Below are 288,358 nucleotides of genomic sequence, written 5' to 3'. Positions count from 1 at the left end.
GCAGCAGAGGACTGGGACCAGGTTTTAATTAATTGATTAACTGATTGTTTTGACACAAGGTTCCTGCTGAATGGCATATTTTACTTCGTGAGACATTTTTATGAGCTTAAAATGTTTTTATCTCTAAATTTTAATCCAATTCTTTTTTTTTGTTTGTTTCTTCTTTATTTTAGTGTTACCTTTGGTGGCAAGTAGTAGTGTTTTGTAGTGTATTACCCTGAGATCACTTGTCAAACTGACAGTGTGGGGATGGGTTGATGGGTTTCTGTAGGTGACGCTCTGACGAATTTGTCAGATTTCCTACATTCAGACAACATGCAACATGAAACACAGCAGAGTAACATTGTCCTTGCATTCAAGCTTCCCACCCTGAGTGTGATATCAAAGGAAAATGGCTGCCTTGTGAATATGGTCAACTGGCTTGGGTCTTGAGTGGCACAGACAGGGTTGGGAAGGTGGAAAGTACTGAGGACCTCCCCCTTTTTATTTGACTTTCCAGATTGCATTGTGCCTTCAAAAAATGTCTACCACTGAATGTAAATGTCCACAGCATGTACTCTACTCTCAGTCATGGGACAATACACCTGTCAGTAAGGTCTCAAAATAATAATAATAATTCACAAAAGTCCAGTTTACTATGTCTATTACGAAGGTAGTAGCAAATGGGTGGATGAGGAATTGTTTTGGGTCACAGCCTCGGCCTATTCATATGTTTGTTGACAATAACAACCATATATAATTGCTGCTATACTGCAAGCTTTATCCTTTAATGGAGGTTTGAGAAAGTGAATGGGGGGTTACACAGGTTGAGGAAGGGTGAAGCAGAAGAAGACAAGGCAGTCAAGGCTGTTAATTGCATCCAGTCAAGGTTTAAAACAGCAGGTCTGCAGGTTAAACTCACTCTGGAGGCTGTCAGGACAGCCAGGCAGGGCTGCAGATGATAGATGAACCAGCGTATTGCTGCTGTTACAGAAAGCTAATCAGCAGCACATACATCGCAGGCTCATACCCATCCCCTTATTTGTACAGATGACATAGCTTGTAGGGATGGACAGTAACCTCGATCATTTGTTGCCATCAGAACGGCTAAAATGTTGACAAACTGCGGCGGGATAATTTTTGTGGCTATGATCGCACCAATTTAAAAGCTGCTCCCTGTAAATCAACAGTGATGCAGGGAGGAGGCCGGCTTCATTAGTCTACGTTTTTCATTGACAAGCATATCAGGCAGGCAATCAATGCGACACTGATGGGTGATTGGTTATCATCATTTATTGCTTAGTCAAGAGCAGCAGACTCCAATCAGCCAGATGGTTCTTAAGGCGGCATCCCTTTTTATTCAGTGAAAGGAAGAGATTGTGCTCTTTTTTGTTTACAGCTTGAAGCCATCTGTGTTAATCTGTAAGTATGAGTCCACATGGATGGATATTACACTGTCGCTGTAAAGGGCACAGGCTTATTTCACTGAATAAATTGCAGGGAGGTTAAAAAGAAACCAAACAGATGGCAACTGCAGAGTCCATGGGGCCCAGAGCTGCACCTGTAGCTGGTTACAGCGCAGGTATGATTGATCGAGAAAGGGCTTATAGAAACATGTGTCAAGAGACAGGACAATGCTATAAATCTATACTAAATTATAGCAAAGATCTGCCCTTATGGGAGAAATTTGTTTCAAGTTGGCGTCTGTGATCTAATGTGTGCATTTGGAGGTCTTTGACATGACAACGTGTAGATCATAATGTTGTATCACAGCAGCACACTTTGTTGTGCAGATGGGAGTCCTTTATCATGTTAATGCTCCTCATATTGCTGATAGGGGTGGCAGGGTACTCAAGTGTTGGGAGAGACAGACATCCGTCACTGCAGCCTGCTCTTTATCAGATTTTCTGGGCTGAATTAAATTTTGTAACATTAAACTCAGATAGCTCAAACTAGTTCCTGTAAGACACGGCTGGGAGCGCCTTTTTGTCGCTAAAAAATGAAATCATGTTTAATATTTCAGAGCAGTTTTTCTCAGAGGCAGTGCGGCTTCCTCACCAGTCATTCCTGTAATTACCTAAAATGTCATGTGAGTGTAAATAGTTTAGTCATATTGCATTTGTGCACTTGATAGTTGGGAAAGTTGTTTAAAAAAAAGGGGCCGTGGTGCACCACGTGATGAACTTCTTCATTCGAACCTGAAGGTAAAAACGAAGTTACAGTCACAGGGAGTGAATGTAACATCTAATCCCTCACTTTAATCCCAGCCTGGAGAGAGCATCAAAATGCAGACAAACTAATTCTGTCGTTCATGAAATGAAAGAGAATTGCTCGGAAGAAATATGCATTTGCTTAACTTAGTATTAACAGTGATTTGTGGTGGCTGCTAGCAGAGATAATCCAAAAAGCAGCATATACACATGGATGCAGAATATACGGGGTGTGTGCCATCAAAACTGACAATCATCTGTAAGCAGTGATAGACAGTCATGGGTCTATGGATGGTAAAATGTGAACAGAAGAGAGTTCCCCAACACATATACAGTGGAAGTATTAAAAGGTTAAAGCATATGTATATGTAACACTCTCAATGTAATGTTACTCTGAACAAAGCTTGTAGGCATAAAGCGTACGGCCTTATTGTGACGAGGGATTTGTAAATGCATGGTGATGCTGATTGTTGTGTGTTGCAACAATGACATCTTTTCAACTCGCAAAAAAGATCCATGTTGACAGTGACCTGACGTGGACCTCAGGCAGACGTATGAATTCTGTGTGACGCAGAGGCCGCTGTTCACACTGCGTTTCCTAGTGACGGTCAACAATGTTTTTTTCCCCCCACCATTAGTAACTGCCCTCAAGATTCATTAATGAGCATTTTTCTAATCAGGCGCTTTCTCAGCAGGACACCATCATGTGAGAGCCTTCCAACACTGTTACACATGATCTGATCTGACAACGCTGTGAGGTTTGGGCACTAAATTACCTGGTGAAGGTTTGAGGTATGGAGGACTGAAACGCCCCAAATCAAAAATAAATAAAATAAAATAAATTAATAAATGGCTCATTAAAAATGTATATGCAATTAAATGCATCAACATATATTAAAATAAATGTAGGCATTAATCAATTTATAAAAAGGTTACATAAATTGATATTTTATGTGCATTTATTTATCTTTGTATTAATTCCCCTATTTATTTACTTTAGTTTATTAATAAACGCAACAAACTTTATTTTATCTTAATATTTATTAATAATAAATAAATTTCATAATCAATTGCACTATTTCACTTTCATTACTCCCTTTGCTGACATTTAAAATGAAAGCCACACATGTGGCTCATCACAGACAGCACTCCACATTATACTGTAAAAAATAAAACGTTGTTTCAAAATGAAAAAATAGGAGTAACTGCTGCCCTTACTGCCTTAAAATCTCTAACTGAATTAGTACTGTACAGTAAAACCTGTTCATTATTTACATAATTAAACATGTAGAGTCAACTGAACTTAAAATCAGCACGACTTCCAATTATGCCTTATTATACACCAGCCATCTTTAGTCTGATTCAACATGCACTATGCTGCCTATTCAAGTGAAAATAATTAAGCAGCAGAATCAGCACTGATCCTGGTTTTAATGTGACTGATCAGAAATATGTTTAAGATCAAACCCAGCAGCAGTGATGTAGAGAAACGCTACAATGTTCCAGACAGACAGAACGTCAGCGTGGGGCTTTCTTTAAACTCATTCACACACATGCTTTGATTCATTACTTGCTAACGAACATCAAATGACCTGTTTCCATAAAAGATGATTTCATTGTGATTTTACCATTTTTTGCAAATTAATTTCCATACTAGCACTGATAGACTGGAAAAATGTTTTGACTTGCAGGTCACATCTCAAAGACTAGAGGCGTGACTTGGACTTGGTCCAAAAGACTTGACACTTTGAAAGACATTAAATTCACAATATGTCATTTCTGCTGCTTGGGGTCTCTGTATCCAAACAAAAAATCAAAAGAACATCAGGGTCGAGCAGCTCTAGAGGAGAGAGTCGGGTGCAGAGCCAGAACAATCTGGAGTCACATTGGATTCCTGCTCTGATTCAGAGCTGGTTCCAGATGAGATTTTTTACATTTTGGGATTAAAAAATAGATTTATCTTCATTCTCTTTTATCAACCTGACTGCAGCAGCGATCTGTGCAGGTGAACTCCATTATGTTCTGTAATGTTGACTGCTGACTGGAGCTGGAGGGGAAATGTCCTTCCTTTGTTGGAAACATTTGTGATAATGCACACAACTGAACAAAACAGCCATTTTAATGCTGAATTTTTACCTATTACATCTTTAAAAACAGCTCGAGACCTTTTTTAATATTGTAGTCTAAATCCTTTAATTTTAACACACTAGTGCATTAACAACACTTAGATTTTGTACTGTAATGGATGATAATGTTTACGTCACTCACTGACAGCTGGACACTGATGCTGTAAGATAGCGTGTATCTCAATGCATAACTTGAAATATCAGTATAAACCATAACAGGTCCAAATACATGCACAACAATTTGATTTAAATGAAGCTAAATGAAGGCTGAAATAAAAGGTTAAATGAGAGGTGAGGAAGCATTTACTCAGTGGTAAACAAGTAATTAATCATGCCACCTCCTTACAGGTTCCTCATATTTGTGTACACTGCGGAGAAGGACTCACTGTTTCTTTATTTTCCACTCCTGAGAATATCAACAGCCACACATCATGTGCGATTTTAGAGGTTATAGAATTGAGTCTGATTAGACCAATCATCCTTCATTTGAGTTTCACTTCTGATAGGAACGATGAGAAAAACGCTACCACACGCAAACCAAGTTTCTCAGCAGACACTCTCTCTAGTCCTGAAGTAGAAGTGATTGTTACATCGCTCCATGCAGATTAGTAAATTGACTGTTTTTCACAGAAAGTGTCTAGAATGTGAGCAGTAAGAAAAAAATTGGAAATCAAAAACCCAGAGAACCTGTCTGTTCCTCGGAGGGGGCCCCGTAGAGACTTGATGCAAATTAAAAACAGGTCGCCAATTATCCTGGAAGAGAAAATACGTCTTAGAAACCCAGGAAATAATGATTTAAAAGTAAGAAAAGATAGATAAAAAGGCTGTCTGGCTGTTTCCTAAGGTTCATCGACAGGAAGAGAGATGGTCTGAAGAGGTTGTTTTCTACTCAGAACAGCTGATCTTCAACTCTCAGCCAAACTTCTGAGTGTTTGATGAAAAACATGAACATCATTGAGATATGAACCTACTGTCAGGTATAATTAAAAGTGGCTTCATCCCAAACTTTAAGTGTCCCTGAAACATGTTGTGACTCTTCGATGAATCAATGTGAAGACAGACCACACTGACAGAGAGGCCTGATAATTCACTACTGTAGAAACTCCACGACTCCATCAAACAAAGTGAAAGTGGAAATAAACACTTCACATTGACATGTAAAAAAACGCCTTTTCTTCCTTAATAGTCACTAACTACTGCTTTACTTCGAACTTTTGCATTCATGATTTTATTTCAAGGCAATTCATGAAAACACACACAAACAATTTTTATGGTCAAACCTCTCTCCAGATGATGTAAATAATATAGTTTATTCACTGTTGTATCTGGTGCAGTTGCCTTGGGCCATGTGAAAGATACTGTATATGCTTGAAATATTTAAAGCTCAAAAGAAAAGACACGATGCAATGCCATTTAGATTATCTGTACTTTTTCATGTTGCTTTTGCCCTTAGCTAGAAATCCCAGACAATGGGAAGAAGACTGTGGACCTTGACAGCGAGATGATTTTTGTGATAAATGATCAGCATGTGATGTCAGTCACTGAAACCAATCTGCTCCTTTTAAATAATCTTTTTCCATCGTTAAAGCATGAAAAACAATAACTAGGACATCTTACTTGTAATTTACCCCACTTTCCAGATTTTTTAAAGACTTCCTCCACTCTGAATTTTATCTTTCATGTTGTCAAACATCCCCTAATAGATATTTACTGAAATACAGAGGATGCTCTCTGTGGAACAACCTACTTCTATCTCTATCATTATTCAAAAAACATCTGAAAAGGATAAATTACACAGTCTTTTTTACTCTCTTTTTAATTATTGTTGTCAATATATCTACTAATAAAAAACAAATAAACATGAAAAAAATGATTACATGATTATATCCAACATGCTCACTCCCAACTCGTCAAATACGGCAGCTTGGTCAGTGGCCATAAGATTCAAACTATGATGCCTTACTTACTGTTCTTAGTGTCCCTTCTGCACATGAAGGGCTCAACTTTAGCACTAATATGTCATATGCAACATTAGACTTTCAAAATAACGCTTGTTGAAAAGCAGTTCATATCTTGAGACATAATATGACACAACGCAGCGCAGGGGACGTCACTCATGTAAATTGAGTTATGCCATTTGCGTACGTTCATTTGCTGACTCTGACTTTTCTTGCTTTTGTACTGTTGCACTAAAGGTGTGCTATAAGAGTTGACTCTAGAGCGGTATCTATATTGTGAAAGAGTAGGGCCACTGACCAGGCTGCTGTATTTGATGCGTCTGGAGCAAGAAGGGGCTGTTTTATTATTTACACAGCGAGACTTTCAAATACCAGATGTAGAAAAGTACTTCAATAACCCTGTCATCACTTTCTCAGACTAAAGCTCAGTTTTTGCCGTGCACCCAGCTCATCAAATGCTCTGTCTGTGCTGTGATGTTTTTGGGTATCAAAGCACTTTCTACTCTCTGTGCTTTAAGGTGAGCAACTGTCTCATTCTCTGCAATTTTTACACCTTTTTTTCGGAAAAAGATATTGATCTTGCCTTTTTTTTTAAATGTATGTTGCCTTTGTGACAAGAACACAACTCTGTTCACTGTGTTTACATGCACTTACATAACCTGCCAATAATTGACATTCTGCAGTAATCTGATGAAAATGAGAAACCTGGTTTTCTTTTAGGCCCTCGGCGCCTACGGTCCGCCCACAGGTCATTTTAATTAATGTGCCTGATTAGACCTCTGAGGACAGTGTAGGTGTGTACTGACTGAGCTTCAGTGGAATCTGCCCGACCTTCCGTCTAACTTTGTTGCACCTGTGAAGTTGGAAAAGTTACACCTTGACCTCAGATACACTGGAAAAAGAAATGCCACGTCATATAAAAATCATATAAAAATCATATAAAAACAAATGTTCTATATCTGATTGAAAAACTACTTACTAGGTGATCGTGTAGCTGTGAGCTATTCTGACTAGAACGTGTGTACGGCTTTGCTTTTTTACATTTTACATATTCAAGACCTGACTACCACTTTGGAGCTCTGGCACTTATCACTTTAATAATGTATGTTCTATTTTGTGTCTGTATTAAATGTCTTGTCTGTCTGTAACTGTGTTTCATCAATTAGATTACTGGTTCACTGCAAACAATAAAAACCCGTATAAAAACCTGTAATATTCTGGCAGCAAAAATAATCAGAAAAACAGTAATTTGCTGTAATTAAAATGCATTTTTTTGGTTGAATTTTACATGGGATCTTGTTTATTTATTTATTTTTTTACCTTTAAATGTTTAATTGAGTATATTTACACATACAAATACTAGACAATACTTCTAAATGTACCAACAGGATTTTTACTTTAAATTATCGCTAATTGTATGTAATTAAATACATTTTCAATTAAAATAACTTTGCGTTAGCTTATGTGGAAAAGAAATATTACATTACATTAGACATAAATCACAGTCTATTTTTGCAATTCTATGGATAGTTCAGTGCATTTAAAAAATACAGGGAAGATCTGTAAAATTATAGATTTTTTTTTACAGTGTATGAATAAAGGTTAAATAAAAAGAAATAAATTCCAAAATAGCTCCACAAAACTTCCCCCTGAGCTGCAGTTTAATCAGCCGACAAAGAAAAAACACCTGAGAGGAACCCAGCTAACAAACCTGATGTCAGGGTTCCAACAGGGTTTTCACATGTGTGCATGTTCAGGACACAGACATAAGATAAGGAAAATAAAAGTAGTATTACATAACTGTTACACTAGTTGTTATTCTGATAAAAAAATACAAATTATTACTTGTCTGACTAAAACAGAAATAAATTAATATGAGTTTGTTTCTACAGCTGAACAGACGAGCGTTTGCAAAATCCAGACACGAGCACACTGTCGGGAAAAGTTTTGCAGTCTCACAACACAGCCTGTCCTCTCACTGCAGCGTCAGTCCAAATGTTCCTACAGAAAAGCTGCAGACTCATATTATAATGAGACAGACTGGCTTCAAAAATCTGGTAAAAGGATAGAGGAGGAATCTGATTACTGAGCAGCTGAATGTTAAGTGTCCAGATAACTGCAGTACATGTGAACTCCTTCATCTGATTTTTCAAAATAACCTGCCAGACACAACATTTCTTCTTTTTGTATAATGATATCAGTGTTAAGTCTTGTTCTCACTGTATGTAGTAAGCACATCGGCAGCCAATCATTATTCAGCAATCCAACCACCGGCATTGATACTAGTGTTAGTTTTGTTGTCCAATTGTGGTGAACAAACTGTTCATTATCTCCAGATGGACTCTGTGCCAAAACCTAATCTCCATTTTATCAGCAGCACTTTATACAACTAGACGAGTGTGACGTGCTCTCGGTGTGACAAACTGGTACTGACCGACTGTCAGGCTGACTTGCTGCATATAAACAATGACAAATAGGTGGCACACTCTTACCGCGCCCACCCCCGTATAAAATGAATTATATGTGACTGCCTGTGAACGTTACAGCTACTCTTTAAATAACTGCAGCAGTAAACTGCAAATCATCTTGTAATAGAGTTCACTGCTTTCAAGAAATACAGGACATTATCTTGAAAACAGGTTGAGCAATGTGGTAAAACTTGAGCCTCAAAAACAAACCCTGGAACTTCATTGAGAAATTCGAAGAAATATGAAACTGTCTCACTCTATTAGCAGCAGAGTAAGTAGTTCAGAGTGCTGTTTTGCTGAGTTGCCCATTACAAACTATCAAACAGGTGACTGCATTTCCAAAAAGCTTCTGGTAAACCAACTACAAGCTGTATGGACTGTGAATTATCCAACCGCAAAATGTCTGCATTGCTGCTAACTTGATCAAATTATCTCATTAATATTGAACTGTAACAGCGCCCCGAGGCCTTAAACATCTCCTCATGCGACTTGAATGCATTTTAGCTGCACAGATGACTCTTTGATTGGACAAAATATGCTGATAAGCATTTTTGGGGGGAGTGTGGAATAGCATTAGTGGTTTGGTGTAGCCAGAAGCAGAAAAGAGATAGGTGATTTGCAATAATTACATTAAGAAAGTGGTACTGGCTGAGTTAAAATGGAATACACATGAGTGCTTAATGCAGCCCAACCATCCCCCCTGCATTGTTCTCAAGAAATTGGGCTTCTGAGAATTCATAATTACTTGTTTTACTCTTGGCCTAGCTTATGAAAGATTAAAATTATGTTTAAGGCAGCCGTCTTCCTGTGTTGGTGCAGGAGTGCTTTTGTATGCCAATATCTGCGGTACTTATCACAGAAAACGGATATCTCATAAATGGGAGCTCATGGATACTCACGGCTCCTCTGCCAAATTTGTCAGCGTCAAATGTAACATCTAAACTCTGTTCAGACATGCTGGGCGAGTGAAGCCCAGAGGAGCCCTCTAAAGAGGAGATCGAAGGGACCAAACGGCAGAAAATAAACGACGCGGAAAAACATGGGCTTATGATAAGTCTACAGAGAAACGGTTTGCTGGCCCTGTGCCTTTTGATATCAGTTTGAATTAGAATGATATTATTGATTTTTGCAAGAGCAGCCTGACAATGCGCCTCTAGCCAGTCCTCGGAGAGCGAGGAGACAGAGGCAGAAAAAGGCGAAGGGACAGAGGGAGGCAGGGAAGGAGATAAAGAGGAGCAGGCAGAGGAAAACAGATAGATAGAGGGAGGGAGAAGAATGGGCAGAAAGAGGGAGGGGACGGATAAAGGAAGAGCAGGAGACAGAAGCATGAGTGAGGGTCTGCTTGCAGAAATAGAACGACTCCCCAATCAATTGTGCGTCGGTGGCCCTGCTGTGAGACTGCAGGGGATCCCTCAGCAGGAACACATAAAGGAGAGGTCGTAATAGGCCAATACATTAGATAAATGGCATTTACTGCTATGGAAACGACTCCAACCTGGCTGGAGGTTGCCCACTGTGCTGGCAGCAGGTTTGTATTTATAGGCCTCTCCTGCCCCTCGCCGTGCAATTTCTCTGAAACCTTACCACCACTATCACACGTACACATCACCAACACCAACACCACCACCACCTCCTCATCTTCAGCCTTGTCTTGTCTATCCTTCTTCACCTCCCTTGGTCTCAGTGATCCTTCATCTGATATCCTGCCTCCCACATACCGAACTCCCCTTCCTTTTCCTGTAACCGGTTCCTGGCGTCTGTGGTGAACCAGGATGCCGCTGTTGGCGACTCAGTACTTCCTGTCTGAGCAAGAAACAACCTGATGGTGCACTAAGTGGAGGAGCATTCATGAGGGGTGATGATCAAAGTCAAGGCAGTGTTCAACACTGTGGCAAATTTGTGGCTATTACGGACATAACTGCAGAGCAATTTACTCATTTATAACCAGTTCATTAATTTGTGAAAAGTTACTAGGGTGGGATCTCAGCATTAGTTAGCTCCAGTGTCCATTAATGACTGTTTAAGACTTCTGCAATCGATATTTACACACTTATAATGGAGAAAATCACTTATGTGTAATGTGAAGGTGGGAGGATCACATGACTGTAGTTCACCTCAGCTGTACTGACTGTTTTAGCTTGCTTCAGCAGATTGTTTTGATTTTACAACCTCACTTCACTTTATAGTCTAAAGTCTAACAGTTAGTTTTAGTGCCTAAATCCTATGAATTAGTTTTAGTGATTGAATTTAACCAAGTAGTCTTCTTGCCTAAACCTAACCAAACTGCGTGCATGTAACAGAAGTCCAGTATGTGCTTTGCTTTTTTGGTCATGTTGTTTTGGGAACGATCATATACAGTGCCTATAAAAAGTATTCACCCCCTTGGATGTTTTCCGCTTTTATAGCTTTTGTAAATGGAATCATGATCAATGTAATTTAGCTTTTTTGACAAAAACTTTATAAAAAAAAGTCTTTATTGTCAAAGTGAAAACAGATTTCTGTTGTCAATTAATTAAAAATATATAATGTAAAAAAATGATTGCATAAATATTCACCACCTTCAAAGTTGACTGACCTAATTCAACAAAAGTCCAAACAACTGGTGCTAGCAGTCTCACAAATAGTGAAATGGAGATCACCTGAGTGCAGTGAATGTGTGATTGTAGTTTAAAGACACCTGTGTCTAAAGATCCAGTCACTAGTTTATCAGTATTCCTGGCTACAATTACACCATGAAGACAAAAGAACACTCCAAGCAACTCTGTGAAAAGGTTATTGAAAAGTATAAGTCAGGGGATGGACACAAAAACATTCCCAAGTCACTGAACATCCCCCAGAGTTCAGTTAAATCTATCATTAAGAAATGGAAGGAATATGGCAAATCTGCCTAGAGCAGGCCGTCCTCACAAACTGACTGACTGTGCAAGAAGGAGACTAGTGGGGCAGGCCACCAAGACACCTACAACTACTCTGAAGGAGTTAAAAGCTTCAGCAGCTGGGATGGGCGAGACTCTGCATACAGAAACTGTTGCCCAGGTTCTTCACCAGCCAAAGATTTATTGGAGATTGGCAAAGAGAAAGCCACTGTTGAAGGAAGCTCATTAAATCTCCACTAGAGTTCACCCAAAGGCATGTGGGAGATGGAGAAGGTTCTTAGGTCTGATGAGACCAAAATGGAGCTTTTGGGCCATCAAACTAGACACTATGTTTGGCAGACAACAAACATGGTGGTGGAAGCATCATGTTGTGAGGATGCTTCTCAGCAGCAGGCCCTGAAAGGCTTGTAAAAGTAGAGGATAAAATGAATGCAGCAAAATATAGGGAAATCCTGGAGGACAACCTGATTCAGTCTGCAAGAGAACTACGGCTAGGGAGAAGATTTATTTTCCAGTAAAACACTGACCTGAAGCATACAGCGAAAGCTACACAGAAATGGCTTAAAGACTACAAGGTGAATGTTCTGGAGTGGCTGAGAATTTGTGGCTGGACTTGAAAAAGGCTGTTCACGCCCAATCCCCATGCAACCTGACAGAGCTTAAGCAGTTTTGCAAAGAAGAATGGAGTAAAATTATAGTGTCCAGATGTGCAAGCCTGATTGAGACCTGTCCACACAGACTCAGTGCATCTACTAAATATACTGACTTGAAGGGGGTGAATACTTATGCAATCCCTTATTTTACATTATATATTTTTAATCAATTGACATTACTTTGTAGAAATCTGTTTTCACTGTGACATTACTTTTTTTTGTAAATGTTTATGTCATAAAAGCCAAATCATATATATATTATATTGTATTCAGGTGAAAGTATCATGATTCAGAATGAGAAAGGCATCCTTGAAAGGCACAGGTCTTTCACAAGCAAGGTACACTTTGTAAAACCATTATCAATAGACACAGTTTGTTTGCAAATGATTGCATTCTGTTTTTAATGACTCACAGTGACCCAACTTTTTTGGAATCGTGTTGTACTTTTGTGGACTTTCTCTGTCAAAATAAATCAGCTATGGTAAAATGAAAACAGGGATACGTGCTGCTGGAATAGGTCCCAGCAAAAGAAAGGTTGTTTCTGACGGCAGGTGAGATAAGGTTACATTTATAAACTCAAATTATCTCACATCGCGCTTTGGGAAACAAAGTTGAGAGAAACAATGAAATCTCCCCCCTTCCATCCCGACACAATTATTGCAACCCCACATGACAGACATTTTAATTGGTACTTGATAAGTAAAGTGTATTTTAAATTAAATTGTGATGATTTTGAAGTTTTAACATGTGGCTCAATCCTCTCTTGAGCATTGCCATCACTGCACGGGGATGATATGTTTAATTGTGTGCAGATTTACAGAGATAAATGGTCTTACAGTATGACTCCTGGAATACAGCAAGAGATAAAAAAAAATAAAGGATTGCCGGTGGTATCTCAGCTCCTGCTGAAATAAATCATGTGGTAAACAGCCAACAGGTGACAGGAGGACTGATCTGATGCTGATTATTGTTACACAAGGAAATGGCGAAATGATGGCATGAACGCTTACACTCAGCATTTTTAATTTCCGTGGCTGGCTTTGATGTAGACAGTAATAGAAGGACATTCTCATTTAGACTAAAAATGCTCTTCTGTCTGTTTCCACTGTTCCCATTTATACCGACGCCTTAATTTCAGCTTTACTGACACCTAAAAAGATTTTCAGTATCTATTGTGTACAAAAACACCTCCTCTTCTCTCCTCCGCACTCTTTATCTCCCATTGGCGGATGAATAATTAATTCCTTATTCAAAGGAAAAGGGCAAGCAGACTCACAATATTGTCTATGAACGAGTACTTATAACCCACAGACCATTGTCACGTTCATGTCTCCCCGGGGAGCAATTCCAACACAATTTACTGAGCAGGAACATTAGACTGTCAGGAGCAGGCCAGAGCCCCTGCCTTCCCAGTACAACAACTCTGGTCAACTAATGCACAGGGGAAGAGAAGACATCGGGGAAGGCTTTGCTTTCAGGTAATGGCTCTTAGCGACGCCTATTCATTAAACAGAGTGTCTGAACAATAGAGCTCTACGTAATGCATCTGCTTTACACATCCTGCATTATTTATGAGTGTAGAACAGCTTTATATTCAGAATGGGTTAAAAGCTTAAAGGTTGTTGAGGGACGTGTTTTTATTCAAGCCGGTGCATTCAGCATCACAGTGAAATTCTAAGAGGACACTGATTTAAAAGCTACAATAACCAACTTGCTCACAATTCGGCAACTAATAAATTATATATATATATAATTGTTGTGATGCTGTAACAATTCTGTGCCTGTCTGTCATCCATTTTGTATGTGCATGTCTATGTGTATTTGCAGGACTATGTCCTCCGGTTTAGTTTAAGTGCCATATACAGTATAATGAAGTAGGCTAGTATTTGTATCAAAGTCTGTATGTTGTCAACAACTGACTGTCAAATTAAATAAAGGAAATTTCTACAATGTTTCTACAACATTTATTGTCAGTATTCACATTGAGCTCAAGAGATTATAAAAGTAGTAATGAATACATGTTATTTGATCATTTCAAGTAAAGTAATGGACGCATTTAAAAAATAAAATACATAAAAGAGAGGTTATGAAAAGTGTGCCTCTTAAAATAAAGTGCATCATTTTAGGCAAATTAAATAAAAAAGTGAACCTTGATTTTCCTTTTTTCTTTTTTTTAACTGCACTTCACATTTTAACAGTCTGAACCAACTTTATGACAAACAATCTCAACACTTCTTAAGAACTGAACAGTCTTTTTTTCCCCTCTTGCGTTCCACTCCAACATTTCCTCTTGATCAGTAAGAGAAGTGAACTCTGACTTTTATTTTCTGTGCCCTCAGTTTGTTTGGTCAAAAGGCTTGTGTTTTGTCTCATAGTGGCGCTTCACATTACTGCTTTTAATAATCACCACGGTCTCGGAACAGATGAGAGATACTGGTTTTGAACTGCCTGTTGGAAGAATGAACATGTAAGAGTCTGTCTATTCTTGATTAAAAGCTGTTTCCATCGTCCACTTTTGTCTTTTAAAAGCACGCCTTGTGTAATACCTCTTCTCTGACTCACTTATTTATATGACCGTTGTCTCTCATCTGTGTCTCTCCCTCGCAGTCGCCCTGCATGTCTTAATGTACAGATTTGATTGGCTGAGTAGCATCACGTGAGATGCACTTGGTTGCTCGCACCAAAAGAAGGAAGTAGTTGAGTGAAAAATAAAAAAGAGAGCTTCAGAGTGAAGCTCAAACCATGCTCTCTTTCGAGCTCACCTGGCAAATTGCTGCATGAAGTGGCTGATTGCAGCCGCTTGATTTCTGACGTCAGGGGTGGGTGGTTCAGACGGTTACCAACCAACACGCAGTGCTTATTGCCACCTTAACAAGCCACCTTTCAGGAGCCGGTACAAAGCCTGTACTCTGTGTGGCCCCTCGCTGGTTTTGAAACACAGGGATTAACGGATTAAACATCCCCAAAAAAAGTCTGACATTTGTTGCCAAAAATGAAAAAACAAAACAGAACTGATAAGTAAACTAAACTGCATTAAACAAGAAATTCAAGCAACCTGCCAAGGCATAATGCCATTTACCCAAGTTCTGATATATATTTGAAACCTTAAAAAACTTAATACGAGAATTAAATGGGCAATTTGCACAGCATTGATTGCTCATATAGACTGAATCAGTGAGGGCTTGCTAACAACAACAGTCACTCCTGGGTAGAAGACCATTGATTTGCATTGTGGAGATTTGTTTGTGTTGATATTTTCAGCTGTAGCTGTAACGTCTGAAGATATATAGTGAAATACAGTCGTAGTCCAATGTATTTGCCGTTCCTACTGTGCTTATTTCATGCACTGTGTTGCTTTGCTAGCACCTTTGATATCAACCCAGGACAATTAAATTGTGTGCTAGTGAGTGATGCAGGGGTGTTCTACCCTGAGGTCATTGTAAACAAACATTGTGATCGGTTCTATGTTCAGAGGGAGAGAATACACCTCTCGACAGCTGGTGGTATTTCTGAGGTTTCTGGATGAGTTTTTGAAATACTCATCCATGACAGAACAAGTGTTGGCGGATCCAAAATTACCAACTCATGTTGTGTGGACAATTGCATGTATTATGACAGTTAAGTAAGCACTCTGGTGTATTTAGACCATCACTCATCACTCATCATCCGCATAATATTTTTAGCCATTGTAACAGTTTAGCTGCAGGGATGGCAATGTTACCTGGTGAGTTGCTCCACTAATTTGGTCCAGACTGAAACATCTTAACAACTATTGGATTGATTGTTATTAAATTGTGTGCAGACATTTATGGTTCCCAGAGGATTAAGCCTAATCATTTAATCTCTTGACTTTTTCTCAGGCGCCATCATGATATCGACATTTGAGGTCCTGAGTGAAATATCAGGACAACTGCTGTATAGACTGTCATTAAACTTTGTGCCGACATTCATGTGGGGGGAGTCTGAGGCGTCTTGTCACGTGGGTAAGTTGTCACACTGGCTGTATCTCCAACACCAGAGGGTGCATTTTAAAAATTCTAACAGTTGAATGTGCTATTTATGGTCCTGGTCATTTTGCTCTTGACATGCAGTATATGTCACTGTTATCTGAGGAGGGAATGACTTTTTTATTTTTCAACCATAAAAGTAAAAAAAAAACTAAGCTGTACTATTGATGTAATAAAACTTTGATTAGTCAGTATTGTTTTTCAAGAGAATCTTGGAGTGAAAAGGTTTATTTTGATACCTAAACTAAAGTATTGCACTAAAGCTAGCTTGTGTTATAGCTTGAAATATCACCTCTCGGTGCTTTCGGGGCAAATTATCACATGTGACAATAGGTAATGCAATAACCAGTGCAACAAACGGGCACATTAGGCTTGTTCCCCTGGTTTTGCAGTTTATTTGTGTTAGCATTGTGACTCTGCCGATGAATCTGATTAAGCTACGGCGCCTGTGTCAGCGACAAAATGTAAGCTATACTGAGCTAGTCAGTTTTGCTAATAAATGCTGCAAATGTTGCAGCCCAAGCGGACTCTTTGGAAGTGTGCAGAAAGTCCACTTGAGAGCCCTTGTGGACTGGATGAAATGCGAGTTTGGACAACCCTCAAGAGTCGTGGACTTGCCGCGAACCTGCCCGCAAACTCCGCTAGTCTGCAAGTGCGGTGAAGTCCAGACATTTGGATGCAGCCACACTGGGAGGCTAATGAAGGAGATGCAGTGCAGGTGTGGAGGGAAAGCTGATTGTGGAAGAACTCAGGTAGACGGGCTGGGCTACTTAAACAGATACAAGACAGGTGTAGAGGGAAAATTAGGCTGTTGAGGAGCGGAAGAAAACAAGAAGGAAAACAGAACACTGGACAAAGGGCGAAAGACCTACAGAAATCTAGAAAACACACATAAAACACACGTACAATGAAGCTAAAAAAACAGAACCATGACAATATTCAAGAGTAACTAAATCAAAATGCCATCAGAATTTCTCCTGATCCCTCTGCCAGCTCTGTCAGTCACTGTTCCTGTGGTACATGATCTCATGATCTCTGTGGTCTTAACATGTAGTCACATTTTTGTGGAGGTGCAAGTCAGCTCCAGGCCTCCGCGGTATACGCAGCACCCTGACGCTGATGTATAAATCTGGCCCACCACACACACACACACACACACACACACACACACACACACACACACACACACACACATACGGTAAGAGCAAAATTCACACACACAGAGCTGGCATCTATTTCTGTGTTCTCAGTTCAGATGGGGATGTAGGAGTGATTTAATTAGATATGTGTGTGCATGTGTTAGCGGGGTGATAGTGGAGGTAATCATCAGCCTGCTGGTAAATCCTGTCCTCTGTAACCTCTCACTTCCACCTATATCATCACCTCTCAGCTTCCTGCTGAATGTGTACATGTATGTGTTTTACAGTGTTAATAAAATGTCACACACATACAGGATATTGCAGATACATCCACAGAGAAGAAATAACAGAGATAATGTAGACACTGATAAGATATATTAGGGTGCAGATACACACCATGCACACCATTAAACCGACATGCGTATATTCTGTATGTATGTACAAATGATGTTTTTGCCCAATCTATGTGTGTGTGTGTTACACTGTATACAACAGTTGCCTATAGCCTAAATAGCAAGACCCATTTGCAGGCGCAATACCTTATTGTCTCTGACAGCGAGTTAATCACACAACACAATACATAAAGAGCGTAAACAAAATAACAAACTAGCCAGTCCAATCTGGAAATGGGTCAAATCATTTAACGGTGTAAGAGCCCGATTCATCATTTTGAGACGGTGTTGAAACATTTTTCTGCAAGTTCAATCCTTAGGAGGCCGTGGTGCAAGGAACAAAAACTTGTGATTTCATTTATTCATGAATTCAGTGTAAAATATGTTTAAGCATTCATACCGCATGGTTAGAGGGGAAAAGATTTTTTTTTTATATGAGCGATTAAAGGAGTTCCACGACTGCTCCACCTCCTGCACCAGCTCTGCTTCCTTCCCTGCCATAGAGGTGACAGTCCACATCCCCAGAACCAGTCTGCAACGCTAGGGGTCAGCACTCAGAGGTCCTACCACACAGCTGAGACTCACCCGACCCCAAGTGCCTCTCCCTGTGGGTGGAGGGCCCACAGGGCGGCTGCTCTTTGTAGGTCTTTCGAACTGTGCCCGACCATGGCCTTGTGGGTTGAAGTGCAGCCACCAGACGCTCTCCTCCCAGGTCTGGCTCCAGGAAGGGTCACAAGTCCAGATGAGGTTCTGCATAATTTGTGACATCTAAAACACAAGACTCACTGTTTTGCAACACTTTTTTTAATAACTTAATTCATATATAATAATATGGCAGACTCGCACTCATGTCTGTGTCCTTGACAACACAGCAGCAGCTCACTGTTTGAATGATGGGGAACCAGAACCAGACTCTCTTCCTCTTGTTCTTTTTGACCTTTGAAAGGACAGTTGGTTACTGAACCCTGCTCAGTGGAAGTTAGCCACAGTGTGAATGGCTTTATTGGCTGAGAAACAAGTAAATAACAATAACTCCTTCCTGGTCTGACATCGGAGGCATACTGTACATTTGGAGGTTGGCGAGACCTTCAGCAGGTATCAACAGGAGACCCAATGGAGGCTGAACAACAACAGGCTGATTCTGGACATGCTGCCGGTTCCTCCCACACTACAGCATCTTATTCTTATAATTTCCATGGCTGACACCTCCACTGAGCACTTACTATAAGCAACCTAGATCACAGCCTGTGACAAGGATGTAACATAACAAGTGGCTCTCTACATGATAGGAGGCCACGGTGAAAGGTGTTTGCATTCCTTGATGACATGCTGGAGATTTGAGTCACCGTGACTGCACCTGTTGCCTGCAGCTCTTCAACATGCTGCTCTCCATGTCTATGAATAATACCATGTCACATTTGATGTCAAAAGCTGTACCACCCCTTATATCCCATTTAGAGACCATGAAAGCTCTTGTAGACAAGCATTTTGTTTCTTTATGCTCATAGCATCGGTTAAATTGCTTGTTTAGTGCTCGGAGAATCTTGGGCCAAAAACAACTGAGAAATCTGTCTACAATATTGTTAGCTGAGTAACAGTGGAAGCTAAAATAGCCTTATGACAGGCTGATAGTGAGATATATTGACACAGTGTGACCTCAGTATATTTGGTGAAGTATGAGAGCCGTTTTTAATCAAAGGTGTGGACCAGAGCAATGATATTATGGTCCACCTTAAAATATTGGTCTGCTGCACGCCACTCCAGATATGTTTACTAATGTGATTAGTTGAACATGTCAAAGTGCTTTATATCATGTTTTATCAAGTCTGACTAAATCAGGTAATGCACTGTGACAGGTTCCTCATTCTATTTATCATACAGATGCACTGTATTAGGTCACAGATGTTGAATCACATGTTGAATGTGCAGAAGCAGATTAATCTTTGGTGAAGCAAATAAAACACAGTGACTTCACCTTTCTGAGCATAACTTATGTTCATTGCTGCATCGTGGCTTTTACTAACCATTTTTCGACAAAAGCGAACCAAGTGCTGGTTCTTGGCTGATGCTAGTGCTGGTCCAGAGATGGTTCAACTTGTGGACATTTTAAGAACCGTTTTTTTTTTCCACGGGCATGAAAGCCACTGTAGAGTCACATCATTCGGTCACTGTATACGTATCCAATTTCCCAGCATTGCTAGGAACAACTATGGAGGACAACATCAACCCTTTAAAAGTGTTGCTCCTGGCTTTGCATGCCCACATTGGCATCCAAAAATTGACTGGTCTTCAGACCACTGTTACTTCGATTAGTGAAAATACTTAAAATCTTTCGTTTATTCTCCCATGGTTAAGTCAGAACACACTACACTAGTTCTGGTTTTTAAAAAGTGGTGGTCATAAGTGGTTTTAGTTGGTCCTTGGTCATGAAAATCATGACATAAGCAGTTCTTTGCTCTAGACCAGGAAAGTTTTGGTGCCACTCTGGAACCAGTTTTCCTGGCCTGCAGCCAGTTCTTTGGGTTTTGGCTGTCGAAACGCAAAGAACTGGTTCCAAACCAGCACCTGAACTGCCTTGGTCAAAAAGGGGTATCAGTTAGCTTTGCAGCTAGTGGTGCTTGGCTGACTCTGCTCAGACTGGGAGCTTGGAGCACTGGGAATCACAAGAACTGAGCCGGACAAGTTGGCAAAGGTACCAGGCTAAGCATCCTCTCAGTGAACACAGCCTCTGAGATTGACGGAGGCCAGTATGATGACATGAAGTACAGCTAGAGGTGATTTACAGCTGCTCCAACCAGGACTCTGGGGACGATGAAGACGTGGTGGAATCAGGCAGGGAAAGGAGAGGTGTGAAGTGCAACAGGAGTGAGAGGAAGGTCAGACATCAGTCACCACCAAACTGTGGAGGCCTGAGCTACACCATAGGTCTATCATCTCACAGGACTGGCAGGGCTTACTGGTTAGCATCCTAACTATGTCTTCAAAACAGGAAATTTGACGTCTTTGACATGACATCAACACGGTTATTTCTTCACATTCTGATGATAATTTCACTTAATTTTTGATCGTTTTGCACTAAAATTCTTTCACATTGCACCTTTAAGTATCGTACCCACATGCCAAAGATTTTTCCCGATCAGTAGTCAGGTAAATGCTGCAGATGATGGAAACTAAATGATTCTTGGGACCCAGAGCTAGAATGGGGTCCCGGACCAATCATCACACACTGTTACTCTTAGCAGGGTCCCAATTGATCTGTTGTCAGGGGAAGCAGAATTTCTAGCAGCGCCCCTCTAAAGACTTCTGTGCTTTATGGAATTGATCAGTTAACATATTCCCAACTGCAGTGTCAGTGTTTTTGTCCACATGAGTAACAAGGTGTTATTAGCACTGTTTGGCCTCTAGAAAAAAACCCACTGTAAACTAACCTCAGGTGTCTGGGGCAGCGGAGTTGTAAAGAAACAGAAAACAAGGGATTGCAACTCAAACAGACTCACAGCCAGAAGCAATCAATTCTGCATTAGAAAGAGCAGAGTTCAGAGACTCAAAATCAACAGAGGTATTCAGCGGGTCGATGTCCAAGTTTGCTGCTTTTTGTGAAATACTTCATTTCGATTGAACAGCGGAATCATTCCTAGGGGATTTAGACATAAGTAGGAATGTGTCAAATCATATCACTCGATGGTAAATAAGTGTGTGTGGTTAACAGGACAGGATCACTAATCAAACACTCAGGAAACATGTACCTACTACCTATTACTTTACTGGTTAGAGACTTTTTTGATGTGACACATGATGAATAGCTCCACACCAGTTGCACTGTGTTACATCAGCGTCTTGGTGAGCGGTGTGTTACATGTGAGAATATGTAACTTTAGTAATGCAAGACCCTTCACAGAAGAACATGAGCCCCTTTCAGACATGTAGCCTGCTGGCAGTTTAACATTTTAATCTCTTGTCTGAATTTGCATGATAATCACTTAATCAGACCCAGTAATATTTCCAGATCACTTTGAACATTGCACAAGTCTGAATGCATAAAGAAATACAAAATGCACAGCTTGCTTGCCTTCTTAAGAGCACTGTAATAAATGTGTCTGTAATTATCATTTCTTATGTGCAAAGTTAAACAGCATCAGTTTGTTTTCTTGTAGCTGCTGTATGTAAGAATTGGCAACATGTTGACACGAGGTCACTCAAAACAAAATAAGGGGCAGCATATCACCAAAGTAACCACTAACTGCTGCCAACCTTTAGTTGCTGTCAGCCAATTAGTTTAGTTAGCTGTGCGGCTAGCGTTTCAGACTGGGAGCTCAGAGTAGTATTACAAGACATGGTGGGCTGGGGCTAGCTGGTTAGCATGCTAACTTCAGCAGATATCTCTGCAACACAACACATCGATGTCTTTGACATAACATCAAAACTGTTATTCTTTCCTATTTTGTTTTTATTTCAATTTTTTTTATGTTTCAAACCAAAATCTTTACATGTCGCACCTTTAAAGTTATGTTTACATGCAGTATTTCTCACGAAGATGCACAGTATGCATGCTTGTCTAATAAATGTATTGAAGGCACTTCCTTCCTCCTAAAACGTTTGCAAAAATTTAAAAATATTTCAAATCATGAATGTTTGCTTGCTAGTGTTCTTCTTTGCTGCTTTTCTCTACACGCTACCACTGGTGACTGTCAAACAGTGATAATAACAGGGACCCACTTGTACAAAAATCACTAATAATGCAGAAATTCCACTGGGTACCTTTTAAGTTAATGATGTCCGATCAATATTTATTTTTTTTCCCCTCAAGTTGTGGGGCAAATAGTAAAGACAAACTAATTGTGTGTGCAAGCACAATAACCATCAGACCTCCTGTTCACTGTCAGACAAAACAAAAGAGGCAGCAGAATTAAAATGATCTGTCATAAAACTTAATAAGCGGGGGCAATAATTAAAGCTTCAATTAAAAATCATAACTGATTCATCCTCGGAGAGGAAGTAAACACACTTTTCTTCCTTGATCATTGCTTTCCAGCTCGTGGATCGTGTCCAACAACGTTGTCGCTCCCTCTCTCACATCAGATGCCAAATATTATGAGAGCATATTGTCTCTTGGTATTGGCCTTGTCGTGTCTAAATAAAGCTGTAATGAACATTTACATTGCAGACGCAGACCCTACCCTACTTCCAAATGACAAAAAGACATCACACAGACAGATGAAGCCAGAACTGTTATGAATTCCATGTCAGAAAAGAGACATGTATACAGAGGGATTTGACATCATGTATGGCAGATGTACTGCCTGATGTCTGACATATATTACTCAAATCGTTTTTTTTTCTCTCACTGCAACACATTAAAGCAAGTTGTTGCACCACGCTAATCTCTATTTTGTATTGTACCCCTTGAGGCTAACATTAGCTAGCATACCACTGTTGACAGAAACCTAAAATCTCACCTGCAGTTCACACTGAAGAATGGAAAACCCATATTGACCAGGTCTCCCCACTCATCCAGCCAGGTGTTGCTGCAGCGAGTTGTTGCACCATGCCAATCTCCATTTTGTTTACATCTGCCTCCAAATCAAATCAATTGAAAGGGATCTGCTGTGCTTCAGTGGCCAGAGAGCTAAAGCCACACCCCTGCTGCTGCACAGAGCGATGTTCGCTGTTTATTTAAAATGACATATTGGATGTGTTGCATGTCCAAATTGCACCATATTTGACACTGCATTTCGTTGGGTCCTCAGCAACAAACCTGCCAAGTGTGAAGTAGTTTGGATGAACGGTTTTCGAGATATGTGAACCACATACAGACAGAAGCACAGAGAGTCCTTCCTTTGTAGTTAGATGCAATGGCAAATTAGCTGAAGTTCTGTATTACTTGGCTTTGAGCCATACATAATGTACTATGCCTGTATCATATAAATATTTCTCACTGTGTTTGTGTTCTTTAGTAGGTATGTTTATAAATTAATGATAGTGTTTTCTGTGTAAGGTGTCACTGATGCTGATTGTATAATTAAACTGTACTTGAACATCTGCAGTAGATGCACTGCTACAGTGCGCTAATGGGGAATATATAAGTGTAAAACATAATAGTGGTACGTTCCCGACTGGATTTTTTAAAGCATTTTACACCTGCCAACAGGTTAACTATAGGGTTAAACGTGAAATCGTTTTCAAAATGAGAGCTGTTGAGTGCTAACAGCAGCTGATGTGCATCCCCGTCTCTGTTTGCAAGGTGCTGTAGGCCGATGAATAATTTAAAGTGTGGATGTACAGCCACAAAGTGTAGCACTGGGCCGGCTGTGATAGAGCCTGGCTGAACAAACCGAGAACAGCAGGAGTGTTTTAGCAGGCTGGCTGCCGCTCTGTGATGCCACCTCTAGTCTGGCAGGGACAGATCGCTGTGTAACGAGCCTCATTAGAACACAACTCCATTGCCACATCAAAGGCTTCCCTTTTTATACCAGGAGTGGGTTCACAATCCTTGGGATATTTCAGCACCTACTCCATCCCCAAACCTTCACATCTCCCTCTCTGAGAGCAGGAGGAGGCAGAGTCAAAGTTTTGGGTCATTTTTAGATCTCTGCTGCTGAGTGGCGGAGGCGGCGCTGATTAATACAGAATTATGATAATGATCTGGAGGATGGGGAAAGGGCAGATGAGGCTTCTTATTATCTCCCCCGCTCAGGTGCAGATGGATCCTGGCTCTGCTGCTCTCTGACATTGGAAAGGGACAGACACACACTTTTCATTTTGTGTAGTCAGCAGGCCCCAAATCAGGAGGATGTTTTTTTGTTTTTTTTTTCCTCCCGGGCCGACGCCGCCGTCCATTTTTTTGGTCAGGGCATTCATGCTGTAAATATCTCAGGGAGGAGAGAGTGACCTCGTTTCCACCTGATCTCCCCCCTCACACACACACACACACACACACACACACACACACACACCTCCTCCTCTGTTCTGCATTACTCTAATTGGAGCTCAGGGAATGCAGGCATCGCCAGGCATCCCCCTTCTCTTTACGTACGTGTCTTCGTCAGTCTCCGTCCCCGCGTCAAAGTCACATTTCCGTCTGTCCGTCACTTCTCTTCTTCTCTCCATCTGTCAGTTTTCACTTGAATTGAAATCAGCTTAACAAGCTTTTACATATAGAGATTTGTTTCATATTTTTGGTAGATTTTCTATGGGGTAGTTGTTAGTCAGTAGGCTCGCGGGGAAGAAAGTCAGAAACTGAAAACTCTTTCTGTCAAAAAGATGTTGCTGGACTGACTTTAGACAAAGGTTGAAGAAGACGCCTCGCAGTTAAAAGTCAACCAGATGGATTTTCTTCCTCCAAACTATCAGTATATTGTCGGTGACTCTTTTTTATGTGTCCTTGATCATTGATTTATGAACCTCCCAGTCAAGCAAACAGCTTTCTCAGGCACACACACACACACACACACACACACACACACACACACACACACACACACACACACACACCACACTCAGTACAAACTGCCACAGCCGTTCCAGACTCCCACTCCTCTGACAGCAGAATATTCTAACACTATACAAAATATTATAAGGAACACTGTTTGTGTCATGAGTACTACTTCCACCACGAGAATCATTTACAGCGCATCTACAGGAATAGAAACCGTTTCACAAGTTCATGTTGTAACGTGGTAACACACGACTCATTTCCAGATGGAAAGCTGAAGAAAAGGGTCAAAAGACTTCTCTCATGCAACACTGAACGAAGAGCAATTGGTGGAACATTTGTTTTGATGCCTTGAGTTCACTGCACGCAACATCTCATGCATCGTTCAACAGCGGGGAGTCTGCCAGTAAAAAAAACATTCAGACTTATTGGCTCAAACACTGTTGGGCTTGTCAAACTTAAACCAGACAGAGTCATCAGAAGGGACTTCAAAAATAGTGCGATGGAGAAATCAATTTGCAAATGGACAAATACATTCTGTAGTTTCCTCAACATATTTGTTGAATACTGTATGTCCAATATGTATTATTCTATTGTCTTTAAAATTATCCCCCAAATGACCCACAGGACCCTGCTGCCTTGCTGCATAGTCCAACTTTCTTAAAAGTTTTCCATCATATACCAGTAGCCTATTAGCTTGAACGCTAGCTGTGTTCCATAGTGCAGGGGACTTGGAAATTGGCAACACATGGAGATGGGATGGAGGATTGCATGGGAGTAAGAAATAGTAGTTGGTCAGTGGAAGTCTTGCTGCTTCATATACTGTAGTATTTGGTGTAGGCATAGCATTTAGCTAACATTTATTTTTAAGGGACAGTGGAAGTTCTTTTTCTTGACTCATTAAGGCTCGAGCATGGTGGCGTGTCGGTTTTGGAATTTCTTGGACTGAAACGTGAAGCGTTATGAAAGTGTGGTTCTTTAAAGAAGACATTATGCTAATTTTCAGCTTCATAATTTTATTTTGGGTCACTACTAGAATAGGTTTACATGCTTTATTGTGAAAAAACGCAATAGTTTTCTCATATTATCTCCCCTCTGTCTTCTGTCTCTTAAAGACCCCCTCCCAAATACCCAGGGTGCTCTGATTGGTCAGCTGTCACACGCCTGTGCCAGCAACACTCACAGTGTCTCTGGCCAGCTCTATCTTGTCTTAGCTTCCAGTTAGCTTCACTTCTACCGTGAATGCGGACATAAATTATGCAAATGTGTGACATGGTGACAGAATTCAAAGTGGGACAACTGAAGAGGCGTTTCAGGCACCTCAGGAGCAGTGTTATCAGTGTTATCTGTTTGAGAGAGGAGCTCCATTTGGCGTAGACTCTAGGCTTTTTTACTTTCAAGACTTTTTACATGCACTAGAACCTGTATGGCACACTGAAGGAAAGGACAATTCAAAATGGCATATTAGGTCTCCTTTTACTTAGACTGTCTGAGCCAGTGTGAGTATTCAAGGATCAAGGATCATATTTACTGTTCGGGTAATAGCTTACAATCATTTTTATAATTTAGCAGTTTATCCAAAAGCCAAGTCTGATCAAATCTCCTCAATCAAAATGTAGTCCTCTGTGAGAAACTCAATTTTTTTAAGTAGTTTAAATAAGTGATGAGTTAGTAGTTAAATGTTTGGTAAGATACACTAATCTGTAATATTAATCGGTAAAGACACGCTTTAAACACTTTGCCAACCTGTCTTATGTTATGCAGTGTTCAGTGTGCAGCTATTAGAAAATATGAGGACTAGTTATAATGTCAATTTTTTTAAATGACCTAAAACATATAGGGAACTTGAGTGTATTATTAGCATTCCACTTATCTACTATATCAAAGTAACTTTGTATTCTTTGTTCTGTGACTGTGAATTATTACCGTAAAGCATTAAGAGGACTTCAAAAGAGGGCAATTATGACACATGCCACATGGACTGTAATATGAGCATGATATTGAAAGCATTAAAAATCATTCAAAGCAATTCAATTGAATATGAAATATGATTAATAACTAAAAGTACCAAAAATCCCCAAAACAAAATGAACTTTTTTTTTAATGATCAAGGCGCTCTTCTTCCCCCTGTCCCACTCTTTCTACAGCATGCCTCTCTCCCTTTTTAGATCAAAGTAGTTGCTGTAGTCATTCCAGTGCTGTTTAATGAACATATTTCCAGTCCACCCACCTACTTATTCAGAGCCGCCCACATCAAAGAACCTAGGAGGAACCTTGACTGTTGCTGTGATGAAGAAGACTGGGCCTACCACTCCGTTCTTCCAGCTCTGCCTCGGGCTCGGGACTCTGACTTTATCAACAGGAGTCCCATGGAAAAAGTAATGGATTAATCACAGAAAGCAAATCAAGCATGCTAAAAGGGAAAAGTGACTGTCTCAAAGTCAAACCTATAACATTGGAATTGCCTTTCCAAGATGAAAAGCACTTATAAAAGAGAAGGGACTGAATAAGCAGCAGATGTGGCTCTTATTCTGCTCAAGACAGTTTGATTATGCTCGGCTCAATCACTGAAAACATAAAACATTGACTCAAAAGTGGCTTTTCTTGTCACGAGCCTGCCTATGCTGACTTTTAATTACTTGTAAATTAATACTGATCTGAAAAAAATGATTTCTTCTTCCCCAATAATGCATATTTAACACATAGCATGCTGGTTTCTGGTGCCGGCTCGTGAGTTTGCTGTGGACATGACGGCTGTCAGAATTGTCATCAGCAGGCCTCAGGATTTTTAAGTGAGGAGGTGGTGGGAAAGTCACACGTTCCTGAGGAATCTGTCATGCTTAGCGCCAATTTCAGAAATAGCAATAGTATACTGTCTGACTAAAGTACCAGAGGGGCAGATGGCAATTTTCATGAATCACCTTTCCAACATGCTCGCGACCAGATGGTCTGGTGGCACCGAAAAATACACAACACAAATGTTAAAAAAAACGGTTCTAGTACAATTCTTATGAATTACAGAATTTTACTTCAGAGCAGACTTTTTTGTGGTCACCTTTTTCCAAAATACAACAATGTGGGTGCACGATAGGTGCGCCGTCTCTCACTCTGTCTTTTAAGTGGCAAAAAGAAAGGATTCATCCTCTCATGTCGGCTAGAAAGACAATACTGGTTTTATTAAGTCTTTTGTTAGCAACAACAAAAGGCTGTTTTAGGGCTGTTTTCTACTGCTAGCTTGATTTTCATGTGATGTAAGCTTGTCAGTGTGCTTATATTATGTGTTCAGGTAGCTGCCATGTCCTGTTGTAAACACATCTGGTTTGCACACTGTCAGATGGAGCGTATGTTGAGTAAGACAGCAGAGTTCCATGTTTCCATTCACTTTAGTTACTTTGCTAAATTAGCTTCATGGTTAGTTAGCTAGCTAATAAAGCCAAAAACCAACTGTTCCTTTGGGCGACTGAGGCAACAAGCTATAATTAGTTTTTCCAGTACAGACTTTGCCTAAAGGTCATTCTGTATCCTTCTGTACAGGATAGAAGGTTAAACTGTAAGGGTGGTGTATTGAGGTATGTTGTTTCAGAAATGATTATATTTAGTTATTTTTGTAGGTTAAATCTTCAACAGTTAGCTCTTTTTTAGCCACATTGTGGCAGCGCAATAAGAAACATCCCAAAAACACACTGGCAACTTGATAAGACAAACATTGGCTGGTTTCACATCCAGACAGAGTAACATTTATTTGGAGTTGTGTTTGTGTTCAGCTGGCATGTAAGGTAAGTCCATTATTCACTCTTGGTTGTTTTAGTCTGTAGTCACATTCCGAGTCACTAACTGCCATAGATCATACTCATGCGGCGGCCATTTTCCCCTGACATCACGCTCAGGGTGGGAAGCTCAAATGGGATAATGTTATGGTGCTGTGTTCCAGGTAAGTCATATAAATGTGGGAAATCTGATACATTGTCAATCACATAACCTCTTCTAGATTGATCAGCAATGGAAAAAATAATCAATAGTAAACATCTGGAGGGACATCGGCCCTCGGTGTATCGGTGTATTTCAAGGTAAAACAACAGATTTGATAACCCATTAGCTAATGTCAATCTCTTTCTGTCTAACATTATGGTTTGATTGCGTAAGCGGGTTTCATTTCCAGGCTTAAATAAATGTGTCGAAGATGTTTGATGATATTTCAGAATTCATTTAGGCCTTTCCTTTCGTAGAACACTATCAAGCAGTAATATTAGCTTGGAAGTGGTTGGGTGCTAACGCTAGCTGTTGTCTGATGGAAGCTCACGGGTTATCAAATGTTTTTAAGGACAGGAGGAGGTGAAATGGTAAGAATTTATCAGATACACTGCAATTATAAGACTTGCCACCTGGAACAAAGCAGTACTAGATTTGAGCTTCCCATCCTGATCCTGATGTTAAAAGAAAATGTCCACCGTGTGAATACGATCTAAACCAAAGACAGGTAGCCAACAGTGGGCTTATAAGAGTGCTAAAGTACTGTCATACCCCTTTTCCACTGGTCAAAAAACCTGCTTAAACCTGCTAAGATCGGGCTTTTGCTTGCAATGAGAATGTGCACACCCTACATTTACACCTGGGTGAATTGACTCTGCAGTAGACGTACTTTTCAGACGTACTTCCTGCCACGCAAAATGATGACCCATTATCAACATCCGGTTGTGGCGCTTAAATACGGGAGGAATTGGGGATGCAGTCTTTTGGTGTTTTCTCTTCCGTTACAACGTGGACCTTCAAGTTGATTAAACTATCAAGATGCAGCACTGGCAAGATAATGAGCTCAGGGAGCTTCTCCCGATCCAAAGGGAGGAAGAAATAAAGTTGCAGGTAACCGGCACAGTTTGTGACGCAGTGATTTACAGCAACATTTTAAAGATGTTCAGCAAAAGGGGAATTGATCGTAACTCACGTCAAGTATTGAATTGAAAGTGCTAAAAAATAAATATCTTGCGATCAATGACCAGAGAAATCACAGCGGGATGGGCCGTGCAGATTAGCCATTGTTTGAGCTCTGCCAAGTCATTTTTGGCAACTCAGCACTTGCAAACCCGGTACGGCTCTCCAGCTCCCTGGCACAGCCACCTTCAGCGACGATGTCGTCCTCTGTTTTGCATAGGTATTCACCGACTTGGTTATATTGTGATCGATGCTGTATGGAGTGGCTTAAACAAAAGCATTAATAACGTTACTCAGTGCATGATGTCAAAGGTTGGTGACCCCTTGTGTACACAGAGGCCACTTGCCTGCCACAATTGTGTTTTGAGTTATCCCATTGATCTTATTATTATTTTATTATTATACTATGTATTTGTTAATTATTTAATTATTATCATTAACAGGCTACAGTGTTCCTCCCAGAAGACAGAAGAAGATGAGAGCAGAACAAATGTCCGCTGCGCTGACCACTGCCATGGCCCAGCTCGGGGAAATGGACAGAGCTGCAGCAGACCGCGAGGACACTTGACTTCAAATGTGTATGGAGCACGAAAAAAGTCTGTGGGAGAGGCAGCAGAGACTGATGTGGGAAGATCGCGTTAATCAGCGTTCACTTTTGGAGCTGCTGCTGTCCTGGCTTCCCTCTTCGGCCCAGAAGAAGAAGAAGCCTGAAACGTATGTGGACAATTCATCAACCTTGGCAATTTTACACATTCGCACACACATTTTTGCTAATTGGACACTTAAATACTGTGCTGTACAGTTTTTCTTGAATATATTGGTTGCCCTTTTACATTTGCAAAATTTGTCACATTTTGTGCAATTTAGTACTGTAATGGTACGATGAAAATGCTTTTACTTTGTACAGACATAAACTCTTTTTTTGTCTATTTTCTAAATAAAGTATTCATGAAACAGAATATATGGCTTCTCAATTTTACCAACAGGGTTCATATGGGAACCGGAAATCAACAGATTAATCAGTGATAAATGAAATAAGCCCTAACCACAAGTGTCTGAAAAACAGATTTGAGGCATCATTGTAATAGAATGTGTGTGGCTGATGTGTCTTGCTCTCTAATATCAGAATAAAAAAAAAGTCTAGTCAATTGTCTAATAAATGAGTTCTGATATTGTTTCAAATAATTAGTCATTCATCATCATTTGAAATAATCAGCATATTATCACATGTTATCAATTGTGGATTCTTATGCACAAAAAGTTCTCCTCCTCTTTTGCATGAGCTTCTACCCTGCCTATGCACCGTGGAGACTATTCAGGTGTGCATGAGACTCTTTTTGATTCCACAAATGATCATTTCTAGCAAATGTTTTAGGCCTTGTGCATCATTATGAAGGCCAAAAAGCAGATAACAGTTAATATTTAATTCACACTCTTTATTGAGTAATGTACAGGAGACAAGAAAGTTTTCATTTTTCCTCTTTTGATGGTACTTCTCTTCAGAGTCGACTCCACTGTTTACTCTGATAACATGGCTGTTGCATGTGATGGTGTTGTGGATGACGTGGGCGGTATTAGCTCTCTCTCCCTCGTACACAACAGCATGTGGTTGGCCAAGACCCTCTGGCTGGTCCACCTCAATGTTCCACTCTGGTAAAAAAAAATCATCTTTCTGCAGTTCGCATATGTTGTGCAGAATGCAACAGGCAGATGCAACATTTGGCATCAATGAAGGTCAATGTGATTCGTCTTCATCAGGCATCTCCAACGTGCTTTCAATCACCTGAAGGCATTCTCAACAGCCATCCTTGCTGAGCTCAGTGTGTGGGACACCCACCTTATTCAATCCAGTAAATCTATATACATTTACCTCTCTGGGGAAAAGGTAGCCATTTTGGTGCTCCTCTGCAGTGATGAAAAGGTCAGAATTGGCAAGCGCTCTTGCATCATGGGCATGCATGTAGACATCTGTGAAGCTCAGTAGAATAGCGTGGATTAACACAATTGTCAATAGAAATGAGATGAATGAAAACAATTCACAGTTCATAGTTGATAAACTAACTCAATCACACGTACTTTAAATCAAGCTATTCTTACGAGACCCTTATTCTTACTGGTCCACCACAGCCTGTAGGATGATTGAATGCCATCCTACCATTCCTGTAGTAGTCTGTTGGGTTGTCTCTTCCAGCAATAACTGGAATGTGTGTTCAATCAATGGCTCCAGCACACTCAAGGTGCTGTCCGGTCGTGAGGGAGATGAAACACTGGTACAAGTTATCCTCCAAGGCATTTGTAATTTGATGTACCAGCCTGCACACAGTCGCTATTCCAACTCCAAACAAACAAGAAATAGTGCGGTACTCTCCAGGTGTCGCAAACCACCACAGAACAACGGCTACTCTCCTATGCGGTTCAATGGGGCTCCGAAAGCTGGTCGTTTGACGTGAATATGACTTCAGTGACGTACAATGTAACGCTTCAGATAAAAATCACAGACGTGGTGCCGTGGTCAATAGGTGATCAATAGCGGGTTGACCCTTGTTTAAAAAACCTGTGTCGACACGCTAATTTGGCTGGAAAAGCAGCATTACATTCCAGAGAGAAGAGTGTGAACTGCAGATTTGGGTGATAATTCGCTGTGGTATTATTACAAGCAACATCTTTCATTGTACACATAATTTGACATATTTTTAATCTAGAAATATTGATTAGTGCAACTTTAAGGTAAGAGTAGGTGTTGTAGATGGTATTATATCTGTTATATCTACACACTACTCCTACATCCACTTTTCCTTACCTGCAGAAGCAAAAACTTAGCCAAGGACAGCTCAGACTGAAACTCCATTAGCTGTCATCCTCGGGCCTGCTGGCCATTGCTTATCCCCACGAGCAATGCTTCAAGTGCCTCAGCACTAAACACATGTGTAGTGGACAAGCCAGAGTGCTCTTTCTGCAGAGGGGTGCCGGCAGTGTTACAGATATTTTGGTTACTCCCTGGAGCTGAAGCTGGAACACAATGATCGTGACGACCTTCTGTGCCAGAAAGGATGTGTTCGGGACCAGCCTTCCCACCCCTGGCAAAAGAAGATGACTTCATGCCACCCACTGGATGACAATGACAACGATGCCCTCTTGTTCAGCTTTGCTCATGCAAAAGTAAATTATTCTATTACTCCAGCTTCTCCAGACTGTGATGAAAGCATCCACAGCTTGTTTAATCGGCACCCTCCATGCCTCAGCTGTTCATAGAGCGGGCCTAAAGACAGTTGAAAGGACTCAGACCGACATATGGGAGTGTTTGGGACTGCTGAAACTGTTTCTGTGTGAAGAGTTGATTTTTATTTATAGATTCAGTTAATTGATTTAACCCACTGACTCTAATATCAAGTTTACATTCTTTTAATTGCTTTGGGATCTAGAGGTCCAATCACAGTGAGGTCCTAAGTGGAAATTGATTTACTTGGTGTCTGGTTCAGTTTTTATGACTTGAAGAGTTTACATTCTACACTTAAACCTTATTCACACATTTTAAAGAATGATTTGATCATTTTTTTTAGATTCAAAATATTTTACTTTGACTGTTTTTAGACAAATAATAGCTATATTTAAATATACAGATGTACTGTTTCTCCAACAGAGTTCTATTCCTGGCCATGCATGTAGAGAGATAACAGAACATATGATAGTTATTTAAATAAAATAATACATGTGGAAAAAATAAGCATATAATAGACAGGACTGGATTGTGCTGGGGGAACTGAGTCTTACAACATCAATATTTCTGTCCTGAATATGTAAATACAAATTTGTCTGTAATAACATGTGGGAGATTAATGGACTTTTACATGTTACATGTCAACAAACACTTCCAGCATCAGAGACATTTACTATGAGTAGGAGGAGTAGTAGGAGAAAACAAAGAGCATGCCAAGATCGCAAGTGGGAGAGGTTTGCCTTCAGGGCATTGTGCCAGGAAGTCTTTAGGAAGTCAGCTGATGTATAAAGATAAAGATAGTGTCAAGAGCGACACAGTCGGCATCGGGAGGAGGTCAGGGTGGATGAGTCAAACACATGCTGCCTCTTTTCCCACGTGAAACCAATAGTCAACCCAAATCACAATGTTTTCCTACACCTAACCAAGTAGTTTTGGTACCAAACAAAGTAAACAACGTATTAGAGAGGCGTTCTGTCAGAAAGCCGGAAGGCAAATGTTTCCTACTACTGCTATGGATGTGTTCAATTTCCTTTGGAAGTTGGAAGTCGGGGCTGGGGTTGATGTCGTACCCGATTTGATTGTGTTTCAGTACGACAAGTTGGAATACATTTCTAGCCAGGTTAGAGATTGTTAGCTTAGTATATAATACCAGTTACAGTCCAGATACAAGTTGACAGAACTGATTTCATGAGACACAAATAAGGCAGACGTGCTGATAAACAGTAAATTCTACATCTTTCACAGCTGTTGATTTGCGACGTAGCCATCTTGGATCATGAGGTCAGGCTTTGGTGAAGTGCGTCCGACTTTCCAAATCTAAAATCCAACTTCAGTGGGTATTCCAGCTGGAAGGACAGACTGGGAACTCTGAAATTCCGACTTCTGACTTCACATGGAACACACCAACAGACCTTCCTACAATTGTGGTAGCATTTTTGTGAAGGTGCGAGGAAACCTCTGCAAGCAGGAAGTGCAATAACCAAACGAAGAAGCATCAATCCACCTTGAGAGTCAAGGAAGTCTTGAAATGTTAAGTGCTAACTAAGGCCGCTGCTGCTGCCGTTGTGGATCCTGACATGACCCCGTCCATGACAGAGTCTGGATGTTCAGCTGAATGGCTGTGGCGAATTGCTGCTTATATTTGTCTGCTGTAGGCAAACAATTCATCACCTTCAAGGACGCGCAGGGTTGTGAGAAGATGACGGTGACCAGCGACAGGTAGCATCGGAGCAGAGTTCTCATCTTCTGAGGGCCACCGGGTGAGTTCAGTCTCGCTTGCCACTTCATGGTGGTGCAGCGAAGCACAGTTATACTGCTGTAAACCTGCTAAGCTCTTGTTCTTGCTCTCTTATCAATTAATGATTTCCTTCCAAAGGTTTTCTGTTGCAGAGAAAGTTAACACTGCACAGAAATTATACATTTGCCTTGTTGTGCGTGAGAAGATAAGGCAGTAATGCTGATGTGAAAGATTTTCCTTCTGCTGGCATTCCTCTCGTCGAATCGTTGGAAATTATTCAGTGAGCATTCAGTGACAGGCCTCTTTTAATTTATGTAGGAGCTTCTTAATGTTTGGATTATTCCTCCCACCTCACATCTCAGAGGAACAGCATAATCAAGCCAGCCACTGCGCTGAGTACATGAAAAACTGCACTTTGTACCTGCGCAACTGTGTAATCAAACTTTGAAACTTGAAACGTGACACTTGCTTGACACAAATCAGGAGCACACGGTAACTCTGATTTCATGCCCTATTTAAAAACCCTCGTAATAACAGACATAATGCTTCCTAGTAAAAAAAGACAAGCCTGTATATCCTGCCGTGCCGCGTTAATGAATGTGCAGAGTCAGACACTAACACTGTTAGGATTGTGGGTTCATTTCAGCATGATGGGAAGCGCTGGGCAGTAATCTTCTCTATGTGACACCTGTGTACACTCCTCACTTACAATTAAGAGTAAAGTCTTCTTTCATCTCAAATCCTGGTGCTTACAATGACTGTTTGGATTTGGAAGGGGGTCCAGTCAGGGGTTGTGTTAGCTGGCTTACCACGTGTAGTAGTTGTTGATGAAAATATCAACAGCCAAAATGTCTGTTGGGAAATATGCCACATAAACTAGTTCATTGACAGAATATTAAATAACCGTAACATCGTGTGGCCTGAGATGTTGCAGAGACATCCCTGGGCCAGTTTTATTTTTAAAAAAGCGATGGTGCAACAAGTACTGCAGCCGAGAACAACAGGACAACAAAAAAGCGTCTATCTCCTGCTCCTCAAGAAATGAAAGATATGACAACAGCCGAACAAACTCAAGGGGCCCTACTGTATGTAAACGATCTATGGTGCATGGTTTAAAGCGCATGGTACATATTCGTCTAGGGCGTGTCCACCTCCCTTTTGCTAGGCGGATAATCTGGGTGCAAAGTAAGGCGATAAAAATACACTGATATTTAACTGAGGAGGAGGAGGAGGAGGAGGAGCACTGCTGCGCGTACCTGTGTGAGTAATAGTGCTCTCAGTCTGTGAATCAGGCAGGGTGGGTCATAAAAATTATCATTCTGATCAATAGCAGGTGGGATGCAGGTGGGTGAAATACATCTTTAATGAGGAAAATAATATGACATTGCCTCCAGCAGCAGAAACAATATGTGTCTCTCCATTAACATGTGCATTTGTGCATGAGAAACGGCTGATAAACTTTTTTAATTGTTTAAAACTCCTGACTGGTTATTATTTCATGTTAATTATTGTTCTGTGTTTTCTTTTACAAATCGAAAGGTCACACACAGTCCAGATTCATAGAGTAAAATGATTTGGAGTGAAGCAGCTTTCCTCCTGAAAAATCCAGAGATCCCGTCTAAAAATATTTATTTAAGTTGGTAAAAGTTTCATTCTGTTTCCTCTGGAGAGTTTCCACTGTCCTGTCAGGTTTATAATTTAAGCTCTTAGTTTTGCTGCTGAAATGTGCCACGATATTGTTACAGTGACATTACTGCATGCATGGAAGCTATTATAATAACTGAAAGCAGCCTATTTAAACATAAAATCGGAACGTGCAAGTTGTTAACCCGCACGAGTCAACCGCTTGTCAATGTAACACTTGGCTGAGGCAACTTGTGCACACTGCCCGCTCCACAGGCATGCCATGAACACCCTTGGTGCATGAAACGGTTGACAGAACAGACAAAATGTTCTGCACCATTTATGAAAGAGTAGGACAAATCACAGTGGATCATACCGTTTGTGTGTTTAGAGTAAGCTCTGGGTCCAGCTACAGTCTTGTAGACTGCTTGACCCAGTGTACTACACAGCACACCCTCCTGAGATCTTTTCCTCGCCCTAACCAAATTGTTCTGGTGCCTAACCCTGACCATTTAAAGGGAATATGTAGTAGGCCTGTGCTGTAGCTACTCTGTGTTTGCAGACAGACCCACCTGTGGATTTGCGTGTGTTGTGCTGGTAGTAGTTGTTCCTTCAATTACAATCTTAGCAAAAGCTAACATCAGTGACGAGTACATCGCACCTCCTGTGCCTCTGCTTCACAAGAAGAGCCACCCCTTGTTCTGCCAGTTGCATTGGCAGACTTTTAATACAGCTCTGATAACAGTGTTCGGAGAGGGAACAAGGAACAGGTTGATAATGATGAGATAAAATTGCAGTAACCAGTAACTGTTGCTCGCTTCATTTCCTGTTAAATTCCCCCTGCATTTGAAGGCAATTTGAGTCCAGCTTGGAAATAGCAGACTCCACCACAAACAACGAAAATAACTATATAGAGTGGTTGTTACATTATGCAATTACTGTATATTGAATGGCTATTACTGAAACAATGCTGACCATAAATAGTTTGAAAAATAGGGTTTAATTTCATGAAAATCGTTATACTGTGTTCTTTAGTCTCTGTAAAGCAAATGTTTGGCAAGCTGAAAGTGCTGCTTAGTTTGATATGCAGGCAGGAGAGGCTCAAATGACCTAACAAGGCAGTTCATTCCTTTTTTTGACATACCTTTTTCTGAGAGAGCATGGGTCAATACAGGTTAAATTTAGTCTTTTTATCAGCCCTTTCAATTGTATGGTGTTGAAATTAGATGAGTGTTTGAAGCATGTATCTGTGAGCCCACTCCGTTATTAACATCTGCTTTCCCTAGTGCCTGCGCTTGTAGTACAACTTGTTGGGGGCTTCAAACTCTTGTAGTCCTCAGACAGATGGCATCCGATAGTACTACAATTCTCCTGGCTGGATATGAGCAGGTGAGCTGATAACAATCTATCGATAATGTCACCGCAACCCAGGTAATGACATCCACAATAAACAATCCTTCTGCACTCTCTACGCACTTATCATCCGTGCATTAAAGTAGTTTCCAAGTACTTTTCAATGATTGGGTAAATTGGAGCTGTGAGGTCTCCATGTGTGAGTCAGCATTGCTGCACGCACTTTAGCCCAAGCCAGTCCTACTGAGTTGGCTGCCATACAATCCCTCCTAATATAATAGAAACCAATTAACTGAGTGGGTGGCTTTACCCAAATCTTGATTTAAAATGGAGCTTTATTAAAAAGAGTTACAATGTGGCAGCATGCTTAACCTGACTGGTGGCAGAGATATGATAAGGAATGTAATCCCTGAGGCGAGAGCTGATTAGCTTATCCAGTCAGAGTCACAGCTAGTGCAGAATGAAAATGGCTGCCGTCTTGGGAAAAAAAAATCCGTTATTTAAAGTCTCGAAAAAAACATATTTTTGTTTTTCAGGGACAGAGAGAGAGACAGGCGCAGTGAGAGGTGGACAGAGCTCAGCTGAAAGATTTAAAAAATCAATATTGCCCATGGTGACTTTTACCTGGTTTCTGTTGTAAAAGAGCATCAGATTCCTGCCTGCAAAATGTGATTCCTTGATTTTACACGTCTCTTTTTCTGTTTAGGGTTGTGAACAGTGCAGCTCAACCAGGACTTAACCAGTAGCAGCACAGTTCAGCTGGGCTCTACAGGGATTCTCTTCACTGAGTTTAACCACATGCACACTGATTGGAGGAGATGTTAATGACATTTTAATGAGGTGTCAATATGATGAGTAATACACCAAGGACCACTGGTCGAATGATCAAAAGACCAGAACATCTACACAAATCTTTGCATGTCTGTCTGTCTATCTGTCTGTCTGTCTGTCTGTCTATCTATCTTTGAATGACTTGGAAGTAGTCGAGTGATGTTTAATGTATAATAATCCATAATGCATTGTGTTTGTTGCTATGAAACATGCCCTCGCTCCTCACACAGTGCAGGCTTGTATCCTTGCAAGAGCCCCTTCAATGTCAATCAAACAGTGAATGTAAAATGTAATGTAAATGGAGCTGTGGTAGCAACCTCCAGCTGGCTTGTTTGACTTGGCTGGCCGGCACTGTGTATTGTAGGTACAGCCATCTTTTACTCTTGCAGGCTTCCTGTTTGCCTGCTCCTTGTCAGTGTTTATCTATGGATTACACCTTGTCTGCTTGTCTGCATGTCGCACTCCAATTGCTGCCTCGTCTTCTTGCTGAACAAGCATCTCTCTTGGACGGGCACTGCGGTGCAAATGAGGAAACAGCATCTTTTTACACAGAACAGGATTTATGGGGAAGGTGTTTAGGATTTAGGGCTTGTTTTTTTTTTTTTTCTAAAAATATAATTGTATTCCCACAAATTGCCAGTATTACGTTAAACCTCTTCTTTCAAGCTGGAAATTGAAATGCGTGCAGTGGAAAAGGATGTGTTGCTCCTTCTGCAGCGTATAGATTTCTGTTCTGGCATGTCAGGGAATCTGGTTGGCTTGTGACTCAGAGTGGCTGTGCTCTAACCTACCAGTACTTCTAGCACTATTAGATGATTTTTCACCTCATGTTTCTCTAGTTGTTAACTCTAACTTAAGTTAACTAACCTTAATCTTAAGTGTTTCACCTTACCCAGAGTTTATTTGCAATAACCAGAATATTTCCCAAACCTTAAAGGTGCAGTATGTAAAAACTGGTCTCCTGTCGAAATTCATTCTCAAAAACAAATAGGGGGGCAGCATATCACCAGGGTAACTGTCAACTGCTGCTAATTGTAGCTTAGCCGGTTAGCAAGTGGTTAGCTGACGGGACCAACGGAATCGGCACCAGAACTGAAGCTGGGCAGCCAGGCAGCTGAACCAGGCTCAGCAGCCTCTCAGTAAACATGGCTTGACTGGGTCCAAACACATACCCCAAGACCGTTGAACATCAGTTTGGTGTCGAGGAATACAGCAGCTCAGATCAGGACTCTGGAGACAATGAACACCCAGCTGGTGGAGACAAGAGAGACGTGAAGCGGGAGAAGAGCGAGGAAGGGTCGGACATCAGTCAGCACCCACCTCTTGAGGCCTGAGCTATACTATCGGATATATCATATATAAAGTGGTTTTACGAGACAGGATGGGCCTGGGCTAGCTTGTTAGCATGCATTTTTTAACTAACATTTTTTTAATTGAATTAACTGAATGTTTTAAAGGAGACATGTGCTCATTTTCAGGTTCATTAGTTTATTTTGGATTTCTAGTAGAGTAGGTTTACATGCTTAAGTGCTCAAAAAACACATCAGTTTCCTCATACTGTCCAGTGGCGCAGCTCTGAATCCCCTCTCTGTCTGAAATGCTCTGTTTTAGTTCCAGTTTCTTTAAGGCCCTCCCTCCCAAATACCCAGTGTCCTCTGATTGGTCAGCTCACACATGCCTGACACACCTGACAAAGCACAGCTAACAACAACAGAGCTGTGCTAAATTGATTCGTATGTGCCAACTAGCCACTAGGCATAAAATATGCAAATGTGTGACATAGTGACATGGTAGTGTGATGTCATGGAGTCACGTAATTAAAAGAGATTACTGACAAGGCTTTTCAGGAGCAGTGTTGTCTGTGGGAGAGAGGAGCTCCCGTTGGTGCAGACTTTGGCCTTTTTAACTTTCAAGATCTTTTACATGCACAAGAACGTATATAACACACTGAAGGAAAGGATCTTCTTTAAACTAAACTTCTTATGTTGCACCTCTAATCGTGTCATAGTTGCCATGAGCAGATAATGTAGCAAGTGATAATTTCCAGGGTTTTTCCACAATCATCTAATATTGATGCTCGTCTGGCAACAGTGTTGGACCAACAATGACAGCCACACGTTCGAGGCCTGGAACTGGGTCCAACAACATCTTGAAGAGCCCTCAAGCAGAAAACTCACCCATATCGCTTCATTCATTATTGGTTGCCCTGGATATGAACTTGGTATTGTGAGCTGATCACAACTACACATACAAGGAGCCACCTTTCACACCCTCTGAGCAGTGACAGAAATAAACCTTTTATTTTCTTCCTAAGAGAGCGCAGCAATTATCCTTGTCTTTGTCGACCCGTAAGACAGGGTTGATAATCAGTAAAGTATGAAATGTAAAACAAGAGGCTCAAGCCATGCTAGCAGCTGTGTGTGAGACAGCTGTGTCTCATAGATGGCTATGAACAGTGGTGCTTTGAGCTAAATGCTTATGTCAGAATGCTAACGTGCTCACAATGACACGGACATGCTGATCTTTATGTAGCTGGTGTAATGTTTACCAGCTTCACCATGTTAGTTTAGCTATTTAGCATGCTAACATTTACTAAGTAGGCCTACAGTTGTGGAGGAAATTCTGACCTGATATTAAAAAAAAACAACACACATATAGCTCAAACATCTGGTTACCATGACATTCTTTCGTTCTAGTGTTTAAGATAAAAATAATTTCCTAGTGATTAAAGCACTCAGTACAAACACCTATTGTCATCCAGTGTGTCTGTGCTAGACTCTCTGGACTACAACTGTTATTATGTTGGGACTGAGGGTTTTGGGCTGATACTGATCAATTCTTTTGAAGGACACAACAACCATGCTGAAGAGTGATAATACTATCTCATTTGGAGAATACACACACAGGTGTAGACCACTTTGAGTGTCAGTACAAATTAAATCATCACAATTCCTCTGAAAACTATTGCTGGATGTTTGGGAAATAATGTAATAATGAAGAAGAATAAGGTGACACAGAAGGAATGGGCAATAGCACTGGACCGGCGCCCCCGTGTTAGGAAAAAACACTGAAAAAGTGCCCTCTTGGATTCCTCTGTGGTAAATAAAACATGATGGTGTCATCTAGGGTGCCTTACCACTGCCCTTTCTGGATGCTGGTGCCCCACCACATACAGCCGGTGCCCTTTATATTTAGTTTGCCCCTGCCCCTCAAACATCCTGAGTCCGCCACTGTTCAATAGTATCTCAGTCTTTGATTTTGCTGGCGCTCCTCCATCTTGGTGGCATTCATCTTTAAACTGTCGGTTAAGCACTTTTTAAACAAACCGTGACAAGCCTCTATTAGATTCTAATCTCAGCTATCTTAGTAACATGAGGTCATGTCACCTCAGAATGAATAAGGTCATGACTTTTTCATTTCAAAGCTGTAATGTCTATTTATTCTCTCCATTTGGTTTTGGTCAGGCTCATTTTGTGAACATTACCACACACAGTGGCTAATATAGGCCAGGATAATATCTGATATAAATCAGTCTCCTTTGTTATTCATATGGAGTATTTTTCCTTCCTGATACTTTCTGATAAGGATCTACTAACATTATCTGGCTGGTTGAGATAAAACAGAGAAAAGACACACAATTCTCCCAAAGAAAATAGAAACACTGAGTGGAATAATACTTCACATTTTCAGACTGACAGGCCATTACTTGACGAAACATCTACTTGACAGAGGCTGCATGTTGCAAACATGCACCTCGATGCACAGGGGGCTAATTGCGGGGAACTGTGGTGGAACGGTGTGTGGCACCACCTGCTGTGACGTAAGTATACAGAAGTATCAGATACCAGACAAGTGAAAATGCTAGCTGGGAGCGAACCGGGTCACTGCTTTATTTTGCAACCTGCAAAATTATCCTCTAAGAACGCCCTCCATGATTAGACTTGCCATGATAGCTCTTTGATGTGGAGATGCAGGAAACATTTAAGATGTAAATTTGGACATGACTTCTCATCTCTATAATGGGAAACCAATGAGCCACAATAAAAAGGAAGAATATGATTCACTATGATAATCAAATGAAAAACTGTAAGAGGCTCAGGGGTCACATGCATATACAGTAGAAACCTTTAGTTAGAGATATGCATGTGGTATATTTCAGGTAAAATCACATGCTGGGAGGGAGGAGGAATAAATGTTAAATTAATGATAACCCTCAAGCAAAACACTGGTTGTAACATGAAATAAATGATGGTAGCTCAGGATCAAAGCACTATAAATGCTTACATTCTCTGATGGAGCTGCACATAGGTCAACACCCTTCACAGCATTGAGCAACTTTTTAGTTAATAAACAAATACCAGAAATAATGTAACTGCTGTCTTGAACTTATCTTAAAGGCACAATGTGAGTTTACTGAGAAACATTTGACATATTATGAGTTTTGGGGCGTTAACTTTGTGAAGCGGTCAGTTGGGTTTGGTTTAGGCAACAAAACTACTTCAATTTAGGAAAAGATCAAGATAAAAACACGTTAAATACAAGTCAACTTTGACCTTTGGTTACACACAGAACTCAAACGTAGGCCTCCTGGGTGAAAGGCCTATGTTTGACCCACCCGACCTCTCGACACGAACAATTCATAGCCTACTTTTTATGCTGCTACATTACAGGTCGCCTCCATGAAAACAAAATTATGGCTATTATATTCCATTTCTGCTAACAGATGCCCTCCAGCATTTTAAGTCATTGAATAGATTTGAGATTTGAATAAGAACAATTATTATTAACATTTTTAGTTCACTAATAAGCTAGCCATCCACAAGAAATGATCATAATACATGATTTCAAGTGCTACAGTGTTGCATTTTGCAGTCGTCCGTCTCATCTGTGACAGAACACTTTCTATTCTAATCAGTACAGCTGTGAGCACAGGTAGGTTTCAGGTTTCAAGTCCATTTCTTCTCTCGTTTCACACACACATTTTGCAGTGTATTGGGCTCTGAGTGCTGTCATAACACGTGTGACCTACACACTGTACTGTGCCCAAAACACACCCTGCGTAGACACTGATGGAGGGCTGAAGCTGCAGCTCCCGTGCCTCTGATGTGCTGCCTGTGTAGATAATGTGTTTGAGTTAGAGCATCAGGACCCACATCTGGTCCCAACGCAGACCAGACCCCTAGATTCTTTAATGGATGGATTATGAGATAATGGGCCCCTGGGCGTACACACATTATCAGTAGTGGCCAGGTGACCACACAGATACACAGATTTATTATTTCCTTCAGCAGATTTATAGAGCCCATATGGCATGTTGTCCATACTGAGACCTGGACACATAAGAGGGGAGGGTATAAACACTGCCTCTGAGAGTTAGTTTGGTGCATGGTGCTCTTTCACTACACAATGAGAGTTCTAACAATGAGGCCCCTGTGCCTTTCCGTCCATTGGTGAACTGATAAATGCCCGTCGGTTGCAGGAGAGTTGCACCATGATTTGTTTCAAGACACAAAACATCATGTTCTTTCTTGCACCGACTGAGGTTCAGCAGTCAAAATACAGCCAATATAGGCTTAGTTGATGAAGGTTCTCAGTCATGCAGGTCATGGTAATTCTAAGTGCTGTATTGTAGGCAAGAGACTGAAACGTCTAGGCATTAAATATAGGCATTGATACATTTTGTATTAATTTTTATTATCTTAATAGTTCTTAAATGGAAAAAAATGTAATAATACTTTATTTCTCTTTAAAACTGTAAGTTCATGTATTAAAGATATTTTTTTTATCTAATGCATTTTTAATGTAGACCGTCATCTTTAAAGATGTGATGTTAACAATACATAAAAAGAAACATTTCGTTCTGACATGCACAACTATTCAAGATAACCCTTGACAGCAGCAAAACATGTAGGAAGCATATGTCTTTTAAAATGGTGCTAAAAATAAATCTGAAGGAGGCCTGACTTATGACAGCAGTCGTTCTCGGAGAGCAGGTTGCCTGTTTTGTAAAAAATGATGGACATTTCATTTTGGAGCCTTTACATTTTTGAACTGCCCACACTCACCTGGGTTTGTCCTGTCGCTCTTTATGTGTTGAAGTGAAGTGAAGGTGACGGAAAACCACGTTCTTACTCCTACACCCGTCTCGCTAACTACTCAGGAGTCGCTCTCTCACACAGTCTCTTTCTTCACTCCAGCCCCTGGACACCCCTGATCATTGTACAAGTGCCACTTTTTGCTCCACATTTGCTGAATTGCTGCTTCACTTTGGCTTCATTCACGAGGAGAAAAACACTTTTTTTCACTCTCCATCAGCAGAAATTTGCAAGAAATCTCCATAGGTAACGTGTTGTTTGAAGGACTTACAAATGTCAGTATTCAAACGGTATTTGTGCGATGGAGCAATTCTCCAATAACTTCAATTAATGCACACATGCAAACACATCTCGAACACACACAGCCAAATTTCTTTCCTTCTGAAAAAGAAAGAGGCCCTTTCTGGGTGTTTTTTTTTTTTGCCTTTAAAATGCTTCCTCTCATTTCTCCACAGTGCTGTTTGTCCTCTCAGCTGCCTCCCTGCCAGCCAGCGCTGCTTCTTCCACTCCCCTGCTCCTCCTGCTATTCTGGCCAAGCTAAGCCACAACTGTCCCACATGCCATGTCTGCTGGATGTGTGAACAAAGCTTGGAGGGAGCGAGGCAAAAACGGTCCTCTTAAGTGAGTCGGACCTAGTCAGGCGGGACGGCTGGAAATGTCTTCCCCTTTGATTCCCCAGGGAACAGAGACGGAAAACAAATGGAGTCTGACTCCCTTATTTTCTCAAGGTCCTGGATGTGACCTGCCGCTACTGTGGAACAAGGGTTGGAGCGCTGACGCTCGCTGCCTGGCCGCCGAGCTGTCCAGCGGTCTGTCAGCCCGACACAATGGAAAGGGCCCCTGAACCCTCCCCGCTTCCTCATCCACATTCAATCCCAGCCACAGACTACAGCTCAGCCTGCTCAGTGGCACTGCTGACAACTCAGTCGGGCCTGCTCACGCGGCGATGACCCGGTGAGTAATTGGTCGATAGAAGTCGGCAGGCATCACTTGTGTGGCTTTGCGGGCGGTGATGACTCATTGTGTGTTCGTCACATGGTGGACATACATGCCTGCTCCAAGACAAATATGAGATCATAGGGATAAAACGGATTTTCTCAAAGAAATAGAAATAGCCAATGAATAATTAATGCAACAATAACGGCACACATGCACTCGCATTAATCTAATCATTCCGCAGTGGGGATGTGTACATAATAAGAATATTATCTGTGTGCAGTGTGCCTGCCAGCAGGCTCGGCCCATTTGGCTGGGAGCTAACAGAAGAGTTTGGCTACCAGTTATCGCACCGCTGCATCTCAGCAACTGGATAGCTGATTCTGGCAGATGAATACAGGATTTCCATCTCAACACATCAGAGCATTAAGTCTGAATCCGGCACTGTGTTAATGAGCCAGACCCTAAGAGAGACACAGAGGGAGGGAGAGTTACAGGTAGAGATTTCAAACATGTTTCTTCTACGCAAATAACATGCACAAACACGCTCCTTCGCACATAACACACTCCCTGCAGGGTGATGCAACACACATGCTGCTCCTCTGTCCTGTACCATTTAATACAAACCTGGTTGGAGAGTAGGAGACACAATATAAGGTGCATCGACAATACTGAGAATATTGACGTCAAAACGCAAAATGGTTTCATTGAACCAGTCTCCTTATTCACAGGCGGAGGCCTCCGTGTTGTAATTGGCACAAACTGGTTGCCGTAGTTTTTAAGCGCACAAGATTACAGGGAGAGGTTTTTCAGGCCACTGTGATGTCTCGCCAACTTGACAATGTAGGACTGCGAGGATAAAAAATGATGTTTACATACCAATTTGCAACAGCACTAGCATGCTACCTGAATATAATGAATGGTTCTGTTACTACCTCATGTTGACAAGTGTGCTGGTTTAAAAGCTATGACTGTGTACACTGTAGTGCACATGTGCTTTTTTTTAATATTCTGCATAGCTACAAAATGCTCATAGTGAGCCTGCAGTATCTACTCATGGCAACCAAAGCATGAGTAATGTTTAGGCACTCAGAGCACTTAGTTAAATATGCTACACTCAACATTCTATACCAAAATAGGACAAATGGCTACATGTAAAGTGGAAGAGGTTGTTTGTGATGAGCCCACAGAGAAGGATTAACTGTCTCCAGTTTAAGCATCTTTTAGTTTATTGTTTTGCTTTTTTGTCTCACAGCACTTTTTTTTGGTTTGTTCTCATTAGCGACATTTTCAGACGCAGCAGGAAGCTGTTTTAAACAAAGAAGACCACAGAGTCCCGGTCCAGCACTGAACGAGTGATAGATTAATTTAGCAAATAGCATTTAGCTGCTAAAGAGACAAACGTTTCCCTCAGGGGACCAAATAAGAGAGTAAATACTGACTCAAATTCTCCACATGGCTGGAAAAAAGCTATTGTTTTATCTGACAGTGGCCATATCAACTTAAAAGATGATGTGTGAATGTTGTTTGATGTCTTTAATGCTGTTACAATCAGTGAATGCAGGTTTTCGAAAGATGTATAAAATGAGATATTGAGTGTAAAGGTGACTTCAAGCACATGACAGGACACATTTACTTTTTCAATATTTAAAGGTATAATATGCAGGATTTCCCCTCACTCATACAAAAGTTATCTCTCTCAATCATCATTTATGACCCACGTTAATGTGTGGCAGTGTCTGTATCTGCAGAGACCAGTGTTTTCTCATTTTATAGTATTTTGCTGTGTTCCTGACTTTTCTGGGCTTTGGGGCAGCAGTGTGTAGCCCCCAGCTAATAATGGTTTGAAGTTTATAAAAGTCTACCGACCAGGTAACATCACTGTCTCTCTCTTCTGCTCTCTGTCTGTCATGAAGAGCTAGTGGTCAGTGTGTCTGATTGAACGAGAGTGGGGCTGAGCTAAACGCACACAAACCCAGAGCAGGGACATAAGAGCAGATAGGTTGAAGTGTGTGCACTAAATTGAGAAGGTTGTGCAGAGGTGTGTGTTTATTTGTGCCTTAGAATGTAACCGTGAAACAATCAGAACATTATTTCTCTGATTCACTGCTTTGTTCTGCCTCTCGCTCTTCATTTACACTCTAGCTTGCATAACCACCTCCGCACCCTCTCTCTGTGTTCTGACTGTTTAGCAGGGGAGGTGGTGCTAATGTTGTGTTAATGGTGTGTTTACCAACAGCAATGACAAATCTTGCATAGTATGCCTTTACACAAAGCTATAAATATCCTAACCTTGAACAATGTGTTTCAGTAGTTTAAGGCCCAATCCCAATACACCGCTCGCCCCTACCACTTAGCCGCACCTCCCGTTTTACTTGTTCATGTCTAGGGGTCCAGTAGGGTGTCCTGATTCTTGTTGGGAGTGGTAGGGCAACATGGCCCTCCAAATGGAGATTTTTCAATAAAAAAAAAACAAAAAACAGAGGCACACTTTTTAAACTGAAGTTATGAACTGTCTGCCATTTCAATGTATCACGGTCCTTTTCTTAATAACAAACATGAAACAATCGTGACCAGTTTGCTGATGTATAAGTAGCTAGCTAGCTAGCTCGCTAATGTTGCATTGGCAGTCCAACATTTTCACGTAATTCAATGTTGCATTCCCCCCCTTTTGATCGCATGTGACGCCCAAAATTTAACTTTAGACCGGCAGCGAAGTTGCTGCACTTGGTACCACTCCTCTAATATCAGTGCAGACTGGCAGGTTAGGAGCACTATCGTCATTTTTATTAGTAAACTATGGGTAAGTTTCCACTTTCAGTGCCAGCTGAGTCATTTCGTTATTAGATATATTGCCTGACAGCACCTTGACAGCAGACGACTGTATGATGAGGGCATTTCGTTCTAATTTTTCAGCCAAATTATCTCAGCAGGTCACAGATTTGAATACACAACCTCGTGCTCACAGACCCATCTTGAATCTATTTCAGTGAGCTCTCCGTTCCCATCACACAGCCTGTGAGCTAATTGTGAGCCATCTAGAAATCACTTGTTATTCATTTTTTATTTTCTTTCTTTCTAGCCTCCGGGAAGCATAAAGAGCAGCACAAATCCTGCACAGAGTCGAAGTGAGCGTGGAGAATTTTGACTGCGGTGTCAGTAATACTCAAAGCTATGTTGGACCAATACAAAGAGAGTTTGTCAGGTGGATAAGGCCACTCAGCAAGTATGGATATCTACCCAGTCTCCAAAATAATATCAGAAATCAGCATTGACATTTTACAGATTCTTGCTTCGTGCTTGCTGCTACACTACCCTGTTTTTCTCAAGATAGAAGAAGTTCTTTTGAAAATGCAGTCTAGCGTTTCAAAAGGTGAGGTCTGTGTAACAATGTGCACTCTCTGGTTTTTTTTCTGAAATGTGTCCAATCACTTCAGAGTCTCAATGTCAGGACTGGAGGATGAAATGCTGATTTTTTTTTTTTAAACTGTTTTGGACCTTATTTTCTAAAACATTACAAGATCTCTCGTCTATATCACCAATCCAATATTCAATGATTCGAATATAGTGCCACAATCAAAACTCAAAACACAGGACTGGAACCGGCTCTCATTTTTAAGATGACTGACAGATCTTTGGATTTCACACTCGACAATAACTAAATTGAAATGAATTCCCTGTTGTTCACACAGGACACATGTGGAACAGAGTGATATTTTCAATTATTTTTCTTTTGCGAACCCATTGAAATAATTTCTTATTTCTCCAAGACTGTCAGGCAACAGGCCTGGCAAGGACATCACTGCTGTCATCAGCTTAAACAGAGTGAATGAAGGCGCGGTGTCAGGGCTCTGCTAATTTGAAACATCTAAAAACCTTTGTGCCTTGTTCAAATTTATCAACGCCTGTGATGTAATTACATTTTAAATAGGCTGGGGTGATAAATTGAATCTCTATACTGTTCTGCCCCTAACCAAACTTGATTAATCCATTTTTAATCAGCTGGTGGCAGGGCGGTGCCTTGATGTTTCATTTAACCAAGTCTGACGGCTGAGACGATGATGCCTCTGTCAGATGAGTCCCGGTCAACATCGAGACCACCGTTTGGAGACAAAGGAAAAGGAAGAGGCTTTTCTAACAATCTGACACCATTTGACACCGAGGGTCGTCTGTGCTCTGGTGTAACGCTGGCGGTGTGTTTGTGTTTTCATGTGTCAGGGACAGGGTGATGATAAAAAATGACCACTATGAAGCAGCCTGCTCTTTTCAGTTACTGTACTGTAGGTGGGCGAGATAACAGTCCATCTGAGGAGAATTGCTTCTAATTATAGATGACAGGCACACACTCATTCCCCCAGCGTCTTCCTCCTCCCAGTGGCCACGCTGGGAAGAGAAACACTTTAAAATAAAGGACCCTTTGGCCTCTCATGTTGCAAAGTGAGAAGCTACAAGGCCCAGTGATACAGTGAGTACTGAATATAGTTGTTGGCTATGGTGAAATACAAGGTACTTGTACTTTTCTTGAGGATTTAAATTTCATGCTACTTCACACCTTTACTCTACTACTGTGAGGTAAATATTGTAGTTGTTATGCCACCGCATTTAAAATTCTAAAATGTACTTTACGAATAAAGATTTTATATACAAAAAAAATATGCATCTTATAAAACAAAAAGAAAATTCATTAATGTCAGCTGTGTCGAGTGGTTTTCAACCCATTTGGGTGAGTAAAACATGTTTTTTTTTTGGCATAATTTTTGTACCATTTGGGTGGTTTTGATGAAAACCAATAAATATGCCCTTCCTCTCCTCAGCTAGTGTGATTGAGACTGATGGCACTGAGTTATAGGCTCAGCTCGACAATGCCATGACTGATGACCGACAAGTTCATTTTATTAATTGAAATTTGGTTCTAAAAATTGGACTGCAACTTTAATGACGATTGGGGTTGGCTGGGTTCCAGGGTCTGATTGTCTTCCCTTTTGTCAGTCCAACCTGGCAACACTAAATGTCAGTTGCACAGCCATATCTATCTAAGGTTTAGCTAACATTAGCCACCATAAGCTACTGGACCATGTAAGGCTATAGCAGCAGAAGCTATGAGTGTGTTGAATCGAGCAAGTGTGCATTTGATTGTTTATGAATTGTAGTTGTAAGAGGAACATTTTTATTTATTTATTTCAAAAGTCTTCCCACCAGTATCTAAAATAGGAACAAACTACAGTAGTGAAATGAAGCTGGAGTGAAAGTTCAGACAGGAAGGCTGCTCTCTCGCATGCTCAGCCCTCAGTTTATTTCTCAAGCCACCCTTTCATTTACTCCTCTCACTCATGCTCACTCTGTCAATTTTAATCAGCTGCTCACATCAGCCGGGCACATCCATCCCAGAGCACAGCGTCACACCTTCACCGTTAGCCTGTCATGTTGCTGCTGTCTTTTTAAATACGGTTGTCTCCTTGCCTTTAGTTCATTCATGCTGCTGTTTTGCGTGCCGCCTCCACCTCCCCATCATGGCCAAGTCTTCTCAGATTCACCAGCTTCATTGTTTCACCAGCCACCACCAGTGTCTGGACTACATGGGGGGGTGATTCATCTGGCTGCTGCTCGGGGCACATGTCCTTCGATCACAAAATCTCCCTGTAGAGTCTAAGACTTTCTGACAAGACTCATTATCACATATCAACTGCTGTGGTAAAACATTTTCTTTTCTTCAGTCGATAGTCTCTCCTGATTGAAATGCTGCTTAGACTTTCTGCTCGATCTGATTATTTTTTCACCATAAGATGAAGACCGTGCCCCCTTCCCCCTCAAAAAAGGCTGTATATATTGTCTGTTCAAGTGCTGAATTATGACAATACTTATGTTAATTGTTAGGTAGCGACCTCTAGTGGCTGTAGTGATTATTAAAGAAACAAAGGAGGAAGTCAGACGACGTAGTTAAAGAGTGAAGAAGTTGGTGTTGGGAGGTATGAATGGGTCAAACACGGTTGATTACGTTATTTTGCTTATGTACTTCACTTTTACAACCTAACATACTTAACTTCTGTCACGTAAGGTAAGAATTATTTATGTGACTGAACTTACGTAACAAGCATAATTATTCTAACCTAAACCATTGTTTTCCTTAGCCGAACTAAGTAGTTTAGGTGCCTAAACCGAACCAAAGCGTGATCATTTCACTAGTTAACCATGTGTTTATTATTGTTACCATGATGTAACCGAGCGTAATGCTATTTCCTTTTTTAAACACAACCTGTAACGCCACAAACTAATGTTAATCAATGATGTCACTGCAGTGGATAACTGCACATCTCAACGTTACTGCAGTTTCATCCATTTCTTTTGACCTTGTGTTTTTATTCTCTAAAAGAATTGAATTAACTTAATCTAAAGGTTTGGCTGAGGATTTGAATCACTATTAAGAATAATACAATAAACGGGTTGAACTGATGATTACATATTGTCTTAGTTTCCTATATGACCTGGCTCTCTTTGAGGAGGATGGCAGAGTCACGTGTGGCTGCCCTGCAAATACATCTGATTCCAAGATTACAGCGGCTCCATGTGAGTTCGGTGTAATGGTACCTAATGATATAAATCCACATAGAGAAAAATCATAAAAATCCACCATTTCCGCCAAGAAACATGAACTGTCATCAATCTGAGAGGATTACATCCTTCTTCTCCTGCGCGGCAGAGGCACTGAGGGGTGTAAATCGCAGGTCAGGATGACAATGTGTAATGCACCTTGACTAATTGACTGTAGCATTTTGAATGGCAGGAGCTGAATGGATGTGAAAACAGAGAAGCTATAGGAGCTGTTGTGGAGGGAGATGGGCTGTTTTTACTGTAGCTTCTGGTCTGCTGGGCATGTTGGCTCCATCCTGGACGGAGCTGGAGTGGCTGGAAAATCACATCGGCGGACGAGTGGCAGATAAAACATTCCTCCCATCCTGTCACTGTGAAGCCTTTATTTCCAAATCCTCCTTTTAGTGCCGTCATAGTCAACTCCTCTTTCCTCCCACTCTCCTCATTTTCACTTCTCATCTGTCATCTTTCTCCCCTTTCCTTTTTGCTTTTCTTTGTCTCTCCTTTTAACCTCCGGCTTCTTCTTTAAAAACTTCTATCTTACAAAAGTCTTCATCACAACATTTTACATTCTTCAACTTTATTCAGAAATCATCTTTAGTATGCACAGGAGACTCTTCAAAAATCAATTCATACAGTATTGATATTGTACATATTCCATGAAACACTGCATACTTCCATGTGCATATTTGTATTGATTGTTGGTGATGAGTTCCTCCATTAGTCTTTAGAGTCCCACAGGAAAATGGATTCTTTAATCTCTAAAACAAATTATGGTTTGATAATGCAATATCTAAATTGACTTTATCTCTGATGCTTATTTGATCTTGACCAGATGGAGCTATGACAAACTTCCTGATGGGCAAAAGCTCAAGTAATGAAGCAGAAGGAAGCTCTCTTGCATGCACTGTGTTTGTCTAACTTGGAGCTTTTTTGTCTTCTTTGGAGTTCTCATATGTCATTATTCAGGAAAGTTCTAAGTCACTTCAGCCCCGCGATGCTGCTAATTACAATCAGTCTGGAGCTGTTGGCTGCTGGGAGCAGCTTGTACAACAGTTGTCTTCTGTTAGTGACCACAGAGCAGCTCCACATGAGCAGCTGGAGGTTGAGTACCTTGCTGATGGGTATGCTTGTAGAAGTTATTTAAAAGAGACCAGAACACTTGTCATTCACGTTAGTAGAAGAAAAACAACAATGACACTACAACTATTTCTTCTACACTTTACTTGGTCCCCTTGTATCGTCCCTAAAGACAACACCTGCACATGCAGAAAAATACAATAATGAAATAATGAAAATCAAAGTTTGTTTGGTTTTGTGGGTCTTGTAAGGTGCCCTTGAGCACTCTTACAGGTGCAATATGTAAAAAATGGCCAAATTCATACTCAAAACAAATAGGGGAAGCATATCGCTAATGTAAGCAATAAATACTGCTAACCGTAACTGCCGTTAGCTAGTTTGCTCAATTCGCCGTGCAGCTAGCGGTCTGGAATGGGAGCTCCGAGCACTGGGGGAGTGTTGGTGTTAACACATCTTGCACAGGAGCTTCGGACCAAGGTTAGCTGGTTAGCATGCTAACTTCAGTAGATATCGCTGCAACACAGAACACAGACTAATGTTAAAACTGTTATGTCTTCACATTCTGTTGATAATTTTGGTAATTTTTTAAAAATCTTACATAATGCACCTTTAAAAACACATGAATAAAATGTTTTATTGTTGTTATTATTGTTGTTATTTTGTAATTGTTGTTTTTATTGTTGTTATCATTGTTTTTATTGTTTTTATTGTTGTTATTATTGTTTTTGTTGTTGTTATTGTTGAACGTCTTTTCTAACCTGACCCTTTAAAGGAATAGTTTGTACCCTCTTATTTGCTGTCTTTCTGAGAGCAAGATGATTTTTGATACCTGATGATGATGATGATGATGATGATGATGATGATTGATACCGCTCTCTTAAGCTACAACAAAGAGACAATTAGCTTAGCTTACCACATAGAAACAGCCTGCCTGACACTTTGGTTTTTGTACCAATCAAACAAAGAAGATTTGTAAATTTGGCTCTTGTGTCTTTATGGTAAATATGAAGCTACCACCAGTGGCCAATAAACTGAGCCAAGCACAAAACAGCTGAGAAAATCAATGTTGAACTAGTGTTGGTTGTTTGGCGACCTGGGGATGAGACTCAATAATCAGCCTTCTCCAAGAAGCTACATATTGTTGCTCTAAAGTTAACCTGCCAAACACAATGTCAAAAACATGCAAACGGACAAGGAAGCATGGGGGCAGGAGCTCTGGTAGGTTAAAGGGAGGGGCCTTTTTCATGTCTGTGCCCAGGGCCTATTGGCTCATAATCTGCGCATATGTTTTTAAAGAAACTACCAGCTGACCAAAATATAACAGGGCCAGTCAGTGAGTGCATCAGCAGCAGTCTGATCACTATTTGCTCTTGCAAGTCACCCAGTGCTACAAGGTGAGAAATAAACTAAGGTGCGTACTGTGTGTGAGAAAGTGAATAAAGGAGGAAATCACAGAGAGATGTATTTGATGGTGTGTTCAATTTTCAGGTTAGGCTGAGACGAAAATTCTGTAAGGTTACATAAAAGCCTCTCTTGACTCCCGTGGTGCTCTGTACAGTGCACAACAGAGGAGAGTAAACCATTGTAATTACCTGCAAGCAGTACAGAGAAACAGTTGGGTGTTACAGCAGCATCACCGGTTTTCCTTAGAGACAAAAGCACACAACACATAGGGAAGTCAGCGAAGAGGCAGGGAAGTAGAGTATAGCTGTTTCAACATGTTGAATTTTTTATGATTAAAATACTTTTGACTTTCCTCTTTCCTTTCAGTTGAACAAAGACAATTTGGCATTTTTTAACCCAATCTCGCCCATCAATTTAGCATGGCTAATTCAAGATTGAGTCCTCTCTCAAGAGAGCTTGTTTTGTTTATCTTTTGTGATTTACAGCATCTTTTGCAAAAACAACAACAAATAATTCCAGAAAAGCAACATTTTGACAAACAAAAAACTTCAAATTTGCAAAGTACAAAAGCACAACAACAGCAGCAAACATTCTCTTGGCAAAAATTGAAGATGCATCAGTGCAGTAGCCGGCCAACAGGGTCAAATGCCAAGCCAACCGAGAGCTTGGATAAACTCATTTTTGAGTTGGTAGTTTATTCTGCGAACAGACAGGCTGAGCTGCAGAGTTTCAGGGCTTGAGTTTAAGAGATTCCACATAATGGACCTGAAAAGCAAGTTGTCCATCCTCCGTGGATACACCACACAATAAAACAACACATTTTCAGCAGTGGAGGAAGTATTGTGGTTTGTAAATGGTTGTATTACTGGTTGTGATGAGGAATAATATATTTTAGACGTATACTGTACTGTAGCTTATGGGTATTATTCCCCAGTCACTCTCATCCGGCGTTACTCCCAATTTGAAACCATTGTTTGAAACTTGACTGTGGTGATCACTGTTGCTTCCGTCATTTCCTGTACTATAACTACTACTTACTGTACTGTTAGGGTCTTTCTTAGAAACCCTCAAGTACAGTCATCTTCTCTGCCAGCTATACTTATCATCATGTGATGTAAAACTTTTCCCAACAAGCACTTCAAGACATTAGTAGTGAAATGTCATCTCATTTCCAGGATATTGTGAGTAGTTACCTGAAAAATAATATGTCATGGAGAAGTCTCTGCTGGTTGGCTGGCCAAGGTCACTTAATGTGTGTCGTACAGTGGTGGGCAAAAAAAAAAAAAAAAAGGGGCACCAGCTGTATACGGTGGGGCACCAGCACGCAGAAAGTCCTGATACATTTATACATTTAAAGTGAAGAGAGGGCACTTTATCACGTTTTCTCCACTGGAAGGGCACTCTGGATGGCACTTATCACGATTTATTGACTGGAAGGTCACCCTAGAGGGCACTTTATCACATATAATCCACCATAGGGGCATCTAAGAGGGCACTTTTGTGGCATTTTATCAAACATGGGGGCACCCCCCAGGTCCACCAGTGTCTATATGTGTTCAAAATGACAGTGGCGTAGAAGACATGATGCTAAAAGACAGACACACGTATAAAGCTACAAGTATGTATGCTGTGGTGCAGACTTGTTTCCAACTATGCTAACAATTACTCTCAAGGTCACGATTTTGCATTACCATTTTCCACAGACTTAACTATTGATATAAAGTGCCTTGCTAGGGTTAGTTATTGGGCTGGTTATTTTTTAGGTCTGTGAACATGAACTTTGCAGAAACAAGGTACTACAGTTCTCCCTACAGAAGCACTTTGTTGGGAAAGCCAATAACTAGAAGCACAATGTTCTGCTAAACTTTGAGTGTGATTCGTCGCCGTGGTTCTGTAACGCACACTTTCACTGGTGTAGGAGAGATCTGAGAGTGTGTCGTCTTTTAAGTTGCTCAGTTTGGAGAGATGGCAGAACACTCCCTCCATTTAATTAGTCCTCAACAACTCCATGCTCTGCTCATGCAGCCCTTCATCTTCAGCTAGACCCTTTGAAGGCTGTACAGTTAGACTGGGTGTTCCTGATTGATTCTAGCAGACCATCTGAGCTGGTAAAGAAATGAAGGGAGGCGGATGTCACGGCAAACAGACATTTTAAATAAGATAAGGCTTTGTGTGCAGTTGACGACCAGCGAAGGATGATAAATGACTAAGCAGGAAGTAAGATGGAGGCTCTGTGTCGGGCTGCAGATGGTATAACTTCAGGTTGGCCCAGAGAGAGGTGTACTGATGGGTGAAGGCCACAGTGATGGCAGCACGTTTGAAAGAGGAACCCAAGATGACCTGGGATATTTTGAAACCTGCAATGACTCAGAGGAGTGAAATGAAACAGTGCTGGCTCCACTCATTCTCATGTGGTTGCTGATGGAAAGCTGTCATGTGCTCAATGAGGTCTTTAGTGACTTTTCAAACTCCATTAATGGAAATGGCTCAAAGACATTGACAAATAAAAGTTCTAGATGGGATCAGGGCCCTGGGTGGCTTCTGAGGAATCAATCACATTTTGATAAAAGTCTGGATGACACTAAAAAAGACTATTCTCGACGGGTTTTCATATCTGTTTAGTTTTTAAAAAAATGAAACTTCATCTCAGATTAGGTCAGAAGGACCATGACAGGTGTTGTTACTATCAGCCAGCCGTCTGCCCAAAATATCTTTCAGAATGGAAAAGACTGATATTTCAAACACAGCTTTCAGATGAACTTTAAAGATCAAATATGACAAGATTATTCTAATTAAATCACTGTTCATTAAATTAATAATGGAATACACAATGTACTAAAGAACAAAGTGAAATGAAACAGAATGAAATTAAATACATACACTTTACTAATGCAAAGTGATTGAAAACATAGAAAATAAACAAAACCATACAGTATCATTATGAAATGCTAAAATTTAAATACTACAGCAACTAGAATGACTCAGTAGAGTGCATATCTCCGGACCAGCACACTGCTAGATCAGTATTTTTATTTGGACCTGCATCAAATTGTTCTCACTCAGATCCCAGCAACCTAAATATGCCAAATACGATTTCATAAAAATCCATGCATTATTCCCTCAGAAAAACAAAAATGTTGAAAAATGTCCTATCTCACAAAGTTTAAGAAAGTGAGATAAAATTTCTCAACTAAAAAGTCAATGGGGTCTATTCTGGACACGGGGAATAAACATAACATCCTCAGCGCAGGTAAATTCATGAAAATGAATGTAGTGTGTCAAAATGGCAAAACCATTGAGTCCATTGCCTGGTGTTTAATTGCCAGGTGGACAGATTTTTGTCAGCATTATAGTGTCACAACTGGGAAAGATGCAGTCATGAAACTTTACAGGTGCTCAGTCGAGATCAAAATGAAGGCATAGTTAGAAGATGGGCACGGTCTGAGCAAGAGCGCTGGAAGAAGGGGGGTAGTAAGTAGGAGAAGGGCAGTTGGCCCCCAACATAACGACGTTCACTGTGTCCCAGTTTCAATCATTCCTGTTCACTCAAGATATTTGGTACAACCAGCCATGTTACCGATTCTGTGTGCATGGTTCAATGGAGCACATGACACGAGAGAAGTGAGTTTGGTGAAACAGATCAAATGTACCATGTTAAAAGCAACATTGTTATAGAAATTCACCATTTGGTGTGATCATCTTACAGGACAGGCCGGGGCTAGCTGTTTAGCATGCTAACTTCAGTAGATATCTCTGCAAAACGGTACACTGACGTCTTTAACTAACGTCAGAACTTCTTTCTCCTCACATTCTGTTGACAATCTTACCTAAGGCAACATTATGGAGAAATTGCCATTTTGTGTGATTTGGCGCCCCCCACAGTTCTTTAGTGCAACACCACTGTCGTAAATACGGATCCCAGGTCTGTAACAATTTGTCAGATGTAGTGTAGGTGCTAACTACAAACAAAACTCAGAACATCATGACAATGTTATGTGTTGAAAACTTGTATGTTAAAGTAAACATGTATGTAACGCTGTGATCCTGCCCTCTCACTGAAGTTACATAGTGCAGAAACAAGTGATGGAGGGCTCCCAAGTGACTCAAGACACTGTACCATCAAAATGATTTTGAAGCTGTTATTTTAAGGTAAAAAAAAAAATCATGTTGCTTTAATATTTTAAATTCCTTGTATCAAACAAGGGAATATTTTCAGCAAAATGCATATATATGTCGATACTAACATAGGTTCAGAGTTGACCACGCAAGGATGTTTTAACCAAACCCACTCCTCTCATGTCAGGTTCAGTTGCATCATATTCACTGATTTGCTCTCACAGCTGGTGTGGTTCCATCACAAGATGGTGTCTAGTGATTTATTTCCTTTGATATTGATACATTTCAGTAAGTACACTGTATATATAGTATCCCATCAATAATAATAACTTATTTTATTGTAGGAAAATACCTGCTTTTCATTTGACCTTGAATTTGCTTCAATTCATCATTTATTTATTTCTCTATAAATAACAACATTTGTCACATCTTGTCTTGAATACACAATTGTCCAGTTATTGGCTGCATTGTTCTCAGCTCTGGGATAAAGGCTATCCTGCCTTTATAGGGCATTACATGACTATGGCTACTAATGGACATTGAGGGAAATTATCTAAATTTAGTAAAAACTGGCGTATCTTAACAACTGCAGTGTACTGACTGAGGTATCCTCTCCAGTGAGAGCCATCTACTCGTGCTCTTCAACTGTTTCATATTTTATTGGCTTTCAAAATGTTATTAGCTTTATTTCTGTTAGAAGTTCAATGAACATGCTTTGGGGAAATTGTATGATGGCGGAGTTTCGCTGAAGAAAATTGGTCATAATAAGTAAAGTTACACAGCAGATGTAATAAAAACAGAGTGAAGGGAGGGAGGTGGTTGGTGGGACCCGGCTGAACATTTTGAACAGGTTTTCCTTTCGTTAGTCGTATAACGTGGTTATCTTCCAAGGGTGTTTAATAAGAAATTCCCTCTTATGCAGTGAAAGGGATTATCCTCAAACTTAAAAAATGCGCACCTTTCCTTTAACACAAAAAAATAATCTGATTATTTTACACAGAGGCGAGTAGCTCAAGCAAATGAACAGTGTTATTTATTTGCAGGAAATAGATGTAAATCCGCCCACTCCATTATTTTAATGGAGGGGGATGCTGTTAAAATGAAAATAAGTTGTGTTTAAACATATTGTATTAGAACATGAAAGCATCGCTGCAATTTGGTGCTTTGCTGGGCTCTCTCGGATAAACAGTGCAGGCACATCATCTATTTAATTTGATGCCATCTAGTCTCCAAACTGCCTTGAAAATTACATTTGAACATTAAATCATTTTCATCCAGCCTCCTACTCAACCAACATCTCCTCATTATGTGAACCTTACAGAATCCGGCCCAGAGAGCTCCAAACAGTACCATAATGTTCAGTCTCTTTCTACGTCTGATTGACCCAAGATTACTTTTCATTCAGAAAATCGTGATGCAGACATCTTTTACCACTTAAGATGTCAACGTGGCCAGATCTGGATGATCATTACAGCTGAGCTGCTTTTAGCTTCACATCTTCGCCCCGGAGTGAAAGCAACGTTTCTCACTTATTTAGATTGTATAAAGTAAAAATCAGTGAAAACAGCAATAAAAACACTGCATTGGTATTCCTGTTGAACTCTGTCTCAAAAGCATCTATACATATTTTCATTAGTTTATACAGACTACAGGCTCATACATTTCAATCCCTTCATTCAACCCTCCATAACCCGCTTTATCCACAGGTTTCCTGGAGGTTACCTGTAAAGCAGTTATGGGTGATGCCTCCGGTGCTCAGTGGCACTAGTGTCAGTAACAAAGTATCATAATAGCTGATGCAACAGCAGCACTGTCAAGGATTTAGAAGCATTAGCTAAGTGGATAAAATCGCTAACCTAGATCTTCACGAATGATCCAGCGTACCAATCGCTCTACCGCTGCCAACCAGTCAAGGTTGGTATTTCCTTGTTAAAATGTCCAACTCACGACCTTAAAACTTTCCAGGTGCATGACACCAAAAGTGAACAAAAACTTGACTAACCCAACAAAATGATGTCTCTTTGGCAAATGTACTCACAAGTGAATCCTCAGTGGTGTAGCCTGGAAATAGAGGATGACAAACAACAGACGTCATTACACATTTTACTTTTACGGCACTTTCACACTTGGAAATGTATATACTGTAAATATTCCATTCAAAGCCTAGTCAACAGGATGTAATGTTAGCAGTTAACATTTCTGTAAACCACAGAGACCCACAGTGTTGACGTTTGTAACAAACGTGGCGTATCATTTTCACATTATATGCTTTTCAGCCATCCTTCACACGAGGAGGTCGAGGGGATGGTGATCCTGCCGACAGCAGTTCGAGTCACGCAGCTGGATGCTTTTAAGGAAACCGGGGGATATTTCCAGCCTTTGTTGTGGCATCAAAAGTGGGTGTTTTTTTAAGAAGAGCTGCGGACATATCCAGTGGTTTTCACAGGAAGTCGGGCCATCTCCATCAGTGATCATGGTGACCAAAACAGGTAATTTAAACCAAACCATGATCTTTTCATAACTCTCACCAAGTGTTTTTTGTGCCTAAACCTAACCAGAGAATAAGCAAAGTGTTGTCACAGCACAGAAATAGGCAATATTTATTGTGGCAATCAGGTTGCCATTCAAATGCCACTTGCGCCTCCTTCATGTGCAGGTGCTACCATCGCTGTGTGACGTCAGACAACTGCTCCCTCGTAATGATGGGGTAGATCGATGTGCCCAGAGGTTACAAGTAGGAATTCACACTTCGAGTGGCGTTCCATTGTACTTTTTCTAGCCGGAGGTCGCAAATGTTCAAGTTCCGAGTTGTTTGGAGCGTAGCATAGGAATGAGAATTAGTGTCTATCGAAAAAAACGCCTGACGCACCAGAAGTGGCGGCCATCATTTGCTCAAGGTATCATTGGAGCTCGGATTAGGGTGGATATCCTTACAACACTGAAGCAAAGTATTTTTAATGTGACCTCTTTTTAAACTGATCAACAGATAGTTCCCCCTTCATTTCAAGTGAAAACACCTCTAAAAAAATAATCTAAAGAAATTACCAATACTAAATACACGTCATAAATACTTACCATCAAGTCAGTATTCAGCTTCACATTTGGAAGCGATTCCAGCTTTGAATCTGTGTCATCATCTTGCCTGGACTGAGATCTGGACTGTCTCGGCTGCTGCAGGACAAACTTTAGTTGCTTGGAGAGCTTCTTCATCTTCCTGACACAGGATCACTTAAATCCTGGACCTTACAGATACAGATACACAACACACGTGACCTCAGATCAGGGCTCAGATCAAAGAACAAGTTTTAAACACTCTTCATCATGGATGGTAATGAGGTGATGAGGTCAGAGTAGATCATTACAGTATGAATACATAATATTATGCACAGTATACTGATCACATCCATTATCAAATGAACAATAACAGCTGTCGTGCACATGTTGTGGTTGCTGAGCCTCAGTGTAGCAGCAAATGTTGTCATATCTGATGGACAGCCTTCAAGATCAACACAGTTTCATGATTTGGATTTTGTGGTGGCCTGTTCTGTGGTTTCTCTGTGCTTGTGTGTTTGCAGATGTGCTCTGGAGAAGCTGGCCGTTGTTTCCTGATTGGCATGGAGCTGCTGACTCTCTCACACACCTGCAGCGCATTTGGTTCAATCAGCTCCATCTTAAGAACCCTGGTCTTCACTCTGCTCGCTGCCAGATTATTTTGTCAACCAGACGTGGTACATGGTCCTCCAGCGGCACTTGTATTCCTCGAGCCTCTCTTGTTTCTAGTGTTTTTTGGAAAGAAATCTAATTTCGCCCTCTCTTCCTGCCTGTGAGTGTGAACTCTGGAACCAGCTCTTGCCACGGCCTCCAGTACCTCTGCCACCACATCTTCAGACCTCTGAGCTTCTGTGTTCACTCACTCAAGTCCTCCACCTGCGCCACTCTGATCCTTCTCTACACCAGCAGAGTCATTCTCCGAGCCTCACCTGCCTTCATCGTTACACCTTCCACCCAGTGGTTCAATAAAAGACCTTTAAACCTTCCTCAGTCTTGGTGTCTGCTTCTGGGTCCTACTAACACCTGCTGCCAAGCATAACACACAATTTCACACTGTTTTTACTTTGGTGATAGGTGGCGGACCCTGCCACCTCTCTAGCTTCAAACAGTGTCCTGGAGACCATATTTTCCTCTGTGAACATCTTGTTTATTCAGTTATGAAAAAAATAAACATTTCTGTGTTTGTTATATTACCTCAAATATTACATTTATGAGTTTGTATTTCTTCAAAACTACATAGTGCCCCTTTAATGAAACTAACAATCATGTATGTATTTTATCTATAAAGACGTTTTATTGACGTTGTAAATGATTTTGTTTCCAGATCCCCTGTTACTAAAACATTTTATAAGATTGCTTGCTTGTCAGTATATTGCTCTTCTGGCGTTTATTGAGTCAGTTATAAATATTGATCCATCATTTATTTATTCATTATATTTTGCTCTCATAACACACTCATGTCTCTGTGTATGTGAGCATGTAAAAAGTCCTGCTGTAATCCCTGTTGATTGCATGCAGTTTCTGCAGGTGTCAGTATGACTGTAGCCGGTAGGAGGGACTTGATGCTCCAACTTCTCATTTTGTGTCTCTGTGCTCTCCAGCCAGTCGTCCTGGTCCTGCTCGGAGAGAGACGACGACATCAGCAGCGGCGGCAGCAGCAGCAGCAGCGGCAGCAGCAGCACGGCATTCCGGGGGAACACCATGCATCTTAGGCTGAAAACACGACCGGAGCCTCACGTCATTTCGCCTTCTTATTTTTGATTTCCGTTTTTTTGTCCCGTCTTTTTCTTTCTCGTGGTGTTTCTTTTTTTTCCCACCTCCTCCTTTTTTTTCACCCAATCTCTGACGCGCAAGGACACTACAGCATCCATCCACGGCAGCAGAGCCGCTCGCATAGAGCATCCTCTGTACAGACGCACCACCGTCCTCCTCCTTCCTTCCTTCCTCCTACTCTCCTCCTCTCTCCTCTCTCCTGTTCTGTTCTAACCCAGAGGACATCGGGACCTCTTCTCCCCCCCTTTCGCCCGGAGACATGGATCTATGGTTTCACTCGATCCGGATTTGCTGGTGGAGGGTTTTGTTTCTGATGAGTATTTTCCAGGACTATCTGAGCTCCATGCTGGACTGCCCGCCGACCTGCAGCTGCTCTCAAACAGAGATCTATTGCAATAAGTCCGACAACGGCAGGTTTTTCCCTCTGCTCGCCCTGCAAGACACTGGGAGCAATGGGACCAGCGTTGACATAGCAGAGTTATTCCAAAACATCAGCTCTATGTAAGTAGATGCGGATTATTCCGTTTTGTGGGGGGGTGGAGGATGGAGGGTGGAGGAGAGGGGGGGGGGGGGGGATTTTTTTGAATCATTAATTGATCTCATCCTCAGCGAGCCTCAGCGTCTGTGCTCTCAGGATGTCTGTTGCTTTGCTCGCACTGATCGGATCTGTTGCCTGCTCATTTCTCGCCCCGACACTTTTCTGCACTTCTATCAGTCTCTTAAGTGGCCTTTGGTGAAAACACCGTGTTTGATAATGGGGCTCGTGTTGGAGGTGAAATGCGCTTTTTTTTCTCTCTCTCTCTCTCTCCCTGCGTCGTGCCCGCGCAACAAGACACGTCCTCTCCCGCAACCTTGTTAAGACAAACTTGATCTCGAACCCTTGTGTGTGTGTGTGGGTTTTTTTTTTATTTTGTTCCCCCTCTCCCGTGTGTCCCCATAAAGTTGCCCCCCCTCCCCTCCGCAGCGGCTCCGCAGGCCTACATAACAGACGGATGTTGCGGAGAAGCTCCCATCACCCGCACACTTGATTCTCCCGTCCTCGTGTCGCCCCGCAGCGAACCGCTCCGACAGATTGTGCCAAATGAAACAGAAATAAATGGTGCAGTAAGGTCAACCAGTTACATTTCAGCCCGCATCGTCTGAGACTGATGCGAGCCGACAAACTTTATCATGTCCAGATGATGCGGGATCGGCTCGAAGACGTCACTTGTGGCTTTTTTTCCCTCTCCCCTCTCTCCCCCCCTTTTTTAAAAAGAGGTGATGCTTTTGGCTTTTTTGCGGATTCCTGATGTTAAAACACAGAACACAGGAGCGATGATGACGGCAGACTCTCCAACACCCCCCCACCTCTCTCTCTCTCTCTCTCACACACACACACACCCACACACCCCCAGAAGTACATTTTCATTCTGCATCCTCTCCCTCCCTCCCTCCCTCCCTCCCTGGCATCGATCCTTCCTGCCAACATCAAAGCTTTCTTTCTTGAAAAGTCAGAAAAAAGGAAAGAAAAGGGTGTTCTGAGGAGGCTGCGGGAGCTCAGGCCCTTTAAAATAAGACCTCTGGTGTCGATGAGGCTGATTTGCATATAGGCCTAAAGTAAACATCTCTCCCGGTTTCACGCACTGGAATTCCCCGCACGGCTTCCTCCGCGCCGTCCTACGCCACAAAGGACTTTTTTCCTCCCATCACTTCGGGTATCCGGTTCACCCTTCATCCGATCTGAGGGAGACGACAACTTATTTTGTGACACGGTTCATCGCCTCCCTGTGCCACTAGAGGGTAGCCTGGTACCCTCTTTAAAAGCCCTGCACTGGGAATCAAGTGCTCTTGCCAACACTGGAGTCATTTACGTGACTGTTCTATCAGTGAGTTTTTTTAAGTTCAAATCAGGCAGAGGGAGGAAAAGCTGGAGACATTCAGAGGGAGGAGAAGAGGGGGTCAGAGGTCACGGAGGGATATCGGTGGAGATGTCCTCTTTGTAAAACCTGTTCCGGCTCTTCATCTCTTCTCCACCTCTTAATCCGCCGCTTGATTCTCATTTTAGAAAAACGCCCCAAAATGTACTTCCTAATAAGCCCAAAGTCAAACATTGATTGCCTTTTTGCCTTTGAGAGAGCCGAACACAATTGACCCAGCACTAATTGTGCATTTCATGGCCCCTCGCCAGCAGGCCCTCTTGTTTTCTTCCTGCTCAGCATGGACAGCAAGCTCCACGCAACACCACCAGCAAGCTCAATGACAGCTTATCGGAGACAATGTCACATCATCTGACAGGAATATATACATTCGAACAGACACACACGGACACACACACAGATGATTCACGGTTTGTGCATTTCTCGGTGAGATGTGATCGTCGACCATGCATGCTCACTTCTTATAATTATGTTATTTAAAGGCGTAAATATGGCAAACAGTCACTTAGTGTATATATAAATGTGTGCTAACTGAATCGCACTAACAATCACATCTTATAAATAATAGCAGTTAATTGCTTGCTGCTAATTTATCTGGCCAGGAAACGTGCTCTTTAAAAATAATCACCGGTATCCATAATAATACCGAGCAGTCGGCGAGGGAGGGAGGCCACATACGGTACAAATTGTCCTTGGCCCTCTCTCTCTGTAAGGTGCTGGTTGCATGAATTTAGCTATCAAAAGGTCTATTCCTCTCATCACAAGGGGAACATGTAGAGATGGGGACAATTTACAGGAGATGGAATACCAGAGCGAGGGCTCCGAGCGGGAACTGTGGTGCGATTGGCCAGCCAACGAAAACTGCCAAGTCCAGATAATAGTTTTCCAGTGCTCTCACATTAGAGATTCATCACAAGAGGCATCACTGTTTGAAGTGGATAAGATAAGGCCTTGCTGTGATACTTGAAGAAAAAATGGTTTTCTGAGAGCAGCTGAAGCGTTTGACAGGTCTGTGTGAGTGCGGCTGCGACTGCAGGTGCGCACGTTTTTGCTTTTGCAGAATCCAATCAGTGTTTCCACCTCCGGTGATGACGCTGGCCTCATTTTGTTTTCCACTTTTTGACCTTTTGAAAGCGAGGTTTGTGCGGAGAGGCTAGAGTATCAAACCAATCTCATCACTGTGGCGTCAAAATGTCTGCTTCCATTCAACTCTTATGTTCGTGTATGTATTCAGCCACATCCATGCATTCACTGTCACTGCTGAGACTGTTGCCAAGCACTGAAATATTAGTATTAGTAATATTAACAGTCCAACTGTAACAGTAAAATGTCATATCCCCATAATAATCCTACAGCAACTCATCTGTAGTTACAAATATATCATTAAGAATTAAAAATAGAAACTGGAGTCCTGGAGGTATATTTTTTAAGATAAAAAATATACCTCCAGGGCGCCTGAATACCAAATGTTACCAAATCTTTAATTAAATCTGAATTTACACATATTTAGAATACTGAAAATGCCTAACACAACTTTTTCTGTTCCACTTACCGCCATTAAAAAAAAAGACTTTGAAGACAAGTTTATTTTTTAAGTCCCACAGTTTGCCAGTAAACTCTCTCTACTTTAAAGGTGCAATATGGAAGATTTCAAAAATGTACTTGTATCAACTGGCTCATCAACTGAATGTGAGGAAACAACAGTTTTGAAGTTATGTTAAAGATACTATGTTTGTGTGTTTTGTGCTATTGAATTTAGCTTGCTAACCAGTTAGCTCCTAGCCAACACTAATGCTTCTCGGGTGCTCTGAGCGCCCACTCAGGGCAGAGTCAGCTAATACAACCACTAGCCACACAGTTAACTGAGTTCATTAGCTTACTAGCAGTTAGCGGATACTACATATTGTTAGTGTTCATACATATTGCTCATTTAAACCTCACCTTTTGTTTAACTATTAACTTTCTCAGTTTATGTACAATTATATAAGCTGTATATTAGACCATGGTTGGCTGTGTGGTTGTGATGTCAGAAAGGCGTGCTCGTACATCCACGCCTCAACACAGAATTAAAAGTGAGCACATGGAAACTTCAGCAGATGAATTTGAAAATAGTAATCCAGTGTTAAACTCATCATTCTCCACAGTGAAGCTCAGACATCGCAGTAAACTATCATTAAGCAAAACACATTTTTGAAAAGAGGGGGACTTTAAAAAATCCACAATTGAGTTATATCGCCCAAACAAGTCCCTCAAAACTCCAAATGTCTTGACACAGTTCACAAATGAGTTTCAAACATCCGGTCATGAGGACATGTTGAGATTTAAGAGCGTTGATGCTCTGATATAAGAAAATCAGACAGATTACGTTTCACATCCATCCATCTTAGAATTTCAGACTCCATTTTCCCCTTTGTTGTCATTCAAATGTCTTGTGTCACATGTTGTTTGATTTTACTACATCACATTAAGACCTACTGTGATGCTCTCTTTGATTGCGTGTGTTAAAATCAGAAGTCCTTGATTTGTCTTTGAAATGAGAACGCTCTTCCAAAAGTACCATAGTTTTGGCTTCTTCAATGTCAACTCTTTTCTCAATCAAAGATATTTATGTGGACTTGTAAAATTGCCATCTGTTTGTCTGTAAACAGACTGAGACTTCCACACTCTGAAGTGCTTTACTGTTTATCTGCTTTGCCAAATGCGGCTTGAAGTTTATCATTTGGTAGCTTTAAAATCTTGATGATCCAGTTTGTAAAAGTCTGTGTTTTTTCCTCACTTCCGACGGTATAAGCTTCACTTTAAAATGCATCGTAATGTTATATTCATCACGATTAATCTTTTACTTACAGAAGGTGTCGCTATCACATGATAGAGGACGCTGGAATAGATTGGGGTTTTATTTCTGTGCTTAACGCTGAACCGAAGGCAATTTCTGAAGGATAAAGTCTCCTGTGACTGACCCTGATCTCTGACCTCCATGTGGAAAAACGCAATTTCAGTTGTAATATACCATAAATAGGCTGTGTTGTGAAAAAGGGCAAAAGAAAATCAAAGCTGTCACATCCATCCATCCACTGCGTTATTGACTGTACATTTCTCCAGCCATCACATTCGATGCCGGTTGCTGTGCTTCCTCGCAAAGTTGTAGAGAAGTTTTTTTTTTCTCCCTCTCTCTCTCTCTCTCTCTTCTTTTTCATTTTTTAAAACAGCTCAGCTCCGCTCGAATCTATCGATCTTTGGACACCTTCAGCTGCACATTTCATATGAAACCTGCCAGCTTACTGCTGCTGCCAAAGAAACCTGTTTCACACAGGAATGTTTCCAAGGTCCGCTTATAGGTGACTCGCGTGGGCTGAAAGTGTCCCCCAGTTCAGACACCGAGCATTACTGCATTACATAAATTCAACGCTTTCTCTACCTCTTAAAACTCCTGTGCAGCCCACATAAGTGTGTGACTGTGGCCAATAGCAGCCACAGATCCAAATATCTGCTCTGCGATTCTTGCGTAAGCCTTCTGAATGAGAATTGATACGTTAACTTTTATAGAATTTCGCTGGAATCGTTTTCAGAAGTGGAGTACGTCCTGTTCAACTGAGAGTCTTTTGCTAAAGTGCTGGAGCACTAGTTGACCCTGTAATGAAAACGATCTTTTGCACATTGATAGGCGCACTCCAGCAATTTAGGAGTGCGTTTTCATCAAGTTGACACATAAAAAAAGATTGAAATTGAAGCGGCACAGGTTGAGATATCCTGAATGTAAGTAAATAGTCTTGGTCAAGCTAAAAAAAAAGATGGAACCTGTTGTTCCCATAATGCAACTCCATATTTTCCTCCCTAAGAGCCTGTTTGAAACCCCATAACTACTTTTTCTATCACAGGCTTTCAAGCTCGATGACATCATCAGGGTTAATGTCTGAAATCAGTCTGTTCTCACCCCCAACATGTCAAATTCAGTAGTATGACGCTGTCGTCACCCCTGAAGCTTCATTTCTGGAAGCGCCCCTCAGTGCAGTAGTGTTAAAAACCAGAAATGTCAGAGTTGGTGGGTGGATGGATGGGTCATACACAGGCCCTTCATCCAGGAGACTGATGTTTGAGTCATGTTTGTGACCAGATGTCAAGACTGATTTGTTTTTAAGTTGTGTTACATAAGTATGGTAACCTGTGTAAATAACACAGGCGTCAGTTAGGTAAGAGATGTGACAGAACTCAAAGCAAGGTCTTTTCTGTAACCCAGTGGTGTTTGTGCCTGAACCTCACCACACCGCGACCATTTCACAATGTTAACAGTGTAAAAAGTGATAATATGTCATAACACCTGAAGTGTTTGCCAGCAAGCTTCATTTTGAAAGTCTGCCTGGATGTGGTATATTTATTATTGTTAACTAGACAAAGGAGCCATTCAGCGTGCAAACTACATTCACTCAAGTGTGGTTCTTAAGTACAATATAGATGTGCTGGTGCTTTAGTTGAGTATCTCCATTTGCTGCTACTTCACACTTCCACTCCACTTCATTTTGTGGGCAGGTATTGTACATTTTACTCATAAATGAGATTTGATAACTTCAGTTACCAGTTACTCTGCAGATTACATGCTGCATCAGAGCCAAAAAAAGAAATACTGATTGTGATAAGATCCAAAAATTGGCCATAAATATCCAATACCCATTATGATCGTATGGGTGACTATCATTTTTACCAAAGTAATTGTATGACATCATATCCATATATTTACTCAGGTATGACTTTTGGGTACTGGTTAGAGGCCACTGACCAGGCTGCTTGTGTTGTCTGGAGTGAGAACATGCTGCTGAAATCTCTAGTGAAGCTACAGAAGACATTGTCCAAACTCTCCCGGTTTAATCTCCTGCTCATTAGTTCTCCTTGTGTTGAGTAAATTGATTCTCATGTAAAATCAGTGGACTGTCCCTTTAAACGCCTGGATGTAGGATGTATGCTCAAATAAAGGCCAAGCCTTGGATTAATGCTTTTGCTGTTAATTAGTCCAAGTGTGGAAAAAAAAGAGCTGTAAAATGTATTTATTTCTCAGCCTGGGGCTCCGTTTCATCGAATATGGGCTGAAATTGGACCGCAGGATAAAGACGTGGATTCTGTTAGTATTAGTGAAGACATAAAGGATAAGAGAGGCAGCCATGACAGAAGTGAATGTGCTACAGTATACCTCCTCAATATGAGCTGTAACAGAATAAACAAACAAACATTTTATAATGTAATCTGGTTTACTTGGTAATAACACACTTGCGGGCTAGACTGTGTGAATTTCAGATATTCTAAGTATGATTTGATTAATGTGTTTTGGAAAAGCAACTGACACCTTCCAGGTTTTCCCAGGCTCAGTCAGCTGGAACGCAGTCAAAGGGTTTTGTTCCGCCCCCCAGTCTGGGATGTCAGATGGATGTACAGGGTGGTGTGCCCCCTCCATCCGCGAGCACTCGCACACTCTGATTCTCCCTGAAACATTCCTACCTTCCCCGCCTCACTGCCGGTACATTTATTTATTTCCCCCCTCCTGCTCTTTCCTCCTGATCCATTTCTTTGCCTTTGTTCTCTATTCTCTGCAGTGTGAAGTTTTGATGTCTAGCTTTCTGATGCCCAGCTCACCTGAATCTGTTTGTCATCTTGATTTATTTTTCTTTGTCACCTTGATATTTCTCTCTCTGTCGTTTCTATTCCATTTTACTTTTTTTTTTGTGCTCTTTAGGGGTGAGTTGTTTTTACAAGCCTGGTGGGGTTTGTTTGTGTGATCTGCAGTTTTAGGTGCGTTGGTATCATTTAAAGGTACAAATAAATTATAGCTGAACCTCACTTACCCTCTGTGAGCTGCTCACAGAGACCGCAGCTCAGAGCTTTACACCTGTCTGACATCAGCCTTGGATATTTTCTTTGAATCTAAGCAGATAAAACAAATCTCACTCTGTTCTGCAGTACTGCTGCACTGTTGCTCCTTATTTGAGATGAATTCTTTGGAAGCTGGTTAATTAATTGACTTTTAAGTAGGGCTGAGCAATGTTTGACTTTTCTTTCATTAGTGCTGATACAGTACCTGAGGTTTGGTATTTATACCAAAACAATACCTTTGACAAAACTTTTGATACCTTTGTTTGAGATATATTTCTCAAACATCTATTTTGCAACCTCTAACCTTTAAGCATTTAACAAAAAAGTCATAATAATCAAATGGTAAATGTCTAAACACAGGCAGCAGTACACAAACTTTATCAGAAAAAACTGTTTCAGACTGGCAACATTATAATTTGTATCATGACCGTTTTGATCGAAACAACATTTGGAATCTGACCCAACTAAACATTTGAGTATTGGTGGATTGTTAGTCAGTCTGACACTCTGGCTTCATTGAAGACATAACCTATGCAGATGGATCGTTCACGGATCGCCTGCTGCAACACTGTACGCAACCACTGTAATCACTGAAACTAGCTGCACCGGGCTTGAGACGATGCGTAAGATCCACTCTACAAGCATAAAAATATTATAGTTATTTATATTTTTAGCGAGGTCTGTGAAACCTTTTTATATAAAAATGGGTCATAAAGTTTCTGTTAAACAGGGAACACTGTGTTCAATAGCCTGAGAGTTAAATTAGTTTGTAGAAGTTTGCTAAGAATCAGCAGGATATAATAGTATCACAATGAGCTACAATAGTTTAAAGGTTAAAAATATATTTATTTTCATTTTGCTACACCAAGATTGGAGAGCAAAGTTTGACTTTAAGTCTCTTCATGCTACATAAGATTTTAAGATAAGTATTTTATACAGTGGCGTGCAGAGGATGAAGTGAGGAGTCTCTCAGCCTGAGGACTAAAGCTGCTCTGTAGTCTGGCGGTACAGCCGTGGATACTGCTGTATCTTTTGCCAGATGGCAGCAGGGTGAGCGGACCGTGGCAGGGGTGGGGGTCGTCTGTCGTTATGCTAAAATAACTTAAAAATGCCGATGCAACAGAACTTTTTTATGGCTAACAAAATAACTTTCGAGTTGCTAAAGTTAGACTTTTTTTTAGACTTCTTAAAGTCTCAAATGTTAAAGGGCATCTAAACATAAATGGACATAAAAGAACCGTGGCTCAGTAAAATAGTCTAAAACTGACATGATCAAAGAATAAGTAAATAAGATAAGGAATCTGCTCAGGCTTGCCAGTTTTAGTCAGAGATTTTAGATTTTCTCTGCTGTGGACACATTTCAAAATTGGGTATCCAGCTTTAATTATATGCCTTTAGAAGTTTCAAAGATTTTGGTAAGAAGTAGCAGAATACATGATTAGATGCTGTGTTTGTGGCAATCCGCTTACTCAGCCTCAAACATAACAGTTTTAGGACCATCATCAGTATAGCTGCAGTACTTGCTAATGTGGGACATTTTTGAAGTCTGCCATGTAGTTTCATAAGAGAGCTATTCGGATTCATTCATTAATTATTGGCCTGTCGAAGGCGATAACATGATGTTGAAATGAAGCACTTTGCTTATCGGGTTCAGGTGATCTTGACAACCTTCCGAGCCCCTGTTACATCTCCTCCACTCCTGTCCTGCGTCGGTGTCATAGCGCATATGTCGTCTAACCACCCAGAGTCGCTAACACGCATCCTTGCCAGTTGGGCCTCGGCGTACAGACCCCCTACTGCCTCTGCATTGCGAGGCTCACCTCAGGCAGTGCACGACGGGCTCCTCTGTTATAAGCATATCATCAAGTTTGCATGAGCCTGTCTTTGTGGAAAGTAGGTCATGGCTGCCATCTGAGAATTAGGAGGAGAGAGCGGCGGTTTTTCGTTAAGATCCTCTTCATGCAGGGATGCTGTGAGAAGCCTCGGCCATGTGACTGACCCAGCTTCTCCCACGCCCCCACCACCTCAACTCCCGCATCTGCAGGCAGCCTTCGCGCCCTAAAAGATGCATACTAATGAAGCACCTTCCCCCCCTTTAACAATCAAAAGACGCATTGAGGATCGAGGGGTGCAAAATACTGAAGGCTCTGCTGTTTCAGCCAGGATTAGAGAATCCCTTTAAAGCCTTGCGGCCGCGTTCTGTGGACTTTCTGTTGACATTTAGTTGAGCTTCTGCTTTCATACAGCAGAGTATGAGTCAGTGTCGCTGCTGTGCGCGACAGTTTATCATGTCAAATTTGGAAGATGGGGGGAGCAGAAAAAAAGGATGTATCTACCTATTTAAGCTGCGATTCGTTCCATGGTGGCATGAAAAAACATAAAATGAACCCCTGGTGGAATGTTTCCCCTCGAGCACCGTCCCTCAATTTACATCTATTTACATGCATCGCCTTTTGCTAAGGTTTTATTCATTATAATGTGCTTTGTGATTGCTCACTAAGTAAGCGACAATTATCAAGTGGCTGCTGCTGTTACATGTAGATATCTGCTGGTGACCACGGGGCAGACAGTTTGATGTCTGATCAGGTAGCATGAGCTTTACTGAAGCTTTATTAGAGTTAATCATGTTGAAACGTGCTCTCTGTTGGCTTACTGAAAGCAGCACGCAGCTAATTCCTTCCTCTGCGTCCTCCTTCTTTATACTACGAGGCGTTTTGTGTGACGCCGTTGGCTCGGAAACTTTTTTTTTCTCTCTGTCGGCCCATCTCTCTCTCTTTCCTTCACACACACACACACCCTTAATTTCCCTCAGAGATAACCTCTTCCCAGGTGAGGATGTATGCCTGACCTCCACAGTGTCCATCACCGCCTGCCGACAACGCCAACACGAAAACCCCCGCCTCCCTCCCCCTTCTCCCCCCCGGCTTCTAAAAAAGGCTCCTACTTATTATTCATGTGGGATGTTTTGTGTTTGGAAAAACATCAATCATCATGTATTATCAAGTAGGAGGAGTCACCCCACTGTCCTCTGTGACAGCGATGACTGGCAGAGCTGTGTGAATAATGCAGCTCTCTCAGTTCTCGCTGAGCTTCAGCCATGTTCTCCTACACGGTGCGCATGTTGATGGATGCTATTCAGCGCCGTTCTCTCTTCTCTCCTTTCTCTCTCTTCTCTCCCTCTCGTTTTTTAACAAAATCCAAAATTCTGCTTCAGAATTGAACCGTTCATCTGTGCAAGGAGCCCATTCATCTGCAGTCCTGTATTGTTTGTGATCGCCTGAACATGTCTCAGTGCGACCACAGATGGCTTCTGTTCAGGGCCACTCGGGGGCTGGAGCTTATCCCAGCCTGTCCACCATTCTTATTATTTATCTCATTAATTTGATCATTTTTTAAGGTTGAGCTAGAAAAACACTTTCTTTCATAACCTGAAATGTAATTGCTCTGTGTTTTTGCTGTTTATTTGTTCTGACAAAGCACAGCGGTGCATTACCCGTGGTGAGCTGCCCGCATCCGTCCATCAGTATTCCATCTGCATAAATGAGGGAGATCTGCAATATGTGCGCTGATGTTTGGGGTGGTAAACACTCATAATAAATTAATGGCTCTACAATTCTGGCTGTTTAGTTTTGACCACATCAGTGGCGAGCACAGGATAAAGCATTGCAGCGCAAATGTACCTCCATATTTCCCAGAAAGCAGAAAGATATATACGTTGGCCCTGAGCACCCTCTCTCAGCCTCTCTATTTATTGATTACCTCAGATGCTCTGATATCTGTATTTGCTCTGTTCTGTGGATTATTGGCGCATATTGCACTCCATCAAAACATTATGGACCTGGCAGGCCATTCAGCTGTACTCACTGATCATTCTCAGCGAGCCGAGGCGTCTCGGTGGCCGTTCACGAGTGGACGGCACCAGGAGGGCTTTTTAAGACCTCGACAGAGCTTTGTGTGGAGGCAAATGAGAACACATTAAAAGTAAATGGTCCACTGAGACTCAACTCTCCTTCCTACTGGCTCCCTGTTGGTGCAATGACCTTGCTACTCTAGTCAGAACATCACAGTCACTCTCCATCTTCCTTCATAGGCTAAAAATCTCATCTTTTTAAGAAGTACCTGACATCACCCTCTCTTCGTGCTGAATCATACCCTCTCTCATATCTCCCTCCTCTAATATGCTCTCTCCTTGAAGTAAAAAAAAAAACCCACGGCCCTCTTTTTCATATTTTATTCCTACAGTTTTGACTCCAGTCCAGTGGCTCCCAAATTATTTTAAAATAATGGCACCTCTTTGTACTGAATAGGTTTTTATGGCCACCTTCCATGCATGTATCATATATGCACATGATATGTAACATGCATAATAATTGAAATATAGGCCGATACGATAGATAAGTCTACAGCTCTGACAGCCTCACCAAAATGAAGTGCACGTATCTGCAAACCACGGATAGGCTGAGAGTTTTCATGTCTTGTGTTGTAAACTTTACGTTTCTTTAGGTCAAATTTTCTATTTCATGTTGTCACACAGCTGTGCTTATTATAATCTGGTTAAGGTTAAGGAAAAGATCATGTTTTGGCTTAGAACAGGTCTACCTGTTAGGTCACCTCAACCATATCAATATCCTGTAGTTTCACGCTAACAAATGTTGTGGAAACAAATGACTGAATTCTATTTTTGTACTGTCGGACTGCACTGAAGGCAGAGAGACACCATATTATTAAGCTTTTCTAGTTGTATACTCTGCTGGAAAAATAATATAATTACAGTCCACAGCAGAGCTTTCTTTTTGAAAATGACCACAATGACAAAAAAAAGACAAGATATAATCTATTTAATCAAACCCAGATGCCAGAATAATTTCTGGCAATGTGCATTTCAGCAAATCATTAATAAAGTGGACATTTCCTTATCGCCCGTAAGCGTTCACAAACACCCTGAACAAATAAGAAAAACAGCTTGTGTGTGTTGATGTGTTGCTGTCCATTTGTTTAGCAGATTCAACACACTAATTCATTGAGATTAATTATTTAATGCTGAGAGTTAGATGAGAACATCGATAACAATCTCATATGTCTAGTCAATTTGAAGCTACTGCGTGCAGCCGATTAACTTAAACACATGAGATATAACACATTAATTATTCATCGTTACCTTCAGACGGAGCCAGGCTCGCTGTTGCCCCGTTTCAAGTTTTTACGCTAAGCTAAACTAGCCACCGGTTCCTTCTCATATAACAGACAAATATGAGAGTGGTATCAGTCTTCTCATGTAACTCTCAACAAGAAAGAAAATACGCCCATTTCCAGCCAAACTACTGCTTAAAAACAAAAAATGAAAAATTAAAGAGGCTAAAAGCTAAAGTTCACATCTTTGGGGACAGACAGCGTGCACATATGACATCATGCATTGATTTTGTTTATCTTTTACCTCTCCTGTTACTTATCTTTCTTGGCCAAATTAGGGTGTTTCGTTTCAAGATGTCTCCCGAGCTTACTTGGTATCATTGCTGCATATGACATTATTTCCCTGGTGTGGTACAGCTAGCTGTCCCTCTCCACCAAATAGCTTTCTGTCTGTTCTTTAGGTCGACTCGGGTTCAGTCGTCTCCCTCTGTGTTGAGGGCCTACATACATCAGCATTCTGTGGGCTGTATTTATAATGGCGTCAGTCGCTCGGACATCCGTCATTTCTGACCGCTGTTTGCCGGGAAAACTCATGTACAGGAAAGCACATTGTGTTTGGATGACAACTGGCAACCGTGAGCCGTTGCATTATGAAATCACTGAAATGAAAATATAGTTAATAGAAGTTCCCTTTTGCGTGTTAAAAGACTGAATGTGAACTTTGCTGTAGCTGTGGCGATGACTCAGATGTTGTTTGGGGGTGAAGGAGGCTGTGAAAGCAGAGGATTCAACATCAGGATGTTTGTCAAAACAACTAAAGTAACTTGCCTTTCACAAGATTAGTATCCTTGGACATACATGTGCACAAAGAGCTAAGATTATTTGTAATTTTAATATATTTTTAAGCAGAAATTAGGTTCTACAAAGAGGTCACTGATGTGGTGCAAACTCAACTGCCATAAATATTAAGCACTAATTATCTTCCTTTTTTAATTCTTGAATAATATTACTGCTAATAATACAAATGACTTTGGAATAGCTTTTATTTTACAATGTTAAATCACTAACAGACAAACTTTTGACGAAGCCTGACCTTATTTGCCCATTTTCGGGACACAGGAGATTTCAGAAGATTTCATCATCCCATATTTTGTGCTCATCACATAACACACAGGTTGTTGTTTAATTTATTAATAATGTGAGGTCCCCACGTTATCTGAGTCAATGTCAACAGGGCTCAAAAAACAACAACCATGATTGCATACATAAGTAGCAGGAGTGGCACCTTTGGGAGTCAAAGTAATTTGGTGCTTTGACTAAATTAGCCTCCATGAGGAAAACTGGTGTTTCTTCTTTGACAAGGCTTTGATGGAGAAACTGGCTGGCACGTCACTCAGGAGAAATGACTTGCGGCGGCAGCTGTCTGCATTTGACACTGTGAACTGCAGAGGCTTCTTATTTCCAGAGGAAGCCATCACCTGTCAAGCATCACTAATGTGTTTATTGTTACAAGAAGGATCAACTTGTTCCCCTCTGGTTATCGTAGAGAGGAGACAGTAGGAGGAGGTTCGGTGCTGTGCAGATTTCTCTGCTGTTCCAGTGCAACGTTTCAGTGCCTTGAAGTGATTTTTCCAAAATCCAAAGTCCACATTGGGTAAATTCTGGTATATAGGTTACATTATGTGTGTGAAAAGAAAGCACAGACATGTAAAAGGAGCCAGTTGGAACATGTGAACTTGGTTTAGCACCACAAAATAAAACACTGGGAAGGTGCATCCTCTAAAAGATTAACTAACAAGGCTATACATGCCCCCTTACACTCCTACATCGGAGCAACACACCCAGACTGAAAGACACACAAAATTACTATTGTATCGTTTGCAGTTGTTTTGCATCTCTTTGTGATCATTTTGAGTTTCTCTGTAGTTGTTTTGTGTCTATTGGTACTTGTTGAATGTTTCTTTGTGGTCATTTTGCATCCCTTCATAATCATTTCCAGTCTGTTTGTAGTTGGTAGTCGTTGAGTGTCTTTTGCATCTCTTTGTTTTCATTACTTGTCTGTTTTTAGATATTTTAAGTCTCTATGATAATTTTGAATCTCTTCGTTGTTGGTAGTGGTTGAGTGTCTCTTTGTATTCATTTCTTGTCTCTTTGTAGTCATTTTGCATCTCTTTGTGGTCATGTTGAGTACCTTTGTAGTTATTTTGTGTCTCGTTGAAGTCTTTTGGTGTCTCTTTGAAGTGGTTTTGTGTCTCTTTGTTGTTGTTTCTTGTCTGTTTGTGTTATTTTGCATCTCTTTGTGATCACTTTCAGTCTCCATCTAGTTGGTAGTCACTGAGTGTCTCTGTAGTCATTTTGCATCTCTTTGTGGTTGTTTGGCACGTCTTTATGGCCTTTTTGTTGTCCGTTTGTATCAATTTGTGGTCATTTGAATGACTTTCCAACAAGAAATATTAAGTCACTTCGTGCAGAGATCCTTTGGGCCACTATACAAAGACCTGACAGCTAACTGACAAGGTTTTATGTTTTGAGGTAGACTGATGAGACGTGTCCTCAGGTTACCCTGTCTGGCTGGCTGGATTAGGAGTCATTCAAGGACCCTCATTTGGATAAAATACTGAGTGTGTATGTGTGTCAGACAGGAAGACAGAGAGAGAGTGTGTGTGTCTGAAAGACGCAGTTACTTAAATGCAAGCAAGGAGGGAAATCAGCAAACAAATCAAATATTCATCAACCTTGAGCTCCATCTCTCCTCCGTTCCCTCTTTCCTGCTGGAGGTAATTGGTTGACACTGTGGACTTGTGTGAAAACTGTAGTGTGTGAGGACGAGATGTTATTGGATTTTTACATCTCAGTCAGAAAACAAGAAGACACATTTGGGAGGAATTTAACAAGAACCTTCTAACACTTCCCTTCCTGTCTCAAGTTTCGCTAAATCTGACAAAGTTGATGTTTATTGATAAACCCAGAGAGATAGAATTGTAGATGTGTAACTTCATACTCTTTGTGTAGTAATGAAGTGATTCCTCTGCCAAACACTGTCCGCTGCACCTATTATATGATCCACCTTTTACAATTATTACAAGAACTGCACCAGTGCATGTGCCAGCCTAAAATTGAAGTGCTCAGGATTGTTGAGACGTTTTCCAAGAGATCTGTTACCATTGGCTGCCCACATAACTGGACTAAATGCAGCCTGTTTTGTGAGCCTCCAATGTTTTATGTCTGAACAATCTGAAAGCACTTTAGCGTGAATTAGCATGAAAAAATTCTTATTTTTGTTCATACTTTCATGAGAAGCACAGATACGGTTCAATGTAATGAAAGAACAAAATGATTCAACCCTTGGAACACCTAAATTAAAGCAACATTTTGTCAAATATATTTTTTGCTTTCTTGAGACGGTGTGATGAGAGGATTGATACAGTACCACTCTTTTGTCTGTAAGGTAATGAAGCTACCACCAGCAGCCCGTTAGTTTTGCTTACCATAAAGACTGGAAACAGCGAGCCAGGCTCACCCCGGAGCTAAAATATCTTCCTGCCAGTCAATCTGCAGTAAATCCCACAAATTAAAATGCTTCGTCTCATTAGTTTAATTGATTCACAAGCCGAGGTGTTAAAATGACAATTCTATGTTGCTCAGCATATTTTTGAGCTATAGAGTGAGCCACGCTAGCCGTTTACTTCCAGACTTTATGCTAAGCTAAGCTAATCGACTCCTGGCTCTAGCTCCATCCACTCCAAAAAGTGAAAGCAGTGCTTTAAAACAAACAAATTGAACAGTTTTATCGTGAGACCGTATTGCGATGAATATGGAAATAAATAACTCAAGAATTTCTTATATTTTTGTACTGTCAGACTGTTTTAAAGGCAGGGAGACGCCGTATTTTTAAGATTGTGGTTGTATACTCTGCTGTGGATTGTACTTGGATTATTATTTTATAATAAATATTGGTGTAGTGTATGTAAGCCACAGTGTATGTTATGGTAATCTTTACTTTTCTTAATGTTGCAACTTTCCATTTCTTTAGGTCATATTTTTTTATTTTATTTTCTATTTTAACTCTATTTTATGTTGTGTACGCTGTGCTTATGCTGTGGTTAGGTTTAAGCACTAATACCATTTGGTAAGGGTTAGGAAAAGATCTTGTTTTGGCTTAAAATGCCTGTTTTGGTCGCTACAAACACAGCTGGGGATATCCCATCAAAAATATCTGTTTTAGTCACCACACTAAACCACACTACAGGGCTTGAAATTGTCTGGAGGTCTCCTAAAAAATACCCAGTAGTTTCCGACTTACAAATGTTGATACACAGTCTCGAATTGTGGTCACTGGTTTCACAGTCTTACTAAGACTTACCTAACTCCACCATCGTCCCCTCCACCTCTGGATATGAAATTCAGGTCATAAACATATAATGTGATATGAAACGTTTTGTAGAAATGTCAATGTGGTACGTATGACAAATACAGCTGTGAACATATCAGCAGTTTGCAGAACCGGTGACGGCCAACACTTTATTCTGGCGACTGGGCTGATTAAAGACAACATAGTGGTGTCAAAGTGTTGGCAGTAAAACATCAAGAGAGTTGCAGTCTGCTTTAAAAAAACACACTCAGATGCTCCTCTAATCTTAATAATCTCTCTTTGAGGTGAAATTTTAAATAAATTAAACCTCTGAACACAAAAAGTCTTTGATCCTTTGTGTTGGAGACGATATTTCTGTTCCGTCTCTGTGCCTTTCTTTCGACACCTCAGTGTGTTTTACCCCCCCAAACAGGACACCTTGGCTCATTGTCACCCTTGTTAACCAGTGTCTGTGTTCTTGCAAAAAATAGCATTCTGTTATTTTGACACCTGACTAAATATCACCGTGGCTGAATTTAATTCCAGCTGTGAGCCTCGTTCCTTTGCTGCAGGTGTAAATTCCTCCTGTCAGAGTCCTTCGTCAACATGGAAATGCTAATTTATCGGGAGCTCTAATTAGCATGAGGACTCAGGTGCAGAAGTGTCGCGCACATGATTCAGCTTAACCTTTTGCTTTGATTTCCCTCTAGACTGATTTCTGGTATTCACAGGTAAACAACTCTGTTTGCCCCTGTGCTGCTGAGGCTATGTCCTACTGCTGGGTATCATTTGAGTATTTTGCTCTCCTTTTTTTATTGAAGGTAATGCTTCTACATATTTATACTGGGATCTTAATTATTGTGTGGTTGAAGCATCCCTATAGTCGATTCTTGTCACATTATTGTGATCTCTCGGTCCCTCTGCTCCATGTCTAATTGAACTGATGTATCTTCTACAAAAAGATTAATAAATCAACTCTTCAGGCTTCTTTCTCCTGCCAGGATTCATCGCCTTCCACTCCGTCCTCCTGTTCTCACCTCACCGCTTTTAGACGAAAAAGAAGATAACAACAGTAAGCTATAAGGAGCAATTGTAGGGTTTTGAGAGCAGCTCCAAGATGAATGAAGATTGCTTTCAGAGGAGCAGGAAGAAAAAGGAAGAAAAATTATGTTTGTGCACAATTTTTTCTCATCATCCAAAAAAATTGTTGTTATGCACAGAAAACATAATGATACAAAATGCAGCCCACATGTGGGATGACTGTCTCACCTCTTAGGAATACAGAAAGTGTCAAAAGAAAGATGACACTACCATGTTTCACCATCAGGCCAGAGGTGGACTGGAATTAAAAATAGGGGAATATGAATAGGAAGGTCACTTGGATTCAGGACTAGGACTCATTGTGGATAATTCCAAATCCCAATGATCAGTGACCACTTCAGGAAGGTGTGTGCCTCACGGTTTACAGCACAGGTGGAAATTAAAGGTGTGGCAATGAGTTTGCCTCTTGTCACGGACCTGCAATTAATTTTTTATTCATAGAAGAATTTTAGAAATGTTGTTACTGGACAAGGTTTCGGCACAGTCATCCCAAATCCATGTTTCCTCCTGCTGATATGGTTGGATCATACAACGTGGCAGCTTGGAGATAATCATTTTTAATGCTCATATTATTATGCGCATCATTCTGTTGTTTCCTAAAGCGGTCACAGCTTATGCACAATGCAATCAGTCTTACCATAATCGAGTAGGTATATGAAGCATAATGCACCGACACATATGCTTGCTGTCCGCAATGGATCCATTAAATGTGCACTCTGTTGCGTAATGCAAACAAACCACTCAGCTATCAGCTGTGTACTAGAGATCAGATTGGAGACTTAACCACTCACGTAAAATATCTATTAGCTTGCTAAGATACAGTAGCCTAACTTACTGGAAATGACATGCACTTTAGCCAACAGCAGGCAGAGATGGTGTGTTATCTTATCAGAAACTTTCTGCTCCCTAGTGATATTAAAGTTTTTTTTAGTAAAAAGGATACTTTGAGTCAATTTAAGTATAAAAGTAGAGGGTATATAAGGTCTCTTATGAAGTCTTCAACATATGCCGTTTTATTATGCAGTCTGAGTACATAAAAATCAGTGGGGGGAAAAAATTGCATAATGATGCATCAAAATTCATTTAATCTCATTTGTTAGTTACATTTTTTGACACAAGCTATTTATCTCAGCACAGATTTAACTAATTATGCTTTTAAAAAGTGATGTGGACAAAATTGGTCATTTCAAAAAGTGTTGCAGAGATGCCCCCAGTGTCTAGGTGAATGACACCTAACTAGGAGACGGTACTATAACCAGTTAAGACACAGTTCCATAGGAAACAATGAAATCCAGCTGATTTAGTTGGTGATGCTTGCTCACGTTGCATTCAGTTAGGACACAGTGTAATGCCAAATCATCTTTTGTTTTTTTTACTGTATCACTGTTTCTGGACTACATTACTGAAACTCCTGTTACACCAGATGGCCAGTCTGCTCTTCCAGTAGATGTAAAAATTTCTCATTTGGGCCGCTTTTATACATATCAGTATTCAGATTCTAACCACTTTTAAGCATTTTAGCCAATTACTGCAAAGGCATGCAGCCCATCAGTACTGTAATCATCAGTGTATCAGCATGTAGTCAGTGAGCGTCAAGCTGTACAACTACACCAGGTTTAAAAGGAAATGCTGAGCACTTATGTATAAACTAGCAATAAAATCATTACTCCTGTATGTGAGATGCTCGCTAGGAAATACACCACTTTTCTCCTGTTAACTCATAAGACTCAGACTCACAGTGTCATCAAAATGCTCAAATTTACATGTAATGATAGCTTTGAGTTTACTGCTAGGGCGTTGCATCTCAGTGTTGTTGCTACAAGTGAGTGCTAATGTCTCACTTGGTAGGACATGCACAAGGTAGCTGAATTAATTGTTGTGCTCAGTTTTCTCTTACAAAGTGAGGGGGGTAAATAATGATGATATTTTAATGAATCATCTATACCCCTCCAGGATGGGAAGAGCTGCAGAAGAAGGCAGTGAACATAAAGATTTAATGGAAAAATAAGACGATTCATCATACATTCACTGGGATGTCTTATTCTGCTACTTTGCAATAAAGCTTATCGTTCAGGCATTGAGATCGTGCTTTATGCTGGAGGATTTTAAAAAGCAACAATAAAATAAGCGCTTTTTTCCAGATCACAAACGTAACAAACAGCCAGTCATAAAGGGGTCAGAGGTCAGAGCATCTAGACAACAACGGGTGATAAAATGGATGATAAAGAACTGCTGATAAAGAAATCCAAAATCATCAGAGGAGTGAAAAGATCCTTAAATGTCAGTTTCACTGTAAACTGGAAGATAGAGACAGACTTTCTTCTGACAAGAATGCTGTGATGGAGTGCAGTGGAGTGTATCTCAACCCAAACCCAGTAATTACAGGGTTTTTTCCCTCCTCAGATGGGACTGCCTGGATAAGGAAGACGAGAGACTGTTCATGGCTTTTAAGTCCCCAAATGTCCAGAACCTATTTCAAAAGGGGGATTATGCATTCAAATAAAGAAATGTTAGGATTGTTGAACTCCAAATGATACAATGTTTAATTGTGCAGTAAAGTCTTAAAGGCGACCTATTATGCTTTTTCATATTTTTCCTTTCCTCCAGTGTTTTATGTATGTTCTTGTGCAAGCTCCTCTCTCCCACAGAAAACACTGCGCCTGAAACGCCTCATCAGTAGTCCCGACTTTAATTCCGTGACTTTGTGACATCACACTATGTCACAGAGTCACATTTGCATAATGAATGCCTAGCGGCTAGTTTGGCATGTAAGAATTGATTTAGCACAGCTGCTCAGTTGTTGTTTGTGCTGCTGGCTCAGGTGTGTGTGAGCTGACCAATCAGAGGAGACTGGATATTCAGGAGGGGGGCCTTAAAGAGACAGGAGCTAAAACAAGAGTGTTTCAGACAGAAGGAGAATACTGAGCTGCAGCACTGGACAGTATGAGGAAACTGATGTGTTTTGAGCACTAAAGCATGTAAAGCTATTCTAGTAGTAACACAAAATAAAATTATGAACGTGAAAATGTGCATTATTTGTCTCCTTTAAGCAGCAGATAATGACAGCAGCTCTGATGCCAAAATGTTTGTTGAATGTTTTCAGCTTTGAGACATTAGACCTAATTCTCATGACGGCCGTTTTTTGGCAGGCTCTAAATAAAAACAATTCAGTGGATCTAATCTGGTTAAATAAGTTGACCTGTGGATAACCTGGTGCTATTTAAAAAGGAGAGAATCAGCAATTTTGGCAACTCTGAATATCATCGAAATGTTACTATGTGGTAGACTCCGACTGAAATCCAGAACCGATGTTGAAGATAAACATCAGAAGTGTCGAAGACATTTAACCGAGGTGATTTCTATGTTTCATAATTGTGATAACAGTCGTGCCTTTGTCACGTAATCGCATAAAAGAGATTCTTCTCAGATGCTATTAAAGCTAATTAAACTATTTATACCCGCGCGATTAGGTACATCCTTGAGACTCACTTTCAGGACTGTGAACTGAGCTCAACTTTAGATGGAGGATGTGGACACGAGCAGAATGTATACATTATGGAAGCACTAGAATATGCATACGACACTGAGCTGGGGAGTTACAAGATCCAACATTGTCAGAAGTGGCACTTAAGCTGAATGTTTGCTTACAAGCAATCGACATGCTCGTGTATTCATGAATAAATTTCACTCGCGCAGAGAGAAATCAGAGACGGCCCATTCAGAGAGCCTTTAACTGATAATCGAGATGTGAGGTAATTACAGAGGAGAATTATCGATTGCGGCGGGGAACAAGGGATCCGTCACGTCATGCCAGGTTTGAAAAGATCACAAAGTTCCCTAAAGGTTATCTCAGCATCTTGTCAGGCATCTGGAGCGTACAGGCGCGCCCTCGACCCCAGCTGTCACTCATATTTCAATCCACTTCTAAATTTCAAACTTCTCCCCTTCACAATGACACCCAGCCTTTTGAGAGGGGACTTTAAATAGAGGATGAACTCTGAGCTCGGCTAGTCAAATCAATCTAGTCACGGTGGAGGAACGGAGCGGTTCATTACTGGGAGGGCTGAGCAGCTCTCCGATCAGCTCTCTAATATCGCTGTGATCCTCTTCTCTTTTCTTACCTAATTGAATTCTCCAGGAGAGATGCCCCTCAGCTGAAGATTTATCATATCCCGAAATTGGAGGAGACTAGCTCCATGAAGGACGTGCGCAGAACATTTAATCCACTCCTCATGCTGTAAGACGAGCGTCCTGGTCTCTGCCAGGACTTGACTTATCCCACTGTGGACCACAGGCCTTCGGGGAGGTGTCTTTATTCAGCGCTGCCTCAGATGAACAGGAGCAGCAGCAGGAGGTGCAAGCTCCCCATATCAAATATGCTGCCTGTCATGTACAGTATGACCACCGTTCACAACAGATGGCATCGTAATCTGTAATCAAAGCCCCTTAAATGCAGCTCACCGCACAATATGTCTTGCTCAACTCCACATCTTTCTTTCTCTCCACCTATAACGTTCTCTCTCTCCTTGCAGTGATATACATTTGGCTTTCCTTTCCTTTCCTTTCCTTTCCTTTCCTTTCCTTTCCTTTCCTTTCCTTTCCTTCCTCCACTGTATTAATGAATGGTTGTGACATCAAAGATAAGATAACCGTGAGGATTGTATTTCACAGCCACTTCATTAGGAGGGTGGTTGAATGTAGAACGTGGTGTCTTGTTAACTTTAAGATCGAGTGTGGATAAGAAGGTGAGTCATAAAGAGGAGGCAGTTGGAGGACAACTGTACTCGCTGGAAGTCTGCAGGGGGTAATATAAATTGTTGAGGATCATGTTACCGTGGCAGATCTCGTGACTAACACAATCAGGAACTGCCTCTCATTATTTAGATTTACGGCATTCAGGTCCTGTCCTGTCCCACCCTGTCCTTGCCTCCACTGATTTGCCCCATCCTAAATTCCCAATTAACTCTAATCAATAAATTATCCTGTAACGTTTCATCTCCTATCTAAAGCCTTTTCTATTCTTCATTCTAATCTATTATATCCAATCCTATATCATATATTATATTCTATCTTATCTGATCTCTTGTCCTGTCCTATATTGTATATGCTGGCCTATCCTTGCAACCCGATATGCCACTCTATCCTGTCTTATTCTATCCTCCCCTATATTCTGTTCTGTCCTATCCTGTCCAAGTTTACATCCTTTCCTATCCTATCCTAACACATTTCTTATGCTACCCTATTCTGCCCTATCCTGTCCTATATCCTATCCTATCTTTTCCTATCCTATCCTTTATCCTATTCTATCTTATCCTGTCCTATCCAATATCCTATTCTACTCCATCCTATAACCTATTCTGTCCTATCCTATATCCTATTCTATTCTATTCCATATACTATCCTATCTCGTATTCTAACTCCTTTCTTACGCTATCCTGTCCTGTTCTTACCTATCATTCTCCTATCCTATGCTATATAATATCCTTTTCTATCCAATCCTGTTGCTTGTTCTTGTCTATATTGTTTTTTAGCCAATTATATCCAATCCCTGTCAGTCATATATCATATAAAATACAAGGTACAAGTTTCATTTATTCATAATTCTACAACACAGACCCGCACAACGAAATACATGTTGTAGTCCCTCTGTGCTAGTCACAAAAAATGATATAAATGGATGAATAAATAATAAGCCATAAAAAATATCTATTTTGAATGGTGCAGTGCAAAGGATAACCCGTGCAGTCTCACAGCCTGAGGGAAGAAGCTGCTCTGTAATCCTGTTCTACGGCAACAGATACTTCTGTATCGCTTGCCAGAAGGCAGCAGGATTAGCAGGCTGTGGGTAGGGTGGGTAATCCTGTATCATATCCTGTGCTTTACATTATATCCTGTTATATCCTATCATATCTTATTTTATTCTGTTCTATATTCTAATCTATGCTGTCCTGTCCCATCTTATCTTACTTTCCTTGTCCTGTCCTGTCCTGCCCTGTGCTACTTCTCCTACAATGCTTCCTTTAGTATAATCAGAAATATAACCATATATTATATACGCTTTTATACTCTTTTATAGATTGAGTTTAGTGTGTGCCGAGGATGGGAAGCTTGAACGAGATCTGATGTATATTATTCCAATGATTATGCATGTCTCCAGATGGGATGTATTTAAAGTATACTGCATATCTGTGCTTAAGGTCTGCCACATTTGCATGCAGTATGGCAGTTCTGGCAGAAATCCAGTGCTATACGATCACTTATTTGATTAAACATTATCATGCTCAGCAGGACAGAGGAGCTCTAAGAAGAGTCGAGGTATAACTGCTGACAGCAGCAGAAAGCCTTGTGACTCTTGTTGTAGTCGTGAATGGGAAGATCTGCCCTCTATTATCTAGTTTCTCACGGGCAATAAGCCTGAAACTAATAAAACCTACCATTGTGTAGGATCACTTTGTTTGTTTTTTCTATTTGCATGTTTCACATAATTTCTTATCTTGGCTTGGATTTCATATTTACTTGCTATTGTCAGTACTTTGTTCATTTATTGATGGTTTCATTCTTTCAAGCTTCCCTTTTTGTCAAACAGATGTAAACAACACAACAAGAGGTATGCTGTGGATTGGTTTCATCTTTAATTCTCCTAGTTCACATTGTTATCAGACAGTCCCTGAAACTTTCAGATTATTATATTTATTAAGTCTCCACTCAAGTCTTCCATTTCTCTGCTGTGGAATTTCAAGTTCAAGTTCCAAAATAAGATATCCAGTGATTGAAAGTATGAAAAATAATTATACGTTATCTCGTGTACTTTTTAAGAAACAATTCTTGACATACTGATCACCTGCACTCATCAATATTGATATTTATATTAACAGTGGCTCAGTGAATACATATAAAGAGGTGCTTGTGACAAGACCTACAAAAACTGTCCTTCAGCTCTATAAAGCATTTTAGCATCTTTTAGCTCATTGTTTTTAGTTTTACAAAATAACTTTACTGTTTCAGTTCACTGTCACTGCTCTCTCTACATAGCGGGGCGGTTTTCAGTAAGAAAGCTTTGATAAACCCACTGTAGATGATACCTGCTTAGCACCTAGCTAGTTCACAACTACATGGAGTAACTTAGAAAAGCATTTAACAGCAAGATATTTCCCTCAGGAGTTGGTGGAGACCAAACAGAGCTAAAAGTAGAGTGAATATTGGACTCACATTGGCCAGATGGCCAGAAATGCGACTCCAAATGAATGTTAAAGTTGCTCACTGTGTGTATATCAACATTCTCACTCCCAACTTGTCTAATATGGCGGCTTGGCCAGTGACCTTAAGCTTCAAAATATGACACTTTACCTACCTCTGGCATCAGTTTTGAAGGGCTGCACGGTCAAGTTAACAATAATATATTATATGCAAAGACTGGTTAGGCTATCAAAAAAAAGAAAGCTTGCTGACAAACGTTTACAAATTGTGACATATTATTGCTTTTGGACTGTTATTAATGTTGTCCAAGCAGAACAACTATTTGAATAGGTTAAGGAAAAGAAATACTACCTGGTTAAGTTCAAGTAAAAATAAAACTACTAGGTTAGGTTTACGTAAAAACAAAACTACATGGTTAGGTTCCGGTGGAAAACTACTTGGTTAGGTTCAGGTAAGAAAACTACTTGGTTAGGTTCAGGTAAGTAAACTACTTGGTTAGGTTCAGGTAAATATAAAACTACTTAGTTTGGTTTAGGTAAAATTAAAAAAAAATATTAAGCTTAGGAAAATATCATACTTTTGGGCTAAAATAACTCAGTATTGTAACTAATCTAACGTAATTAGGTGTAAGTATGTCACACTCTGAAAAGCAAGTGTTGTCATTTACATACGTTAACTTACTTACGGCAGATAACTGACTTTTGGTCACACATGGGACGCAAACCCTAGTCTTTTGAAGGAAAGTCTAGTGTATGACCCATCCAACTACCCAAGCTCTTCATACTACTACACTAGAGGGGCACTTCAAGAAGTGACACTAGAGGAGTAGCTACAGCTTCTAACTCACAGTAGAAGAGAAGGGCCACTGACTAGGCTGCTGTATTTGATGGGTGTGAGAACAGGCTGATTCAGACAACTTTTACTAACGTACCATAATAGCTTTTAAAAGTGATAATTTGTCAATTTTGTGGCCCAAATCAGTTAATGCTGCCTTAAGTTCTTGGTTGCCATGAAAACAAAGCAGACTGATTCCTCTAAATGTTATACATACATTTTTGCGTTTGTGAATGAGGCACTTACAGGGCACTGCTGAAAAATGGCCTGTATTTAAGATTCAGAGCATTTAATGGTGTAATGATAACCGTGGGTTGACAGTGTTGATGTACTCTGCTTATTATCCCGCGCAGATGGAGGTGTACAGTGTTGAAAGTGACATTCGTTGATGTGCAGATCCATCGCCTTCTGAGCTACTGCTGAGTAACTCCAGTATGGAGCTGAATCCGGAGAGGATCATAGCCTGATGACACTTGGCAAAATGGCACACTAATTATAGTCATTTTCATTTTGGGCAGAAACGCTTGAGCTTAGTCATGTGCGAAGTGTTGATACCTTTCAGAGCACGGACCAATGCTCCCACGATGTTTAGCCCTGCCAAATCTCTGCTGCGGATTGGCTGAGCCTGTAGCAAACAGTGACACTCAGAGGCTTAGGTAGTTTCCACCCAGGGCTGGATCGGCAAAGCAGTGACACAGAACGGTCTGGGGGCAGCCATGGGACGGCATCCTGGCTGGGAATATTAGCAGCGTTAGAAAACTCTGAGCTGATGGCTCTGGCATGGCTTCACAGCTCTCACACACAGAGAAGTGAAGTGAACGGTAAACTGGCTGACAGTTATTTTCACTCTGTACAGAGCTGCACTTAGAGTTGAGCTTCAGAGACAGAACGAGATAAATAAATGAGCAGAGCCTCGAAGATAATGATTAAGCATCAGAGCTTCACAGTTCATTATTTTCACACAATAGAGTAAGTGCCATAGTTTAGCTGATGCTGATTTCTGAAAATGAATCTCTCGATACTTGACCACACACACACACCCACGCACACACACGTGCACACACACACGCACGCACGCACGCACGCACACACACACACGCACCCACCCACACACACACACACACACACACACACACACACACACACACACACACACACACACACACACACACACTACAGGCTGCTGCAATAGCCCAAAGGCTGTAGCAGTGTCTGGAATATGCAAGGTCTTGTTAATGTAGCAAAATGAATGATCAAACATTGTTAGACTTTGTGTGTCTATGCTTCTCATGGTTTTACAACTTGACTTAATAATACCAGGAAGAATATCACTCGAATGAGGAATAGAACAGGAACCTCTGTTGTACTGATTTAAAACAGAAATGCACCAAAGTATAAAGAGGCAGACACCAAAAAACAACCAGGCAAAACAAAATCATTTGAAATATTGAAACAAAACCACCAAATCAGCATTATTTCTGACCCTAAATAGTCAGTACACATTGGTAGACTCCCTGACCAGCGTGACTGATAGACAACAAAGGAAAATGATGACAATATACAGACTGAGTGAACACAGCCTGACCATAGAAACAGGCAGAGCAGGCTACCCAGAGAGACCAGGCAGTGTTCACTTTGATATAAAAGAGAGGTTGAGACAGAGTCTCACTTCTTATTATACTGCCAGAAATATAAAGATTTGAGAGGGTTTTTTTCTTTGAAAAAATAAATAATATATACCCTGGTTTTATCCATGTCCCTGATCCACAGAATCTGCCCTATCTATGTGGGGAGAAAAGCCCATGTGCAGTATTAGCTGCAAAATATATTGACGGTTGGATGAACTAAGACAAACAAGCTCTGTAGCAGGGGCAGGGTACCCAAACTCTCTCCCTTGGAGGGCCAAAAACTACACTTAATGGCAGGGTACGGGCCAAAAGCAAACACCTATTATATAGCATTTTTAAGATGCACAGTGGTACTAGGATCCCAACTGACTTCAAAGTTCTCTCTCTGACTCTGCCCATCATTCTTGGATTGTTAAAGTAAACAAATTAATCAGGGATCCTATATATTTAAAGAACATTTTGTCTTACCAAAATAAAACAGCATAAACAGATTTTATGTCATAATTATTTAAAGGTGCAATATGTCAAATCCATAATTAGAACTAATAGGGGGCAGCACTAATGTTAGCACCAAATTCTGCTAACAGTAGCTACTATTGGCTAGTTAACTCAGGTAGCAATGGAGCTATAGTGGTCTGTGAGTAGTGTTGGTGCTCATACCACTAGCACAGGAGCTTTGGACCAGGAGAGGCCAGGGCTAGCTGGTTAGCATGCCAACTTCAGTAGATATCTGCAACATGATACTGGACATTCTGTTGATAATTTTGGTTAATTTTGGTTTCCAACTCAAATTCTTACATATTGCACCTTTTAAATATATTTTTTTTTCTCAGAGAAATACATCTGGTGGATCAATTTAAACCATATGGCAGGCCAACTTTGGCCCGTGGGCAACCCTGCTCTATATCAAATGTGAAGTGATTAAGAATCTGCTTGTGTTTTTTTTTTTTTTCATCTTATGAAATCTATCAAGTTTTAAAGGTAATTAATTAACATGTAATTTAGCCTTGCCAATACCGTGATTATTTGAAAATTTCAACACTTAAACCTGTTTTGAGGACTATTGTAGAATAAGGACTAAAAGTGCAGAACGGTATACACGAATAGAAAAGACAAATAGAGAGCCACACCAGTCTCTTTCTAAAAGCAGTGATTATTATTGACATGTGTTCAGGTGGTGGGGTTGTAAAGACAATGAAGAATGTTAGGCCTGCTAGGCTTCATGCACTATATACCATGATCAATATGTAGTTACTACCCACACAGTCTCTGCAGAGCTCTCTCAGAGGGACTGTATAGTGTTGTAGTCTTAATAATGGCCGTGTCCACTGGGACAAGCATTTAGTAGAAAAAAGTGTTTGGCTGATCGTCCATAATTCGGGCCATCCCTCCCCTGGAGGATCGGTCCCGGGGAAACCTCTGATAACTAAAACAATCAATTGAAATTTCATTCCTGCTATTTTTTCATTTTGCTTTGTACTGAACTATTCGACTACTCTCTCTACCTCCATTTGTCTGTCCCCATGGATTTTCAGATGCAGTTGCTGGAAAAATTGGGCTGTATCCTTAGTGCTGAATCCGTCGTTTCTATGCAGGGGAATCATTTTTAATAAAGCTGTAATTTGGTCAATTTTGCCTGTCACTTTTATATCGATATCATATTCTCCAGCTCACACTCTCTGCTGTTAATGTAATTGAGACAAATTGTCACAATTTGCCTGGATTTCTATTTTTCCAGCAAAAGTGCAGCTGAGAAGAGCAGAAGACCCATTTGTTTCCATGATGTTCATACGTGCCAATATGGATATTAAAATGTTAACCTTTATTTATCAAAGCCGGACTCACTGAGCATGTATGCTCATTTTATTTGACCAACACTGGCATGAAATATAAGAGAGGACAGCCAGTTATAAATTCCTTTTCTCCACTTCAACCCCCATATGCACAGCAACCGGTGTGAGAGTGCACTTGCAAGGCACTTCACACCCAACTCTTCTGGTGAAGCTTCTCAGTGTCCATCACTGTGAGAACGTGAAGCAGGGCGGCGCTCTAGCTGCCCTCTTTGGGGAGAAAAAGGCAAAAAAAAAAGCACACCATATACCCCAGTTGGCTTTGTATATTAATACTGTTGTTGGAGGCCATTTTATAAATCAGATCCTGACCAACAGATGGAAGGCGGATATAATTTCATAGGCTCATACATTAGGAAGGAAGCCGCTACATCTGTCTGCCTGTGCGTGTGATTGCATTTGCATAGAGGTAACAGGCGTGTGTTTGTCTCTGTGAGCGAAACCCGACTGATCATAATACTTGATTCCCATTTACAAGCTTTGAATGCCAAATGTCCCTCATGATTGTTTTGGAGCATGACTTGTTCCATCCTACCAGTTGCAGTAAATGTTGGGGGGAAATAGCTTCCTTTCCTCTGTTTCTCGTCATCGTTCCTTCCTTCTGTATCCTTTTTATGCGTCTCTCTTTACAATTCAGCTTGCGAACACTCATGAGTCAAGCATAAGAAAAAATACACAAAGAAAAACAGGTTATCTGATTGATGTTAGGCGTGCGCTTTAATCTAGAGGAGTGCTACTTCACCACCGCGTCCCCACTCTGAAGTGTTTGGGCTGTAGAGGAGTGCTGCTCTGCCTCTGTGAAAACAGGGAGGCAGAATGTAGATCAATATCCCAGGAACACACCAGAGACATTCTATTTTATTAAACATTTTCCCATTAAGGCGGTGGCGCAAGCATTGTAGATCATCCCAACAAAGTCGTAAATCACAGACAGACAGCAGTATTGGAAACAATGGGCAGAATCAGAGGAGATTACTGAGAAAAAGGGAAGATACTCTGTGTTTGTGCTACTGGGAGCCTCGCGGATCTTGTTCTTTTATTATCACACATTTTCAGCCGAGGGATTGGTTCAGTGATAGGGTGGCATCAAAATCCTATCATGGTCATCACAACTCACATCTTTATGTTACAGGCAAGGCTCACCGGCTAATCACCTCTTTATAATCTTATCTGTAAACAAAGACAGACTAAAGTCACGTTATTCTCCTACTATTCGCAACCGAGCAGGCGATTTGGAGTGAAGTGCGTTGCTAAAGGTCTCCAAAATTGCAATGTGAACTCAGATTTGAAGCTGTACTTATTAATATTTTATAGTAACAGTGGATTAAATGGCTATGTGTAATGTGAAAGGGGATACTTGTAGAGACAAAACCACAGAGGATTATCAAGTGACTTTCCAATTCCCCTCAACTGATGGCCCATAGGGAAAACTTAGATATTATATACAGTAGAGTATATAATATTACAGTATTATAGTAATATTAGTTTTTAATGTTCATGAATTGAATGTGATGACGGTCTTCCTTTAAAAAATGCATAAAGACGACGTGATCTTAACAACATGTCTTTTAGAATTCCATATTTGTACACCGTGATATCTGAGGGAGGACTGGCCGTGTTTCGTTTTATATAAAGGAAGGTGAAGGTGATCAACATGTCTGGTATTATAGGATTATTGGATATTATATGAATATTGGAATTGAATTTAACAATGTTTCTAAAGGATGATGGTTAGTGAAAAAGGCTAGAACATTTATTTGTATCTGAGGAATATTTATGTCATATACTGAAAGAATGTTCAGTTTTCTGAAAACTTACTTTACATTTAATTTTTTAAAATTAGTTTCACATTTTGAAACTTCTTTTTCATGGGCTGATGTTGATAAATAGAGACGAGACATCTCTTCTGTTAAGGGTCAAATTGTAAAATCAAGCCTAAGGATTTGTTTTAAAAGTACTTTTTTAGATATTTATCCTGCAAATACCACCTTCACCTTGTTTCCAGCCACAGTTGGCACCAAATAGTAGTCGGACAAAGTGAATCAACATTTATTAGCTAAAGATGCAGATATTGCCCTTAGGCATTGGTGGAGACCAAAACAGAGCTTGAATGAGTTATTACTGACATTAATGCATGTTTAAAAAAGCAACTGTTTACCTTATCAACTTTAAAGAGTGCCACTGTGTCAGAACTGTGTTTACAGCTTGTTCTGCCAAAGAAAATTGCTCGACACACAACATATGTTGATGTCAGGGCAGTGTATATTTTTCACAAAGTCTATTAGACAAATGACAATGCTGATGGAGCATTCACAGCCTGGCATTAACTTTACTTCCATGTCAATTCCAATCTTGAAATCCTGAGTAAAACATTGATCAGTGCACAGATCTGTCTGAGCTCGCTCAGTAGTTTTGTCAATAAGAAACTTCTATACATCAATAGCAAGTCGCTGGAAGGAAGCAGATAGCTTCTGAATGGCTTTAAATCCAGAGCTATTCAGTTTGTGATGCTCAAATTGTTATCCTTCTCTTCCTTTCAAAAGCTCCCTCTGTGCTGTTATTTGTTGTGTTCACTTATGAAAAAAAATGAAAAACAACATATTCACAGAAGCCCAGAACAAGCTAGCAGGTAGGGGTTGAGTGCGTAGCCCAGGGCCACTGCAACACAACAGATGGCTGTTGCTGGGATGGAATCTGTTACTGTTTGGTTCCAGGGTGTTCTCCTCAAGCACCGGACCACCCTGCCACCCAGTTCAGATTGTACTTTGTTGGAGGCCATTCTCTAAAGCAGATGGAAGGTGGTTGTAATTTCATAGGCTTGTATGTTACGGAGCAATCTGGTAGATCTGCTCGAACAATTTGTTCTGATAGCAGCCTGCTCATTTCCTTTGTACTCCCCAGTTATTAATCAAGTCATGTCATGGCAAATTTATTTAGAAAGCCCTTTAATGAAACAGGATTGTCATGAAATACTGTACAGAGAACAAATAGTTTAAAGACAGATAAGAGAGGAGAGACAAAAAAAGAGAGCCAGACTTTCATTCTCATCATGTTGTCAAGACAAAAGAAAAACTCACATTCCCCTTTTCCTTTGCTCAAATCTCCCTTCTTCTGTGTAATATTCATTTTGACAAAGAGGCGATTTAAAATTATTGTAGTGCCTGACTCATTGAAAGTCTGGATGAGAGCATCTACTTGAAATGTAAAAGTGTTAGCATCTCCATTACTTTTCGAATTATGTTGATTTTTATTTTTGTACCATTTTATTTGTGCGTCCTCCGAGGATCGGGGAAAAACAGGACAGAGATTGAATGCTCTGTATTATCGCCGCATCTTTGTTATTCATATCCATCTTTTCACCGGCATCTAATCCACATGCATATTCAGAGTGCCGCGGACAATCAGTGGTTTTGAGCAGACGACGTGCTCGGGTCCGCAGGGAGGTGTTGCCTGCTTCCTCTGTGCTGTTTGTTGACAGCAGCTTGATGAAAATGGGGATTGTGCTAAATTATATGACAGAGCATAAAGCAGTGCTGCAAATAAAAACACTTTGTTCCCACATAAATGATGATGATTTTTTTCCACAACACAATTTTGCCTCACTATCTTACTATAGCATATACAATATTGTGGAAATTATGTCCCACTGATGCAAGCAGGTCATGTATTTTAATCACTGTAGTTGCCAAAAATGCTTTTTCCAACGTGGACACAAACAGTATAAAACTGTCTACTTACTATTTCAGTACATCAAGTTAGCCTGAACAACAAAAACTGCTCAGATCTGAGCCAGGTTTATAATATATTTTGCTCTTCTTATGATGCTCAGCTGTTTTCTTATTACAGTATTTTTTGTGAAAAACTTTATAATAAATTAAATATCTTTTTGATTTCATTTCGCAATCCTACACATTCAAAGTAACGACTTCAGGAACAAAGGGCTGTTGTTAGTTCACCAGTAAACCTAACAAAAGTATTACGATGCTCCGAGGCCACTCTCGAGTGCTTACTGCAGTTTCAGCTCAAGTCCCATATTGAGCCATCCAGGCCTGTATCATTTTCAGAGGAGCGAATCACATGATTGATGACAAACAAGGCCTTGCTCTCTTTTTGATTCCTCTCCATTCCTTTTCTTTCAGGCCTGTCTTGTCCCAAACTATAAAACTCTCTTTTATTGAAAATCTATAAAAACTCTCCAGTGTTGAATATCACCATTCTTTGGTCCGTGGATCAAGATATGTCAATCTGGGACAGAGAAGCTCCTTAGGGAACGGACAGAAGCTTTCTCAATGTTTAATTGCTGAAGCTTCCATCCAAGAGGAACGACTGATGATTTTTGCATTAGAGACTATTTTTAAATCTTTAGTTACGCAAGAACAGAGAGTTTTGTAATTTAACTTATTTTGGTTGGTTTGAATATGTACTCAGCTTTTAAATACTTTATTCTCTGCTGGTTTTTGTTATAACTTCTACTATTTATATCAGGGGACTTCAGGCCAAGGCCCCCTTAGCTGACAGAGAGATGGAGTAGGGACCCCGTACTATATATATATATGTTGTCAGGAATTCTGTTGCATAATTAACTGGGCCTACAATAACATGTAGGCAGGCCTATAGTGTCATGATATACAAGTCGGCAGCAGTTGTAGCATGGATAATGTTGGGTGCATTCCCCTCACCCTCTGCTATTATTGCCACACATCCACATGTGCCACATGAGGCTATGTTAGCTTGCTCATGATTGCCACATGTGTGCAGGGGGGCCAACAGCATGCAGAAAGTCATGATATATTTATAGCATATACTGTATATAGTATGTATATATAGGTAGACTCATCAGTGTTGTGTTGAATTCAATTAAATGAAATTAGTTTTTTACAAATGAATCTCAGCTAATAATATTATATGTAAAGTCTAATATGTACCCAAGAAATGTCATTTATTCCATACAGGTACATGATGAATCTAACATATACAGCATATGTAGATAGCAGTATAAAACACATTTTCTAAAATAGCATTAGTATATTTTTAATTTAATGTTTAAACCATAATTTCAAACTGTTTTAAGCATCTGTCTGATCATTAAAGACATGGGTAGTGAATGTTTGCATTTAGTGCCTGGATATTTACAGTTGACTTCCCTTCTTCAGTTTAAATGTGCTGTTTAACTGATTCAGCTGGGACATTATTCTGCCCTGCTTGAAAACACTGTAACCTCCAACATGAGAACTCTTTTCTTTTGAAACCTCGCCCATGTTGCCTTTTCTTTTTTGCGATGACTCCAGCCTCACAGCACGTGAGACCCCAGTGTGTGAACTTAATTTCATCTGAGCGTGCCCTTTCTCCCAATGGTTACACAGTGGCGCTGTGAATAAGCAAAGCTTTGCGAGGGGAAACGGTCATGTCGGCCTGCAGGTCACGTTAATGACTCAGCTCCTCGCCTTAAGAATCAGCTGCCTTCAGTTCAACTCTAATATCAACATCAGCTGTGTTACTCTGTCGGTGTGAAGCAGTTATAGCTGATGCACCATTTCAGCAACACTTTCCCATTTGAGCGCACATACATGCATTTTGCTCTCGGGTTTTAGTGCTTTCAAAGTGATACTATGACTGTTTTTATGATTGTATCTGTGAATAAGTGTCTACAGTGTGAGTGGGCTTATGTAACGCTGGTAATACTGACTTTTATTCACACCCAATACTGGCCAAAAAGCCTAAAATGTCCCGCTATTGATATTTTACACACACCTTTGTGTTCTTGTAGCTTGACGTGCTCCATTTTCCCTTCAAACATCTAACAATACTACCACATTTCCTCTTAGCTACATACGGTATGTAGTAATGCATCCAAGCATTGGAGACAGAATAAAATCTGACTGTAGACACATTCCAGTTAGAGGTTAAAAACATATAAATGCACCCATCTCTCTGCAATTTCCAAATACATCAGTAAGTGGTCTGTGGAAGCCTCTACGGGGTCTGTCACATGTGATTATCAGTGACACTGAAATAACACCAAAATTAACAGTTGTTCTGCTTGTCTCATTAAAGCGACAGGAAGACGTGTCTCCAGTGATTTCAACACGTACGATCTCACTGAGCTGTTGCAGCACTTATCTGATCCCTGATCAGAGTGATCTTTTCGTGTGAGAGAGCGATGTGAAAGAGTGTGTGAGGACAATTCTTTTTCTCTTTCTCCTAGTTCGTTAAAGCTATAGTTGTTAGCTCGGTAGCTGTTACTAAGCCGGTTAAGTGGGCAAGTTATTCTTCTTCTGGTGTTCTCGGCAGTTAACAGACAGCTTCGTGTGCACTACCACCCCCCTCTGGACTGGAGTGGAGCTGCCCTTGATTTGCATGTGGACCAGGAAGAATTGCAATCAGATTTGTGATCTGGCTGAAGGAGCACACACACACACACACACACACACACACACACACACACACACACACACACACACACACACACACACACACAACCCTACATTGCTAACATTTTTACAGTGACCAACTGTGGACCTCTGTTTCTGGTCATTTTTCGCTGGTTAAGCGGGCAAGTCATTCTTCTTCTGGTGTTCTCGGCAGTTAACAGACAGCTTTGTGTGCACTACCACCCCCCTCTGGACTGGAATAGAAGCTGCTCTTGATTTGCATGTGGACCAGGAAGGATCATGCTTCGGCCTAAAAATAGGCGTACGTATTTTGTTGTCACAAACACAGCTGTAGATGTCCAGACTCGTCGAAAACATCCGTTATGGTCTGGGAAACGACACAATTTAAATATAGCACTGTAATTTCCTGGAAAAAAAGTAGTGAACAGGTGCATCACTCTTTCTGCTTACTGCTCCGACCCACCAGCATTACAAAAAATGAAATTGGCAACTGAGTAACAATAAAGCCTTGCACAGCAGGGTTCCACCACCGCTGGTTACATTTGGCAGACATATCCTCCTCTCCACCAGAGAAGGTGATGCACCCCGGAGCGCTGCGCTCAAATAAACAGGATGCCTCGGATGCTGCCTCATCATTGTAAACCAGATGCACAGGAGCCAAAAGATATGCTACAGGAGCATACATTTCGCCAAAACCAAAACGCAGGAATGCTATTTTCCTGCTGCTGTCGTGAAATACAAACCTCTATCTGATCACAGAACACATACTGAGCTGTGAATGTGGGTGCAGATCACATTTTTCTGGCTTCGGCTGAAAGATTGGTCTGTGTTTCTGTGTGCGTGTATATAGATGGTATGTATATATAGATATGCGTCTTTATGTCAAAACCGCATGTGTGCTATTGGTATGAACAGCCAATCAGCTGGCTTGCTGCCATTTAAGAAACCTGCGTGTGTCTCTCTGATTGTTGTATTGCCATTGATTTGAAATCTGACATTTAGGATGAAGTTCCCTTTAGCGTGTAATCATATTTTCCTATTTCCAAAACAAAGCTATAAAGCATTTGCCATGTCCTCTGCTACATCTCCTCATTTCCCTGGCTTAATTGAAATCGGTGTGCCCTATGTGTGTTGCCTATTTCATTTCCAAACCATAACAAACAAATCATTTACAAATGCTCTTTTTCCTAAAGCTAATTTAAAGGCGCCAGCTCCACTTTTATCCCATCACATAGGCCGAGCGTTCCCTGGGAGTCTGGTGATAGTATTAGTAGAACTAAAGTCGACCGGACTATTTATTTGGTCGGTCCCCCCTAACACTTCCCCTCACATAGATTAAGCTTCAGAAGCTGCCTCTTGGCAATTAAATCTATCAGAGGGCAGCAGAGAGTGCTCCGTCAGAACTGTTCCAATAATTGCAATTTAAATGAATATGGATTCAAAAACTTTGACAACACAGAGCCAGTTATTTTGCAACTTGGGACTGAAAAGAAAGAGTTTTTCTCCTGTCACATCTCCTGGTTTTTGTTTTCCTTTCTCCTCGGATGAACAGGAAGCTCTCATTTACTATTCTCTTTCTTTCTGTTTACAGACACATAGAGAACTGGACAGGATTGCAGACTCTGAGAGACGTCGATATGGAGCTCTACACTGGACTACAGAGACTGTGAGTGTTGATGCTGTTATCTGGAGGGGAGCGGGGGGAGACAAGTGATAGACACTTCTCTGTATTTCAGTCCTACTGCGTTGCAGATCTGGAAAAGGACAGTGGAACCTGTACCGCTGTTAATCCCTGTTTTCCATCAGGTTGCCCGTCTGCTCGCTGCAGAGCCGCCAATGGTTTTCCTCCTAGAGATGAGAGCAGTAATTCAGCTCAGAACACAAGTGGCTGCGGCATCACCAGCAATGCGTCAGGATTTAATGTCCGATACTTCTCCGAATGTGACACGATCCGGGTTAATTCTCAGAGGAGATGACAAGGTGTTAGAGGGGTGTGTGCAGAGCAGAGGGAGTGGAGGGTGTGTTTCTGATCCTAACACAAGCTGATGTTTAAACAAGCTTTTAATTCTTGACAGTCACACGCCGGTGGAACATCCCCTTCGCTTTGCTTAGCCACTGATCAAATAATGCTAAAAAGCAGCAGGGAAAATTGAATTAGGGGTCCCTGCTGTTGTGTTGTGATTTTTTTTTCAACCCTCATCTCTTCACTTCTTAAAGCAATGTTACGCTCTTTTGCCGCTTTGCCACCCTGCACTATGAGGCCACTTTCTTTACATTCCTCTCGCCCCGCCACTCCTCGCTCCACAGACGCTGCCTCCTCTTCCTCCTCATTTTTTTCCCTCTCTCTGCAGAGAACCGTATTCTCCCTTGCCCTCCAAATTCAGAGCTGGCCTCTCCCCTGATCCCCTTGATCCCTCATCAGGGAGGCCAAGAGCAATATCTCCACCACTAAATTAGCATTTTTCTCATTACCACTGCCTCTCTCCTGCTGCCTTGTCTGGGGACGCTGGCTCCTCCCTGGCTGGAGTCGGGCCTTCCCAGGGAAGGCTGTTACCTTGTGATGCTGCCCAGTGGGGCTGTTAGCAGTGTGGAGGGATGAGTGAGAAAAAAATTAGTCTGGGATACTTTACATCACCACATTTTAAATTTTGACTCAGTCATCTTTATTTTAATTAAATGAAAAAAAAGATGCCATCCATTAAATTAAACACTGATGTATTCAATGTGTTATATAACTGTAGAGTGCATATCCCAAATTAGGGTTATTTTATGAGGAAGTTGTTTATTTTAATACTTCACTGTTGTTTCTGCACTCGTGTTTCAAAGTTCATTTATCAAATATTACACTTTTTCTAATTAAACACCAACAAACAAGACTCGTTAGAGCCTTTCTTAGCAATCGAACAGAGGCAAATCTGTTTGAACATAAAGAGTTGTTTCATGTAATTTACTGGATTCAGTTACTATAAAAGGTAAAGCTGCTTGTTATAGTGCGTATTTTTACAGTCAACAAATCCCATAAAAAGACAGATAAAAACCAACAGCGCAGTATCCTGGTCTCAATACTATCTATTTACCCCCGCCCACTGGTGCCTACTGAAGGCATAACTCTTACAAAAATAGGTCACAAACTTATATTTAATAAAAAAAAAAAAAAATCCAAACTACTTTCATTAAACAGCTGGGCACTGTGGTTTTTGGCAAACACAAGTAAAAAAAAGTGCATTTGTCTGGGATTATTTTCAGCTGTGGATTGATACACATCTGCATATCTGCCAAAACTCCAATTGGTACTTTCTCCCGTTGATCTCCAAATTTCATAGTGATACAAATCAAATGGATGTTTCTCAGTTCCTGTGTAGGATGTGTGTTTTGCTACCTGGCAGCCCAAGAACACATTGTGCAAATGACCAGGGCCGGATTAAATGGACAGATTATTCTAGGGGGACTATAATAAAGGGGCCCCCTATATGCACTTTTTGAAGATTAATGAAATACCACATGATTACTATTTTACTCATATATTTAGTTAGGTATATATATTTTAGTTTATCTTTTTATATTTCGGTATTTATAAGCAATTGGTGAGTCATGTACTTGTACTTGTACTAGTCATGTACTATGGAAAGCACAGCTAACGTGTGTTTAAAAATGAATGAATAAATATATAAACCTTCAAAAAAAGTTTGACTGGAGAATCTTCGATTTTTATAGTGTACGTTAAACATTATTAGGTAGGCAGTTGTTTCCCCCTCTGTGGGGGCCCCCTAGTGGCAGTAAGGCTCTGGCATGTGCCTAGAATGCCTGTGCCCTGATCCAGCCCAGCAAATGATCCTGCCTGATGTGCGTCTCATCACTTCGCTCGCTCAACTCCCTCACTCCGCTTACTTTGCAGCTGAAAGTGGATGGAACAGGTCCTGAGAAGAAGAAATACACTTACAAATGTCTCTCCACTCGGTGTGAGACTTTCCACTTCATTGACATTTGCTTCCTATCTTACCCGCTCCTCCTCCTGCCTCCACACTGCAGCGCTCTATCATTTTATCCTTCCTCTTCTTTTTGAGTTTCTGCCTTGCAATGATGGCCCCTGAACACACACACACACACACACACACACACACACACACACACACACACACTCAACAATCAAAATGTATTTTGTAATGCAAATTGTAGATGTTGACTTTAGGTTGCCTTTTTGAACATTTTGTATGTTTTCTTAAAATGATTTTACTGTAAGCTATAAATATAAGACCTATTTTCACAGCCTAGTGTTGGCAGGTATGCATTTGGTGCACTACTGAGTATGTAAAGCAGTCGGACAGTGTATGTGGGATTGAGCTAGAATAAATACAGTGTGTGTTCATGGTAGGGATGTTAATCGCTTTACTGCAGAGAATAGTTTTGACCGGTTGCGCTAATGACTAGAGCAGCCTGCAATAAAAAGTAAAGCACTCTAAAAAAGCTCAGTGTGCGAACGGTTCCTCCAGAAGGGCAACAAAGTCAAATGTAAGTTAAAAATGTGTGATGCTACTCTTTAGTTTAGTAATACTACTCGCACTATGCTGTACCACATTAAGATCAAGCACGCTGCTGCCATGTTGAAGCATGGCTCGCAGCCAAATATCACGTTGCTGCTAGTCGGGAAGATTAAATGTGCGCTGGTTGGGGGAGATATATGCTGCCAATCAGTGTGGCAGAGGGCGAGAGATTCAAAGAGTTATGACATCAGAGCTACTGTAACTAAACACATGGAAAGCACTTTCAGAAGAAGAAGGATGAGCTAAAAGTCAAGATAGCCAGGTCAGACAGGTTAAGGGCCCACATTCACATCACGTTACTTTCTGGCAGTAAAGCTCTGGTGGTGCACACGGGAGCTTCTGGTTCAAGCTCTTGTGCATTGAGCGAAAAAGGGCACAACTCAGCACGTTGGTTTTGATTGACATTAGCTGACACTGTGGTAACAAAGGGCTGACTATCTATCTTAAACCAAGCTTACAACAAGGGTCATACAAGCACTCACCAGCAACATTCAGTGTGCAGCAGATCTGCTTCAACTAAAGCCTTTTTCTGTCTCTGTTACGATGTTACTTCTGATAAAGCTCAAGATAGATGGACACAGCCAGAACAAGCTTCTCCTCCATTTCAGTTGTTGATCAATTGGGAAGCAGTGAAATGATGACAATTTGTCAGATTGCCTACTAATATACAACACAGCAGCGTTACATTATCCCAGAATTCAAGCTTGTTGAATGTCGAGTGTCTTTTTAATAGTTGTTAGAGAACAAGTGAACTCTATGGCACACAATTGGCTATCAGAAAATACTTAAAATCAATTTAGTGCCACTTTATAATCTCTAACAGGATTTTTTGGAAATAAGAAAACAGACTATAACCAGACTCATCGCTGTTACTTTGGTGCATCATTGTGCTAAAGTGTGTGCTTTCAAATGAAGCACTTGCTCTTTCTATGGTATTGCACGTTCAAGTAACTATTTATCTTGTTTTTTATCTGATTTTGCAGAATTATATTTTTTTTTTAATAAAATAGGCAGTGTGGCAAGGTAACTTCAATGTAGTTCAAAAGCACCCTTCGAGTAAAAATTGCAGTCAAGTGCCGAGGCCTTTCACGACCCCTGTACTGTTAATACTCCTTTAATCAGATATGTTTTAGTCCAGCCTTTAACCCTTCACAACTTGTTTAACACCTCGCATCCATCAAATTACTGTTTTTTAAAGAGATGATTGCATTCAGTTGAGAATGTTGTCATCACTGCTGAGAGGATATTAACCAAATCTCGACAGTCATTTAAGCATAAGCCAACCCCAAGGGAGTGAAATAATAGTGAAATCATCCTGGGGAACCCATCATGAGGTTCCAGAGGGCCCCAAAAACAGGCCCCACTTTGGGAACCTGGGGGCGATAAAAAGCCGCGTCCCTGTCAAACACCACAGAGGCATGATCAGACTTCTACAAGGTAATTGGCACCAACAGCTGGGTATAATCAGCACACTGCGTTATGTGGCGCTCGCTGATGATGTCAATGACTTCTTTGGAGAGAGACATCTGTGATTACAAGATTAGAAGTCATTACCATTGTAGCCCAGAACAGTGTTTTCCAAACTGGGGCACTGGGAATAACTGGGCTCCTTGAGAGGATTCCGCGGGGTCCCCAGCAAAATGAGGATTAGTTTAATTTCACAGTTTTTCACTCCATACAAGTTAACACAATGAGGGAATGCGCACGCTCCAATCAAAGGTTTCACTCACTTTATAGTAACGGCACACAAGTTCACAAATCTTTCATCAGATGGCGGTTCAAATAAAATTTCCATTTCAGTGTCAGGTCCGCAGGGTGTACACATGTAGATTGAAGTTAAAGTAATTGGAATAGACAGGAAACTATTCTGATTTGTCACAGTGGACTGCTGCGACGGAGACAGAGGAAAAATGTCTTGAAATGAATCAGTACTGTCTCATGCTTCCTTACCAGGCCACCATTTTGTGTATTTATAACGGGTTTATTTGAAGTTGTTTTATGCGAGACAACAATTTAAAAGTGGAAAAGACAAAAGAAGAAACAAACTGAGACACAATAGTGAAAGAGGGAAATCTTCTGAGACAAAACAAACCAATATGAGGGGAAAACAGATGAGGCACAGAAAAACAAGAAAATGCAGCATGAATACAGAAGGACAGTGAAAAATTATCCAACATGGCCTTGATGCAGTTACATGATCACATCTGTGTGATACTGTGTGCATGGATTTGTACAAGCCCACGCTTGGAGAACAAGAAATGTCTTTGTTCAGATGGTTTCTTCACAGTTTCATCTCTATTTTATCATTTCAGAACGATCATGAATTGCTACCTGAGGGTGATCCAGGCTCGAGCATTCGCTCAGAACCCACACCTACGCTACATGTAAGTAAATATTCTATCTTTGACAACCATGTTCCCCGTGCCTTCAAAAGATTCATTATGATCTGCAATGCCTGACAGCTTGTAGTATACGGCTACAGACGAGTTAGTGTCGAGCAGAAGATGATGCAGTTGATAGAGACTGGCTTCGGGAAAATTGTGGCACTGCCATTACTGTCGCAACAGCCGCACATCTTAAATGAGACATCCATTATTTGCCTTGGATAATTGGATTCCTATCTGCCCCGGTTCTTTGTGCTGCGACAGAGCAACATGCCAAAGACGCAGTTCCATTTAGTCAGCTCTCGCCAAATGGACAATTTGTGCAGAGGGCCGAGCATCAGAGAGCCGGGCAAAGAACAAGGTAATTTCTTTAACAAAGGTTGATGTGTCACCCCGTATGACAGCCTGTTATTCCCCAATTTTCCAGGAGTAAACACTGTGAGGAAGTCAGTCACTGTCTTTTACCTGAACACATTGCCATTTGCAATTTCCAGTTGTCAGTTGAGAGGCAGTTTGGTCTCTCCTTACTTCTGTGGATTACTGCTGTTAGGCCTGAACCTCTGCACCTTGCACTGCGGCCATGTGTGTGTGTGTGTGTGTGTGTGCGTGTGTGAGAGACAGAGAGAGAGATAGCAAGCAGCAGTTCATATTGTGGTTGCTAAAGTAAATTCACTATTTGTCAGTCAGTCAGGAACTTAATCTTGTCTGTTAGTGAGGCAGAAAAGTAGTCTGATTATCAAATGTATCTTGTGTTATGAGCTGACTTTTGGGTAACTGATTATCTGTGCACATCCCTGTGTGCACACACTGCGGTGTGTGTGTGTGTGTAGACTTCCTAGAAAAAAGTTTGCATCGGTTGAATCTTTAGGTGATTGGTGAAACTAACTGAGCTCATCAACATTTAATGGCAGTTATTTAAATCCCCCCTTCACTTTAATTTTCTCTCTAGAAAGTGGATTTGCAGAGACAAGGCTTAAAACAAATGTATTGTAACCTTCTCACCTCTTCCTCCCGTCTTCTCACTAAACATAATTGCTATGCAGTGGCAGGGATCCAAAACGTGTAAAAGATATAAGAGGAGATTGGGTGAGAGGTTGGCGATGTCTGTTTTTCCTTTGTTCTCCCCAGTGGGGTAACGGCAAATAACACAGTGAATTTCACACCCCCAGTCAGTGGTCATTATAATGCAAACAGTTACAGATAAAACCAAAAAATAAAATCCTTCCAGTAAAGTGATGCTTTTCACCCTGTAAGATCTCACAGGCTCTTTGATTCGGGCTAAAAATGTGACAAACACTATCCTGAAAATAGAAAAACTATCGAGTTTGGGTGTATTTCGCCTTCACTAGGTAAGTTTTCACTTCAACATGGGGGCATTTGCATTGTAATCAGTGAAAGCCCCACCCAAGACAGTCCGTGACAGGCCTCTTTTGTGGTCTTGTTAATGCAGATGGATGGTTGCTAGGTGACACCGAGGATGATGATGTCAAAGAAGATTAATTATTATGCCTAAGCTTAGCCTCAGAGGGCCGACCTCATTGATGTATGTGTCAGACAGGTCCACTCAAAGCTCGGGCTATCAGACGCTCAACCGGTTGCTCCTTTGTGTGGAGAACTGAAGCTCTTTATTACATGATGAGGCCGAAAACAGGCGAAATGAGACACATTAAATACGTCATGGATGCTGTAAACCTTCTGGCTTTAGTCATCTTTAACTCTGTGATTTAATACATGTATCAGGCATTATTTTGTATGTACACACATTACATACCTTGACTTGATAATTGACAGTTCGCTAAATGCCTCCTCTGAACAGAAATTGTCTATTCATACGTTAGCTACTTTGGATTTCTTAGCATGTTGAACGGTGTATGAGGTACTGTGGTGGTGTCTTGCTCACTACAGTAACTGAGTGTTAGCCTACTTCAAAAGCCAGAAACGTTTCATACCACATTATTTTGCGTGGTTAGTTCAGGTCAGGTTGCGTTAAAAAAAGCAAGGACATGTGATCGTTAGCTTGCTCCAGCTAAACTGATTATCCGAGATAGCCTAGCGTCACGTTGACAGAGCACATCAGTTAGCCCTCATCCTAAAAGCCTGTTCTTGTGTAATGCTAAGCTGAAACATACTGTTTAATGTTGTTTACCTTTAGCAAAAGAAATAACTAAAAATATGTGTTGTTCAGAATGAATATTAGCCAATTTGTTTCTTGTCATATCTAAAAAATACTAGGACTAACTAGCTATACATTACCATGCAAGGACATACAAGTCCATGTTTTAATATAAATCGATGTTTTCATTGGGATATGCTTCTCAAGTATAATTCTGTTAGCATGATATCATGTATGTAGCGAGGAAGGTCATATATAAGAGCTCTGGCCAAGGATTTCATTTGAGAGGAAGACAGTTTGAAACACTGAAAAGTAAGCCTGTGGCACTTTTTTCAACTGAGCCATGAGGCTTACGTTAGCTTGATAAACTAGCTATCAACAGATGATGGGGCAGATGTCATTTAAGCTGGAAAAACTGGCAAGAAATAAGAAGCTAGTTTTGTTTACCCCTGTCTGAAACCAAAGGAGCTTTGTTTACTAAGCAGTAAACACAGTTAAGGGTTAAACCTGCTTCTTTTCATCAATTAACTGCAAAATGTGCTGTGCAAGAACAGAAAGTTTGACAGTGGATGCCTAGGGGATGGAAGGTTATAGTTTTTTTTTTCCAGTTGATACGTAACAGATAATTACTAATAATTTTAGCGAATGATCATTTTTAAATATATAAATTCTGAAAGGGAGATATCTTAAAACATTGAAAATTCAGGCTGAGACAGCTTTTTTAGTGTCTTATTAAGCTAACGTTAGCTTAATTAACTAGCTAGCACTGGCAGTTTTCATTTAAGCCAGCAATACTGGCAAGGAACAAACAGCTGGTCTTGTTTACCTCTGTAAGAAATCAAAGAGGTATTGTTTACAAAGAATATCAAACCAACTTTGAAGGTGCATACTGCCACCTACTATCTTGGAGTGTGTACTGCACTTCTTTGTCTGATCTGCTCCGTTTAGCTGACATTATACATTTCCCGATATTGTGCATCCCTAGTGCTTAGTTACATCTGTAACATTTACTTCATCAATTGACATTGACCTTATGTGTTTGAACAAGAAGGTAGCGCTCCTGTCTTCACTGCGTTATGTAAATTGAAATCTGCTGCTTATTGTGATCACCTTCTGTCTGACATTTGAGCGAATACCTGTCCTGTTTCATAACACACTGCAGGCTACAATGTGAGAGACTGCCAGAGCTGGAAGAAAATGAGAGCCTTTTTACTACAGCAGTCTGACAAACATCCACTGATATGTACATAGTGGCGCTAATTAGATCAGTTCTCCCACACAGCTCTGGGATCAGCCGTGTTACTGTTATAATCCAGTCATGGTGACCGGTCAGGGTCTTGATGTTTGTGTTTAATTATGTGTTTATAACAAAATGATATCATTAAAGAAGCTGTCTGAGGCTGGCCAGTTCAAAATTTGTGTCAATACAGTATTTATTCATCCAAAACAAAAAAAAGAATGCAAATGCAAGACACACAGAGGCAGGAAACTTTAATGATGAGCTGATATCCAAAGTCCAAAATCTTAAATCCAAACAAAAGGCAGGTAAAGGAAAGTCCACGGGGAAAACTAAAGAGAAATAAAAAAGTGAAGACAAACCAGAAGCCACAGAGAACAAAGCAGGAACACAGAGGACACATGAGGACCGGGAACAAGCACAGGAGCTCAGGAACACAGCAGACGCAGGATGAAAACAGACAAATTGACCAAGGGTAACGGAAAAACACAGGCTTTAATACACAAGGGCTAATGAACAAATGAAACACAGGGGTACACAGAAAGAACAGTGGGAACAAGAGAAAGATAAGTGGAAAGGCACAACAAGACACATGAGAATATAATCTAGAATATAAATGACTCAAAACCCTTGAGATTTTGAATTTGAATTTAAAGTTCTGCTACAACACATAGTGAGCTAGTCAAAACCTAGAAAACGCCCAACCTAGCCTAGATTTGTCCCTAAGATTGTCTATTTCAATGCGATTGCACAAACCACATGTAAAAAAAATATCAGTGAGTTTCTTGTGGAGGTTACTGGGGAGATGATTTTGGATACTTGGATACTGAAGCACAGGCAGCACTTTTAAAGCTTTAGATGCTGTAGCTAAAGAGAGCTGAGCAATAATAATAGTGTTAGTGGTCAGTCGATAAAGTAGCTAACCTAGATCTTCATGAATGAATGTAACCATAGCACTAAAAGCAATGCTTTTAGCAATGCTTTTAGTGCTATGCGTCCTGTTACCATGGCAAATGCTCCAGTTAAGTGGCAGGACGTTTTGGAAGTTATTATGGGGGCTTAGAATAAGGTGGATACATCTGTGTGAAACCCACCATATTTTATGTTAGCCCCAAATAAAACTGAATTCAGCATACCATATTCTGTGAGAGTGTTTCATTGGGATCAGCAGGATGTTGGAGGTGCAGAGATGTTGCAAGCCAATGCGTTCATTAACCCTGCAGCCTGCTGATGTGTCCTTGAGCAAGCCACAGAACCTCTCATTTTCTGCTCAGACAACCCAGATGAGAGCTACATAACCTAAAGGTGAATACAAATGTGCGAGGCTGTACTAAGCTCCAGACTGTGATTAATTCCCCTGCATGAAATCTGTGTAACATACACTCATGACACAAATATTTGAGCAGCACTCAGAATTACCATCCTCGCAAGTTGCAAAAAGGAAATCAACAAACTGTGATATTTACTTTTTAAACACCTAGCTGATGCTTTTATTTGGTTAATGGTTCACAATTAGTGTTTCAAACTGAGATTCCACGACTCAGTTACTACAAGGAGCCAGTGGCGAGTGAGGAGACACTGCAGCCACACAGTAAACATGAAACTGTATGTCCTGATGTTTTAAAAGAGATCTATTATGCTTTTTAGTTTTTTTCCCTTCGGTGTGTTTTAAATGTTCCTGTGCATGTAAAAGACCTTGAAAGTTAAAAAGGTCAAAGTCTGCACCAAAAGAAGCTCCTCTCTCCCACAGAAAACACTGCTCCTGAAACGCCTCGTCAGTAGTCTCGCCTTTAATTCCGTGACTTTGTGACATCACAATAGGTCACCATGTCACACAAATGCATCATTTACGCCTATCGCCTACTTTGGCACGAAATAATTGATTTAGCATAGCTGCTCTATTGTTGCTAGCAGTGTTGGCTCAGGCGTGTGTGAGCTGACCAATCAGAGCAGACGGGGTGTTCAGGAGGGAGGGCCTTAAAGAGACAGGAGCTCAAACAAGAGGGAGAAAACAGTGCTGCTGCAGTGGACAGTATGAGACAACTGATGTGATTTTTGAGCACTAAAACATGTAGAGCTATTCTAGTAGTCACCCAAAATAAAATTATGAACCTCAAAATGATATATATTATATCATATATTTATATCTGATCAAATAGTATCTTTTTTTGGTATGTGGCCATGGGATAATGCCCTCAAGTTTGTTCTTTCAATTCACATCAGCTGGTATTATTTCTTACATAATATACAAAGATAAACGAAGAAAACAAAGATCACAGTTTGCTCCTCAGTAAATGTTCGAGTGGGCGTGGGCGTGTCGGAGTTGAGAATTCTAATCTGTCGCAGCTCGTTTACAGTAAAAGTGAAAAGTATTTGCTAACTTAACACATGAGTGCAAGTTATTGGCCAGAGTTTGTATCTTAAGTAAATGAATGAGTATTGGTATGAAAACTTTTCTCTTGTCGAGCGATTTGAAAAGTTTCTCCGGGATATCTGCTTTAAAACGAGCGCTCATCAACTAAACATATTACTGTGTTTGTCTCAGTGGCACCAGTTACTCAGCAGCAAATCCCCTCTCACCAGTTGTTTTGGCTGGAGAAACTGATGAAACAGCCTTGAACCTCTTAAGTACCATAAAGGGACACCAAAGGGACAATCTGTAATATTTTGCACAGCCTTTGCAGAAAATGACCATGATCAGTGCCAGGAAGTCTTAAGTCGCTGAGATGAGCCGTCTTGTCTGTACTCCATATGTATTTCATGCATGACCTCTGCTCCCTGGACTTCCCCGAGTGTGTGTCACCAAACTGTTGTTGGACTTCCAAAGCCCAGTTTTATTTGCACATGTATTGGAGAACACACAGTCGCCAGACAACATGGGGAAATGGTTCCCTTGGCAGATTCACATCCTAATTTCACACCACAAAAGAAAATGAAATAATTTACACTTCCGTGGGCTGTTTTCCAGTAATAGCTCTCTGTTATCTGCAGGCTTCAGCATCAGGAGAACATGCTGGTGATACAGTTAGGTTGCAGACGTTTGGCTGGAGTACACTAGTGTTGCAGTTTCTACTTTGTGCCATTGAACTAAAAATTGGTGATTTTGTGTTTAATGTGGTTTATAGAGCTGTGTGCTGTATACTTACTTAAAGGAACTTGGGGCAGGATTTGGGAAAAAATAAACATGCAAGTTTTTTAATGCTAATAGGTGATGAAGCGTTCAAAACCAAAAAGAATGAGCCCACCCACGTATCTCTCCATTGCCTTGAACAGGCTGTGTGCTGCATAATGTACTGCAATTCGGTGTCCGAATTTCCTGCGCAGTCCTGCGGACGTGACGTCCGATGACGCTGAATGCGCATGCGGTAGTAATGGATTCTGCTACGGCCAGCAAACGACCCACCACCACACAAAGTCCACTAAAGAGTCATACTAAGAAGAAAACAAAGGTTTTATCAGCGGCATGTCGTGAGTCGAAACAAAATTACGACCAAAGCCGGGCTGGCACCCGAATACACATCGGATACGACTCATGGAGGCAGCTTCAACTTGAATTGGGACTGAAAACAGATGCTGACATGGCTCATTTCCTAGTCACCAGGTAAGAAAACATTACAGGTCATGTTTAGAGCTTGATTTGAAAATCATATGAGATCACCGAGGACTCAGAGGGACCTAACGTGCAAAGTAACGTTAGCTGCAAACACGTAACTAGTCCACCGCCGTGTAACACTGAATAGTTACAGACTGCGCATTTTCCACGGTCCTTTAGTCTGAAACCGAATAGTTAGAAATATGTCCCTTTATATATGGGACCGAAAGCCCAACCTGTTATCCGGGAGGTGACGTTAGCAGCTGGATGTAGCCACAGGCTAACGGTTTGTTTGTGTCTGTGTAGTAACATTAGCCGCTTACACACAGCAATCCCGTATCAGAGACGATATTTTTGTCCCCCGATATGCTGTCTTTGCTTTCGCCTGTGCCTTTCAGACTGCATCAACCGTAACGGTAAATCGCCGCGCTTGTGTGTCACTACACAGAGCGAGCCGGCTTCCCGGCTGCTTCGTGTGTGTAGGGGATAAGGCATCAGCTGCACTGCTATGAAGAGTTCATGCGCGCTCCCGCGCCAGCTCGGCTGATGGCTGCAGTTACCCTAACGGCCGCAACGGCCGTCGTGTCACTATTGAGTCTTATTTCTTGATCCTGCCCCAAGTTCCTTTAAAACAACCAATAAAGAAGATTGATCAGAAGATAACGTCTGCAATGCAAGGAGTCATTTAATTTAGACTACAACCTTAAAGGCAGCGCAGGTTAAACCATTGACTGTATCAAATATAGAGGCAGCTTCTGGCTCTGAAAAGTGAAGCCTTAAACCTGCATTCTTTCTCATGACCAGAAGGGGCTGCACTGGTTGCAAAAAGAAGTCTGATTGTAAGTAAGCTTATGAGAAAATGACCCTACTTCTCACTTGATTCATTACCTCAGTAAATAGTTTCCTAATGAGTTCATGGTCTCAATCCCTAGTTTCAAGTGTGCTTCAGTACAGCACAATGTTCACTTTGTAAATTATGGTCCCATTTAGATTAGAGTAAAAGATAAAACAGGGTGTGGCTACCTTGTGATTGAGAGTGTCCTTGGGTTCTCAGTCAGATCCAATCAGGATATCCTCCCCAGCTCCACCCACATGTCCAAATATGGTCCCTTCTGGCTCCAAAAAACCAAGATGGTGACAGCTGTAATGCCAAACTCGATGTGGCTTTAGACTTGATCGGAGCTATCTGTTAGCTAGAGTTGCACTGGATATAATGGTTGTGGCCTTACTGCATCACTGCTCCTGTGGTCTGGGCCAGGTGAAGGGTTCAGACGAGGATAATCATCAGATTTACTGTAACTGAGTGGCTGTTTTATCATTTTGGATTAAAACAAGTGGTTCTGTTTTCTCTGCCACACTGTCTTAATTTATAAGAGCTCCACGCTCAGGGGAGAGGCCCAGGCAACTAAATCACAATTTTGTTCATTGGGATGATTAAATAGACATTAACAAATGGCCTTTAAAAAATAATTAAATATTAAAGTTAACTTAATATCACACTCAGTTAAATGGTCAGTGGAAGTAATAACAATCTGCTGGCTGAACACAGATGAGCTGACTATTCAGTTCTTGCTCTCCTTATTGCAAACATAATAGCAAGGTAGAGAAAGACTCACTATTGTTTTAAATGAACAAGAAGCATGGCAAAGTATCCGTTACCCCAACTTTACCTTTAAGAGTCTCCTTCAATAACTGCCATGTCTGAGTGTTTCAGCAGATGTGTGGAGGCCTGAGCTCAGTCTTCATTGTCTTTGTGTCAGAAATGGACTCTTTTTATTTTAACAGGATCTGTAGTTTCTGCCCGGCGATAGCCGCTTTACTCTAACCTGCAGAATGTGATGGTGGAGATATAAGGGACAGCAGCCCTTGTGAAATGTCTTTAGATAATAGTAATTGTATGAAAGCTTTAATCTCCTTCAGAGTAGTTTGAGATTACACACACACACACACACACACACACACACACACACACACACACAGACGCTTGGTGCCACTGAAGGTGTCGCGCTGACGTCTTACATCCTACGTTGCCTCCCGTGCCAGTGCTCACAGTAAATGGACATTATCATGTGTATTGGAGATTTATGTTAGATGAATGTATTGTGTTGTCGCAGCATTGCAAGAGGACTGTAGTGGGTTAAACCCATTATTATTAAATCATTATTGCCTATTGCTCATTATAGCCTCCTCCAATTGGGTCTCTCCCACGCTCGCACAGTTACAAGCGTTTGAGAAGTGGTTATATGACCTTGCTTTGCTTGGTCAGGCAGGCAGAGGAGGCATGCCATTGAAAAGCAGTCACACACAGCTGGATTGTGCCCCAGCAGTTTAAAATGCACCATTTTCACCCCCTTTGGTTGAGGACACGCATCCATTTATATTTTTGTCCTGTGATGACTGTATGTGTACTTGACCACACGGACCCTTTACATAACCTGACTCACTTTACTGGAATATTCAGCTGTCAGTCTGTATATACAACGTGATGATTATATGACAACCATTTTTTCTGAACCTGTTTTTTACAAAAATACTTTGAATACTGTATATGAAGAGTACTGCTGCTGGGAAAGTTACCTAGAGGTACTGTTTGTCCTGGAGATGGTTCTCATCCTTGAAGTCTTTTCTCTTGTAAAATTCAGTAAATCGTGTTCATTGTCGGTAAGCCAAATACAACACATCCTCTTGTCAGGCTCTTGAAGTGATCAGTGATCAGAATGATTTTGTCTCGCCGTTAGCAACTGTCTTTTTTTCTCTTTTCTTTGACTTTCTTTTTGTTCTTTCAAACTTCTTACCATGACATTCTGTGACAGCTGTAATTATTTGCTGATTGACGGATGAGTCTGTCTCTCGGGAGACTATTTCGACTCCTTTTCTTTATTTTCTCTGTGGCAGCAAAAGCATTTGAGCCATCATAAACTCTTGCAGGTTAAAGTTAAACTAAACACATCTAGGTGGATTAAGTCTAAATCACAAATTGTAAATAGACTTGAAGAAACCCCTAGCCAAATTTGAGCTGCAAAAAAAAAAAAAAAAAAAAAATAAGAATGACAATAAAAACATGCTCTCCCATGGATGTACAACGAGAACTGGATACAGTGTCACGGGCAGAGCGCCATTCATTCCTTTGAAAGTTGCTCAGTGGCACATGATGCCAGAAAAGTTTGACTTCCTGGTTATAGAATGACCTGGATCTTCTGCGTTGTGGGGCCCATAGAGCGTGCACTCTACAGACTTCCACTGGCCCAGTCAGCTAACTTCCAGTTTAACCCCCAGCTAACTTAAACAGGGATATACTCATTTAAAGTTGCAATTTGTGTGAGTTTTAGTTGAAAACATCCCCAGCCCCTCATAGTCCACATCTCCTGAACTAGCAGTGTAAACACCAATGCTCCCCCGATGCTCTGAGCTTACTGACCTAATTAGCTAATGAGGGCTACAGTTAGCAGCTGTTCACGGCTAATCTGGTGGTATCCTGCCCCCTATTGGTTTGGAGTATGAATTTGACAGGTGAGCAATTACTGCACCTTAAATCGTGCGGCTGCTCGAGACTTTACAAATGTTGTCAGATGGAATGGATCAAATTCTATTAGTGAATACATTTCATTTCCCAGGTTGTGACACTAAAAAAAATGTATTCACCATTTTACAGCCGCTTCTTTCACTATGTAAGTTAATGGGTAAACGCGACGTTCATGGTAATCACATGGATTGGGCACCATGTCAAATTGGCTTCAAAGCCTGGCGCTCATCCTGGGGGCTCGCTCTCTCCACTTAATATTATTACATGTTTGTCTGAATACTTAATTAGTCCACAAATATTATGCAAACCCACTTTTTCAAATGTAATTCCTTAAATGAAAACATATTCTGGTTCGACATCTGAGTTTCATGTTTTGGGAAATACTCTAATTGCTTTCTTGAGCAGAGGTAGATGAGAAGATCAGTAACACTCATTAAAAATGTGCTTATTTTGTCTAAAGGTAAAAAAAATAATAATGACCTACCAGCACCTTTAAAGCTCATTAATAAGGCCAAGTTATATCTCAGATGTTTAATTCTGCAGTTTTATCACCTGGTAAGATAACTGGTAGGTGTAATTCTACCATTCGATCAGAGCTAGCCCCGACTGTTTCCATTCTTTGCATTAAGCTAAGCGATCTGGCTGCTACCTATTAAGTGTAGCCTGTTCTCATCTAACTCTCTGTAGGAAAGCCAATTAGCGTTTTTCCCAAAGGTCAGATTAAGACTCGTGACTTGCATGTAACGTCGGGCAGGGTGACTCATACCTCTGATTACACCAGAAGACAATGGCTGACTGCTAGCTAGGTGGAGACTCGTCAGTGTCATTTCAGCGATCACTTCCTGTTCTGCCGCTCCCTTTGATCCCTCCAGGTGTGAATACCCAGTGTTCTCGCTCCGCTACTGTGACATTCATTTCACACACATTTATCTTCAACACAAACCATCAGGTGGAAATGAAGTCAACAAAGGTGCCACTGCGAGGTCTCGGGCTTTCAACTTATTTCTGCCACTGCCGGGTCCAGTTCTCCATTTGATGTTGCTGGCCGGTCGGGCTTCGTGCGCTGTGCTTGTCCCCGCCTGTGTCAAATTAAAGGTCAGCGTCTGGATGGTGAGGCAACTCTTCTCTTTATTCCAGTGCAGCCGAGGGAGAGGCCCAATAAATCTGGAGGGAACGTTGTCACCAGGGAGTCGGAAAGGTCACTCCCCACAGGGTGAGGGAAGTGGAGAGACTCTCTCATTAAATCTTCCCAGCTACGTGTCTTTTTTATTTTTTTTATTTATTCTTTTTTTTATTCCTAAATGTCACTTTCATACTCGGGTCAGCTGGCCGACTCGCCTGAGACCACCTTTAATTAGAAGTCTGATTATTCTCTGTTTACCTTGTCGAGGCTTTTAAACTCTCCGCTTTCTCTTCCTCATTCCTTTAAAATAGACTTCCTTCTTCTCTTCCTCTTCCTCCTCCTCCTGCGTCTTTCTGAAAGAGTGACTCCGTCAGGTTTTTTCCGGTAGCCTGTTCACTTCAGGTGGCGGCTGACTGGGAGATGAAATGGTTACCCGGCTGACACCTGCAGTCACTGTGGTGTGATGCCTGGTGCCTCTACAGGCACATAAAAATAGAGCAGTGATCTCCAAGGTGTAAATGAATGCTAAACCATGATATAGTGTCTGTGTCAAGCATCTTACATTCACACTCAGAGCTGTTAACACACGCTCCAACCCAGAGAAAGCAGAAAGGGTCCGGTGTAATTGCCAGAGATCAACCAAACATGATCATGTTTTAACTCATTGGCACTGGAAGAAACTGAACTTGAGACCTTTTCTCTAGTAGATGAGCTCTGCAGCCGCGACTACACACACGGCCAGTGTGAAAAGGTGAACTGTTAAGTGTGTATTAAATGTTTCTTTTTTACCTGGTATCAAGGGTAAGAGGAGCTAGTTTACCTGTATCAAATCATTCTAAAAAAGTCCTCATGACACCATAACCCTTCTCACATGAACACGTTGGGGTGGCAGTAAACCGGTGGTTAGAAAACAGACCGTAACCATTCTGAAGTCATTTTGAAACCCAGACTAGCTGGAGAATGGTGAGTAGGTAGGGAGACAGGCTTAAGGTTTGGGTCTTTTGATGGGGGGCTTATACGAGATACCTACAGTAGATGACCGTCAGCTCTCCCCCTGTGTGGAGAAGCAGCCGACAGGGAAGCAGAGCATTGCACTGCTAAACGGCATCAGTCAGACATATTTTAGCCACCTAAAAGAAGGCACACCTAAAAAAATATATATCTGTTTAAGTGTACTCTATATTTTGATCATTTTCGGTGCTTTACATATCACAGTGCTGGGCAGACACAGCTGTGCTTGTGTGTAGGAATACAGATGTTGCGTGGTTGAGGGACTGTTGTCCCAAAGGAAAAGCTGTCTGGCGACAATGTAAAGCGCCAAAATTCCAAATTCCAAAGGTCCGACTGTCAGAGTCGTTTAGCAGAACGATGCCCTTTAAGGACAAAGGCCAGAAGTTAGTGGGATTTTTCTGTCCAGTTGAAAGGGGTTAAACGAATAAATACGAAGCGGGGTGCTGTTAAGAGACATTCATCCTTTCTCCTCTGGGAAAAACACATTTCCTCTCTGGTAAAAAATAGTGACAGCTTCAGAGCCTTTATAAACAAGTAATGTACCTGCTATTACTGGAGCTGTTTCAATCTGTCACTGGGTATCTTTTCTGTTTACTCCCATTAACAATTCATGATTTTAGATGTGAACAAGGCCTTGTTATGCCAGTTTATGATTAAAAAAAAACCTCTCAGGGTACACGTGTCAGCTAAACACAAGTCTAGTTGTAGCAGTTTAAAGTCTCTTTTTGACTGCACGATAACATCTTTAAGGAAGATAATTACAACTCCTGAAATCAAAATCAGTGTGATTCATTAATGCCTACAGAGTCAATGTTTAAGAACAGAAAAAGCTGTAAAGAACATCATTTAGATAAAGCTACTGTGATTGCTACACCATCAAATATCTACTACTGTTCTCCCGAGAGGAAAATACTTCCATCTGTGTTTAGACTTCAAATTATAGCAATCCAGAATACATTAAAATAACTATTCAGCTGTGTTTGCAAAGCTATACAAGTGAACACAGTAATGTGGGCTAGCGTAAATGTTTTGCTTCTGTGGGAGTCATCGCCTGACTTTTGATTCTTTAACAAATGCATAACGGCTGTTTATCTCTCCCCATCCTGTCCTTTCTCAGTTTAGCATTGCTCTGGAGGAGGACTTCCTCCTACACTCAGGCTGTACCCTTTGGAGACCGACACTATTTATTCCATCGAGCCTTCATTTCCATCAAATAATACACATGCGGTATTAAGCTGGGTGCACGCCATACATACAGCCACTGGATGCATACAGTGCACTGCAGAATCTATCTCTGAATCAACAGCAACTGGGCTGAGATCACACTCTAGCGCTTCCTGCCCACTGTGCTCTGTGTGGTCGCGTTCCTGCTTTCCGAGTGTGTTAAATTGGAAGTTGGCGTTGCTCTGCGGGTAAAGGTTGCGTGGACCTGATTCACTCCCACAGGCCGACCCGCCGCTCGACGCTGCCAGGGCTGAAGCCATGTGACTGTGGGAGATAGCTGATGGGGAGGTGAAGGGTACTTCAGGATCTCCCTCTAACATTAGATGTTGTAGTAGACCACCCCCGCCATTTTTGAAAAAACCTCACCACCCACAATGCATCACATGAAATCACTCTTTAAGTGTAGGAACCGGACGTGTTGTTGCTGTGCCAGCTGCTGTGTTGCTGCAGTCGATGAAACAGGCTGCTGTTTGGTAACGCAGTCTGCTCCCTGTCCGGTTGCTGTTCTGGAGTGGGGATAATGGATTTTTCCCGTATGGAAAATGGTGAATTTTTCATGACGGAAAAAAAAAAAGTGCAACTCAACAACAGAGGAGAAGAACACATTAGAAGCGCCAGTTAAACAGGGCATATAGTGAGGCGAGGCTTATTTCCCAGACGTGGAAGTTTGAGAGAGCAAACAAGCATTTCAAATTGAATCAGCACATTCATAAATTTATACTGAGTTCAAATTTACATTCCGTCCTCATGCTTGGATGCTTGGATGTGCTTGTGGCTAATCTCACTGTAAACACAAACACGAAGGCTTGCCACCCCCTGATAGTGGTGTCATGGAGCATGGTATCTGCCAGCGGTGTGGACTGTGGGGAGAAACGCTCCACTGCTCACCGACCGACTATCTGCCATGGCTTGACCACTGGGACACGTGCTGGTTGTGAATGGAGTGCATCAATCTATGCCTTTCGGTCTATACTGTCTATACTGGTTGTTTTTCATCTATGAAATGAGCTCTGTGGCTGGGCAGAGATTGTACAGAGCACAGCCTGATGTTGATGAGCACAGGTCCTGAATACAACATGTAGACAAGTGAGTCTAGTGCTCTGTCAAACAGAAGGGCTTGTCAGACATGCTAAAGGGCCCGTCTACAGGCTGACTCACTAAAAGATGTGCCCACTCCAATCCATAAAGCTCCATAAATTCTACTTTTGTGTCTGCAGAGCCATTAGGGTCAGCATGACATCAATTTATTCTGTCTGCTCTGTTATCCATGCCAGGCCATAATGGAAAAAGTCTGGTGATATTCTATATTTGCTCATTATCAAGACCAAAACCATCCGATGAACAACAAGATCCAAAATGACAATTTCTAAATGTTGTTTTAAGTGTCTGACTGCAGACTGGCTTCTCTGTCACAGACAGTCACAGCTGACTCATATAAATTTGACCAACGTGGGTTGAATGAGCATCTGTAGGTCCAACTTCTATAGGCTACATCTTGGGTATGAAGTGATGATCATCTCTACGCTGTGTTTTTATAAACCATCATAATGTAGTCTTTAATTACCTCTCCCTCGCACCGTCTCACTCCCTCTTCCTCTCCTCAGGGCACAGGTGGGCACATTCAGTCTAGAGCAGCGACAGCTGTGTATATACTGAGGAAGTTGATCAGCGATTGACTGTTTTGTTTTCTTTTGCAATCTTGTATTGCTGTGGCTTTCACAGCAGGTGCTCCCAGTTATAAACTGAGTCACACTGTCTCTATAAATGGTCACACAATGCAACTAAATGGTCGCAGTCTGGAGCCTTGTATAATGTACATTGGGAGACATGTTCCTTCAATTACCATGACCATAGGCACTGAACTTATTTTTCACATCAATCCCACATTAATTTAAATGCAACCTAACCATAACCAGTCATTAAAGAGATGAAGGAGTTCTGAACTCAGATACAAACCATAACAACAAAACTCTCACAGCTCACACAAGTTGACCATACCCTCTCTGTATGAAGAGTTACGCTTGAATGAAGTCAAATATCTCAAACTAAAGAGAGCTGGAGGTTTTCTCAGTAGCTGGCTAACCAAGTGAAAATCACACAGAAAAGAGAACATTGATACCAAATATTGTTAATGGAGGATTTTGGGGGTTTATGACGTAGATCTTATATTGTAGGTTTAGCCATCATTTCTATTGGTTATGGTAACACTGTACTCATCAAAGTAAAAGCTGAGATCAGAGGGTTGTAAGCCCACCAACAGTTAAACAAAAATACTTTATTACTGTAACGTCACTAATAATCTTGTATGGCACTGGGAGACATGTCTGTTCCAACTGTTTCTGACCACCTTTGTAATTTGTTCTGAATCAGTTGGTTAACATTGGGGTTTAATCGAAACCTGTATGACTACAGACTACAGAAATCATTTCTGTTAGTGTTACCAAAACTAACAGAAATTATTTCAAAATCGAGAAAAATATATATTTTGACTCTTTCTGCATTCTTGTGGTCCAGAACCACTTAATGCAACTTCAACACTAATTTACTATACGGAAGCAAGCTGCTAGCGTGTGTTTGAATGTGTGTGTGTGTGTGTGTTGGTCAGTGTTTCTTTAGGGTCTTAATTACTTTTCTTGCTTCACTCAGTCAACGTCCCAACAAATTGATGTGGGAGTGATGCATTGCAATGAAAAGCCGCGTCTAGCTCAAACCACACGTGAAAAATTAGTAAGAAAAGAAATGTGATGACGAAGAGGATGGGCCCGAAAGAGAGATTCAGAAATAGAAAGTGTGACAGACTACAGGCTACAGGTAGATACAGACAGGAGAAAGAGCGAGCAAGAGACAGAGAAATTAGGCATGAAAGCAGCACTAGAGGAGAAGGAGGCTTTCACCTCAAGGCCCATTCAGAGAGACGGAGAGTAGCCAGGCTGTGCGGGCAATCTTTACATCCATAATCACAGCACTCTAGCAGAGCCTAATGCTTTATGACGGCTGTGCTGGTCCTGAGACAGCAGTGGGTGGTTGTGGGTCGCGGTGTGCCACAGGAATAATGGCTTCAGTTAATCTGCAGTACAGGACATTCAGTCTCAGAGGACTCCATGTCAACTGGCGTGACTGGATCGATAGCGTCTGTAACACTGAGCTTTCTCCTACCGCCTCAAGTTCAAACCTCCCACCGACAGTTCACTGCATCCTCACCTTGCTGCCTTCACTTTACCGACGTCGCTTTTGATCTCTTGAGTGTTGAACAACCAAAGGGGGGGAAAATGATCGAGGTGAGACAACATTTTCTTTACGTGAGCTGAGGGAGCAGCTAAAAATAGTTGCTTTCATCTCGGGGAAGGATTGGTTCTAGGTGCCGTGCAGGAGCTCGTCTGCGGCGCTCCGTCCTCTCAACCAAGATGCAGGAGCGCTTTCAAGTTGCGATGCAGGGGTTCGGACATGCGGTGTCGTCATGCTCACCTCTCACAGTGTTAACTAACTGTGTGTCTGTCAGTGGAAGCTGGAGCAGCAGCAGCAGAAGCAGCAGCATCCCTTCTCTGAGGCAGCCAAATCCTGCAGGCCAGATGAGCTTCTGTGATTCCTGAGGCAGCACTTTGCCCCTGGCCCCCTCCCCTCTGCTCACTTCCACCCTCTTCCATCCTCCCACATCACTCGCCACTCACTCCGCAACCTGTGCACTGACAGACAGTTGTCTGACTGAGGCCTGACACTTGGTGTACACAGCGCCAAGCCCTTCGACACAGGCGCCGTCAATCAAACGACACTGGCGAGGAACCCTCAGATGTGTTTGGACAAGAGGATGAGGATTTCAGCCGCGCAGATTGCTATTTACTGTGCCACAGGGGGGAGAGGATCAGGCCCTTCCTCCCGAAGCCCTGTGGCTCTGCTGCCTGGCCTCTGGATGGAGCCCACTGGCCTCTCATACACGGAGGTTGTGTGGTGCTGTGAGAGTGTGGCAGTGGGCTGATTTCCCTGTGACAGAGACAGATAGAGGGGACTGACTTTGATAATGTGAAAAAGGAAATAAGGTTTTTTCCCTCCTGTGTATCCAGGGAGGCTGATAAGATGGCTGTTTGGAGCGTTACCGGTACAGTCTGTTTCCATCTCCACACTTCTCTGTGTGAGAAGACTCAGAATCACAGAGTTCAGCTTTAATAACATGTTGTTGAGAAAAACTTCCTTCCCCAAAATTATAATGAATAATTGTAATCTATTAACACAGTTTTGGCCATAATCATCTTATTGTTCGAGGCTGAACAGTTAATCATTTAAAGTCAATATCATGATTTGGAAGGGTATAATTGTCAAGGCATAATGCAAGAGCGGCAATTTAAATTATAACCTACAAAGTTAATCATATCAGCAACTGTTCATTTCATTGGCTGCATTGACAACTGTCTCAATGAGGCAAACTCCATGTAAACCGATAGGGCAGGCAGGAGCCGCAGCAGCTCAGCAACGCAGCCGACACGCACTACACCAGTATCCAGTGTGGCCAGGATGTAAGACGAGCTCAACTGCCCGGTCAACTCATCCTAAAACACACGTCATTCAAACTCTAGATAAACAAACTAAAACTCACCAGGATGGTCTTGTTTTTTTCTTGACACAGTCATCTCTGGTTTGGTTGAAATATATCCTCAATTCAGCAACTAAGATGCGAAAAGATCCAGAGGAGATGCCATCTCCACTGCCCTTCACTCAGTCTGGGAGGCTGGTTGATTGAGCCCCGTCGCCCACGGTGACTCCCCCGGTCGTCCGAGGCTGTGGTGCAGGCAGACTTCACTCATCTAATAGGGCCACTAGCTAATAGCAACTAGCATGGCAGTTAGTCGCTACAGCCAAAGATAGCTACACCAAAAAGTAGCATTATTGTCCACTATGCTGCTCCAGTGAGCAGCAGTAAGTTGGTTATGCTGCCCCCTACAGCTCTGGAGCTACCTCTGAATTATTACAAATTATACAGTACTGGGGAACTATACAGTAAGTAGCTCTTATAAATGAATATATCGCCACATTAAAATGTCATGTTTATGTTTCTAATATAGACTGATCCCACTAATGTATTCTCTTAATACATGTGGGCTCAATTAGTGAATTATTCTAAAGAAAACAAGGCAGGTTCACTTTTCTCTAACTGACTAGTTTAAAGAGCCCTGCGACGTCATCAATAACAAGAACTATACAATATATTGAAATAAAATAATCACAATTTAAATTGCAGTTGCAATATTGTTTAGTGAAATTGCAATTCAATACTTTCCTTGAATCATTCAGCTCTAATTTGCACCATAGTCTACAGCAGTGTCACACATAATTTCAAAGTGTGTTTTTGCAGTTTGTTTAACCTTGATTAGAAGCATATGCGTATGTTATTATAGTGACAACATTTAAAATACGATCAAATGAAGTGTGTGCTCGAAGCCAGCAGGTTATGGATTACTGAGCCTCTGCATTAAATGGTTTTACAGCCTAGATGACTATTGATCTTCAAAGTAGCCTGCACATTTCACAGAAAAACACTATTTGAGCCTCGTACCCCAGCCGCAGAGATGAGACAGCTCGAGTGAGTGATAATTTTCAGAGGTGCTAACTCCCTGCCTCTCTCCAAATGTCCAAAAGACTCTGAAGTGATGTTAGCAATCACAGCTTAAGACTCACTGAACCCTTTGATAATCAGTGGCGCCTTCTCTCATAAATGTCACCGTGAGTGTGCGGCGCTGCACACACTCATGCACTCACTCCCATTCTGCAGTCATTATCACCGTCCACATCAGAGCTTTTTAATTTCATTTCCTTGTGCTCTCTGTTTTTTAATCCTTTTTCTAGTGGTGTGTATCGTTTCCTGTCAGACTTTTTCTTTTCAATTTCGACACATTCCACAATTTCTTTTATAAAAAACAATATGAGACATTGTGAGTCAAAGCAAATATGAGACTATTCTATTTATCCATTAATATTTAATATTTTAACTTTGTTAAGATGAATTATTATAGTGTGACGGAAATAAATCACTACATTTTAATTTCAAAACTAAATCAAAGAAATATCTCTGCAACAATGAACCACTTCTCAGTGACTTTACCGTTGGTGCACATCATCTTAAATGAGGTTTGAGCTGGTACCGAGACATTTTATGATACAGTTGCGCCACATTTCGATGTTTATTATTAGACGGCATTATACACAGAAGTCTCAAGCATTTTGTAGATGTCTTGATGTAGGTATGTGATGGGGGAATGTATCGAGCTAGCAGGAGAGCAGCGGGTCACACATACTGTACCTACACAGAAAAAACACAAAATAGGTGAAAATTATGAATCACTGGTTGCTTTGAATCATTTTGTCAGTTCAGTTTTAAAGTGTAACTCCACCAATGTTCCACATTAAAGTGTGTTTACAGGTTTTGGGCAACAAACAGTAGTATAAAGCCTTTTGTGGCTCCAGAGGAAGCTGATGTTACCTGATAAATTGACTCCAGTGATGTAACTCAATGGCTAAGTTGCATTGTGGGTAATCTAGGTGTCAGATTTGAAAAGCCGCAGACTCATTATGGACAGCTTATGAAAAAGTCGAACCAGCAGAACCAGATATCACATTTATATCTCTCACATTCTTCTCACTTTGAAAACCTGCAGCCTACATTACCCATGTACCCACTGAGTGACATCACTGGAGGCAATTCATCAGATTACATGCAGCTTCCTCTGGAGCCACAAAAAGCTTCATACTACTTTAGTACTATACTCTTCATACACAGTAGTGCTCCCCAAGACCTGTAAACACACTTCAAGGTGCAACATTGGTGGAGTTACCCTTTAAGATCTGTAGTCAGTGACTATGTAGTTTGTTACTGATGTATGCACCCATGTAAATACATCATAAGCATTCAGAACCACAGGAGGGCCGAGAGAGAGAGAGTTACTTGAAAAGATTTTTTGACAGCTGTATTGAGTTTGTGTTTCATGCAGACTTTGTGTTGGATCTGTGGTGCTACATCAAACCAAAACTGAGTTCATTCATCAACGCTTGCAATTTTCATCTATTCCTGATGTGAGTTCAAAGTGTTTTTTTCACTGGACCAAATCTGTTGGTAACAAGTATATATGCATAAAAGTTTAGTTGTAAATATATTTCTTCTTTGGCAACTACAGACAAGCTCGCTCAGGACTGAAGTGTAAGTACCAGTCCACTGCACCACCTCCCTTTGACAAACTGCTCCGTTTTGTTCAGCTTTTGATATTCCACAAAGTTTTCCAGGTGCAGATTTAATGCAAACCATTCGGCTCTGGCTGTAATTAAATCTGTTCTGCTAATGATCCAATTAAATCTGAAGAAGTTAGAGAAAGGCTATGGCAGTTTAATTAAGTCGTGTCAGCGGAGAGTAAAACATTGGCATCGTTGGCTTCACAGTTGGCTCACTGGCTAACTCAGACTGGAGAGGAATACTCTGGCCTCTTGTTTGAATGGTTACTGCGTGATAAAACATACCAGCTTCTCACTTCCTCACGCACAGCTTGAGGCAGCTTGCTTCTGTGCTCTATGCTGTAACTCTATAGATACTCAACACGCTAATCAGTATTTCTTTTTCACCATTCTCTGTTTGACACTGTGGAGGCTCTGTTGTAGCTTACACATGGAAAAAAAAAGAGCACGGCATGACAACAATGGAACAGTAGGTCACTGTAAGACCACCGCGGGGGATTACATCTGGTAGGATTGACAGGTCGGAGTTAGATATTGATTGTTCCTTTTCTACTTATTGGCCTGTTTCCATTATTTCCTCGAGAAATTAATGCCGGAGGGGAGGAAGTAGTAATCTTGACCTGCCAGTATGAAACATCCATTAACTGTATTTACTGAAGGCAAACGGCAAGACGGGCCAGTGGGTTGGCACAAAAGGTACAGCACCTGTTTGCAACACGTCAAACATAATTAGTGTTTTTATTCTCAAAAATGTGTTTTTTAGCAAACATCATGGAAAGGTTGGTTGGTCCGTCAACCAGTTCTGTCCAGGCTGAAATATCTCAACAACTGTTGGATGGATCATAATGCAGTTATGTACCAGAGGATGCAAGCAAAGTGCAGCAGAAGTTAGCTATAGCAATAGCAATAAACCAAATGGTCAACATCATAAACATTGTCCCTGCTGAAAATTTGCATGTTAGCGTTGTCATTGTGAGCGTGTTGCCTGGGCAACATCAAGACACAGGCATCCTAGGCACATGTCTAGGGCCTTCTTGCCACTAGGGGTCCCATACAGAGGAGGAAAGAACTGCCTACTTTAAATAACATTTACATACATGTTAACATACATTTTAAAATAATTGAAAAAAATATAAAATCTTAAAGAATAACATCTCCAGTCTAAACCTGATGTTTATATATTTTATTTATTCATTTATAAACACACAGAATGTTAGCTAGACTTTTAGCAGGTACATGAAAAATATCATCTGGCTCGAGTAATCTGTCCATTTAATAAGCCCTGCACGTTGCCATGGCATTTAGCTCAAAGCACCGCTGTGTCACTTAGCTGCTAGCATGGATGTAGACTGTTGGAGTTGTTTCAAGTACATTTATTCTATATCGTCATTTCATTTAAATGTTTACTCATTGAAAATGATGTATGAATATATTCAGGTTTCTCAACATGGTCCTTTCCTCTCTCGGCCTCTTTGTCTCGGCTCACTTCATCATAAATCCCATTACTCTGCTCGTAGTCGTGAGGTTCATTCATTTAGTGTCACCGAAACTGAAGTTAGCCAAGATGCACAAAATGATCCCTAATAGGATGTTTGGCAGAGTGCTAGCCAATGACCTAGGGGCTGCTGGGAGGCCAGGCTGTCTGAGCTGTCTTTACCGGGCCTGGATCTGCATGGCCCGCGGCCCTCTGTCTCCAGTGGGGTGATGGGAATTAAGATCTGGCAGCCCCGGCTGGGTCAAGGTGGCTTCCTGCTGTCTGAGACTCGCAGGGATGCCCGGCTCATTGCCAGCCACGTCACCCCTGCCAGTTTAACAGTACCATCTGCCCCTGCTCCTCCTTCCACTCAGCCAGCCTCGTCAAAACAAGTCAAGATGGCAGCCCCAGGTGGCTGTGTATGACAGCTACGGCAGAGGGGATGCTGGGAGATGCTGAGAGCTGCTGTGCGGCGGTGGCAATCATCCAGGCAGGCCCGGGCTGGTGTTATACCGTACAACCACCTCAACACCTCCTCAGCTGCGAGACAGCGACGTTGCAACCTGCTGCCCCCTCCACCAAACAGACCCCTGGTTGGGGATTTCGAGTTAGCTTTGGATCAGCTCAGAGGCTGGCAGACGGCCTGAACTCTGCAACACGGGAGCTGCCGCAGTTCGATTTCTAAGCTGCTTTTGCTTTGTTTCTGTTTCCTGTTGTTAAAGTATTAAATTCTGGAAAAATGTATCTGATCTTGAATTAGCAGCAGCCGTCATGAGAAGATTCTGAACACAAGCTGACAAGCTGTTAAAACGTATGAAAATTCATCTATTCTCATATTGATTTACGGCACTGAGTTTAGAATATAAACCTCAATATGGTTTCTCAAACTCATTTTTATAGCACCCTGTAGTGGCTATAGAAAAACACCATTGTGCTTTAAAGTGGTTAATATTCTATATGTTGCTTTCATAGCTGTTAAATAGTGATTGCGCCCTATGGAGACTATTTAAAGCATGCTAAACACTTGCAGCATGCTCAACTCTAAGGAGCACAGCTGGCTTGCATTCAAATAACATTAAACATAATCGGCGGAATTTGAAAAATAGACCAGCAGAGGGTTATTGAATTTATTTAGGGTGTTTGGGCTGTGTGGAAGAGAAATTCATTCAGAACGTAATTTATAATGTGACTAGTCACACAAATGTAGTCATATAACCCAAAATAAGTTAATCAAAGCAATATAAAGGCGGCGAGACAAACACAAATGTATTATATTCTTCCACAATACATGTATTTGCTTTCATTCATGCACAATTTAATTCCACCATCAACAGGTGGCAAACTGGAAATCAATCTTTTTGTCCATTTTTAAGTCTGTACTTTTAACATGAGCACTGGTTCTTAAGTGACATTTTATGTAAAAAGAGTTATAAGACGTGGAAAAATGAATTCAAAAACTGGTTAATTAGATCTGCCAGTGTCCGTCATCATCGTCCTCCTTTGTGTCTTCTCGCCTGAAATATGAATCTCTCTCTTCATTTTCCTGGACGTTTATCTTCAGGTTCTGTATCCTCTTTTTACCTCATATTTTATGCTCTATAATGTTGTTTTGCCACAAACTGATATACAGTCGTTCCGACAGAATGACATTGACAATACGCGACGTGCGCGGTCATGAATCTTCTTGGAACTGCAACTGCTTCACTGTAGGTTTAATATAAGCTAAAAGGAAATGTGTGCCTCGAGCAGCAGCTAATTCTTAGTTTACTTTCTCAAACCGTCAATTCAAATATGAGTCATAAATGGCAGTAAGCTGAGAGCTGGGGACTGTTTACTGCACATTAAGCTTTGTTTTGTGTAACACATTCTTAATATATGCATGGTTTACAGGCAGTTAAATATACATATCTAATTACAAAATGTATTCAGCATCATCTTCAGCTGGAGTTAAGAAGATATCACTGTCATGTGTATACAGTCACTCTTAAGCATACAGTAAAATGAATAGTCAGGTATATACAGTATGTTGTATTAGCATCACTGTTCCAAAGGTTCACTTAACACCAGTCGAGTCACCATCACTCCGAGTACAGGCAGGTGTTCAACTCACTTTCTAATGATGACATTTGGGCCGTGGATATGTTTAATACTGTTCCACTATTTAGTTTGCAATTTCATGTCTCATCTTCTGCGTATTGTAAATTGCTTTTTATTTCTTATCACATACTTTGATAAAGGCCATTTTCCAAAGAGAAGACATAAAATGGCAGAGAATTCAAAGGGTTTGCCAAAGTCATGACGGCAAGTGAATTTATATAGCATCATTCAGGCACGAGGTGATTCAAATGACTTCACAGAGACGTAGAAATGGATCAAAATAAGACTTTAAAGGTGTTCTTGATTACATTCAGCCACTAAATGCGTCGCTCCATCTCCCTCCTTCCATTGCAAACACGTCACAACACCGCTGTTGTTCCAATCATCTGCCCCCTCAAGTGCTTGCCAGTTGTTGCACTAGTTAATGTTGCTAATGCTAGCTAGCTAACAGTAGGGCAGTACAGTAACCTGGGCACATTCTGTATGTAGAAATCAGCCATTTTAAAATATTTTTCCACTAACTGGCAACTACCAAGACTGTTGATTGCTGACGAAACACAGATACCAGGTGATAGTGTACCAATGCTGTTATACTGTTGGCTCACAAACATTGTTAGAAGCTGGAACCAACCATCAGAATCCCAAATTCTTAAAACAATCATTTTGGACCCAACTTTTTTTTTATAATTATTGATTCACAGTTATAATAATGTATACATGTAGGGAAAGAGATATGTTTATTCTGTATCTCTCTACAAGCTCTGTAGATGCATTATTTCTTTAAAATGATTTGTCTACTTAGAATGTTATCAGTGTGGCCTCTAAGTCATTAAGAAAATGTTAAAATTGCATTTAAAAGACAACAAAAACAAACGCAGCAACAAAAAAAAAATAGAGATTTTAAAAAGAACTGTCTAAGTGCTACATTTCGTCACAGATGATGTCATCATCGCCTACTCTTTTCATCTCACATCCCTCCGTCTTCCACCCTCCTCTGCTCCCGTCGCGCTCGGGAGGAGTTTAAACCCTGTGCACCCGAGTCGCTGTGATTAGCTCCACTTCCCCATTTCTTTAAACCATCACTCATTACTGGGAACGCTGAAGAAACGCCACTTGGCCAAAGCCGCTCTGATGTGTGATGCATGGCAAGGTGATGGTGTTATTGTTGCAGGAGTGCAGTGTGATGAAAGGATAAATGGATCCTGCGGGCTAATGGAGGGAGGCGGCCCAACCTGCAGCCCACTGAGTGGAGCCAGCTGTAACCGAGCCGGGAGGAGTCTCTCCGGCTGGGCGGCAGAGCTGTTTTTCATGTTCTGAATGTCGCCGTGCTCATTTCTGCCGGCGAGAGCGCGAATGATTTGGATGTCACCTGCTAGGGTTATGTTTCTGAAACACGGGGTCCATCCACCTGAATTGATCATTGTCATTCAGCTCACAGCCTCTGTGCTTCGCTCCCTCTGCAGAGACTCTGCCGGCTGTGCAGATGTTAGACATGACTGCTCGGGCTGAGCTGACAAACAGCTGCTGTTCACTAAACCTTATATTTACTGATCATTAAGAAGGAGACGCTATTTCGTTTTTAGAATAAATTGACTCGCTCGCAGCTAATATCAAGCCTTGATGTTGATATTAGCTGCCATCTCTTCAATAATCAGTGTTATTGTTTTCACTCTGTGCTTCTGAAATCCTTTAAACACCTTTTATTTATATTTCTTTCGGCGTCAGGCAGGCAGAGACTGGACCAGACTACCAAGTTATTTCCAACACTTTAATCTGCACTTATTATGCTTTTATGAGCAATTCTCAGCAATATTTTGGGGGAGGTGGTCAAGTAATTACTTCCAATTGACTGCCTCTGGAATATTATTCATTTTGATGCAGCTCCTTGGTGAATTTTAGGAAATGCCTCTTGTTGGATTAATATGAGCATTTCTTCTAAATAGAATTCCATCTGCAGTAGCTGGTTTTCAGTCAGCTGTGTTTCTGTTACATCGGTCTGTGTTAATAATTTTACCAGTGTGATGGAGCAGAGAAACATCTCAAACATGCAGGGCAGGAACACCAAAACACCGGCCTACAGAATATAGAAGAAGTGATGTCAAAAAGTCAAAATCAGAGCTGAACACAATTCTGCCTCCATATTGTTGCCATTGTCATTACTTCCATGTATGTGAGACCTCAGCCTATGTAACCTGACCTTTCTTCATACATCTCCATGATATGTGTATGCCAGGGCATTCACGGCAGACGCATTTTAGTAGCCAGTGTCGAATCAAAGAAGTAGTTGTCGAGTAGAGTAGTTGATTCATCACAGATGATTTATCATATACTTTTCACCCATTAACAATAATCAATACTCATCAAAACGGTCTCAAATACAACCAGTAAAAGTGTAACTGAAGTAGACAGGACTAACCTGGGTGTTGGTGAAATAGCATGGAAGCTTTTATTGGACTTAAATGTACGTAATCCACAGAAGATGATCCACAAATGTATTTTTTATTTGTGCTGTGTGAAGTCACATCCACAGTAACATGGAGCGATTTGCAAATATGCATAACTTACTCTGTTAATATGTAAGATCTGTTGAAAGACATTCATAAATGTGTTCCAGGATCCACAAATATATCACTATCGTCATCATCAACACAGAAATCTCAGATGAACTTTTGGTTTTCGAATACAGCGTCGATTAGTTCTAATAGTCGAGCAGTCGACCGATCGATTACTCTGTGAAACCCCTCATGTATGCAGCAGCTATCAAGCTGTGAGTGGCAGGCGATCATTTTCAGACAGCAACACATTATCTGAAGACGCGTCGACAGTAAATCTTCACTCCCCGCACCTCTACCTGCATTTCCATAAATTGTCATTGTTGTGTCAGTAAGTGGGGCATTGGAAAGTTGAGTGTCCTTGAGGCCAGTGTTTTTGAGCTGTCAAGGAGAAACCGCGCTTCAGATTCAATTCTTTTTTTTCTCCTTTTCTTCCTTTTTTTAATGAAACGGAAAGGAGTGGAGACAGTCCTCATTTCACGCATCAGATTGTTAAAATACATGAAGGCGCGTGCTGACTTGACGCCTGGGGTCACTGTCTTCCTGGCTGTCTTGCTCTTGCATGTTATATGCAGATAACAAGCTGTTTGGACTTCATATATGAAGTGTTCACTGAGCAGATGCATCACCAAACAGATGTATGCTTTCTGGCATTGCTTTAGGAACAATCTAATATAGGAAGCCACATGAGGCTGCAATAAAAAAAAAATAAATAAATAACAGCTACCTTTGAAGAAATGTGGAGTGTACTTCATAAGCTAACCCTTTATGTGACGAGAAGATCTTATTTGTTTAATGTCTGTCCGTCTCGCTCAGGCAGTAAGCAGCGTTTTGTCTCCCAGAACTGCTTCAGCAAATTTAATTAAAAAAGCGGCCTATTTCAGTTTTTGCAGTTACTGCAGTTGGTCTTCTGGTTTCCACAGTAACCAATACTCACACAATGCATCTTGAGATGCACACTGGGAGGCTAAGACACAGTACAGCCATAGAAGGAAGGCTTGCTTTGAAATTAATGAAAGCTTCTCAATTACAACAGAGTGCTGGCAGTATGCTATGTTGGCTGGCGTGGCACATTACATTCCCGACAGAAGCAACCACACACAAGCCTCCGCGGTGTAAACATGCATGCATCATCTTATGGCGCATTAAATAACTAGAGATAAAGTTGCTGTTCGTTATTGATGTTATTGATGATTTAAACAATTCATAAAACCAAGTTATCCTCACAGGCTTTGATGTCCAATTTGCAAAATAAGACACATTTTTCAACATGACAGACTCCTGATAAGTGGATAATTTGTAACCTCCCACTGTGTATTAGTGTCTGGCTGTAATTTGTTAATATGCAGAAAATGCCCAGTGCTATAGAGTCAGACATAATTCCTGCTCCTGGATGCTGTACAGCAGTGATGGAAAGTAACTCTACATGTACTATTTACATTTTCTTCCTTCACTACATTTCAGAGGCAAAGACTGTACGTTATACTCTCCTGAGGCAGTTTCTGGTTACTTTACGTACAAATCATATGATCATCACGTAAAATATGATGACTTGTTAAAATAGTTGACGGTATGTATTAATTAAAATTAGCTCCACTGCTACACTTAAATGCTAATTACACATTAGGGCATTGAGTGATAGTGTTACACTGACAGGGGCCATTTTTTTGCATCATAGTAATTTTACATGTGATACTTTAGTAAAAGTTGCTGACAATAGTTGCCATGCAGTGACACTATCGGTCTGTCGGCCCACCACTCTGGTCCAGACTGAAGTATCTCAACAGCTTTATGATGAATTTCTGTGAAATTTTGTACAGACGTCGATGGTTCTCAGATGTATTATCTCACAGACTTTAAAATTCTTGTGATTTTTCCTCGAACACCACCGTGAGGCTCTCATTTGTGGTTTTGAGTGAAATGTCTTAACAAGTATTGGATGATTTGTCCATTAAATTTCGGACACATATTCATGTCCCCATGAGGCTTTTATGAACCTTTTCATTGTGCAGCATCATCGGGTCAAACTTTCAATTCATCCAAAACTTTGGTCAAGGGCTGCACTCAATGGTAAAAAAAATTATATCATTTTGACAGATATTGCGATGTTGATGTGTTTCGCAGTTAGTGGAAAGTATAATTTTTGGATCACAATTTTCATTTTCACTGAAAAAGCTATTAAAGTCGTGATGATGTGACATCTGTTGGGGTCTGCACCAAACAAACATATTTTCTTACATCTGGAGAACAAGATTTGTAGGCAAGGACATCTCTGCAGCACGACAATACTTCATTATAATGCTGTTTTACCTTTGGATACTATTTCAGTTAATTGTGAAGCCCTACTTTGATTTATGACCATATACCAGCAAAACGAATTATATTCACATGTTCAGTGCTAATTCCTCTCTATGGACATGCTAACACACTTGACTAAGAGGTGTCTCAAGTGGTTACATTGGAAAGTATTAAATCAGCCTGTTAGCATTGTCACTGTGAATGTATTTGCATGCTAACGCCGGCATTCAGCTCCAAGCACTTTGCCTAAGTACAGCATGCAGAGCTGCTATCAAGGCTGAGGACTCTTGTTACCTTTAACATTTTATTTTCACCATGTGGTATTGCTACTTCTACTTAAGTGAAGAAACTTTCCATCATTGGTATTCAGAGTGTTTGCAATAACATGTTTGCAAATTAGGTTTTTCAATGCTCTACAACACTATAGACCAGTGTTGTAGTCAAGACCACCTAAAGCAAGACCAAGTCAAGACCAAGACCAAGATGAGGAACCTGCAAACCACAGGCACTCCTAAAATTGATGTGAAAGATCCATATTCACATGAAAACACGTGTAACCCTTAGAAAATCTTGATAAAAAGATAAAAACATTGTCATTTAACACTCCTTTTCCATGTTTTACCATCAACCTCACACAACATCAAGCACAGTACGTATCAAACAATTATATATTACAGTGATATCCGCGCAGTTGTTATCTTGACTGGAAATAAATTCCAGTCCTCTTTGTCTGAGACCGAGACAAGGCCGAGCAAAAATGTAGTCTATTCTGAGACGAGACCTTCAAAAAGTGGTCTTGAGACCAAGACTGATCTCCAGTACGACTGCACTACTATAGACACTCTGAATCTACATCAAGACTGCTCCCAATGTTCCCTGAGGGCAAAGGTGAACAAAATGAAATGCTTCCAAACCTTTGTCTTGGGAAAGTCTATTAAGGGTTCAGCAAGTCTGCAGGAAATAGTGAGATTTCTGCAATAGTTCCCCCTGCAGCCTCTGACAGGGACACAGGACTCCCCAGCTACACATCTAGATGATAAGAGCTTTGATTGCACCAGCCTTCAGTGCTCTAAAGAGTTATGTCTGTTTCCTCCCAGCTCCCTTGGCTGTTGTCTCCGTTATTGGTGGGGAGAAAGAAACAATCATTGTGGCAAAGACTGAAACAAGAGTAATGCCTGCGGCTCGGTAGAAATGTTTTAATTAACAGAAACAATGTTTAATCCAGTCCTCGGGACAGTGGAATTACAAATGGGCACAGCAGAAGCCCAGCGTTGCACTCTGGTCTGGCAGCCAGCTCCAGGCAGCAGTGGATTTGGATGCAGGTCCGCTTCGTATGAATGCCTCGATCACTTCTCTGAAACCTCTGGATTATGACTAAAAAGCACTCAGCTAGTCAGGCTCACAGCAAGAGATTTAAGGAGTCCTGCTTTGGGGAAAGGGGCCAAAAACACATTGGCTTCTTCAATTTCTTCCCCTTGACTACCTTCACGTCTTTATTTTCTGGATGGACATTATTGGAAATCTGAAGTCTCTTATTGGGTTGTTTGAACCCAATAACCTAAATGACCTGCTCAGAGTCTTGCCTTAACATGTTGAGGGCTACTTTTCCATTAGGGACGCTGACGTTTCACAGCGAAGGAAACAATTATAACATCGAATGTATTTACTCTAATCATGCTCTGTCGACTTGCTCGCTTGCTGGTTGGAAAAACAAGGCCAGAAGAGAGGCTGAGAACGTTTCTCGCAGTCGTCTGAAGAAAAATACTCCTGGGTGTCTTTATTGGTGTTTTAATCAACTCTAACATTTTATCGATTTCAGCAAGAGGCATTTCATAAAGCAGCAGGCCAGAACAGGTTGGCAGTGTGTACCTTCAGCTGAACAAGCAGCAAACTTTTCTCCATAGGAACGCTGAGCCCCACTTCACTCGCAGAAAAGTCCACTAAAACTCCCGCTACCTACTCCTTCCTCTCCCCGCTGTTTGTCTGCCGGAACAAAGACACTTTTGCGTTGCATTTCATCTGAGGCTCTGCATATTTCATCTACATAATTAACAAACGCAATCAGCATTATGGCTGAAAGGTTTGAGAGTACCTGTGGCAATGCTGTCAGCCCAGTGGCGGTTCTGTCTCTGCTTGTCTCATTAGATTGATGACAATTTTCATTACATTACTCCGTCATCATATTAACATCTCCATCCCTATCTGGAAAAATAATCAGAATCATGGCTTAAAGGCTTCGTTCTCTTGTGTCTTGGAACGTTGACTCACATCTCTCCTTTGCAATCAGCAGCACAGATGGATGACGGTGCACAATATTGTCTTGCATTAATTACACCGACAAACTGAAAGCTCAAATGATATTGCGGGGACATATTCCAGTAACTTAACCATAATGGTGCTAACCTGACTTAATGGCTCAGTGAGCTCCGTTGTGAGGTGTCAGGTCTTTCATTGCTGGCTCACAACCCTTTTCATTTCATCTCCTTTCATTCATGTCACTACCTCTTGGTATCAACCAAAGCAGAAATAACACAAAAATGCTGCTTAGAGATTAGAATCAGCCAAACAATGCTACTACACTGAGACTAATTTGTTGGTGTTATCATTGCTGATAGCAGGATTTATAAAAAGATACAGAAAAGGCAGGATTAAATCCTTATTAAAGTAATCATTCCCCGTCATTCACAGCTGTTGCTCGAATTAAAGTAAGTGGTTTTTTGGTTTTTGGTTCCGATTGGCGATCCCCAAAACTAAGGTTGAACTAGTACTGGTCTTAAACAAGTATCCAGTACAGATGATGTACTTTTAATGAGTAGAATGTGTCGATATACCTCATTGATTAACTGACTGAAATGTACTCACTCAAGCTCTGGTTATACTTTTCTAATAAATAATAAATGTAGCAACTTCTGATCAATGTGAGAAATGGATACAGATATTTGTGTACTCGCTCATCCCAATCCAAGACTATTGCACTATTTGGCATGAAATTTTTGTAGTGACATTAAATAAGCCCGGGGAAGGAAGACGACTGACTCTGGTGATCCCTTAACGTGTAATCTAGAGCTACTTTTATTGGCCTTTTTCAATTTTTAATAAAAGATCTCAACAATAATTCTTCCTGGTTAAAAGCAAATGCCAGCATGCTAACACGCTAAACAAAGATGATCAACATATGATATCTGCTAATAATCAGCATGTTAATATTGTAATTGTGGACATCAGGGGTGTAATGGCACACAAAAGTGTTCAGTATGTACGTACTGTTCACACAAAGTCATTGGAGAGACAAAAGACATGAATAAGCAACTGAAGTGAAAAAAGGAATCGGGTTCATGTAGTACAGAGATGAGAGACACCCTTCACTTATGGTCAGTGAGTCAGTTTTGCTTATGGCTAACTAGGGGAAGGGCTGTTGTGGGTGTATCAACAGTTCAGTGGTTAAATGCAGTTAAATCCAAATATCCATCTGAACACTTCCATGAGCTTCTCATCCAAAGCTGCTGTTATACTTTTGACAAACAGTTGGACTCATTAAAACAGCTCAGGGTTATGTAGCTTGCTCAAGGGTACTTTGATAGGAGTTCCAGTTTCATTTTATTTAACCCGGTTGGATGTGGAGGAGGAATAAACAGGTTTAAAAGCAGATGAGAGGAATTCTGCTGAAAGATTAGCACGACACATGCACGCACATACCACAACCAGAGGATTTCTCTGAGATTAAAGAATCGACTATTTTTATCCCTGTTCCCCAGAGCCAACCTTACCTATGTTTGATGCAGATTTGGGGCGAATAATGTTCTCGATTATAATGAAGTGAGGAATGTTTGAAGTTTCTCCTTGGCTGTTGGTCCAAATGAATTCTATATGGTACCTCCAACACCCTTTATGGATCTCACCCACCACCTGGTTTGCAGTTGTGATTGAACTGCCTAACGAGGGAGATTTTTAGCACATTCACTCCAATTCTCTCATCAACAATACAATACGAGCATTGACGCACATCCCTTATGAGACGTATTTATTCTCCTTCGTAAATGACTAACAATTTATGAGGTAGTCCAATCACAGATGTTTCATTAAACAGAAGATAAATATGTTGCAGTTAATGATAATTCCCACATTTATGAGCTTCCCTCATGGGCCAACCAGTAACAGAAGGTTTACCAAAGATGACACATAATGTCAACTAGCCTCTGTTGCAGCACTCTGTTGTGAGGATGACAGTGTGTGCTGAATGACTAACTAGAGAGGGATGTGATAAAAGACAAACTTCATCTACTTTGTGCAAATTATTCAATTTTTAATTACGCTCCACATTTTGGCATTAATAAATCATTATCTCATTGATTTTGGGACGTTTGGGTAATTACTGTAAACAAATGAGACTGTCACTGAGTAGCCTGTCAGCTTCTGCGATGCATTTAACATAAAGTGTCCCCAGGTTAGATCGTGCCAACATCATTTGGATTCCTTTTAAAACTTAAACGGAGAATCAGAAGGAGGACAAGTGAAAGGAAGATCAGCTTGTGTGTGGCAAATCATTTTAGTAGATCTGGAGAAACCTTGGGAAGCCAACCTCTGGCTTTTTCTTACATCAGAAAAGCATCATTCTGACCAAAAATGTTATAATAATCAATAAAGACAAACAGCCAAATACTGTATATAATTTATCGGGTTTAATACAATTAATCATAGCCAGAATATTAGTACAGAAATCACAAAAGTCATTCATTTAATGTCAAAACAAATAGTGTGTAAAACACAAACAACAAACTATAAACCCAGCATGTTAGCAAACAAATGTTTTCTTTCATCCAGCAGACAGTTATTGTTCTTGAAATGGGAGATCCTGTGGATTTTCTGGGGAGAACAGTCTTGATTCTGGCCACCTGGTGAATGTATTCACTCTCCCCTTAGCTCTGTTTTGGTTTACACCAACTCCTGAGAGAAATATCCTGCTAGAGTTGCTAGAAGCTTCATTTTTTGGGTTAGTATAGTGTTTATCAGAACTGTTTTGATGAAAACAGCTGCTTGCTTATGTTTATGTTTATTTAAGGATCCCTATCAAAAATCTCCTCTCTAGTCTCTTGTCCTTCTGGAGTCCAGAACATAAAAATATAATGCAGGCATGCAATAAGAAAGTACAGACTAAGTGTACTCTAACTTGCCCACCTGTGGCTGGAAACCGGCTTGAGAGCAGTAAGACTGAACCAAAACAGTGAACTAAAATGCTCCTTAGAGCTGAGGGGAACTTCAGATAATTCTCTGTTATATTGCAGGGAGTCATTTGATCCATTGTTGATACAAAAATGTAGATATTGCCCATATTTAAAGGGGTTTTGTTCTTGTTTTTTTTGATTGACAGTAGAGAGATGACAGGAAGTAAGGGACGAGGCAGAGCAGGAATGACATGCACTAAAATCCCTGGCTGGATGCAAACTGGGGACACTGTTGGTCATGGTCTAACCCTCAGAAAGGGTAACTTTTATGTGTGATAGTTGCAGAGCTACTCAAGTCATGATGGGACATGTTTTAGTGCACTATATACTCAGCCCAGTCTCCTCTGGAATTACATTCATATGGGATGGTACTACAGTACAGTACTAATGTCCAACGCTAGTAGTCATCAAAAACTAAAGAAGCAGTGGGACATTACAGCCCGTGCTCACTTTTGACTCATCAAATATTGCAGTCTGGTCAGTGGCCATACAATTCTAAGTTTGACACTATAGTTACCCCTTTAGTGTGACTTCTTGAAATGCCCCTTGTCGTATTAGGAGTGACTGCGTTGGGGAGTGGTCAGGTGATTAGATGGGTCAGACCTTGGACTTTACCTCCTGAAAATGGGGGTCGCATCCCATTTGTCACCAAGAGTCAAGAAGGATTTCTTTTTCAAGTTATGTAGCATAAGTCAGTTAATGTACGTAAATGATTAGTTTCGTCACTCATGTTAGTGTAAATTACAACACTGAATATAGTTATTTTAATCCAAAGTATGATCTTTTCCCAGACCTAGCCGAGTAGTTTTGATGCCTAAATTTAACTGAGTAGTTTTGGTGCCTAAACTTAACTGAGTGGTTTTGGTGCCTAAACTTAACTGAGTAGTTTTGGTGCCTAAACTTAACTGAGTAGTTTTGGTGCCTAAACTTAACTGAGTGGTTTTGGTGCCTAAACTTAACTGAGTGGTTTTGGTGCCTAAACTTAACTGAGTAGTTTTGGTGCCTAAACTTAAGTGAGTAGTTTTGGTGCCTAAACTTAACTGAGTGGTTTTGGTGCCTAAACTTAACTGAGTGGTTTTGGCGCCTAAACTTAACTGAGTAGTTTTGGTGCCTAAACTTAAGTGAGTAGTTTTGGTGCCTAAATTTAACTGAGTAGTTTTGGTGCCTAAACTTAACTGAGTAGTTTTCATGCCTAAACTTAACTGAGTAGTTTTGGTGCCTAAACTTAACTGAGTGGTTTTGGTGCCTAAACTTAACTGAGTGGTTTTGGTGCCTAAACTTAACTGAGTGGTTTTGGTGCCTAAACTTAACTGAGTGGTTTTGGTGCCTAAACTTAAGTGAGTAGTTTTCATGCCTAAACTTAACTGAGTAGTTTTGGTGCCTAAACTTAACTGAGTGGTTTTGGTGCCTAAACTTAAGTGAGTAGTTTTCATGCCTAAACTTAAGTGAGTAGTTTTCATGCCTAAACTTAACTGAGTAGTTTTGGTGCCTAAACTTAACTGAGTGGTTTTGGTGCCTAAACTTAACTGAGTGGTTTTGGTGCCTAAACTTAACTGAGTAGTTTTGATGCCTAAATTTAACTGAGTAGTTTGATGCCTAAATTTAACTGAGTAGTTTTGGTGCCTAAAATTAACTGAGTAGTTTTGGTGCCTAAACTTAACTGAGTAGTTTTGGTGCCTAAACTTAACTGAGTAGTTTTGATGCCTAAACCTGACAGGTTGGGAGTGACAACGTTTTGGACAGTATTATAGTTCAGTAAAGATAAACATGTTTTATAAATAACCATCAATTTTAATTTTAACCATAGCCATTTACCACAGTTCAGTAAGAGCCACTTGGATGAAGGGAGCAGGAAGATTTGGTTGAAAAGAGTCTGCCAAGGTGTTTTAAATAGATTAGGTGAGGTATAATTTAGGGCTAAAGTGATGTGTTTTTCATGGCTTGGATTTGGAGGAATGCTGCTACCTGGAACGACAGCAACTGACGGTAACTGTTCTCAGTAATTTGCATTAAAATGTTAATTAAGCAATAGTCAGATCTGAGTCAGAGGTTGGAGGCCCCAGATAATATCCCCAAAGAGCTAAGAGGGAGAAGGAAGGAGGCGAAGATATTTCAAATGAGCACTTTCCGCCTGAGACAGAGGCATTTCTGGTATGGTTTAATATGCATATCAACATAGGTTCAGTACTCTATCACTATGTGCATTCAGGCAAGATACATGCAGTGGGATTTAGCTGCAGAAGGGATAGGTGCATTGGAGCGGTAGACCATGAGATGCATGGTTACTGGGTGGGATGAAAAGCATGAAATAAGTTCTGAGGGAGACACATACAGAAGGCTGGAGTGGCAAAGACTGATCATATTAGTAGCATATACCTGTGTGTTTTTCACCGTGGAGTTTTTTAGCTTTGACCTTCCAGCTATAGGACAGTTCTGAGGTTGTAGTGAGTTCAACCTTTGCAAATGAGGGGAACCGTTTATTTTGGGAATCCCTTTGGTGATAAGCGGTAGTGGCTTTGATGTTCCAGGCACCGGATCAACATAATAAATACGGAAAGTGCAGAATAATGCAAAACCGAATGCTGACAGTCTTCTTGGAGAGTATTTCCAGGTAAAGAGGCTTTTTTTCTGGGTGTTTGGATGAACAAAAGCTTGAGTGAGAACTTGACTGCAGGCTGAATCTCTGTTGTGTTGCATCAGCCAGAGATAGAGAGAGGCAGAATGAATGTGTATTCTCATAAAACAAGTTTGTCTTTCATGTCATGCTGTAATTACCCTTTTAAGTAGTGTGAAACATGCTGTCTCCTGAATTGTACACAATGTACTGCTAGCTTTGTGTTAGAGACAACTGATGGCCTAGATCAAAGTTTCCTTAATGCAAAGTTTAATATAAACTGCACATGGCTGCTGTAGAAGTCTCTCCAGATCCACTTTGTCTAAATGTCAGCTTTTCAGGATGGAAGAAAAACAACTATTTTTAAGATTGACACCCATGATATTTTAAAGTTACACATCATATTTTTAAAAGGTGTTTTTGCAGCTTACAGTCATCAACGTTACTCATAACATAAAGGGCTCGGAGACAGGAAAAACAAAATATCTCTTCCTAAGTGTTAAAAATGAACAGAAGTAAGAAGGAAGCAATTAGTTGATATTGCTGCAGCAAATATTAGCAGCTTCTCCTCAGAATGACAGATGACGAATAGATTTTCCGACGTCCATACTGCTGATCCGCTGCGACACCTCGCTCAGTGGCTGTCTGGTTCTCCTCTGCGTGGTCCTGAATGTCAATCTGCAGAGCTCCCCCACACTCAGACAGTAGCTACCAGTGATGCTGCACTAATTAGCCAACCCTCTTGAGTAGCCAGGCCCTCCCAATGGCATCTGTGCCAAACAGAATTATTAAAGAAGGAAGGAGGAGGAGTTGCACCTCCTCTGCAGAGGAGCAAACACCCAGGTTCAGTTTAGCATTCACTTCGTCGCCCTCTGGCTGGGGAGCCGACGCCGTCATCAATATTAACACCTAGATACATCCGCCACTGTAACGCATATTTTTTACCCCAACCTAATGAAAATTTCATGTGAATCACATAATTATAATTCCTTATTTAAATGAGCACTGTCTGAGGAGCGGAGATGATTTGTGTGCTGAAAAACAGTTGTGTGTCTGCTTTAGTGTATATGTGTGTGTCTGTCGGGTGGGTGGTATACGTCCTTGCAGGCCTGGAAACAGAGCCACCTATCATATAAATAGATTAATTTTCTACACCGCTAATTTTTTAATTTAATAATCATCGGCCCCCCTCTCCACAGCGCTCGGCCTTCCTCACCCCCTGTCTTCTGGCATTCCGTTGGCTTTGATGGCTTATTTGCTGATTTGTTTATATATTTATTAATTCATTTACCCCCCTCAATCCAATTTTAGCTGACATTTCTTGTCGGGATGCGAAGGATGACCTTTGAAAATAGAACACTTCCTGCCAGAGATGTGAAGGAGGTCTCACTCTCTCTGCTCAGAAAACACTCCTCTCCTCTCCTCTCCTCTCCTCTCCTCTCCTCTCCTCTCCTCTCCTCTCCTCTCCTCTCCTCTCCTCTCCTCTCCTTATTAGCCACATTTACAGCTACAGTTAGCGTCTTCATGTGCATTTCATAAGAAATTTGCATAATTGTGAATAAACCTGAATCTAACTGGCACAGAACAATAAAGTTGTAAAAATAAAGCAATAGTTTGACATTTTTTGGGAATAAGCTTATTTTCTTTCTTGCTGAGAGTCAGATTTATCTCACCTCTAGTGATATCTGTCAAGTAATTATTGGCCTACAGTTATAGCTAACAGGTGGTTAGTTTAACTTAGCATAAAGACTATACATGGGAAACAATTAGCCTGAATTTATCCTAACAAAAACCCAAAGTGTAAAAGACAGTTTGTGCTTTAACACTTATGCTAAACTAAGCCAAGCTAACTTACTGCTTACTGTAGACCTACAGACATGAAAGTGTTATCATTCGTCTCATCCAAATCTCAACAAACAAAGTGAATAAGCCTATTTCCCTAAACATCAAACTATTGCTTTAGATGGATCCATATCCAAGTGGCAAAGTTAAGATGAATTTATCAGTATTTTTAGTTTTTTTGATGTTTTCTAGCTCCAAGCTGGCATAGCAAAAAGAACACGAGCACAACAACACAAGTCCGTGAACACTGAATAAAGGGGATGAAGGTGATATCCTTCACAGATTATGTATTGTATTTATTTTGTATGACACATTTATGATTTCAAGGATGAACATGAACAATGAATGAACACATCACTGTGAACACTCCTAGGCAAAATTTTCAGCAATAAATGTTATAGGTCCTACTTGTAAGAAAAGTTGATTTTTGAGTCACATTCCCAACTCGTCAAATACTGACGCCTTGGGACACCGACCGACCCGACCTACAATCACAAAGCATCGGTATTTAATCTTTCCTTACAAACAGGACCTTTAATACAACTTTTCATCAGTTTTATGATGATTGTTATTGAAGGCTAGCTGAACTTTCTGTTTAGGCTCCTGATGTTTGTCCAAGAGTCCTTCTTTTCCTCTTGTTTTTATTTATTTTTTGTGAAGTGCTGATCCAACAATTTTTCTCATTGTCTTATTCTTGTGTGTGTGTGTGTGTGTGTGTGTGTGTGTGTGTGTGTGTAGTTATACAATTTTGTCAGGTGTTTTGTGTCTACAGGTATTTCATTGATTACTACTGTGCCATTTTTATTTGTACTTTTGGTGGTTGTTTTGTTAATTAGAACCCCGGGAAGACTAGGAACCACTCTGTGGAAGCTAATGGGGATCCAATAGAGAAGAATAACGAATAAAGCATGTGGTTCCAGGGGGTCTCCGCAAAATATATTTATATATTTGTGGTGATTTAATAAATAGAATTGATTTCATTTGAAATCTTGTGTACAGTTATGAAACTTATATAATAAGATATAAAATCAACAACAACCACTTCAGATGAAGGTCTGTGGTCTGATGTGTCTATCTGAGGACCTTACAGGTCTGTTTGGAGTCCTGCGGTGTAATCTATGTATATCTGAAGCTCTTCAGCCTGACAGGTGTCTATTTCAGGGTCTTTCATTTGACGTGTGTCTATTTGGAGACCTGTGGTATAAATGGATGCCTATTTTGGGGTGTGTGATTTGACGTAAGTGTTGAGCGCTCCTGCTCTGCATCACCTAACGAGCTGCTGTTTGCTCACCCACCCTTTCCTTCTCTCTCTATCCCTGTAATGTATTCTCTCAGTGTATAATACAGTCCCTTTGGGACCACAGGTTTTTCTCTGGGAGGTGAATTTTCATGCATCATCTTTACATATCCTCACACACATCCCCCCGTATTCAGAGCGGCAGTGCGTTCGCACAAGCACATATTTCAAGGTGACAGTATTTAACCAGTTTGTGAGCGGTTTCATGCAGACGTGCTTCTGTGGGTTTTACCTGTGTGTATCTGTACATCTGTGTGTTTCTGTAAGTGTGTGTGTTTGCATGTGCACATGTAACAGCATGTGTGCATTTGTGATATCACAGGAAATAAGAAAGACCTGCAACATCCTCAGCTCCCTGTTGCCATGGAGACACTTCTGGTTACAGGAGTATCTAATAGGCCTTCCATACAAATTAACCTACTATAGCGTGTGTGTGTGTGTGTGTGTCAATCATGTATGCAAATGGATTGATTTTTTAAGATCCTATAAATATTAGCTGCTGCTTGCTTATATAATGCTTTATTCTTATACAAAATGGAATTTTAATATTTATCTATTTCATTAATTTCACATTGTTTATAATATTTCGGTTGCACATTTACATAGTGTGTCTTATCTCATTAAACATGCGCTCTCCTGCATGTCTCACTTCAATTAGTAGCTGGCAGGATGACTCCTTGCTGCCCTTATAGACACCGTGAGCTGTGATATCATGTGTGGCATTCAATGTCACAATAATGTGCAAAGAATATGCATCATTAAGTGAGTGTGTTCAGCTAAAGCTACCCATCCACATCAGATAAAACAAACAGATCAGACGTTACTCTTTCATTTCCCTCTCATGATGTAATACAGTACATTAATGCAGCACAGACTGATAATAGGATGCGATAGTGTACTTTATGACATAATGCTGTGTTAATTCTCTCTCAGAGAGGTTGTATTTCTTAATAACTGTATAGACAGATGCCTGATGTCCATATTTAACTGGTTCTGGTCACATCACTTCTAGGTCTCTGGCTATTTGTTATTGAATTTGGTGGCTTCCTGAGCCGGAGGGGTTCCTTAAGTCAATTGAATTATTTGACTTGAAAGCGGTCAACTTTCTTTTATTGAGTTGGCTGAGCCCTGAAGCTCCACACAGCCAGGCCTGTTCCCTTTCTTTGTCATTAGTACTTTGCCTTTTTTCAGCCATAAATGCAGCCCTGTATATCTAGCTTCCCCATTTTCTTATCTTATTTTAGTTTAATCCATTTTATTTTGCTGATTTTAGCAATTTGGTAATGTTTCCTTGCAGATGCACACTGCAGTGCTGTAGGTCTAAGTACACAATGATGTAATGAATTTCACCTGAAAAGCAAGCTGGTAAAATGTCAAAATGACCCAGAGGAATATCTGCTAATTGGGTTTCTGAATCTAAAGGACATCAAACTTTATACACAAGGAGTTGGTAAACAACAAACAAACAAAAAACAAACAGAACAGAAACAGAACAGACATGAATTCATAATTCATTCTAACTTTCTCTTTGTTTGTCTTTCCTCCGCAGAAACTTGTCAAAGAATCCTCTCACCACTCTGTCATGGCAGCTCTTCCAGCACCTCCAACTCTCCGAGCTGTAAGTCTTCTCTCCTCGTCTGATCTCTCTCTTTGGCTGTTGTTTGTATTTTATTACAGCCATTTATCATTGCTCCCTGTGCACTATCTGCCACAATACAAATTGTCTTCGCCGCGCGCCATTATAATTCCTGTCTTTGTTGTACAAAACCTCTCATTTGTCTGAGCACATGTAAAAGATTGAACCTATAGGCGGTATGGTAGCTCTGTGATCGTATAAGTCATTTGTTGACTTAATTAACCCACACAAAGGAAATGTAATGGCCTGGTAGGAGGAGGGAGTCTAACCCCATTTTCTTGTTTGTTATGAATATTTCAGCGATCATTGTGTTTATGAAATGAGTTTGCTCTTTCACCACCAAGGAGAACATTGCGATGTCGACCCGCTTGTAATTTACACATCATTATGCCTGTCAGCACTGTCCATCATTTGAACCTTCGCTGTGCTCTGAACACAGAGCACTTCCTGCGCCTCCTGGCATATAAAGCCGAGGTATAGCAGGATGTGATACACGAATATTTCAAGCAGGCCTCCTTATTGTTCTATTTTCAGAGGTAGAAGCAGGGCGGGTCCTCTGAGAGCACGACACAATGCTGATCTGGGGTAGTCCTGTTGCTGTACGCAGCAGAGCAGAGGGAAAGCCCTGCTTACACTGACACTATAGTTTTACCTTTTAGGTTTTTAGCTTATGCTGTCATCCTGAGGAAAATGTATGCCTCGCACATGCAGGACCACCGATATTACACAACGCTCACTCTTATCCTGTGTAGGAAGCAGTTCACACCAGACCCCATACCAGTGCTCCACAAGTGTCGCCTCACTGTGGGCCCTCGTCACAGGCAGATGGGCGTCTGAATCCCTCATTGTCCCTGTTATTGGGTTGTGAATTTCATACTTCACTGGATTGTAGAAGTTCTGTACTTTTGTTGTCTTATACCAGCTGTCCAATCCTGACTTTGGGGAAGCTAGATTAGCCTTTAGCCTTTTTGATTGCTGCTGCTACTGCAGTGTCTAAGCTATGTTCCAGATGAACAGCATATTCTGTAATCTACAATATTTACTGCTGGAAAAGGGACTTCACAATATCCCATGCCAACATCTCAGTGTAAAAATACTAAATTACATGTAAAGTTTAGCTTTTCTATAATAATAAATACTTAATACTTAATACTAAAACTTATTTTTCAATCAACACCTTACTGTGAGTTTACAGCAGGCCACATGAACACACCACCTTCTGCCAAAGCTGCAACAAATTTCTGCATTTCTGCTTGCTTTGTGCTCGACTCTCTGGTTTAAAGTGGGAGGGGTTTAGAGCTGCAACAATTAGTCAATTAATCGATTAGTCATTTAAAAGAAAACAACAATCAATTACCAATTATTCTGTCTTTTTTTTTTATAGTTAAAGTGTCCGTGTTTCTAGCCTCTTAAATTAAAACTTAAAGGGTTTGAAGCGTTTCGTTGTCATGTATGATAGTAAATGAAATGTCAATTTGGGCTCTGGGAAATTGTGTGTTGTGACATTTTACAGACTACATGATTAATTGATTTATCATGAAAATAATTGCAGATTAAATTATAATGAAAACATATGCAGAAGTCACGGCAGTGGGGAGTACTGCTGCACATGTGAAGTGAGTAGTAGTAAGTAGTATAAAGCCTTTAGTGGCTCCAGAAGAAGTTGCATGACATCTGATCATTGGCTCCAGTGATGTCACTCAGTGGCCAAGTTGCATTGTGGCTAATGTAGGCGCCAGGTTTTAAAAAGAAGTCCAGTGGTCCAGCATTGCACTACTATGAGACTGTTGGACTCATTATGAGTCATTTTTTCTTACTTTTCAAAACTTGGTGCCTACGTTACCCACAATGCAACAGCCACTGAGTGACATCACCGGAGACAATTTATCAGATTACATGTAGCTTCCTCTGTAGCCAGTCTCTCAAAAGGCTTTATACTACTTTTTCTCTTATTCAGAAGTACTCTGTAAGACCTGTAAACACACTTTATATGTAACAGTGGTGGACTTACCCTTTAATACAACATTACCTTTGACGCCACCTTTGGTTTCCCCCTCAGGAATTGCTCTTGAGAAATCTTTCTGCTTATTCCCATCTTTTTTTTTTTTTGAGTGTAGAACTGTAGAAATATTTTGAAACATATATTTTTTTTCTTTTAAGTCCTGAATATTTGACCTAAAATTGGAGCTAGGTCTGCAGAGGCTTTAAATAAAAGTGCAGTAGTGTTATTAGCAGTGTGCTCATGATTAGTGTAAGTATGCAAATGGCATATTATAAAAACAAAAAACTTTCTTATTGGATTATTGGATTCATGTAAACAGCATTTAGTAGTTTAGTAGTTCAATCTATAGTGATTTATTACCAAGCTGATCATATTAGTCATAATAACTTTTTAGCCATGGAACATATTGTATAGTGCATCTCTCATTTCATCCTTTTATACAAGAAAACCGAGCTCAGGATCATTTTGCCTGCAGAGACACTGATATAACAGTTGGACGACTTTACATTCCTAGACAGAAATAACAAAAATAACTAGCCCAGCTCCTTCCTTAACTGGATCTGCATTAAAGCTCACAGGGCATGGTTTGCTCTGATGTGCAATCCTATTTCTTCTTAAGCAACCATTTTAGATGCGTACAAATGGTGTCTTTGTTGTTCTACATGAAAAGCAGGGCCAGGGTGATGCCCATGCCTCCTAGGGAATGCTGATGAGGAGTGAGGGTTTATGTCTATTCCATTTGGTGTGTTTGGTTAAGAGGTGTCAGTTGGAGTGGCGTGGCGGCACAGACGTGGGCCGAGGCGTTATGCAAGAAGGAAGCCATGTGGAATCAGGCCTCGCTAATAGGAAATGAGTCACTCTATCATGGGCAGAGTCGGCGACGTGGCCCTGACATCATTACTTTCTTCTCTGTGTCTATGTGCTCACCCAAACCGTATTAGCCTGGTGAGTGCCAATCATTCAATCATGCCAAATGAAGCGCACTCACCGGGCCGCTATTGCCTTTAATTATTAGGATGAAACACAATGCGGTATCAATGATAAGTGGCCACCCGCACTGCTGAACCACACTGATATTATGTAAATATAGGAAGATCAAACTGGCTGAAATAATTTCCGTTTTATGTGACGAAAGGAGAGCATGGGCCTTTGCCATCGAGCCGTCGCTACACCCTGTTATCTCAGTCACTCTGGGCCCTGTTATTGTAATTGTGTTTCATTTTTTTAACAATGAAAGGGGACAAATTTCAAAGCTGCAGCATGGTGAAGGTGACCTGCAATGAATATCAGATGTACACATATGTAGTTCTTTAAGCCTGGAGTTTGCAAATGTTAAAATAAAGATGTTGTCATTGATTCATTCATTGTACATTTTACACAGGTCCACTGTTTCTGCTTCCACAACTTTCAGTGAAAAATGAGGATGGTTGGCACACAGACAATGGGAGGGTTTTAAGGGCCATATATATATATATATATGTATATATATATATATATATATATATATATATATATATATGTATATATATATATATATACATATATATATATATATATACACACAAATAATTGTAGAACTAAATAAATGAATAGATACTTAATTATATTAAAAAAATGCAAAAAAAGAATGAATAAATAGTTACCCTCATTTAATGCTTAAGAAATATAGAACTATATAATAAAATGCTGAAATAAATACTTCAATAATTAATTATATAATTTATATAAATTATATAATTAATTATTGAAGTAAATAAAAAATAAGTCACAAAGTACATGAAAAAATAAATATATAAATGTTAAACTTTTAATTGTTTATATATATTATGTATTTTCTCTTTTGTTTATTTTATTTATTGCATATCTATTTATGCATTTATTTAAATAAATAAATGAATATATGTTGGAATAAATATATAAATACATATGAATATGTATAAAAAAGTTTAAATAATAAATAAATAAAACTAACTTAACTCAAATAACATTTATATATTTAATGTGTCATTTAATTTGTGATTTATTTATTATTATATATTTATTAAGCATTTAGTTATATAATGATTGATCCAATCATTTATTTAAGCATTGAATTATGCAATTTTGTATTCATTGATATAGTTAGGGATTTAATTATACAATTATTCATGTGTTTGAATATTTATATATATTTAACTTATATATTCAATTTTGGCCTTTAAAACCTCCATCATTTTCACATCAAACATGCTGACCATAAAGATAATAAAAAAACATGTAGCCTATAAGCTACTCATGTCTGAACAACAACATGTGGTTTCATCGAGACAGTGTGATTGGTCAAGTTTTGTATTATACGCTACATTTCCTGCTTTAAGTGCTCCTCCACACGCAATTAATTAGGTGTAAAACATGTGTTACTCAATAAAAAGAGGCGTGTGCCCATTAAATAACCGTTCATTCAGCTACTTTAACATAAAGGCAGGATTTCTTCATTAAGCTCACTCCAGTGGGTCCACTCAGTGTGACCCAGTGCTCACTCACTATCCACTATCCACAATTAAAATCAGATTTGGGGACAAAAGTCAACCTGTATGATGAGGTTACACGAGATAAAAAAAAAAGTAGTTCCTATCAGTCAATGTACATTAAGTCTGTTTTTCCCTTATCAGGCACTCCTTATCGAGCCTAGTGAAGTGTAACTGCAAAACAGCTTTGTTTTGCAGGTTGGTTGCACAGATATTTCACACTCCTTGCAATATCTTAATATCAGTGACAATGACAATACTATCAGTGAAATCTCAATAATCTCAAGTCTTTTGTGGCTCCTGTAAAAAGGCCCCAACATCACATTGAAGCTCTACAATAGACGTCTGCTGTGTGCTGCCTCTGGATGAGACAGATAATCGGCTCTGCCTCTTTGTCTATGTGCCCTTTAGCCAAAGGACCGGAGCCACTGCAGCAGTGTGCTGCATAGGCCATGCAGCCAATCCAAAGCCTGAGAACAGCAGTGGGGTGAATGTGGCGGCTAAATGCTAAATCTGCCACTGTGGCTTCCAGGGTGATATTATTGGAGATTATTCGAAGCGGAGTTAGCGGCAGTCACCGACACCGCCGTCTTTGAGGAAGCTCATTCTGTCTGGTCAACAAAAAGCGGGAAATATTCTCCTTCTTTAGCCAGTGAAGCAGTCTGCCCGAGGCAATGTGCATCCCGAATCCCTTTATTCTGTTAGCGCTTCTTTAATCCCGGCTCTCTGGAAGCAGGAGCCGACGCAAAGTCAAACATTTACGCCTCTCACTGCAAAATGGATTTTTCTTTGAATATGGATGAAATGTGAATAGATCAAACCTGTAATCTTCTGATATGACTGCCAGTGGATTAGGATGAATTAAACATTAAATTTCCAAAGGCTGCATGACAGGTAAATTACTCATTTTTAACCTTCATTTTATTACGTCGCGATTGCACTCAGGGCAAACTCTTACTGTAACACATGACATTTACACTAACGCTTCAACAACATCAAAGACTTACTTGCAAGAGTAAATGGGAGTATTAAAATGTTAAATGTAATAAAAAAAGATTAGATTGGGGGCAGCAATGGCCTAGACATTAAAGAGGTCAACAGCTTAAAACCCAGACAGCCTGGTAGAATCAATGTGGAGAAAACAAGGAAGAAACCTTCACTGATAAACACATTTTTGTGAAAGCAGCCATAAGTACAAATACAAGGCCTTTCCTTTTAAAAGCATATATCTCAATGCCATGCTGTACAGATGGAATAGGAAGATAGGTTACACGCTGTTTCAACTTCATACAGCGACAGAGGTAGCACAAAGAAAGCAGTGACTCAGAAAAATGTAAAGTTAATTTCTAAATGTGTCACAGCCATCAAAAAAGACAAATACAATCATGTGGGAAGGTGCCTTGTTGCTGGACTTCAATTCAGCGGAAGCGTACACTTCATCCTGTCCACCGTGTGTGGCCACTGACCAGCCCTGTGACTGAGAGTAGTTCAGCCACGTGCACGTCATGTGCTAAGTTGCAACATCATCATGCAGAAACCTGTCATGTCATGTGGGAAAAAGTTTTTGGAAGGGATTTTAACCAAAATGTGTATTTTTGGATTTGAATACACAGCAGACACTACTTGGAAGCTACAGAATGATGTGAAAACCTCAAAAACACAACAATAACGGACCAACCTTTTCATGAAATTCCAGCATTATGAACATTAATTCAAGATAATGATATGTATACAACTACCTGCAGTAAGCTGTAGTATGAAAACATGTCTTCCCATCATTTTTAATGTTGTGTCTGTATTGTATACTGAAATAATTGTGTTTACATGTGCACATTTAATACACTACTCAAGTACTGTCATAAAAGCAACATTAACATGATTACACAAAGTTGCAGCTCACTATAATATTCTCTTTCACTTGACAGAAATGATTTTATTATCCAGAGAAAATAGTGTTTTTTCTGTGTCATTGTGAAGAGCTTTAGACATGCACAATACATCAAAGTGGAGACTGCAGACGCTTATTTCTGGTGGCAACATAGATTTTATCAGCTGAAACGAGGGTCCGTCAGTCATCCTACAAGCAGCATCACCTATTATTCTAGCCTATACCGAGCTTTGCCGTAGTTGCATTAAAATTTGTGTTTTGCTGTATGTTTCAATGTCCTTAATTCTGCACGCTCTACCTACGATATGACTTCTATTGAGTGTTTTAAGTATTTTAAGTCACTCGACATATAACAACTCGAATTCCGTCGATGTAAGAAAAAAATAACACCAGAATGTAACTTCCCCACAAGAACTGCAGCCATCAGTGCACCACTTCACTCATCCACTCAAGTGGGACTTGATTGAAGCCACACAAAATGACCACTAGTAAAAAAAAAAAAAAGAAAAGAAAAATGCCAACTTTACATTGGTGTGAAAGAATAGCCATCAGGGTGAAAGTTGCTGCGAGCAAAGCATTTGGCCAGAAACTGTGAAGCTTGAAGTCTCTGTACTGGGCAGCTCCAGGGTCTGGATATGAGCAGTCATGCTGTACAACAACTAGTCACTCTTTTTAACCCTGCTGTTGGATGTAACAGGCTCATGAAGGTTCCATGCTGAATCATGATACTATCAACTGTTACCAGTGAACCTGTTTACCTGTGGAATGCTCCAAACTGGTGTTTCACAGTGTTCCCAGTCTTTTGTTGCCCCTGTCCCAACTTGCTTGAAACTTGTTGCTGGCATCAAACTCAGAATGAGCATATATTAAAAAATCAATTTAAGTTGATTGACACAGCTGCCATTTTCCCCTGACATTACTCTCAAGGTGGGAAGCTCAAATTTGAGTGTAATGCTATGCTGCTGCCTTCCAGGTTGCGAGTTGTATCAAAGTTGGGAGTCTGACAAATTCTTATCATTTCACCACATACCAATTGATCAGCGACTGAAAAAAGGACATTGGGTCAGATCCTTTGTTTCACTTCCAGGTTTAAATAAATGTGTCTAAGATGTGTATTGATATTTTAGTGTTAATTTGCGCATTTCCTCACATATCGTGTAACATTAGCTAGGAAGTGGTTAAATGCTGATGTCACTCCAAGTTTTCACTTTCCATTGTCTTTTCAGTTAGTGATCAATCAGGAAGCAGTGAAGTTATCATTTGTCAGATTGCCTACATTCCCACCCTGAGCCTGATGTCAGAGGAAAATGGCCGCTGTGTGAATATGATCTATTGAGAACATGTCAAAAAGGATTAGCAAGTTATCATTCTGTTTTATTTATGTTTTTCAGAGGATGAAATTCTCTAGAATTAGGGTTGTAAGAATATAGTTAACACAGTACACATGTTAATATATCGTCCATGCTGAATATACACATGAAGTACTTCTCCAAATATCCCTCCTCCAGAGCTGTCTGTAGAGTCCCTGCACAAATCTTTTGGCTCTGAAGAAATTGCCTTATTCTCACTTTGATCATTTTCCCTACCTGGGCCCCCCTGACCTGACTCGGGTGTCCCCTCTCCTCTCCGTGATTGCAGTGCAGGTGGTGTTGTCGATAAGCCAAACTAAGGTCTGACTCCTCAGACACAAAAAGCTGTAGTGTAGTGTGGAGAAGGAGCCTGCAGGGACGCTGGCTAGCCAAGTGGCTGCAAGCATAGAGAAAAGCAATGATGGGACAAAGCGGTGATTTATTATTATTTGCAGCAGACTGCTTTATCCGTGACATAAGCAGAAGATACAGCGTGAGGATGATGGAGCCGGTCCAGCGACAACCAGGAGTGTGGTAAAGCAATGATTCACACCAAGTGTGGTGTGGTAAAAGCAGCTGTTAAGCAAATTTCGGAGGATCTGGGGAAATGCTTATGTTGTAAAAGCTCTTGCTGACGAGAAGAGTATTAAATTTGACATCAGTTGAGTCAACTCTCCGTCTTTTCCGCATTTATTCCCCCCTGATTGATTTATACATTCTTTCTAAAAACTCTAATCTCACCACCTCCTGCTGTTCGATGAAAACTGAGCATAATTTCACATCTCCTCAAGAAGAAAAGCAACACCGCAGCAGTGATGTATGGCAAACATGCAGCAGAAATGAGGCTACATCTGCTTTTTTTCAGCCTTTCGCCTATGAATAGATGGCCGTCTGTCAATCAACTGCTTAGAGACAAGCCAATCTGATGGCATGACAGCTAGATTATCTCTTTTCCACACTATAATAATAATGACAGTCCTGGCCACACTGGTTTGATTGACAGGCCATCCATGGAAAGTGCAGTGCAGAAACGCAACAGCAAGGAGTGCTCTGCACCAAAGATGGAGACCAACAAAATAAAGTGATATGATTAAAAAACACGCAACGCAATATACCACCAAGAAAGAACGAACTGACCCTTTACTGAGCACTGCGCTTAGTCATAGCTGCTACGACTATGACAGTCTTATATAATAATGGTAATGGTGGCAGATACCACTGGAAATTCACAGTAATTTATGGAACAATGGAATCTAGTCAAAGACCGCAGATGTTGTCAGTTGGCTAACGTAAGCTAATGCTAAAACCCCTGCTGGCTGGTTGAACTCCATTTTGAGCTGACTTTTCAATGTTTTCAGCTGATTTTTTTAAAAACAAGAAGTCTGTAGAAAGGTCTTAAATGCAGAACACACAATTATGTGACATACGTGATAATGCTTAAAGACTGAAGGTGAGGCTACATGTCCCCATTCATCCTGATGATCTTTTCATAAGACCTCATGCATAGAGTGAAGCAGGAATGAGTCCTCAAACACGGCAATTATTATTATTTTGTTTGGACTTCCAGTTCCCTCGTCTTGAAGTCAATGGGTTATTCCAATGGGTTTTTGGTTAGAGGTCTGAAATGAGATCTGTGGTTAAAGGTGCTAATTGGAAGAAAAGTTGATTTTTGAGTCTCATTCCCACCTCGATGACTCAAAAATCAACTTTTCTTCCAATTAGCACCTTTAACACAAGCTTAAGAGATTTTCACTTTTTGTTCTATGACTTAAATCTGCTGTAAGCCTTGTCGTCGTTATAGCTAACTTCTTGTCCGTTTTGCAGTTAGCAGTCCCCTCTGTCCACTCTATGTCACCACATTTTTTTCTTTGCTTGTCTTTTCATTTGGTAGTATAGGCTATCACCGGCTGCACTGGAATTGGTAGTTTACTCTGTTCCATTGCCAATGTAGGTACCAGACCAGGAGGGTCCTACTCTCTGTGTAATCACTGAGCAGACAGGACCACCTTTTTATGGAGTTCTCTGTCCTGATTGGATAAAGTGGGCAGGGATACCAGAAAATGTCTTTTCTCTTTTGCTGCATGAGCAGGAGGAGGAGAGACATGGGTTACTGACCAAACACTCTATAACAGTAATTACTGTTGGAACACAGAGCTATTTAACATTTATTTTAATAATAGTTTATGCTTCAAAAATCATATAAGTGGTGTTTATTTGTGAAGATTATCTTGCTGAGCAAAATGCGTAAGTATCATAAACTCGTGTTTACCACAGAGTTTATTTGATGCAATAATCCAAAACCCAACTGGAAAATTCCAGAGGCTTTTAGTCGAGGGGACACAGTACGTTTTTTTTAAAGAGGGAAATATTCATGGATGTGGTGTTTGGCAAATGTAACATTAGCTGGAGTGTGAATTTACAGGACAAAGCTGCTGTTGTTACTCTGAAGCAGCAGCTCAGCTCCCACACAGTGGATGTTACGGACCTGACCAGGTGCTTTTCATAAACACACATCATGGTATAGTTAGCTAATGATATATTCCTTAATTGCCTTTGGAAATAAAGCTTCCTTCTACCAGTAAGGATAAATTCACAAACATTATTTTTCTTATTAATATGCATTAACATCTGGGTGTGCTGTTTTGTAGTAGTGACTAACAGCATGACGAGGAGAGCACAGCAACCACACATCTTTCTGCTGAATTACCACAAAGCCAGGCATCGCAGGAAACACAACCTGCAGTCACACCGAGATCAGTGGCACGGTGGTAAAATGTGCCAAAGAAGGCGATTTATTAAACACACAGGATTTAAAACCTAAAATAATTCCTGACAACAGTATAAGGAGAGGAAGCAGAGCATTCAAGCTGAGATCAAAGCGTGTGAGCAACAATGCGGTATATAGCTTATTGTTGCTTGTGATCCACGGCTCCACAGCCAAAGCACCTGTGTGTACATTTCTCAGAAAAACAGCCTCCGGTGGTGATCATTAGCTCTCCTCTGGAGTAGCGGGGTGGATCGTTAGCCAGCTTCAAGGAAACATCACGCTGTTAGCTCTCTGCATCTGGGGTCACACTGCTGTTTGCTTTCATTCGTCTCGAAGTCTAATCTGCTCTTCTCCAGACATTTATCAACTTCCAGCCGTCAGTTTGCTGCACGTTCTTTTTTTGTTCTTTTGTTGTCTCGTAACTTGTTTAGATGGCACAGCTGTAAAATCACAATCGTGTTAGCGTTCTGTCGGCCTAGCTCACGGTCGAAATGCACCGATGTGCAATATCCTGCTTTGTTCTTGCATCTGTAGTGTTGAATGTTGGCCCTGATCAGCTCTGCCCAGAGGAATAGAGGCTAATGTATGGAGGTGGTGGTTCTTATTAACAATTAACATAATTACAATATAAAGGGGGAAAGCCTGGGCCGCCCTGCGCTGGTGAGCTTTGATCCCTTGTGGTTCGACTTGTTCAGCATTAAATGAGAACCTCTGACGGTGAAAATCATGAAGGGAGCTACCTGTCTGTGGACTGAACTCCTCTGTGATTTATACAGCGTGGTTTCCGTAGTCTACATATGGATCACCAGCATGAATCTGCATTTTAGAATCTTTAGTGCATTGTGTGATATTTTATTTCTAAATCTTAAACTTGATGGGTACTAATTAGGCTCATTCCAGTATTTTAAGACTCAGTATTTTTAGCATTTCTCCATCAGAGTTTCAGTGTTTACTCCAACTGTTTGTGTAGGGAGGCGTTCAAAACACCATTTAGACCTTCATGTTGGCAAATAAGAAGCTTAATTTTTTGGGTCAGTGATTCCCTAATAACTTCCCAAAACATTTCCTGGAAAGAATAATGTACTCTGGCACTAATAAGAGGGAAAGTAGAGGCCGTGCAGGAACAGTTATTGTAGCTTAGTTAGGTTGAGTTGAGTTTATTTTGTTCACTCATCAGCTGCAGTTATACAGTTTAACATTTGTCATATAATTTCTATTTGCCATCCAGTATTCCACTCATGTATGTCTAAAATCCTGCATATGGACCAACTGTATTTGCCTGTTTCATTGTGCGAGTGATAAAGTAAGATATACCTGAAATAATACCTGCAGTGTAGTCAGTAAATGGTCCGTGTGATGCATTCTGAAGAAAACATTTTGCTGCACCAATTCGCAGCAGAAGCTACATCTGTAAATGCCTCTTAATGCTCCGTCTTTGTTGTGGCTGAATTACTTCCATTCAAAAGTATAGGTTTTATTTTCCTCATCTTGAATGGAAACACTCATCAGAGAAGAAAAATGGGTTTGTTGCTTAATCAAGGTCCTATAATCAAAACACAAACTGTTGTTATTGAAGATACGAGTAGAGAATGAATTTGTTCCCTTTTAGATTCAATCTTTTTTTTTGGTTGTTTTTCACTCCATAATCTGCTTAAAAGAGAGAATAGATGTGCTTTTCTTTGCAAGTGTCTCTCCCTTGCAGCATATGAGTGAGCTCAATGAGAATACTGTCATAGAGTGAAGCTCTGCTCTGACTACAGCATCAGATCCACTGACCACCTGATAATAAGCGAGATCCACCTGAGGAAATCTATTCTCATTACTTTATATGGCACGGTGGACGTACCGCATGCATTATTCATGCATCCCGCAATATCTTATTGACCTCTGTCAAGGACATTTGGACAGGCATTCATCTTGACAAAATTGGCCAATCACAGCCTCCAAATTGGACATATGCAAAATGCAGAGGTGGAGTACAGTGTTGAATAATGTGACTATCCTCTGCACGCTGCTCTGAGAGTGAAATGTATGCACAGAGGGGCCTAATCATACCTGCCTGCCGCTAACACAGCCTGAGCTTGATAGCCTGAACACTGCGGTGACCTTTGACCTTCTCACATTTGAATGCCACGGCGCAGGCCTTCATTGTTTTCCTTCGCGTCTGTTAATCTGAATAAATCCAGCTATTATAAAACGTAGTCATACATCGGTAGTGTGATGTTATACGCCAGGCTGTTCTGAATAAGCAGCCACTTATGCTGATTTTCATAGTTACTCATATTGTTATAATTGATTTTCAGAAGAATGGTGCTAATTAGAAGATTGTTGTCAGTAATGCTGCTTTTTGTGCAGACGAAGATTTTATATTGCTTCCTCTCTAGCTGTTGCTAACAGAGAAGTGTGCACACAGCTTGGAGGGAGACTGAAGTTCATGTCACCTCCAAAAGACTAGAATTGAGGGTGACTCTATAATTTACTACAGAATTCAGATAATTAAACAAAAGCAAGCTTTAATTAGATTATCAGGTGTTATTCTTTATCTTATGTTGATGTAGAACAGCTGTTCCTCTTAGAGGTCCCATATTATGCTCATTTTCAGTTTACTGCGAAGAAATTAATATATTGTCCAATCTCAGTCATACTGCAGCACCTCTATTCAGCCTCTGTTCAAACACTCTGTTTTAGCTCCTGTCTCTTTAAGTCCCCCCTCCAGAGAAGCCCGGTCTGTTCTGATTGGATAGCTCTCACAGGCTTGAGCAGGCACTGCCCACATATTTACATGTCAGCGCTGCCACTGCTTGTGTTTTAACAACCAGGACTGCACTAGGGGGCAGTGCTTATGGAACGAGTCCACAGTGTTGGTGTGCTTTCCATTCACAACAAAGACGGAGCAAAAAAACACACATTCTACAATATGGGACCTTTAAAAGTACATAGTGTTCTGAAAAGAAAAAGAAGAAAAAAACACACTGCCAGCGATACAGAATCTTCTGGTTGTCAGCATATCCTCTTGCATTATTAGTTTGAATACATCTGAGTAATGAGGCGGAGAATGAGCATTTTTATAGCCAACCTGAGGTTATTAATGTGTGGAGTTAGCCTGGTAATCACACTGGATTGACGTTGTGTTTTCACTGTGCTTCACCAAAGCAGACCTGTGTGGAGTGACAGAAAAAGAAAAACTGCCTAATACATCCATCAAATCATCCGTCTAGTACAGCGTGTTCTAATGGTGGGATATAATTATTGGACATTAAGTTATATGAAGACAGTTCCACCTGTTGAAAGCTTCTCTACAGGCTGATTCAACAGTTAAACTGACTGCATATTTATTTTTTGCTCTTTGTTCACACTTACAGCATTAATAAAAGCTTTCAATGTCAGACTACCTATGAGGACTGGTGTCTTTGTTTCAGTCCATACAGCAGTCTTCAGTATGAACACACAGGTGCACACAGACATACAAGAAGACGCATTCCAGACATTCTGCTTTTTCTGCAGATGTTATTTTCGGGGGAAACTGGATCAGATTTTGACGAGAATTCCCAGGAAATACTCTGAATCTTAATCCCTGCTGTCTTGCTAAATATTATCACAGTTGCTGTTGTTTAAGAGGCTGGTTGCCTTCACTTGCAGACTGCTACGATAATATTGATGTTGCTGAAGATATGAAGTGAATGCAGCTTATTGTTGTTGTACTTATGTCACTGCTTCCATTATTTGTGTCTTGTCAAGAAAACTGGTGTGTAGGTGTGTAAAGGAATACAAATACAATATGTTTAACTGACCTGTCATTCATTGACACAATTTACCACAAACAGCACACCACTTCTTAGATTCATAACTCAGATACAGTTATAACTTAAGATTGAACCAAATGAAACCATGGAGGTGTAGATAGTCTTAAAGGAGACATATGCTCATTTTCAGGTTCATACTTTTATTTTGTGTTACTACTAGGATATGTTTACATGCTTAAGGTGCTAATACGTGCTGCAGCACTGTATCCCCCCTCCATCTGAAATGCTCTGTTTAAGGTCCTGTCTCTTTAAGGACCCCCTCCCAAATACCCAGTCTCCTGTGATTGGTCAGCCCACACATGCCTGACCCAGCACCACTAACAACAACAGAGCAGCTGTGCTAAATCTCTTCTTAGTGCCAAACTAGCTGCTAGACATAAATTATGCACAGGTGTGACATGGAGACGTATTCTGATTAAATATAAATTAAAGGCGCGACTACTGACGAGGTGTTTCAGGAGCAGTGTTTTCTGTGGGAGAGAGGAGCTTCCATTGGTTCGGACTTTTTAACTTTCAAGATCTTGGAAGGAAAGGAACAAACCAAAAAAAGCATAATATGTGTCTATTAAGTTGGATTTTCAGGCATTCAGCGAGGTTAATCATTAATTTCTACTCATCAGTTACACAGGATTTATTGTTCAGTGCTAAATAAAGCTTGACCGACGCAATTTTTACTTCATGATTTAATATTGTAGCAGGCATTTTAGTAACTTGACTCGAGTTAGGGACCATCTCAAAAATGCAAAATAACGCCCCGTACCTTTTTATCATAGACACTTCAGACCAGCTGTTCTTTCATTTGGACATTTTGAGACGGCATGAACATCCATTTAAAAAAATAATACTTATGTAACGTGGCCAATGAGCTGATATGGCCTGTGCTTTGTCAATAGCGTTGTCATCTTTTTTTTATATCATTAACCATGGCAACTCACATTATCTACACAATATGCGGTTTATAAATAATGGCCCGAGATATTATTGTGACATTAACAAATACAAACAGTGCTTTGCGTTAAATCCCTTGTGGTTACACTGGTGTTATTGTGTTGATCATGTTTTTTTTCCTAATTGTGTTTCAGGCGCCTGGACGGCGTGGTGTTCGAATGCGGCTGTGATATCCGCTGGATCCAGCTCTGGCAGCAGAAAGGAGAGGCTGGGCTCAACACACAGCAGCTGTACTGCAAGAATGGAGCCTCCAAAATAAGACTGCAACACATGTACATCCAAAACTGTGGTAAGAAGGGGGAGGAGGAGGAGGAGGCGGGAGGGTGTGATCTGAATTTAAAAAAGAGGAAAAGAAAAAAGGAAGCAGCACAGAGGGGAGAGGGAGGCAGCGAGGGAGAGAAGGGACGGGGAGGAGCAGAAGGAAAAAAGTAGTGGATGAAGATGACGGAGGTAGACAGGAAAAGCAGGAGAAGGAAGGAAAGGGTTAAAGGTGAAATGGAGGAAATAGAAGAGGAGCAGGGAGACGAGTGGAGGCGGGAAGGGGAGGAGGTGTGACAGAGTTCAGAGGGTGAATCTGATGTGAGGAGCTGTGTGTTGATTCTGACAGAGGCTGTAGACTCTGCAGTATTATCTCCTGGTGGTGACTCATCCCTCTGACATCTAAAGTGTGTGACACCGTGAGCGTGTGTGTGTGTGTGTGTAGATGTGAATCCCATTTCCTCCTTTGTACTCATTTTATTACATTAATGAAAAGTGATTAATTGATTTGGTGTGAAAATATGTAGACACAGGCAGTGACAGGTGTGTATTAACATAAACATACACCGTGTGTGTGTGTCTGAATGTGTGTGTTTTCAGACTTGCCGGAAATCAGTGTGAGCCACAGCAGCATACAGGTGATAGAGGGCGACAACGTGACGGTGAGCTGCAATGGATCCGGATCACCGCTGCCTGAGGTGGACTGGACTGTCGGCGGCCTGCACTCCATCAACACACACCAGGTCGGACACAAACACACACACACACGCACACACCTGTGAATTTTACTGTCATCGTTATGTTTTTATAGCTTCACACTGATACTAAGGAAATGACGGAATAGCAATTAATGAAAATGACACCAAAGCACCCAAGCCATTTATGTGACATATATATTTTTTCATTTTTTGGACCATTAGCTCCCTTTGAGTCAACTGATGTCTAACACTACTAACACTGCTGATAAACACACACTTCACAGGGTTCACATTGCTCCTTTGAGATACACTGAATCACTTTGCTGTCTTTTTGTCCATGTCCAGATCTTTAATGAATGCTGACTTTTCCACAAAGCTGCTGAGTTAGTAGGAGGTTTTGATTCTTGCGTAGGGCCCTGTCTTTCAAATGTGGCTCACTCTAATGCAGGCTAAAATGTTATTATCAGACACAGAAGAAGAATTATTCCTTTAGGTCAGTAAAAGTACTAACACAACAGTGTAAAATGAGTCTGTTACAGGTAAACTATGTAGTTTTGGAGAAGAAATTCAACTCAGAGTCTTTATATGTACAATATTTATGAGGTAATAAAACAAACCCAGAAATATTTATTTTTTTCTACAATTTAGTAAACAAGCTGTTCTCAGAGGAAAATAAGGTCCCAGAACACTGTTTGAAGCTAGAAATAGTGGCAGGGTCCGCCACATATAAACAATGTAAACAGTATGAAATTGTGTTATCCTTTAAGGTCAGTTTGTTTATTCAGTTTATTCAGTCGTGAAATCAAAGAGAGTTTGTTTATTTAGTGTTTCAGGCGTTACAATCAGTCAATGAAGATCTTTTTCTTCTGATTAAAATCTTTTCCCCAAAACTTCATAGTGCACCTTTAAGTAGAAGTACAGAAGTATTTTAAGCCTACTTGGCCTACTTTTTAAGTCTACTTGCTGTAGTACATGTAGTAATGGTCCTGATGACAATGTGTTTTGTCTTTAAGCAGATTGAGGAGGAGGAAGTTGAAACTGTATATTAATTTACTCCAGTGGTTCCCAAGGTAGAGGTCGGCCCTTTCCAGTGGGTTACGACGAATTCTGAGCGGTGATTTTTGAGAGCAGAAAGAAAAGTTCCTCTCCATAAATGTATATTCATATTTCTGACTAATTGGATTAATTTGGGATAATTAGACCTCTTACCACAACCAATTATTTAAATGACACCAAGGATAGAGGAAAATTATCGACACTGACATCTGAAGACATCTGAAACATGACATGGGTAACCAAGTGTCACTGTTATTTCATAAGAGGTCATCAGCAAAGTGATTAACAATCTAATGTATTTTATATGCTTGACATACGTTTTCTATGTAAAATCTTACTTTGAAAACCAACCAGTGACAATCTGTCTACTCTTTATTAACTTTATTCTCATTTTGTCTACTTCATCACGCCTAGGCATGTAGCTCTATTGGAAAAATGTATTGTGATAATGAAACTGACATATCGTGATGGTTTCTGAATGACTTGCATGTTCTACTCTTAAATCATGTTTGTATCATATCATACTATGTCTAAAAATGAGTTCATTTATGAGGACTTAACCTTTAAAACTCACAATTACCATCAAGCTAACTGAATTAGCACGGGCCTTTGCAGGTTCAGGCCTTAGGACTTGTTGCTATGACAACAGCTCCACATAAATTTTAAGTCTTCTTTGTGCCAAACCATCAACAAGCAAGTTAAGCTACCTCGGTTATTCACATATTAGGAATGAGGCCTTAACCTACTGTGTAGCTGTGGGATTAGCTGTGCAGCATAGGTTACCATGATGATCTACCCCTGTTCAAAATAAGCTACTTTTGTGAGACTGAGAGGCCTCGGTTGAACCCACAGTGAGCCGGCTAACCCGCTAATCTGGCTCCCCGAGACAGGCCCCGGGGATGCCACAGCAATAACAACAGCAGAGATAAACAGCAGGAGGAAGAGAACAGCAGTTTTTTGAAATTGCTGTGTGGCTGAATTTGTCATCTGTGTCTTTAATGCTGGCAGTGACTTTACAGATGAAAGGTACCTCAGCCTCAGGCTTGATGTTTTAGGGTAGACGGATACTGTAGCTCATCAGGATGAGTGAAGCGTTGGGGAAGCTAGCCAGCTGAAGACAAGAGGGGGAGCATAAGCATTGTGTTTGGCTACTTAACAGTGAAAAGCTGTGCATCACTCTGTCCAATAGATGCCAGAATTTAAGGACATGTCACTCTTTACGTTCCTGCTGTAGTTCTGGTCCGACAGTAGTAAAATCAGACTGGACCACTGCAGTGGCAAATCTTAGCAGTTCTAACAGGTAGTGTGTGCTCCTTCATTTTATTCTGTTTTATTTAATCAATCAATGATGAACCTTACATAATGCATTTAAAGGTGCAATATGTAAGAATTTTAGTTGTAAACATTGAAAAATTAATAAAAGCTGACTTGCAAAGGGTAGCTCCAGTCAGCAGCAGTTAGCAGTTATTCTTATTAAAAGCTGCCTCCTTTGTTGTTTGAGTACAAATTAAGCAAGATTCCAGTTCTTGCATAATGCACCCCAGTTATATAACCCTATATGCTATATATCCTTCACTTACACAGATATCTCTCTTTTCTCTATCTGTGTCTCTCATTCTTTCCCCAGTCAAACGTATACTGGCCCAACATCCACTCCATCAACCTGGCTCTGTTCAACATGAGCCGAGACGACAACAACTACCAGCTGACCTGCATCGCAGAGAACGTGGTGGGGATGACCAACTCCTCCATCCAAATCAACGTTCAATGTGAGTTGGATTTCTCCCATAATGAAATATAGTGACAGTCTGTCCGTATACTGTAGACAGGCGTGTGGCGAGGGCTACATTCAAGTCATAATGGATGCAGTAACTCACGACAAACATTTTAAAGTCATACTGCAGGTTTTCCTCACAGAGAAACTGTTTCTTCTGTGTGTATATCACTGCTTAGATTTGCATTTTAATAACTAAAAATGATTCCCTTGAAAAGATTATTCCCTGTGTTGTTTTAAGATTCAGAGTTCATATTCATTCTGCCCATGTGCTATGTGAAGGCTCTGACTAACTTGTTTCATTAATTTCCTAATTTGCATAGGTGTTTATGTTTAATATCTTCAAAGATAATAGCTGTGTAATAGTTTAACAAGAAAGGCTTTTTAAATCAAAGTGTTAGCTTGTTTTTTAAATAAACACTAAGTTATAATACCCCTCGTTTTGACTTATCCTAGTCATTTTATTGAAACCAAAGATTAATAACAGGTGTGCAGATTCATCAGGGCTGAAAAAGGTGACAGAGATGCAAACCTGCTCGGGGGATCCAGGAAGATTTTCTAAAACATATCAGCTTTAAATATTACAGTTGATTTAATTATGAGGATGAAGAAAAACTCACCTTAAAATTAATGAAATCTTAGAGGGACACAACTGTCCTACAAAGCCAAAGTGCAGTAAGTACAATCCAAATTGAGTTAAGTACAATCTTGCTTTCTTTTAGAGGAAAAACACAGTTGCAGTGCTCCACATTCCATCCAAAAACCTAAGCAAACTGCATCAAGTGTAGTTACTGCAGTGTACCTTCTTTTTTCTGAGCTTTGGCTGCAGTTAACTGCTCTGTGACTGCTGTCCAAACTGTAAAGGAGTCTGTAAATACTTCTAGCTAAATGTAGGACAATCCAAAGAGGGGAATCTTCACATTCTCCAGTGAGAACTCTTTCTGACTTCATCTGTGTATTATCAGCTGAGTAGTAAATAGTAATAATTGTGTGAATATCACTGTGCTACCACTGGCCAACTAATGAGCACAGGAGAGTACATTGACACTGGTTTACAGACAGCCCGCCCCCTCTATCTCTGTTGTATATTTGAAGGGGTTAGATGGAGCAGATAGTTTAACCACAGTGTTACACTGCACACAACAAGTCATAATTAATATAACGTGAACTTGTAGCCTATTAAGCAAGGATTAAAGCAATGTACCTTGATAGCAGTTCAGTTTGACTTCATCACAAATGAGGAGATTTTGTATCTGCAAAACGATTTTCACATTTTCTCCTCAACATATACAGTAACTCCTACAGTACACACACTGTGTGTGTAAAGCCAACTCAAGGGCTCAGGAAGAGATTCTAGTTTTACTTGAACACTGAAAGGTTAATCCTGACTTGAAGGGACCAAAGTCATGAGCGTTCCTAACCTTAAAGCTGCCATAACCAATATTTCTATGTTGACTGTAATGAGAAAGGGCTCGCTCATAGTGACGACGACCCAAATCTGCACTTCCCATCAGCTGGACAGAGCACTTTAGCCTCTTTAGGTTCATTGTTTTGGTTTGTTTTGGGCCGCTCTCACAGAAAATCTCTGATATACTGACTGTCCATCAAAACACGTGACCAAGTGACGACCTTGTGAACTCAGTTGAGCATTTGGCAAGTATCTCCCTCAGGAGTTAGGGAGGAGCAAAACAGCAGTAGATTCAAGTGAATATCAGATTTACATTCATCAGCTGGACATGTCTACTTGATGTATACATATATAGCCAACTTCACCGTATCAACGTATGTCTGTGTGAAGCTGCTGTGGCCATGTACCATGTAAACAAACAAACAAACAAACAAACAAACAAACAAACGTTTGCGTAATGCACGTTTAAGTGGTTCTGTTGCCTAAACTTAAAAACACATACAGACAGTAGGACCTGAACCTTGGCCTGTTCTCTGTATGACCAGAGATCAACCCTGCCTTCTCCTCAAAATGTAATCCAGACAAGAATCATGTTTCCTCCTTGGTGTATTTTGCAAAACAAATTAGTACACAGACAAGGCTGTCTGTGCAGGTTCGCAGCTATTTTATTCAGCAGCTCATGCTCAATGAATGGAAATATCGACTGTATCGCCTCCTTGTTGTTTAATCACCACACTGACTCTTAGTTTAACGGAAATCTGGCCAGCAGGAAAGCACAATACTGTAAATCAACGGGGAAAAATGCTTATTTAAAATGTTGCTGGGGCAGTAGGAACGCTCGGAGCAAAGAACATTTGCTGTTTTTCTTCTGCGTGAGATGTCTTTCATGGCAGCCTTGATGGACTCATGTTGGGGACTGAAATATATCTTGTATTAATGACACTGACAGTCTAAGAGAATAATTTACAAGAGTGGGGAGAAAAAAAATCTCCTTTATCAAGCAGAACAGCCAAATTATGCAGGTACATTTAGAATGCAATGAGGTGTTGCACAGTTACAAACCAAGTGAAATTGATGTAGCCAATTAGCAAGAATATACCCTCCAGCCCACATGAAAGCTTGGCCTTGATCTGAGCGGAAAGAGAAGAAGAAAAAAAAACATAACCCTCAGCAATGATAAAGCAATGATTTGGTAACCATCAGAATGTTCCTCTAATAGCCAGACCATGAATTACAGCATACACCTCAGCTCTTACATAAGTTCACCCTGTGGACTGGCCCCGGGCAGATTTGGGACGGACTCCATTCAACGCCAATATTTATCAAAGGTGCGCTGACATTTTTCTCTTTGTAGCAAGCATGCTGTTGTAGTGCACAATCTATTGTGGCTGTTTGCAATGCATCACGCTACAGGACAGGGGAGATTTGTCACCAATTCAAACACTCCCTACTGGAGCAGAGCTGCTAAGGACCACGCTAGAATGACAGATTGACTTTTGCAACATCTAGTCTTCAGGGCTCCCTCCACACGGACACTCTATGGATGTACATCTTCAGGCACTTTTTTTTTTTTTCTGTTGACACTCTCTGCTGGTGCTGCAAATTAACTTATTAATTTTTCACCACATGCTCTGATGGTAATTACATTTCCTCCCCTGTGCAGCCTATTGTCTCTGGAAATGTCATAAAATAGCTTAAACTGCTGCTCTGATTAGGGAGTAATCTGAGTGACAGCGAAATTACCAGCCGTCAAGTAACATTCTCTGCATTCAAAGATGAGTTCCCTATTTTAGCGAAACTGTAATTAACCACAATGCAAATTCTGCAGACCCATTGTCGTGCTGCTGTCTGGAACAAAGGCAGCTCTAGAGCATTGTGGACTCACATAACTAGCCATGTTTTTTTCCTTTGGTCCTATGGGCATGATGTAGCTCTTTAGTAGAAGTGAAACACTGAGGCCTGGTTCTGTTCTGTTCTGTTCCCAAGCAAGACAGCGACTCTTCTTATGAGTGATTAATGAGGAAATTAGCTAATTGTATCCCTCACTGTGCTGCTTCCACAGGTTAAAATCTTACAGTGTGGTTTAACCCAGAGGGAAAATGAGTTAGCGTCTGTCCCATGTTACTGTTTTCTCCCCTGTCACCGCCAGCCATGATGTCCTATCTGTACTCTGGCTGCTACATGGCATTTGAAATATGCCATCAGTGTTACCACGAGATAACATTGCACTACTAGCCTTGTGTTCAGTGTTCTAACTGATCAAAGGCATGTATTTATCAAAGCTTGTCATCTGTATGAGCGCCACGAGGACACCATGTTGTTATAGACCAGTATGGAGCGCTGTACTGATTTGTATTGTATTGACTGAGACTGGGCTGACAGCCACGCTGAGGGGAAAATGGATCGGTCCCTAACTGTCCATCAACAGGAGAATTTTGTTTTTTCCTCTCGCTCTCTCTGTCTTTAGACTGCACAGCTATATACCGCCCTCACTTTGTGCCCGTCTTCCTCCCTCGTCTCTTTCTTTCTTTTCTCTCGCCTCTATCTCTACTCTTTCTTCCCCGCTCTCAAAATCGCACGCCCCCACACCGACACGTTCCCACACACACATGCCTTAGCCTTTAGTTCATTTGACTGACTTTATTGTCACTATTGTCTCGCAGGAACAATATCACCGAAGCAATTCATGAGATGACAGCTTTCAAACACTAATAACACTTTACTTATCTTCTTATTGCACGATTATTTGCTTTTGAAAACATGAACTCTCCATCGGTAGTACACAGTCAACAACAGTCAAAATAACCAGAGCTGTATTTAACAGCTGCTTTGATTATCGATTTGTCTCAAAACGATTAATAAATTAATCTGTCACAGTTTTACTGTCTATTAATGATGAGGCTCAAATGCATCGTTTACAAGTAGGACGGGTTATGGTAAAAAAAAAAAAAAAAAAAAGACTGACCAAACACTCTATAACAGTGATTACTGTTGGAATACAGAGCTATTTAACATCACCTACAGCAGCTTTAAATCTCTTCTGAATGGTGTAAAGTTGGTCATGCCAGGTGTGTGTCAACATATTAGTACATTCGAAAGGGGCTTTGCACTATCAAAGTACTGTATCAGCTAATACATACACTGCATTATAACCTCATCTTGGCCCTGTCTATTTTAGCCGTGCTAGCTGCATGGCAATGCCAACGTATTGCTATTAAACTTTACACAGACATTCATAGTCCCCAGTGGATGACTCCTAATGTCTCTGGGGATTCCCTGACCTTTCATCTAGTGCCACCGGCAGGTCAAAGTTTTCACTTGATCATATGCCAGATGGGTTGGCACCAAATATTGTACATATTCATGTTACCCAGAGGATGAATCCTGCTGACTGATCTTTCATTTAGTGCCACCATGACACTGACATTTTTGGTTTTGATTAACATATCTCAACAAACATTAGTGTGTGCACCTGAAGATACATTCTTACAACCTCTTTTCGTCTGAAATGTGTGTTTTGTGCTAATTTGCAAATGTTACTGTGCTAACATTAACATGTTAATTGTAATTTTTTAGCATTTGGCTCAAAGTACCAGTTACAAAGCTACTAGCATGGCTGTATTGTGGTCATGCTGTGATTTTTCCTAAAGAGAGTAGGCAGTACTGATTAAAATGAAAATGCTGGTTGAATGTCTGTGCAAAGCTGTCATATAGTCTCTGTGTACTGTTCTTACAGTAATGGAACATTTAATGGAGGCTTTGCAGGTAAATACACAATGCACAGAGGGTCATAGGTTGGACCCCAAGAAGACTAGCTGATGTCATGGCGTCAGCTAACAGGGATACTAATAAACTAATAATAGCTACAGGGCTGTTTTGCCCTGTGGCCTCCACACAGGCTAATCCGGCTGTTAATCCTCTATTTGGTGCCCATAATCATTAAATACTTACAATGACTTACCTAACCCCGACCCCATTTCTTGATCGTCTGAATAACAACATAAACACACACAGGCAACCATGATGAATGAACGGCTCACATGTGCCTATAGAAATTGCAGGCTTCGTCGAGACCCAGCAAGAGACAAAACAATGCTGTATTACGAGCATGTGTGTGTATACGAGTGTGAGCCATAGTGCTGGGTAGGTAGGTTTGGTGGGGGGCTGGTATGTAGAACAGACTCAGAGAGAGAATGCCAGGTAACACTGTCTGCCAAATACTTCCTTTTGATGATGTAGCTGCAATAGTGACTCATCGCAAAGACAAATCAGTGGATGAATTGTTTATGAAATGTATCTGATGGTATTAAAGTGATAAATTGCCTCTCAGCTTGGCGGCGTTGTACATTCAGAGGTGTGTTGCTGCATGTCAGGAAATAAAGGCTATGTGCTTATTTATGCAGAGGAGATTCCTCTGTCTATTTCAAGGAAGAGGAGTACCTCTGTCTGTTTTTCTCACCGTCCCATGTACTGCTGCAATATGTAGCACCTTAAAAGGCTCATTGCCACTACCAGGCAAAAAAAATCCTGCCTCCTTAATGTTTCCCAGAACAAATCAAAACAGCTTTGTGTCTGCTGCGGCATTTTTTGAGGTTATTCAAAGAATTAGGACAGCTTTTCATCAGCCCGAGGGTTATGGAGGAAAGAGAACTCTTGAGTGATCTCGGAACTGCTCATTCGTCTCTATTCTTCATGCTATGGATGGAGTGTCAGTGTGCCTAAAATGTGTATCCGTCATGGTTTCTTTCCTTCTTCCCTGCAGTTCCTCCAGTCATCCTGAGACTGGCTGAGCCAGAGCAGCGTCACGATACCTGCATCGAGTTCACGGTTCGGGGTTACCCCCATCCAAAGCTGCGCTGGTTCCACAAGCAAGAGGAGATTCAACAGAACGACTACATCCGAACTGAGATGGACTTCTACCAGGACTATCTGGAGGGCTGTCTCACCTTCCAGAACCCAACGCACATCAACAACGGCAACTACACTCTAGAGGCCAGCAACCTCCTTGGAACAGTCACCAAGACGGTGTATGGTCACTTCCTCATGGCCCCAGGTACAGATGATGGTGAGCGGATCTTTTCTGCTTCATAGTTAATTGTCTCTGTGCCTGTGGTTGATGGCTGGCCCCGATTGGCAGCTGGTATCACTGATGTTCCCATAATCACAATTAAGATAATACTCGTGGGTAAAATGGCATTTATACAGGGGTTATTAACACATTTTAAGTGCCTGAACATCGCCTTCCTTCCTCTGGATTTAAATAAGAATAAAAGCACCTGAGAAAGGAAGAAATTCTGCCAAGAAACTCCCTGATTCCCACCAGAGCTCACATGACCCACTTTTTGGGGTAGCTCCATGATTGGAACAAGTCTTTGACTAGTCCTAATTTCTTGTTTAAACTACCTGTGTATTAATTACAGGTTCTGCTCTAGTTGGAGGAACCATTGGGAGCCTTTGGCTTTTATTAAAATCTCCCTTCACAGGGTGCAGGTTGTGGAGCTGATCCCTGCCGGCTGGATCGCAGCCAGGGTTCATCCACAGTTCAGTCAGGTAGATTGTTCGCTTGCAGTTCATTTCGAGTTCACAGGCAGGGGAATAAACCCACAAAGACTGGCAAATTTCTCCCCATGGTCAATATTCCAAGGTTAATACCTTGTGTCAATTTATTGACATAGCATGACTTTCTCTGTCTCCTCTTTTGCAGACGTAGTGGAACTAGGTGAGTATTTCTATTTTACAATTTCACCCTGCTATTTCTTTTTGTTGGATTTGTTTTTACGTGTTTGTTTATCGTCATCATGCGCACACACACACACACACACACACACACACACACACACACACACACACACACACACACACACACACACACACACATATTGGTGGAGTATTGTTTTTATGATGGTAACCATGGAGAAATTTGCTCACTTTGTGTTGCATTTCAGTTTTCTGGACCCTGATCGTGCTCCTAAATCAGGAAAAAGGAATAGGTTGCTCATGATAGCCCTCATACTGAGTGCCATATGCTTTGCTCAGGGGCATCTCAAGTTGTTGGGAGAGTGGGGGCAGCATACGTGGATCATCCCAGCCAGTCAAGAGATTTAAACTGGCAACCGCTGAGTCAAAAACCTGCTTTTTTTCAAGATGTTGGGGTTAACGTTGAGTCGTCACACTATACACCCCGGTGTCATGTTATTGTCCATGCTATTGTAGGCCTCTATAATAGGGCAGTAGCTTTACGGGGGGATTTGGTGCTTCAATGATGCCCTTCTATATCTTCATACGTTCTCACAGTGAGGTGTCCTCTACAACCACACTGTACTTCTGCTGGTTGGTGTGCAGCTCTACTTGAGCAGCTCGGCTATGATGCCTTGGTCAAGCGCTCGCTGAGCCTGTTGACACCTGTTTGAGATTTACCACAGTAGTCCTTCATAATTTGAAGTAATGGGACTTTTGTTTCAGACAAGGTACTCTTTATAGCATATACTCATCAGTGACCACTGAAATTATTTTATCACTTAATAAGCTAATAACATTAGCCAGCGGTATCTCCATGAGTTGGTTAAATATGCTGCCTCCTCCTATCTTTTCCACGTTTCAAGCTGAGTGTCTTAAATATGCTATTGATTGCTACATACACAATATTCTAGCATGTTTGATGGGAGACAAAATCTGAGATCAGACTGTTGACCGTTTGGCTGATGTGAGAGTTAGATGTTGGATTTCTGCTTTACTGTTTTACATTTCAAAGAGTGGGTTTGACTTTTCATGTCACAAGTGAAAAGGCTTTTTGAACCAATCCATCTAAGTTTACGGTGTCTGAGGTTAGTGAATTCCTCAGATCTAATAAAGAGAACTCCCGAGGTAACGTTAGCCTAAACTCTGACATAGCAGCTTCCGGGACCAGCTCCCATCCAGTGGGTATATACTACACTGAGGATGTGGTAATGTTAAGTTGGGAAAAAGATTTCCCCCAAAGCTTTGATAAAGAAGCTATAAGGGGCAAACCTGAGGCTTAAATACATTGAATGATTAAATAATATAACCCAGGTTAGCAGGAAAAAGGGCGGGGAAACAGACAAAGACAGGACGTGGAAGGAAATTACCAAACCAAAAATCCAAACCATGACATTAATTATTAACACAACCTACAACCCAACAAAATAACATAAGCTAGTAAATGTGGCCCTGGAAGTAATGCTGAATTACTAGTGTTGGTAGTTATTAGCTATTTGGCTGGACATGCTAACAATTTCAGCCTATGTGAGAGCAGAGTGGATTAAGCACACTGTTTAATCCTTTCCTTACGCTTCACCTCTTGTGTTTTTGGTTAAAAAAAGACAACACCCTCCGGACCCATTCTCTTTAATGGGAATTGTATCAGCAGCTCTGTGTGCATAACCCCTAACTAATCCTCTCTAACCCTTAACTAGCCAGCCAGAGTGCTAACAAGCTAGTTTCCCACCCTTTTAGCTGGTGATGTGTGAGTGTTTGTCAAGCGGCGAGTGCAGTCATACTGCTGGAACGATGCTCTGGCCCGCTCTAACACTGCTTCGTAAATCTCCTGTGTGTGATGTGTGGTTTGGCCTCAGGCTGTTGTGGCAGCCTCCTCACAGTTGACGGCTTTAACAAAGTAGGCTGGTCTGATCTCTGACCTTCATCAGCGTCTTCTTCCATCTCCATATGAGGCCATTCTTTCTAATCAGCCATGGATTATAGAGCTGCAGCACAGGCCAGGGATGGAGACGGATGGACGCCGGCTCTGCGGCGAGCTGCATTAGGCGGGCACCGACTTCATGTCGCCGCACATACGCGCACGCTCACACAGCTGCTGGGAGTGAGGCAGGTGAGGGAGAGGTGTTTGGGTGATGAGAGTGTGAAACATTATAGTAGCGGTGTGTGAGGGAGCTCAGGCGTAGAAGGAAGAGTGACAGGCTGAGTGATACTCACACTGCTGAGGAGAGAGGAGGGCAGAGGGAGGAGAGGAGAGCGGGACGAAGGCTGGCGAGGAGGGACAGAGAGATGGTGGTTCGGGCACACACACACTCGCACACAGAGCAGTGCACTTTAGTGTACTGTGTGTGTCTGAGCCAGTGGCAGTCAGTCTACCATGTGGCCATTAATTTGCCCACAATTACTCTCTGATGTCCTGGCTGGAGGCCTCAGACTGGAGTTTCCCTGACACCAGCTCATTTCGTTTCATGGCTCTGTCTCTGTCCTCCCCTCCTTACACTCCCCAGACCTCTGCCGTTTGCCAAAACTTGTGTTTGTAAAGGTGTGACATGTAGCATTTCATCATCAGGAAATGGGGTTCAGGATAATTCTGAGACATTGACTTTCCGTCCAGCAGGCTTCACCTCCGTCTGAAAATCTGGGTCAGATTTCTCAGGATAAAGATGTCAAGTTTGAGTTTGTTCTTCATTTTATCTGATTTAAAATGTTTTGCCCCGAGCTGTGAGCTTTCTTCTGTTTTTTCCTGCTCGTGTTTTAATTGTGTATAATTCTAAAGCGACTTGTTTTTAATTATTCCGTGTCTTTGTGTATTGTATGTACAAACACCAGCATGCATTTGTGCAATAATGTCTTTTCTAACAGTTCAACCTGAGGCTCGGGTCTGACAAAAACACATTTCAGGCTTTGTTATCAACCCTGAGACAGGTGACAGACTTGAGTGTATATTCAAGGCTGTCAAGACTTCTAACTGAAAGCCTTTTTTTCAGCCTCTAGACATGAAAATGCATTGTTCATCAATATAGTCTGACATTATCTCAACCTTCAGTGGCACAGAACAGCTGCAAAGTGAGGTTCTTCCTTTACATCAACCCACTTCCCAGAAGCAGTTACAGTCCAATCCATTTCAATACTCATATATGAAAGGAGAGACAGAAATCAGGAAAGAACAAAATACTATCTTCTATAATGTAATAATTTGGCTTTGGGGAGATATGTACTATAAATAGCTGTGTGAGTAAACCACAGCCATTAGAGGTTTATTTCAATCACTGACGCCTATCTTGTGTTTCTGTGTCACAGTTACTCCGACGCCATCGGACGAGTCGAGCCGACCAGATGAAGATACGTTTGGGGTGAGTTTCTTTCCTTAATGATGTTGATGAAACAGCTGCTGGAGTTGTTGCCCTTGGACTCAACAGAGAGCCACTGTGTGTTTCAGCACAAATAAAAACTGCTTCTTATTTGTCAAAGGACCCTCGTAGGGGTTTGTACTGTGTGTTGACATGCAGCGCAGAGGCACAAAGACTACAATACATCAAACCCGTGGTACAGTCATTTTTCAAAGTTGTGTGTTTGGACACTAATGATGTTGACGATGGTAACAGTATGTGCTGCTGTTTTGAAATGTTACATAATATGGGGACTCTGTACAGTTTGTGAAAGCAGCACTGGTGAGTTATTCCACTGTAGATAGAAACAGATGCTAGCACTACCACGGTTAATGGACTCTTTTAATGACAGACATTTGGACTTGCTAAAGCAGGAGAAGCACAGCTGTAAGTAATGACATTAGCTGCACTCAGTGGTAAAGATCCAGTTCCCTAGTAATGTGCATGCTTGGGTCACTGGCATGGCCTACTGGGATAGCTAAATGGAGTTGTTAGTGTAATTTAGTTAGTGTAAAGTGTAATTAATTACACCTGTGGTCTTCCTGCTTTGGCAAATCCAAATGTCTGCTGTGAAAAAGGTTTAAAGGGGCTAAATGTAAGAATTTTAGTTGAAAACATTCAAAAGATAACTGAAATTATGAACAGAAGGTGAAGAAATAAACATGATATTGTAATGTATTGTGTTCCAGAGATATGTGCCAAAGTTAGCATGCTAACCAGCTAGCCCCAGCCCATCTCAGTCCAAGGCTCCTGCAAATGGGGACACACTAAAACTCCCCTGGTCCCCGAGCTCCCAATCCAACTGAGCTAATGGCAGCTAGTTAGCAGCAGTTAGCGGTTACTTTGGTGATATGCTGCCATCTTAGTTATCGTTGCTGTTCGGAAACATGGGTTTTTGATTACAGCGTAAACAAAAGCAGGCTTCTTTTTTGTTTCAGCCTGCTAGCATTGATATTCATGGCTAAAGATACTCTTACAGACAGACTGTATCAGCTTTCATTTTAGCATTAGGCTACGAGAGAGAATGCTTTTAGGATGACAACTAATCAATGTTCTGGTACACCAGAAAAACAATATTTTCTGAATCTTTACACATTGCATTAATGATGAGAACATTAAAGCAAACTGTAAACTGAAAAATATCCCCTTTACTTTTATTTTTTACAATATCTATCTTATACTCATGCAAATAAGTCGGTATTTGAAACTCAAATTTTGGAATTTAATCAGAAATAACTGGAAGCAACGATAATGATGATGATAATGATGAGGAGTCAGCCTTGTCATTTTTTTTATTTCCAGTCAGACAGTCTTAGTCTGCCTGTAGATGAGGATCATATTTAAATTACATTCTGTCAGCTGGAATACATCTCAACCGTGACAGGTGTATAACTTTTTTTCCCAGCCTGCTGTAATCTGTGAGGGAAGCAGTAGTCACGATCTAGTGGATTAAACTGATTCGCAGTATTTAAGGTGATCAGAAATCTGCAAAGGATTATGTGTGACGTGATCACAGTCGCCTGAGCCTGACGCAGCACTTCCTTTCTCTCAGGTTTCCATCGCCGTGGGTTTGGCGGGCTTCGCTTGTGTCCTCCTCCTCGTCCTTTTTGTTCTGATCAACAAATACGGCCGACGCTCCAAATTCGGTATGAAAGGTAAGTCCACACCAATAGTCAGGCGTTCAGAAAGGCAGACGTGCAATTAGCTTTGTGTATCGCCTTTCTGCCAGTTGCATCATTGTGCAGAATCCATTCCTCCAGCTAATCTTCTCTTCCAAACCTTTGTTCACCAGAAAACTGTACATGCAGCTGCTGTAGATGTCTCACTGTTTTTACAGAAGTGCTGCTGCTCTTAACTCATACTGTATCCCCAGGAGGACTCATTTGGAAAAATAAAGCTTGTTCCCCTTTGAAAAGGACAATTAATGGTCTGTGTGATGGTGCAGGACACTACAGTTGGTGCTGTATGCTAGACATACTTTAGGCCCTTCATATGCAACCATACATGTACAGACACTTAGATCAATACCAAAGGAAAGTGCGCATGCGAACGAGGTCATACATTCATTGTGTCTTCTATAGGGAGCGATCGCAGAAGGATTTCCTGAATTAATTAGCGGACTCGCTGCTGTCGATCATGCTGAGGAATTCAATAGGATTAATGTGGCTTTTGTGCATGCTGAGCTTTCATTTTGTGTCAGCTCCAGGTTTTGCTTGTCTCTCTGGCGTTGGCGTTCTGGAAGAGGCAGTAGCAGTGGTGAGGCTGATCTAGGAACAGAGAGCAGAGCGGAGAGGAGAGCACTGATGGCAGATCAGGTCCCGTGGTTCAAGTTCAAGTGTTTGCCCACCCAGCCACAGCTCTTATCAGCTGGCAGTCGCAGCATCAGCTCGTGTTTAGTGATTTGCGGTGGGTTAGCTTGTGTATCCTTCACATAGAGACATGTCCCCGTGTCCCTTTCCGACAAGACGCATTGAAATCAAGGTTGTGATCTGTCTCCATATGCATTTCTTCTTCTCTGCGGGAGTTCTTTAGATTCAGTCTGCTCTTTTCTTCCCATTTTTTAGTATTTGTCACTTTTTCGCTTGAAGCTGTTGGAATAACATCCCACTGTGACCCAACACCTCGAACCATGCATGTTCTTCATCTTACACCCTAAGCATGGTGTAAAGCAGCATTAGCCGCTGCCAACCCTTAATTAGCTACTTTACCGGATTAGAGTTCGTTACTTACCTCGGTAAAGAACTCTCCGCTCTAATTATTTAGGGGGTGGCAATTATTGCATTGACCTAAAGCTGCCTCTAATCAAGGATGAGTCTTACAGTTAATGAGGCTTTACAGGCGTGTTTATAATGTCATGGCAAGTCGTATGAATTTAAGCTGTGCTAACGCGCTGGTTCTGCACAAAGGAAACATCACAAATCCAGATAAAAGATAAAAGATAGAAAAAGGAAGGTGTTGCGAATAGATCACAAACCGTACATCTTAAACGCCTTATCATGACAGCAGTTTGACGCTGTATGTTTGTATGAGATAAGATTTGAGTTTCAGACAGAGGGGGGATGCTGCAGCACTGGACAATATGAGAACGCTGATGTGTTTTTTGATCATTAAAGCAGAGGTGTAACCCAAAATAAAATGATGATCCTGAAAATTAGCATAATGTCTCCTTTAATTGGTGCCACAGTCGCTTGCTAATGATGCCTCGTCTGTGCAGAAACTTTCCTTTTTTATTCAAAGCACCTTTATGCAGGAGGTGACAACACATTTCACACACAACAACCTAGCTGAATATTTATAACGTCCATCCACAACAATGTAAAAACCATGTTAAACTCAGGCTGTCAGGAATCTGTGTTGGCACGCTGCTGTATTTTTACACACTCTGAAATAAAAGGAGGCCAGATCACTGAGAGCTTAGCATGTTTTAATGCTCAGAGCGCCTGGTGTTACTGTAGGAGTTATTTCAACTCTTAGCAAAAGGGCGCTTCAAAATGCAGTTTCAGTACTCTCCAAGCAGGAGCGGTGAAGAGCGTAATTTATCTCCTTGATGGCAAGGTCCAAAGTCCTCTCGGACACTGTAGGGCGTTTTTTAAAAATTGCATTGTGGGGATATCTCGCTGAGCGCCGTGTTGTTCTCCAGCAACACTCACTGCGTCGTATAATATGTTAAGATTGCTCAAGGGTGCCTCAGAGTTTTCTGTCGGGAGACTGTAAAGCATTTCTCATGCGTTTCTCTCTGCTCTGATTTGTAATTAGAGACGGGCTGCTTTCTCCAAGGTAACAAATAGTCCCACATATAACTGCAGGAAAAAGAAGCACAGAGAAGGTTGAGCCGTTACCACTGCTGTTAATTTTTTTTTTACATTATCGTCAGTGTTATATGGATGTGCTGCAGCATTGTGCAGGATGATTTCATTCATTGCTGCTTCTGCAGTAGAGATGCTTCTGTCTGCACTGTCACTGTGAGTGATTGAGGGTTTAAAAGACTTAAAGAGAGGTGATGTCAGTATGGACTCTTTCAGGACCTCACGCTGTTCTATACAAAGGCCTGATTTGTCCAATGTGCGAGTGTGTGTGTATGAGTGTGTGTGTGTGTCATCCCCGCCCTCTCTTGTTCTGGAGAATCAGCTGGAAGGCCTAAAGAAGTCATTACCTTTGGATGGAGCCATAATGGATTTTCGCTCCACTAAATCACTGTGGCTCTTTTGGCTGTTGGAGTTTGATCACCGACCGTTTCTGGGCATCCAATAAAAACTCTGTTTTTCTTTTTTTTTTTTTTTTTCTTTTATGTGGATGGAGTGTGTGTGTGTTTGTGTGCATGTGTGTGAGTGTGTGTGAGCTACATTCAATTGATTTGCTAGCAATTCAAGGCCCACCGCCAGGCCGGTCCACTGGCTCCGTTGCATTTACAGCTCTGACTGATACACTCCAGCTCAGTTTATGTGGTTGTAATTGTGGTTTTATGAAAGATACTTTGCCTGTCTGCATGTGTGATGTCTGTGTGTGTGTGTGTGTGTGTGTGTGTGTGTGTGTGTGTGTGTGTGTGCACATGTGTGCATGTGAAAATGAACTCATACTGTAGAAAACCTGTTGCCCTGATCAATATGTTGTCAGCTTACCTCCCAGCTAAAATATCTTGCTGTCTAAGCAGCGGGCTCATCTTTCAAATTGTGATTCACACCAGTGGGTTTTGAAGTGTCTCTCACATGGGTTTTTGTCAGCAGGGAATCAATAATGCTTCTTTAGAAAAAGACACTCAGCATGTCAGTAATAAGTATTATGCTCCCCTGTCATCTTTTCTTATGTTCTGATAGAAAATTACCCCTCCCCTGCTGCTGTAAGTGCAACCAATATATAACAAAATGTATATCATTTTGTCATCTTTCCTATCTCACAGACCAGACACTTGCCTGCCTTTTGTGTAAAGGCCTAGTGGGTGCACGGTCTATTTTGAGAGTGGGTGCAGCAGACCTGTCTGTTAAAACTGTATCTGCCTGCAAAAACAGGAAAAAAGACACTAACAAGCCTCAGATTTACTAAAATAATTAAGATAATACAGAAGTTCCTATTAGCTGACAATCTCTGTCAAATACTTTTGTCATCATAACAATACAGTGACTTATATAATAAAACCATTCTGAACTCATTCGGAGGGTCCCAAAAGGGCTTAGGAATCAATGCCACATTGTGCTGCATCCTGGGTATTTCTGGGGCTCATCCACAGTAGTGGTTGGCAGCTGCTGTGTGTTTATATAAGGAGCAGATGATACAGGCACTATTTTTGGCCACATTTCACAGCAGAGTTTAGGCTGGAAATATACAGTGAGGAAACAAAGGTAACGTGTCAGGTGGAAGTGACAACTGATGGAAGGAGTGGCACTGAGTGACATTAATTTTAAGAAGTCCAGACGGTTTCAATCAGTGTTTCACAGATGAAAGTTTTTCTGAACCAAGTCGAGAATAACTTGATGTATTTTCTTCATATTGCACGTTTGTCAAAATAGTGATTTTTAGTTTGATGTTAGATTCATGCAGTAAAAGATTTTTCTTTCTTCACAAAAACTTTATTTATTGTATATGTGCACAGCTGTGCAGCTCCCTTTAGGTGGTGCTGTACATCCTAAAATCGATCTTTTTGGTCAAAAAATCAAGTGATATGTGCGATGGATCACACCTGACCTATCCCCTCTGGTTATTTGCCCGATCCTATTTTAAAGGAGTAGCTTGAGATATTTGAAAATGTGTGTATTAGCCGTTTATTCCACCTGTTTCTGTCATTACGCTAAGTTTAAGCTAACCTGCAGCCAACCGTTGTTTCATATTTAGTGTAAGTGTTATAAAAATTTAAAAAAACTTTTGGTTTTATGGCAAGTTACATGCCAAGGCAATTTTCATTATCAAGGCCAGGTACAATGACTTCCTGGAGTTTCCGCTGATTGCCTATGTTGCCTTACAAGACGTTAAGAAATAGTCTGGCACATAACCACCCTTACATGTACTACTCACTTTTTTATTGGCTGTACATGAGCAGATTGTAATCCAATGTGAAAAATGAGACCCTCCCTGTCTCTCTCGGTTGCCTACAGGCCTGTGGACGATGTGTTTAAGTTAGCCAATGTTAGTTTAGAAATGGAGTCCGCTAACATTAACTAACGACCGGCTTCCAGCACAACACATAAGTTCTACAGAGCCCCTTTAAAATCCCAACATACCTCCAGACAGAGCCAGGCAAGCTGTTTCCTCCTGTTTCCAGTCTTTATGCTAAGCTAAGCTAACCTAACCATACAGACATGAGAGGGGTATCAATCTTCTCCTCTAGCTCTGAACGTGGAAGCAAATAAGTATATTTTCCAAAATGAAATGCGTGATTACACGTTCACACTCAGGCCAGACAAACTGCACCTTCAGGCCAGTGTGTCTGTTGAACAAATTACACACAGGTCTGTAGGAGCAGAATGCATCTGAAAACGTGTCCCTCGGTCTTTAACCCTATTAACACTATGAGAGTGAAAATGCTGAGCGAAGCAAATGACTGACTCTTAAATGCTGAGACACCAAGAAGTCAGGGTCAGATGAAGTAGAGTCTGAGGGACCAGGCAGAAGGCTACCTGTAAGTCAAGGTGAGCAGACACTGTTAAGATTAAATCAAATGTACAATCGAGCTGTTAAGTTGACACTGCTGCTCGGAGTGAACAGGTCGGGGTCTTTCTCAAGTTGTGAGAACTGATCCTGTGTCAGTTTTGAGCCGCCGGCTGATCGGCTCTCATTACAATTTTGACTTGATCAACTTCGGCAGTTCTCAGGTTCTTAGGCGTACAGATGGACACGTACATAAATCACAGAGATGCCCACCAACACACTGACATACACACACCTCCGCTGACACACACACATTCTCACACACAAACAGTACCCCGCGGCAGTCTGCTAGCCTCTGTGATCCAGGCGTGTGTGTCAGGGCGGCTTACCCTCGTCTCCGCTACATTACCTGAACCAGGCCTGGGGATGATCAGCCCACACACACACACACACACACACACACACACACACACTGCAGCATTTACTGCTTCACTGCTTCGCTTGGCCTCCAGTGGCCAGAGTGAGTTCAGCCGCCAAGCAGTGAGACATGTTCATCTGCAGACAGATGGGCAGACAGACACTGTTGCAATGTGCCGATACAAATGTCAAGCAAATTGTCAGAAAGTAATCTTTTAATTAAATGAGATTCACATGGCTTCATTAGTTTGGATTTGTTTGGTTAGGAAACTGAAACTAACATCTGATTCTGTTCATTATGAGTCATACATGTAACAGTTGGTTACTTTACTCAAATACACTACTATTTTCAGGTACTTGTACTTTACTTAAAGGTCCACTGTAAGACAGTAGATTTTTGAGTCTTGGACCTTTTAGTACTTCCTTTCATGCTGCTTCTACTCCAGTACATTACATGCAAATACTTTTTGCTCCACAACATTTATTCGACAGAGTCCGTTACTAGTTACCTCAGTTAGTGAGTGGTTAAAATTGCTTCACTTCGACCAGCTACAAAATTTAAGGTAATTAATAACATTCAGCCACTAAATGTGTCGCTCCATCTCCCCCTTCCACTGCATTCACGTAACAACACCGCTGTTTTTTCGATCATCCATCCCCTCGAGCGGTTGCCAGTTTGTGCACTAGCTAACGTTGCTAACATCAGCTAGCTGCCACGGGGGTATGGTTTGTGCGTGAGTATGTGTGTGTCAGTGTGTATCAGTTGTTGGTGGGCATCTCTGTGGTTTATGTTAACATTAGCAAGTAGGCTAACGTTGGTAACACTAGCTAACATTAATGTTGCTAATGCTGGATAGCGTTAGCATTGTTTTCCCACAGATCGGCAACTACCAAGACTACCATGTTGATCGCTGACAAAACACAGAGCAGGCAGACAAACATTGGTAAGAGCAGGAACCAGCTGTCAGAATTCTGACACAGAGACAAACAAAACAATCATTTTTGACGTGACAAACATTTTTGAAAAATTGTAAGGAAAGATCCTTTTATCCTGCACCTTTCTACACAGTCTGTAGATGTATTATTTGTTAAAGAAAAGATTTGTCTACATAAAATTTGTATCAATATGACCTTTAAAATGCTGCCTAATTCTAATACGTAAATATAAGTAATAATGATATGAAAATACCATATATAAAGGTAAAATGGCTGATATTAGTAATGATTTATTCAAGCTTCTAAAGATACAGTCTCATAGTTTTATACAGTACAGTCCATAACTAAAACTTATCTCCACATTAGCACCTTGAAATGAATCATTTTATAAACAGTGACTCTGTGAAAAGCCTTATAATGAAAAACAGCCATGTTATTCATTAAAACAGAACTGAATTCAAAGTGTATATCCACACTAAGTCACAGAGGGCAGAGGAGTGCTAACACATTAACACTCCAACTAATCGTGTGCAGATGGAGATTTCTAAATGCGGGAAACAAAATGTTTGGCTCTCCTCATTCTGGACAGATGTTTAAGGGTCATCTCATGCCCCATTTGAACTGCGGTGTATGAGACTGAGTCATTATTCATGCAGCTACATAATTGTTGAAAATAACATTAAAAAAAAAAGTTTTTCTTTTGCATAAAACATTTTAGAGATCCACCTCAAGGACATTTATTAACATTTTCTATCTTCAGTGAGGTTTTCTAATTTTAAACATCAAAGCACAAATAAAAAAAACCTCTATTTCATCACAAGAGGCTCAGAGATGCAGATCACAAACCTCCTGTCTTTCCTGCACAAATGGTGTTTACCCTTTGCTCAGTCGCTGCAGCGTCAGTAGTCTTAATTGGCTCAAACTCATTCTTCTAAATGCGTGCGGCAGATGGGGACTTCCAAGAAAACAGCAACAGGCGCACTAGCAAGTGTTCCTCCTTATATCTCTTCCCAGAAAAGAAGGAGGTAAAGTTCACCCTCCATCATCTGTATCGTCACACTGTGTTTTTCCCACTAATCCTGCCACTGATGCCACAGACCGCCAGTGCTTTTAGTGAACCCTAAAGGGATTTGGATACTGTCTGCAACCTTTCAGCCACGGGATGATCTCACCTGTCTTTCCTTAGTTCTCTTTGCACCTTGCATATAGAATGAAAATACCAAAAAAAAAAAGGCTTTTCACTAATTTATCCCTCTTAAAAGTTGCATGCGAGCCCTCCCTTGGAGTTTGCTGCTGTCTGTCCCTGGATGGGTATAGAGTGCGGAGTGGCCTGAGGTTGATGCTGTGGACAAGGTGTTCCTGGTACAAATAGGATTCCTATTTTTTTCTTTTCTTTTCTTTTTGACTTTGGACTGTCAGCACAAGCCTTCTAATAGCTAAGTGCCTTCTGTTCTCTCTATCTTTCTGCAGAGGTGCTCGCCGCCCTGCTGTGCTGCGCATTGTAAAGTAACTCCCAGTAAAAGCCAGGCTCGCAGAGTGGGCTCTCTGAATGCACTTTGACTGGGTGTTTGGAAGCTTTCTTCCCTTTTAAGTCTTTGCTATCAATAGTTCAGAAGGTTGTCCGCGGTCTTGTGGGTTTAATAATAGCTTAATATAGTGTCTTTAAAATTTCAAGATATGGCAGAAAACAGATGTAGGAGTGGAGAAAGAAGATCACTTCTCTTACCGCAGGCTCTCCTGGCTGCTGCAGCAATTTGGCTTCATCCCCAGAGGGAATTGCTCAGAAAATATCATGTTTGCTCCCTTTTTCAGCCATAGAAACCTGAAAAAGCCAGTGTGTGAGAGACACTGTTTTATAATGAATACAAATGTAGTTTACAATCCAAGCCATTTAAGAGTCTGAGCTGTCTCCACTGCACACTGAACAATAGGAGCATGAAAATGCATCAGGGACAACTTTTGCACTTCCATGTTTCAATTAGTATTGATCTGGAAAACTCTTCAACTGGCGCTCTGTTCATTGTGTGCCTTTTCTGAAATGGAGTAGATAATAGATGTTGTGTGAATGTAACCATCTCGGCGCTTTTGTTCTGATACCAGTCCAATCAAGTGTATTGGTATTGTTTACCTGAGAACAATGCTCAATCATTATTGCGTTCTCACACTATTTTAAAAGCTTTATTTAGCTCATGGCAGCGCCGCACTTCTTAATATTTATCCCTGCGCAGTACCACCCACAGTCTTTTGTCAAGTTTTTACTGCTGGCTGTGTTTTTTTTTAAGACTTAAATTCAAATTGACAGTAGGCTAACAAGGAGGAAAATCGTATGATTAACTTCCTGCCAAAAATGTCTGTGCCTGGAATTAAAACACCTCTCTAACCACTGAGATTCTGCTTCATCATGTCAAACACATGTTTGGCACAGACCGGATAGAGATAGCGAGGATTACATTTTCGCCGTAAGTAATCACAAACACGTTTATTTCCTTCTTGAACTCTCATTCAACCTCCCAACCATACCGTGCATCCCCTGTCCTGGAGGACTTTGCTAATGGTTATTGCTCTCATATTTTCTGCAATTTACATGAGGCCTTAAAATAGACTCGCGCGGTATAGTGCTGATGAGTTTCCTCCAAGTTAATGAACATGGAGGGACATGGAGTCTCACCAGACAGCCCTTTTGGAGTACAGTGAACTCAGCTTGGACAGCACTCCTCACAGTTTGTAATACAGGTCTGAGTGTTCCCTGTTGGCCTCGCAGTGTCGGCAGGAGGTGTTTCAAAGTGCTGCTCTTGTTGTTACCATTAAAAAAAAAGTCTAAATGCTAAAGCCTGGCTGGGGCTAAAAAAATATATATAAAAGCCTGGCTCAAATTAGAGAACTAGAGAAACTGCTTCCTCGACTGCTGTGGGCGATAACTGACTGTAGAGACAGTAACCTGCACTGTAAAACCAGCCTGAATGAACAGGTGTAACTCCGCCATAAACCTCCAGCTCAACATTACAGCCCTTTGTTTCCCTCCAGGAACCTTTGGCATGACTCCAGTTGGGATTTTCTACTTGTGGAGAATGCTGCTTTCTTTGCTTTTTATACCGCTGCGACACAGCATCCACTCAGAGGTGGGAAGGTGATTTTCAGGGTCTTGAGATGATATTCCTGCCTAATCTTTTTTTAAGACAAGAAAGAAAAAGGAGAGAAGCATGCTCTGAAGGTTTTTTAGCCCCCTCTCTAACCACTAGTTAATTCAGTGTGAATTTTAGCCACCGGCCCAGCAAACAGCTCGTATTATGTAACAGCCAAATGTAGGGTGCCGCATGCTCACTCCTACGCTGGAGAGGATTGTGATTCTTTTATACTGACAGATACAAAGTGCGAGCTGCTGCATTGAAATTACATTCTTTGATAAATCAGTGATGATGTGACAGTATGTTTAATAAAGACATGCATTCTATATATATATATAACAGTGGGCATATTTACTACAGCATATGTAATCATGACAATATTATAAATATTAAATCATAGGTTTGATATTGCAGCAGTCTTCGATGGTGTATCTTTAACAGTGGGAGGATTCTCCAGCACTGAAAAGCCACAGCACTATATATTAATGTGATAGCAGCGTATCTGCTATATGTTTAGAGGCGACACATTCTACTTTGTGTTATATAACAGTAAAAGTATTTCAGTATAGGTGCAGATGAGGATGACAATCTGAATGGATCATAGCTGTTATAATGACAGTACTATACTGTGTGTAATAACTCCTATAGCTGAAGCATCTTTGAGTATCTATAAAATAAATAAAATGTATTAAGGCTGGGCAATATCACAGGTGGGAAGTAACTAAGTACAAATACTTAATTACTCTACTTGAGTAGAATTTCATTATCTGTACTTTCTGCTCCTTACATTTTCATAACAGGCTCGTGACTTTACTTTTACTGCATTTGAGGGGAATTATGGATTATTTTTATTTTGCATCATTGCACGCCACCTTCCCATCATCACAAGACTGATTTCAACCTGTCAGTGCAAACGTAGCAAGGTGAAATGATGTAAAAGATACGGGGAGACTCGAATGGGAGAAAAAGGCATCTAGTGACAAAGGCTCAGGTTCAGTCAGCTTTGCACAGAAACGGCAGGTAGAGATGTCCTTGAGAGGGATACATTTCTTACTTTGACTTGAGTCAAAAAGTTGAATCAGTACTTTTAAGTATCCTTACTTCTACTTGAGTAAACCTTTGCCCCCTCTGGACAATATATCGATAATGTATCATAAGTGTTGTCTCTTCCTGGTTTTAAAGGCTGCTTTACAGTAAAGTGATGTCATTTTCTGAACTTACCAAACTGTTCTTCTCGTTCTAATAGTTGCTTTCACCAGCTTAGTCGTTACATCCACATCACTGGTGACTATTTATTATGAATCTCATTGTGTTAATATTTTGTGAAAGTACAGATAGTCGTCCCTACAGTATTGTTGCAGTAACGATTTTGGTCAAAAATATTGTGAAATTGGATTTTGCATTCATGAAGTTCTTTTGAGCAGAGCCCGACCAATATTATTAGTTGGCCAGTAATATTGAGGGATATTGGCCTTTCACAGATGAATCGGTATCGGCGTATATGTTGTGGATATTGGCTGATATGGTTTTAAGGAGCATAGTGCAGAAAAAAGATGCTAAGGGTGATTATTGAAAATCTGAATTTTATCCCCCTAAAGCCGGTATTGGTATTGGCCTCAAAAACAGCAGGTCCGTCTGCTTCACTGTGAGATGTATAAATAAAGCCTAAAAATATTGTGATATTACTTCATATCCCCCAGCGCTTAAATGTATAAATAGACCTTTAATATTGATTTAAATAGTTTACAAATTTAAAATGTTGTTATTAATGCTGACATAATTATACTATTGTATAATAAGTATTATAATACATATTTTAATATATTGTACTGTATAAAATTGCAGTATATATATATACATATATATATATATATACATATATATATATATATATATATATATATATATATATATATATATATATATATACATATATATATATATATATATATACATATATATATATACATATATATATATATATTTATATATATATATATATATATATATATATATATATATATAGTATATAATAAACTAACATTTTGAATATAGAATGTTATAGTATAGTCTTATAGTATAAGAAGTATTTTACTCTATATACATTTAAGCGTGGCAATATTGTATTAGTGTTGTAGCGACAATTCATATATATCAAATATCAACAGGATTTTTCTGTACACAACATTTAGAGCATTTGTAATTCTACATTGAATCATAAAAGCTGTTCTCATATTTTAATTCAACCATATTCTACATTCTTTAGTAAATTCAACACCCAATATTATATTTGTTGTATTCAAGCCTCTGGAAACACTTCAAATGAAACAACAAACAATTACTCTTGTTGAAAATAGCAGTGAAAAAATGTTGGAAGTCTTCCTGAATAGAGTCATTAATGATGAACTGTCTGTACATCTGGCTACAGTAACCCCCACCACCCCCCACCTCTAGTTCCCACCCAGGAGCCCAGTAAGCCTCACTTCATCAGGACCAGACCGCCTCCCAGCTGTTAAATATGGAGCCGTCCTTCCATCAGCCACACTCCCCATCTTCCTCATATTCCCATCGGCTCATGTTCCCATCAGCCTCTCCCCAGTTTGCATTAACACACCTCTGGGACCGACAGACCGCAGCCTCTCCGTTATAGATAGAGAGCGAGCCTCCATCTTCCATAAGGGTGGTTAAAGTTTTAGCTCTAGAGAGTAATTGTTGTGTAATCACAACTAGGGGATTAATTATTCATAGAGCATGCACACACACACACACACCGAACACATACACACAAATTGCTTTCTTCATCTCACTGTCTCGGTGTCTCTGTTTGTGTCTCTCTCCCTGTACCATTCTTTCCATATGTCTCTCTATCTCCTCATCTCCGTCTCTCTGCGCTCCCTCTCTCTTTCCACACTAATGGAGTTAGTGAGCACCGAGGATAAAACAATTAAAACAAAATTCATTTGAATGAATTAAAGAGCAGGGAGCTGCAGGAGCTGACACTTCTGAGGCAGGACGAATTATCCTGCATGGCTGGTTTAGTAGCATTTTACAGTGGCCCCGTCCCACCTCATTAACCTGTGTATTAACCCGTGGAGAAGCATTGTTAGTATACAATAATGCAAAAAAGGTGGGAGGATAAGTGTGTGTGGAAGGAAATGGTTACCACTTTGTGTTAGCATGGCTCCGAACCCTCCTGATGAACTTGGTCGAGTAGCATGCAGCTGCTACCTGTGAGCCTCCCAACACCGTGCGATGAATAACAAATCACCTCCAAGTCATCTCCGTGCATTTTTCCAGTGTTTTCCAGCGAGCAGCAGCAGAAGATGCACAAGATTTTGCAGCCTGGCTTATGAAAGACTTCAGAGGCTGTTAAGGAAATGCCAAGGCCATCTGTGTTGCTCTAAGAGGGTGTGAAATGAAGACGGAGAGTGTGTCACACTGCGATGAGAGGTCATTACTGGCTCCTCAAAGGCAGCAGATTATGTCAATTTTACAGGTCACAGTCTTTTGGGTCACAACATTTTTTATCCCCTTCGTCTCTGTGACACCTTAACACTCGGTAATGAGTCCAGAAGTGTCTCGAGTTCAAATGTGCATTACGCGCCACGATGCTCGGGAAACGGCAGCTAAACGGTGTGGCCAGATGGCATCGGGATGTTGCTTCCTGCGCTCCGAGTCGCTGAAACAATCACTCTCTCCCTCCTGGCAGACTGTCACTTCATGTCTTTATATATGGCGTAATGACAGTTTACACTCTGCAGGGTTTGTACTTCTTGCTAGCTCGATAGCATCATTTTCATTTGACTAGCCTGTCTGTGAGGGACAGAGGGGTTCGCAGTGTTGATGAGGTCCACCTTGTGATGCCCTGCTGGTGTGTTCTTAAGCAAGACACTGAGAGCGTTCTGAGCTCACGCTGTTCTGTTGCTAACCCTGACCTCTGACATGTGAAAGGGGAGCAGGAGAAAACAGGATTCCACTGCAGGGAGCCATATATAGTTTCAGTGAGTCAGCCCTGCGTTAAAATAGCTCAGCGGGATGCGTTGGTGGGGGCGTGATGTTTAAGGTACAACTGAGACTGTGAAATGTGATCAGTTTGACCAGGGCTTATAAAGGTTTATCAGATACCAAAACACAGCACAGCAGTGGGTAATACTCAGAGACACCAGTCTAATTCTTTATCTTTGGCCCTGATGAGCGCGAGGCAAACAGTTGCAATACAACGTTCAAGGCTAACTCTGGATTAATGCTTCATACATCTGCATGTAGGATCTATTCCTATACCCTGTCTTGTTTGCAAACGGGTACACAAAATCTGCACTTTTGTGTGCCATGTTAGTGTGCTACTCCAGACAGCCTTGTAGTTTTCAAATGCAGAGTTTGTAGTGCCATTCATCTAGACTACAGAGGGCTTCAACAGATATACTATGATGTCCCATAGTCCCATTAACCCCCAAAGACTGAGACATCCGCCCGGGGCCAAAAAAGATATTATTCTAAAATGTTTAATACCTTCTGAAGAGCTAATCCTGTATATGTACATGCACTTTCTTTCTCTGGGCCAACGGGCAATGGTTGTAGCCAAACTACTTTTGTTGTTCGTGTTCTGTGGATGATATATTTCTCTGAAATTAGTCACTTTTTTAATTCTTCATGTCATCTGTTATGATTTAATAACCTTTTTATTTACTCTTAACTTTTTTGGACACATCTACATGGTCAGTTAGTACAATTTTGGCTTTAGTAAAAGGTCAGATGTAGATAAAAACTCACATGGAAGTCTAAAACATCCCAATAAATCGTTTTAAACAAACAAAAAAAAATTGAACTGAATTTAAAGTAAAGAAAACAACGAACTGGTAAATTCATCCAGTCTCAGACAAAGTCAATGTAAAATTGGGACTTTAAATGAGCCGGACTGAACCTTCAGGTTCTCCTGAATCAAATGATGTATGGTACTTGATGCTGACTGCTGGAGTAGGAGAGGAAAATCAAAGTAAATACAGGAAAGTCAGACCTCCCGGAAAATTGATTTGTGTCTGTAAATGTTCACTTGAGGCTTCTGCACTCCTCATTCTAACAGTGTATTCATGCACCAAGACTTTGTTTTCACCTCACATCACCAAAATCTGATGAAAACACCCCCAACAAAAGCCACATGTGTTTGACTGATTGTACTTCCATCTACTCTCATCCCACTATTGTACAACTGAACCACGACCTGCCTTTTACAGTTAAAGGTCCAGTGTGTAGGATTTAGTGACAGTTTAGTGTGTAGGATTTAGTGACATCTAGTGGTGTGGGTGCAGATTGTAACCTGCTTAATACCCCTTGCCTCGCCTACGGAGGCCACTATAAACACGAAAGGCAATCTCTAGCTTTTGGTTTGTCCATTCTGGGCTGCTGTAGAAACATGGTGGTGCAACATGGTGGACTCTGTGCTTCTGTAGATATAAAAGGCTTGTTCTAAGGTTATGCAATAATTCTTTGCTTCTGTCACGGTTTGGTCTTGTTTTATTTTGTAGACTATATCCTCATGTGTCATGTTTTACTTCCTGTTTTCACTTCCTGTCTTTGTCCTTTTCCCCGCCCCTTTTCCAGTTTCAGGTGGTTATACACTAATATAATCATATGTTTAAATATTATATTCTTTTTCTGCCAATAGATCCCCCCAAATCCTTCACACTGCACCTATAGCAGTCGTTCTTTAATAATAAAAGAAACTTTCCTAGAGGAGTATCTATCTCTAAAGTGCATTTGAGAGCCTTCTGAAAATCCAATAGGTGCTGCATTATCGCATTGTCCCTGTAATATTGCATTTCAGCTGCTTGGCAAAGTGGCTTATTTCTGTGTTTAGGCTCCATGGCAGCTAACTGGCAGGGAGATAAACTCCATGTAGCCCAGGGGAGTGTGGTGATGATGAGCTAAACAAACAGGCTAACAGGCTAGCAGCGCTATGGTGCTACAGCACGACGGAGCCTGCTGAACACAGCATGTTATATACGCACGCAGAGCAAAGAGAGAGGGGAGGAAATATGGGGCAAGGAAAGGAGAGGAGGAATGATGGAGCGTGGAAAGAGGGAGGAGTGGAGGGGAGAAAATGAAGAGAGCAGGAGGAGGTGTTGAGGAGCTCTGACAGGCTGGCTCAGCTGTGTTTTAGCTAATGGGTGAACTGGCTACTCTGCTGACTCTCCTCTGTGACTGCTGGGATGAACATTTCGCTGTAGTAGGTTCAATTCCTTTCACCCAGAGGCACCTGGGGGTCTCCACAACAAATCTGTCCAGTCCTGACAGATGTAAAGTCGGCCACAGGTTTAACAGCCAAGAACATTATAATAAAAAATATATAATAAGAACTGTACAGATTAAGTGAAGTAGCATCAACATTCTGTCCGAACACCACAATGTGGATTAAGCAGGAGAGAATAAACTGTGGGAATGACATCAAATCATATGCATGATGTGCAAAGTGCATTTTTATTCACATCATGTCTGCAGATTGTTCCATACGTATTGGATAGACACACGTTGTGATGCACTTGTGTGTATGTGTGTGTGTGAGTGTGTGTGTGTGTGTGTGTGTGTGTGTGTGGGCACATTTGATTTAATACCACTTCCAGGGACTGAGCTCTGATTTAAGAGCGTCTTCATGGTGACCACAGCAATAGGCACTTTCTGGGTCATGTGAGAGCTGGCATCACTTAGATTTATGTACCAACCCCGCCCACAGCCGACACGCACGTACACGCACACATTTTAATGTGGATAGGTACAGTATGTGTGCACACAAAGACAGAAATGGAGGAAGAGAGGCAGGATATAGTTTGTATGCTTGTGTGTTGCTCTGTCAACAGTAAAACATAGTTGAAGACTATTTCCACCGAGAGAGGGGCAGCAATATGTTTTGGACCGATGCTGAAGCTATGATAAGATCCACGCTACCGCAGCCCACAATCTGATTCTGCTGCTGTGCCAGAGGGCAAAATCCAATTTCCTCCACACTGCAAGGGAAAAAAAATGCAAAACAAGAAGAGCAAAACATTTTTTTAATCAATGATTAATGCTGTGCAGCAGATTACTATTTATCTTTTGCATTTTCCAGTAGAACAAAGTGTAGCAGCAAATAGATTGTTTGTATTCACAGTAGATTTTTGGCAGAATAATTGTATGATAAGCCTTGGCACGTCTTTAACCTGAGCTTTTGTCTCTCCCTGGCCTTCTTCCACCAGGCCATGTTTGCCTTCTCGCAACATGACATTTGGAGCGCAAATTGTCTGGCCTTTGAGAAGGCTGGACTGTCTAGCTCATACTGACAAGACAGACAAAACAGTCTCTCAGATAACTGCTCCATCCTCAATTATTAGACTTCTTTGAACTGAAATGTTCCCTGCGCCGTGCGTGTCTGTCAGCTGCTGAAGATAAGCAGCGGGCCCACGGTGCAGCTACAACTCTGCTGTTGATTTGCTGCTGGACTTTGTCACTGTGTCACTCTGGGTGGGGAGAAGCACTTACTTATAGGTCAGCAGTAGACTATCAAACCAAAACATCAGCATATACTGAGAAGTGACTGTTTTTGCTAAACCCCACTTAGAAGCTTAGCAGCAATAACCAGCCCATGAATTTATTAATTAGGTTATTAGTTATTTAGATTTTATCTTAAAACTTTCAAGGAAAGCAATTTAAATATCCATGATCGGCAACTTGCGGGGAGGGCCAGCAGGAAAACTACCACTGCACACATAGTCTGACTCACCGGATGTAGACTGTTGGTATGAAGCCTGTCACTGGGCGTCTATTTCAGGAAGCGTTCCCCTCTTCCTTCCACTATCTGTGTGTTATTGTGTTCAGAATCCCTGATGCTACGAGACAACAACAACAACCACCTCCGAGCTAGAAACCTACACGCTGAAAATTGCAAGTTAGCTAACAATAACCTAGTCGCTAACCGTACAAACTTAAACAAGCTAGCAGCCGTTAGGGTTAGGTTATAATTCCAGGGCACACTACCCAAAATGCAAAACAAGTTCCTCTGACACTATTTTGACACTACCAAAAAGACTTTTTTTCCCATAAGCTTACATTGTGAAAAAAGCACCTATAAAATGGCGGATACATTTTTTTGAATGTCACAACCCCCTTGTGTGTACCATCAGCCTCAGGATGTTAGGTACGGCAACACCACTTGGACAAACCTGATGAAGAGAACTGCAGGAAAGCCAGAGATTTGTCAAGTTTATGATTACAATTACATTTGCTAATGATCATTTCGGATGGCAGTGCCTGGTTGCCTGACATAGCATTGATGACTTTTTGATGCTGTAATTGTGAACTTTCCAATGATTTGGAGAAGTAGTTTGCTTATAGGCTAGTTTCATTTCAATAAACACCCTTTGAATTGAATTGAATTGAATTGAATTGAATTGAATTGTTTGGACATTTGATAGACTTTTACGTGTTCAACTGCTTAAACTTCCTGCGCCATCACTGTAAACTGCACATGTGGCCTGCGTGCATGGAAAGCTGAAGGAGGGGGATATGAACTTTAACTGAGGGGAATAGGGAAAGTTCAAATGTTTTGGGATGAAGACAGCTTAGGGGCTTAGCGTGCTGTGGTTAGAGTGGTATTCATTTTAGATGAACTCCATTGTGTATTTAGGCTTTCTCTTTTGTGCATTAGTCGCTACAAATGTGTTACATAAAACTCTCTCAACCGGCTTCTCGGCAAACAATTCCTTGTAACTTACAAATGAAGATGATGCAAAAAGAGAGGCATACAAAAACAAACTTGAATCTCTCTTGAGGATGCAGCCAAAGTGCATCAGTAGTTCAAGCATGCAGCAGGGAGAGGCAGTGCTACAGTAGCTCCATCTGTATGTAATCCTCTGCTGATTAGCATAAAGCACTACTGTATTTCTCAGCTAGCCAGCTCCCCTTGTTGCCCCCAGAGTCTTAATCCTTCCTCCGCCTGTTGTGTTTCTGCTCCACTGGGGACCAATCGCGCCAATTCCACTCATCGAGCTTGATAATTAGTGACAATTGTAAAAGTAATTTACAAACTCAAGCGATGCCATTGAGCAAATGGTGCCAATTAACTAGAGATGCTAATGTGGGCAGAAATGCGGAAAAGCAGCATCCGACCTCCATTACAGTGAAAGGAGGAGGGCCAGGAAGCTGTCCTCTGAGTGTCAGGGAGAATTGTCCTGGGAGGAGAGGGGAGGCGATGCACATTGTTGGATTGGGCTCGTCACCATGCTGCAGATTAATCCCACAAAACAAGTACAAGCATCGTAGCCAGGTCAATTTACATTTAAGGCTATGAGCTAATGCCCTTATTTAAAGTCACTGGCACTTCAACAGTAGAATATGGCTCAGTTCCTACATCATCAGCATTGCAAACAACTCAAATTAGGCTTTTTGGAACTAATACCCATGCTTGTTAGCCTAAATTAAAAGGGTTTGTTCACCAGAAGAGGACATCACTATCACAGTTAACTGAGATGCTGGACATCATCACAAATTGTTATAGGTCTCATGTGGTTACTGGTTGAAAATCTTTCCCCGACACAGGAGCTTATCAGCTGAAATATTAGATCAAGAATCCACAGCAGACACTCCCCATATAGCAGCTGCTTCTAAGTAGTGAGATGATTTATGGTGTGAAAATGTGCTTTTTTTATCGGGAACTAATTAATATCTGCAGCCTGCAGGTTCCTTCCTTTTAATTAATCAAGTAAAAAAGCCTGGAAACGGAAAATAAGAATCGTTTTGCTTAAAGGTTCACCATTTGGCCATTAGACGCGTGTGACATGTTAAATCTCCAGCAGGAGGTTATGAACTGAAGAACATTTTTTCAAACCACTGCAGTGCAATACCAAATCAAACAAATTGTCAACAAAGTCACTCTTTTTCAGGTGATTATAGCATCTTTTTAATAAGAAAAAGATGCATTTGCTGTTTAGTCTATTTATAGCCAGCCTGGCAGCATGGCTCTAGAGATGCCCGTGTAGTTTCTGTTGGTCAGTCAGTCTGACGCTTTTCTCTCAGCACTTATATGAGGTTAGCATTTTAAGTTTTACTTTTAACTATTGAATGGATCGAGTCATTGATATGTTCCGAGGGTCTATGTTCCCATGGTCTGCGTTCCCTAAATTTATATGGCACCTAATGGGAACATGACAAAGGGTCCTTTGTTGTCCTATTTTCACCAGTTCTGCACATGGGCTCCCCCAGGGTCCTATTTTCAAAAGATTTCCAAGGAAGACCCTATGTTCCCAAAGTCTTTATTCCATAAATCAAAAGATCTGCAAGACTGCTGGTGAGGAGGAACATATACTGTAGATGACGTGGTGGGATTAAATTTTGGTCTATTTGTATTTTAGCAAAGATAATGTCTCGAAGAGGCTCGTTATTTGAAGTCAAGGCCTCACTGTCTCATTATGATTAGTGTAATTGTTTCTCGGTTCAATGCTTCCAGCTTTCCCAGACCTGAAAAAGAATCAGTAATAAGTCTAATCTATTGTAAGCAGGAGGGAGCGTCCTGGTTAATGGTACAGTTTGCCCTTTATAGAAACCTCTCTACACTTCTCGTTTCCTTTCCTTCCCTCTTCTCTCCCCCTTCCCTTCATCTCCCCCTTCTCCGGGATTAAAAACAGGAGGTGTATTCCCATTCTGTCAGTCACAGCTCTGCCTCTCAGGCCTCAGCCTCTATCAGTGTAAACAGAAGAGGGGAAGCAGTGTTTGGTGTTTTCTCCTGTCTAAAAACCTCCTTTTGGTGTCTCTTTGATCCCGGGCGCTGGAATAGTAATTGCTATCACTTATGAAACAAAATGACAAGTGGTGTCAACAGCTTAGCAATGCAAATACAAAAGAAGAGAGACGAGAGAGTGGTGAGGATAGAGAGGTCTATGAAGAGGAGTTGATGCAGTTAGCTTGGGCTGTGGAGGTCCTGAGCTGGCAGCGGGGATGCTTTTGATTGATTTTGGAAAGGCAATAAGAGAGAAATATTTTCATCTTTATGCATATATTCTTTTAAAGTGGTAATCCACAGGACCCATGCGTTACTGTCTTCTACACTTTTCAAAGTGGAGCCATAGGCAGCTCTGGATGCTTTGGATGGAAGCCGCCTTTTTCACAAATTTGCGAAATCTAACTTGCATTGTGAAGTTCCTCATTTCAATTATTCCCATCCTCATTTTCAGATACAGGGAAAAAGACAGATCAGCAGAAAACAACCGTACATGTCAACTGTGAAAGCAGCTTATTACAGCCCATATGTACATGTCTTGTAAGGTCGTGACCTCTTTTAGCCGTAGTAATTATTGCAGTGGCAAATGAAGAGGTCAAGTGAAATAGCCTAAAGAGAACAAAGTCTGCGTAGGACTTTCACCCAGGAGACCACTGTTCATGTCCAGTGTGAAACCAAAAGTAAACCGGGGCTCCAGGGTGCGACTATTTTGGTCGCACATGCACCCAAAATCTCTACGCCTATACGCTGTTGTACATCCAGCACAACATCTTGCTGAATCAAGAACTAGCCAAAAGATACAGAAGTATCCGCTGCCATACCACCAGACTACAGGTACGGGTACAGCTGTTGGTGGTACGCTGCAACAGTCACGTGTTTTGGAACAGTGATATATGTTGTTACTGCCAATCAAACCATTCCTTTATTTAGGAGTGACGACATGTTGGATAATACGTATATAATAGTGAATGCACTGTAGTATCATCACGTGTTATATTTAAGTTTCCATGTTCAAGCCTGGCTTTCATGTTTAGTCGATCTTTTGCAATCACAATTAACCAAGAATCAAACAGGGCACTGAGCCTGTGTATGACCATTGAAAAAATGTCTATATTATAGGAAACCCTTCCAGGAGAGGGTTAGAAAGGGTTTTTAGCTTGCATTAAGCAGACGCAGCCGAAGCAGTGATGGCTGTATGCTGGTTATTCAAACGGCATACAGAAAGAGAGAAATGAAGGAACTGGATGGCTCCTCTTTCCTCTTTAAAGCTGTGGAAGTGGATAAGCCTCTGGTGTTATTCACAGGCTCCTTCTCACATCTCTGTTGATGTTTATTTAAATGGCGCTCAGATCAGTGTGGAAATCGTCCCATTGCGAATGCCCAGCAGGACACAAAACAGCTGGGCTTTGGAAGGGAAACAGAGAAAGAGAGAGAGATAGAAATATTTCTGAGAGGACAGAGGAAGAAAAAGCAGAGAGAGGGAAAACTTGAGGGTTTTATGTAAAGGAAGGGATTTGTGTGAAATGTATTTTGTGTAATGAGACGCCCCAATTCTGCTCTTTGAAATAGTGTCACCTGGAGCTGGAAAATAAGAATCTCTCCTTTTGCCCGTCCCTTGTGGAGCTGGCTGTTCTCAGCTTACACTGGGCCTATCCTCCATTTTACAAAAAACGCAGCTCCGTATTTTCTCAGATTTAGTCATCAGGCTGGTCGTCAGGATAGGGTGTCATTTCAGGGCTCCTGCTGGGAGATTGCACTTTCTTCTAGGACACTGTGACACAGAGCGTTAATAATGCAGCCCTCCTTTCATAGCACTCACAAATATAGCCATTGACCCTATTGGCCATCAACAGAAATGTCCATTCACTGAATAAGCTGCAGTTATCTGCTGTATTTGTTGCTGTATTTCTCCAGACTTGGTGTTGCCGCTGCATGGAAGATGCTGGACAGCCATTTTGCTCTTACAACATGGGAATACTGTTTTCTCAGTGTGATGAGCATCATTTGACAGTCCCCTGCCTCAGCATCCTCAGCATCTAAGCCCATTTACAGCCAGCTCATTCACTTTATTGCCATTCGCTGATGGCAGCACTTTGAAGTGTTTGCTGAGGGATGGTGGGGTGCGGGTGTTGGGGGCAGGGGAAGTTTAATTGGCTGCTTTAGTTGGTTTGCTTCTCTTCTTCTTTCTTGGTGCCCCCCAGTAACAGAGAGCTGGATTAGGCGACCTACATTTTTAGTTCAGCTTTGTTACCTCCCATCTTGATTTAGTGCCAACAGTGTTCCTCATGTTACCCATATTGTTTTTTGGTTTCTTTGAAGGGTCCCGCAAAATGTGATTTGGGTAAAAAAAATCAGATTAGACATCTTTAGGCTCAAGTCCACAGTTCTCCTAGTTTACATTGGCATGACGTGTTCACACGGAAGTTAAAGTTAGCAACTTTATCCCTATGCACATGACACTGATTGACAGCACACTGTGGGTAATGATGTGTTCTGTTTCACAACGTGTCGCCCACAACAGTCGCCCTCGGAGAAGTTTTGATGTTTGTTTCGTTTGAAATGCCTATATGCTCTTGTACATCCAGCACAACATCTTGCTAGATCAACGTCTATGAAGCTTCTATCTGGAGAAAAAAACGGGAACTTTGGGAATCAAGCTGTGAATCTATCCCAGAACTTTGTTCTTTTTTTTCCAATTCATCTTGTATTGAACCACTACCACTCCTGCCACAGTCTGTTCACCCTGCTGCCATCTGACACAAGATACAGAGGTATCCGCTTCTGTACCAACAGACTACAGAACAGCCTATTTTCTCAGTCTGTTAGAAGCATTTCCGCTGCTATAAAGAACACATTTTAACACCCCCTCCTGCCACAGTCTTTTCCCCCTGCTGCTGTCTGGTAGAAGATACAGAAGTATCCGCTGCCATACTATCAGACTACAGAGTAGCTTTGTTATTCAGGCTGTAAGACTCCTGAACTCACCTTCAACACTACATCGTAAAAAAAATGTTTGTTAATTTTCTTGTTTGGCGTAAAGAAACTACAACTTACATCTTGTTGAACAACCCTGTATGTAGAATGACGACAGAATGAATTAAACGAACCTTTGAACCTTTGAATCTTTGATAATCTATGGAGGAAAAAGCATTGACCATCTTTGATGACAAAAAACTTGAATACATATGTAAGGCACAGTGTAGACTGAGACAGATGAAATAATCACACATTTTAGATGCTTCTAATCCTGGATGAGTTGAGTTTGTAAAAATTTCATCTGCCTGCTCATAAAAAAACATTTTTAAAAAAGACTAGCATTAAAACACAAAATGTACAAAATAAAGGTGAAGTTGAATGTAGTTTTTTTTTTTACATATATTTTCACACAGTTGCAAAAAAGAAATTGCAGTTTGTCACACATACTATATGTACTCCTTATGTAAAGACCCATTAAACAACATAGAATTATCAAAATTAAAAGAGCAGCCACACAGAGTCATTAATCCTAAATTTTCCAGCTATGTATTATATTAGAGGCATCACATTATTATGTGATGTGGAACTCTTACCCAGACTGAAAGAAACCACAGAGAGGGGACGTCCTTTCTGCAGGCGTTGTAGTACAGTGTTCAGGTTCAAATGAAGGGAGGTTGATGTTACAGCTAACCTTGGCTATGCGCCCTGCATGGCTGCCCCTGTAAGCCATCAGTCTGCTGTGAGTCTGACTGAAATATTAAAGAGCCTCTGTGCTCGCCCGAAGGAGCACCTCGCCACGGAGCAACCAGAGTGTATGGTGCAGCATGTGTCATAGGTAGAGTAGATCTGTAATGGATGGAGACCAAAGTGAGACAAGAGCAGAACATTGTCCTCAGTTGAATCGACCCTCATATTACCATCAATCCTTTGATGTATTTATCCATCTATCCATACATTCAGGACTGACATTACCTCCCTGCACTATATTATATTTTGTTGCTGATAGAAGATTGCAATAAAAAAAACTGTGAGGGTATAACTACATCCTGTCATTATTAAAATAATGCCCTTGCTGTGGTGGAAAAAAGATTGAAATCACCTCGGCCTGCTGTAGATCACCTCACAGCAGAGCAGGCTCCATGAGAGTGCCAACTCTTTTTTGTTCCTGCAGGTAGACGCTCACATTTATTGGTTGATAGGCAGCCTGTGGTGCAGCAGGCGTTTCAGGTTCATTTTTATACCAAAGATTTAAGTCCAATTCAAACATTTAGTGCCAGCACAGGATGTAATGTGTCCTTTATGAAGCGTGGCAGAAAGTAAGGGTGTGGAGGTCAGGATGATGAATGGAATGAAGCATGTCCAACTTTCATTAAGGATGGAGGACGTTCGCATTTTTATCAACCGTAACGCTGATCTCTTTCCTCAAACCTCACCTTAACCCTAACCGTACCTTAAACAGGAACTCTGCTGATTTTCAACCAGCTTTGTATCAGTACAATATTGGTGGTTTATGCCAATGGACAATGATAAACTCCTCTTCGATTTGCCGGCATCCAGAGCCCTCCAGCCTTTTGCCAGTAAAAATACCTGAATCCACAGACACAGAGTACAGTCGGATCAAGAGAGGGGCATCTCACCAAAATCTGATAGCTGATATCCTATAAAGCAAGATTCTGTTACCACACTGCCTATTTCTTGCCTGAAATGTTTTCAGAAACATATTTTCACAAACAAAGACCACGGCAACAAAGTTATAAATGTAGAGTTTTATTGCACATCATGAATGGATATTTATGATGGAGGAGGGATGGATTAAGAGGGTGGAGGGATGATGGGATGAGAGAAAGGGAAATTGGGTTCATTGGAGGATGGAAGACAGACCAATGTCGGTTGGAGGTAGGAAGATGGACGGGAACCAGGGGAATTGAGGCCCAGAGTGGTGGGGCCGTCCCTTTGTACGCTTGGGTTTTGGAGTGAGAAAAAAAAAAAAGGTTTTGAAGGGAGGGATGTGGAAGGGGAAGGAAATAAATCAGGTGAGCTTCAATACTTTTTCAGTGGAAATTTCATACGTTTCAGGTGAACCCAGTTATAAAACTTGATTTAGTATACTGGTTAGCTGCAAAAGAGAAAGATCATGAGCCAGAAGTGGTGCCATGTTGTTTCTGTACTGTGAAAACAGGCTGAATTAACTACGGTCTAACTGTAAAACTGGGCAGTGCTGATCAACTATGACTCACGGTCCTGTTAATGATCCATTTCTCAACTAAAATGTTTTCAGAACTATATTAAAGTGATCTGTTTCGCTGTTATAAGACATTGTTTGTTACCAGCCTGACTCTGTACTGTTTCAAAACGGACAACAAGCGAAAATCGAGTACCAGCGGGAGGGTTTATTGGTCCAGTTCGCTGCAGAGCATTCTGGCTCTTGTAGGTTTTCTACCTTTTGAGCATAAAGGAATACCACCGTCCTTTTTCTCAGTTCTCTCTGGCCATGTAGCACCAATTTCACAAATACTTGCGTCTTTCTACTGCAGAGACAGCTGAGTTTTATGAAAGGGCCACCATTCCAGTGGTAAAAGACATTATAAGAAATCTTGTCTCGCGGTAGGGTTATTCAGGAAATGTCCGAGCAAAAGAGAATATGTTGTAACAATCCCAGGTTTCCTGGATATGACATTTCATTTTTAGCAGACCGAAAACCTAAGTCCATAACCTTTACCAAGTGCTGTGAGTGCCCTTACATAACTATACAAAATTGAACTTTTCAGGTGTTAGAAGCTGATATTGCATAGCAAGAGTAGACAGAGTTGGTTATACATATTCCAGTCAATCATGTGTTGATTTTATAAAAAAGTTCATCCGCCAAGCTCTCAGGTCAGGCCTTTCACAGCTCGATCACACTCTTCCCGGCTGTACAGAGCAGAACAGAGATGATGGCCAGTATGTATGCAGTAGACGGCATTAGGCGAAGGAGTGTGAAGGTTGATTTGCATTCATTTGTCTTGGTAAGATGTGTAATTAGAATGACCCCCTGCACACATTCACATGAGCACGCACACACACACACACACACACACACACACACACACACACACACTTCCCTGCCTCCTTCTCCTACTCTTCCTAACAAATCAGTTTGGTCGGGGGCCCTCCAACAGAGGGAGGCAGTTGTGAAAGAACAGGGGCAGGAATCAGGACCCCTGGGGCGAGGAACAAGAAAGAGGAAGAGAAAGCGCCAGGGACAGCAAGAGACGACACAGAGAGATGAAGTCTTTTTAAAATGCCTTTTAAGTTATGATGAAATGGCAGCCGCTCGAGTACAACATGCTGATAGAGGAATTTAGGTTTTGATAAAGTGCTTGCTGCTGTCATTCTGGAGCCATTTTATTTTCTAATCCTTATTAGTACGATTGGGAGTATTTTGACTCACTTTGGCAACATGTTCAACATCCTGACAATGAAGGCCATTGAAAAGAAATCAAGGTATTGGAGAAACGTTGGAGAGAAAACAAAGGAAAGTGAGTGCACGAGCAAGAAGGAAGGAAAGAGCTACGAGAGGGGAAAGGAGAACTTTGACACCTGATTGATTGATATCCCCCAGTGGGTCAGGGATTTAATTATGTGTGTGTGTGTGTGTGTGCATGTGTTTGTGTGTAACTGAGACTGAATGAATGCTAAGGAAATGGGACTTGAATGTGCCGAAGTGTAGAAAACATGCTTAACAATGACCTTAATGTGCTGCCTCCAATTAATTGTAAGCCCACACAGAGTGCTTGCCACTGTTACCTTAACCAGCTGGGAACACTGCTGATTAAAAATGAATTGGCTTTTCATTGGTGTTTTCTAAACTGCTTTTGCCTCAAAGGCTCAATTCCTGGGACGATATTTTTTAAGTTAAGTGAATGGGATGGCTGTGTCGGTCTGTCCGCCCCTGTAATTATCAGATGGATTTCAAAAGAATGCAAGTTCCCAAAGGATGAACTCAAGGAACTTTGGTGATCACTGACAATTCGTCTGTCACCACCATTATATTGACAAGATTGTTTTTTTAGTAAAATGTCTCTGTCACTACTGAATGGATCGCTAAAAAAAAAAAATTGGTACACATAATCAGGGTCCCCAGATAATGTATCCTAATGACTTTGGTGATCCCCTGACCTTTTGTCCAGTGCAATCATTTGCGGATTTGAATTAAATTTCTTGACAACTATTGCCGTGAATGTTTGGTACAAATATTTCTCAGGATGAACTGCAGCAATCTGGACCATCATAAGCTTGACAGTTTGGGTTTTGAGCTAAATGGCTTGATAACTGTTGGATGGATGAGCATGAAATTTTGATTTTTAATTTGATACAAATAGTCGGTCTTGAGTGGTTAACACTGTTGCCTCACAACAAGAAAGCACTGTCTAAGATGTGGAGTTTGTCCCCGGGGGCGTACATTGCCCTCTGCTTCCTCGGGATGGGTTAAAAACGGAAATAGTCCGCATGGGTCGGGCGAGGGGCTGTGCCAGGGTAGGAGGCTACAGACTGCTCTGTAACCGACGATGACTATTTCTGTGTTGATATCATTACTATATGTTTGTATGACGTATAAGCAATAAAAAATGAAAGAGTGGAAAGTGATATACAGCAAGCAGAGAAGAGTACGAAGCAGCTACACTCAATGCATCAAGTCCCCACTGTAGAAAGAAAGCTGCAGCATTTTAGCTCTGTGTCTCACAGCACTATGAACACGCCATATGGAAGTATGAGAGACAGAGCGGGGAAATATTCCAGCAGATGTTTAGAAGATCTTCGATGATTTAAAACGCCATTTTCGCTTTTCTGCATAAATCCAGATTTACAGTGCATTTGTGAAAAGGGCTTATTTTGTGCATTGTATGATAAGTTATCAAATAAAGATTCTACTTCTTCTTAAGTAATCCTCATGCTGATTAGCAAGGGTTAGCATGCTATCCTAAGATTGAGAAAAAGCTAAACATTACTCATTACATAAGCAAATGCACAGTTGTGATCATGTTAGCTTCTAAGGTTAGCATTTAGCTCCAAGCCCTGCCGTGCCACAGGTAGAGCCTCACAGAGCTGTACTCTTAGACTCGTTTTCCTGTGGGAGCATATATAAATACAGTAAGAGGCACACTGATACTGATACAATCAGAATTTTCCAGATAAACTGGTTTGGGTTTTAGCTTCTCCTTTTCCTTTTTAGGTGCTCAGCTGCACCCTGTTCATGTTCCATGTGCAGACTGTGAAAACATTTTTTTCTCCTGGGAGCACAATGAAGTAGCTGTCTGTCTAGCTACCGAGCCAGTCATAAATATTTATAAATAGGGAATCATTCAGGTTCAGTCCTTTGAACTGATTCAGTTTGGTGATATATGTCTGTTAAGTAAACCCAAACCAAATTTTAACCAAGTTCAACCTGCATTTATCAAAATAAAGAAATCCTATCCTATCAGCCCTGACTAATAATTTGCCCCTCCCGCACCACAACCAAGACAACACTTGTTGCATCCCAGTGGGATTGTGGGATACATTAGCATGCAGTGACTTCACCCGCAGCACTGATGTGCACAATCATCAAGCCGTTTTGTGGGCTGCAGCGACTGAATGTGGCTCTCCTTTGTGATTTACATGCAAACTCCGCCAGATGCTCGACGTTGGGGAAGCGTTTCATATTCTAATGCCACGATAAGAAATATAGCCATCAAGTGTGCGGCTGCCGCCGTGCATATGTTTGTACTATTTGTGTGTGTGCATGCGCTGATGCCTTTTACTGCTGAGTTTATGATGCAAACTAGTTTCCCTTACAAAGCCACCACAAGCTTTTCATTTGGCCCTTTTCTGATTACATTGCCTGGGTGAAGAATGAAAGCCCAGAGTGGAGACTTGTGTGGCTCTGAATATATTCTCAAATTGCTGTATGTTTTGTTTTCAATTTGTGTTTGGGCGCATAACAGGTAATAAAATGTAGGTCCCAGTTTTGGTAAAGATCCTGACTCTGTCGTAGTCATAAATCAAGGAACAGACTCGGGACAGCTCGACTGTTGCATGATGTCATTTCCCATCACTTTTCTGACTTGTGTAAAATTGCTTTGTCTGTCTTCAGGGAGCTTACAGGGTAATGTGTTGTCAAAGATATAAAAGCTGATAGGGCACTGTGGGAACAGAGTCAGAATAACAATCTCAGTGTTTTGTTTTATTATCATTCTGGGCATCACGACCACAAGATATACAGCAACTCAGACTGTAATTGGTTCAGTCCTGTGTCATTGCAGATAATGCTTGGCATGGTGTAGACGCTTGATTTCAGAGGACGTGCAAGTGGCTTCAGATGCAGTGAGTGATAGGTTTACAGCACATTTCAAATGCATGTTTATTTCTGTCTCGACTCGGCCGTCCTTCCCCTCAGTGTTGGGCATTGTTTATACCACAATAAAGAGAGAGCACATTGAGCTGTGTGGGGCGACTGTAAATTGTCGATAGCCTACATTGCGGAGGAGCATAAACAGTTGCTGTCCTGGCACTCGATATTCGCCACAGTTAGTCACCATCAACTGGGGAGGGAACGGCACACAGTCCAGGGGTGTATCACTCCACAGACGCTGCTATTTTGATACCGTGAGAAATGGGGTTAGTGTGGGTTTGCCGCCGGCCTGCACGGCTGTCACATGTTCACCACGCTCGTCTGTGAGTGGGAGGTTGAGTGAGCAGGTTGAGGCCATTTGTCAGAAGAGCTTTTTACATATCTTCTTCAGTGCAGCGAGGGGAGTTGTCATGAGTTGCTGCACATAACCTCAAGGCGTCTTCAAATGATAGTGGCATTTGGCAATTAGCTGGCCTTTTTATAGCACCAACGCAACACTCGCCGTGTCGATTTGCACATTTGCTGCCTCTAAGCTAGCAGTCGCGACGTCATAATGGTGTTCAATAATCATGTGAGGTGACAAAAATTCTCAGGATTTAAGTTAAAGGTTCTTGTTTGGAAGGCCTGTGTAACATCAGATATGTGATGGTTTCAATCACGTCAATTTATCAGTGAATCAACAGCTCAGAATAGCAATACTGTCTTTGATAGATTTATCAAAAAAGCTTTTAATCACTATATGACAGCTGGTTAATATTTGTGTCCCGCACACCCTTCGTGTTCCCTTCATCACAAAGAAGATGTTTGCCTTTATGACACTGTTTTCAACCCTTCCCACGTACGGATTTAATTTGTTTCAAATCCATCGTGAACTAGAAGTGGGGCCTTGCCTCAGTGAGTTATCCTTCCTGTGTTCTCTTGTTCATTTTACATGTCCTCAAGTTAATTCCAGTCCTAATTAACAACCTTTGAAAGGAATCTGTGTGATAATTACCACAAGGAGGTGGAACGGAAGCAATCATACTCTGCACAATTTATTCCTGACCACAGGGAAAACCCTACAGAGCCACCCGCTGGCTTTTTTTAAAATTTTTTGTCCTGAGATTCACCTTCAGTGCTACTTGGGAAGCAGAGACACAAAAAAAATCAGGTGGCTCAACTGACAAACACCCCTGCTGGTCAGTCGTCTGGTGTGGTATATTTACACAAATAATTATGATAATAAAAACAGAGTGAAAAGAGAAATGAGAGCATCGAATAAATAAATTGGGCAGGTGAGACCAGAGGAACCCAAAGGCTGTTGTAAAAAATAGCTCTGGTGGAAGAGAGAGAGCAGGAAACGTGATAAATGGACATAATAACAACATCTAATGTCACCATCGGGGAGAATTGTGCATAAAACAAGGACACACACTGTCATTGATGCAAAGCACCCAAAACCAGATCAGGCCAATGTGGTCCAGTTTCAGAGACGCAGCAGCGCAATAAGTGGACAAAAAGTAACAACAGCGGTTTTATCAGATAGCACTGGTGATGTTTTACATTTATATCTCTTGAAAATGCCAAACGTGTGTTCGTCCATCTCAGTACTTACTGTTTTCCCTGCCCTGTAAGTGGGACTCAAACCTGAGTCCATCGGTACCTTCCGAAGATATAGAAGTAAAAAAAAAAAAAAGGTTGCTAATATAGTTTAATTATTAATAAAGAAAGGTAAGACAGGAACAAAAAGGAGTAAATTGTTGATTAATATGCATTTAATGAGGACAGTGTGTGGGGGATAGGCACAAAATAACCTACAGTGTGTGTGTTAATGTATGTGCATGGAAATGAAGGAAAAGGTCAACCAGAGCAACAGGTGATGTGTTTTTAGCTGGTTTTGAATATTGACATAAAGATGGATGATGCATCTCTTTTTCCTCCCACTTGGTTAAAATGAAGGCAAAATATCATCTTGCACTGGTGATGTCATTTGGAGCCGATAGTTATCGGGCGTTGAAGCCGCGGTATCGAGTTTGCCGCCCATACACCCGCCCGACTCTATCACGAGCAGAGCTCAGCTGTCAATCATGATGTCACACCTCCTTTTTATAGCATCAAATAACTACTTTAAAACAAAACTAATCAGAAAAAGTAACACTTGAAGATACAACAGTGTGATAAAAGTAACCTTAAATGACAAAACCATCTATTTTATATTTTTTATTTGATGTTCACTTTGCCATTTTAGTTTGACCCATGTCCCGTCTGCTAACACAGAGTGTGTTCAAGGCTTAAGATTTTAGATTAAAACCTGGAATATGTCAAAATGACCAGAACATATTTCTGCTGAATTCTCTGAAGTATGTAGTGAGACCTTTCTTCAGCCCAGATTAGTGTCTGCAGGAATTCAGGCTACATACAACCCCAACGACCTTCACCAATAAGACAGATAGGGCAGCTGCTGCATGTGGCATCAGAGGCAAAACCTAGGGCAAAAGAAAGTCTACAAAGCAGTCGCTGCTCCACTCACTGCTGAGTGTACAGTAATAACTGAAGGTGACTCAAAGAAGCACATCAACATTTTTACCAACTCATCTGGCTTATGGCGGCAGAACAGTTAGAGAACAAAGAGGGGTACCAATCACATTTTATTGTTCAAAAGAAGAAAACGGGTCAGAGTCTAAAAAAAACTTCTTGTTGCGTCTGTTTTATAGATATTTAGCAGGAGAAATATATGATTTATACAGTATTTTAAAATCTTTGGCATGTTCAGCGACATACACACACATACAACCCTACATTCTCAAAAGTGGACTCATGTTCTACACTGGCCAAGTATGGACCTCTGTTTCTGGTCATTTTGAAATAAGAAAAATAGAATATAAAATTTACTTTCAAGGTCTTCATCCCTAATATTACTGCAAATGTGTTTTTTCTTAATTTTTTTAACAAATTGCCAAGAGGGGACTCACATTCTTGAGTGATTTGTTCTTATCAAAGAGGGGACTTCCATGTACTGTACTTGAGCAGTACCCGTTCTTTCACCTAATGAGAGTTTATTTACTTCAAAGACTTTCTCTGTTTCTTTCAAAAGTCGACAAACTAACATTTATTTTGTCACTATTTCAACATGCGCATGACACACACACACACACACATGAACACACATATTGACAATGAAAAGGACAAATTAAAAACAAACTACAACAGTGGCACTTATTTCCTTTCAGATTATTACGTTAAAACAACATCGCAACAATTTTCTTTGCCTCTAGGTGGCGTCTTAAGTTGCAATTACTTTTCTTTGCTGCAGCCAAAAAAACAAAAAGTTCCCCATTGTCGATAACCTGTAGCTTCCTAAATGGAACTATTTTATGAGTCCATTTATCCAAAAACAGCTAAATGTTTGAATATATACATCTGAATGTAATGCCTTTTGTAGTCAGTGAGAGTTGGGGTGTTTCTGGGAGAAATAAAAAGGTTTGTGTCTCATTTACAAGTTTTTGAAGTATTGTTAAAAGGAATTTATTTATAAATCGCTGTGATAATGCTAAAAAAGGTGAAAAAGCTTAGAGATAAAAGTGTTTCACTTGTGCATGAAAGGTGGCAGGTTCAAAGGTTTGCATGCTCTTTTAATTCATCACTGAGGCCTGGTCCACAGATGGGCCTGCTAGCCCAGCACTGGTACAATACCTTAATGACCGAGTCCATTTTTAAACCCAGGAGGGGAAGGCGGCGCTGTCTCTGCTCCTGTCGGCTAAATTAGATTGACTTCTAAACTCAGAGAAACAGATGATCCAAATGTCACACTTGATCAATTGATTTGGCTGAATTAGCTAATGCACCTGAGATCTGCACCTTACACAAACATAAAACATTCGCTGCACTGGGATTGCACAGCGTTAGGTGAAGGGACACTGAATGATGCCGACAGGAGCGACATGCCTCCTGAAAATAATGGGGGGATTTCAGCTGCAGTGACATATTTCCTACAGAAAAGTCAAAGGATGTGTGCCGGAGAAACATATTAGCTGGCAAAGTAGAGAAGGATGTGAGCAATGAGATTTAACTAATCTTCAAACGACAGCACGCCACAATGATCTAAGACTTCTCCAGAAGGAATCCCTGGACAAACTGGTTTCTGTTACTCTGAACATGTTAAATGAAAGATTTTTTGCCCGTGGTGGTGCCATGTCCTTTGATGATCAATTGCATTCTTGCCAACTTGTGTGAGACTCAGATGTGCACGAGGCTGAAAACGTGTTAAATTTTATATAATAAAAATGATAGCCTTGAGTTATTTAGACAACTTGACTTGTCAGTGTGTGTTCTATAATTCTCAAAGGTTTGACATTTCACTTATTTACTTATTGTGGTTGCAGAGTGAGATGAAAAGATCAATTCTGCTCTCATGTCTGCACGATAAATAAGAAGCTGATATTAGTAGCTGGTTAGTTTAGCTTAGCATAAAGAATGGAAACAGGGAAATGAATAGTCTTGTTCTGTTCAAAAGGTGAAAAAGACATCTGCCTACTGTTAAGGTTAGGCTACAAACAACCCAAACACAAGACAGGAAGCAGCAATCCAAGAGCAGCAAAAAGACAAACTAAGTATTAAGCATGAAAACACGAGGACACGGGCAGCAAACGCAGGAAAAACACAAGGTTAAAACAGGACCAGGGAGCAGATAAGAAACACAGGACTGCCGAGAGGACAAAAAACAGACATACTGACAAAGACAGCAGGACAGACATTGAAGACTAATAAGAGACAGGGGAAACTTATAGGACAATCAACTATGGCGGGGAAGTAAAACATTGCACATGATGATAATTCTACCAAAATAAAACAGGAAATAACTAAACCAAAAACCCAAACCACGACACCAACACATGTTACTACACTTTGTTTTTTGTGGGCATTAAATGTGAGATATAATGTTTTTATTTATGAGCTTTAGAGGTGTTAATGTTTGGTTTTGTTACCTTTGGATATAGCCCAGCTAGTTCCTTAACCCAATTTCCAGTCTTTGCGCTAAGCTCAGCTAATTGGCTGCTGGCTGTAGCTTCATATTTACTGTGCAGACATGAGTGTATGTGCCTGTATACTTGCTTTACGATCGGCTCGACTACGAAAAATTTGATGATAACAAGACAACGTCAATGTCTGTTAGACTGCTGTTATCATTTGTTTTTACCGTTTTCAAAAGATGTTGTGAATGCAACACAGCTCTAAAGGTCAAACAGAAGCAGAAGAACCGCGGCCTGACCCAAGAACCAGTCTGTCAAGCCTCTCTGACCATGACTCGCTGCACTTAACATTATCTTGTCATCCTGTTGAAGTGTAGCTACCTTAAGGCCAGTGCTCAGTCAGATAGTTTACAAAGATTAGAGTTAGGGGTTAGGGTTAGGGGTTAAGGTTAACAAAACATCAAAATAAAAATAAAAATATGTTCTTTCTCACAGGACATCTTCAGCTCTGTTTGTACTATACGTGTGAGGGTTGTTTGCAGAGAGATGGACCATGATGATGGTTTATAAGACAAATTCTGAAACAAACTGTGTGGCCAAACACTACTGGGTTTTGTGCAACAATATAAAAAAAATATTCTGCCTTTTTAAAAATGATTTAAACTTTTAATGCCATGCAGGTAAGAAATTCCTTGACTTAAAGTCTTATATGAATAATTGAGTCAGATGATTAAATGAATTTTATGTCCTTCGATTTAGGACTAAGGGCTAAAACATCTGAATGAGTTAGCAAAATTGATCAACGATGTGCAAAACTTTCTGTTTTATTCACACAAGTATGAACACTCAAATCCAAACAAAGATCAGCACAGAGACACTGTGCTGCAGTCAAAGTCATTCCCAGGCCGATTACACTTTTGACAACCGACCTGCAGTTTACAGTTCACTGATCTGTTTTTGAGCTTTCATAAATTCTAAGTAATTTCACCATAATTTAACATAATAACAGTCAAGAAAGTTTGATGATTTTGACACTGTTTACCACGATCTGTTGGGCCTTACTCATTGTACAGTAAAAAACTACTGGCACATACATGAGAGTGGTATCAGTCTTCTCATCTAAAAGTTGGCAAGAAAGCAAATAATGTAGGTAATGCAAACTAAATTGCTGTTGCCTGCTTTTCCTGAAACAGCAGTGCCAGGATTAGGGTTAGAGGAATACAGATGAGCATAAGAATCCATACAATGGTTAATAAGTTGATATATAGATGTGGATGTTTATATATTTGTTATTTAACTTCTCATGTTATGAGATTGTAGTAACTGGATGAATTTAAAAAAATTAATCAGAAAAACCACAGACAGAAAGTCTTTAGTCAAGGTCCAAATTAGACACAGTGCACGGCTGAATTTACCTTCTGTATGAACCGTATTACCACAGAAAAAAAGTTATGAAAGGGACGAGATATGAAAAGAATTGAAAAATAGCCGAAAGTTAGCTCATTTCATTTTCCAGTTCTCCTGAATAAATCAAAGTTGGTTTAATAGAGAGGAACTTTGCTCTCAGATAGACGTTTCGGGGGAAAGTGTCCAGTGCTGAATTCCATTCAGTGCACAGGCAACGTCTCAGATGATAAAAACCCTCTCACAGGCCGTTGGGCCTTTTCATCACTCAGGTAACATAAATGCAATTTTTAGGATGTTCTGAAGTCAAGAAGTCCAATTTCCTCTTCATCTCTGGAACACCTTCATCTCCCCAAGAATCAAGCAGGAGGTTTTTGTGTAGTTTTGTGTGCTGTGGTTTGGAGCGGTGCCACGCGTTTCCCAAGGTCTCATCGATCTGCATCTGATGGGTTTTCATTCCATTTCATATTGTATTCAAAAGAAGAACATAACACCTGCATCTTTTGGGGGCATCTTTTGTCATTTTTTAAAGACCGTGGCCCATTCTGTGTCATATTTGTATTTCAAGTGTAGTGATATTTGGAGCAGTATACTGCCGATATATCTTTCAGCCTGTGCTGTGTAGTGAATGGTCAGAGGCATCAGCACAGATTTAGGGCTGTAGCGTGCTACTTGTCTCCGGAGGCTGGGCAGGCAGTCGCCCAGTGACGGCTCTGCTCTGCTCTGCTCTGCTCTGCTCTGCACTCCTCTCCAATAAAACGGGTGCTCAGGTATGAAAACCCTACATAGGTGCAAATGTTGTAAATAGATTGCTGCTCACATGTGTCACTTCATCACACCCAAACCCCCCCTGCGGCTCAGGGTATGTAATTTAATATGACTGGGTCTTGATTACTATTTACAGTGTTGTCAAGGTGAGCGAGAGACTCAGCATTGTGGGTAAACAGATTCACTGTCACAGCTCTACTGAATCAGCTACTGTTGACTTTATATTCACTTACCGGCTCCCGTCCCCCTGTCTGTCCTCCGTCCCCTCTGAAGATTACAGTTGTCATGTTGATTTTGACACAAGTTGGATCACGTCCACTGACAGTAAATCATGTCGGGAACTCTTTTTGTCAACGTTCACAAAGGAAAGGAAAGGAAATGATTGTTGGTGGACAGGAGTTTGCTTTATGACACCGTAAATTCAACCAGCAGAGATCTGTCAGAGAATGCTTTAGACGTAAACAGATATTTCGATGTCGTAACTCATTTTGTGGACTAAAACAAAGAATGGATGGAAGGATGTTTTGATAAATCAGTGAATAAACTGAGGCTCCAATTCAATATCATTATTATTGACTGATCTGCAAATTACTTTTATCGATTGATAAATTAGCTGCTTTGTCTGTAAATGTCGGAAAGTAGAGAAAAATCTTGATTTCCATTTTCCAGAACCTGACATATTCTAATTGTCTGTTTTAATAGATTTATAGATATTTATAGACCTTACATTACAATGAAAAGATCAAATTATAACAGAAAAAAGGCATGTTTGCTTGAAAAATTACTAAAATGGCGACTCAATTATCAAAATAGCTGCGTGTTGCATGAAGCTTTGAAACAAACAAACTCATATTTTCGTGCATTTGACAAATGTGACATTGGATTTTGACACCACTTTTTGAATTAGAACAAAGCATTTGGCTCAGGAAAAATACCGACTTCCTGTGTCACCTTTTCATCTTTTGATAAAACAGAAGAGTTTGTTTTTATCAAAAGACGAAAAGGTTTTAAACAGAATGAAATCATGTTTATTTTGTCTCTCATGTCAAAATTGGACAAAAGAATAGTTTAATGACTCAAATGTAAATCTAGAGATGCAGGATATATATCAGACCGCTATTGACAAGAAATATTTATTTTCAGTTATTTACCGGTATTGAGCCTATAAATAGAGCTGATAATATTCGGACAAATTACAAACTGCTGCAGTGTAAACTAGAGAGCCAAACATGTTGTCGTCGATGTGGATGTTTCTTATCATTTCAGAGGAACAAGTCACACTTGTAATTTGCAACGTGTTCACAGGCGTTCCACAAATCTATGACTTTTAACAGCAAATCTTATTAGAGCTATGAAATATTCAAATCATCCATAGGGGTCATTTACACTGGGGTAGATGAGAACATATCCAAACCACTTTTTGGAATGAGACACGGTTGCAAAATGGTCAGGACCCAAAAACAGATATGGAGACAGGCGATCTTTAGTGAGAGCTGACGGCTAGGGATTTCTTTTTTAAATACAAAAATATGAAATTATTGTTTATCTTATCGGCATCAGCCATGAGGAGGAGGTTATTATTGGTTATCGGTATCTGCCGCAAAAGATCCATATCGTGCATCCCAATATAAATCAATCAAACTAAGGTGACTGCATTACAAGAACTACATTCCTTTTTATATTGTTTATTCCATATTTATAAGTGGAAACCAGTGTCGATCCAACTTTCCACATTCACATTTACAGTAACTGTGACCACTGCAACCTATTTTCTGTGGCCTGTGGCTGAAAACTGCAACACACCACCCACCTCCACAATGGTCCCCCATATGTCATTTGATTAAGCTGCTGACTCACGGACTATTAGTTAAAGATCCCCTCTGGATGGGTTTGAAGACATATAAAATACTTTCCTCCTTCAGCAGATGAATGTGAAAACAGCCCCGTGGTGTCGTATTCTGCACATACATCATGCTGCTGCACGGTGTAGCTGTAACATCACAGTGATGTAACAATAATACAAACACATTTGAAGTGGAGGGGGAGTTGAACTGCATGACTTACATGTGTGATACCTCAGGCGGTTGCATTATATTTCAGCATGTTCTCATATGTAACAAGTATTACATAAAAGTCAGATGACCTGAGCTCCACATTTACACTCATCACCCCTCTCTTTTTTATTCCAGGTCCTGTAGCTGTGATCAGTGGTGAGGAAGACTCTGCCAGCCCTCTTCATCATGTCAACCATGGGATTATTACCCCCTGTACTCTGGACGCGGGTCCTGATGCGGTCGTCATAGGAATGACTCGCATCCCCGTGGTGGAGAACCCTCAGTACTTCAGACACGGACACAACTGCAACAAGCCAGCCACCCGTGAGTCCCTGTAAAAGTTTCTAACTCTTTACTGCTGGTGACACTTATTACAAATGATCTGACCTTCTTTTATGGACACACAAAGGGACCCTTGAACCATAAGCATGAGGCTAAGTACACTAAAACTGTAGCATTACAGAGTGTAATGTACTGTAAAGAAAAGCGCAGCATCTGGTCAGAGACCCTGACATCAAACGCCGCATCTTTACGAGGCTCATTGCAAACATTGCAATGCTGTTATAATTTGCTGTTTGTCTTTACAATGAGAAGTGCTGGGACCCTCAGGGCAATAGTGTAATTTAGTGTCATCATCATATGGTGTTGGCATCTGGTGGCACAGTTCCAGGCTCTTCATATAGGATCTATGTAGACAAAAGCAGCCTTCTGAATACCAGCTACTGGTTCAGACAGCTCCCCTCTCCCTCTGCCTCCCTCTCCCTCGAGACTCATGTTCCAGGTTGGGGGAAAGACAAGACCACTTTAAGGCCTAATTACTCACAATTACATCAACTGCTCAAGAGAATGATCAGAAAACAACTGTGCCGGCAGCCAGCCGTAGCCTGGCGCCTGCTGCTTCCCTTCCAGACGATGCCAGTCAAACCGGACGGATTCAATCGGGGAGCAGACTCTCTTCCTCCTGTGTGAACGGCAGCACACCAGATCAGGCCGTGCCGGTCCCCTTTCAGCTTCGATCTGCATTGTTTACATCTGGGCTCGCTCTCAAAATGGCCGTCGGTCAGGCTAACACAAGTTGACTTCTGAGCTGGAGCCAATGAGAGGGAAGGAAATCCCATTTAGAGGTGATAAATAAATAAATGACGGCTCTTATGTATTATGAATCACATGAATTGTTAATGGCCAGCCGGTGACTGATTTATAACATCTCATGCCTCGCACAGGAGATCAGATTGCGAGCTAATGAATAAATGACAGTGGGCGCAAATGAAACTTCTTCCCCCCCAATTACAGTGCACCTGGAATTGAAAGTCAGGACCATGGATGTGCATGATGTCCTCCCACTCTCCGAATGCTGCGTGCCTCGTCTTTTTTTAGATGTAATTCTATGTGCGTGCGTAAAAGAAAGGAAGCTGTAGGAAATGAACCCTGAATTCATCACGAGGTCGTAATGGCCACAGCTTTCTGCCATCGGCTGGGAAAAACAAAATGGCTCCGAACGCCTTCTGCCTCTGCCGATCGTTGGCTGAATATGAATGTATTCTTTACCCTCAGGGTACGCACGCAGGGAGAGGAAATGTCTGTGTATCCATGTGTATATCCACAGTATGTGTGTAGGTGTATGAGAGTGCAAATGAGTCGGTGCACATGTATGTGGACGTAGGCGTAGACTCTCCTCCACTCCCGCTATATGCTTTGATTTGTGTCTTGAGCCAGTAGTCCCTCGGGTGCCCCCGGGCCCCCTGGGGTCCCTATTGTCCTGTTGGCCTCGCTCAGCCCAATCGTCCTGCAGCTTCATGTGTCAACCAAAGAGCTTCACTCTGCTTCAGATACAGTATGGCTGCTTTATTGATGCTCCAATCCATAATTTATTCATTCATTTACTTGAAAGCTTCTTCTGCAGGAGTATAGGTGGCTGCCAGGGTGTCTCACACACACACACACACACACACACCGCTCCCTAGTTCAGTTCAGCACACATAAATTTAAACACACCCACACCTCTCCTTACCAATGTCCATCAGAAGGTCCCTAATGTGCTGGTCAATCCCAGTCTGCTCCCACCACCAGTCTTCTGGGTAATTTATGGTGTTCCCAGCTGTCGGCCGCTGTGCATTTTGAAATCAGCTCCAACAATAACAGTAAAGTGCAGAAGAGGAAGAGGAGCAGTCTGCTGCTGCACTCTGCCATGCTGGCTTCTGTTAAAACAGCTGCATGCGATGGGAAATCGGCTGCTGCAGAGCTCACGCCAGTGATTCCAGTGTGCCTTACCAGATGTATTATTCATGAGTGGTTGATCTTCAAGTCAATCCTGGCGAAATACATATATATATATATATATTGTACCATCAGTTTAATAGCTGCAGAGGAAAGCCCGAGCTCACAGTATCTTGGCTGTCAGGGAAAACATCAGAAGTGCCGCTGTCACTCCCTCACTGTGGGAAAAAACACGGACAAATAACATAAATATCATCCAATTGTGGCTGCCCTCTAGTTGAACCTGTACACAAGCGGTTGTAAACAGAGTGATTGGAGGCATTGTGGGAAAAGTGTGAGCATCGTTGTCATTCTGATGGCAATTTAAAAACGTGAAGTGGCGTCATACAATTGGTTCATCTTCCGGGTGAACCGGTGGCCTCGACTTTCGTTGCGGTAAACAGGCGAGCCGTGACTGATCAGGACGTTTGTTGAGATCAGCTTTTTTTTCCCCAGCTGAAAAAGGCCAATCCTGGGGAAATGTAGCCGCATTAAGGAGATAAGGGCAGAGAAGGCAAAGGACAATTCTTTAGCCTAATGACAGATCTGTATCTCACTGGATTCGCTGTCTCCCAGCAAGTGGCTTTGTTTTATCAGTCAGCTTGCTATTTTAATTACGGATTTGTCACATCCCGCTGGCCAAATATAGACAATAGCTTTTGATGTTGGAGTAAAACGCATAGCCTTTCATTATACCCATGTTATTAGGGATATCACATGTGGGCACAGCTCGGACAAACCCCCATTCTGTCCCTTATACTTTAGTGTGACAGAGACACAATTATGCTCAAGGTGATGTTTTTGAAGATTAAAATGTTTCCAGCAGCGACAAGGAGTGAGTAATTTGGCAGCTTGAAAGCTCCGCAAATGAATGGAAATGCAGAGCAGATTGATTGAAAGGCAGTTATCATGTTCCAAGGCTGTGATTCCATGAATTATAGTTTGAAGCAGAACAGCCCCGCAGGCTAGCCAGTTGTGAATGCAAACAACCCACTTTAATTTGTTACTCAAGAAGTCCAAGATGAGTTCCTTTCAGCTCGGCCCAGAAAGGAGCCAAATGGAAACTTTGAGCTCTAAAAAAGATGCTTGTCGATGCCAGGTGCAGTCCTATGAAAACTATATCCAGATAGACTGAAACCCCCATTAAGATTCACTGAAGATCCAATCAGACAAACCTCCAGACGAAAATAAATTAAAGAGTAAATTAAAAATGTTTGCTTCTGCAAACACGCTTAATTGGTTTGCAAACCGAGAGGTGGGAAGGAGCTAAATACAAGCTAGAGTCAATTAAAATATTAACATTTCTCCACATTTCTCGGCTCGGGCCACTGTAAACTAAGACGGACCAATATAGGTAATGAAAGGAAGTACAAAAACATATGACAAATTCTGTTTTAGCATTAACACTGGACCAAAGAGCTGCCTCTTAATGTGTAACACATTTTCATGAGTGTTGACGGGTCAGCACTGCAATTAAAATAGTTTGTTTCCATTCCCAACCCCACGCTGCAGCTTCTTTTCAAGCAGCAGAATCAAACAAACCGTGAATATCAACATTTTGCCAAACTAAAGTCCTTTTTTCTGCCTTCACTGAGACATTTTTATACTGTATCTGTTGGGACTCTCAGCTCAGGGTGGTAGCATGCCTCTCCTCTAAGATGGCAAATGTAACTATTTTGTGTTGCTAGACTTATAAAGAACCTCCCCTGAGCAGCAAGTGTAAAGTACTTAGTGCTTAAGTGTACTTAATGCTAAAACTTTAATCCAGCAATAACAGTGAGGGTGAGCTTAGGGACACGCTATCCTCAAAAGGAAGTCAATCACAATTTTATCTCTATATATAGGTGTTGTGGTATGGAGCCATTAACAGTCAGACGCTGTATAGCATAAAGAGCGGGAAACTCCACACTTTCACCCACAAGATCAGGTGTTTAAATCCTGCGTGAAGCTACTAATCTACAGTAACCCTTCTGCTTAAAGGGTAACTCCAACAATTTTCCACATTAAAGTACGTTTACAGGTCTCGGGGAGTACTACTGCATATGTGAAAACAGTAGTATAAAACAGAGGCTCCAGAGGAAGCTGCATGTAATCTGATAAATTGCCTCCAGTGATGTCACACAAAAACAAATGATCATAATCGATACAGCCCAGCCTGAGGTATCACCTTATTATTCCACACACTCTTCTTCCTTTTTAAAACCTGGCTGCCTACATTATCCACAATGCAACTTGGCCACTGAGTGACATCACTGGAGGCAGTTTGTCAGATTACACGCAGCTTCCTCTGGAGCCACGAAAGGCGTTATACTACTTTTTCACATATGCAGTAGTGCTGCCCGAGACCTGTAAACACAAGTTAATGTTGAAAATTGGTGGAGTTACCCTTTAACCTGAGTAGTTTTGGTGCCTTCATTTTAAAAGTGTAACCAGACGTTGCATTTTTAATTATTGCTAACTTGACCATGGTGGACTAGTGGGTCTATTATGCTGTGGTATGATACTGGGAGGGAAATAACTTAAGAAATGAAGGTTATTATTTTAAAATGGTCATTATTCTTATTTTTGTATGGATAAGCAGAAGAAGATGGATGGTTGGACTCTATTCAAAGTAGTACATTTTAAGACAGCATTGTCACCAATCATTGCACCCTCATTTTTCAGCCGATCACTCGTCCCCTGCCTCTCTAAAGCAAGCTTAACCACTGCCAATACAGTTAGTTCCTGTGAGCTAGAGCAAAAACATGACTATGAGCGGCTAGTCATCCTATTAGCTAGGCTACCTTGTTAGCTCCGGTAAATTCCTCAGCATCAAAGTGAGGAGCCAGTTTTAAACAGTGGCAACTATCTGGATGATGTTACCACTTCAATGTTCTGACACTAAAGATGTCCCTTAGACAAAGACACACAACTGCTGAGCATTGTAGCAACACGATCGAGCTAGCTGGCGATTTGACAATTCTTTTCTATTCTATTTCTGAAACCAACAATCCATCATTCATGCCACATAACAGAGGGATTGCTCAGGTGTGTGGAGGTGAGAAAGCAGGGTTCGATCTTCTGAATAAGCAGAGTGACCTTGCAGGATGATGAAGGCCACAAGCTGAAACAGATTGGAGTGACAATAATCTTTTATACTACAGCACGTCTTGTTAGTGTTCTGACCTCCTCGGGGTCAAGACTACTACTACTTTCTTTTTCAATCTTCACACAACTATTTTTAGTTCTTTTTGAGCAAAACCAGCCCCAGGTGTTCAGTCAGTGCAGCTGAGGACAGATCGGCTGAAAGGTGAAGGTGCAGGCTTTTTTGTCAGCTCCACTGTCATAAAACTAACTTTATGAAATTAAATGTGACATTATGAAATTATGAATTACAATGACATCAAAAAACAAACTAACTAAAAAAAAATTAAAAAGAAAGAGTTCACTTTTTTTTCTTAAATACTGTAAAGGTGCAATTTGTAAGAACTGGCCACCTTGAATTCATACTTCACTCAAATAGGGGCAGCATACCACCAGAGTGTCATGACTGTACTACTGTGCTAATGTTAGCTTGTTAGCTCATTTAACTGTGCAGCTAGCCGCACTACCAGGGGAGTGTTGGTGTTTTCACCGCTAGCACATGAGCTTTGGATCGGTGGGAGAAAGAGGTTTTCAGGCTAGCTGGTTAGCATGTTAATGTCAATTGATATCTCTTCAACACAATACATAGAAGTCTTTGACATAACATGAGCGTTGTTATTTCGTCACATTCTATTGATAGTTTAAGTTAATTTGTGAATGTTTTGAACTGAAATTCTCACATATTGTACCTTTAAATCCAAAACTTTATTTAAACTGTCATAAATCATTGAGGTTAATTCCCTCATTTACAATGATGTCCGGATGTACAAACAAAGGAAGAGTTAAAAAGAGCAATAATCATTGAAAACAATAGCACACCGAGGTGAAGTGTTTTGTGTTGAATTGTTCAGGGGTAGTGAAAGTGTCAGTCTTGAGGATGTTTTGTAGATAATCTCATGCAGTGCACAAAAACTAAAAACTCATTTCAGTGTATTTGTTCTTTTTATATATTTTACACAATTTAATTACACGATTATTTATTTCATGTCACTTTATTTCTTCATTCACCTTCGAACACTTTGGGGACTCCATTTTGCACGTCTCTGAAACGCTGCCATGAATACGGCTTATAGCTAATAGCCTAGCTGCTTGCCTTTTCCTGGGGTGTCGCCTGGTCTTTGTTTTTTCAGAAATTTCTGAACAAGACTCAAATAAATATAATGGGAATGTTTTAATGGGTGATGCATTTTTTGTTGTCACAGCTCAGGCAGGCGTATGTGGTTATTCACACAGGGTCCGGTGTTCACCCAGGCCGGGCAGCAGCGACACAAACACAGGCCGGCAGTCAGCCAGCCGCAGCAGGTTAGCAGGAGATACCCGCTGAGAGTCAACAGTAAATGCTGCTGTTCATGTCACTGTTGCCCAACGATGCCAACAGACACAGAGCCCCTGTGCTGCAGTGAATTTAATGGCAGGGAGCTGTTTGTATGCTATTAGCTGCTGGATGAGCTCCTCTCACCTAACCATTAGCATCCTGTGGTGCTGTTTTTGTAGACAAGCTGAACTCTAAATACATTTTTAGTGATCTCTTCAAAAATAATTTCCCTTTTTATTTCTTTGTGAGTCTCATAAAAACACTATGTTTTCAATATCAGTAAACAGGTCTTATAATCCTTTGTCTCTTTGTTTGTAGCGTTAATCAAAAAATGTTGAACTGATAACCAGTAGTGAACATAAAAGTAAAATGATTTGAGTTACAAAGAAATATAACAAGTAACTCGGTGTTCAAAGAGACCGACTGTAGAGCTGAAGCAGAGATTCTGGAGGATGTTCTCAATGGTTTTGATTGAGCCTCCACCTCTCAATATTAAAGCATCGACCCGGCAAACGGCATGTTGTCAATGACCAGGAGACATGCATCGATTGACCCACCACACACACTCAGGGAGGCTGTCAGGTGGAAAAATACTCACGTACACACTCTTACACACACATACACACACATATCTGTGAGGCAGAAATACACACACGAGTGCACAAAGTTGGCAGGTAGTGGGAGACACACACAGACTGAAACTGGGGAAAGTTGGCAGGGAGTTGCGTTGACATACACACACACACACACACAGACAGACACACAGACATAGGTGCAGAACAAAGCCCTCCAAACATCTGTGCTCCCCCAGCAGCCTGACCTGACTAGCTGAGTAAATCTCGGTGCCGCGTTGTCTCTCAGCCTCCAGGGAGAATGTTTGCTGGCGTCGAGGCCTCAGGTGAGCCAGGACAAATGAATGATGCTGAGCTGCCGGATGGAGATTTAATCTCCGGGCTTTTCAGCGTGCCACTCTGGGTAAATAGGCTGCAGGATGCAGCCCGAGTCTGCCTGCAGAGGAAACTGAAGGTTAAAGTAACTTGTCCTCGCCACTGTCGATAGGCACGCTCCAATAATAGCTGCTTCATTCCCATCAGTGGGGAGGACTGAGGTGGCCAGTGACTATTTAGCAGCTGAATGCAACAAACCTAGATTGAATATTTACCTTCAGGAAAAAAGGAAGTGGGGGCGACCTGTGTAAATGGAGAGTTCAACAGTGTTTCGATGTTCCAGCTTTAGTTGTGGACACTGGTATCCTCTGGGGAACCCCTATTTTCTTGCACTAATTGGCTGCAGCTGTGCAGGCATTATTTAACTGTTTTAAAGTCAATTTCCAGTCAGTTGTAATACAAATCGGGAATCTCCTCACTTTGCCCAGCTGCCGGGGTAATGTACTGTTTACATGTAAGTGGTATTATTATTGTCAAAATATGTTAAACAAGTTTCAGCTTCAAGAGTGAAGGACAGAAATGATAATAACAGTCACAAAGGATTGGGAAAATGTTAATCTCGTTTTAAAGAGGAACTCCAGTCTTGGAGAACTAATGTGTGGAAAAGGTGAATAAAGTGGGTAATGTAGGCACCAGGTTTTGAAAAGGAAGAAGAATACGTGGAATAAAAAGGTGATATCTCTGGTTCTGCTGTATCGATTATGATCAATTGTTTTTAAATTGTCAATAACGATTCACATCAACAGTGTTATAGTAGTGCAATGCTAGACCAGTGGACTGCTTTTCAAAGCCTGCTGTCTACATTACCCACAATGCAATTTAGCCACCGAGTGACATCACTGGAGGCAATTTGTCAGATTACATGCAGCTTCCTCTGGAGCCACAAAAGGCTTTTACTACTGTTTTCACATATGCAGAAGTGCTGCCCAAGACCTGTAAACACACTTTAATGTGTAAAATTGGTGGAGTTACCCTTTAATTTGCCTGGACATTATTTAGCCAGCAAATCATTTCAGAGCACTCCAATGATTTGGCACTGCACTCCAGTAAAACTGTCAGACTGATGATGGACAGTTTTAAAAAAACAAAACAAAACAAATTGGTGGAGTTACCCTTTAAGAAAGGTACGGTCTCCAGGACGATGAAAATTAACATAAACAGAGTATTTCTGCCATGTGTCAAACACAAAGTAATGCAAATGTGGCTGTGTTCCAGTCTGATAACATCAGATGGTCATTAATTCCCGAAAGCTCTGAAAATAGAGTGACATTTCAGTGTTTGTTTTCTGGACATATTTTAACACTACAGTTTAACGGAGCACTGTGTAGCTTGGAAAGGAAATTCAAACTCAGAATTTTAATAGTTACAATATTAATGAGGTATTGATACAAACTTGGAAATATTTATATTTCACATAACTGAATAAACAAGCTGTTCTCAGAGGAAAATAAGGTCCCCAGACCACTGTGTGAAGCTAGAGAGGTGGCAGGGTCCGCCAAATATGAACAAAGTAAAACCGCATGAAACTGCGTTGTCCTTTAAGGTCAGCTTGTTTATTCAGTTTATTCAGTCATGAAAAGGTAGAGTTTGTTTATTTAGTTTGTTTAGGCATAAAGAAATCAGTCAATGAAGATCTTTCTCTTCTTCCCCAAAACCACACTGTGCACCTTTAAGGCGCATTTTGGATGTCTGACTGTACCAGATCACAGCCCGTAACTTCTAATGCCTTCTAATGAGCAAAAAAATAGGATTTTTACAAACAAAACCTGGAGTAAAAGTGCAGAAAGAGTTCATCTGGCATCCAGTGAAGGACTGCCTCCGTGTGATTAGAACAATGTGGAGCAGCCGAGGCAAACATGTCAGAAAGAAAAGTGGATTGTTGAAATCATGAAGCTTAATTAACAATTACTGTGCTTCAGTTTTGTTAATTTACATAACGACGGAGATGGAAGTAAAGTTATTCTGATACAACTGATAAAATGTGATTAAAACAGATGCAATAAGATAAGAAATACATCTATGAAATATCACCTCAACTCAACTGCAAAGCACAAGATAAATGAAGTAAAAGTCAAGATGACAATCAAATACTTCTCAGGAAAAGTTAGCCAAAGAAATATATCATATTACGTATATTACATGGTGAAGAGAGTTTCTGAGCCTGCTGATAGATGACAACCTTCACATTTTTACATTTTTTGGCATTTCACCAACTATCTCATCTAGAGAAGCGTAATGATGGGTGCAACAATAGAATAAGCTTCAATAGCTGGATCTTAAGCATGACAGGAGATAGTAAGGCCAACACTGATCCTCTAATGATCACGAATGATGGAGGAGTGCACTGAAGAGAATTAAAGTAAAAGAGGCCTAGGGATAAAGATTATTCATATTTCTTTAAGAAAGTACATCAGTAGAGAAGTAGAGATAGGATTCAGCGGGGAATAGATGTTAAGTCTGGAAACTCTTCAGACTTTAGGAGAAAAAAAAATCACTGTTCCTTTATCAGCCGAGGAAGTGTCGGAGACATTTGGCCTATGAATCCAGTCATAACACATTTAGAATTAAAATGTATGTGTATCGACTTAAGGATGTTTTTCTCAGCTCTTGGAAAGCATATATTTTAGAGGATGAAGCTTTGACAGCAGTGATGTGTTAGTGTCCCTCGTGGGGCTCTCACCCAGCACACTGGCTGCCAGTTTCTGCAGACACTTCAGTTCTGATCTACTTTAAAACTGGGACATTTCTTCATATTTAACACTGATTTCAGAAATAGTGGTTGAAGATACCGTCCGACTGAAATACCAGAGGAGCAGGTGAGATTTTTTATGAATCACCTCCTCAACGTGTTCATGTCCAGACGGTCTGGAGACATTACAAAAAGAGAAAAGTAAGGAAAAACCCAGAGGAACAGTCACACTGAACTAGTAATACATTTCCATGAATGAGGAAACATTTCAGAGCTTAAACCATTTGGTGATGTCCTTTCGGGTAAAGCCTCAACAAACACTGCAAGAAATGAGTGCCTCCCATTTTTAATCTCTCACAGAAAATCATTCAATCACAGGTGGCAAGGGTTCAGCAGTCAGAAAGGAGGGAAAAGTTGTGCCTAGAGGTGGAGGAAAGTCACAACTTCATGACTTAGATACTGTTGGGCCTACGTATTACTTAAACTGACTGTTTGCTAAACCCCTCCCCAAAAGAGCAGTTGTCCAATAAGTAATTTACACCCCTAACTTTGTGCAAGTGTAGCCAGTCTTTTCTTAGCCTGTTAAAGCTGCAAATGTTAGCATGCCAGGCTAATTTGACACCTAACCTAATGTTATAGATGTTAGGTCTGGAAACAGGAAGTTTGCTTCTTAGTCTGATAAATAAACAAATAAACTGAAGAAAACCCAACCATGAAGAAAAGTACAACCATAGCCACAGTCCTGGTCAGAGCTGATGTAAATCGCCTCCATACTTTATCTCCCATCCTCAGTCCGGAATCTGTCCGTCTAAGAGGCTACGTTCAGTCCCAGTGTGGTGTCCAGCCATGTTTACTGGGAGGCTGGTTGACTGAGCTCCATTGCCCACAGTGACTCCCCCGTCATCTGAGGTTGTGTTGCAGACAGACTCCATTCAGCTAATAGGGCCACTTAGTCCCACAGCGAACTGAGATACTGGCTTATGGCAGCAGTTAATGGCTATGTTGCCCCCTGTAGTTTTGGAGCTAACTTCAAATTCTTGCCATTTCTGACAAATTACACCTTTAAAAAAAGATATGCTCACAAGAAGCACATCCACTGTAATTGGCCGCTGTATGGAAGCTATTGAATGCTATCATATCATGTAGGCTAACGTTAGCAGCTCTGTCAGCTAGGGTTACACTCTTGCAGTTCCAGCAAAAGAGTTGTTTGTATTTTTGTGTGAAAGTAAAAACTATAAAACTTAAATCTAACCTCTTTATTGTTCAAGTATTTAAGTTAAACAGGGTTATTAAGCTCTACACTGCTGTACACTATACAAGAACAATGCTGTTGTTTTATATGCATGTCTTCTAAATGGATCACTTGTAGGTGAGAATGCTGGATTTTTGTTAGTTTTAGCTTTGTTCTTTTAGCATGATTTCTTGTAGATAGCCATTATGTGCATATTTAAGATTTGTTTTAAAATGAGCCAACTCATTAAGCTAACAGTAGCCTCATTAGTCGGCTACTTACAATTGATGAAATATGCTAATTTTAGTTCATTTAAAGCAACATAATGTAATTTTCCTGGGAAAAATAGTTGATTGTTGAATCTCATTCCCAGATTCTCAAATACTGGCGCTGTGAGTTGGCAGCTTGGACACTAATTCAGAGCGTCAGTATTTCACGACATAAGTATTCTTCCTGCAGGAAGTTACTGTTTGCATTTAAATCAACAAAATTGATGTTTACTGGTCAGAAATGAGAAGCTGCTTTCATTTACCTCCGTCTAAAATCAAGGACCTGTTGTTTCCATCGGTACTGAGAAATTCAATTGGCAGCCTAATTCTGTCACCATTATGACTGCAAACTGTGTTGATACACCTGTCAAAAGCTGACAGGTGTATCAACATTAACTAAGGGGAGCAGGACCACTTCATCTGCAACAACACTGAACCATCACTGACCTGCCTCAGAGTTTCAGGGTGCCTCTGTCTCTATTATGTTTGCTGATGACAGCAGATGCAACAGCTCATGAGCTCCTGCTGCAGGCACAGCAGTGTTTTCACAGTATACACTGTGATGTGTGCTCTTGAATCCTCACTGACATATTTTATATGATATCTGTACAACCACTAGTGTGGTTTAAAGAACACAAAGAGCCCACAGATGGAGGCTGGATAAAGATCCTTGAAGTTTACTTGTCTATAGGGGACGCATTCGACTTGGCTAACAAGAATGAACAGTATGGGAAGCCTGAAAGTATATTGTGAAAACAATGCATGATGTCTCTGAAGCATCATTGTCTGTAGTCAAGAGCCAGCTCAAAAAGCTGTCCAAAGGTATTGACTGAACTGTCCAAAAGCAGTTAAGTCCAGCCTGCCAAAATAAAATAGCCTAACTTTGACTGCTGTGATGATGAGCACTCATGTATTTCCTGTCATCTTTATCAAAATGTGTCGTGGTTAGAAACTATGTATAAATATTAAGGCATGCATACAGTATGTGCGCACATTTATAGAAGCAGTGGAGTTTTCATGGTAAACCTACAAGCTGTCATGTTTTATTCAGGGTGAGGCATCAGGAGCAGTTCTGTTCACCAGCCAACCACTCCTACACCTCCTCAGCTCTTTCATACTGAGCCTGGCAGGTATGAGGGGGTAAAATGTTACCCCTGATACCCACCAGGCTCCATACTGTCTGTTTCATCATTCTCTCTTTCCCTCCATCTCTGTCTTTCTCTCCTATTCGACCTGTTACTCTCACCAGTGTCAAGATTTAACACTTTTGTTAGGGTAATTAATAGATTAAAAGATTGAGCTATAATTCTGTGATCACAAACGCTGCAAGGGTGATATGGCCTTATATATATCTCAATATTTTGAAATCATCTCAGAAGCGCTTCATAAATGCTCGGGCTGAGAGATAAAATCAGCTATCATGATATCTTTGACTAAATACCTCCACATTGATATCGTGACAGTAATGTAGGGATGACTATTGCTACTTTTACAAAATATGAACACAATGAGATTTTTGATAAATAATCATCAGTAATGACTGAGGATATAATGACAAGGCACACGTTAACAAGTAACAGTGTCACAGATGTTCAGAAGATTTCAGCATTTTACCATAATGTAGCCTTCACAGGTGCACTATGTAATGTTGGGGAAGAATTTTTTTTTTTTCATTCATTGATTTTCGCGACTAAACTGAATAAACAAGCTGTCATCAAAGGACAACACAAATTTATAGTTTCTTCTGTTTGCAAGACCCTGCTGGCTTCACACAGCGTTCGACCTCATTACCCTCTGAGGACATCTTGTTTATTTAGTTATGGAAATATATCAAAGAAATATTTCTGTGTTTGTTTGTATTATTATGACCCCATTAAAATTGTAAATGTGTTTTCCAAAACAACATAATTCACCTTTAAAACCAGGAATAAACACCAGATCATGATATATAAATATCCAAATTTTAAGACGATATACAGCGTAGTCTTATATCACAATAATGATGTAAAATCAATATGTTTCCCAGCCCTGATTGTGAGCAAGAACAAGAAGGGACAGGAAAAGATTAAAGGTTACAGTTTCCAAAATAGATGGACTAAACTGTCCAGTGAGTCTGAAATGATCCTGTTAGAGTGAGTTATTAGGAAAAATAGAATAAGAAGTATAGGGAGAGACAGAGGGACTGTTTTTCTCACTCTCCTTAGATAGTTGTTTTGTTTGCCTCAGAAATAGACATTTTACAATTCTGTTGTCATTAGAAAATGTCCCCCGCGGTTCATTTCAATGCCAACACTAATACCAAGGAATCCAGATAAGAGATTTGCAGCCCGGCAGGTCCAATGTCATCTCGCCGTTTATTTGCGCTTTGGAGATTTAAAACCACTTGAACCCTAATGTTCCCAATATTCTCTCTTAAGTAGCTTCAAAGTTAGATAAAACATTTTTTTTTTTTTACGGTTTGACAAACATATTCCATAACTGCTTTTTTCCACACTTACATAAAGAGAAATATTTAAATATTCAAGAGGTTTTTTTCTGCTTTATTGATTCAACATTACATCAAACAGAGAATTTAAGATGTCAAGTGCATCCCTTTGCACACACTCCATTGTAATTCATGAAATATGAGCCAGTGTGTCTTTAGAAACTTGAGATCTTGACTAGAATTTTAAATACTACAAAGTAGCTGCACCCACTGTGCAGCAGCTGCAGCTCTCATTACACTGTATCTCTCTCTCTCTCTCTCTTTGTATGCATTCTGACACTCAGGCGCCTTCATGTTCTTCCCTTCTCATTTTCTTCTTTTCTTCTTTTCCATTTGTTAATTCCCAGGTTTGAGAGATCAAGACAAAATATTAATTTGGGGGTAAAATTCTCATTCTAAAGTTATTACTCTGCAATATAGCGATATTTCTGTCCTATAAAAAGGTTGTAAAGCTTAATATTTTTTTTCAATGACTCTTGTCATTTTTTGCCTCTAACCCTCTTTTCTCTCCCTGTCTGTCTGTGTTTAGTTGTCCAGCACATAAAGCGGAGAGACATCATCCTGAAAAGGGAGTTGGGTGAAGGAGCCTTTGGTAAAGTCTTCCTGGCAGAGTGTTACAACCTCAGCCCCACCAAGGACAAGATGCTGGTGGCTGTCAAGGTACATCTTCACTGTGCCGTTGTGTGTGTGCATGTATGTGTGTTATAAATAGCGTTACATAATTATTTGACATTTTGGGTAATACAGTTATTCACTTTCTTGAGGAGAATTAGATGAAAAGACTCATATATCTGTACGATAATCATGAAGCTAAGACTAGAAACGAGGAAACAACTTCCTGCCAGCCACCTCTTAACCTCACTACTTGACACATTATATCTTACTAAAAGTGTGTGATATAATGAGGGGTTATGTGTCAGACTATGGTTGTGTCTGAAATAACTCCCCATTTTCAATATAGTGCACTGCATCTATGATATAGTGCACCCAAAAAATCCAAAATGGAACAAAAAAAGTAAGTAGTAGTTGTAGTTAGGGTTATGTTTAGGGTTGGTTATCAGTACACATTAAAGTGTAACAAAGTTGTGTGAGCAGGCCAATGATCATGTTAACTTATGTTTGGACCTATCACCAGGCCCTGTAGCTGCGCTGGCTATCAGCCTGTGTCATCATAAATCTACTGATCCCTCTGGCAGGCGACATCATTCTCCAGCCCTGACCTAACTTACCTTAAAGCTGCCTTTAAATCCGACTCTCACCCAAGCAAAGAGCAGACTCGCAGCAGTGTGACCCGGCCTTATACCTACATTGTATCTGCGTAGGCTAAACTGCCATTGCTGGCCCTACTGGTTTTATAGGCAGGTAGTCCAGCCATCATCCTTACTGATCTACCTCTAATGGTCTTACAAAAAGTTGCCTATTAAATCACAAAACTTGTTCTGCACCATTCAGTGACTTGATGCACCTGTTAAGTGTCCTTGAATCCTACCTTCATCCAAGCAAACAGCAGATGCTGACCCAGACTTATATCTACATTGTAACTGCTAAGGTTAAACTATAATAGCCCAACTGGCTTAAGGGACAGTTTCCTGTTAATGCCAAAGCCTTTTCAGCAGTCCACCCGCCATCACTATAAGTCTGATTCTACTAGACTTATGGGGCTTTTCAGTACACATGTGCTGGTTCGGCTTGACTCGGTTTGTGGTCAGAGGAGCAGCTGTAAATTCTCTTCCTCCCTGCAGCATCATTGAAGCATACGCGCTAACAAAGCTATGATGATTTAGTGAACATTTCCTATAAAATCGTCACAATAAAAGTCCCCTGATATTGAGTTATTTGCTATGAAACAGCTAATAGAATGCTTGTTGCTCTTGCATAGTTGCGTGTTTCCTGTAAAAACAGGCAGCATCCAATAGCGCAGATCGATGTATTCCCCCCCTCCGTCCCCAAAATATGTCCCAGTTTCACCCGAATCAGTGAATAAAGTTGTAATGTTTTGTTTTGTACAGTAATCCGTGAGGTTTGGTCTTGAGCAACACACTCCTCTGCCAATGTTCGTTTTATACATCCATGGCAGCGTCATCAAATAAAGAAAGCGTTTATTGGACGACAAATGAATAAACGCCCCCTGAGTGCAGGATGAGTCATCAACCTTTTTAATGATTTTCCAGGAAGTTGCAAACTCTGAAATAGCTTTAAAAATACCTACAAAAAAGCTTTTTTGCCATTGTTGGGCCTGATACTGGTGTATAGGTCGGATATGGAGCAAGCCATATGGGAAAAAAACACTTAAACAGCGATTTTGACTTCATGGGAACTTTAACACAGCTCCTGTAACAGCAAATAAATTAATAAGTCAATTACAGCAGATGTCTGAAGTACAAGCATGGACGCGGCCCATTAAGAGACGGGGGGAGGCCCACTTTGGCTCCAATTCAGAGAGGGTCCAATCCAGGCAATTTAGTGCAGTTAAACTGGTGATGGAAAGCAAATCAGCATGGTGTGGTTCAGCTCCACATGGCCAAAAACTTCCTTTACACTACCAATCACTACTACTTAACAACCCCTCTGTTATTAGCAACTCTGTCAGTGATGATGCAAAATGAAGAGAGTTAGTAAGTATCCAAATCTCAATTCACTGTTCACTCTAGAGTGAACTGCTGAGAGCTGCATGGGGAGTAGAGACTGGAATGGTTTGGGTGTTTTCACAGCTATAGTGTATGTGTGACTCATTAGCTAGGCTAAGCTAACTGCCTCCTGATTGTAGTATAGTTAAAGGGCACAAGTGTATTTCTCAAAATGTCAAACTTTTCCTCCAGATGACAATGAGGGGAAACAGGACAAAAGGTTCAGCTCACATATTTTTTTCTGCTCCCTGAATGTTGAATCCTTACTATTATACAGGACCAATATGGAAATGTCACAAATGAATATTGTTGGTCGGGAGCTTTGAGGCACAATGTAGATTAAAAACAGAAAGTCTTCTGTTTGGTGGGTCAGGACTGTCCCGTGTGGGGCTGTGCGCCCTCACCTCTACCTGTCTTTGTACCTATTTAAAACTAGTCCGAGTAACAGCCAAGGGACCAGCAATTACTGTGCAGCAAAGTTAATACCCCAGTGCACTTGATGCTTTGTTTTAAAGCACTTAAAGCATTTAGAAGCATTGCCCCTCTGTGATCGCTATCAGTGCTCAACATTAAGTTGTGCTTGGCAGCTTCCAAGTGTTAATACAAGTATCTGTATGAATGTGAAGGTGGGTGATGCTGAATATGAGTTGCATACTCAGCAAACCTCCCCAGCATAAGAAAAAAAAATGTTAGAAAAGCAGCCTGACCTTGACGACAGGAGAAGTTAGTGGGAGAGTTGAGATATGTCTGGCTGTCACTTCCTCACAGGATTAACAAAAAAAGAACATTCAAGAGCATTAATCTGTTTTTATAATAAGCCTCCTCTACAGGCTCCTCTTTATTTTGAAAAAACAGTGCGATGCACATTTTCATCTGAACATGTTCCTGTCTGCGATAAAGCAGAAAGAGGCTCTCTGAATACGCTTAAAGGTCAACAAAGGGAAAATTCATTGCAGCTCTTTCCCTCAATTTATCGTAGTCGAGCACTTGAAGGTATTGTTTTGGAGGGACGCCCAGACAAGAAACATTTCCTTAAGAGTGCGGTTTGATTTGGTAATAGAATTTTATGGCCATTTTACCTACTCTGCCGTACATCTCAACCACCTCCAGCACTTCACTGCAAGAAGAGCACATATGAGTAAATGTATTTCCATCCCAAGGTCTTTCCATCTGTAATAACGTCAGCAGCAGGCTGGGGAAGCAGTTCTCAAGGCCAAGGAGATCAAGAGAAGCAACTTGCTGTATTTTCTTGTTGCTGATGAAGTGTCAAGAAGAGTCTTTTTCCCTCCAATAGAGGCTGCAGTAAAGAACATTATTGCAGTTATTTGAAATTTTTTTTCTTCTTTTTTTTTTGATACTGGTGGCCTTAACTGAGATTCCATCAAGATTTGGTATTTCATGTGTACTCCACTTCAAAGGAGTTCAAGGCACTCCATGTCCGATCATTTTACCAATGAGATCAATTTGTTTCAGTACAGTTGTTCCAGCCAGCTGCCGCTGTACTCTCTGAGCTCTACGGCTCCTGCCTTATAAACCATGTTCAGGATTAATAGGTGGATATAATACATATTAGACAGCATTACCTAGCTGTTTTCAAATTAATACAGTAGGTGGACAAAAACAACTGAGATAATGCTGTCTAATCAGGACAGACTACTTCAAATTTCAAAGCTTTATTGATAAATATAAAATAAATATATCAGAATTTAGTATGAACTCAGTGTTGCATTTACTGTCGACTATCAGGAGATCTCTGTCATCGAAGAGCAACCGATTTCCCCAGTTATTGTCACTGTTATCTGGTCTAGCTGGTGCTGGTACCGGTGGGGGTTGAGGAAGAGATGGGCAAACAAGAGAATCAACAACATGAGCTGGAGGCAGTGACAAAAGAAAACAGATTATTTGGTATAAAAACAGGTTCAGAGGATATTGGTTGGCTCCACCACACCGAGGACAACAAGAGTTAGAGTCTACAGCCACGCTAGCAGCTCTTTAACGGCACAGGAGTGCTTTGAACTAAATGCTGATGAGAGGATGCTAATATGCTCACAATGTGAATGCCAACATGCTGATATTCAGGAGCTAACATTCAGTGTACATTCCAAGTGCTTTAGCATGTAAAAACTAAATGCAGCTGATTTATACAGCTAAGGCTAATCAGAATGTCAAGAACAAAATGTTGGGCAACGTCAACCTTTTGGTTCCAGTGGATGAAAAGTCACGGGATTACCAAAATTATAGGAAGGATGCAAGTTGATTCAGAAGTCAGAAAAAAAGGAGGCTTTAGACTGAGGCAGCCTATTACCATCCACTCTAATGTTCGCCTTTCTTAATGTGTAAATCTCTTTATTTTCCCTTGCAGACACTTAAAGATCCCAACCTGTCAGCCAGAAAGGACTTCCAGAGAGAGGCGGAGCTTCTTACCAATCTGCAGCACGACCACATTGTTAAGTTCTACGGGGTGTGCGTAGATGGAGACCCTCTCATCATGGTGTTCGAATACATGAAGCATGGAGACCTCAACAAGTTCCTCAGGTCGGTTCTTCACTGACGGTTAATCCCATTTAACCTTAATTTACCAGGCTGGTGCTGGCTGAGCAAATTAGAATTTCATCATATGAACCGGCAGAAACAGACTAAAGTGGGTGAAAGCAATTACATTGCAAATGTCTGCGTGTGTGTGTGTGTGCCTACCTGTGCCTGGAGCCTTTTAACTCAAGGTACTGGTTGGACCTTTGGATTGAAGTTTCCACCAATTTATTGACAGTATGTAAATGTTAAACTTAAGTCAGTCCTCGAAAAATCATTCTTTTGTCAAATTCCTGTTGCCGATAAAATATCCAGCTAACTTCACAGCTTTCTGGGTTAGCAAACATGAGCGCTTTAGTGCTTTTGTTCCATAATGTCAGACTGCACCGAGGGAAGTGACCTCTGATAAGCCTTAACAAAAGCGACACGATGCCGGTACAGCGACGCTTTGGTAATAGGAAGCTTCACTGGGGTTGATGTCAGTGTGCACAGGAGCAGTCTTGGATAGAAGTGTGTTGTTTCAAGTGCGTCGACAGCGGCAGTGTGTGTGTGAGCGTGTGGTCTATCTTGTTTTTGAAGTTCGAGCAGTAGTTAAAAAGATGACATGTCACGATTTGAGTGTGAGAGTATGTGTGTGTGTGTGGATTCAAGAGTGCGTGAAGACTTTCTGTTGGGAAATCATTCCTGAAATGAAAGGCAATGTCGCGAATGATGAAATTCTTTCATGCAAGGTGCAAGACGAGGCTGATTTTTGGTCTATTGGTCCTGTTGGTCACATTTAACAAATGAGATGTGTGGAGAATCTGTCGGAATGAACAGAGTATCTGATGTGCGAGGTCCAGCTCAACCTTCAGATAATCAGAGGGCGGCCTGTGCTCGTTCAGCCACTACGAATGTCTGTGAAGTAAAATAGAAGTGGAGAGACAAGAAGACACACACTTAGGAAGAGTTCTGCTAATCCCTCTACAGTGGAGCCCAATTATTACACACACACTGTTAAAACAAAGAACATTAAATTACACTAAAACTGAGAGATAGTGAGAGAATGACAGCCTGAGAGAAGTTGTTCTGGTAAATGTGCGACTTCAATGCTCGACAGGCTGGAAGAGATGAAAATGTTGCGACAATCACCAAACTGCTCTTAAACCACCAAAGACTTGTGTAACAGCCGCAGAATTAATAAAAAAGAGTGCAGACACTTAACAGTTTATCATTACAATTAAAGCTGCTTGCAGGTTATAGTTATTTTTTAACACCTCTAACACTCACTCTTTATTATGCAAATTATTCTTAATAGGTGGAAAAGGGCACCAGTACTGCCAGAATAAGGGTTTATTAGCAGTGTAAGGAGCTTTGGCTTACTTATTAAAGGGGCAGTCAGGTTACTGTCTGCCATGCTGCAAAGCATTAAAGGTTCAGTTATTAAAGTGAGATTATGTATCTTAAAAGAAAACAGTCAAATATCCTCTTACAAATGTAAAGTGTAATTCATAAGTGATAAAAATGACATGGATGTCATTGACATATGGCCAAAACTTTTATTTCTTCACATTCTTCACAACCACGTCAGTTGATACTGTCGTAAATCTCACCTGTGCAACACGAGTGCACAACACAGTTGGTTGCTGTGTTTCCTGGTTCGGCTGTGATAAGGGAGAAGATTGGCTTTTTGGAGAAAAGGAGATGTGTCATACAACCACTATTTCAGGTGTTGCAGACTTTTCTATTTAAAGGAACAATATGTAACAATTTTAGTCTAAAACATTCAAAAAATACCTAAAATGAATAACAGAATGTGAGGAAATAAAAGTTTTGACTACATGTCAAGGACATGGCCAATTTTAACATATTGCACCTTTCAAGAATATCACACCAATATACAGGAATACCCAGAAAGGTTAGGTTATCCAGACATTAGCCCATGTGTAGTAGAAGTATAACCTGTGGGGAAAGAAAGCATTTTAAACCTTATTTTGGGGCAAAGTCTTAGAACTTTAAAAGCATTTTATATCAGATTTGACTGGTGATTCTACACATGCAGTTTTTATGTCCATTGAAAGTGAAGTTGTTGCTCTCCCTCCATTCATTTAGACAGGGGCCTAGACTTGTTAGCCCAAAATAACTTGGTTGAACTTTGCGTTATTCTGACTAGTGACAGATAAACATTTCATTATTCTGTCATTATGACTTCAGGGGTAGCTGTCAGGCACAGGATACGTAGTCTCACTTTAAAATAAAGATTAGGAAAACTCCATAATCAACAATAATTCATCAAATCAATGTTATTCTTTGTAACCCAGAGCCCACGGCCCAGATGCCATGATCCTGGTGGACGGCCAGCCACTGCAGTCCAATGGAGAGCTGGGCCTATCCCAGATGCTGCACATCGCCACCCAGATTGCCTCGGGCATGGTCTACCTGTCCTCCCAGCACTTTGTCCACAGAGATCTGGCAACCCGTAATTGTCTGGTTGGTAACGGCCTGCTAGTCAAGATTGGAGACTTCGGCATGTCCAGGGACATCTACAGCAGTGACTACTACAGGGTAAGACTTCACCTTATTTATGCTTGTCCTTCGCCATCAAAATACTGAGAGCTGGGGAGGTTTCAGAGTTCACACTGTCAATCAATGCCACATTTCAAATGTGTTTTCCATAGTCACCTTGGCTCAATAACAAAACTCAATAACAAATCCACTTTTTGGCCCTTTAAAGTAGCTGTTGGCCATCACTATGCCTCTTTCTGTACTTTTTAATGTAAGGCAACTGTGGCGCAAGCATTAGTGGATTCCACCTGACTCAAAAAGTAATTTTAGCTGTGGATGTTCACAATACTTTTGACTTTGTTTATAATTGGGTCCAAAACAACCTTAAACATATCCTCCTGGGCTGCTAACAAAAACGATATTTCAAAGGGGTGAAGACTGCTCCGCTCTCTTGGGTCATTTTTTGTTTATATGTTTTTGTTTCCATCTTTCTTTCCGAGAGGAGAGTTAAAAGCTCTCCCTCCCCAGTGCAGCCCCAGGCCCAACACCAGCCCTCGTACATTCATACTGTACGAGGATGGAAAGGTTTAGCGGTGCGATAGAAGATGAGCCTGCTCAGCCCCCAGCCCGATGCTTCGAGGCTTGTTTATATAGCTTCCAATTCATGTCCTCTCTACTGTTCAACACGATTAGCAACTCTGAACGCTGCGAACCAGGCGGCAACTGCTGGCCTGAAAAATTTAGTATTTTTGCTGAATAAATAAGTGGATACTATGGAGCGATGGATGCAACAGATCTGGATTCCTTAAACAGCCCGGTCTTGTAAAATGACTTTAGGTGCACCTGATCCTGTTTTCTCAGCGTGACAGCTGGGCCGGTTCGGACTTTGCTAGGGGCAACGCCAGCAGTTATGAAGTACTTGCCTGCTGGGTGAGCAGCTCTGCACACATAAAATAATTTGTAAGGAAATTTGAGCGAGATGTCTTTAGTGTTTGGTACATGGCTCCTGTATGCACACCATCTGTGTGGTGTGTGTATTATTAAAATCGGAATATTTTGTGTGGGTTGTTAAAGAATTATGGAAGGATTCCGTGTGTGTGTGTGTGTGTGTATTGTTCAGTGCAGGCTGTGGATGTGGTTGAGTGTGTGTCAGCAGAACTAATCTTACTAACTGGCAATGAGGACACTTCAGTAGAAACAGAAAATCAGTCATGCATAATTCTGTAAAAAGATCTCTGATTACAGCAGACCATTGGTGTTGGGAGGCAGAACAACATACAACTTATCAACAACATGAACATATGCACGTTTCATGTTATGTCAATAAAACCTGTTTGGCAGCTGTATCGAATTCTCTGCTGCATTTGTAAAAACTATTTGAATTATAGAAAATCAAAGTCCTTTCTTGTGCTCTGTGACTTAATGGCATGTTCTGAAATATAATATTCAAAGCTTATTGAGGGTTTAGCTTACTGGGTATATAAATACTCCACTTAGGTCTTGAATACTCATTATAAGCTCTTTGTAGAGGAGAATAATTGGGTGTTTTAGACACTGGCAGCTTCATGTAGGCCAGTTAAATGGTTACCATGGCAGATCTCATGCTATTCATTTTGCATGTTGAACAAATACTGCAGCATCAAGTGTCCCTGTTACAGTACTAGGAGTGTGCAGGAATTTGTGTGTGTCATTCCCATTTAGAAGGTGTTATTGATAACATTCAGTCACAACATGAGGCATTTCATCTCCGGCTTTCATTTTATTCACATTACAACACTGCTGTTTTTTCAATTATTATTGAATTAATGAAATTATTAATTCACAATCGTAATAATGTTTTCTATTTTATTCTGCACCTTTCTACAAGCTCTGTAGATGTATTATTTGTAAAAAAAAAATAAAAAAAAAAGAAAGAAAAATAAATAAAAAAATAAATAAAAAATGCCTTCATAAAAATGTTAGCAAAAGACCTTTAGGTGTGTCATCTATATCATTCCATAGTTGTCTCTGAATTCTATTTGTGCTCATTGTAGTAGCCTGAATCTGACATTTGAATAGAGGCTTGATTTAGGATCAATTATAGAAGGCCAATGTGTGTTTATGTTAAAGTAAATATCATAGTTAAAGTACTCGTCTGTCCCTGTTATAATGTCATCCTGACATTTGCAGAGATAAAATGTCTTCTTCTTTGCAGATGATGTTATTTTAATATGCCTTACTCTTCTACTCTCTCAAAAGCCGCTCACAACGAGCCCTGACATTCTTTTCAATTTCTGTGTAACAATGAAACCATTAATGAATTTTTCTTTTCCATCAGTGTCTAATTTAGGTTCTTGTGCATGTTGAATGTTAAAAAGCCCAAAGTCTGCACCAACTAGAGCTCATGTCCCACAGAAAACACTGCCCCTGAAGTACCTGAAACACTGTGTCAGTAGTCTTGCCTTTAAGTCTGTGACTTCTTGACCTCACACTACGTCACCATGTCACACATGACACTAATTTATGCCTGTACTCATGGTAGAAGTGAAGCTAACTGGCTCAGGCGTATGTGAGCTGACTCATCAGAGCAGATCGAGTATTGGGGGGCTTAAAGAGACAGGAACTAAAGCAGAGCGTTTCAGACAGAGAGGGAACACAGTGCTGCTGCACTGGACAGTATAAGAAAACTAATGTGCTTTTGAGCACTGAAGCATGTAAACCTATTCTAGTAGTAACCCAAAACAAAATCATTGAACCTGAAAATTAGCATAATATGCCTCCTTTAACTTCTGCCAAGAGAGAGCTTGTTTAGAAGACATATTTTAGATAGCAGCTTGGAATATTCTGGCATTCATCTACCTCCTTAAATGTTTGTCTAATTAGTAGAATTATTTTCAATTACACAATGTTTTCATGGGAATAAACACTCATACCAATATGTCAAATAATATATGTAATTAAAGCTGGAAAACAGAGATACAAAAAGAACAGCCAAATAACACACACATATTAGCAGACAGATATATTTAATTTTATGTATTTATATATGTTTGTGAAGCACACCCAAGAATGTCAGCTAGCATCACACTTGAGTGTATACAGTTAAGTAAGAAGCACCACTACTGTCATCCACTTTGACTGTGGGTGCACTGGGCAGCACCCACTATATGTGTGTAGAACAGTGGGAGCTCAGGTGGACAAATAAATGACAAAACTGAGTGTGTTTTCTTGTTGTGGCCCAAATAACAGCTCATCTAATTGTCTCTGAAGACTAAGTCACAGCTGATTTAGCAGGCAGATACTGCTCAGCCGAAAGATTAAATGGTTCAGCTGATTGTTCTTGCCTGCACAATTATAAGCCTATTACATAGGTGCTGTGAGGTAACTGTTCCGTCAAAAGACAGCCAGTGTGTAACTGCAAGAGGGTCAGTAGATATAAGACCTAACGGGGAAACAAGGAGCTGCACTAAAGTACAGTCTAGTCAGGGTGATGCGGGGTAAAAGCACTAACCAAGGCTTCAAGCCAGGACTGCAGTGTCCAACATAGGCAATGTTCATAAATGGGAAGCCTGTGAGGAATCGTGTCCTTGAAATTACTCTAGAGGCTCATGCTGGTTGGTCAGAGTGTCTGTGCAGACAGGGGGTGGACCTGCAAGCGAAAAAAGGTGGACCTCCCAGCACATTACACTCCTCAGTGACAGGTGAAAAGAAGCAGCTGGTGACTCCATATGTATCTATGTACACTCTGCCTCAGCTCACAGTGGAGTTAGCGGTGAAAAGAACCGCAGTGTCAGGGGAACTGGTTGGTCCAAACTGGGATAAAAGGGGAAACATTCAAATTCTTTGTAAAGTTGTGCCAAAAAATCACTTAAAATTGCTCTATTTACTCACTAGAACAGATGCCTGTGTGTCTGACAACCAGAAAATAAATTCTCTGATTAAAACTAACCACATATATGCGAAGAATATAATTAATATCCCTCGCAGCAACGGTGTATAGGGAGAAGTGAGCCGCTCCGAGGGAATTTTTCAGTCAAATGCTGGTTCCTTCTATCAAACTCAGTGGTGAATTTATTGGGAAATTTTAGCAAGTTGAATAATTAATTGAATAATTTAGTGATTCAGCACACAAACACATACACTGCAGTGAGGGATGGAAAGTAGCTCTTGCAAATCTGTTGGATTAGGCAGCAACCAGAGAAAGGGTTTGTAAAAAAGACCAGTGTCAGTTCAAATTCAGGGTGCTATATGTAGATCCGTGTGTGTGGCATGCCTTGTGTGAAGCTGCTGTTTGGTGCGTTGTGATAGCATCACTGCCCGCCTACACAGAGGAATATTGACAGAGCCCAGAGATAAGGAGCTCCTAACAGTATTGGACACTTTCCCTGTGTTGAGTGATTATAAATAGCAGCGCCCTGCCAAGAACACAATCCTCCCATCGCTGACTAGTCGTATTGACGCGTGTTGCCCTCTGGGACTCCCGAGACACTTTGCAGCAGGAGGGAACAACTTCTAGAAAGAGATGAATATTGTCCTAAATCACATCCATCTGTCATATCCTCCTGCTCCGCCTGCACTGGATACGCTTTTGTGTTGTTTCAAAAGAGACAGCTGCAAAACCTGCAAAGGCCGACGGCAGCACCGGCGCCGCTATGTAGGTGTTTTATATGGCTGCCGCACGATATATCAGGTAATGTTTTGCTGAGTTCAGAGAGTCAAGCACTGAATTATGCATGTTTAGGTAGGTATAAATGACAGTGAATGCTCAAAAGGTGCCTCTGCATTAAAGGTACAAGTAGGGAGACGGGCTGAAATGCTGGTTTTTTATCAGACATGTTCAGGAACAGCATCTGAAGGACAGATGGAGGAGCTCATGCAGGGACTCTGTCAATCTGCAGGTCTCACAGTGATGACAGGTTTCTTTATATGGGATGTCTTTTTTAATACAGAACAAAGTTATGAGTAAAAATATGCAGTGCAGTAAATTTGTCCCTTGACAGCTAATTCCTCTCATAATACCCAGTGACTAAGGTTGTAACAGTACAGAAGTCCCAGTTTGGTAGGAGTTTAACCTTAGTACAGGTTTGATACAAAACTCCCAAATGCATAAGACTAAGTTTCTTTCATTTATTTTCAACAGATAGTAGTACTTCCACCTCATTCTACCTCAAGTTATCTGATTACAGGCAGCTTCCTACTACTTTTTTTCCAATAGTAACCCCCTGTTCACACACTTTCATGTGTAAAATTAGAGGAGTTACCCTATAAGCAGTAAACAGTGAACATACACTCACCACCAGTCTGTTCAGCCTCCTGCCCTCTGGGAGAAGACATCTGAGCCTCCATGCCCGCTCCACCAGACTCACAAACAGCTTCATCCACCAGGCCGTCAGGAAGCTGAACTCTCTCCCCTCTCCCTGGTACATGTGGAGAAATTGACAATAAAAAACTTGAAACTTGAAATGGCAGGGCTGATAAAAAACAAAGTCTAGAGGCTGCTTATGAACAACAGGGATAAGTTGTAGCACATCTGGGCGATGCCATCTAATATGCTTACTTCTTCTGCTTTTGTTGTTTAATGGCAGTTGGCATCAGCTTTTAGGTGCATTAGTTCCACCTACTGGATTGGAGTGTAGATCTGAGCAGTTATACTCTTGCCGTGTGATGTCCATACCACAATGGCAGTGTCCTTGGTTTTGTTTAATCAGGAGTCCTAGAAAGCTGCCCCCCGATTTGTTACTGTAATTAATTTTCTTTGTTGTAATCTGTGTTGAAGGTGCCAAAGAATTGGCCACCTGTCAAATTTCTGCTCAAAACAACTAGCGGGCAGCCAATCACCAGAATAACTAATTGCTTCTAACTTTAACTGCTGTTAGTTAGTTAGCTCAGTTAGCTGTGCAGCTAGCTGTCCAGACTAGGAGGTTGGACCACCATGGAAGTGTTGGTGTTTACACTGCTAGCACAGGAGCTTTGGACTGGGTTGGCAGGGGCTAGGTGGTTAGCATGCTAACTTTAATCTCTGCAACACAATACACAGGCATCATAACGTCAAAACGGTAATTTCTTCACAGTCTGTTGATGATCTTAATTAATTTTTTTATGTTTTCAACTAAATTTCTTACATATTGCACCTTTAAAATTCGATTCCTGGTGGCATGGTAAAAAAAAAAGTTCTGGCTTTCTGACATTTGCAGGTAGACTGCAATCTCAGATGTCAGTTCATCTAGAAAAGGAAAGAAATGGCTTCAAAACAGCTCATTAAAGCCAAATTATGAACTGTGACATATAGCTTCCTGTCAGGGGAGAAGATGTAGAGTCTTCCAGTTTCTACTTTTTTTGATGGAGAGTATTAAATATTCCACAGACTTTCCTCCAGAGGCTTGCTTGCAGTGTGAGTGTTTTCATTTAGCAGTTGCAGGGTTTTGTTCTTCGTTGTGCAACACTGTCTGAATGTAAAGAAGGATGGTCTTGCAAGAAAGAAAGCACTGGTCCGGCTAAAAATTGTTAGGTACAAGAAAGCAACAACAATGAATATCTTACCCTTAATATATGAGCAGGATATAAAAAAAAATGTTTGAAAGCCAGAATATGCATTTGTGAATGGTGGACTAATGACTATCAAACACTGTAACAATGTTAGAGTCTAATGACTCAGTTTCAAGGACTTGGTGTTCTTTGTGACTCTGCCAGGAAGCCTCTGCCTACCTGCATTGCTTTTCTTTGAAGAAAAATGGTCCCCAGGTTTCTACTGTTTCGAGGATCAAACAGACACTCCACTGCTGCATTATTTATCAAGCACAAGCTCCTCAAAACTGTATGCAGCTTGGTGCTAATGAGTACACAGGCCATATTTATTACTGCTGCATGAAGGGATAAAAAAACTGTTCAGCCTCTCCCCTTGGGTCTTTTTTTCTATTTATTTTTTTTAGTCCAGCGCTCCTGTCTGACATCATCTGAGAAATTAGGGAGATGCTACTGTTGACGTCAGAGGAAGTCTGGCTTTAGACGCCCCAAGAAATACACTTAATCTCATTCTTTTGAGCTTGTTCAATACTTAAGGGAATATGTTTTGGGGCTTCCTTAGAGAGAGTCGAGAAGATTGATACCACTGTTGTATATGTATGGTGAATATTAAGCTAACACCAGCAGCTTAGCTTAGCGTAGCATAAAAAAAAACCTACCTATCAAAACATTATCTAACATTTTATGTGTTGTTTGTTTAATCCATATGAAAACCAAAAAATAACATCTTCAGGTTGCAGGTTACTGAGAGTAATGTGCCAGGCTATTTTTCTTGGACTGGAGCATTCACTGCCAGGAGTCTTGTTTTCACCATGACGTTGCCAGGGAACCAGCAGAAAATATCAACAATATTTTGTTGAACATGTTTATTCTGTCTTCAAAACTAATAGAATTTCTTACTCAAATTACTCAAGTGATGGCAGTATTGGTCGGTTGATTGGTTGGTAAACGATTTAGCTCCAGACTGAAGTATCTCAACAGCTATTAGGTAGAAGTATAGGTATGCATTGTTCCCAGAGGATGAATCTTAATGCATTTTGTCTTTGCCAAGCCTTTCCTCTAGCCCCACCACCAGGTGAAGGTATCATGTATCCTGTGAACATCTACTTGATGGATTGGTACAACATTTGGTGCAGACCTTCATGCCACCCAGATGATGTTTCCTACTAACTATGATGCCTTGACATTTTTTTGTTTTAAAAGTCCAATTTGTAAGAAAGTTGAATTACCAAAGCGTCAGTATTTGATGAGTTGGGAGTGAGACTCCACACAATTATTGTGATCCTGTGACTTTTCCTTGCGAATCATTTTAATAAGGTCAAGGTCAAAGTCTGTATTTTGTTTTACAACAATTTGCAAAATTAATGACATTCCCATCAGCCTAAGCTGTACTTTTTTACAGTTCTGTTTTGTGCTAATTAGCAAATGTTAGCATGCTGACATGCAAAACTAAGATGCTGAACATGGTAAACATTAACCCTGTGAAATATCAGCATCTCAGCATCATCAATTTAAGGATGTTGTCATACTGACTTTTTATCTCATTGCACCGCTGTGCCTCAGGACTGCCTCACAGCCTCGCATGGCTGTAGACTCATGGTCTTGTTATTTATTTATAGCCAAACACATCCCATGTAGTAGGCTCTCCAGTGCATACTCTTCCAGAAGATGTGATTTAACAGCGTAATAGAGCTGTACTGCTAATAATTTTATATTCAGAGTGCAGTTACAAAGCCAGCAGCAGCACTGAGGAGCTAACCATCTGCACTTTAGTATTACGCAAGTTGGTCTGGGGAGCTAAATAGGGGAAATGTGCATGTAAAATTGCCTGATAGCAACAGTGTGGTGTGTGTTAGTGCGTGTGTGTTTTAAAAAACCTTCAGAAACTTTCACCACCTAGCCGCCAGAGTAGATACCACTTTATCTCCACTTGGCAGCAGCACAGCAGGTAGGAACCTAATGGACATCATAGCCTCTAAAAGTGAACTTGTGTTCACTGCTGTTTGAGCTGGGAGAGCAAAGATAGCAGCATGGCTACAGCAGGCAGAGAGAGTGTCTAGATGGTTATCAGGGCCCTTTAAGATGTCTGGGGCCTCCCAGGGCTCCCTGCAGGCCGTGGAGCGCCCATCGAAGAGCCCAACTGGGCCAGTAATCTATCCCCCTGCCATGCTGCTGTGCTCTCCACGCCGTTAATCCAATCACTCCCCTGCCACGGTGGGACAGGCAGAGCACTAATCCAGTTTACACAGCAACAAAAAAAAGCCCCAGACTCATTCCTCACTCCCCGCAGAGCATTGCCAGCTTCTCGATGTGACATTGAGTGAGAAAGATGAGGATAATTACAGGGGCAATTATTTTATTTTTATTATGTGTTCAGCCTTTTTTTTCCCTTCTTCCCCCCATGTTCCAAGCTAATTGCCATGGCCTTGTCACAAAAACCCAAGGTGATAGCATGCAATCATTTGGGAAGCGGAGAGTCAGCCAGTTTTAATGCCCCTCGCCACAGCAGCAGCGGTTGAATCATTAGTATGCATCTGATGAGGTTTAGCCTTGTGTGCAATGGGCTGGGTGGACCTCAGATAAGTCATTTAGACTAACAGGAACTTAATTAATTTTGTTTAATCTTTATAAAGCTCCACAGGGGGACAGATTGGTACACAGCCCCTCGCCGATCCCTTCACCTCACTTTCAGCCCACCTATCTTGGCTCAGCCCAGAGGTTTTACACAACAGGGGCGACTGGTCTCCGCATCAATATTGGCTTAATGTTGTGTACAATGCTAAAATGTGGCATGTCTAATGAGACCAGGTGGGGTGTAAGTCGCTGTTCATTTGGTCATTAGCTTGCAGTGGAACCCTGGCAAATGAGGTTCAGGGTTGAATGCGGGGGGAAACTACTGCCACCGCCACAAAATTCACCCTGGATCCATCAATAAATAATGTGTGTTCAAGATGTAGGGAAAGGACACTTCGGTTGGAACATCTCTCAGATTTATGTTTACTTTAATGACTGGTTTGTCTGAGGAAAAACACCGATAGCGTTCGATTGTCTTTCAGGGGGTGCTGGGTCATACTTGTTTAGTCTGGGACTCAGCCAGAGAGTGAGCTTGGCAGGGAAGAGTTCAAAAAATTAGGAGCTAAAGGATGTTTCTGTCTTTGAGATTCTGCTAATACCTCACATGCCCTTGGGCAACTTCTAGAGAAGCCTGACTGTGACTGGAGGATCCAGCAGAAACGACACAAAAGTGTTCTCTCCTCGCTTTACATCTGAGATGCAGTTGAGCAGAGCAGTTACCCCCTGGTGGGATTAGTGAAAGACTGTGGTTGTACTGGACAGCTCTGAGGTGTAAATGTGTGTAAATGTATTAATGTGAAGCAGGATGGTGCTGAAAAATGAGTGTATGCTCAGCAAAGCCTCTCCGGACTTTAGGATAAATGTAAAAATAAAAAGTTTTTCGAACACAGTTTGCTGAGGAGTAAAACGATTCAACTCCATTTGTGATAAACAATCACCATAATCCGTGAAGTGCACTTACTGTGTTGCTGTATTATTTATGGACTGTTTCTTTAGCTCCACTTACATCTATGTGCTTGTTCAAAATGAGGAAAGAGTTAAAGTCTAAAGTATTAAATGATTTGTTTCAATAGACATTTTTCAGTGAGGCAGGAATGGAAGTGAAATGATGCCCTGCATTTGTTTTGCTGAAACGCCGCGAAGACCAAGAGTCGGGCATTGTTGAGGTTAATGTAGTGTGATTTTTCATTCAAAGTCAGCATATATAGGTGTAGCTGTGGAAAACAGTCTCTAATGGTCTTGTTGACCCCCGGGCCACGTCTATAGATATCAGTTTGTGTTAAATGTACAGACAGCATATAGCCTTGTGTGCAGTAAATGAGCTACACCACACGCCAGCTATCGACTTCTGCCAGACACTGAAAACGAGGTGTTACACTGAGAAGCTCCAAGGTTTAAGATGGCATAAAATACTTACTAGTAACCTCAGTATAGTAACCTTACTGTAGATTGGGGATCATCTCACTCTTCTTGTGAGATGATGGTGTCACTTGTGGGACGTCTGCTTGGTAGAAGTCGTAACAAGCCTGATTAAACATTTATGATGCACTCCATCAAGGCACTATCTTGTTGTACAATAACACAGACTGTAACAGTTATTTAAAGCTCTTCTTCTTTTGAGAGTACACTTTACTTTAGGTTTGGTTGCCTCCTGCAGCCTCCAGGAGTGGTCACATCAGCTGCTCCTGAAGTGAGACTACATAACTGTGGCCACAAGTGGCCATTACAAGATAAGATCGCTTTAAATTTTTTAACATTCTTGAGTCTGTTGCTTTCAAAACACCATCATTAGGGGACATGAGTGGTTTTAAAATGTTGGGTGACTGTAGAACAAATAGAGAAGAGCCATAAAGTCAGCAAACTGATGCAGAAATGTAATTCACATAGAAATATCTATTAAAAGTTTGCTAACATTAGAAAGCATAAGGTACTGCAGGTTCTATATACTTCCACTGACTTGGAGATAAAAACCTCAAAGGAGCTTAAAACTCCATCTCATTGTTATCTTGACAAAAATGTCAAGATAACATTAAGATAGACAGCAAAAGCAAAAAACTGAACCAGATAACACAAACTTAATGACAAAGAGGGAAATGATAGGACAGCAAGGTAAATGTTGTGGCTGATCGATGTAGTTCTTTTGTTGAGAATAGTTACTATGTATGTACACAAATCCCGCTCAGTGCCAGATGTAACTGTTACGGAGCTAACTGGCGAAGCTAATGTTAGCTTGCTTACAACCCTTTGTGCTAGATTGAAAAGTTATTGTGTTGCTGAATTGCTGTTTATAATAATGTAAAAGTGGGAATATTTTAAATTACATTTCCTACATTTTAGACTAAATCAACAAATAAAGTTGGTTTATGTTTGGTTATGTCTTAGTTATGCAACAGTTTGTGATGCTGAACTGACTTTCTGTTCACACTACTGATTAGCTTCTAGCAATGAAATTTACACCCACCATGATGCTTTGCCATGTTTCTACAGTAGCCCACAACAGACAAACCAAACACTGTCTCTAGAGAGGGCCTTTCACGTTTTTTAACATGTTTAGCTGCCACTACAGGAGAGTGTGAGGTGAGGCGTGTTCAGTTGGTTGCAATTTGCAACCACACTGCTACCCACTAGCTCCTACACACTGGACCTTTAATACATACACTGAGTAGCCTTAGCTGTCGGATTTTAGAGAAGGTTACAGATGAAGGGCACGTAGAGGCACACAAACAGAGGCCTCGTACTCAGCAGCTAAATCTGATGAAGTGTACAAACCAGAGGACATTCTGAATAAATGCCCAGGAAGTAGCAGCCTTTTGGCACATTGACAAATCTCATGTTTCTTTAAAACATGCAGGAGATTCATCTGCTGCGTCAGGCTGACACACAGAGATTGTGTTTGACTTTCATAGGAAATGTGCAATGAGCATGCTACGGAACTAGGAGGTAATTAGTAAGACGTGAGTTGATTTTTTTTTTTTTTCCTTCGTCACTTAAAATGCCACACAATGCTCACAGCTGAAGGCACACAGATGTTGGAGCTGGTAAATGGAGTTTGGAGAAGAGCTTATTATGATTAAATGAATCTGATTGTTTTGTAACCCAGAGGTACAGAGCGGAGGAACCACGTGAGGGTGAATGCAGCTACTCTAAGAGCTTGTCCTAATGATGAGTTCAGAGCCGGCGGTGGATTTGCGACTGTGTATTTGATTTTGTTTTGCCCATAAACACAGAATATTAGCTCAGAGAGATTAGATGGATGCATGGGTGGATGGATGGATGGATGGATGGATGGATGGATGGATTAGTGAATGCATGATTGGATGGATGGTTGAAGATGGATGGATGATAGATCTATGTCTGATACGCTGCAGGAGTACTTCCACTGACTTGGAGATAAAAACCTCAAAAGGAGCTTAAAACTCCATCTCATTGTTATCTTGACTAAAATGTCGAGATAACATTAAGATAGACAGCAAAAGTAAAAAACTGAACCAGATAACACAAACTTAATGACAAAGAGGGAAATGATAGGACAGCAAATTCCAGACAATAAGAAATTCTATGCATTGCAATTTATTAAACATAGATAGATTTTTTGTGTGGTGGGAATTTTTTAATAAAAGATGTGATGTGATTTGAGCCCAATTTCAAAAGCTAAATTACAAATAAATCTATCTGCTGATCGTGAACTGTTCAGGAAGCGATCTCATAATTGATCTGCAGCCAAGCTGTGATTTTACGTCGAATCGTTTTTAATAGTATCACGTAGGCTCGAATGTCAGCGCAGGTATTTTCCTTGATTAATAGGTCAAAAGCTATTAAAACTGCTCTGCTGTGTCCTACTCCGTGTACTTTCAGTTTATTAAAATCCATTAAAAAGTGTGTGACAACGATCCCACAAATACGCCCTGAATCATTTCTGTACCAGACGCCTCCTTTTTGCCTCGTTTCCACCTGTTAGTCATCATTACCCGTGACATGTCGTCGATTTTCAGTCTAATATAGAACTAATAATGCAAATAGTTTGTTATTTCTTCACAAGCTTTTTATGACGGGGTGAAGAGAACAAAACGTGCAGATCAAAAGCATTAAAGTGCTGCACAAACCTCTGTGGAGTTGGATTTCCCCCATGTGGGCCGTGATGACACACCTGCAGAATGACAATCGCAAAAACTGTTGAAACGAGACGAAACTAGTCGAAACGGGAGTTACCTGTCCGTCCGCCTAACTTCATGTTTACTCTGCTGCATTGGTTCATAAAAAGTCAGTGTGAACAAGAACTGGACCAAAACTAAAATGCACAAATTCTTTCACCTGGTACAGACCAGATGAATTGAACTATTACAAAGTGTTGTGCCGCTCAATTCTCCACAACAGTATTCTTCCATCCAACACACCTGATTAAAACAAATGGGTCGTTATCAGGCTTCAGCAGAGCGTGATGACGAGCGGATCATTTGAATCAGGTGTAACATCCAAAACATGCAGGGCAGGGGACCTCCAGGACCAGGATTACAGAACACTGCTCTACAATACAATGTCAACAACGTTTCACAGTTTTTTCCTTTTTCTATGTGGTGTTTTATTATTACTTTCCAGGTTCCATCATTTCTATTTAGTTTGTGTTGTACTTGCTCTGTTCTTTATACTTCATGTTATAACTTTGTTTCATCATGTCAGCAAATCAACATCACATATCTTGTATATGAAAAGTAAAATTGATCTAACTGTGACCTTAACCAAAGAAAGGTCAGGTGACACTTCATATGACAGGTCCACAAGTTTCATGGTGAGAAGGTGGTAATTACCAAGTAACATTTTTCTTTGTAATTACCCTCTAATTAGCACAATACTGGCCTCAAATTTGATTGAAAATGACCCCAACATGATTTAATTATAATATTCTGCTATTTTCCAATAAGCAATAAATAAATAGCTGATATATTTCCTGGAAACTTCCTACTGGTTTCTGCTCTACCTCTGCTACTTTCTGTCCAACTTCCCCTCAGCGGGCCACTAAACTGAAGTGAGTTGTTGCAGCTTTGTTTCCAAACGTTTCAACCATTTACATTTTCAGCAACTTGACTTCAATTTCATTTCACTTCACTGATTTTCCTAATTTATTTTTAAATAGTTTGCCTCGCAAATCAGTATTTTCCAACAAATACGGCTTAACAATCAAGAATCAACTAACCTGCAAATCTTAGAGTTGGAAACAAGTTGGAAATTAAGCTGCAACAAATCACTTCAATTAAGTGGGTTGCTGGGGGGAGTTAGACAGAAACTAGTTGGAAGTTTCCCAGAAATGTATGAATACAATAGCAGCTATGTATTAACCTGTTGTTGAAAAATAACAGAATCTTATTATTAAAACATATGTGGGTGATTTTCAAACCATTCTGAGGTGTAATGTGGAGGTCATTTCAGAGAAATGTAGTATTTACCACCTACTGACCATGAGATTTCAGGACCAATAAAAATTCCCCTTACACAAGATCCTTTTACTATGTTTTCATCTGCATTTCATGGTCTTCCTCTGCATATGAGCTTTGCCCAGTGTTAATGGAGTCAGCTCACGTGACCCAAGCAGAGAGCTTCAGGTGTCACATGAGAACAGGTGTTCGTATACGGCCACAATGATTATACATAATTGAAATCTCTGGGAAAGAGTCATTAAGCAGAACTTGCATTAAGATTTTGATTTTGATGTCTGAGTGTCTTGCCAGACAAGCTGTTGTACTACCAAACACTCCCTTTGGGATGCAAATAAAATCACAGCAGCAGTTCAGCATGCTGTAACAACTCCGATGGCTCCAGCAGGCTTCACATCAAATCACAGCAGCATGTTAATAATATTATCCGTCAGTCGTGTACTTTGACTCCTGAGCGCCACAGTAATCACTGTAATTAATACTGCCCGAGGATTCTGATCTGAAATGTGCAATACTTTTCATTCCCGTTCCCACATCAGTCTTGTCCGGCCCATCACCGCCATGATTAAAGCACAGCCACTGACATGAATGGGAAATAGATTTTAAAACAATGCCTGCTAATGGAAGCTGAGAGCAAGGATGATTAATGGATGATTGTTTAATCGATTAATATGTCGCTTCTGAGGATTTAGAGCGAGGGAGACTTCATTTCATGTTCTGTTGGTTTGAAGACATTAAAGAGCTTACGGCTGATATCTCGGCAAACCGTCCTATGACCACTTTACATGTTGATATGTAGTTTTCTACAAACACAATAGAACTTAAATCCTCGTATTTACATTAGAAGCCATAGGAACTTGTTTACTATGAGGATCCATTCAGCGGTTTTCTTAACCCCGAGGTTGCTACAGATTTATTTTAAAAAACTGATTGGAACACATTCAATTCAATGCTTTGATGCTCCGCTTAATGCCAGCACTTCTGCAGGGGAAGGAATGCAGATTGCTATTTTTCATCAAGAATAAAGGGACAGTTTAATGCCAAAACCTAAAGAATTTCAATACATGCAGAGGAGGTGGCAGAAAAGTCAGCATTTTCCTGTATTGCATCACTGTGAACATCCAGCAGCACAGCAGTCATTCATGAGATGTTAAGCCCATCGTATCAGTTACATGCAAGGACAGCTAATCCCCAGACGCCTGGGAGTTGTGTTGATGACTACATTTTTTCTAATCTGTGTTTCAGCGACCAACATATCATTTTCTAATAAGGGGTCTTCTCTCTTTATCTCCTCCTCTCCTCAGGTTGGAGGACACACCATGCTACCTATTCGCTGGATGCCCCCAGAGAGCATCATGTACAGGAAATTCTCTACGGAAAGCGACGTCTGGAGCTTCGGAGTCATCTTGTGGGAGATCTTCACCTACGGGAAGCAGCCTTGGTTTCAGCTGGGTAACAATGAGGTACAAAGAGCCTGAAGCATTGAGAAAAAACCCTCACAAGATTCAATACATATTGTGTATATATTATCAAAGGCTGTCCTGCAGGCCCTTGCGCACACAGTAAAAAATGATAGCTCAAGGTTATTTAATGGCAAATGTTTAAGTCTTTTATGTTTCTTAACATCTCACGGGTGATGAAAGGATGTTTATCTCAAATCACATGAAAAGTAGCAGTTGTGGCAGTTGTTATTAAAGAGGACAGAAGTAGGAATTGACTAGATTTGCCTCCCCTCCCTAAAGGGAACGTATGAGCTTTCTAATAGCAGATTTAAATGAACACTGCCATTTTGGATCTTAATCTACTGCCGCGCGTTGTTTTCTATTCTCTTTCTGAGACTTGTGCCGGCCCAACGAGGTGATAAATTGATGCCGCTTTGCCACCAGACAAGATGCCGCATTACATAACACCCATGATTGGTTTGTTTTTTCATTGGAGGCTCTGCTTTGAATCAATAAAATTCAATTAGGATTACTCTTGTAAAGCGAGCATATTGAGAAAATTAAATTGACCTAAAAGAATAACCTGGCATTTCAAGTAAGAAACATCAATATGCTCTGGGGCTTGACACAAATTGGGATTTCCACATTTCAGTGTGTCTTGCGCGGGAAGAATTTTGAGGCTCTCTAAATGAAACACTCAGCTGATTAAAATACATCGCCGAAACCTTATGACAGTGTAATGAGATGAGCAGCGTATTATGTCACGGCTAAAAAAGTGAAAATCCACGATCTGGTTCTCTAATGTAGTTTTGTCTTCCAGTAGTGTCACAAAGCAATATCGTACTTATTATTCAGTTATTCAAGTTTGTCTAACACTTTACACAATGATACATTACGGCAACAATTATAAGTGAGTATCAGTGGCAATGATAAATTAGCACCTGAATGCTGTAGGAACTTCATTCTCAACCGGCCTGTTTATGCTCCACCACTATCCTCTAGTGTTGTTTAGTCAAAAGCAGGACAACCATCACAGAGGACAACAAGCAGCGATGCTGTCAGATTACATTTGGGGGAACTGTGTGTGAAATGATTCACAAGACATTTAATTGAACGTTGCAGCAATAAAAACACATGGGGTGTTGTGTTTGTACATCTACTGAAGCCACTTCAAATGAAATAAAATGGGAAACTACATGTAAAACGTTTTGCGGCGATACAAGTTGAACCCGAGGGACAAACTAGTCGCATACTGTTTCCATTCAGCAGCGCCTCTCCTGCACTGTGTCTGTATGTAGCAGCTGATCCACCCTGCAGCTGAGACCCAACGCTGCTTATCTGTCCATATGAGTAGCTCGGTATGTTTGGGGACTGGTGGCACATTCATCACTAGCTCTGTGATCACTGGTGGGATCATAGAGCTCGGCTTGTTTTTAAGTACAAATAAGCATTTCTATTTTTAAAACCATAGTCAAACATTCACTGCTATTTCATGAAGTACATTTTGTATTGAAAAGTCTTAAAGTCGCCCCTCCGCTCAGCCCCACCAGCCTTCTGTTGGTTTTGTTGTACCTGTTCGAGCGGGCCAACTGATTCTGCTCTCATTCTTATTAGCACCACAGAGTTGGTGACATTAATTATTCCTAACATAGCTCCATTAACTTACACCTGACTAAAGTTCTAATCAGCCAGGATAATTGAGAACACCTGGTGCCTTTAATTTGCAAGGTAACCAGTAAGTAAAGCTGTCAAATAAATGGAGTAGAGTAAAATGTACAACATGAAATTGTGAAATATATAGAGGTGTAAAGCAGAGTAAAATGGAAATACTTTGGGAACACATAAGTATCCAACATTAAACCTAAGTACAGTACTTGAGTACTTAGTTATGTGTGAGCTTAAAGGTACATTTGCACCTTGCACCTCCAACCGATCTGTCAGTAGTGGAGATGCATTGTGGGTTATGTAGGTGCTGGGTTTTGACAAGGAAGAAGAATGTGTGGAATAAAATAAAAAGACACAATCTCTGATTCTGCTGCATTGATTAAATTCCTCTATTTTTATCTGTCCATTAGAAGTTTGACAATGACGATGACAAAGAGGACTATTTTTTTTTTTAAAAAAGTGATGCACAAAAACATAAGTTTGTTTCAAGTTTTTCTGATAAATTGTTCATGTACCTCAACCCAAGGCCATGTTTTAATTTAATGACTGACTGGAAATAGAAAATGTCAGGTGATGTAATACGGACGGTAATTACATTTCATCAATGATAAATAAAAACAACCTTGTCACTTTGTAGGTTGAGAAGTTATTAATACATTTCCATAGGTTACAAAATCATGTTTACACATTAGTTGGATTCCTTGTGAGTTGAATATTGTCTCACATCTGCTGTTTCCATGACCACTGCAGCCCTGACTGTGGCTTGTTTGCAATGTTTGTGATCTGGGAATTTATGCAAAGAGGCTCCATATGTCTTTGCAGGAGAGTTGATGCTCTATCCCCTCAGTCTTAGTCTCAAGGTAGTCTGTCTGTCAGGCCTCATCCTTTGGTGGCAATACAAGAGAAACAATTTAACAAAAGGGAGAAAGCAGTGCTTTACCTTGGTAAACAGATGCAACAGGTGGAAGAATAGGACAGGGATTCCCACTGGTTTGTTCTAATAGTTTGTTTTATTGCTGTGTTTCACTGTTGTTGACACTCTTGGGTATAAACCTCAGTGAAATCATATTTATTTAAACACAGATTAGGTTTTTTGTACATTCTTTCCAGAAAATTAGGCTCCAGATAGCAGTAGATTATCGAATGCTTTGTTCTGACACAGTGTTGTTGTGCTGCTAGCTTGCGAGAGCATGAAATTGCATGACACCATAATGTGTCTTACGGGGAGAGTTTCCATTTTTCCTGCTCAGCTGTGTCAGTAATTATTCTTTGTCTTAATAACTGAAACACGTAAACAAGAACAAACATTGAGCCGGCATCAGAGCCTGAGTTTGAAGGGTAAAGAAATTGTATGTGGTGGCAATGCTGAAAGAAAAAGTTGACAAAAAGAGAGAAAGAAAAGCAGAGAACAATGTTTTTATTGTGCATTTTTTCAGTGCAACCACTTTCATGACACACTAATAGAGCCTTATCCATTCTCTTAAGCTACAGTGGCCTCGCATTGACGCAAATAACAATGTCAAATTGTCAGAGCTGCAGTGAGTCATGTGGCTAATTAGAGCACAAGTCCAACAAAGAAATGATCAATCAGCCTTTTAGAAGCGTCTCAAACATCCACACCCACAAATAGTCAGGATTATTGTTATTTTGTGCTGTGGGACAGAAAAAATTAAATCTTGTTTTCCCTTCGATATTGGACAAATTTAAGACTGAATGCATACTGTTTACTTCTTTCATCTCAGTTTCATTAGCTCGAACCTCAAAGGACAGCCTGCTCAGTGTCGACGCTTTCTCATTATGAACAAACCAAAGCAATCAGTCAGTGAAAATCATCCGTCTCACTCTGCTGCCCTCTCTTGCTCTGCAGGTTATTGAGTGCATAACCCAAGGCCGGGTTCTGGAGAGGCCGAGGATTTGTCCTAAGGAGGTGTATGACATCATGCTGGGCTGCTGGCAGAGGGAACCGCAGCAGCGACTGAACATTAAGGACATTCAGAAGGTCCTGTTCGCCATGGGAAAAGCCACCCCGGTCTACCTGGACATCCTGGGCTAGCAGCGGCCCGGGGGGTTGGCCCGTTCCTCGCCAGACAGACAGATCGACAGAGACATACAGACAGACCGACCCACACGAATCCAGGAATAACCAAACCAACCTGCTCCACTGTCGTTAAACACCTACAATGTTTGGGAAGGACTTAAGTGCCTGCAACACTTTTGGATATAGTGGATAAAACGTATTCAAAAAAACACGCACTTTTACATTTTGTTTACTTGCGTATAAGATGTACAGGTTTGAAGAAGACTTTTTTTTCCTCGAAAAAACTGCAAAAATACACAAAAATGGAGACGGAGGGGGAGTAAAAAGGACTGGCAATAGGATAATGGCCACAGTTTGATTAAATGACGGAGAGAACACATCAGAGTTAAAATCTATCCTGGGTTTGGTTTTATGAATATATATAGAAATATTACATATATTTTATATTTATTTCTTTTTGTCAGGGTGTGGAAGGGTCTGCCATGTCTGTTGCTAAGGGCTCGGCCCTGTCCGAAGACGTCACCGACAAACTATTGGCAGGGACTTGATGATGGTAGCCTTACTTGCACTCTGATTGGCTGGCACTGAAGCTTTCGACGGGAACTCTGCTTCTGTGGATTAACACTGGATGGTTGAAAAAAGGGAGCGCTCTGTAGAGGGCCTACCCAATCAGACAGCTGACAAATCTATTTTAATTTAAAAATAATGTACATATTGTAAAATTCTATGTGTCAAAATTATGTTAACTTATTTTTTCGGGTGTTATTTTGGTTCCTTTTCTGACTGTGATCTGGGTGGCTAAAGTATACAGCTATGGTATTTGTTTTCATCCTAATCTAGAGGAGGTTTCTCTTGGGAATAACCTGTGTCAGTGCTGGTAAGTTGTCTTATGTGGTGAAGGTGACAGTGAATACAGTTTGGAAAGTCCGCCGACACTGAATCACAGAGACTCTGGAGAACGGGGGACGACTCAGAGCCATCAACACGACACTTTCCAAAGAGGTGATGAAACCTCATACTCACTTTCCAGTTCATTTGCTTTTTATGGCAAGAATAATGCGTTGCTAAGTAATATCTTACACCACACTTCTGAACACACACGCACGCTTTGAGAGACTGTTTTGTCATTTTCAGGCTTTTTGGTGTGAAACTGCTTTTCCACTCTAAAGAAAAGATTTTGGGAACTGGAAGTATAAATCATGTGTTAGCTGCAGGTGTGGGCCTCGCATACACGGCCTAAGAAAACCTGTCATGTAAAGGAATACATAGACATTTTGGGAAATGCAGAATAAGATGTGAAGGTCGATACCTCTGCCATGTCTCTCAGCTAATTATGAAGCTACAACCAGCTTAGCAATTAGCATGAAGACTGGAAATGAGCAAACAGCTTACTCCGGCACCTCTAAAGCTCACATGAACATGTTACTTTTCATTAGTTTAGGGTACAAAAACCAAGGTGGAAAACTGTAGCAGCTGCAGTTTTACAGGGCTTATGTACTGGACTGTTTTTAGGCTGGGAGTGGGTCGAGGTTTTATCTAAATCAGGGGCCACAGAGGGGCCATGGTTGGGAGTAGGTTCACATTTACTGTACAAATATGAGCAGCACATCCTCGTACCCAAACAATTCACAATTGCTATAGACCATTTTCACATAGCGGCCATTTTCCTCTGACGTCACGTCCAGGGTGGGAAGATCAATGCTGTTATCAAAAGAATAATGTGGTATGTTGGGAATCTAACAAATGGTCATCATTTCATAACTTCTTGATTGATCAGCAACCGAAAGACAATAGAAAGTAAAAATCTAAAGAGACATTGAGCCATAATTCAAGGTTAAACACCATATTTGAGAGTTCAAGATGTGCGTTGATAATTGCAGGTTAATTTACAGCTTCCCTATCATGTCATGTAACACTATCAAACAGTAGTGGCTAAATGCTATCGTTTGCTGTTGTCTACCGTTAGCTGTTTTACCTTGAAATCAGAATGTTCATTAGGCCATCCATTGTCTTTTCAGTTGCTGATCAGTGAAGAAGCTGTGAAATGATACCAGTTTTCAACCTGCGATACAGCATTACGATATTTGAGCTTCCCACCCTGAGCGTTACGTCAAAGGAAAATGGCCGCAATGTTAATATGGTCCACTGAGTCCCAAAATGACATAAATCACTGTTCCCAACATGACCATTGTAGCATAACAGCATCATGCATACCGGACCTTCGTTGTACACTCGCAGTTTGGTTAGGTTTAGGCAAGGACACTACATGATTAGGTTTAGGAAAACAACGTGGTTTAGGCTAAAAACCAGTGTTACTTATGTGACTTAACTTACATAAGTATGTTGCGAAAGTAAACTAAGTTTAAAAAACTCACGGCTGACTTTAGTTTCCCACAGGAAACAAATAGCGTGAAAGTCCTGTGTTTGTTTAAGCCCTTTATTCGCCCCGTCTTTCTCCTTATGCTGACTTTGCCGCTCTATACTACTTCAACTGACTTCCTGCTTTACAGCTGTAACAATCATTACAGCCACTAGAGGCCGCTGCCCAACAATCGATGTATATATTATAATAAGCTGCTCGCATAGTCGACCTTTTAGTCATTTTCCCGATGCGAACAGGCTGAATATGACATTAGTATCGATCTTGTCATCCGACTCTACAAGAAAGCAAATTTCCCAAAATGTCAAACTGTTCATTTTAAAAATGTTTAAGGATCCTGTCACTTCACAAGCTGAAAAAAGAAACAACCAGATAGTTTCCTCCCCCTAAACATTTCCTTTAGAGCAACAACTAAAAAACATTTTTATCTTAGTATTCTGATTTGTTTTTCATCTGCTGTACATGACTCACAGCCACTCGTTCCTCCTCGCACTCGCGGCCTTTGCATGTTTAGCAAAGATGAGGCTTTACTCCCGTCTGTTGCTTTGATAAAAATCCTCTTCTGCCACGACCAGAGAGGAGCCACTGAAGCAGGTCGACACTTGTGTTAATTTATGGACGGTACATCAAAAACAATAATCACTCAAGCGGATCAGCTAATTGTGTGGTATTCTGCGTTCCATACTTTTGATAATTACAGTATTTAATGAACTGGAAAACATGAAGAGTTTTGTTCCAAAATGTGACAGAGAAACATGACCCCCAAAAAGCTTGACAGCAAAAAAACAACTAAAAACTAAAACCAAATGATATTAATTTCAACAAATCGTTCATAATTAAGTGCTCAGTTGACGAAATGAGTTCATTTTTACAGAGTGAAACCTGTAGATATCTCAGACACTGAATGATAAACCTCAGGCAACGATTTTATTTTATGTTGTATCTGGATATAAAGCGTTTTGGAGTGGAACTCTTCACATCTCTTCCTTATTATCTTGACATGAATTCTCGCAGTACCGCAGTGTTGTCTCTGTTCCCCGTTGGGACTATGTAAATCATTAATGAGCATTCAGTTATTTCAAGTATTTTATATGGAAGGCAGGATCAAATCCAACGAGTTACCCAAAGCATTGAGTTTTTGTGTATTCTCTTGTGGTAAAGATAAACGCTTAAAGACATTATGACACAGACCGTGAGCATTTGCAGGGTATTGTAATCCTTTCATGGTGAGTTGAATATTGTTTATAAAGTTTTCTTTTTTTTTCTTTTCTTGGATGAACTAACTGAACACTTTTTGAAGCAAAGTTGGCATATTACCATGTACACATGTTACAGAATATAAAAATGTGGTATAACAACTGCAGTATATAAAATACTGGTATTCCATGATAGATCTTTGTATTAATGTGACTCTCTTAAGAAAATGTCTTCAAACAATCAGACGATCTCCTTTTCCATTTTGTCCTGTCTTATAAAGATGTGTAAATTTGACAAAATCTTGTCTTCATCTAAATCTCTGAGAAAGCTGAACAGCATGTGTTCAGTGTGTGTTCTTCTGTCGACTCCTCAAGTGATAGAAACACAACTTTTCTCTCAGGTCAGAGGTCAAGACCCATTAGTAGATGCAGAGTTTTTTCTATTTCAGCAGGACATTTCTGAACAATTGAAAGTGTATTTGAGTTTTACAGACCGTCTTTTCTTTGTTTCTGTGGCCTACTCGAGATCACGCCCAACTCATCGAATACGGCAGCTTGGTCAGTGGCCTTAAAATATGCCTCCAGTGTCAGTTTTGGACGTGAATGGCTACAATGTCAAGTTAGCAGTAACTAGTGCAGCGCCTGCTCAATTCATGCTGTTCGGCACAGATTGTCTGGTAATGTGAGGGGTTTACAGATCCAGTCTTAAGCCTCCTAAACTGCTTACAAAGTCACTGGGGCTGCCCCGATAATGTTTGATATTTACAACGACCAATCACAGAGACATCCCGGAGCAGCAGACAGTGCTGCCAAGCAACAGTAAACATTCTAGCTCTTGAGGCTTGCATTAGCTAGCATACTACAGCTGAAAGAAAATGAAAATCTCACCTCCAGTTCTCACTGAAGAATAGAAAACCTGTGTTTACCACGTCTCCCCACTCGTCCAGACTTGTTTGACCTTTTACTTTTGTTTTTTTGTTAATTTCTCACTGCAACATGTTACAACAACAAGTTGTTGCAACACATTAATTCCGTTTTGTTTACGTCTGCTTCCCCATGAGATCATGTGAGAGGGATCAGGTGTGAGTAGAGCTTCAGTCTGCAGAGAAGCCAGAGTTGCTGAAGCCACACACCCCACTGCCGCTCAGAGCCATGTTCACTGTTTATTAATAATGAGTCCAAATGGGATACTGCACTATTTTGGGTCCTCAGCAACAAACCTGCCAAGTGTGAAGTAGATCGGATGAATGGTTCTCGAGATATGTGAATAACAGACAGACAGACAGACAGACAGAGATTCCTTCCTTCAGTTAGATACAGTACATATGAAACATCCAGTTAGACTTTCAGAATAAAGCTTGCTGGCAAACTGTTCATATACAGTATTATGACTTTTGGACTGTTATTAATGGGAAACAGTGGCTCAGGCACAACAACTATTGGATTAGATTCAGGAAGAAATCATATTTGAGTTAAAACAACTACATTCAGTTATGTCTCTCAGATAACCTACATTAGGCAATTTACATATGCAAACTTACTTATGTAACATAACTTAAAAACATGTTATTCTTAATTCTTGGTCACACACAGGAGGCAATCTCTGTTTCGAGGGGGGTAATTATTCCAGTGGTGTCTCAGATGCCCCTGTATGGATAAATATCCATATATTTGCTTAGAAACCATCTTAAAAAGATCCCCCACACAACTTGAGACCTCACAATATTATACAATTTCTTCAGTATCCTCCACTTCATGTTTATCTGTGCAGATCCCAACAGGAACTTTTAGTAACTAATGTAGCATGACTGCTCACAGTACAGATTCACCAATATGTAAATAGACACAGATACTAGCTCACCAAGTCCCACCATGTCGATGTTTCTCCTGAACATTACACGTACTTTTACTTCATAGTATACAGTTTATATTCTAAGATGTTAGAATCCATGATAAGGCAGTAAAGCACAGCATACTGTGTAGTAAAGATGCAAATACGGCATTATCCATCATTAAGAAACACGTCTCTAGCATGGAAATGTGATTTACACCGGGGTAGGTGCATTATTTATACATTTATAGGAGCTTCCCTTCTACAGGGTTGATTTATTAGTTACTCAGAGGGTTACATCACACTTCTTTTGGTTATGGAAAGCAAAATAATCCATTTAATCTATTTTATAACAGCTCTTTTATAGTTTTTTACTTTAATTCAGCGTGACCCCCCACTCTTAAAACCAAACCTATGCCATTGTGGCACACCTAATTGCAACTCAGTATCTCCATGGCAACGTAATGCTTCCTGCTTTTTATAACTAATGCATATCAACTGTTTGACCGCAGCATGTTTATTCAAAAAAACTGAAAAAAAAACACAAGAATATTCAGGGATAATAGCCTCATGTTGTCGTTGTTGTTTTGCACTCTCATGACTTTTCTCAGTATTTAGGCTCAGAATGTCCATCAATACGGTTCATCAATCTTTATCCCTGGGGCACACTCTCCTATATACATATTCATATACATATACGTTAACAATTTGTGAATTTGCACTATGTCATTACATGCTCCAAATAATCTACCTGGAAAGATGCACTTTTCATATACAGCTCGGTGAATGGCCGGATGAGGTTGGAATGCGCTGCAGCAAAGGTTGAACCAGGACATCGTCTTTTGCTGTGTGACCCAGCATTGTATTTATTTATTTGCCAAAGGCTCTTGTTAAGCCCTCCCTGCCCCGCCGATGTAGTGCTCTTGATGAAATAACACCTACCTACTCCTCAAAATGAAAAAAAACAAAACAAAACATAGCTGTTCCCCACATCTAATCTAGCAGGAGATGTACTCTCAAATAACACCCAGACCCTGTCTAATTAAATGTCGAGGTAATAACTCTCTCCAATGTTTGTTTTTACTCTTAAATAAGTGAACAAGTGCACCAATAACTCTTTTTTTCTCTCCAATACATGTTATTTTAAAAGGGATAATTGTTTAATCCATCTATTCTCAAACATTCTTCTTGTACAACTTTTTTCTGTGACTGAAAATATGTCTGTCCACTCCAGTGAACGTTATGCACCAATGGGTATATTCTGCCTGGGCATAGTTTTGATAATTTTAGAGATCATTTTATATTCATTAAAGTGTAAATTAAATCATATTCTTTATTAAAACGTTACAAATAAGGCAGAATCTAAATAGGCAGAATGTAGCTTTTGGGACATAACGTCCACTGGAGCGGACAGGTGTTTTTTCAGTCATAGAAAAAAATGGTTTGGTTTTCTTAGAATAAAAGGATTTGACTTTGTGCATCTCCTTTTCCCTCCACCATTTTGAATTTATGATGCCATATCTCAAAATGACAAGGAAATACAAAGATAAAAATCCATGGGACATGCTACTCCAGCTTAATTGGTAAAAATCACTTCCAAACATCTGTCAGCGGACACCCTGCATGACAGGGTTAATTAACTAGCTAACCAAGCAATGGAACAACTGTAGGCCTACACTAAGTGCCATACTCAAAGGAGCTGTATATACGTCACTGTAAAGAGAAAAAAAAACAATTCATTTTGTTTTGCCTTAATTGGACAGCTGATAGTAAGGAGACAGACAGGAAATGAGGAAAGAGGGGAGGGGTATGACATGCAACAGCTGGAAATTAACTGGTGATGATGCAGTCAAATAGTAAATCTTAACCACTGACAAAACCTACACTGGTATTATCTCACACCAATATGTGAGCAACATTAAAGTTGGACCTCTGTGCCCGTAAGTGTGAACAGGCTGTGGGCTCATATGTTGTGTTGTGATTTCCAACGTGCTCAGAAGAGATAATCCATCACAGTGAAATGTAACTTCACAGGCTGATGATGCACAAAAAGAAACGCAGACGCCACTTTATGGCCGCTGCACTTCAGTGGTGAGTGTCCGCATATTAGCCGACAGCCATCCTATTATTGTTTTAGCTGCCCTCTTACAAACAACAAGAAAATGGAGACACAGTCAGCGCCGAGGGATTTGAGGTCAGTGAGCAGTGTGTTATGATGGCGGTACCTTAATTGTTTATTGATTTACAATTACACAGTGTTTTGTGTGTTTAGGTTTCACTGTCAGCCCGTGTGTGAGTGTGTTCATATTTGCGGTTTAGTCTGGAGTGTCTCAAGTGTCCAGTTTCAGCTTGTGCGGGTTGTAACTGCAGCCTGTAACATCAGCCTGACGAATGCACACAGGGTAGACAAACTGTAAACACATCACAGCCTAGCATTCGAGCTAAAAGTCATGTATACGGTTACCCACTCTGCTGCCTTCACTGTTAATTATTGTAGCTGCTTCTGGCAGCTATTGAACAGCTCTGACAGTTACTTTGTTCTTCCAGTTTTCGAATATTCAGACTGAGCATCATAACTGCTACAAGCTGCAGGTGTATAAGTCAAAAAACATTACAGGTTGCAGTTTTATTTACTAGATCGAGGGGGGAAAACCTCTGACGACTAGTAACATCACATGATAAAAAAACACATTAAGACCGCTGTCACAAAATTGGAAAGCAGGTGAATGAAATCCGCCTGCAGGTGCTAAATGTGGGCAGTGCAGGATGTCTACAGACATCCAAGAAGAGTCCTAGTTCAACGTCCAGATATTGGACCTGTTTTATACATAAACAGAAGTCCGAAAAAGGCTCCCATTCAGACATTTAGGTATATAACCTGTTTTGCATATCCACAGACGTCTTTAGCTGGATTTCTAATTATATGACCTGTGTTGCTTGTTGACAGGCGTCTGAGAGGGGTCCTCGCCTGATGATTCAATATATAACGTGTGTCCCACATCCACAGACACCTGAGAGATCCAAGCCAAAAGTTTAAATATGTAACCTTTCTCCAACATCCACAGACATCTGAGAGAGGTCCTATCTCAACATTCAGATATTAAACCTGCAGTGTTCATCCACCAGGTGTTCAAAAGTGTGTCTGGACTGACGGACTCTATAAACACGATATGAACGTCTCCCTGACGCTGCATGTTTGCTGGGACTGTATTTACAATACAATATGCTGGAAAGTGCGACTGCTTGGCAACATTACATTGATTGATTACATTGGTGGTTTAGTTATTTAGTTTATATTTTACATAATTTATTCATTAATTACAGTTGTTTTCCCAAAGTTCTCTTGTTTTGCAGGCACTTGCATTTAATGCCTTTATCGGCATGTATTGAATAACACTGTTTGTTCGTGGAGATGTCATACTGTATCAATTTTAGGCTCTAGCATTATAAACAGTAGTAGGATAGACTTATTGTATTTTCAAACATTGATATAAAAAATGATTTTATGCATCCACAGATTCATGTCTGAAAATATCATCTCACTCTTCCATCTTAGTCAAATTTATTACAAATGAGGAGCAGAAAAATGTCAGACTTCAGTCTTCTGTCACTTCTAATGTAAGCGGGACCCTCAAAGTGTCAGAGGAAAACATTTTCTGACACTGACAGAACATCCAAAGGGCGTTCCCTGTCGAAGTTTTCTATGTTCTTGGGCTCTACACGTGGCATGGATCTACACGTCGAATGACAATTCTCAATGGGATTGCAGTCACTGACTTCCACTTGTTTCACTCTGATATTAAGATTCTTTTCAAACAGAGTTAGATAATCCACCACGGTGACTGTTTAATTGACTTTCTCTGTGTAGCTTTCATTACTGCTGCAGGTTAAGGCAGTTTCAAAGTTTGAAAAGTTCCCCAAAATGATTCACTGATGAGATGCAAGCTGTAATTAGGCCCTAATACAGTTACTATACTTACTAGAAATATGAGAAAAACATAGCCTACTGAAAACATGCGGTGGTTCCTACTATATGATGATTAAAACCTGTTATCATCTCACAATATCTATTGACTGCTCATCACACACTTAATAAAAGTGTAAGATCGATCCGATTGTTAAGTATTGTGCCTGGAAGATGAATGGATCACTTCTCTCGTATCCTTCCTCACAGCTACAGTTACTATAACTCTATGTTGCATGACAAACAGGGCCGAGGCACACTCTTCTAATGTTATTGTGAAGAATTAGTGCTGATTAGAATTTGAACACCCCATCTAATCTGTGTTATATGCTGAACAGCTCATTTAACTCTATTATCGGGTTAGTTTGCAGCAGACTAAGAGATAGAACTGGGCAACAGTTGGCACAAGCTGACTAAAAGTTTTTAGCGGTTTAATACGGGGGTTTGGACAGAATCATCCGCACCTGGACATGTCTGTCACTAATTGCAGTTTCAGGAGGAACCTTTAATTACAGTAATCAGTGAAGACTGAATTATGTGGAATTTATACCTACATTTCAAGCAAACACAGATTTGACAGATAGGTACGGGTTAACGTCGCGCTAACATACTGTGAGGCAGTGTGAAGTGTGGGGGAGAAATGTGAAGCAGAGACACTGGGGGAGAGGAGTGAGTGAGTTCTAGCAATGGGAAGTTCTGATCTGGCTCGCTGATTTGTCCACTTATCAACACGGTCAGCAGTTGGGGCTGAGGCAGCTGCAGTGACACGCAGCTCATGGAGGCAATTACGGTGGTGTAAAACCATCAGCACACAGTTGTTGCATCCAAATCAAACTTTTTCTTGGAGTCACAACTGGGCCAAATCTGAACATCAAGACATGAGTGTCAGAGGATGTTATTACATCCGATGGCCATTGTGACTTTAAATCAGTTTAGGCCAGATCCCAATACAGCCCTTAGCCCTCCACCTCTGCTCTGCAGATTCACGCCTTCACGGGAGGGGTGTTTTGATTATTGCTGGATGAAGTGTTCGGGCTACATGGCCCTCCAAACAGAGGTTTTTAAGAGGCACACCTCAAACTGAGGGCTATGGCAACTGTCTGCCGTTTCAGTTTATTATGGTTCTTTTCTTTAGAACGAGCATAAAACAATCATCACCAGTTTGCTGGTGTTTTGGTCGCTAACTAGCTAGCTCGCTAACGTTACTTTGTTATTCCTGATTTGTGCCTGACAGTCCTGCATCTTGACGTATTTCAATGATGCATTCCCCCACTATGTTGGCATATGATGCCCGAAATGTAAGTAAAGTTCAGCAGTGAAGTTGCTGCACTTGGTACGGTTCCTCTAATATCAGTGCAGACTGGCAGGGCAGGAGCACGGGCTGTTAGCCTGTAAAGCACTGCAGTGGCCAGGTAATGAAGCAGTGTTCTTTTTTATTTGATTAATAGCGTGAAGTTGTGAACAAATTGTGAGTGTCCATGCTTTTTCTATCTCCACCAGATAAATGGTGATTATACCAGGATTGCTACGGTAACGCAAGAGAAATCACCAAAGCTGCAGACGGCATATTGGAAATGTCCGTGTCTGTTTACATAAACTGCATCGACGAATACCGATTACGTACGAGTCTTGAAGGGATGTCCCATTTCATACAGGGAGGAGTGAACTACTACCACTTGTTACTCTGTTCTGAGGGGCAAGGGGGCCCTCTAACAAGGAGGGATAAGGGTAAAAACTGGTAAATGGGATTGAGCCTGAAAAAATATCCAGTAGATCTTGCATCAGAATCATCATGTTTAAGTTTTCCTCCGCATTAAAGTATTCCAGTGACAGTTGTCTGTATTTCTATGGGCACGTTGAAAATTGGAGAAACTAATAGATAATTCTGCATACTTAATATGGCGCCAATTTGCCAACACATGAACAATTATGCATCTAGGGTAAAAAAGGGGGTGATGACGGCCGAGGGCTGAAACTCGTCCGTTTCTTACTGCTGCTGTGGATTTTAAAAAAGTATTATCTACTTAGTACTCGTTATTTTGTGATTTTTGTTTTTGGCTTGGCACCCATTTCACTTAAAAGACTTTCGAGTAGAGTCTTTTTGTTTGATTACATCCCAAAAAGCCCCCAAATTATGGAAACTTATTTCCAACATTTATAGCATGGTAATCACCCAAACAGAAATAATAAATATTTTCAGAATGTTTCATGGAAATCAAGTGGCGGAGGAGCGTTTCGATAAAGAGTGTTGGGGGGAACATTGGTTTTGATTTTGTTGAGGGGTGTTGGGCAAAGTATCAGAATTTAAAACTTGGATGCAGACCACAAACACAAACTCCAGCACTGTGTGTCCCACTTCGACATTTGATGGATTAAGACGTGATTTAGACCAGTGTGATGAAAATTGTTACAATGTCTTATTTATCTGCAGCTACTGCTGGTTCTTCGGTTGCCAAACAGTATTTATTTGCTGAATTCGAGGTGATTAGTATTTTCTTCTCACACATGCCAGCTGACTGCTGCGGTAAACAGTCTCCAATGCGTGTGACGTGAAAGCTCCCGCTGAGAGCATATTTAAAGTGAGTATACTGTGTTTTTCCAGGCAGATTGCTTCTCGTATTTTTCAGCATCAAGTGCTGCAACGCCGCCAAGCCATTTGAGCGACAATCCAAACATATACAGAAAAGACATCATTTCTAAATTGCTTTTAAAAGTGCATTCACCTTCAAGTATTCAGTCCCTGACTCACCCTCATCTGTGTCTTTTCACAAACATGAAATGACTACAAGGAAATGATTCACTCTCCACACTGAAGATGGTCTGTCTTATTTCGTCAAAATAATCCTGAACTGTATTCAGCGGTGTCAGCTTGCCTCGGATAAAAGAAGGTATTGAACTTCATTGATAACTGTGGTGGCTTTATAGAAAACACAAGGACAGAAAATGGGGGGCCCACGGTTCTCTCTGCATCTCTCTTTCTTTGGCTCTTCTGTGCAGAGATGAAGAGGCGAGCTCATTTGTGAGGGAGAGGTTGTACAAACTGAAAGAGAAGCCACACTGAAGCTCATTATATAATCCAATACCTTGCTGTTTTTTTACCCACAGACACGTGAGCAAATGTATTGACCTTGAATGCAAAATTGCCCACCGCTGTTTGATCAAAAATGGTTTCTTCCGTATGATAAGTTGAGAAATCATAATCTTCTGTTCTGCCTCAAAGCAGTCTCCGCTGCTGTCTCACTGTAAACAGTGTTTTTGTTGAGTACCTGAACCCAGAGCTTCCTTCTCACCGCCCAGAGAGAATGCCTTTGACTAATCCCCAAGGCTTTCTTATCAAAAGTGATTGAATAGAGCCTTCAGTCCCCAGAAGACAGGCTAACCTTTATCTTGCCTATTTTCTATTTCTGCATCTCTTTCTTTTCCCTCCACAACAAGGTGTTTGTGGGGGAAAAGGGAGACCTGTTAACTGTTTACACCCTCCAATATGCACATCGTTTCCCCACCGGGCGTGCGTTTGAAACATGAAAGGATCCGAACAAAATGGAAAATTTCCACCCCATTAGCCATGCAGCCAATCAGCGAGCAGTGACCCAGATAAGGAGTGTGATATTGATGATGACAGCAATAAAGACGTATTTTCACCACAAGCCTTTCCTCTAATTAGGTTGATCTGTGGAGAAAATAAATGAATTTTGACAAAATGCAAAAGAGGTGGTGTGCTGGGAGGATTAGACAAGAGAGTGTGACAGGAGGGGGGGAGGTTTCAGGAGGTTCTGGGGGTTAAGTGACTCCACTGTTGGGAAATGGGTGACAATTACCAGTGAAATGAGATTTTGTGGCTTCAGGTGCCTCCTAAATACAGTGTTTGGTCATCGTAATTGTTCAGGGTCAAGTGGGTGATGCCTGCTGATGATGCTGCTTTGGTTGTTCTTTCATCTCGACAAGCCAATGCACTTTGGACAAGCCGAGTCATGTACAGTGTTCAGTATTCATTAACTGCTGATGTATATGAAGGGAAACCCTTATTATAACTGAAAGTTGGTGGGAGGTGGTAGTCTACAGAGGGCTTGTGTTGATGCTGATTCAGTACCAAATCTAAAATTAAACTATTTAGTATGATTAGGTTTGTTGGTTATAAAAAGGATTTAAAGGTTAGTTCCTGAAGGTGGAAGGCAGCAATTAAATGGCAGTTTCCTAAAATATAGCTTCAATTTTCATTTAATTTCATCAACATGGGAATTGAGGGATTACAAGGCGGCACGTCACCTCCATTGTTAACCTGCCAGCCCTCTCCATCCATTTTCTATTTTGACCGCTGCAGCTTTGTGGAACCAGCGACTGGGGAAACTCACAGCCCAACTGCACGGTCATACTGTGAAGTCAACCAAATCTGTTCATTGCATTAAGCATTGTGATTCAAATCAGACCGATACACAGATGCTTTTATTTAACAATGGACATGTTCATTCTTCCCATGGTCAGTTCAAAATTGGTATGATTTCTATTACCTTATTAAAGGAGCACTATAGTGTCTTGGGGAAGAACATTTAATCAAAATCATGACTTTTTTATGCCTAAACAAACTAGATAAACTCTTCGTTTTCATGGCTGAATAAACTGAACAAACAATTGTTGTTGACCTTAAAAAACAACACAATTTCATACTGTTGTACTTTGTTTATATGTGGCGGGCCCTGCCACCTTTCTAGCTTCAAACAGTGTTCTGGGGACCTTTTTTTCCTCTGAGAACAGCTTGTTTATTCACTTATGGAAAAAATAAATATTTCTGAGTTTGTATTATCACCTAAATATTGAAAATCTGAGCTGGATTTGTTCTTCGAAACTACACAGTGACCCTTTAAAAATGAATCATCGACTGACTCTAGGTCACAGAAACATTTTGCTCCAGTTTCTGTGTTACCTGAGCTGATGTCACGTGCAGTCTCAGGGGGGCGATCTGTCCATGCAATGCCGTATAGGCTGCCCTACATGCCAGAAAATTAACTGGCTACTTATTGTTAAATAACAGCTCCCACGGAGGTTATGGATTGCAAAATTCCCAACTCAATCCCCAGAATTACATGTTAGCCAACTTAGTTAGACAAGTGGATAAAGTGAATGTTTCTGTGTGTAACTACTTTACATTTGTGTAAGTTGAATTTTTTATATTCTTCTCTTGTCATGACTCTGTGCTTATGCTCTGTTTAGGTTTAGGTGCAAAAGCCACTTAGTTGGGTTTAGAAAACGCAATGGTTCTGCTTAAAAATATCTGTTTAGATCACCACGGTCACTGATCGAAATAGTCTGTGCTTCTCCTTAAAAAAATTCACTGGTGCGGCTCGTACTGCAGTTGGCTGTTTGGCAGCCTTGTTGGCTGTAATAACACCAACACCCTCCCCTCCACCTGATGTGAACATCAGCTAATAAACATATAATGTGAACATGATAAGGCATGTTTGGTACATATATCAACCTTGGACGTGTCTGTGGTTTGCAGAAATGTGAACTGCCAACATCGTATCGTGGCAACTGGGCAGAAAACTGAAAGAATATTCAAGGTGGAAACGGGTGATTAACAGGATTTGGGGAATTAAATGGAACTATAGGGTCTATTTGCTTAGTTAGTCCATGTCCCATGCAGATAGAAACAATCATTTTACCGTATCAGAAGCAGAAATGACTGAAAACCCTTTTCAACAGAAATGAAGAAACAACACTTCAGTTGAGTTGAACTCATTTAACAAGAATGGAACATTTCATTAATGTTCAGTCAACAGAGACGTCTCTAGTAGCAGAATATGTTAAGTTCTAAACTGTGTACTTGGCTTTAGGCTACTATCATCTAGTTAACTGAAGTATCATGACAAATATTGATTGAAAGCCTCTGTGTTCAGCAGAGGGTTGAAATTTCACTGAGTTCCTCTTTTTTTTTATGCTGAAAAATGATCTGTACGTGTGATGGAAGAGTACAGTTTAATTAAATGGGCATGCGTTTAAATAAAACATGCCATAAGAACTATGGGCTAGAAAAAGTCTGTGAATTGTCTTTGAATTTAATTACAACCATCATTTCCTATATTATTTTATGTGAGGAATTAAAGAATGTTGATGGTGGACCTGTTTCCCCCCTAGATTTATTCACACCATCCTAAAAGATGAACTCCTCAGATGCTTTTGAGACTGTCATACAGGAGGTTGGGAGTGTGTCCAGAGTGGATAGGGAGCAATCAGGCAAGCAAGTAGGAAGGTCAGCAGCCAAAGTGCCAGGAGGTACAGTCATGCACGGCAGCGCTGAAATACCAACCTCTACACTTCCTCCTGCAGGGAGGATGGAATCAGTTGCCACATTAGGTTTCCACAGCGGATGGGAAGATGGGGAATGTCACCCCACAGCAATGCGCTACACACTCAGCAGGTGTTGACATCTAGATTAACCTTGGACTGCTGTGAGTCCAATTCCTCTGGAAGGCAGTGTCTTATTAGAATGCACACGGACAGCTTGTATTCAATCCCATGGCTTTTGAGGCTCCCAGGTTCTGCCCCTCAGTCTCCACTAATTCATATTACCTTGACTGTTCCTATTGGGGCTTATTAAGTCCATTCATGGAGGAGCAACGCCACAAGGTAAACTCAGTATGAAGTATGTTCTAGTCAACCCTCAGATATCCGGCTATTTTGCTAACATTCCTACGAACTACAAACCCTGTGTGAGCATGTGTTTATTCAGCTCAGATTCAGCAGAAGATGAACGTCTTTCAACATAACCTATTATATTTCATGTTAATATGCATATTGTACTGTGTTACACATGCTGCACCTGCTCAGTGACAGGCACACAGTAACAACATCCACAGTCACTGTCTTGTTGTCAGTGCAACATGGTTGTGGTCTTCTATTTTCCAGTCAACTGTTTTGTCTAAATGCGTCTGACTGAATCCTGAATGATTTGATTCATTACTTGGCACAAAGACATAATCCTCAGACACATCTTTATCTTCAGAGATACTCTCATCAAAACCCTCTCAAATCAAAGCACTGCTCTGCAGGTGAAGCTGTCGCAAAAGCTGAAAAATTAAAAACAATGAGAGAGAAAGAGGAAAAGACACTTTTATTATTATTATTTCATAGTTGCTTAATATGACTATTTTCCTGATTAACAAATCAGTAGCCTTATCTATAAAACAAAAGAAAATAGTAAAAAACATCTTCAAATCTCTACATTATGCAATATAGCTTCTCCTCTCAAGCTGAACCTGAACAGGGATCAGTATTTCAGAGCTCCAGCCTCTGAATTATTGTGACTGAGAGCGGATGTAGCTGTGGTGATGCAGGTGAGCAGGAACAACAGAGAGCGAGAGCGAGAAGGAGAGACGGAGAGCTTCTCTTCAAACCGAGTCTGGAAAAAACAATTTGATTTACAGAGGAGAGTCAGTCGGTTGTGTTGCTGCGGAGCGGAGCGACACGGACGCTGTTTGTGTCAACAAGCAAACCGCCTCTTGCATTACACCTCACAACAGAAGAGAGTGACACCCGTAACCACAGTTACGTAATAAAGATGGTGACAGCTGTGGCCTCAAAACATATTGAGACACAAAACACATATTTAAAGTACACAGCAAATATTAGACTGAAGTTTGATGAAAACTAGATTAAATTGCTCCCATGGGACTAGTATAACCTGAGGACCCTGGTAATGTGGAATAACTGCAGATGTCATCTGTCATCTTATTTCCATGCAAATGTGCCATGTCAATAATTTGTAAAACACCATATATTATTTATCATATTTCACCAAACACAGAGGTCATGTGATAATTGTAGTCCTGTGCAAATTGGCATATCAGTGATTTGGCGTTTCGAACATCTGTTTTCTGTTGTCAGACAACTGAACAAGTGAGAAATTTGATCGCGGCTCTTAATATGTTTATTAGCACGCAGCAGCTGCTGTGAGATCAGCGATATTAATGACTGAAAGCGATGAGAGAGAAGCTGAGGAGCAACAAAATGTTGTTATATTACAGTACAGCCACAGAGCATACATCACTTGATCAGATGAACTGCAATGTGTATTTATGCTTCTAACACATGCAGAAAGTGGGCAAATCAACATTTAACTATATTATTAATGTGGTTGCTTCTGAAAGTTGATGTTACTCAGAGCTTTGACTTCATATTCAGCAACACAAATGTGGAGTAGTCATTTTTGAATACAGCTTAAAATGTCTTTGGATTTTGTCAACTTAAAGGTCATATTGGTACAATTTTTATGTAGACAAATCATTTTAAGAACATAATACATCTACAGAGCTTGTTGAAAGGTGCAGAATAAAAGTATCTCTTTTCCTTAAAAACATTATCATTATTGTCAATCAATAATTTTAAATTGTTTGTCTGGTCCAAAACAATTGTTTTGTTTATCTCTGTGTAAGAATTCTGACAGTTGGTTCCAGCTTCTAACAAGGTTTCTGAGCGAATAGTATAACACTGTTGGTTTCACATGGTATCTGTGTCGGTGATTAACAGTCTGGGTAGTTGCCAATTTGTGGAAAAAAAAGGTATGAATGGCTGATTTCCACAGTATGCACCTAGCATACTGTACGACCCGAACGGTAGCTTGCTAGCATTAGCAACGTTAACGGTAGGTAACATTAGCACCACTTGAGGGGTCAGATGTTTCGAACAACAGCGGTGTTGTGACGTGTATGCTCCTTTACACATTTTTGTTAAAGGTGCGCTCTGTAGTTTTGGGGAAGACATTTTAATCAGTAGAGAGAGATCTTCACTGACTGATTTGTTATGCCTAAACAAACTAACTGAACAAACCCTCTTCGTTTTCATGACTGAATAAACAAACTGGTCTTAAAGGACAACACAGTATACTCATACTGTTGTACTTTGTTTATATGTGGCGGACCCTGCCACCTTTCTGGCTTCGAACAGTGTTCTGGGGACCTTATTTTCCTCTGAGAACAGCTTGTTTAGTCATAAAAATAATAATATTTCTGAGTTTGTATTATTACCTTATTAATATTGTAAATATTACAATTTCAGCTCCAAAACTACATAGTGCTCCTTTAAAAGACTAAAACTAAATCAAAATGAGGTGCCAAAATTGACACTCGTGCAGGTTCATGTATGTGAGAACAGCCAATAATGATGATGGTGATGATGATAGTGACAAATAACTGTAAATGACAGAAACATGAGGTTAAGGGAAATATTTGCTGAGGTGAAATGACTTTCCTAACTCCATTCTTGGGCCGTGTCACTTTGTACATAGTTGTTTGTAAATGAAGCCTAACTGCTGTTGTTTTACTGTGCAGGAAGATATGAAGCCTTCTCTGTGTATCTCAGCCACAACCTGTACAGTCTTGTTGAGCAACATGTCAAACATTTCCATGGAGACTATCAGCGCTTGTCTTTTCCCCGTTGTGTGTCCATACGTTTGTTAATTAACCCATCTACCATGAACCAAACACTGTGTTCAGACAGACGACATCACGCGTGTTCGCTTCCAAAGCCAAATTAATATTCTCTGCAACTCATAAATCCCTCAGTGGAAGTTACACAACCTGTCGCCATAGCAACTCTGAGAAAATGGCATTTCAGATGGGGATGTTGATCAGTCCTGATAAGTATGGACAACAATGTGCATTTTATCCCTCTACAATATAAATGAGGATGAATAAAACATCATAGCAATAAGATACGGCTGTAGCTCATGTTGAGTGGTACATGATCAAACCTGAGAGGCAATACAAGCACTCCTGACAGTTTCCAGGGTCTTTTAAATCCAGGCTCAGATAACAGGACCTTTAAAATCCCAAACCTTTGTTCAGGTCCAGGTGATTGTGATGTACCTTGACAGACACACTTGTTTTTGTAGCTCTGGACACATTGAACTTTTATGATCTCAGCTGTTGATCACCACAACACCATCCTCTCCTTTCATCTTCCCACCACAGCTGAGGGCTGCGCTGATGCAGCTTAAAGCTGCAGTGTTTTAGGGGGATCTTTTGGCAGAAATGTAATATAATAATCATAATTATGTTTTGATCAGTGTGTGATCACCTGAAATTAAAGATTGTCATGTTTTCCTGACCTTAGAATGGGCCTTTGATATCCACAGAAGGAGCAGGTCCTCTTCCACGGAGTCATGGAGCCATGTTGCAGTACAGTAGCCCAGAACAGACAATCCAAACACTGGCTCTGAAGAGGGCCTTTCACGGGAGGCGGAGATGAAGAGTGTTCAGCTGGTTGCAATCCGGAACCATACTGCAAGCTGCCACTAAATCCTACATCAGGGCTTGGTTTTGAACTTCAAAACTTTTATGGCAACTGACCAAACTGCCTGGATACTATCACATATTGAAAAATGTCTTGTCATTCAATACCAAATTTCAGTACCTGAGGTATTACTCTCATCAGCGCCAGTTAGAAGCAGCATGCTTGTAGTGCCAAGATCTAACGGTGCTGGTGATTGGTTGTCTTGAGGCGATATACATAAAATTGGTATCGAAAAAAGTATCATTCAGGAACCATTATCAAAGTCAAGGTACTGGTATCGTTACTAGTATCAAATTTATTTTACTAATACCTAATACTCCCTTGCAGGGAACTTTGTCATGTCTGATAAAAACCTAGATGATGTCACCAGGGTTATTTCGTCATGCTAAAAAAATCATAACAGGAGGTTTGCTCCTACATCTGGGAGCATGGGCTTTGATGGACATTGGAATTTCCCGCTTTATGGTTTGACTGGTTGCATTGTGGGAAATGTTGTATACAGGGTTTTCAGAGCTCGACCCATTCTAGAAACTAAAAGTCGGGATTCATCCGCCTCTGCTGCCTTAACTCTGACCATTCTTTTTAAAATCTGTTTCTTGTGAGCCCCCCATCTTTACAGGAGTCTATGAATAAATCGCTGCAGTAAGATTGTACTGTCCATACAGCTGGGTTAACCCTCTGCCTTTGGTTTCATGATACTCCACTGACACATACTAACAACTAACAACTTCAATTGGGCTGGTTATATTTGTTCTGGGCATTCATAGACTCAGCAGGCTCAGCATATACAGTAATACAGTATACTATATACAGTTTGAATACATTCACATGTAATGTGCTGACAGTTTGATGCTATAATGTGGCAACAGTGAGTATTTAAATTATCAACTTGGAAAATGTTTATGGGCAAGGAGATGAACTCTACACATTTATACGTCCTCAAGGATTCACACAATGTGTTTCCATGAGAAACACTAGAAGAAAACATGACTTTTGTTGGCCTACAATAAACCTCCACAGAGCACAGTGTGAGCACATTTTGGAGCAATTCACCTACAGATCCTTCCTTATCACCAAGTTTAGATTTAGTGTCTCCAGTAACTGAGCGGTCCTGTCAAGATGGGGATGAGCATTAACGCCAAATCCAGGCCTTAGAAACATATGTGTGTCTATCTCATTCTGATACTTTGTCTGTTTATCTGGTTGGGGTTGGTTTGCTCAGAAAGCATCAATCTTTCTGTCCGGATTCTCATAATTTGACATTTTTGGTTCAGCCCTGATTGGGGGTGTTCAGTAATATTACATATTAGTCCCAAGCCAAGTACTGATGTCACGGTTTGGTGCATTCTTGTCATACAAAGTGTACAGCCTTGATCCACACTCAAATCCAGTGGCGGTATGAACCTAACAGCTGTTTTCCAACTGCCATCAAACAACAAGAGCAGAATTAGAAGAAGAAGAGACATTAAACAAGATGATGAAGAAGAAGACTTTACTGACTTTACACCATGGTGAGTTCAAATGACACACTGAGGCTTTCAAAACAGCTGTGTGGGAAAATATAGAGAGTGAGTGGTGGATCGGTCAAGGATGGTGTATGTGCATTGTTAACAGTTGTATGATAGTGGAAACACGTCAAACATGCTAACTCATATTAGACGTCATCACTGCACTGGACAAGCAGCATGTAGATGTGAAAGCAGGGCCGGACATTTACATCACATTTAAATTAGTTTGTTATCAGCCATGCATAAAAGTATTACCTATGCTGGAGTGTATCTTCACTGTCTACTCTGAAATGCATTACAGGCTGTACCAGCTATCTCAGTTGGAACAGGTTGGACACTTCCACAACTGTCTTTAGAAAATAAATGAAAGGAGAGTTAGCCACATGCTTTTAGGTTTTTGTTGCTTTTGTTGCTTGCTTTTATCCCATTGTACTGAACCTTGACTTCTGAGCAGCCATGATGGACTCAGCAGTTTGGAACGGTTCAGATTTAAGTGTGAAAAAACACTTGTACCACATCAGCTATTCTTTGTATCAATCGATACAGACCAAGGCCTCAAATCAGATTATTTTTCCAAATCCAAATCAAACCTCCTTTGATCAAAGTCCATTTGGTTTGATTGTTGAAATGACCTTGTGTCTGTCATGTTTTCTTTATACCAATTTTGTGTCGTGACTCCAGCTTTTGTCAAACTCAAGTAGTGTGTGTTGACCAGCAAACAACAACAAAGCTGAATGGTGAAGACATGCAAAGGTGCAATATGTATGTTCAATTCACTCTCCAAACAAGTAGGGGGCAGCAAATCAAGAACTGCTGCTAACTGTAGCTGCTGTTAGCTACTAAGCTCGGACGACAGAGCCTACAGAGAACTTATTAAGGACTTCGTAGACTGGTGCCAGCGGAACCACCTCCAGCTCAACGCCGGGATGCCCTCTTGACCCAGTGCAGGTGGTGGGAGAGAGCAGGATGATGGACAAGCTGTCATCGCTGCTGGTTAAGGAGTCCCACCCCCTGCAGGACACTTTCACAGCACTGGGCAGCTCCTTCAGCAACAGACTGATACACCCTAAGTGTGTGAAGGAGAGGTATCGCAGGTCCTTCCTTCCTGCTGCTGTCAGTCTACAATCAGCACTGCTCCCAATAGGCCTCTCTCTGCACTCTGCACTGTCAATTTTCTTAATACCCATATTTATTATTTATATACTAAATAAAAATTCAATGCTGTTAATTTTGTGCAATATCATGTGTATATGTATATACAAGTCTATTCTATTTTTTACCTTTTTAATTTATATTGTTATTTTTGGCTATTGTTTTTTTTTTTTTGTAATATTCTGTCCTTTGGCTGCTGTGGAAAACACAATTCCCTGTTGTGGGACAATAAAGGAATACTGATTCTGATTCTGATTCTGATTACTTCTCAGCTAGCGGTCATATTATCTGACATTGCACAGACTGGAAGCTCGGAGCACAGAGTGTTGTCATTGTTTGCTATTGAACCATCACCTCTTGAGTTACAAATTGGCTAGGGGCTAGCTGGTTAGCATGCTAACTTCAATAGATATCACTGCAAAACAATACATAAAGGTCCCCGACATCATGTTAAAACTGTTTTTTCATCAAAGATAATTTTAGTTAATTACGGAATGTTTTAAACTAAAACTACATATTAAAATATATATATAATAATATAATATAATATCATATAATATTTAAACTGGCAATACACAAGTTTTCTGCTTCAGCGTATCATTATGAAGTTGATGTTGATTGCAAAATGCAATGGATATAGAATAATGAAACCATCTGTGTTTATATTGGTTCCTTATAAACCTCACTATCATTATGCTGCACTAGTTTTGTCTGCACACAGTCACCCTTTTCTATTATAGACTAAATAGTTGAGTTAACTCATGTTATGTCCTGTGTTGTTATTTGCGACTCAGAGGAAAAGAGAATCGATCCAGATGTCTTTCATACAACTGTGCTGGCAATAATACCACTTGGAAACACTTTGGCAGCCAACCCCAATTAGCGGCCTAGGCTGCAAGAGCCAAACGTCTGGCCCACGCCGACCCAGTGACACTATGCACCTGTCATAATGTGAAATAAAGTGTCTTCTGCTTTACTTTATATTACTGCACACTCTCTACACCCTCGACCCTGCCATGAATAGCGTCACTCACCAGCTAACGTTAGCCGGCCGTCTTCCATCAGAACAAATGATCACCAGTAGGTCTCAGATAATCAATAAACCAAGACCAACATGGCCCATGTGAATAAGTGCAATGTAGACCAGGAGAACTGACTCAGTTCAAATCTGACTGGACTGATCAGTTTTGTTTTATTTTACCAGACCATGCCCATGGTAAAATGACATAAGTAATATGAAGGCAGACTGTAGCTGTCAACAAAGCCACGTTTCATGGACCCTTGCTAAAGCTAACAAGCCATTCCCTGATTCTGAGTTGATCAAAAAGTGTGCAGTCGTTATGGCTGGCGATGTTTGAAGTGATGATGAGAAAAACAAGAAAACGATTGTGGGGCTGTGTTATGTGCTGCTGTCGGCTAACAGCAAACTGAAGGGTTGAATTTTTTTTCTGTATCTTATGGTGGTGTAATGGTAATTATACAAATAATAATTTCATTTTTATTGTACTTTTCCTACTAAAAATGCTACACAGCTCAAATAAAAGGACAAGTAAATATGAGAACAGACAGTGCTACTAACAATAGCCGGTAGTTGGTAAAATTTAATACAACTATAAAAATAATATGAAAATAAAATAACAACAAAAACACAACGTGATGTTTTGGTCCTTGACTTGGTGTACTTGGTATAATTTGGCCCTTGTGGAACACTAATTGGGGAACCCTGCACAAGGGGATAAAATCAGTCTGGTGTCACTTTAAACAAAACAAAAAGCAGGAAAATTGGTCAAATCAAACTATCGCCACTGCATGTTCTGTACTGGTGCTCCTGTTGTTTGATCTAGTTAATTAACGTTAGGCTCTTACTGAGGCATCAAGTGCTCTGCCACCATACTGACTGAACCCCAATCAGCCATCCGGATGTAGATTATTTTCAGTGATCAAATGACCATAAATAAGCCTCAGCATACTCACATAGAACAAGACACCGCCTCTGAAATGCCAGTGACCCACTTTGTATTCCTGATCCTTTTTTAAGATGTGTGTATCAGTGCGCCTCTATTCAAATTCAAATTTTGCAACAAAGTGAATTTACTCAGCTGTAAACCTGCTGACTGGTTGCTTGCTCACTGTGAATGACACGAAGTGAGTTTCTTACTGTATCCTCCGAGCCCGGCAACGCTGAACCCATTTAATGTTTGAAATAGTCGAAGTTTGATAGAGCATGGGTTTCTCAGTTGGGTGATGTGGGAGCACGAGATCAAACAGTGTTAATGAAACTCTCCAGTGGTGACTGAAGAGGAGGGTTTACCAGGAATTTTAGACTTTAGAGCAGAACATTCTGTAGATTAAATTTCACTCTTGTAGCCCACAGACCATACAGTCCTGACACGCCGGGTCACATCGAGAGACTATTCTCTTTATTTTGGCCCTCTAATATATGTACCTGCACCAGACCTCAAAGTTTGGAGTCTAATTACACAGGCCTTAAACGTCCGCTCAACTTTATTGCAGTGCAGAAGTCCAGGCCTTTAACCTCTAAAGGCATTTTGATCTGGGATTATGGATGTGTGATGGAAGGATTAAGACCCAATTAACTTGAGGGCTGTGAATGATGATGATGTTTGAAGACTTTTCTTGTCTTTCTTCAGCCTCTTTGGAGCAGAACACCGTCGCCCGTGTGCCTTAGTGCAAATATTTTTAAGATCTATGGTCCATTAACTGTAGGATTTTCAACAAATCATTTCTCAGACAGCTCGCAGGCATTTGCTAGATTTTCTACCATGCTGTGTGTGTGTGTGTGTGTGTGTGTGCGTGCATGCGTGTGTGTGAGAGAGAGAGAGAGAGAGAGAGAGAGAGAGAGAGAGAGAGAGAGAGAGAGAGAGAGTGTGTGTGTGTGTGTGTGTGTGTGTGTGCATGCCCGTGTTTGTGCACAGCAAACTGCCCACTCTGTACGGCTGTGAAGGCGCTGGTTCATATTTTGGGTGATATACAGATTAGACATGCTCTAAATTCAAATAGCCTCACAGCTCAGTAATTCCAGCGTCTTTCCGTGTGTGTGTGTGTGCATGTGTGTGGCCGTGCATGTGTGCATATGTTTACGTCAGTAGAATAATACCATTCTGCATTAACAATAAATTGCCATTTTTCCATGACTCTCGGACGAGGCTGTGACATTATTGTAAAATCTTTCAGTAGCGATACAGTAGCAGCACATCAGACGCAGAGAGCCAGCCGTCCTGCTTGGAGCCAAAACACCCCCGCCACTCTCTCTCTCTCTCTCTCTGTCTCTCTCACACACACACACACACACACACACACACACACACACACACACACACACACACAACCACACACACACGCTGGCAGGTTCTTTATCTTTTATCCTCAACTGCCCTATTCTTTCAGAGATTGAAATTAACAAATCCAACTTTCCCTTTGATAGAAATGAGAATACTGCTCTCTGGCACTGCCAAAGTTAGCTGAATGAGAAAATCTGCAACAACCTGACATAACCTCCTGCTGCAAAAAAAGACCCTCTTTTTCCTTTTTGGATTGAATTATGCATAGAGGCTTAAGAGACACTGGCCACGATAGTGTTACTTCCCCCATATTACTTATTCAGCATGTGGAACCTTAGGCCCCATTAGCGTTGGAGAAGTAGAGCTATTTCCTCTGCTCCTCATGTTCAAACACAGGACCAACATAGAGGCAGGAGGTAGGAACCCACTGCGAGTCGTATGTCCTCCCTCTCCCTATGTTCTCTCTCCTGCTCTGCCCTCCTTTGGCAAATTAAGGCAAGATTTCCTAGCTTCAAGCTACAGATAGCATGCACTGCCACAGGCAGCAGAGTCCCAGGGTTCGCCATATTTGTCTACAGGATGTGACATTGTTGCTCTGCACGTCTTTGATCTGCCTTGTCTTTTTATGTTGGCTTGTCTCTGTGAATCAGCGATGGAGAACAGAGCGTGTTTATTTCTCTGAAATGTGCAGTGCTCCAGCCGTCACCTGGATGAGGTGATTTGTATGTACCGCCGCCGCACATTTCAAGTATAATGCCTTGAGTGTTCATTTCATATCACGATCCCAAGCGTTGTACAGCAATTGAATTTGGGCATTTTTTATTCCTTTGTGTCTGTCTGCCTTTGACATGTTGTCAGCGTGGAAATTCACAGCACCCTGCCACTCTTCCTCCAGCAACCTCTTGATGTGCCACAGTGTGAGTCATGTCATGAATAAACATGCAGATGTACAAAGGGATGAGTGTTGGTTAGAGATGAGATAGACAGTTTACATGTGTTTGAAGGGAAGGGTCTGCAGAGAGAGGAGTGACAGGGTCATGGTACCCAAATAAAAAACCAAGCTGCATACACAAAGATCGGTTTCTTTATTTGAATGTCTAGAAATGGTTAAGACATGCTTGCGGAAAACTGGTTGTGGCTCCTGCTGCTGCTCTGCGATTACTGAAATCCTGTTTGTAGCACTCCCTTTCGAAAAGTTAAAATATTTTTAACTTCTAGGGCATGCCTCTCCGAGTGGTAAAGACATGCTGAGCTCTCAGCATTGTCAGGAACAAGCAACAATACGTTCTTAAAGTTTTGAAATAATCTGGAGAAGAATGCCAGTGCTCTCAGCAGAGAGGCTCCTAGAGCTCTGGCAGCTTTTGGAGGCTCTTGCTACTCAAAACTCTCATCCCATGACAGATCGCAAGGCCACTGACCTGTGCTGACCTCAAGACAGGGGCTACTTTTGAGAGCACACTATTGAGACTTGAGCCAAGTGTGTGTTCTTTGATCTGGAGATCTGGAGAACCTCAAAGCCTTTTCATCCAGAGAAATTCAGCTGAGAATATGTGCATTTTTTTTAATGACCATTAGTTAAACCCATTCTCGTGGTGTTGTGCAGGATGTTACAGTGCGTCACATCACATATATCATGTCCACACTGAATCTGTTAAATAACAATGCACATATGTCTCATCATGTAAACAAACTACATGCCTCTCAGCTGTGCAGTTGAGATCAGACTGCACAGCCTAAAGGGAACCACTCAAGTACAAGTACATCGAGTTTTATAATATGCTGATGATATCATCCTTTTTATGACTGTTCTAATTGGAAGTATTGAACAAAAAGAAGTGGTGTGTTCGACTCAAAAAACAAAAAATAACAAATGAAGTTGTCAGCACTCGAAATGAAGTATATAATCCTTTGAATAATGCACAGCAGCAGGCAGAAACGGACACTTTCAGCCCTCCACTTAAGGCACTCTATTTACCAGAACCCAACTTAAAGGGGCAGTTCACCCCAGAAT

General features: G+C 40.8%; 1 protein-coding gene across 3 annotated transcripts; it reads left to right on the top strand.

The window, feature by feature from the left end:
* Positions 1-64,233: 64,233 nt before the first annotated feature.
* On the top strand, positions 64,234-260,742 carry ntrk3b (neurotrophic tyrosine kinase, receptor, type 3b). Of its 3 annotated transcripts, XM_073464711.1 has the most exons (17): positions 64,234-64,475; positions 101,824-101,898; positions 107,086-107,157; positions 149,138-149,206; positions 164,623-164,777; positions 165,347-165,489; positions 168,128-168,269; positions 174,445-174,747; positions 175,387-175,401; positions 178,716-178,768; positions 180,357-180,459; positions 219,259-219,447; positions 233,968-234,098; positions 238,428-238,600; positions 240,895-241,138; positions 256,887-257,045; positions 260,557-260,742. In XM_073464711.1, exons 1-17 carry the CDS (start codon positions 64,234-64,236, stop codon positions 260,740-260,742), a joined length of 2,454 nt encoding a protein of 817 aa, XP_073320812.1. The 3 variants fall into 3 exon arrangements, with proteins under 3 accessions (XP_073320812.1, XP_073320813.1, XP_073320811.1); XM_073464712.1 differs by lacking the exon at positions 175,387-175,401; XM_073464710.1 differs by lacking the exon at positions 175,387-175,401 and having other exon boundaries at positions 233,968-234,131.
* The last annotated feature ends 27,616 nt before the right edge of the window (positions 260,743-288,358 follow it).

This window comes from Pagrus major, chromosome 4 (genome assembly GCF_040436345.1).
Source record: "Pagrus major chromosome 4, Pma_NU_1.0".
Classification (NCBI taxonomy): Eukaryota; Metazoa; Chordata; class Actinopteri; order Spariformes; family Sparidae; genus Pagrus; species Pagrus major.
This window is presented reverse-complemented; position numbering and strand designations above follow the sequence as displayed.

What these genes read in the sequence shown, in the direction of transcription:
- ntrk3b (XM_073464710.1), top strand. Translation starts at nt 64,234, where the DNA reads ATGGATCTATGGTTTCACTCGATCCGGATTTGCTGGTGGAGGGTTTTG. An exon ending in AACCCACACCTACGCTACAT is followed by an intron (nt 107,158 to 149,137) that starts GTAAGTAAATAT and finishes TTTCCTCCGCAG; the next exon opens with AAACTTGTCAAAGAATCCTC. An exon ending in CATCCAAATCAACGTTCAAT is followed by an intron (nt 168,270 to 174,444) that starts GTGAGTTGGATT and finishes TCTTCCCTGCAG; the next exon opens with TTCCTCCAGTCATCCTGAGA.